Raw genomic sequence first — 249,933 nt, 5'->3', positions numbered from 1 at the left:
GTGTAAATTTAGCTGATTGAACATCAACAAATAACCGGGAAATTCAGTTGTAACTTTTTTGATGTCAGGCAAAGTATTGTTCATGTGGCGAAAGTAATGTTTATGTCAGGAAAAGTTAGCTGATCACTATTTGTTTATGGGTACATGGAAATTGAAGATTTTCGAAGCTGTATGGAAATGGGCCATTTTCGAATACAGAGTGATGGAATAGTATATTTCATTACTAGGACCGAAAGTGGCATTTTCCGGCGCGCGCTCAAGTTTTTGTGTGAGGCAAAGCCGAACACAGGGAACACCAATTTCACGTGCGAGGCGAAGCCGAGGACGGGAATAATGGAGCAAGTGCCGGATAATAACTTTCGATACGAGTTATGAACGATACTTTTCATCACGACGCAAAAAAACACAGAATAGCAGACCTCATCAGTAATATATTACAATAATTATCTATCAAACAATTTGTTTAAACATAAAAATAAAATAAAATCTTCTAAAAGTAAACCGATGTTCATTTTTGTTTGATTTTTAAAACATAAAATAAAATAAAATATTCTAAAGGAAACCTTCGTATATTTCTCAATACTTACTTCAAACATCAAAATAAAAGATTAAAACTACTTTGAACAATACATACAGCTGATTTGAATCATTAAATTAAACCGTAACAAAACACTAGCGCGCGTAGTGAATAAATGGAAAACTAATTGAGAGCGAGGGAAAGTAAATTTAGAGCGAGGGAAAATCAGCTGATCGATTTTCCCTCGCCCTAAATTAGAGCTTGGGAAACGGCTACTTTCATTGATGTCAGCTGTTATCGAAAATAGTTACTTTCGGTGAGGAGTGATGAAAAAGTTTTATTTCTGAAAAACTGAAACCCTAAGCTAAAATTATGACTATGACATTCCCTATTTCTCAAAATTATCTTTCTATCACGAAAAATCATGGAAATCCGTCAAGTGGTTGATTCAGAATCGTGAAATAAAACAACCCTCTCACGTTTAATATATACGATGGTGATGATGATAATTCTATGCTCTAATACGTACTTTGTCTGTTTGTCCGTCTGTCTGTAATATATACAGTATCTCGAAATCCAGCGAAAGGATTTTGACACAATTTTTGAATTAGGGGCTTACAGCCCCATAAACGTTATTGGAGACAACCACTACCTCAAGAAATCTCGTATTCGCTAGACAACTCATTTAAAATTAAAAAATAACATTGGCCTTATGGGTTGTGGAATATAAATGGGAAATATTAAGATAACGAATCAACTGGTCAGTTCTGTACGAAAAGTTTAATTAAAATGGAAACTTACAACTTTAAGTTTATCTGTGATATACTTACTGCTTACTGCCATGGCCACTTGTACCCTAGCTGGTACTTGGCCTCGCCAACACGCTGTCGCCAATAGTCTCGGTCCCATGCATCTTCCTCTACAAGCCTCATCCTTTCCAAATCTTTTCGTACTTGACCCCACCACCTGTGATATATCCTTCGAAATTCAGTAGATAGCCTACATTGTCAATCGCGTTAAAAATAAATTTATCTACGAAATTGTATACAGATGTATAAAAACTGGATACATACATTCTAATTTCAAATCCCAGATCTTCCAAAGATATTGGGCAACAGTCATGACTCATAGTTCAAACTTACATACTAATTACCAGACATTTAACAAATACCCTGGAGCAATTGTCGAGGGTAGTTAGTCATCATTGTTTTGGACAGAGTAGTTATTATTGGAAAATATAGAAGTGGAAGTTTCGAAATATTTAACAGCTCTACATCTAAAGGTTTAATCTATGCAATTAAACACTGTTTGGCCAGGCAGTGTGCCTGCAGCGCAGTCCGATCGACAGATAACTGTACTAGTGGAACCTTGATAAGAAGCCCCTCGATAACCAGTCGCCCTTGATAACAAGTGTCATTTTAAAACCCCCTAAAAATTATTTTACCCCTAATCACATGTTATTACAAACCTTGATAAGAAGTCAACCTTGATAACAAGTCTTATTTTACAATCCCCAAGAGATTCTTCTTATCAAGGTTCTACTGTATCTCGATATGGAGTATTTATGCGCAGTAATATCATGCGAAGTACCAGACTCACACAAACATACTTTTGGTCCGAGTGGTCCAACCTATTTGGTCCACCGGGATTGCGCCACTAGGGTCAGGTAGGCACCGGGAAAGCGCCACTGTCAAAGTACCGTTATTGCGCCAATGCGGCATTTCTTTTGTCTGAGATTTTTCTGAGAAACTACCCCACCAGTATGCAAATAATGGTGTCCACTTCTCATTCACAGTTCAAACGGTCGATCAACTTTAGTTTCTCCCTTTATTATCGGGTTAGGTTGGTTAGGTTAGGTTAGGTTCCACCCGATCACCCTGCTACCTGGCTACCTTGGGTAGCGTTGGCGCAATCCCGGTGCGTTCCAGGCTGACCCTTTTTAAATCTTACATAACTGGCGCAATCCCGGTCTTCCCACGATGGGTATTAAAGGGCTTAAAGCTAGGCGCCCACCGGGCAACTCAGCGGGTGACGCGGCGCGGCGCGACGCCGTGGAAAAAAGTTGCCACGTATCCGTGCCATGTTATCTTATGGACTGACGCCCACCTAGCAACCCAGCAGGTGGAGCAACGCGGCGCGGAAAAAAAACTTCTTCTCGAATCCGGCAGTGAGAATTCGGTGGAGAATTTCTTCCTCTCGTGTTGCCGCGCCTCCGTTGAGTTGCCTGGTGGGCGCGGGGTAGAGGCAGGGAAACGGCGTCTGCCCCTCGTCTGCCGCTCATTCGGGTGTTTTTGGAAAGTATCGCGAGCCCTTCGGGAGTGTTCGGGTCCGAATCGAAGTGCACTGTTCATCCCCTCCAAAAGAATAATTCTCCGCGCTGCCCCGCGCTTCCGCTAGAGTTGCTTGGTGGGCGCGAACCCTGGAGAAGCGGACGGAAGTTTTTCTCCGCGTCGCGCCGTGCCGCGTCGCGTCGCGTCACCCGCTGGGTTGCCCGGTGGGCGCCTACCAGAGAGTATTACTAGTGAAACTATTACCTTAAAACCTATATTTTCTAACACAGCGAGGTCATTGATCTAAAATCGTCGAATGGATATCTTTTGCAGGCAAAGTGGTTTTGTATTTGCATTCATAGAAGTACAGACATACAATATCTAATGGATTTTTATAATAAAATACAAATATTACACTAAGGACAGATCCGCTCTTTTCTCAGGTATATTCCTTTAAAGGGAAAATTTGTTTTAGTTTTAGCAAATTTCGAATGCAGTATACAAAAATCTGGTATTATATCGCTATATAATAAGCAATTAAGCAAGTCTCTTTGTAAAATTTGGACGCGGAACCCCGATTTAGTATTGTTTTGATGCCTCCAGAGGCCACAAAAAGCCTTTCGTGTAAACCTGTAAACCTACAATAATTATTCGAACGAGTTTGGGAACCAACAAGATTGAGCTATAAGAACGGGGTTGTATGGGGTAAACATTAGTTCATCCCAATTTTCTCCCAAAAACAAAAAGGTTTTGTGATTTCTCTATAAGTATTTTGTAGAGCTTAAATACAGCAGATAATGTAGATTGAAGCATAGTTGCACATTTTATGATTATGGAGAAAATAAAAAAATAATAAAACTGCAAATTTAAAGTTCCTATGTTAATCTTATGGAGATTGAATAAACTAACTACTTTAGTTTGAATGTTTATGGATATATTCCGATCAAATTTGGCATACTTTGATTTTATCTGAAGATATTTGGATTTTACAAATAAATTCACTTTATAAACTTCCTTGTAGCAGCAGACCAGAATTTTAGTATAACCTAATGTTTTTTAAGAACTGGATGAATCCGACGTATTTAAGGTAATGTTTAAGAAAATATGCAATCAGGCGAATGGAAATGCACTTAGTCTGCAGGCTTGCTGCGGTAGGGGCATTTATGTATTATAAAATACTACCGTATTTAACATAACCTATTGATGTTCTTTTTCTCTCTCAGAAGATGCACTCAGTTCAGCGTCCCACTCTTAGACAATACCTTGTACAATAGAGGCCGCGGGTCATAACGGGTGTCCGCTATAATACCTCAATAACCTCAACATAACCAACACTTCAGGACTTTGGACGTCTGAAAAAATAAAACATACAACAATACAACATGGAGAGTAATTTATCCAACCTCAATCAGGTTGTAGTTTAAGAAAGCCAGCCTATAGTAAAAATCTAATTTTGTAAATAGTTTTTCAAATATTTACAAATAGCGCATTCTGAGACTGTGGTTAAATATTCAACTGATCAACTGCTCAGCGTAAAAGTTGAATTCAAACTGTCACAAATAAAGTTGGTCAACATCACTAAATCTTTGAAATTAAAACAAAAAAATAAAAAAAAATGCTAGGGAAGGACGAGCATTAATTGCGCCAACTGACCAGGGTCTGGTAGTCGGGTATTCCTAAATTGCACCAACTACTCCAGGGAGCAACCCGATAAGTTCATTAACTGCGCCAAGTGGCGGCTCTCTTTGACTGTATAATTGAGTAGGTTAGGTTAGGTTAGGTTAGATTAGGTTAGGTAAGATAGATTAGGTTGACACAAAAAACCAGGACATTCTTTCTGCCAGCAACTCACCACTGCCTGGCTTGGGCTTGGCGCAACTAAGGACCTTTTTTGGACCGTTTAAGGGCTTGACGCAATTAAGGAACTCTTTGGTGCAATTAATGCACGACCGGGGTAAAGCCCTAATTGAAACGACCTTTTTAATAGATCATAATTATTATTACTATAGGACGGCTGAGAAATGGATGTTACATTGTAACTCCTCATTGTATTAGTATACATAGATAGAATATAGATTGTAAGCCGTCTCCAGTTCAACTAACTGTTTTACTCTACAACTGGCTACAAATCTAACAGTTTAAATTGAATTTTAGTTCTATCTACAGTCAAAGGTGCTATGACAATGTAGAGTTAAATTTGAATTATATGATCACTTATTATATGTTAATTACTTTTAGATAAAAAAACTAATACTAGTAGCATTATCCATATTTAGCACAAAAGTAACCTAAAACTAAAAATATGATAAACGGACGAGGTTTAAACAAATTAATCAACTAATTATGTGTTAGTAAAATCTTCAAAAATTTAATTTTCCTAAAGGGTTTAAAAAATACAATTATAATCATACAGATTGAAAATAGCTTTTACAATTATTTTCACTCCTATGAAGCAAGTACGAGGGGCTGTAGCACGCCTGGAGGGGTGCCAACCTACCGCATTGCGACTTCCCTTGTTTCCCTGGTTTATGGTTCTTAGCGGTTGGTACGATTGCTCATAACAAGAATTTCGTGTTGAGTAACTATTACATGAGCTTTACCATTTACGAAATTAAGGAAGTAAATTTGTAAAATATTGAAGACAAATTTAATTCCTATGAAAGCTAAGTATAGAGATGAGTGAGAATTGTACAGTAAGAAGAGCGTTGTAGCACAATTTTTACTTTAAAATGAAATACGGTACAGAATTTAATAATTTTAGATCGCGCGGAGAAGTAGTTTGGAGCTTGTTAACAACCATCGTTGCATCACTTTCAACCGCAGTTATTATCCGGATCGTGTTTAAGTGGAACTAAACAAAAGACTCTACAGTTAGCTCAAATACGTGCTAACGTAATTTACTCAAATTTACAAACAAGGTGCGAACCATTATAATGTAATTGGATTTTCGTTAGCTAAGCGATTAAATGAGGCTACGTTTATGAAGCATAACATAAATTGTGTTAAGTTAGCACGACGTCAAGTATCACACAACAAACTTTACGTTTAGTAGAACATAGTTTAATAAGTTAGCACGACGTAAACAATCGTAGAACAAAGTTTAAGACGTTGCCATAAACTAAAGTAAGGTAGGTGTACTTTTTATGCCTGCTTGGGTTGTAGCAATACTCCTTACTTACTTGACTGCTTGATTTTTAGGAACATTGATATTAAAATGTCTGATAATATTTACAAAATACTTGACAACTCTCTGCGAATCGGTTCTCACAAGGAAGTAAAAAGTTAGCAACTTCAGATTCCGTTATCATAATGACACTTTATCATTGTACCGTTACTGGGGCGCAGCTGATTCTATTATCACAATGGCACTGATAGTACGGGTGACGTCATACAACTAATTAATTACTTATTGATTACTTGATTGCTTTTTAGTGGAAGGCGATTAATTTCCTAAGTCTAATCATAATAGAGTCTTAATTTGACTTGATTCCAGTTAAGGGTAACGTCTTCTCCGGTATTTTGCTTATTTTAAAATTGAATTCGCAAGTGAGTGAATTGAAAATGTTTAAATGTGAAAGTATGAGTTTCATAACCATGAATGAAAGTATGAGTTCAATCGATCCTTTGGAGAAAATCATCAAATGAAGACGAAAAGTTTAATCAAATTGTATTCTTGTTGACTATTATAAAGATTTATCTATTGTTATTCTAGATTTGTTCGGGTTTTCGTTTTTAGTTTGATGTCAAGTTAATACCATTAATTAGTTAAGACATATATTTAGATAGTTAGATATCTATCTATCTATCTATCTATCTATCTATACTATTATAAAGAAGAGGTGGTGTCTGTGTGTGTGTGTGTTTGTATGAGCTAATCTCAAAAACTACTGAACCTACTGGGCTCAAACTGCACACACATGAAGCTACAGTTCCGAGGATACATATAGAACTATTCCCGCTTCGATATTGTCCTAGGGCTCTGCCCCGTGGGCATACAAAAATTTGAGGTGAGAGATTTAAAAGTAAATATTGATTGATGGTATCCATGGTAACAAAGAACAAACCTACAAAGTTTAAAAATGTAAACAAGCAGAACTAACAACTGTCAAATGAATTTTGATTTCTCAATTCCACACAGCTGGTTCAAACATATTAAATACTGCACGAATATTAGAACAGAGAGGGTAAGGATTATAAATTTAAAATAATGATGTCACTAGCCCGAATGTAAACATTATTTAACATCACCTAAATGGAGCTGTCAAACCATATGTTAATGTAATTTCATTAGTGTATGATTCTTTCAGTTACTTCATTTGTTTATGTTTATGATCTATTATACTGAGTTTGTACTAATATTTGTGAAATGCTGTAATAATATTTTACAGGGAATAATTCGTTGTAAAATAAATCATTAAAGAAATAATTAAGATTCTATAATCATTGCCAGGCCATTATCCTGAGTTTTATGAGGTTTATTTTTTTGATTTATTTCTGTGTAAACAGCAATATAATCCCCCTGCTGCAGCAAGTCTATAGACTGAGTGTTATGTTAGCCTTATGAGTATTCATATTAAGGGAATAAAAGAATTTTGTCAGCCGTTTCAACTGTACAAGTTGGTTCTATGATATTAAATAGCATTAAAAGTAAGGCTTACCAACAGGGTGCAGCAATATTATGTTTTTTGCATTTATTACAACAGGCTAATTTGAACCAACTAGCAACAAAAGGTTGTGGTACACAATGAGAACTTTACTTTTTCCATGGTTTAGGTGCAGTTGTGTGCTACACTATAGGATACCGTATAAATTTAAGACCAAATTTCCTTAAACCGTGTCCTCTCCCGTAACTGCAATAAGCGTTTTATACTTCTATGCCAACCCCGTACGAAGGACGGGTACTCTGCTAGTAGTTATATAAATATTATTTGTAAAAGAAAATTGTAAATTGGTTTGTTTGTACCATTGCTAGCAAAATAAAATAAAATTAAGACGACAACAATAGTTTTTACGCCACACTACATTATTTTGACGAACTTCCCACGCAAGGATTTAGTCCAGAAAACAGCTGTTTGTCGCCAGCTTATTCAAATGGGGTTTCATTGCGTACTACTGTTCTGCAATGAGTTTTACCGGACACCAATCAGCTGATTATACTGTAATTGCGTGGCAATTAGTGGTTATAAACAAAAACATAACCTCTCTCAGAGGTTATGACTAGTGATTTTAAGTCCTTTAGTTGGTGGAAATATATAAGGATTTGTACGAAATAAGTAGTATGGCGTAAACTGTCGTACGTAACTCGTCCAAAATGTGTGTACCGGACTCGTATGGTAATCCCGTACTCGACTTTGTCTCGCACGGGAACGACCACACTCGTCCGGTAAACACTTATTTTCAGGACTAGTAACGTAATATACTATTTAAGCTAGATCCGCCTTGATCCGAAACTGCGTTCTTCGACATTCGATATAGATATGTTTATGGATTTGTCAAATGCTGAAAATAACGTAAAGGCTGGAAAATCTTTCATAAAGGTTTTGGCTAAGAAAAATGTTTTCTTTGAAGTTTAATCTGGGTTTGTCACCTAGAACCATTGGTGAGTTGAAATTCACGAAACAAAGTTCCACAACAATTACTACACTTGCTCGTATAAACTTGCCTCCTACAGAATGCCTTCTACAGATACAAAAGCAGCACAATTTTCGATCGTTGTGGATTTCTTTAGCATCTATCATAGAAGAAATAAATTCACCTCGTTGTTAAAAAAATACACTCTTTGATTCATTTAACCATCAATGATAGTGTATGGTTAGAGTCAACCATGTAACTTTCCAAACAAACTACTCATCTTAGCTTATAATGGTATTTTTGACAACTCCAATGGAAGCGTTTGGGGCACCTCAGGCATCTTGGGATCGGGAATAAACTGAGTTAAGATAGGCACATTCAGGAAGTAGGCTATGAAAAAATCTATATCTATAATACTGGTTCAATTTTTTGTGAACTCTACTCCTCCCTTATTCGTGGACTAATTTCAACGATTGAGGGGTCTCAATGTGTAGTTTTGCAATAAGGTTTTGATATAGAAAGTTTTTACACTCAATGGTGTGAGATGCTCTGAAGGGTAGATTTTCCTCATAAGAATTATATAGAACAAATTTAAAATATAAAAAAAAAACAGCTGCTGTAGCTTTTTTGTTAGTAAATATTGATGTTCGTAATATTCAGGAGGTTATAGACGAAAGAAAACGGTTCAGTGTTGTTGGAAGAACAGAAAATACCTCGAGTTCAAGGAAGAAATATTGAAACAGAAGGAGGATATATATTAGGAGGAATATTATTAGAGATTTTATGCGTATGAGACGAGTAGAAGAAGAGATGCCTAGTCTAACAGCAAGGAATCCAAATACACAGCCATTTGGTAAGATGAATAATATTTTTTTAGGTATGGTACTTATTTAGGACCCAGACCCCAGCTTAAACGTTTAGTCGAATCGTTTAAACTCATCAAAAATTATGACTGTTATTAGTAAAACAACGCCTGTATAATACAGGTACTTGACAATGTTGCTCGATTTCGAGCATCAGGTACACTAGTAATCTAAACATTTCGTGTTTATCAGATTGCTTTTGGATTTTACAGTGAATCAGCTGACTCCAACGATCGCTGAATGTTCTCATCGAAAAGTTTGTCAATAATTTTATGACAAACAAGTTCTACACTATAAATATGCTTGATTAGAATTCAGTGTATGTTTTTATCATTGAATACATCAGCAACACAATGACAATCACATGCAGTCAGTCTAGTGGATATTCTCACTACAAATCCTAGGGAATATAATGGGTCCGAGGACAGAACCTTGGGGGACACCCACAACGGTAATGAGGAGATATGATGGTATTGTTGTTCTCACAGCTACTACTGCCATCATCGAGGTAGACTTCTACCTCGATGACTGCCATAAACAATGTTCATTACAATAAACAGCTGCTAGTAGATGACCTAGTGAAGTGACCTAACGGGAAATGCGAAGTGTTGTCTTGAAGGTATTTATAGTAGTGGTTTTGAGAGGTGCACTAATTGCGCCAAAGAGTTCCTTAATTGCGATAAGCCCAAGAGTGGTCCCAAAAAAAATGTTCCTTGGTTGTCCCAAGCCCAAGGTGGGGTGAAATGCTGGCAGAACGAATGTCCTTGTTTACTTGTCATAACCTATCCTAACCTAACCTAACTTCCTAACCTAAACCAAACTAACCTAACCTACTCAATTATAGTCAAAGAGGGCCGCCACTAGAAAAATTAAGGCAAAAATTAAGGGTTCCCCGACTAAATTTGCCTTATTTTTACACAAAATCCGTTATATTTCAGTTATCTTTTGTCCGATCTTTTTGATCTTGGTATCGTTTGATAGGAAATTAAAAATGCTAAAAAAAAGTATTCCTGACATCTTTTCATAGAATTAGCCGTTTTCGAGTTATTTAAGTTAGAAAAATTCAAACGGCCGCCATTTTGAAATTTACAATCGGAACAACTTTATTATTTTTTCTATTATAGGTATTGTGTATGGTAACATGTTTTTCAAGTTTCATAATCATCGAATAAAAAACTTCACAGATAAAAATATTTTTGTATAAAAAACAAAATGGCGGATATCTGGGTAAATATGGATTTTCGGACATACCTTCCCATAAACTTTTTTCTTCCTTTTAGTATGAGGATTCATTTCCCAAAGTCCTGAAACGTCTTTTATGGACACCCTGTAAACAGTTGAATAGTTTCTGGCCTCGGACAGTTCACCAGTCTTCAGCAGCTGTGCAAGTATGTCCGGCTCTGACACCTGTTCGTACGTTAAAAGTTAAACGTTTCCGGCCATTCGTCGGTCAAGCTCAAAATAGAAATGTGCAACTGGCAAAACAGTCCCACACGTAAGTTCAGGTTATAGACGTTATAGTTATTGTGTTGAGCGTTAAAGTAGTTTAAGTCTCTGATTAATAAGCATAATAGCTAAATGGATATAGTGCTTGCCAATCCTGAGAAAATCCTAAATCTTTTTGAGGGTTCAAAACTAGGGATTCAGCTGTCGTTGAAAATTGGTCTTGGCTATTTACAGCTGGTTTTAGGCAATAACAAAACTTTCATCTTAAAATTGTAGCCTAGTATTTTGGCGTCGTAAAATCTTGGAGTGTCCAATCGATATCGATCACCACTTACCATCTTTTATATGTATTCACCTTCTTGGGAATAAACAGGTTAAGTGTAAATATATTAATACAAGTGTTATTTGACGTATCTTTTGTGCTTTGAGGTAATTTAATAACACGCACGATGCTGATGAAGAAGTTATTTATACACTTTCAGCCAGTACCAGTTCTGTATCAACCAATCAATGGGACTCACTCGCTCTACTGAATATTTTCTCAGTGTATTTGTTGTCGTTTTCCACCTTTGACTGGGTTTGTTAATCTTTTTATTATTCAAGAACCTCCTCACCTGAAGACGGAATCAGGTTCCAGATACCAAAACGCCGTCAAATCATTGTTTATCTTGACAAAAAACTTCCGTAACAACCCACTAAATAGCATACTATACTCAGCTAGCATCATTAGGCTGTTAGGCTTGTAAACTATCACTTGATTGATGTTTTACTACAGTGATACTTGGATCAGTTTTCACTGCAACAGTGATGCTGGGCTGTGATATACCGACATCGAGAGTCTGCAACACAACGTTGCCGTAACCATATTACCCCGTGTCCGACACGGCCAAGTTAATCAAGTTACTCACTTTCCGGAGTAATCGGTTTAAGTCACGTGTAGACTCAATTCGATTTCTCGATGATTTCATTTCGATTTTTACGATTCGGTAGCTATGTGCGCATCACTTATGCTGTTCCCAGTATAGAATTGTGATTTCAAATATCTGTTTAATCTATGTTTCAAAGTGTGCAGAATATTTTGAATTATGAAACGTGATGTAAGTAAACTTGAAAGTTGTTTCCATTGTGAATCTATGTATGGTGTTTCAACGTTTAAAAAAGTTGGTCTATTAAACTCTGTCTATTTTAATGTGCTTGGTTTATTAGTTAGGTGTAAAATCAACCACCGACTAAAGGACTAACACTCACTAGTCTTAAAACCTCCAAAGGAGGTTATGTTTTTGTTTATATCCACTCATAGCGAAATACAGTATAATCAGCTGTTTGGTGTCCGGTAAAAACTCATTGCAGTACATTAATACGTAATGAAACCCCATTTGATTAAGCTGGCGGCAAACAGCTGTTTTCGGGACTAAATCCTTGCGAGAGAAGTTCACCAAAATGGTGTAGTGTGGCGTAAAACATGTTTCCTAATTAGTGTGTTTTTTATTTCAGATACATTTAAACGTACAACAATTCTACTACGCCAATCCCAATTTGTGCACACAATTGCTGAGCTAGTTTTCACTGCATTAAACACATGAGAGTCGTGCAAACACCACACCCTGAATTAGCTAAAAGGTCAGTAATTGTCAGATAGAATAAGCTATCGAGAATCAGCAGGTTTGTTTTTGCGGTATCACTGGTTGGTATCAGGAGCAGAGTCGTATTCCCGTAGGCTACATCGTGAGGACGCATGCTCCAACGGGGACTTGGAGGTCAGTATTGCTTCAGACCGATGGGTCCATGAGAGAGTCATGGCATTTGACATTGCGACTCTATGGAAGAAAGTAAATGGAGCTTTTCAAGGTGTAGATTTCAAGGGAATGTTTGGAAGAAAATATCTTGTATGCCAGAGGTTTTCTAGTGCAGAAAAAACGTGGTTACATTTTGGTATGCGGCTTCGTGAAAATCCTTATCAGCATTCGTAATGTTAGTTGTAGAACAAGTTGAATTCAAATTATGGGTCCCCATGATTTACGGGATTCTTTGAGGCAATCTTTGCCAATTATATATCTTTGCTGATTATCAAATCTTTGCCATTGATAATTAGGCAATAAGTTGGCAATAGGCCTACTAAAGTCAGTTAAAGTTCACTACTCTGACTACACTACGTTTCAGAAATCATCTCCTTCTGTTTTCAAGCCAACGAATCCTCTGTTTTCAGAACGTAGACTGCGTGATTTTCTCCACAATCCGCGGAGGCTCCTGAACCTAGGAAAGTGTATAATCATAGTTGGAAAAATACTCTGGAATTTCTAAGACATGCACGATGCCGCGACCTCTTAACTATATAATCACCACACGGTTGTTATCAGATTTGGAATCCGCACGCATTCAACCATAGCGTTATGCGGCGAGTGGCTTATGCGTATAATGAGCTTGTAACGCTGAGATATGATGCTACACGTGACATAATGAAGCTTCTAAGCTGAGGATGTTTTTGATAGTTTTCTCGATTATTGAAACTATGAAATTATATGAATGCAAAGTCTGGAAAGTTTCTAGTTTTATTGTATGGATAGTTACGACAGCCTTTTTACGATTGGATGGATTTCTTTATGGGTTCCCAACCTTTTCCAATCTATGCAAAGATAGGTATAGAAATTCGATTCGTTTTTCTGATCTTCGTATGGAATTGTATGAAAGTTTCACCGATTTTTTTAATCACTATAAAGACGATTACGAAAGTGCAATGTTTTAGTGAATATCCTTTATTGGGAATTTACTGTTGTAATGGTTGTTATCAAATCTTTGCCATTGATAATTATGGCAATAGATCTACTAAAATCAGTTAAAGTATACATGCTTCCAAAGGTTCCAAAAGGCAAAAACACACAATATTTATATATGCGCCCATTTACACGACATATCTAATCAAAATGGCCCGATTTTGGTTAAATATTTTACAAACGTGTTTTCGATCGAGTCCGTTAACCAGTATGGACTATACGAACGGAGTCTTATGGGGCATAAAGAGGGATTTTCCATGTTGAAGCTCAAAACAGTAAACTGCTATTTCCTGCAAGACCATTTTCTAGTGATTAAAACAAATAATTTAGCATATTGAAACGTTATTGTACACTAAATTGTTAAGGAGTAACGTTCATATATGTAAAAATATATGTAAAGTTCATGTAAATAAAAATCCCCATGTTATCGTTATGGAGAATAAGTAAACTGTTGTAGTTGGCTTGTTTATTTGTAACACATTTGACATTTTTCATGTCATACTAATCTATTGACGTTTTATAAAAAACAACAATTTACCTTCCCTGTAGCAGCAAACGCCTGAACTACATAAACCCAATTTTATTCAAAAAGGGAATAGATCTGTCATTTTACAGGAAATATTTTGGTGAAAATCAAATCAGGTAATTAGAAATATGCTGAGTCTACAGGTTTGCTGCGGCAGGGGTATTTTCCAATTGTTACATATTAGGTTACACTACTTAAATATTTTTCCATCGTTGGGTAGATAGTAACATTTATAGGATACATACTTAATTCGGTTGTGATGTGGTTAGTTATGAGCTTACTTCTCTGTGCTATAACACAAAAATGTTAGATCTCCCAGGAGAATCTTTTTGCTTTGGATCCCTTCTCTACAAACGCAAACCATAAATGTTTTAAAGCTTATACAAGATAATTTATACTTTTATACTTTTCAATGAAATGGCGACCATACAAAGTAGGCATTTCAAGCCAAGTATGAATGGGGATTAGTGCAGGATGAGTGGCGCGATCTTTTAGTCTTGTTTAGTGACTAAGGCCGACTTATTTGTAAACACAACTGTTAATTAATAACCCATGCAGCTAATGGCAACTAAGGGACCTACAGTTTCTAGTGGAACCCGAACCACATTTTTGCCTTGGTATATAATATACGAATTGGTCTCTAATTATCAAGATAGTACTGCGGATAGTCGTAGTACTCACTCGTGCGGACGTTAATCCACACCAGGAAGTATCGCATCCACAGTGCATGCCTATACATATCCACAATTCGTAACCTCCTAAAGGGTCAGTAGCTATTTTTTAGTAGCTGGATTACAGGACGACGCCACCCGTCCCAGCTGTATACTTAATGTTTAGTTTTTATTAATTAATTTTAAATAAAGGAGACATTTTTTAGTAACAGTAAAAGTTTCTATTCTCAAAAACATAACATCAACTTATTTGTAAACAGATGTAAGATAAACATGAAGAATCATATTTTATTTTAAAAGCATAGAATATTAAATATCTAAACATCTTCCCCTTTGACAAATTCAATTTTTCTTTTTCTTATGAAAAATGAGTTTCTTCTGAATTGTTTTCCATTTGTATATTGCACTACGTATGATCTTGGAGTTTCACCAACTTTTACTATGATAGCTGGCTCCCAGATCTTGGTCCGAACATCTTGTACATAAATGGGATCCTTTTCATTATATACTGTTTCTTGTTTTGTCGTCTTATCATAATAAGATTTTTGATTGATTCTTTTTGTCTGCATTTGATCTGCTACAGAGTCAATCAATTCAGCCTCGTTTTCTTCAGCCTCTTGTTGTTTTTCATCAATATTATACAAAGGTTGAGGTTTGTCTTTGTTCTGCCTTGTTGCTGGAGCACGTTTCTTCAAACAGACGTTGCTGAAATGGTTTGGCTTCTTGCACCAATTACAAAATTTGCCTAATGCAGGACAGGTCTGGTTATAGTCGTGATTCCTTCCACATTTCCTACATTGGTGTTCGGAAATGTTATATGATTTTGGCTTTATCTGGTCAGTACTGAAAAAAGGAACCCGGTCGTTTTCTTTGTTTATAATCTTCAGATTATTTTCAGCAAGCTCAATACTCTTGCAATATTCAATAATTTTGTCTATTGATGCATCATCCCTTAACAAACGTTCCTGGGTTTCTCTGGAAAAAATGCCAAGTGCTATCTGTGCTTTCATTAGTTTAGACTCTTGATCTTTGAAATCACAAATCTTTGCACGATGCCTTAAGTTAGCTAGAAACTTGTCAAATGATTCTCCTTCAGATTGTCTGCATGTGACAAATTTGAAAACATCCATAATTTCATTCTTTTTTGGCAAACAATAATTTCCCAGAACATCCATGATGGATTCTATACTTTCATCAGTGACATCTGTGACTAAAGAATTGTACAGCTGTAAAGCTTCTTTGCCCATCAAATTCTTCAATCGTGCCACTTTTACAGGATTGGGTTTCTTCATTGTCTCTGTGGCTATAAAGTAGTTTTCAACGTCTTCCTTGAACTCCTTGAAATTTTCTGGCATATTGCCTATTAATGATAACTTATCTGGTTTATTGAATTCCATTTTTGAGCAGTCACAAACAAAATATAAATACACTCAAATGCACGACTGCGCCATGTTTAGTTTTTATTAATTAATTTTAAATAAAGGAGACATTTTTTAGTAACAGTAAAAGTTTCTATTCTCAAAAACATAACATCAACTTATTTGTAAACAGATGTAAGATAAACATGAAGAATCATATGTTATTTTAAAAGCATAGAATATTAAATATCTAAACACTTAATACCTATTTAAAGTTATTGCAATGAATCTGGGGGATATTCAGAAAAATACTCGATTATCAGTTCAATTTTACTAGCACAACATTTTGCTCAACCAAAGCCGATTGTGTAGTTGTGCAATGCATTAGCCATCTATATTATAACACATAGCCATTTTGTCCGCACGAGTGAAGCCGCCAATTGATTCCCAGTGGTCTAGCTTCTAGTATCTGGACCAGATCCTGTACGGAAGCTGCAACCACGCACTGCTGTGGCTAACTGTTGTGGTATTCTCGGCTCAGATTAACCATCTGATGAACGAGATTTAAATATGTGTCGTGGAATCTAGATCAGAATTCACTATAATTGGATTGAGTGGTTAGTTCGTTCGTCATAAGTTAAACTGGTTCCTAAAGGCATTACTCTGACGGACATTGTCAAGAAAAATGTGCGTTTCAGGTAAAGCTTGGAAACATTTCTCTGGAAGGCCTAAGAACTTTAAACTTGCTGATCTGATAGGCACTGCTTCCTGGAGCAAAGCCTGAATCTCTCTTGTTCCCTAGGAACCTCAACCGTACTATGATGGTTCAACTATAGTCATTTTGTACACGAAACTTTTTGAATCGTAAATAATTAATAAAACAAAATTAAAATAATGCAAAAAAAATACTATTAGCTCGATTTATTACAGAAAGGTAAAATGTCTATGCACGTTGACTCCTTGTTATTACACTTAGACAGTTACGAAAACGTAAAGCCAGGATTGGCTATGTTTAAAAGTACGGATAATCTAAAGTGTATTTATTTAGGATTTTCATCCAACAGCAACTTTATTTAAATATAGTATGCACAGTTACTTCATCTTTGCCAACTGTAAACTATGGAGTGCCACAGGGACAACTCCTGGGACCGTCTTTGTCCTATGCTATTTTATTTTATTTTATTTTTTTTTTGCTCGTATATACGCCAGTGGCATTTTTGTAATGAAGTCAAACACTTTTAAGGGAAAGCGGTCCAAACCCATTAAGGGGTTCCCAGATCTATTACATGACGCTAAAGTATGTCTGTGTGCTGATTAGCTTGCTTTTATCTGGTAAAATCCATTAACAAGTAAGTAGTCATTGGCAGATAAAACTTTATCTCCAGAGGCTATATAACCAAACAAAATTTTAATACATTAAAAAAAATAAGAAAAAAACCAGACAAAATAAAAATGTTTTTTCACAAACAAAAATTACAAACAAGTTCTACACAATATTTTGATGGGAGAAAAATCTAGAGGTGCAAAATTTTCAATTTGAATCCTTTTATTGAGCTTAACAGTCATAAATTTCTGTAGGGATGTGCCTTAAGCAAGTGCCACAATTTGTATTACTTTGTATGGGGAAATCTATCATGAACATTTGGAAAACATATTATGTTTATTATTATCAGTAAACAATCACTATTTTGTTATTACTAAAATTTGCAAAAGCTGCAGCTGCAAGACGAGGAACAGAAATTAAATCAGCTTTGCTAATTATAACTTAAATTTCTAAAATTTAGGACATTTCATCCATTACTGACTATTTCTATTTAGGACACACGACACAGCCTAAATACCATATTTATCAAGAATATAATATATAATCATAATCATTCTTCATCCACGGCATACAATCGAACAATTATTTTTTATCTAGAATGTTTCTTTCAACAATGACAACAACAATGTTTCAAGGACATTTTAGTAAACAAAGACTTGACCACTGTGCAAGAGCGTTCTAAATCCCCATTCCCACGAAAACCGGAGTCTTTGCCCGCCAAAATTGTCTGATAACGCACACGAAAACCTCCCAACCTCCGACAATTCTATTGTCAGCTTAATTAAACTGGGCTCACATAAGGTGGGCAGCTTTCACAGATGCTCGTGCTTTTCAACAAGCAAAAGGTTCAATCTCAGGAGTGTAAAGCTTCTCAACTGTGTTTGAAAAAACTTGAAAATTTGCAGAGTAGACTAATGTATATAAACTAAAAGTATCCAATAGACAATGCTAAAAAATTGTGTCTATTTTATTTTAGGGACCTGTTTAGCTTTACACAAATAAATACACAAGGGTCGATGTTTTTAACATATGGCAGTTTAAAAATTAACAACTTCAGGTAATTTTTAATGTCACTACTGCCTAGCAACTATTTATTATTTTTTTTGTTGATTTCTCAAATTATTTCTTCACATAACCTTAAAGTTGTAGTTGTGTTGACTAGTAGTGTGCATTATTATTGTGGTGAATAGTGATGATAGGATATAGTGTGGTGAAAATAGAGTTCGTACTACGGACCGAAATGGTTTTACAGCTCATTTTCGGCCCTAGGTAAGAAATATACTATTTATCAACCCTAGGGAAACAGCCGTTTTCGCTGAAATTTTTCAGTTTTGCACATCCAAAGCAAAACTGCACATCCAAAGCAAAATACTTGTATTTTTTTCATTGACCTATGGATAAGTTATCCCAGGTATCCTCCCATACCCAGTGTAGGTGGATAGCCAGGTGTTGCTAGATCCCTAGGGCTGTCAGATCGTATCCTTCGCGATGAAGATGTCCACGGGTATCGATGAAGTCATCTTCTGCACCGTCTAGCAGATACACCCTGCTAGAGAGGTTATTGAATCGGTACCAACAGCTTACAAAGTGTTTACAGCAGTTGTGATCTTATCTATGGTGATTTGTTAATCTTCAATCTAAATCACCGAGGTGAACAAGACCGATAACACGATCCAGATTTAGCTCACCGTGGTGATTTGGTTTTGTTTCTGCAAGGGCTAAATGGGTTCGAGGTTAAGGAACCTCGTTAAGGGTTATGTTGTAGTAAAAAAAATTGAGTGTGAAAATATTTCTCCTTCAATATGAAGATAACATGGATAAGAATTGTGTTTTGGCGGGAAAACAGTTTGAACAGATAAAAAACACTTCACATTTTGAACTTAGGTGATTTAATGGATTATATACAGCCTTGTTCATCTTTTACAAGGAACCACATTTAAAACATCAAGTATTACAAATAGTAAAAATAATAAGTCTCTTTCCATAAAGCTAAGTCCTTCTTTTCCTGAGGTTGGACGGAATTGCACTCCTCAAGAAAGTATCAAATAGCACGTAAAATGAACACCACCTTTGGTTTGTTAAAAGATGTGTTTTTGTACATGTTCACACATCAGTCCATTCCATAAGTGTTCCTCTTTGGCTGTCAAAAATATAAAATAATCTGTGAAAAACATTTAACTTTAAGATTAAAGTGCAGTTAAAAGCAATTTATTTTTGTGTTAGCTTACTTCATAGATTTTTGCATTTAAAATTGAAGAACTACAAACTTTATTGTTTTAATATAAAACTTACTGTTAGTTTTCCGTTAATTTGCCAGTGTGGGTAACATTACGAATACAAAATATTCATAAAGCCACATACTGTTGCTATAATTTCGCTTACGTCAGACCTTGGTTGGGTCATTCATCACAGTTATGGAGCTCACATGTTCCTAAAATGTAAGAGTCAGCCTAATGAATCAATACTAACGTCAATCATTCTAGAATGGATACTAACACACTAACATACTAACATATTAACATTCATGTGATTAAAAACACGTGCTCAATTCAAGATTTTATGTCAAGATGTTCAAGATGTTTATTTAAACATGTTTGCTAGTAATCTGTTCATTAATCAGTACAACTACATGTTGCTTAGTTCATCTGCTCGTTGCTCAGTACAACTGTTCGTTGATTATTACTGTACTCACAGACAAGTAATACAGTGTGTAAATTAAGTATGGAAACAAATCTGTATTTTTTAAACCAAAATAGATAGAAATATTGGGTTTGTGGCATTGACTGTTAACCAAGGTTCCGCAATTTTTCGCATCAGAAAAAATTTTTCACCCCCTCAGGGGGGGTAGGGGTAGGGGGTAACTTAATTTTTTTAAATAGCAACCCCTATTGAGTGACCTCTCATTTTGAAGGGTTTGTCAAAAGAAATACAATGCCGTAAACCTGAGGTCGATATCTTACCCCTAACCAGAATGGCGGCCATTTTAAATTTCGAGATAGGCAAACGAAATCCAGTGTGGATACCCATAATTTACCTTTTAAATGGGTTACATTGGGTAAGCCGAACTCCAGATACCATTATTAGATTGAAAAGTGGATGTTTTTATCGTATTCAAAATTTTGCCCCAGCCCCCAAAATAGGGGATTTTGGGGGCAGCCCCAAATTTTTAAACGCAAACCCCTATTGAGTGACCCCTCGTTTTGAAGGGTTTGTCAAGACAAAAGCAGTGGCACAAATCTTAGGTCGATATGTCATCCCTAGACGAAATGGCAGGCATTCAAAAACTTGATTGGGTAAAAAAGCGCCCATTTCACCAATTAAAAATGTTGAATGCCTGCCATTTCGTCTAGGGATGACATATCGACCTAAGATTTGTGCCACTGCTTTTGTCTTGACAAACCCTTCAAAACGAGGGGTCACTCAATAGGGGTTTGCGTTTAAAAATTTGGGGCTGCCCCCAAAATCCCCTATTTTGGGGGCTGGGGCAAAATTTTGAATACGATAAAAACATCCACTTTTCAATCTAATAATGGTATCTGGAGTTCGGCTTACCCAATGTAACCCATTTAAAAGGTAAATTATGGGTATCCACACTGGATTTCGTTTGCCCATCTCGAAATTTAAAATGGCCGCCATTCTGGTTAGGGGTAAGATATCGACCTCAGGTTTACGGCATTGTATTTCTTTTGACAAACCCTTCAAAATGAGAGGTCACTCAATAGGGGTTGCTATTTAAAAAAATTAAGTTACCCCCTACCCCTACCCCCCCTGAGGGGGTGAAAAATTTTTTCTGATGCAAAAAATTCCGGAACCTTGGTTAACAGTCAATGCCACAAACCAAATATTTCTATCTATTTTGGTTTAAAAAATACAGATTTGTTTCCATACTTAATTTACACACTGTATATATACTTGTTACTCGGTTTAAGTGTTCGTTGCCTAGGACCTGACCGTTGCTCAGTACCAACTCATTGCTTGGTTCACCGTTCACATCATATATTTGTCACTTATTTCAAGAATTGTGTTGCTTAGTACAACTGCTCGTTGTTTGGGTGAATTGTTTGTTGCTTAGAACCTGCTCGCTGCTCAGCACAACTGATCGCTGCTCAGTACAACTGCTCGCTGTTCAGTACAACCATAGACAAAAAGAAATAAATATAGACTGTCAGCCGTGCTGCGGTTACCATGGTTACCATAGGTTCCGGCGCACACCGCTGTAGTTTACGTAGCGCGTACGCCGTAACTACATGGCGCTCCAAGCGGTGTGCGCCAGAAGCTATGGTAACCGCAGCACATATTTAACATATTTACCGGTCTATATTTAATTCTTTTTGTCTATGGTACAACTGCTCACTGCTCAGTACAACTGCTCGCTGCTCAGCACAACTGCTCGCTGCTCAGTACAACTGCTCGCTGCTCAGCACAACTGCTCGCTGCTCAGTACAAATGCTCGCTGCTCAGCACAACTGCTCGCTGCTCAGTACAACTGCTCGCTGCTCAGTACAAATGCTCGCTGCTCAGCACAACTGCTCACTGCTCAGTACAACTGCTCGCTGCTCAGTACAACTGCTCGCTGCTCAGCACAACTGCTCGCTGCTCAGTACAACTGCTCGCTGCTCAGTACAACTGCTCGCTGCTCAGCACAACTGCTCGCTGCTCAGTACAACTGCTCGCTGCTCAGTACAACTGCTCGCTGCTCAGCACAACTGCTCGCTGCTCAGTACAAATGCTCGCTGCTCAGCACAACTGCTCGCTGCTCAGTACAACTGCTCGCTGCTCAGAACAACTGCTCGCTGCTCAGTACAACCATAGATAAAAGGAGTATGGTACAACTGCTCGCTGCTCAGTACAACTGCTCGCTGCTCAGTACAACTGTTTGCTGCTCAGTACAACTGCTCGCTGCTCAGTACAACTGCTCGCTGCTCAAATAAATTGTTCGTTGCTTACATGTTTGAACCTGACCATTTCTCAGTACAACTGATCGTTGCTCAGATAAACCTTCGTTGCTTGGAAGTTAGAACCCGATAATTGCTCAGTAAAAAAGGTTCGTTGCTCAAAACATTTCTTCACGGCTTAGAAGCTAGAACCTGCTCACTGCTCAGTACAACTGCTTGTTGACTAGGTCAATTGTTCATTGTTTAGATCCTGCTTGTTGCTCAGATAAACTGACTTTTCGTTGGCTATGTTTGAACCTGATCATTGCTCAGTGCAACAGTCAAATGGTTAAGACCTAAGATTTGATCAACAGCCACTACTATTCATCATTTTAGAACCAGCTATATTCCTTGTACACCTGATCGTTGCTCACTACCATTCTGTAAACGTCACCTATTACTCCAAGGTGTAACCGAGCGTTTGACCGTGGGAACATTTCACTTTCCACTTATGTACAACCGCGAATCTCAACAATAATAGTCCCAAGCTTTCATTCAGGCTCTCGTGGTCGACCAGCTCTCTAATTTGGGCAACTGGGAGGCTTACGATTAATTTACATGTTAATTTGATCACTCACTTACAGGCCGTCAGTTTCTATATAAACTGCGAAAGAAAGTGAATTGGGTTTTACACTTGACAAGACATCCGATGAACTATGCGACTAAAAATAAACTCGGAAATAACAAAACCTAAAGTAAAAAAACGTAATTTGAAATTTAAAATAGCAGATCAAACCTTATAGAATAGTTGTTTTATGTCATTAATAAATTGTTTAATGGGGTAGCGAGCTGGTATAGTGGTTAGGATTTCGGTTGCAGAGGTCCCGGGTTCAAATCCCGCCAAATCACCAATGGATTTTATCCATTTGATAATGCCGCAACCCCTAGGTCTAGCCTGAAGTAATGTGAAAAACAATTCAGAGCTCGTGCCTAGCATCCTAGGACATCAAAAAATTGCCGGTTTAGGATTTAGTCGTCAAAAGATTGAGTTTTATTTTTTTACTAGCTGGCCCGACAGACGTCGTCCTGTCCTATTGTGGTTTTATGTCACATGCTCGTTCATTTTCAAGATGAGCTCGTTCGCATGGCTCAATCACGTCCTGGTTGAAGTTCGTTCGCTACGCTCACTCATCTTTAGGTTGAAGCTCGTTCGCTGCGCTCACTTGCCTTCAGGTTAGCTCGTTCGCTACGCTAACTCGCCTCAAGGTTGAAGTTCGTTCGCTACGCTCACTCACATTTTGGTTGCAAATTAGCTATTCTCATAACTTAAAAAAATATAGTGCTGCACCCTGTTGGTAAACCTATTAACTTTTTAATGTTATTGACCATCACAGAATCAGATAGTTTAGCTGAACCAGCTGTTATGATTCTTTAATTCCATTTAAATATGAGTACTCATAAGGTTAACATGGGAAACTCCAGAGCCACTGGGGCGGAGCCCTTTTGACGGATCTGCACCAAACTTCACACAAACCATCCTTGAATAATTCTTAATAATGCCTGAAATCTTCATTACAATCTGTCGAGCGGTTTTGGAGTCTATAAAGGACAACCATACAAACAAACACACATTGGATTTTATAGATATAGATTTATAACTTATAAACTGTGACTAAGAAGGTGAAGGCCTTTAAATGTTTTGGTGCGTATCTTTATTTACTCTTTTGCTAGTGTTTACACTACTTTTATTTCAAAAGGAACACGTGATGAAAATGAAATTATAATAATGGTAATTACAAAGTGTGCATATTTTGTAATTACTTTAGTTCACTTCTAAAGCAAAATACAGTATAAACAGTATACTTCACAGTAACACATGTATACCGGGAACATTTTTATCCTAGTGTAGTTTTTATGTTTATCTCTAAAATAAGGATTGTGTCATAAGTTACTTGGTCGTCAAATCAGAAGACTGTTATTTAAAATTAAATTCTTAAATACGAAAACTATTTATTAACGAGTAGATTTTATCAAATTTATACTTGAACAAAGCCGTGTTCAAGTAGAAAGACGAGCTTGATCAATTGCTAATTTACCAAAAAATACATTTTTCATAGCTCAATAAAATATGATTTTCAAATAAAAAATCTATGTTGTGTGCTTATGCTGAATTGCAATTCATCATTGTGCGGTCCATCCGTTATCTCCATACAAGTGCATTGGAATGGCATGCATTGTTGCAGTATAGCTGTGCTGCCTATTGCATGCTACTTTGTACTTCAGTACAAGTACAATACAATACTCTTGATGTAATGTTATGAAAGTTCTATGCCATGTTTTGGATTGATCCACGTACCTTGCTATTTTGTTGTTGGTTGTTTGTAACTATGCCTGAGCTGAGTGGGCTATCAGCGTTTAGCAAAATATTTAGATTATAATTCTAACTTTAAAGGTACTTGGTTATTTGTCTGGCAAAAAAATAAAATCACTTTGGGACTAAAAAACATTTTGTATATGTGACAAGTTTGAATATAACAGCTGGCAACCGTAGGTCCAGGTTTCAATAGTACTTTGTACAAAAGTAATTTGATTTCAACAAGTAAATTATAATTACAATCTACAAATCTGTTTTCTTCATTTTTTACTTTAAAATGTCTCTAAAGTCCATGATAAATTTGGCTTGTAAAACTACATTTTGGGATGTGGAGTTTCACAAAATAGAAACGCGGACTAGTATTTATAGATCGACTTTAGTATCTTATAAATAAATTTACATACTATCATTTACATTTTCTTTACCCAGGTTTTTGAAGTGATAGCACGAACTCAAACCTATCCAATTACCAATTACATTAAGATTTGTGATAATGACGTGACCCACCTTGGATTTTAATTTGTTTTGTACGTCCACCTACTAAAAAAAAAAAAAATTGTACATGGAAACCAAAATTTAGGTCTCCCAGGAATGGAAAATGTTTCTTTATTGTAGAACTCTCTTCACCAAAAATCAAACGCAAATTATTTAAACAACTAGAAAGGTATGATAACAATGTTACTTTATTTTCTTTCTATTGGATTTGTCTTAACCAAAATTCGAAAAAATGGAAATACTATGGATTACCCACATATTAAAAAGAAAATATACAAAATGGCTACTATTTTCGAGCACAGCCTTTTACATCACACATTACCCAGTGCCTTCTACGAAGACTTGCCCTAATGTTTACATTTCAAGGTCATCAGTGCCACCGATATCGGCTATCGACGATCACCTGTTGTACCGGAAGTTCAGTCCGCGGACCAGCGGAAGCACAGGTGACATACGCTGGGAACTAACCTTCAACCTTCTGTAATGAACGTATTGTTGGGAAATGTCAAGTATAAGACAGCTGATCAAATATGGACCGAGAGCTGTAGAGTTGAAAGGTGGTGTTAAACTGTCTTTTTTAAACAGGAGTTGACATTTTTAGATGTTTCCGTACATTTTTCCTAGAGTGTTTCTTACCGAGTCGTTCTTGAGTTCACTTTGTTGTTAGTTCATAATTTTCGTTTTTTATCTCTTTCTAAACACTTAGTGTACCGAAATAACTCTTTTAGGAAAAGCGGTCGAAATCCATATTTGTTGTGGTTGTGCCGGGTATCGAACCGCTGAGCACTATACTATACCATAACACTCCTCCTAGGGCTCTATACTCAAATTTGCAAGTCTTGGTCTTGCCTCACACACTCAAATCGTCTATAAATTCACTCTTCTCCGTATTTACAAGCCTTTTATTCTTCTCATCAATGTAAACGAACCACGTCGATGATTCTTCTACAATCAGGGTTCCATTAGGGTTTCCTTTGCAACATTGTCATAATCATCCCTGATCGTCATAATATGCATGGACATTGGAAAACATTGGTTCTTGCCTGGTTTCCCGTCGCCAGCACAATTCTTCATAGCGTACGCCATTGTAGAATGAAGTAGAACTCAGAAATATCACATGATACCCCAGAACCTGCCAATTGTGCCGAATCTTCCCAGAAGTTCCAGGAGGATGATTATCCACGGGGAAGGAACGTCTTGTTTCCTGGGCGTTCCTTTGCCCGAAGTTGATTCCCGAAATCGTTTATCATATGAATCGAAGCAAGGCTAATAAGGCGAGAAATTATTTTGTATCTGAACACTAGCTTTGTCCGTCCTTTGTAACTTTATTGCACGAGGGGACTAAGGCGAAAATTGTGAATTTTAATTGGACTCAAACCTCTTTCCCGAGGCAAAACAATGCAATACTCTTTTACATTTCAAGAATTAGGTTTGTTTAAGACAGTTGTTAATTAATATTTTATCATTACTATTTTCAATTGGTATGTGAATGCCACATAGGTGCGTATTTTAACCTATAGAGTAAATTATGACTGTAGATTAAAGTGAGACGATCTTTGTAGCTTTGTTACTGACTCAGGGTGTTTCACTAGCCTGGATAATTTATTTAAAACCCAATGACAAAAATTACCAGTTTCGAATAATCAAAAAGCTACTGACCTTTCTCTGGATCAATCTGGCTACTTTGAATTAATTGTTTACTCGAGCACTATGACTCAGCTATTAAATAATAACTAGTGTACCTGTTGCTCAAATTCGAGCGGAGTATTACAGGTGTTATTTAAAAAAGAATAACAGTAATAATTTCCGATGACTTTAGAAAAGTCGACTCAATGATTATGGAAATATTCACGTTGATGTACGTAGCAGTTCGATATAATAAACATTTCTTGTAAATATCTCATCATTTTTCAAATCGCGTTTTTTGTGTTTTTTCCAAATTTTTCCCACTCATAGCCGCATGAGATTGTCCATAATAACGATTAAAAATATATATATATTTCTATTTCCTCTACTTGGTGGTGTTCTATGACTTTCCTGTGTTTCCATAGTTTGCAAATCAGCTCTTTCAATGATTGCACAAGAAATGCAGCACAGTGTTAATTCAGTTTTCTTTTTAGTTATCAAATTGTTGCTTTTTCCATTGAAGGCTTTGTTGCTTTTTCCATTGTAATATTTACGCCAACCCATATTTAAATAGTAAATATATCATTTCAAACAAGTCAGTAAATGTTTGTGGCTCACGTTTCCTTTTAACAGCAATTAAATTGTCCAGCTGATCATAATGTAAACAAATACGTTCAATTTTGGTATATAATATGTCAGGTTAAATCTTAAAACAGTTCACAACGTTTCATGTAGTGTATTAATAATATAGATGATTTATGTAATAAACGTATAATTTATTGACTGCAAATCCACACCATAAAGGGTGATTTGCAAACATAATTATCCCTGTCAAACGTTACAGAAATTGTCTAATGAACCAAAAGTTTTAAAACCCCGTCTGTATATGACCAAACAAGTCCACAGCTGGTGGTTCAGTTAATGCCAGCGTATCTGCTTCAATGTAAGATGTTAACCATTACTTTTCAGTAGCATCAGCTCAAATTAAAAATTAGTCTCGCTTAATTTTCTGTGCTCTATAATTAAATTAATTACAAATTCTAATGAAGGTGTCCAAATTGATATCATACATGCGGAAGGATTACGAAACTGGTTTGAGAGATTGAAAATAGGGATTTTATAATCGTACGAGAACTAACTATCTATCTTAGACTTAATACAATAAAGTGTTGCTCTGTATCCGTCCGATTATTACGATTGGGGTGTCGTTGTACAGTTTATGAGCTAGCGGAGAGACAAATAGAAACTAAATAGCCTTCTTTTGGGGCTTCGCCCCCCTGGCGTTTGATTTATTTATAGAGTTCGCATTTAAAGATCCAAAGATGCTGAATTTATAAGTGTTTAAATAATTTTAACGAAACAGCTGATCCATCATAGTTTAATGTTTACATTTCAACTGTAAACAAGAGACAAAATAATTTATTCAATTTTTTTAACAGGATCCTTTTTATTATGATTGAAGCTTGATTGAGGTAGGTAAATAACTCTTTATGTCGTGGGTTTATCATCAACAAACATTTAATTCATTGTAAGTTAATGGGTTTTATTTACCTAATAACTGCCTGAACATAATATTTCAAAGGTATCATTGATATGGGTTACACTTTTAAACTGGAGTATTATTGATATCGTTTGCAAACAAGGGGATGTTCTGGTGTAGCACGTAAGGTTTTTGTAAGTATCGGGTTCAAATCCTGCTAAAAACCGATGGATTTAGATACGTAGTACTTCTTGTTGACGAAACATTTCCTTTTCATTTAGAGTGACTATGTTTGTGTAATATTGTGTAGCTATGATTATATTTGCAGATGAGTCTTAAAGAGCCTGTGAATATCAATATGAAAAAATTGGAAAACACTATCGTGGATTTTGATCAGTGGTGAGTAACAATATTTCATTAAAATTTATTAGGAAGGAGACGACAATTGAGTTAATCTACAACAATTTCCATAGCATTGTGAGTTATTAAATTTGAGCTTAAAATAAGCTGTAAGTCTACCTGTTCAAAAAATAAATAGACCCGTTACAGCACAGTAGACCTACTGTAAATTGGCCTTTACTACAAAATTTCTTAAACATGTCAGATGGATTGCCTATTTAAATAACATTAGATATAAAGAGTACTTACGTTTATGATACTGCTACAGTAAAGGAACAAAAGGGGAACTTTAATAAAATATTATTAGTACAATATCATAAATAGATTTGCCAATTCGATCAAAATATATCCATATATAAGCAAACTTCAACAGTTTCATGAATAATAAAAATAAAATAATAAAGAATAAAAATCCCCCCCAAAAAAAGAATAACATAGGAATGTTTAATGTATAGTTTATGGGAATTTTCTCCGTAACCTGTAATCCTACAGCGCTGTATAAAATTATCTAGTTTTTCAAATTTAATTGGTTTTGAGGAAAATTGGACATTTTTATGTTTAAAAGGTAAGAATAAAAAAATAAGACATTTCTTAAACACAAAAACAACAAAAACAATTTGAAACAATTTGAAACCCCATAACTTTGCCATGACCTGATAACTCATTCAAGTGGATCCTCCTCCTGCTCTGCAAGTTCTTTTCAAATGGTGTAGGGCCTAATAGAGATATTCAATTTATTATATTATTTTTAATATCACCTTTTATATTTTTTGGGGTTAAAATTGACCAATTTTTCTTCGCGCTTAGTTTACTTCTGTTACATCTCTTCTGTTTGAGCATGCGCATGGGTATTGTAATTTTGTTTATGTTGCTATTTAAATGTTTCACATTATTAGACATTTTTTAACACATTGGTTCATTTGTATTCCATATAATGTTTTTCTAGTTAAATTATTGAGTTATTAAATATGCATCTAGAATATAGCTTTGAAATATTATATTCTTTTGTTTATATTAACCACAGTGCTGTCTTCTGTGTTAAAACAGAGCTGATCTGTGGTTTATAAACAAACAAAAATACAGCAATTCACCGCAACAATGCAATAGTTACCACGTGGTCCGCTAGCGCTAGTGTCGCTGTTGTAGTTCCCGTCTGCGCCACTAGAGCGCTAGCGTCTCTCGGTCGCTGCGTGCTTTTGCCAGAGTTCAGAAGCCGATCCGCCACCGCGAGGTCCTTTACTTATAGTAGTGGATACGCGAAGTATTGAGTGAAGTGATCAACTTTTTTAGTTTTCAGTGCTCACTACGGATAACTTGTGCCACTTGTTTTAAGGTAGGAGATAATTTTGTGACAAATAGTGTTACGCACTAAAATTAGTTTTAACTTTTTTTGAGGGGTGCTTTAATTGATTTGGAATAATGAAATAATCCACAATATTATTGATATTTTGACAGAAAGAACAATTAATTTTTTGTTGGGTTCAAAAATGTCAATTGCTAAATGTTTTACATGCATTTTACATGTTTAGCTGATTTAAAAGAATTAAAATAAATATAATTAGTTGTAACTAAACTATGTACACTCAATGTAATACGCGTTTAATTATTGTTAATATATTTTATTAAGTATGAATAAGTTCAGAATTCATCGTAAACTACTCTTTAAATAAGTGAAGTAACCATTTAAATCGTCGAAATTCATAAACCTTAAAAGCAATGCTGCACTATATCTACGTAAAAAATCTATAATTTATAAATAACTGTTTTAGTGTCAATTAGGATATTGTAAATTGAATGTTAAAGTGCAGAATAACTATTATTTTTACGGAAATAAATTACTAGACCATTATAAGGGATTACTAATTTAGCATGGTTTAATAAATTAGTGAATATTATGAAGAGGTGACATAATGTATAAAACGCATTTTAGCAACAATAATAATTGTTATGTATTTACCCAAAGGTGAAAATGAAAACACGCGGTAATAACCCATACGGTAAATGTTTTATAATGAAGTGTTAGCTAAAAACTAATGTAATTTTGTAAACCGAGTAAAAACGATAAATAAAGTAATGACGATGAAAATGAATAAAATAATATCGAAAGTATTTATTTTTTATTCTAATTTTAAAGTATAGTCCCTAACTGAAAATTAACTTACGAAAAATGTACGTAATATTTAGATAAAAGTTTTTTACAAGAACTGTCACATGAAAGAGATACTTTTCTCATAATTTTTGCATCATTTTTCTCATAAGTCTTCTGCTAAGCTACAGCTTGAAAGTCATTACTTTAGGACTCTCAAATGATTCAATGATTAATTATGTCATTAAGCAAAGCAATATGCTAAGTCACCCACAGTACAAAATGAATAATAAATAGTCCGTCTTGACTCACAAATGCATGCTTGATAAATATTTGTAATTTAGTTAGTATAGCGTGAATATTGTGTATTATTATGTAAAGAGAACAATAAAGAGAGTTTCATTCATTCATTTATTCATATAATAATATAAAAAACCCTGTATTTGCCGATTCAGGCCCAATATTAAACAATTACCTTAATTAAATATTTGTAGGGCCTACCCTTAATTTGCTGAAAGCTCTCAACCAGCCAATTTGTTAATTAGAGGTTCACACTAGTTAATTTAGTATAACTACCAAGATGGTGTCAGATTTCGTCACGGGATCGAGTTACTAAGATGATCCAGCCGTGAAGAATCGGGATATGAATCAGTTCAGGGCAGGAATCAATAGTAAATCAGTAGCTTTTTGATGGTTTCGAACTGGACCCAGCTATTCCTGATCATTGGGCTTTACATAAAAAATGATTCTGGCTAATTAAACAGCTGATCTTAGTAAGAAACAAAGCTACATTATATTGTCTGTGCTACTAATCCAGTAAATTTGTATTTAAATTTACTCATAGCAAGAAAGTTTTGGGGTAGTTTTGATTCTTTCCATTTCTTATGTATTTTGGGGTGCTGAATCCGAATCTGAGGTTTGCCAACAAAAATTCTTGACGCAACATTGACAAAAATGAGAAAAATATGGAAAAAATGATATTTTTTGTAATATTTAGCTTATAACTCACAAACTAGCAACTTTTTGTTATTAGTCTATATTATAAAAATTAAAGTACACAAAATTTGCTACAAAATGTACCCCTAATGTGGTAATCTCCGATGAACCGTTTAGGCTCCAGAGCTATTTGAAAATTGGAACATTTTGTGTTAGTTTTTAAATTTCTCCAATTATTCTGTCAATGACATATATTCATTGCATATGCCCAGGCAAAGGTCTTATATAAATACAAAGTGTTAAAATTGATTAATTTTGTGTTACTGAACCGTTGACATTTTATTTAGTGTACAGAAAAGTTACACGAACTGTTGCCGTTTAAATTATCCTCGCCCAGAGGGTTGTAATGAGGCAGGTTCTGGCAAACGTTTCGATGCATTATTTGTGAGCATTCTAGCTTGTTCATCTGGACAATTAAAAAAAGGTTAAAAGTAAAAAAATTACTCATAGTAATAAGTAATACCAAAATCAAAATTATCAAAATTAAAATAACAGCAATCTGTTAATCATGTAATATCGTATGCACCTGATGACGTGATATTTAGATATACGTAAATAATAAAATTTTATGTAGGTATATACTGTTGTTAAGCATTTATATTGTGTGTAGATTTAACAAGTTAATAAATAAAGGAATGTGCGTTTGGTAGGTACTATACTTACTTTCGTATTTACTTAGACTTTAGCATCACAGCCCATTGTACAACCTCAATCGTATTGGCACCCATTATAAAATTGTCTGTGTAAAATTTCAAGACCGATGCATGGCTTAGAGTGATTGGCACTGTTACCATAGGCCAATACTAATTTTTTTCACCCCCATTCATTCACCCGAATGTTAACTCTAAGCGAGTTATGTCCACACAGCTGCTTGAGTTGGTTGCAGTGAGGCAACGTTGGATTTATTTTTCTAGCCAAAATTTGTATTGACTATCTTAAGTCAATTAACCCTTACCACTCTCATGTAGGCCTATGCCCTACGCCCTAGGACCTACAATCTATCAAATCTACACACAATGTAAATGCTTAGCAACAGTATATGCCTACATAACATTTTATTATTTACGTATACCTAAATATCACGTCATCAGGTGCATACGATATTACATGATTAACAGATTGCTGTTATTTTAATTTTGATAATTTTGATTTTGGTATTACTTATTACTATGAGTAATTTTTTTACTTTTAACCTTTTTTTAATTGTCCAGATGAACAAGCTAGAATGCTCACAAATAATGCATCGAAACGTTTGCCAGAACCTGCCTCATTACAACCCTCTGGGCGAGGATAATTTAAACGGCAACAGTTCGTGTAACTTTTCTGTACACTAAATAAAATGTCAACGGTTCAGTAACACAAAATTAATCAATTTTAACACTTTGTATTTATATAAGACCTTTGCCTGGGCATATGCAATGAATATATGTCATTGACAGAATAATTGGAGAAATTTAAAAACTAACACAAAATGTTCCAATTTTCAAATAGCTCTGGAGCCTAAACGGTTCATCGGAGATTTCCACATTATGGGTACATTTTGTAGCAAATTTTGTGTACTTTAATTTTTATAATATAGACTAATAACAAAAAGTTGATAGTTTGTGAGTTATAAGCTAAATATTACAAAAAATATAATTTTTTTCCATATTTTTCTCATTTTTGTCATTGTTGCGTCAAGAATTTTTGTTGGCAAACCTCAGATTCGGATTCAGCACCCCAAAATACATAAGAAATGGAAAAAATCAAAACTACCCCAAAACTTTCCTGGTAAAAACACAAATTAACTGAATTACTACAATTCTCACACCATTCTACACGCATCCTTCACTCATATTTGGGTTACAATACGCTCCTTATAAGTGGCATCCCCATCTTAATAACTGAATCAGGTAAAGGATTATGAATAGAATCAAGATCAGGGTTAATGCCAGAATCGAAATCAAGTTTATGATGATAATATGGCTCGGAAGCTAAAAATATCGGAAGTTTGTGATTCTCGAAGTTATGAAGATGGCCTTCACATCTACGTTTGCATCTAGATTTTCAAAGGCCCAATTTCTAACAGTCAACTACTTTCATTCTTCAGTCTGCCGGTTTCATTTGTATAACTTAACAAATTTAACAGCCCAATTCTTTGGAATGTAGTCGTGACTTTGACTTTCAAACTTCTGACTCTCTAAAGGTGTGAGTAGTGAAAAGAGGACATAGACTACTTAGTGATAGATTGCTTATTCTGTACTTTTTAGAGTATACTTGAGTCAATGAGAATGAAAGTAAAATGAATTTACGTACACCTGGACTGAAGGGATTTACCTATATGAAACCTACTACTCAGTTTAGAGAACTATTGAACTCATAAAGTTTGTGACTACTTAGGCTTGAACCTGCACGTGTTGCATGTGAATCAAACACTGTTTCATTCAGATACTGTGCTTATTCATTGCAATATGGCGTGCAAATCAAATTCTACTACTCAATTAGCCTCAGTTTCTATGTTTCTAATTATTTGTCTGTGAACTATATTTACAATCTTTAAATTGCACAAAATCCCAATAGGATCAGTGTGTACTACTATTGTGTATACCATTCTCTCCTATTGTCAACTATGATCGGCCTATATAACATTCTATTCAACGTGTGACACAACTTCGCCGCAACATTGCCCAATGTGACCATCAAGGTAGATGTCTCGTCAAAATGACGTCATTCTCCATACATGGTGTAGGTCTGCGTGACTTCAAGCAGTTAAATACGCATTATACACACGGGTTGGGAAATTGTGGTTCATATATATAAAAGGTTTAGGGGCAATGCAAGTTTGTATTTAAATAAATGAAAGATATTAGGATTCAGTATTTTTAGGTCATTTTTCGCTTATAAGTGTGCTGCAAGTTATAGAGAGGTGGTAAAAGACTGCACCATTAAAAACTAACAAAGACACAACGTTTTGTATGTTTTGTCAAATAGAAATTCATGTCATTATTTTTTCGTTTTTGTATGGTTGTTATTTAAATAATTAGTAAGTTGCTTACCGATTACGAATTTTACTCCAACCTTATACATATTTTTTAATACCAGTAAATGAAATCCCTTCCATCAGCTAGAGAAGGGGTGAGTTTTATCGGGAAGGGGAGGCTTATCTCAAAGCAAACAGACCTGAAGAGGGATGCTGGCCTATGTAAATAATTCATAATCGTAAAATCACGTTCTTGCGACAATCCTACACCCTCGTGATTTTGAATTCCTTTAAAACTTTCTTAGAAAATTATTCTATTCGAAGAACAATATAGGCCTTTAAGTCGATGTAATAGGTACAATTATTAGTGTTTATTAGTCAAGAAATGAACCCGTGTGATACATTTGGTCGTATATGGCAATTCTGTGTAGCCATCACAATTATTGTAACATAGTATTTACATATCATTGTACATATTATTTATGCACAATAAGCTTCGGTTGACGTGCTTGGACCATGAGTCCACCCTCTTACAATCAATCAACATAGTATTAATACAGGACAATCTTTTTTGCTAAAGTAAATTTTTAATATTTGCTCAAATTATATCTTTGGTTGTGTTGGGTATGTTGTTTGAATTATTATTACCATAATTAATTAGTATTTCGTCGGTGGGTAGTGAAAATAACCTATTACATGATAATCTATTATGTATCCTGGTGTTTTCAAATTGTGATGCATACTCCTTTCTTGATACAGATTTCTTACCATCTGAAAACGAGATTTCAGATCATTGAATGATATGTATGTTACCTACATCTCGAATGTGTGATGTGGTTAGTGATCGAATATGTCTGAAATCATGATAAATATAAATTCACGAGTCTGTAATACTTCTCGTAAATTAAAAATACTATTTCCAAATTCAGTTTATTTACACCTTGTTAGCAATGTTTAAAAGCCGGTCAGACACTTTCACACAATCGCTGTTTCAAAACGCGGCGTCAAACCAAACATAAACTCAGCGTAGCGTGACGATCGCAAACGTCTGCGACTACAGTAGAATTCTAACAAGTTCATTATTTTCTACCGCAAATGCGAAACTAGTTTTGTAAACCCGCGTGACAGTTGTGAAACCAAAAGATCTCTTGAATCATTCTATTGGAAACGTAAAAGTGTTTTGTGAACATGTCAAAAACATTGTAGATTTTTGGCATTTTTCTCCTACATATGGGTGTTCAACATCAATTTATGAGTGTTTTCAAGTCTTCCCTAAGAGAAATGTTCATATTTTAGATTGATTTACTGGGATTTCGTTGGGGGAAGTTTCCAATATTCCAATAGAGGCAGTTATCTTCGTCTAGGAATCCTTTTTTTGGGAACTGACAGCTTAAAGAAGCCTTCAAACTATTGTTGAGAATAAGCCTTCAAACCCGAACATTGTTATTTGTAATTGGCTAGATTTGAACACAGATCTTCAAATCAGCCACTCATCCTACACTCACCTCCATTCATACTTGGCTTAATATACCTACTTCTTTATGTGGTCGCCATTTCAAAATAAAGTATATATACAGTAAGTCCTGTTCTCTAATTCTAAACCTGGCCTTATATCGGTCTGTATTTGTGCCATTGAGCATAATATAAGTGATAATACAAGAGCGGTTTTCAGAGTGACTGTCCATCAAAATTAATTCTTAACATTTTTAGAAACGTTTTTACTATAAGTACTTATCAATCCAATTTATTTTGCCATGGCGTTAAACTATGATTATAATTGTTTAAGTGTGAAACTGTTTCGCAACTAGAAATTCACTTGGACTGCAGATTGAGAGGTGGTATTTTCAATTATAACCAAACAATTCAATAATACATTTTTGTAATTGATATGTTGCACGAATTGAGTGATCCAAGCATTAAAATTTATTTCAATGTCCATTGCACATGTACACATTATACATGTTTATTGTTCCTTTCTATCAATATTTGTTTAGTTACTAATAGTTTTACGACGCAGTTATGGATGTTTTGATTTTTGATATCAATGTGAGGCGGTATGCACGTGTACGGTCTAATGGAATGGGCTCGTTTGGATGTCCAGTGGATGAAACCAACCACACTATCAAGTGACAATATTCCATTACTGGTGTGTTTTGTCTCCTATACGCTACATTGGTTTACTGACCAAACATTAACGTTGCATTCAGTCAAAATACAATCTTTATTATTTCCTGCATTTATTGGATAGCCATATTTCATTTTGTAGATCAATATACACCGCGCAGTTGACATAGAGACCCTACTATGACCATTACTGTGCAAAGTATTATTATTGAAGGTTAAATTAGGATATTTACAAAAAAATTGACAGAGCTGACCTCCTTTATATAATTAATAATTATGTAATATATAGATTTTCCCAATGTCTAACAATTAATTGTAAACTGTATCCAATAATGTCCGAACCGGGTTTTCCTAACTTTAACTGACTGGCCATAGTGCTAATACAGTTGTGATAGAAACACATTTGATCACATTTCACTACACGTAGTCACAAATATTTATATAGTATTGCGTTTTATGTTTTGAAAAATTAATTTTGAACTGTATTTTATTTGTGTTGGTTCAACTGTGAGAAATACATATTTGATACAATAAAACACCCCTTCATAGAAAAGGTATCAATATATCACTTAAACATCACTTACAGTCACACATATTTCTTGGGGATTGAGTTTTAGATTTTGACAAAACACCTCTCAACTTCTTAAACACTTAGATCCACACGATGATGAAATATTTATTCCCACAACCGAGAATGTAGTGTTGGGATTTTAATGATTTGAGTTTATTTCCAATGAAACTGTAAAATCAGCTTTGTATACACAGCCTGTTCCACTCAACACATCACTCACTTGAACAGCTGTGTCAATTACCGCCTGATCAGCTGAGCGAACAGCGGCTGCGTCGTTTCTACGCATGCGCACGATCTATGTGACGCTGCACTACAAAAGAACTGGTTCAATCAGTGAGGTAAAATATGTAGCGGTTTGTGTGGCGGACGTAAGTTATGCAAAAGTGTAGATTTGTATTCCGAGGACAGTGACCTAGTCTACTGGTGTCGATGTCCTGATTTTGAACATTTAGTTTGTCGAACACTTTTATGCGGGATTAATTTAGCGCTTACTCGCCAGGGTGCGTGTTTTAAACGAAGACAAGTGGAGGATGAGTAATGATTTGATGAGATGACAGTTTTGTTGACAGATATCAGCTGACTCTTTTGGTAGGGCCATTTGTTGAAAGCCCAATGGTCGAGGGTGGCTTAGTCCATTTTTGAACCATCAAATAGATTCTGATTGAGTTACGAACTGACCAACGATCACATAACACCAAGTCGGTCTTATATGTGATCGGAATAACTGACTACCTTCAAATTTCAGCTAAGCTACCCAGTCGCAATAATCGTAGTTAATTGTTTAAAATTTTCTTATAATCTGTATGAATGCATACACGATTTTGGGGTAGAATGTGTTTGTGTTAGGCCTAACTAATGTTATACATCTTTTATTCTGCCCACATGTTAGTTTTAAAGCTATCATGTGATTGACATCATTGTTAATTGGAAAAACAAGGGATTTTTGTGGTTGAAGGGATACAAGTGTATTGATGCTTTTACATACAGGCGTCCGGACTGTCCGCATCTGCTCCGGTTTTCTGGACAGGTGGTGTGGCCCATCACCATGGGCATGTTTAAGTCACCAACCAGTTTATTCGGAGATGGCATCGACCTCCAATTGCCAAAACGGCTGCGTCGTCGCGCACGTTTCTCGTGATCGAATAAAAATAAACGCGCCATAATATACGAGATCGTGAATTTACCCGCGGTTTTGTCCGCCCTGTAACTTGATCTGCATCGGTTGATCGGTAGCCTCGAGTTTCGTCTGACAGGGGACGCGGAGGATTCTCCGGAAGATTCTTTTTGAATCTTAGAATATCTTTGAAATGGCGTCTGTGACTTAAAGTGATTGATCATGGTTCTCATCCTGATACAAGTCAGAAAGTGTTGATACTCTGAAGCTGGAACCAGCTGTTCTTGATCATCCATCCTATAAAAGTGTGCTTTCCGAACAAAGCCCAAAATTGGTATGCGATTACCGTATCTATCGTCAAGATAAAAAGGTTTTCCGTATTTTCCTGAATCAGTAACGACCTTACCCATTTGCTGACTGCAATTTTCAATTTTGGTTTTTGAGGCTAGCACTATGATACATAACATATAAGTGATGATTTAGAAGCTGTAAGGTAAAGTAGACAGTTTTCCTGGCAATAAATGCATTGTGATAAAAGACAATTGTTTGATTAGAACAGTGCAATAGAAGTGTCGATATAAGTCACTCGTGATAAGATAGTGTGGTGCTTGTAAATGATTCTTGGCCAAGGTCAAAAAGATCTTTTTGCCTTAACATTTCTCAGCGCTTATTTGTGAAGCCAGTTCATACACATTAAAAAACAATACCAGCATATTCTGTGGGGTTTTTACGTCAAATGTCATAATCCAAACCTTCAAATGTGTATCTTTTCTAAATTTTACACCTGCCCGTCTGTAGACTTAAGTTAATTCAAACAGCAAACATTTTGAATGTGTACTTCGGGCTGAACAATATTTCAAGTTTGGTGTAGTGAGTGAGATTGTCTGTGTGGCTTTCTAAATAAAATCAGCATTTTCTTTAACCTGATGGTCTAATGATCATGGGCAGATGAGTCCAATCCTTCAAAACATTTTCTTTATTGAATCAATGACTATATCATTATCAGCCTTTCTACAAAAATAAACCCTAAAATCCATATCAAGCTGTATCAAACAGTGTGAAATTTAGTTCACTTTGTTCCAAGATGGTACAATGATCAAGTGCTGATGGATGCACGTTAGAACCATCAAAAAGCTTTTTCAGGATAGAATCGGTGACGCAATACTATCAGTATAGTACAAAAACAATTAAGCTAAACGCAATAAAACAGCCTAAACTCGCTTTATTCAAAGTCGAACCAATGTTCAAGGTTGGCCCACTTTGCAACTACAGAAAAGTTTTTCAAGAATGAATCAGTGTCCTAATCATCACATATCAGACAAGTTCTACAACTATCAAACAATACAAAAATGCACTCAATCCCCACCTCGAAATGTAAATAGCCTTCATCACGACCTATCTGACAAGCCACATACATCATCCCTAATTACGTACTTTCCAGCACGTAGATGGCACATTTGTCCACCAGATGGAAATATCCATCTTCAGATCATCTTCAGCAATCTTCTCCTTCAGTGACAGGAATCCTCCGTCAACGTTGAAGAATCAAGGACAGTTTAACTAGCCGGAACAGATTTTCTAGTAACAACGTCTTCAAACCCGCATCATCTCGGTTTCTCTGTTATTTTCTGTTCAGTCGCTGGAGACACGACAAAAGTCATGAGTTTGAAGTGTTGTGCAACTTGAGGAATGTTTGAAATCACGTGTAATACATTTGGTGAATTGCTTGTTTTTGCGAATCAAAATTGAATGGTAGATTTTGCTACTAAGATTAAGGTTGCCGGATCGATTCTGAGCAGAGTCGGCTTTTGATGGTTCGAAACTGGACCCAGCTGTTCCTGATCATTGGGCCTATTTAGGATCCTGACTAATGAAACAGCTGATCAGTAGCAAAGATAAAAATACAGATCATCTCACACCATTCTATACTCATCCTTTACTCATATTTAGGTTAACATATGCACCTCAATTTAAATTTGTTCCCAGCTGTAAAGTAAAAATGAAGGTTGTACCATTTAGCAGCCTCTTATTTTATTTAACCACCAACTTATTTCTGTCGAATACGTGAACCTTTTACGAAACATAACTGAAATGACTACTTGTAAACTAAAGCACATCCAGTGAAATGCACTATTACAGTAATAAGCAAATACAAAAGGTATTTTTTTTTTTAATAAATACAGCTGGTCAAAATAGAGTTAACCGACCACAAAGGGGACTAGGCCATTTAATAGGGGGATAGCCTTACTTTTTGTTAACCAAAGGTCAAAATATTTAGGCTATTTCGGTTCAATGTTATCTACAATATTAGTTTCTTGTGTTATTGTAATACATATTATAAGTACCGCATGTGTTTTTATAAGGCATTTTTGAACTCATAAAACAGACTGTCTAGGCAGAACCTTGAACAGATATGTGTTGTTTAACGCAAATTTTTCCACATTATTAACAAAAACCTTTTAAAACACTTGGGTCGAAAAACCTTTGTTATTAAAACGAAAAATCAACAACAGTTTTTGCGTTTGCATTGTTGAGATACCTTTAGTTGAACGTAAATAACTACGTATAATATTTCACCCCAAGCTTGTGTCGTAAATCTCCCGGTAAAGTTTGAATAGAAAAGATTAAACCACCAGATTTATCAGACTGAGTAACGCTTTTTGGCTAAAACACACTAATATATTCTTTTACATTGGTATCTAAGTTTTAGCTTGGTGTGATTTTAGTAATTGTTTGGCGATAATTAATAGTATACAGTACATTTGAACAGTGAAACTACTTCGGATGGTTGAGTTTGTTATTGTAACTCTTGCCAAATAAAACAAGTCTGTTTTGTATTATGTTAACAAATGTAAAAGATCTTACACTAGTGTGACTGAATATGTACTCAGAGATCACATTTTGCATTCTATGCTTATAGTACGCATTGATTTCTAACCTCTGTTCTGTAAAAATATGTGTTTTAGTTAAAATTTTCTTGTATTTCTGCCCTGTAAATTAGTATCGCTACAACTGAAAATGATAGAAATTTACACAAACTTTTAAGCGATCTTTTCTCTATATGTTTTTAAAACAGACTGATTAAGTACAAAATGACCAATAATACATTTTTAAACTGCATCCACATTCCCAAAACTACCATCTTCACCAGTAAAAACAGGCTACTCACCAAATTGATCTAGAGTAGTCTTAACTTTAAATTTTGTGAGTTATCCAAACATAAAATTGTATTCCCACCAAATAGACTCAATCTTAATTTTTTTCTGGTTGTACCAACCGTTTAAAGTCGGTTCCAAACCATCGTGCCATTGTATCACATAGCTAATATCCCCGGTGATTGGCGGGATTCGAACCTAAACCGTTAGGCCCGAAGCTCCGCGCTCTGACCCGTCACCATAATCACCATACTTACCACATAGCACCGCTGTCATCTTCATATTCCCAGGCTATCCTAGAATTAATATCCGATTAACGGAGTTCGATCGGGCGACCATATGTTGGTTGACCCCGCGCATCATAACGGTACCTGCTTCCTTTTTGGCGGGAACGATAGGTGCATAATTGCACTACCCGTCACGCACTCAGCTGATTTCCTTTATGCTTCTTCGCTTCCTGGCGAAACCGCTTAAGGATATTGTTATGAAAATCGTATAGATTGATGTCCTGTTTTGACCTCGGTGGTTAAAAATAACGAGGAAAGAGATGTATCCCGACGTACGTAGTTATGTATACTGAGTAGGTTAGGTTAGGTTAGGATGACTCGTAAACAAGGACATTACTGCTGCCGACAACTCACCCCCATCGATATATAGTTATATATCGATGCTCACCCCTACCTTAGGCTTGGAGCAACCAAGGAACATTTTTGGGACCCTTTTAGGGCTTGGCATAATTAATGCACAACCCACTGGCCTGATTGTAAACATGATTTTATTTATGTTTAAATACAACTTTCAAGCCAGCTGTTCAAGCTATTAGTATATAGGCATTCGGGGTAGTGACGTCATATGTGTATGTTTATGATCCATACCGTTTCTATTATAAAATTCGTAGGTGATGAGTAGTTTTTTACCTGGATAATATCAGCTGTTTTTATTGCCAGTACCTTTAAAACATAACCCAATCAGTAGAGTTTTCCCTATTTTCGAACTGTCTAAAAACTACTATCGAACTAACCGTTTGAATCTGCGTCATTTTGATTGCTAAGCGAGCTCTATAACCACTCTAAGCGTTGTTTTACTCTTAATTATTGGTATGTTTCTAGTTAATAGTTATAGTAATAATTATGACTTAGAAAACCACACACACTACATTACATTACTACATTACACTACATTACACTACATTACACTACATTACTATTCATAAAATAGCAATGCATTTCTCCCGATTTTTTTTTTTTACTTCTAATGAAAAGCAGGTGCGTGTTCCTAAAACTTGCTTATAAATCTTACTTGACTCCTTGCATGAATATTAGTTTCGTGGACGATTACCTTTTATAGTTTTAAAACTTTTAAACCCTAAGAAACCCTTTCAATAGATCTTGATCCTCGGCCGGACCAACCCGGTAGTTATTACGTGTAGAACAGAAAAGCCCAGAGCTGTACCGCGCTTAAAAAGCCATTACCTAGTGCCTTCACATCAGGCCATTCAGCGCAATACAGTTATTTGTCAGTAGTTCAACTCTAATTTTCCACGTAGCGTTCGCAAAATCCTTCCACGTTGCTCAACGTGCGCCAGCCGCTTTCTATTGAATAATCGTTACATGTACTTAACCCGTTGCGTGGAGTTTGCTGCCCTGAAGACGTCGGATACAAGATTTACAACACAATAAATCTTAAGTTAAAATCTCCTTACAGCCAATGAATTACGGAACGTAAAAATATAAATACGTCTAATAACACTAATATGTTTACACTTATACTGTTGACTCACAAGATGGTAAATACATATAAAAGATTATTAATATTTATAAAAGTGGAGTTCGATTTCGATTAGACACTCCAATCATCATCAGACTCATTAGGCGAATGATAAGGACCTCAACATAAAAAGCACCTATCGTGATAATTGTATGCTATAACTATTTTACAATAATACCAAATACTACGTAAATTTTACCCCTACTGCAAAGGATTTACGTCAGAAATTTTTTTGAGTTAAACTACGGCATCCCATAAATAATTATTTTTCAACCAAGTGGTAATATTATTACAAAGTTTCAGAAATGTTACTAGGTATTTTTTTCCTTACCTCAGTGTGAAATACGAGTGAATCTTCTTGTACGTTACAATTATGTTGAAACAAGTCCCGAGTATGAGTGTGTGTGTGTGGTTTGTAAGGTGAGTTTCGAGGTCATCACTTTCTCTAACCACTTCTTTGCATATCGACTTGCTCGTGTCCTATTTCGTGGTCAGCTCGAGCCAAAAAATCCATTAATTGTTTGGCTCATTTCCCCCTCACCCCCACCCATATTGTCCCGGTTGTCCCGGTTTTCTAATTATCTTTTTCCCGGTCTAAAGAAGTTGACATGAAAAGCAGTTTGCTTCTTTTGCTACAATAATCATCCTTCGCTAGGTAAAAATTGTAAGCAGAGTTATATTTTATACTCTATACAATACTGATTTAGTATTCTTATCTTTTGAATGTGATATATTTTGTTGTCTTATCTATTGTTGAGCGTTTGGTTTCCTTTTTTTCCGGTCTCCACCTAGGAAAGTTTGGTGTGAAAACTGTATAATTATTTTGCCTTTTGTTTGATTCGAGTTTTCAAGTTAAATATCGTAATTTGTTGGGTAGGCTTTAGTTTTGATATACTGTAGTAACAAATAACATCTATATTTTATACTTATTTACCTAGATTAATTTTGAAAACGTATGTTCTTCATTTAGTAATGATCTTCCTACTTGTTTTATTTTTAAATTGTATTTTCGTGTTTCCCTGTTATTTTCAAACTTAAAAAAGTAACAATTGAAAATTAAATAACTGTTTTAAGTTGTTTTATTACTCCATCATTTAACTAAACATTTCCATAATTTTTTAACTAGATTTTTCATTTTATTTTTACTTCGTATTTATTTTAGGACTCTTTCTACTACAACATACATTATGAGTATCAAAACTTATTTGAATTTTACGACGAAGTTAAACTACATGATAACTATTAGAATATAAATAGGAGGATAATAAAATATCACAATTATGATAAAATAACTACAGTAGAACTTAACAAGCACCATTAAATCCCCTTGAATTCATCCCACCCCTAAAGGTCACTGCAAACCTCGATAAGAAGTCAACCTTAATAACACTTCAATTTAATAATCCCTACGAGAGTCAAAGTGCATCCTACTATCGAGGTTCCACTATAAATAACTACGGGAATGTTTATACATTTCCCCAATTACATGTTACTTAAACCTCGATAAGAAGTGAACCTTGATAACACGTCTTAATGTAATAAACCCAACGAGAGTCTTACTATCGAGGTTGTAAAACTACAGGCATGTTAAATTTTCTAAGCCGGTAACAAATTGAGAGAAACACCTCAGAAAAACTACCCTTTGTTGTGCAATAACAAATTGATCCTTGGGGATGACAATCGATGGGGGCAATAGAGGGATGGTTTGCCTAGGTAGTGGGGGGGGGGTGAGGGAGGGTGATTAATGCCCTTGTTTTCACGAAGGGTAGGCGTAAGGGCGGACTTCCGACCACGCCTAGCCCTAACCAGTTCCAGTTGTGACTAACCCTCGCCATGGTATTTACGCCCTTCATTAAACTGTAGTGCCTTCATCCCTTCCACACTCGGCTTATCGCCTCATGAAATGTTAGGGTAGTTTTTTAACCTCGACTGTCTTCATCAAGCAAAATAGGAAGTTAAATTTGTAGCATTATTTGTTTAAACAGTACAGTAGGTCTACTAAGTATTTCTAAGAAACACTTGAATATTAAGGGGGGGAGCAAGGTGGTCTAGTGGTAGAGCGCGATACTTCAGTCCCCGAGGTCACGGGTTCAAATATCGCCTATTCACCAATGGATTTTATCTAAGTAATTATGCCGCAACCCCTAGGTCTTACCTAAAGTAAAATGAAAAACCATTCCGAGCACGTGCCTTAGGACAAAAACGTACGAAGCACTCCAAAGAATTGAAGTTTATGATACCTAAAGTAGTCTTTGAAGTAGAGCTATCATCTTATTGCTAATTTGAGACGTGTTCTGTCGTGTGTTTTATGTATAAGTAATGAATGTGCTGGTGTTGACTAAATGTTTTTACTTGAATTAAATTTTGCAAATTATCTATAACTGTTTCGTTAACGAAATCATACTCCATTGTTTCTATTTATGTATTTACCTAGGTTAGAATTTATTTAAAATAAGTTGAATGAGAAGGAAAAATTGAAGACTAAAAACGCAGCACTAGATAACTGGGCAGAGCCAAATTGTCCTCAGCTACAGCTGATCTATAAAGATATGGAAAGGATTTAATCTATGGTTTTAGTTCGGGGAGTTTATACAATATAAATATATTTTATATATTTTATTGACCAACTGTTGTGTTTGTATGGTTTCAGTATAAAGTATGAAACCAATTCCGTAAAAGCCAGAGGTTATAACGAAGAGATCAGCTGTTTTCCTCGATTATTTGCATTTATTTTATCGCCATTCAATGTCATTAGAAATTGCAGTCGAACTTTAATTCACGTGTAGAAATGATTTAACGCATTACTTCAATTATATTTCAACATCCAATCTTAGAAGCACATAGTTCAATCAAACGTCACGCGAACAGCTGGTGTCATTGCGCGCCATATTGGCTGGACATTCCCGCCAGATTGATTCACGATCAGCTGTTTGACGTCTCAGTCATGCGTACATCGTGAAGATTTATTCAGTGTTGCCAACTGTGACTTCGGAAGATGCGATACTGTATCAAATGTTTTAGTTCCGGTAGCTTCCATTTCCACCGCATCACTTAGAGTAGGGTAGGTCAAATGGAATAATTACTATAGAATATGCATATGTTATATTTACTTTGTGTATGTGTAGACTGTATTTATATCGGATTTGTTTCAATAATTGGTCTTAATTACAAAATATTTCAATAAGGAGCTTATGGATTATTTCGACGGTAGTCCTTTATATCATTACTATTTATCGAAAATATAAGCATCGAATACAATGTACAGTACTAGCAAATCCATAATCATTTCGGGGCTGAGCTTGTATTTACACTCAGAAGATTTGATTTAAATTAATATAATGTTAAATTCAACACCCACAAACTAACTCTAATCAATAACATTATGTTTGTAAGAAGAACCATTTTAATAAGTTTCCATATTTTTTTAATAACAGCTGAGGTGTTCTATTACAGAAAATATAAGACAAGACTGTACAAATTACAAAACCCTGTTCTTTTAGTTTAGAAACTACGGGATATGGCCCGTTGAGAGCATAGTCATAAAATAGTTTGGTTTATGACTTACAACACATCTGAATGTGGTTGGGATTCTGTAGTAGGGAAGCTAATAAACTCCTAAACCCTTTTACTGCCTTAAAGATATATGGACGTTTCAGCTTTCAATTTGAATGTGACATCACCAAGTTTGGAAATAAACTGAATAACTTCTCTTTAAAAATTAAACTAATAGACACAAATATTTTACTCTTGTCTATTGATGTCCAATCCGTATATTTTGTAGATACACAACATCAATACTAACTAATATATTTTACCCAAATGTAGGTAAATTGCTGGAACTCTTTGCCAAACACTTTTACAATACTCATTTGATTAACACAAGAAAGATGCCTTCTCTTGGGTTGAAAGTGAAAACGGTTTTCATTGTGTGCGATAGTTTATGATCAATTATCACACCAGTTTTCACCATGACACCTTTCTTTTTTGACACTCTCGCGTTACTGGGTGCTTCGATGCCTCAGCAAACTGAGGATGTTTTGGATAGTCATACTTTCTACCTTTCAAACTAAATAGACGTAGTGTGCCAAAGTTAACTATATAGAATCTAAAATGGGTAAAAATAAATATCTTGTCGGTGTTTATAGAAAAACCGATCACTCTCGAGCTAGTCCAAGGTGATTCAACTCACTTCACATGTGCTGTGCAAACAAAAGAATTTCCAGGAAAAGCAGAAAGACATCACTCATTGTCTGTGTTCTTCAAAGTTTGAGAATTTGTTGCACATTAACAAGATTGATCATAGTATCCCTATTTAAACATCCAATAATCATACTTATTAGGCCTACTCGAGTCCGGAAAAAGAGTATTCAATCCATTCAAGGAAGGCCTAATCTTTTTTAGTTGGCTCGAATATGGAAAAGCTCCAACGTTAAGGAGTCACATGATGAAATCCAATTGTCTAGTAGAGGTGGAAGAGATGTCATCCTTCATCAGCTGTGCGGAAAGTCGTATTTTTTTACTCCGTCCGAGGTAGATATGTGATAATTATTTAGCTGTTTACGTGGTCTTCGGACGACGGCCGTGCAAAAAATGAAACATATCCGTCCACCAAAGTTTGACCTTGATCTAAAACGTCTTCGGGGTGACTTGAATTCCACACAGTGTGAAGACAAGTCAAGAAATATCGGTGGACAAAAATGCTCCATCGACTTTTACAAGCGCCTTCTTACGACAACAAATAATCTATATTGTGTACAATATTGTGAACGTGAAGTTTATCCAATTGTATCCTCTGGGGTGCTTGGATCCTTTGGTGAAACCTTGAAAACTTTCATTGTATTGGTATACCTTGAAAAAGAAAAAGAAAGTCTACGTACATTAAATCCATGCATCTTCTCTCTTTTTTCATACTCAACTCTCCAAACCTCAAGATCCTTTGATCCTGCGGCCATACTCCCACTGCCAGGACCTGCTTGCCCACAGGACGAAGGACCTATGATGACAGATAATCGAAGCAACCGAGCGGAAGTCTGAGATATGTTGGGACGAGATGAAAAGCAGGGCGAATCGCTTCGTCAGGCCGCTCGGGTGTTTTTGGCGAGGTCATTCTCCCCAGAAACAATAACAATCGGCGTCCTTGGTCTTGGGTCTTCGCCCGCAGATGGACCGATATCACTGTCGAAGACGTTGCCCTTGCAATGCGTACATGAAGAGTATGCAATTTCTTTGCCCTGGAAAGTTTGGCCATGTCCTTTGGGTAAGAAGTTAAAGAAGTCTTAATTTAATCATCCGTTTGAGAGTCAAAGAGTCTTGCCATTGAGGTTCTACTGTAATTAACTACGGGGTGGTTATGCATTTTCTAACCAAGCCGGTCACTAAATAAGAGAGACACCTCAGTAGAAAAACTAACCTTTGTTGTGCAATAACACATTGATCCAATTGGACTTTAATTGAAGAGTTCGTCGTTTCTTTGCCTTGGGAATTTTGACCATGACCTTTCAATACTACGAATAAAATTCTTATCGTAAGTATAAACCTTTTTTTATGTTTCACGACCAGTTCACTTCTGTCCCAGAAGGATTGTTATGTTCAAAAAATTACCCTTTTGGAACAGCTGTATAAAGTAGATGTAAAGGAGAAGTGTATCAGATTGGGGTCTTTTTAGGGCCACCACTTTTTAAACTGTGGAATAACCACAGTTTAGGTTAGGTTAGGTTAGGTTAGTCTACAGCTTTACTCAAACTGTTTTTTATTTACTGGACAGAAATAATCACAAACATTCAAAAATTACCTATCCTAAACTTTGGGGTTTCTACAGTTGAAATAGTGACGCTTCTGAAAAAAGACACCAGATCGATATACTTAAAAAGTCATTGTCTTATGAAAAAAAATTAAATAGCAGATTCCAATCAAATTTCCTTCACACTACCACATTTTACAACTGATAATAAGCACGGACGTAGAGAACCTAATACTACCTAAAGCTTTAGATTAACCAACACAAAAAATAGCCACAACTTGTGTTCTTTTGCGTTCTTACTGCAGTTACTGTGGATTGCATCTAGGAAATTAATCCCAGCTTACCTTCCTTGTTATAGCCCATCTCGATGCGTTGTATAAGTTCACTTTCTAATTCAAAATTCCGCCCGCGGCAGTTTTTTGGCAGCCCCTAGTTCCGCAGACGTGTCCCTAGTACCTTCACTTTCGAGAGCATGTCATATTAATATCGCGACAAAGCCGACAAACAAAGCGTGAAAGTTACGTAGTGCCGGGGACGTGGAGAAGTAGCGAAAGGAAAAGTCTGAAGAAGGGAATTCTGGAACGAAAGTGACGAGGCTTTTAACGCAAAAATGTTTGACAAGTTATTTGTTGACATCTGAATCTTTGTGTAACGGAAGGCCAAAATCCTTGTTATGTTTCCGTAAAAATGTCAACCTTTTGAATCTTCTGAAGACTGCCACCATTGAAATTTTCCTCTTGTAAATTAAAGGGTAACCTAAACTAACCAACGAACTATACTACAACGTAGTATAATTCGTCGAAACTAACTTACCATACCGTATATGATTTAACCTAACTTAGTTTGTATAGGGAAGACCTTTAGAGAAGACCATAGGGGAGAAGACCTTTAGTTTAGATAATAGCGCAATGAAGAAAAGCATCTAGAACTGGAACCGATGATCATGAATGAAGACATGATCATGCATTGGCTAGCACTACTAACATTCGCCTACCTATAAAATTAACATAACTGCAACCTATCATTAGCGTTGTATTAATGAACATGATAAAAGAATCAACTGTGGCTAGTCATGGTGTAAGCAATTCCTGATGTCTCACTCAAACTGCACTAATATCTCAGTTATTAGTAGAATACGGTTTAAATTCTGCAGTGTTAATTACATCTCTGAAATAAAATACAATAATATGACCTTGTCAATTAGGCTTGTAACTAAAGGTCCTAGACAGAGAATGAGCTATTAATGATTTAAAAGTCCTTCCCTCCCCATTCATGTCAAAAATCACAAATTACTCATTTCGCTTTTAACTACGTAGATATGACATATATGTCAACATCGTGATTTTTTCATCAATTTATAGGAAATACAAATGTAAATACATTTCTTGTAAACTCACAAAAATTCAACTTAGTTACCGATTCTTTAATTTTGATCCCATTGTGCATTTGTTTTTCAACATCTTAAATTATAAATTGCAACCCAATTATAAATTGTGAAAACCCTGTAACCCCTTGGTACATTAAAGACTGTTAAAGAAAAGCAAAATGTATAAGTATTTTAAAATGGTAATTGATTCCTAATTTAATCATTCTTAGTTCTTATTTACCAATGTTCGAAATTTAATTAAAGATTTCTCACCAAGAGCATTTTAATACGCAAATTACCCTTTAAGATCCTCGAAATAAGCCAACGATTCTATTTCTATTCTAGATTCTATTTGGGTCTAATACCTCAAATAAATCTGTGATAAACCTTGGCGAAATCTACAGACCTTGACTCGCAAAGTGACATGACTTGACGGGCCTTCAATTTTACCTCAAAGGTCGATGAATGTCAACTACTGACTGTCGTATGCTGTCAGAGGTGCCTTTATAAGGACACTATTAGTTATTTGAGTTAATATTTGCATTGGTTAAAGTTTACTTAATCTTGTTGAACTTTACACAAACATTTAGTGACAGAAACTTTATCCAAATATATCTATACTATTCTAATCGCGAATTGTAAATAACACCTTCTCTGTTAAAAATACATGTAGAATTATAACTCACATACAAAATTAAGTTTTTATCAACGAGTTTTCAGTTAGGGTGTGAAAATAACCCAATAATTGACAGGTCGTTGGTTTGATTCTGAGAAAAGTGCATTTGATGGTTTCAAATTAGGGTTAGCTGTCATGTATCGTTTAGCATTAAAAATTGCCCTCTCCAAACTAAAAAAGGGTGTACTTTTCCATTAAGCAACAACGCACTCAACAATCTCATACCATTCTAAACTCATTCCCAAATATATATGCGTTGAAGTATGCCCAGTTAAATGGCAATCTCAATTGATGATGATAGTGATTATAAATATAAAATTTGTATGAATTTTTAATTTTTATTGAACTGTCTAAACGTCATTACACCTTAGGAGACTTATTTTTCGTTACGATTATCAACGCTATTGACATTTTCCAGATGATTTGAAATGTAACTGATCAAAATCTGGTGGATTAAAGAAACACAAAGGTGTCAATGTCAATATATCTGTAGTCCTCTGCTTAGTGTATAAGATTACAATACAGTATAAGTGTATAATAAGTATAAGTGTATAAGTGTATTATGCTGTTAGACTCTATATACACATTATAAATATTTTACTTTTCCATTCAATCCCAGTTTGTCAATTGAACGATTACACCTTTGCTCCCAATTTACAAGTTTGTTCAAACTAATGAACTAATCATACAAAAAGAGTAATCACTAGCTTGGTGACGTAATTACTGAAGATAATGTGAGTGGGATGTTCCAACTTTGTCAATAACACATCTGGGAACGATCGTTCTTGCAGAAACTTGGCCAAACTTTGGAAAATATGCCGAAATATCTAAATTTATGAAGGCATACCTAACATTTCTGCAAATATTGTAGGTTATTTTAACTTTTGTTTCTTCTGACAACCTAAAAAGCACGTATATCACAGTATTCAAGCTCCTCTCCAAACACTAAATTTAACCATTAAGATATTCTTAGATAATTCACTTACAGAACGAAAAGACAAATATAACATAGTGCTTTAGCATTTCGTGATGTAATTTTCTTAACCTCTACAAACTATCATCTCACTTTTGACACTTGAATACAAACTGTCCTATTTACATTCACCAATCCGAAGCAGAGTGATCTATAGTTGTGATACTATCCTAATCTATAAATCACAAAGATTATTCCTTCGAAACGTGAAAGGCCAAACCGTTGGCGAGCAAATATCGGGTTCATGACGATGATGGCGTTCTAGTCACCTCTAAACAACTATGCCTGTAGATAGGTGTAAAGCATGTCGAAGTTAAGCCATTTGGCGATAGCTACAGCAAGGCTGAGGCATTTAGAAGTCAAGGTGGCAGGAATTGGGTCTATGTGGCTGTGAAGTGTGAAATCGTTTTTGTTTTTATCAAGGACCTAACACCAAGGGCGGGGAACGTGACTGAAATTGCTGTAAGATTTACTATTGATGGTTGACGTTCGTGTTTGTTTTTTTTGGAGTTCCTACTTCCATTGAATAAGAGTGGTGAATAAGTTCCCACTCATGGTTGATGAAAAGTAACGTACTTAAATACCGATGTACACTTCCTAGAACTTCATACTAGCACTATTGTATATGATCTAATGCATTTGATTTATGTAATTTAGGTCTGTTGTTAAAAGAAACAGGAACACTTTAAAGTAATTTTTAAGTAGCTTATTAGGCAAATCAGAGGGGGTTTCGTAGCTTTGTCACTTATCTGACCCTATATTAATAAACACGGACCGTATTATTTTGTTATATTTTTGTATTTGTGTTTGGCATTAGGTTAAAAGAGTAATTGGAATTATTTTTAAATATTTCGGGGTATTCTGCACAGTGTAGCACAACAATGTAGACAATTAAAAACTCCCCACTCTTAAAACCAACAACACGGTGTTCATGCTTACTAATTTTTCTCATGAATCCTCTTAACTGTTCAATTGTTCATAACCAAACCACAGTGTTATATCTAACCATCCTTTACCCATGAATGCATTTCAACTATTCAATTGTTCAGTTCATAACCTCCCCACGTGTTTCATAATCACCACACGTTACCCAAAACCACCTCTTTTAACCGATTGTCCATATGCTCATAGCCTACCCTTTTTTACCCTAGAATCCTCTAGTTAAATTGTTCATAACCACACCATAGTGTTATTTCTCACCATCCTGAATCATGAATGCCTTTTGAACCGTTCAATTGTACTGTTTTTCATAACCTCCCAACGTGGTTCATGTCAGAGATCGCAGGTTCATGCTCACCAATCTTTACCCCAAGAACGCCTCATTGAACTGATGGTTCAGATTTCATAACCTTACCACGGTGTTCATATTCACCCTTATTTACCCATGAATCCTTTAGTTAACTGTTAAATTGTTCATAACCACACCATAGTATTATTCCTCACCATCCTTTACCAAGAACACCTTTTGAACTGTTCAATTATTTTTTTCATTACCTCCCCATGTGGTTCATGCTCACTATTCCTTACCCAAGAACGCCTAATTGAACGGATTGTTCAAAAGTTCATAACCTCACCACTGTATCCGGCAATGTTATTGGCCCGGAGTCGACGAACCGTGTCTCCACTTTCTATGGTTCGTAACCCTGATTCCCAGTCCGGTCCTTTCCATTTCCCTACTGTCGACCCGTGTTGCACGTTCCATGTTCCGCTGTTCTACGCCCCATCGCTCCAAGGAACGCGGATAATGTAACATCACGGTTTATTATTTCTCATTTATTGCTGTATTTAATTCTATTAGAATTGCTCTAATAAGTTGCTATTGATTGCATCTAAGTAACTAGGCCTAGTATTTTGGACCACCTATTATGATTGAATTATGTTTTACTACATTTTTAGAGCCTGATTCCTGTCGTGTGTTCCTGCCAATGCTTTTTATCAGTACTTTACCCTTGCTTTGTTGGATACGTTACAGATCCCGTAGTCTATGTCTTTGGTTTGATGCAAGGTTAAAAGAAGCCGCTAACCTCTTTAAAAAAAATATATATATACTGTCTTCATTTATCAAGCCTTTTTCAGGGAAGTTATTATTTTAAAACTCATCAGAAATTTCATACGAAACACTTTAAACGTAACAGATCTTAAATAGAAAAAATTCGAAACACTTGAAATACTTAAACACTTCCTACATAACAGATCAGATTGACAGTTTTAACCTAAAGCGCGTAAAAACTGCTTCTGACACCTTCATTATACTTAACCTGAAATTGTAATATCGTAATGTAATATTTGTTTACAACAACTTAACTCGTCCAGATATTGTGTTATGTTCGCGATCCTAAAATATATGCAGCTATTACAGCGATTTAAACAAGTCAGCTAAATCTCCTACAAGTAGAAATTAAATAAAATTGTTAATTATGAGGTAAGTATTTTACTTCTGCGTTGCAATCCACAAGGAAATTAACGCAAACTAACAAAATGTAACATTTTGCAATATCTCCGTCAAAATTAACCTCTTCAACGTGTAAAAACAGACGCTAATACCACCATTAGATTTAACCTGGAATTACATATTGACTGTTATTTAATATCGGTTTACAGTTAAATCGTCGATGTAATTTGATGCGATTAGAGCGGAAAGCCATCATTACAGTTTGTTTAGACCGCAGCTGAAGTTTTGACGTCCGTCGCTCCTACAGATGGAAGTAGTAATTACTGTAATTGAGACAGACAGTGAAAGTAGGCACGAAGCTACGGTAATTACATTGTTGTTGGACCAATGGTTTTATTGGAGCTATTTGAGTATGATTTGGTAAAGAAAGCGACTGTGTTTATAGTCTTAGAATTTTATTGGAGTTCTGTGGTTTCATTGAAATACTTGGAGTAGGATTTGGTAAATAACGCAACTGTGTTTAGCGTCTTGGAATTTTGTTGGAGTCCTGTGGTTTTATTGGAATACTTGGAGTAGGATTTGGTAAAGAAAGCGACTGTGTTTATTGTCTTAGAATTTTATTGGAGTTCTGTGGTTTCATTGGAATACCTGGAGTAGGATTTTGTAAAGAAAGCGGCTGTGTTTAGTGTCTTGGAATTTTATTGGACTTCTGTGGTTTCATTGGAATACTTGGAGTGTGATTTGGTAAAGATAGGGACTGTGTTTAGTGTCTTGGAATTTTATTGGAGTCCTGTGGTTTATTTGGAATACTTGGCGTAGGATTTGATAAATAACGCAACTGTGTTTAGTGTCTTGGAATTTTGTTGGATTTCTTTGGTTTTATTGGAATACTTGGAGTGTGATTTGGTAAAAAAGACGGCAGGAAGTTGATTTCTGTAAAGAATCTTGCCGAGTTTTATTGGAACAAATTTTTTATGGATTGGCGAAGAAAGTGACAGCGAGTTTGGGTCTTTTTTTCAGAATATTTAAGTCCCATTTAAGTTTTTTGGAGAAAAAATACAATGGATGTCAGTTTTTTTTTATCTTGCCAATGTCCAATATTTTTCTAGAATTCCTTCGGGATGGATGATTCAGTTAAGTAACCGATTGAAAGCGCGAATATAATAAAAAGAGTTGGATAAAGCATCATTAATTTAAAAAAAATTAAACAGTTGAACAGGGTAGCAGAAAAAATATTTATTAGTGTCACATTTTGTTAGGAGCTAAACAAAACATTTTTTACTCAAAGCTTGCTCCAGCTGGCCAATAAGCATATGGGAAGTCTACTTTAGTACCTTAATTTGATCGTATGACGTAAATCCAAGCAACCGACTCGCGTGGTCATGTGGAAGTCTGTTTTAATACTCGAGGCTGTTCCTAGAATAATTTTAGATATATTTAGCGACCGTTTATTCAAAACACGATGATACTCAAAGACGGTTGATATTTTGGCGAAGGGCCACTGCAGTGACGTCGTTGTGATTTATCAAGATGGCGGTTTTGGTCGAAATGACTTTGGTACAAGTCCAACAGTTCATATCTCGAGCTTTAGCAACGGTTAGTGTGACAGTTACCATAATCTTAATTGCATTGCGTATGGTCTACTTTGTGTTAAGTTTATAAATAGCAGAGCTTTTTTTATGAAAGTGATGCCTCGATAACAGTGTGTTTATAGATTACGTGGGAATGGACCAAAAACAGTAACTCAGATAACAAATATACTTTAAAATGCTATAGAAACTCAAGAATGACCCATAAATATCTGAGAAAATCGACATTTCTTTTTTTTGTATGTTTTCTAGCTTAACAATTACATTGCGTGTAATGTCTATACATTCCCAAGGTGAATTTTGCTAATTTTAGGTGTCACTCGCCCAAACTCCTTCCCTTTCCTTATAAAGTGTTCCTTTATTCATTTACAAAGTGCGTGTTACCGAAAATAATCTTAATGCAAGTAGATATGATAGATGTAACCAATAATAATAAATACCTCACTGTAAATTGCTACGTCCTTTGGAAGAATAAATAATTACTTGGAGATTTATAAGAAAAGAGGGGACTGAAAAGATTGAAACACTAGATTTAATTTTAAAAGCCAGGACAAAAACTTTAGCTTATCTATTTCAATAGTGCTTCTCCGAAATAAGGAATATACACTTTAGAGACATCATTTTTCGGAAATGTCTACATGTATAAAATCTTAGAGATTTAAATGCCCAGTTTCACACTTATTCACAACCACCCACTTATCATTGTGTGGGTGAACTTGGGCGGAAAACAGGGTGGTTGAAAATAAGGGTGGTGATAAGTGGTAGGGTGAAAACAAAAGGTTCATGGCCAAGAGTTCACTAATTTAGTCTGAAATCTAACACATTCGAGTGTGTTGTGATGGTTTTTTACATTTATTTAGTTGCTATGTTATGTTCAATGACACATACGGTTCGATCCATGCGTCAAAAGGCTATCACATGTCTTACGGTGTTGTTGGCAGTACGACATCATAATTTTGGGTAAACTATTTATCAGCATCATACGTGTTATTAAATTACCTGAAAGTACAAAAATCCCATATTTACTGTCTTGTAAGTAAACAGTATGTATTAAAAGTGTTGTTTGACATGCAATGATAATTTTGGATCATTGCAAGTAGTTCTTTGAACAGTTTAATCATATGATGCAGTTATTGGTTTAAGCATGTTCTGCCTTACAATATTTATGCCAGCGAGTCACTCACCTGGTACGATTAAATTACTTGGTACGTATTATTTGTTCTATTATATTCTTCGGTGGTGGCACCCTCCCTAAAGAGTGGCTTGCAAAGCGATGGGATATTCAATAGTAGTTCTTGGAGCTTTTTTTGACAAACTTTGTTCGAACGCTCCCAAACAATCTACATTGCTCAAGTTACAGAGATGCTTGTTACAGAATATTGTAACCAGGTCAGATATGACTTAGAGTCAAGGTTGGGTTGCGTTAGTTGCAGTTGCACCACTTCGCCCCTGACCGTTGCCCCAGACAGGCGTAGTCCTCGGTCCTCAGCTACCGTAGGCGGAGCCCTGCCATGCCCTTGTCCACTGTCACATCCTGGAGTCGCTGAGTTGAGGAAATTTGTACCCAAAGCTCTTGCAGCTGGGAGTGTTCGGAGGTTTTTATGACCAACCTTGATTCACATCTAGGACGCTAGGTCCGAAACTGTTTTACATATTACTTCAGGCTAGTCCTAGAGGGTCGTGGCATTATCACATGGATAAAATTCATTGGTGGTTGGCTGGATTTGAACCCATGACCTCGGGTTTTGACGCCTCGAGCTCTACCGCTAAACCAGCTCGCTCCTTGTTTGGAAAGTTATTAAGAAATAAACTGGTACAAAAACTTACTGAGCTAAGGCGGTGACACACTATCGATCTTTTCCCCGATCAAGACCCCGAACCGAGCAGGGAGAAGGGAGAAGGGAGATAAATATCAGCAAAATTTTACTCCGAACATTTCCCCGAACATGACCAAGACCAGACGAATTCTACCGAGCGCGGCAAAAGGAAGTTTGGAGAGAGATAGAGAGTGTGTGCGAGTGAGAGCGCGGAGGTTTCTATAACAAAAAGTTTCTATAACATAAAAATTATTGTTAAAAGTCGCATTTTGAAAACTTGTCGCAAAAATAAAATATTCTAGAAAGGATGCTTAGTTATATCTATTGATTTCTATTGGTTTTATTCATTGAAATAACGTTACAGAATGATCATTTTAATTGCCTTTAATAATATTAATGTTTATATTATTTTTGAAAGAATTTAAGTCAACATCAATTACTTAATTCAACCTTAATATTATTGATATAATTGATTTAACGGTTTCTACACTTTCAACCTTGACCAAACAAACCACAAACATTACATCTTAAATGATTATAATATATAATGGCAACATATTACCCAACATTTATTTATTTTACCAATTAAAGAGTTTAATTGCCATATTATTAAATCAGAACTATCAATGCTAACGCAGGCGGCCGCTCGGTGCGGCGCTCGCGACGATGTACGGGGCAAAAATGTACCGTGACACACTATCGTACATCGGACCGTACATCGGACCGATCTTTTCTTTGATCTTTCGCCAAAAAACCGCCTCCAGAGCGCTCGTCTCCCTGCTCGGCCTGATGTCTTGTTCGGCGTCTTGATCGGTGTACGGACCCGTGACACACTATCGAACATGCTCCCTTCGACCTCCCTTCTCCCTTCTCCCTGCTCGGTTCGGGGTCTTGTTCGGGGAAAAGATCGATAGTGTGTCACCGTCTTAACTGTTTGAATAGACAGGATGGTCATCGTATGCTGCAGTCGTATGTGGCGTCAATGTTTCTCACGAATTATTTTCAGCCTCTGTAAAAGTTCAGATAAAGATAGTATTTTTTGTGACAATTGTTAACGAGATGGGGATCACTAACCAACGTTTTGGACTCGTTGCAGACTGCCTTCTTCAGGAGTGATTTCGCCCCCGTTATTTTAAAAACGACTTGAAACTTCATTGGATGGGAGTTCCCTAAAGATGTAACCTTGCATCGAAACTAACCCTGATACTAAATACAGTGTTAATTAACAATTTTGTGGTTAAACTACCATGAAAAGCCTTAATTCTTTTACCGTTCTTCACCCTTAAACCCTCTTCAAGCCGTAAATATCGATGCCAGATAGAGATGTCGGCGATCTTTTGTTGAAGGCATCAATTTACGAACAGCAGGGGTCCTTGGGTTTAGGGCTTTTATACTTCAAGTCTTAAATTAAACCTGTCAAAACCAGGGTCATTTATAACCCAGAAGATGTGTGGCTTGTGGAAAAAAATTAAAGATTTGAACATATTTGAAACATTATGTTCTTTAACCTATGTAGTACTTTGGTAGTTAATATTTTAAAAGACATGGTTTATTGTTACATCACCAATCTATTCGTACAAGCTTTGTTTTAAGATTCAGATTCTACACAAAGTATTAGCTTTCAATATTATTGTGTACAGTTTAAGAAAATGATTAAAGTTGTCTTTCGTTAAATTCTGATGGGTTTCCGTAATTCACTTTTACACTCACTTTATTGTCAATTACTAATGTTTTTGTATTGTTTTCACAGGTGCGTGTTGTAGATATCTGTCGTCTTTTTGGTTCAAGGTTATTTGTAAGTATTGTTATAATATTGACGATTGTGTGAATATTTGTTTGAAAGTACACGCTAAAGGGTGAGCAATGTTTATATTTTATATAAGTACGGGGCACGAGTAATTTCAACATTTTAAAGAGTCATTTTTTATCTTGGCAATTTTTTAATGTATATATTTTAATTTGGAATATCTATAGTATTTTTGTTATAGAACGAAAGCATGTAAATTGAATTAAACACTTAACTCATTGATCCTAAAAAAGGTCCACATTTAAACATCGATGAATAAAATATCTTACATACAAAATAAATATGCACGTCATGGTAAATTATTGCTTGTTTCTCATTCACCCATTTGAAAAAAAATATATTTTTTCTGTCTTTTGCATACTGTATAAGCCTTTCGGGGCAATTCAGAATGACGGTTTGATTCATTATTGCCGGGGTTTTAAAATCGTCTGGATAAACTTTACAAAATTATGATTGTTCCGGTTCGCTCACTATCGCATAAGAACTCCCATCTTCACCTGCAATGGAAGTGGAGTCAATCATAGCCCAGTTCTGGAGCTTTCTACCTGTGTACGTGAGAGTGGAGAATATCCAGGACCTAATTATTGGCTGGACACTTTCCCGCCTAAATCCACATCCTCCCAGCTGATCGGTCAAGGCCAGCTGACTGCAGCTGATCTGTGAACAGCTGATTGTAGACTATCGTTAGTCGTTCCCGCCCGTCATCGTCGGTTGACCTACAAGTGGCAAAATCGGTCAAGGTTTTACATTTTTAGGATGGCTCGAAGTATTTAGTGAGACTGCAGTTTTAACTCGTTTTTTATTTGAAAGGATTTTAGTTAAAGGCTTTATAAAGTGAGGATTTTAGATTTTCTACTGAAAAGTGTTTGTATGTAAATGACTAAGTTTGTAGCTGCATCAGTATATATTAAAAACGATCCCTTATTGGGATCGACTGAGACTTTTGATGTTAAAGTTAAACCATGAATATTATAACAGAAACGGTATGTATCATAAACATAAACAAATGACGTCAATGGCCCGAAAGCCTATACCTATAGCTGTAAAACTGGTTTGACATTATTTCCATTTACATTTTAAATAATGTTTTCTTTCTGGCCAGTGACGACATTTTTATGTTTATGATCCATACAGTTTCTGTTCTAATATTCATGGGTGATACACACATACTGCAGAATTTGTTGATACTGTAACACAGAGGAGAAATGGATAATTTGAAGACAGTTTAAAGACTTACTTTGAATCCAATGAATATTTGAAGTAACCGAAAAGCTGCGTGGTACTGTTAAACTGTTTGTGCAAACAAACAAACAGTTCAAACATGGTCTACGAACCATGAAAAACAAAGAGGACCAAATATGAGCAATCCAAAAGAATTCCGTATATTATAAAGAAATATTTATGTCACTACATTTTAGATTTTTTAGTGTGCTGCCAACTACTTTGTTTTCAGTTAAAGTGCCTGCCACAAACCGCCGTAGAAATATAGGACATTAAGAAATCTTTGTTCAAAAAAAGAAAAAAAAAATGTAAATTATTTGTTTGTTAGCCTTATTGTATCAATTGGACCTCACCGACAAGTTTTATAAACTTGGTGAGGCCAGGCTGTTGTAATTTTCAGAATAAATATATTTGTATTTGTATTTGTATTTGTACATCGGTTCTTTTGGCCCGCTTAAAACTTGTTTTTTTGTACGGGCATTTACAATAGTAATAGTAATAGTTTTTTTGGTGGGCAAATATGTAAGGTTCTGGCCCCTTCGTTTGACTCTTTCGCAGAAAACATCGACAAAACATGTGAATGCTTGAGATCAAGTTGATGGTGAATGACATGATATTGAATTTAAACTGGTCTTTAATTCACCATAAGTTACAAGTGTCATTTTCAAATCCACTTGAATTTATTTTACGCCATATAATGAAATTGCAAACCTTGATAAGAAGTCAGCCTTAATAAAAAGTCTTATCTAATAATCCTCATTTTCTTGTTATCGAGGTTCTACTGTATATTATACTAGCTCCAAGCTTAAAGCGTTAGTCTACTTGCTAGGTCGTGTGCATCAGCATTGCAAACCTCGATAAGAAGTCACCCATTATAACAAGTTTTATCAACTAATACTCATGTTCTTGTTATCGAGGTTCTACCGTATATTACACCAGCACCAAGTTCTAAAGCGTTGGTCTACTTGCTAGCTCGTGTGCCTCAGCATAACCCTTTCACTAGCTTCTCCCGACAGTTATCATCCTTCTCTGTTACTTTTCTCTCTCACTTTCTGTTAACTTATCAAGGTCAAAGTCGCTACCGCATCATCCAGTCCCCACTCCTTCTCATTCCCTCTCTCACTCTGTCTCCCACTTATTTATCTCGGTGGTAAACCCGATAATAACAGACTTTCGACCAATATCGTAAATACTTTCTTTTCCCAGGGGAAAACATCTGTATCGTTTATTGACTCTAGATGTTTCGTGGTCAATAGTTGGCATTTAATTTTGGGTAAATATATTCATTGTCTGTATATCCAAATAGTTATAGTGCTTGCCTTAAAATTTAAAGGTTGCTAGTTCGAAATTAAGCGTGATTGTTTCTGGACCTAAATACTATTCGACATTGACTACAAAAAAAATAGCCTCCTAAAAAAGATTGATGTTAAATAGTGACTAGGGCATGAACAGCAATTTAAATATTATTTGTAACGCTGTGATTCTGTGTTTTATAATGTGTAGTTTACTAATTTTTTCCGCAAATGAGATACTTTTTAATTTTGTATAACCTGCTGTTTAATACAATTTTAAGTTATGACTTGGCACACATCTAGAAATAGATCGAAGTGCATATTGTATTGTGTTTAAAGATAATATCCGATTGCAATGGTTTGTATATATTTATTTTCTTTGATTAGCTTTTCGTGTTTTAGGGTGACATAAACTCAGCACAATTAATTGTTATGTCTTTGGTTGTATGTTACGCAGTACAAGACAATCATTATAGATTTTCGTATGATATAACAGTTTTAATTCATTTGTCTCCTCAATTACAAGTTATAAGAATTATAAGTTGTTCTTATACAAATCAATATAAAACGTAACAATTTATTTTATAACACATTTAAAAGTACTTATCTGCAATCAATAATGAAGACAATTTGATTATTAACTATTGAACATTACCAGTTATTGAAACCTGTTTCGAGATCTTGATTAATGATTCTTGAACTTTCTGAATTCATAAGAGTTCGGAAAAACGTTAGAATTGACTTTAAACGGTTCTTACATGGTACAGCTAGTCCCCGGTATTTCCAATAAAAAAATTAACGGCATTTAAACATTTTATGTGTAACCTACATAGTCAGTTTCAGTTATAATGCAATATACTGTTAGCGAGTTATGGATACAATTAACTACTGGTATTTACTACTCCGTTTCTTGTGAAAATTGCAAAAGCCTAACGGTATGTTATATTGCGAATGGTTAGTCATGTAATGTCTACCAATGGATCTCGACCTGTAGTTTTATTGTTTTACTCGTGTTATTGCTTCTATGCAATTTGACCTATTTAAAAACCGTTAGTTGTGTCATAATGCTTATGGCATTTTTCAGTTCTTCTGTTTGTGAAATAGGTAGACACTCCGCAATATGGCTATGTAAAATGTATGTGGGCCTTGTCTGTATTCCCATTTATTAATTTAAGACTGTATAATGAGTGTATATCTTGTAAACGGCGCTGTTGAGATTCTATGATCAATATTTGTTGTACTGAATTTTATCTTTTGTCATCCAATTGTGAATTACGGGTAGTCAGTTATGAATATCCTATAAAAGGATTACTTAGAATATTTCTTTAAAGAACTAATTTAGTAATACTTACAATACTTCATATGATTTATGCCAAGCTATGTAAGTTGTTAGTGACTTGGGGTCTACAATACGCATTTACCTTGAAATAAAAATTACGGAATGGAATCGAGAAATACAAAATGATAATTTGTTACGTTAGTTAAGCTTCGTTATTTTAATTGATTTAATCTTTTGAAGGAGTAATATTGAAATGCATAATGACTAAGAAGAAGAATTTTACCTTGTTACTAGGTTTTAGACCCCAAAGACCATGTTCGTTAGTTTAAATGTTTCATCTTGATGAATTTCCTTGATTCCCGTTTTATGAATAAATTAAATAACAGGTTTTGATGAACTGGTCTTTGAACTCGGCGAACCCTCGTTCCGTATAGTAATATACAATATATTTTCTCAGCTTGAATTCGCAAATAAAACTAAGATAGACAACACTTCTGATCGATTAGGTTTTTGAAGGTTTTATAATTTTAATTTCAATTATTTTCCCAAACAATTAAGTAAGATTATTTATTCAATATTTTACAGCCCTATAGTTACTTACAACATATTTGTCCAGTTAGTTTTTTTTGTTTTATTACTAGGTGGTTCAACATGAAATTGTCTAATCGATTCTACACAGTTAACTCGAAATTTTTTTTTCAGTAAAACTGCAGTTGAGAAGATTAAGTAATGTTGTTATGACTCAAGCAGTATTTCACAATCAAACAGCTGTTTTATAAGTTTAAATGCAGAAAAAATGGATGAAAACTCAAGGAAGTAATTTTTTTATATAAAGGGTATAAGTAAATATATAAATATAGTAAATATGAATATGAGGACACATGAACATTTTACTTATACGCTTTATAAAAAAAAAATCACTTCCTTGAGTTTTCATCAAATCCTTTCTGCAGTTTAACTTATAAAACAGTTGTTTCGTTGCGAATATTTCTTGAGCCATAACAACATAACTTAATCTTCTCAAGTGCAGTTCCTCAAATGTTAGAAACCTGCAATATTTACGTAATACTGTTAAACCCTGCTTAAGTTTATCAAGTGTCAACATTTTCAACGAATAAAATGGGCAAGCACAATTTAATCAAACGTTTAACCACAGACAAGGGAAACAAAGAAACTTTCATTTCCTTAGTCAATGGTTTAACCTCTTGGAACATGGTGTATGTAATGGAAAATAAGTGTAATTTATTTAGTGCATAAACGAAATTCCTTTTTACGAACATCACTGAATTTCTCCTGTAAGAGTTGTTCATGTTGTACATGATGCACTGATTACACAAACTGTTTATCGACTAGCCTGGGGTTTGGAAAGCAAATTTACCGCCAGATTTGGATTAGCCAGTTCAGTCTAACTGTTCGCTCCACTATCTCGGTCCAGATCGTTGTTGACGGACAGGTTTTGGTTGTCGCTCGCTCCGGGCTACCAACAGAGAATGTTAATTAACATGCGACTGTAACACTTCTGCGTTATGGTCCTTCGAGCCGGATCAGTTAAAGAGCGTAGTTTATTGGAGTGCGTCGTAAGCGTTTATGTGTGGTTGTGTAATTTTGAAGTTCTTCGATCTTATGTTGTCTATGGATGGTTGGAGTTTTAGTTTGCTTTCACTTGAGGAAAAAGTTTGTTATTTGTTCAAATGAAAAGTAAACATGTTGTTTAAGTCCATAAGAATTTAAACAAAATTTTAAATTGCCAATTTGGTACATGGATTTTTTATACCGTATTATACCGACCACGACAATATATCGACTTCCAAAAAAGATGTTAATTAGTTTAAATAACACAATCTTCCTAACCTAACCTAACCTTACCTTACCTAACCTAACCTCACCTAACCACCCTTAGGTTAGTATTCTATATTAAGGTGTGGTCGGTATTACACATAAGTACCAAAAATGTACAAAGTAAAATGTTTAAGGTCGTAACATTCCTGAACTTGAATGTAAAGCTAGTCACAATTGAAACAGATTTCAAGACATAAAAAGTAATGCAAATAATATAATTGCCAATTAATTATATACAAACACACAATAGTAGTGCCAAAAGTCATTCATAACAATACATTTATAAAAAAAAATGTAGCTCAATAAATGAGTTCTATTATTCGTTAAATTGTCTTGATTTTCATGTGGGAGTCAACGTTAATTGTGTTAGCTTTGGCCATAATAGTAAACATTTGTACTAATAGTAAACATTTGTATAACATACGATTTAATGGTTCTATTTGATCTAGCATTGTAAAAAACACTCTTAAGTTCAACTACTCTATCATAATCAAATTTTGTAATTTGGATTATAATTTTTCTAATTGCATTGGTTGGCAACCATATTCTTAGAACCACATTCGACCAATTAGTTATTCCATACATTAGAGTATTTTTTCAAACTACCAATTTCCAAATTCTCTCAGTTGTCTTGTATATTTGAATAATTCCTGTAAGTAAATCACCGTATTCTTTACTCTACTTGTATTTAATTGCAGGTCAGCCACTGCTGGTGACATATATTGCGTAGTAAATCTTCATTTATTACACCAACACCTGTTAGGTTCCTACGAGTTCGTGCTTACTGTAGACTACCATAACGAGACAGCCTACCATACTACAACTTTGAAAAATCCGCAGACCTTGTTAACATATTGCATTTCTCGTGTATTTTTGTAAAAGCTACTAAAATACCACACACGATCGAACTTACAAACCTCAGATTTAAAGGAAAGTACTATATTCATTCTACCAAGGTAACTCTGTTTAAATTGTATTCATGAAATTTTAAATATAATGATCACTTAGTGACTATTCTCAAACATCTTTTTATATAACACATAATACTAATTATCTTGTGATCGCTGAATCTTATTGCTTTTCGAATAACTCGAAAGTTTTTTTTTTTTAAGAAAATATGAATATTTAGCGATAACACCAATAAAAGATATGTTGGATATAGTTCTCTATACTTTTCTATTCTCTTAAATGTTTATTATTCAGAAAACACTAAACAAAATAAGACTTGTTTTTTGTTAAAAATATTGTCTTTTTAAGAAATTATTTACCACACCAAAGTTCTACTATTCTATTGATCATTGAAAAAATTTTAGATTTGTAGAGGCTTTGAAAGACGTAAATTTATGATTATTTTTGTCCAACAATAAATTTTCCAACACTTAAGTATTAACTAATCGTTATTTAATTTATGTACTTTGGTAATCACAGAGCCAATAGCTCACGATAAAAATATTTTAAAGTAACTGATACCTTCCTTATTTTCAATTTTCAAACAAAATAAAAAAATGAAAAAAACTACCTCAACTTTGCAAATTAGTTAAATACGATCTCTTGAAACAACATTCTAGTTTTTGATTCATACCCTCCATGGTAGAAAGGTTCGATATATTTTCAGGTTTATAGTTTCTAGGTACAAAGTCCAGTGCAATATCAAAGTACAAGTAACCCCATAAAATACCAGTAATACCAACGCAAGCAGTTTCTGCAGTATATGATACGGGCGTAATTTATGAAGCTGTGAAGTCGAATCGTATACCTTATGTTAGGCACATAAATAAACTGAGTTTTACTACATGAAAGTAGTTTAGTTTTCCTTTATGTATCGGTACATTTGTGTTTGGGATATATTCCGGGTTGGGTTTATTTAATTTATCCTCATGTAAACGTACATGCCTAAATTTGAAAGCAGTGAAATTAAGGTTAATTAAATAACTCTTGAATGTCTCGTTTTATATCTCTCTTTTTGTTTAAGAGCCCTGCGTATAAATAATTCACTATTTCAAAATATAACAAATTGCTTCATTCGATTTAGTTTAGAAGGTGGAGCTAAAATTTTTAAATATTTTAAAGTTTTAATTTTTTTTTAATTTTTTTTTAATTTGTTATATTTTTCCAACGATTACAATATTTTACAAAATTTGTTTGTTAATGGATGGATACAAAAACAATGTTCTAAGTATATATTATGAAAATGTATAATTTTTACTGTATTTGAAAACGTATTTGAAAGTACTCTTTTGAAATTCTAGTTATTTGTCAACTAGTTTCAACACGGTGCACCGAAACTCCCCCGCATACTATCTTGACCAAAAGGGTTCGCTAATCCCCTAACCGAAACTCCCCCGCGAAGATGGCAGGTACCTTAGCCCACCAGGTTTGTCATACTGCGTAATGATTTAGGAATGCCACCCTTCAACCACCCCCCCCCATCATAGCACCAATGATGCAGGGTGTCTATTATTAGTCAACTACATAGCAAATAGTGAACTACAAAATACTTAGGTTTTCTAACCGAGTAGTACTCTGTGGTTCTGTACGATAATTTTATTACTTGTAATCTTTTCAGTAAAGTTAGCTATGCAACAGGTTATTTATGAGCAAGGGCGAGTAGACTTGATGAAAAACAATTATGTTTTTTTAATTCTTGAGGGGTTTTGAAGAGCGGAGAAGAAAAGTGGTGTTGTAGGCAAAAATTTGAAAGGTAAATTTGTAAATTTGAAAGGTATTTGTAGTTCACTAGTGTTATATAGTCAATGGTAAAGCTGTATACCTTTAAGTCTGGGAAACTCTTTTCCCGATAAAAATGACAACATGTTGCTAGAGGTTATTGTTTCTCGTTTAATATGTTCAGAAATTATGAACTAAGAATTAAATATCAGTTGGTTCACCAAAACTCAAGAAAAACATAATACAAGTTTTAAAAACAAGTTACAATGTTTTAAGAACTTAAATAGCTTGTTGTAATGGGTATTACAGTCCAAGAACCTTGTTTTAATTCAAAGGGGTGTCTTGCTTAAAATCTGGTATTTCTGAATTTGTTTCGACTTGTTTCGTGATATCGGCCCAATTAATAATCCCGGTTTGTGACCGCGTGCGACGACCGCAACCTTAAGTCCAAACAATCGCAAAATTTTCGAGTTACTGTAATTCTTTGATGATTTATTTTGAAGACGTTGTTTCATTCTATGTAAAACAATTTTTATAAAAAATATTTTTATTTTATGTTGTTACCTCAGATTCTCAACTAGACACAAGGGTTGTTTAGGTCTTAATTATTCACAAAACCGTTTACACTTGGCCTTGGCGCATTATACAGTATCTTGACCCGTGGCCTACTCCAATGGTGCGGAGTCAGAAAAATCAATTATTGGGGACAGGAAATAAAGTGTAAAACAATTTGAACCAACATCAATTTGTAACAATAATAAAGATTTAAAGATTTACAGCCGGTAAATTTTTTTAACATGTTAGGCTAGTACAACCTGTGGATCGGCTGTATTATTCTCATACGATTTCACCATACACTTCAAATTGTTTATTGTTTTTCAGCAAAACCTGATTCTAATCACTATACAAGACTATAATAAATAAATTTAAATCCTTGAAAATTAAACTAAATTTGTAAATAAAATATTCTATTCAGTATACCAATCCTGCTGGTTTCCAACCCTAATGTTATGATTGTCACTTTACATGTTCTTTTGATTTAAAAACCATAACAGATTTTTTATAAACAATTCTAAGAAAATTCTAAGACTTATAAATATTCATTCAACCCGCTGAAAGGTTTAAATAACATTTTAAATCAACACACATAAATGGAGAAATAAACTTGTAAAAATATGATGTACAGTAACTTGTATTTTTCTAAGCCTACTGGTTACTTTGCAATAAAAGCTCAAAGTCGACTATCTATACTTTTTGACTCGACAGTAGGCACTCTCTCGCCTGAGAGATGTATGAAGGGTTTTGGGAGAATCTCCTATGCCCTTGGATTCCAGGAAGGACAGCGGGGGAATATCGGTGCGCCACTGGGGCGGGATTAAGGGTCGCGGCGGAGTTTCGGTGTCTACCTGGATTTTGCGGGGGAGATTCGGTGCGCCCTTTCAACACGTAGGTCATTTAAATCCAATAAGAAAGTAAATACAAGACACTATTTGTTCATTAATTTTTATTTTTGTATGTGTTATTTTTTATTTGTTTTGTGTGATTTTAAATCTCTCCCTCCTTAAAGTCGACAATATAACTTTTTTTAAACTAGTCGGATTTCTTCTACTACTATTTTTAAAAAGAATTTGAATCTAGCACAAGTTTAGGGCTTAATTGTGTAATTTTCATTAATACAAATCAACACAAAAATAAATGTTGTAGTTATATACTGACAGATATAGGTGCTGAGGAAGTTTTATTTTAGTTATCCTTGCTAAACCAGTGCAAATTTCGTTAAGTAAAAATATGTTAAACAGCAAGAGCTAACTGAATGAATATTCAAATAAAAAAACACTGGTTTATGAAACTATTATTTTTTTATCATTAATTGTATTACCTATGTGACTAACGTTAACAAAAATACAAGTACAAATTTAACTAACCAACTGATATAACATGTTTAAAAGATCATTAAAATTGTTCTAATGCTAAAACATATACTAAACTAAAAATTGTATAACATTTTTGTATTTATTTATTTATTTTTTGCAATGCACATTATTTATATTTTTGCAAACATTCAGTACAGAGCCCATCCAGTGACAAGTTTAATATGATTTTGAAGCTAAACGGGTTTTGAAATCCAATGGATCTACTATTACAGAATTGACACAATGATTTATATCTTATTCAAGAAAACTAACTTGATCAAGAGTAACGTTTTCATTAAAACTTCACGTAAGGAATCCGTCACAATACTTCGTCCTTCTCAAAGTTTGTTTCTTTTTCGTGAGCTTCAGCCGCCCTTAAACTTTTAATTGGAAATCTGAAACGAGTTCCAATTAACTCTAAAGGAAGGTAAATTAGAAACTTTCTTTTGTGTTGTGATTATTTAACCTTTACAGGTATTGTAGGTGTCATAATGTTTCTTTTTTCGTAGAAATTGCAACACAATTTTCAACTGATATTTTGAAATGTCACGTCTTTTATTTTAGACCTTGCGGAATAAAATGTTTTATCGGTATTATGGATTTCGTTTGTATTTCCGCAATTGAAAAAATGTTCAGTTATTCAAGATATTTCAATTAGATTATTCTCTCCATGATAAGAAACTCGTATGTTTGAGTTAAGGATGTCCGCTTTTGGTTAGCCTAACTCCTGTTTGTTTTATCATTTTAAAAAGTCGTATGATTTAGTCTACTACTCGTATTAAAAATTATATTTATTTACATAAACAATGAATCCAAATAGGCACAACTTCAGTAAGTATTTGAACTCCTGACTACAAGTCGGTCCATAATAAACAATTTTTTCTTTTTGTGAGAATTAAACTGTGGTCTTGTTACAATAACTACAACTTAAATATTCTCTATTAATTGATAGATTAGTCACAGAATCTCGTACCATTATTGATCCTGATAGGAGCGAACCAGCATCCTTGAGATACGAGCATCATAGCAAAGCACGGCTAGATACCAAAATAAAACCGTCACGGAAGTGGTCAGTGCTTCAATTTGAGTATAAAAAACTGAACCGTTTCGATCTGCGGTCGAACCGTTCAACTGAAGATAACTTGGGTCAAAAATTTGCGGGCAACGCTTCAACGCCGCCGCTTACTTACTGAACCAGCCTAGCGATTGTGTGCAACAGTACGTAACTGGTTATGTTGTATTATAGCTCCAAAGTGTTTGTAGTAAGGGGATCTCCATGTAAAAAAGTTCCCTTTGCCTCAAACTGTGATTTTTTTATAGATCTTTTAGTCAGTGTGTCGAGGAATTATGATATAGGTCAATTTGACGGAGGCTAACAGTTATTGATTTGGTATGTTGGGTAATGAGTCAATTTTTTAGGAAATTTTTCATCATGGTTGTTGAGAAACCGAAGTTTTACAACGTTTGGGGATCTGCGATATAACCAGGTTCTCATCTCAGAAAGTATCATACCTTAAAGTTCAGTACACAAACCGGCTGTTTATTTGTAACATCTTATTCAGTTTGAGTTTTCACACTCCCTTTGTACAAATTTATTGTTACTTTTCATGATTTTGAATTTTTCACAAGCAATGTCACGAGAGAATAGATGTTTTAGTGGATGTACCGGGAATTGAAACGTTGTTTTAGGTATCATACAATTCTACGTATGGGTTTTCTTTTGTGATTTTAAAGTGTTAGTTAGTATATAAAGTTTTGTAATGTTTTAGGAACTTTCTCACCTAGCGATCAGATTTCAGATTCCAACTTCTAAAAACTACAGTGGAAACCACTTAAACAAGTTCCACTTGGGCCTTATCACTTTTTCTCGTCCGAGCCCAGCCAGTCTCCAGTATTGTTCCTCAACAAGACAGATGCTATCGCTATTCACCTTTGTGTCTCAATGTCTCTTATGTCGTCCGAGATAACTACCGATGTATAGTTCCAGGAGGCGGGCGTGGCGTCAATCTGCTAAAAGGGCCACACGCACCTCCCTTCTGATAACATCTCGGTCCCGTCTCTAAGTCGGTGACACTAGGCTGAAATCAATACGTAGCCATTTCACTGTTTGAGTCACTAAGTAAACGGAAGGGTTAGGTTGGTAAAATCAGTTCGGTTAACCTTACTGTTGAGGATCGTTAAAGTTGCTTATATGAAATGCTTTTATATTGTATCTGATTATGGATATAAACATTCTGGTCCAAATATCAATGATGTGGACAGTTTGAGAACAAAACTGTAATTGTCTTGTGCCACCAACCAATAAAAGGGATATAAATTGAATCCTAAATTAAAGAACATTGATATATTTTACACAACTTTACACAGAGATGCAAATGAAACCAATTAGTCGTGTAAAATATAAGTCATTGTCATCGTTAAACTTTAGAATGATAAGAAAAACAACAAATCAGACAGGCAACTAATTGCATACGGCATGCAAAGAAGTCATCAACTTAAGTGTATTGCGCATATGCACTATGTCATATTATGTATGTGACGCAGCATCGCAGTGCACAGTGCTTGCGCAGAATGTACGTGACGCAGCATCGCAGTGCACAGCGCATGCGCAGAATGTACGTCACGCAGTATCACAGTGCACAGCGCTTGCGCAGAATGTACGTCACGCAGCATCGCAGTGCACAGCGCATGCGCAGATGTCATATCTGAGCACGAGGACTTCGCCTTGCGTCACGCTGATGGATCCAGTCTCAATTTGTTTGTTATGTAAGCGTGAAAGTCGTTGGTGCCCCAGGGTGACCCGATCACCGATAACATCGACATTGTATGAGTTCATTAGACGACTTCCGGGGCAGACATGTGTTTTGCCGCATCGTGACTGTGCAGTAATGCATTGCAGAACTGCGGGTCAGTTGTGGTTACTGCAAGTGTCATTATCTGTAATTGCAGCAGGTTGCACCGACTCTTTGTCAGTTTTTGTGTTCGGATCGTTAATTTACACTCGTACACTTTTTAGGGGATTTACTATTTATGTCCAACCCCAAGTAAGGTTGGCAAATGGTGCAAGTAGGACTAAACTTCGTTTAATAATCACATTGCTAAAAACAGTAAATTCAATTCTGATGAATCAATTAATTTTAAGTAGAAAGCAAATCGAACCCTTAGCGTTCCGAAAATAACTTTGTTTCCAAGCTCCAACTGTGGTATGAAAATCCAAACCAAAAACAAAATTCTTTCTAAGGCATCAGATTGCGAAATTAATAAAATTCTGATCCGTGGGCTTTTTGAATGGACCTGACTAACCGGCTAATCTTATTCAATCAAATAGCTCTAATCTCATCTTTAGCACTCTTCTTTCATATTGGCCTTCAAATACACAGCCTAGTGTGTCGGTGAAGTACAAATCTTATAAATCTTATCCAATCAACAAATAAATTGCATTCTACACCCTTTCTTTTCTACTAGCCATTCCTGAAATCTGTTGCCCTCCACCCAAACTGAGGTTTTTTCGTCCGCAAAGCTAGCGGATAGTTTTTGACAACACTTCAGTCGAGACATAGGGGTTGCGGCATTATCACTTAGATAACATTTATTGGTGATTTGATGGGATTGAACTCGGGACCTCTTGGATCGAAGTAGTGCGCTTTACCACTAGGGGATCGTTTTTCACATAATTTCAGGCGAGACCTAGGGGTTGCAGCATTTATCAGTTAGATAACATTTATTGGTGATTTGATGGGATTGAACCCGGGACCTCTTGGATCGAAGTAGTGCGCTTTACCACTGGGGGATCGTTTTTCACATAATTTCAGGTGAGACCTAGGGGTTGCAGCAATTATCACTTAGATAAAGTCCATTGGTGATTTGGTGAGATTTGAACCCGGGACCTCAGGAACCGTCCACTCTACCACTATTTTTGCAGCTCACTCCCCCAGCTGAGGTCAGTAAAAGCAACAATGCAACATAGGAATGTAGACTCGTATGTGGTCATCAACCTAGACACGCCCACTGCTCGCTGCACTTCCCAGAAACCCCATAAACCCTAGACGTTTTGATTAGATTTTGCAAATAAATTGCAGGTACAATACCCCGAGAGCCGTGTGCACTTGTGTCGTAAACGTCATATGGTTTAACGATCGCGGTCCGGCGTTTTTCAATTAATAGTTTATGGTATGGTTTCTGCGATACCATCTTGGTATTCGGTTTACTGGACTATTGAACCTTGATGTCTTTGTTGGACTGTTCGGGTGAAATGAGGTAGGGATGGTGAAGTTTTTGTAAAGGTTAGCGGATTTAAGTTTGGCATTAAGTGTTAAACCCAATATAAATTATATACAAAGATGAAGCTCAAAGTCCGACCTAACCAAGTTATTAGACTCAGGCTTTGTTCCGAAAGGAACTGTCCAAACATGTCTTTTAATAAAAAGTAAAAAAAAATAGATTAAAAAGAAGAGCAATGTAAACTCAAATTAATTATGAGCATTTTCACTTACTTTGACCTAACAGTGTGATGTATTTACATTCACTAACGTTGTAAATATTGTTTATGAATTAATAAACTCATTATGTCTTAGATAACAAAAAAAATATTTGGATGGTGTGAGTTGCCTTAACATCTGAATTATTTTATGAAAACTATTAATTAATAATTCTAACATTATGATATTTTAATGTTGTTTATACAAACTACCAAACACCTCACCTTTTTTAATACATTTTTGTCATTACAAGTTTTCAAACACAATTCCACCACGTTAGTTAATAGTCACGGAATAATAAACGATTCCCATTGGACCTTGAACTCCAAAGCAATAACAGTAACTCAAATTGTTTGTTTTCATTTTCGCACCGCCCTTAAACGCTACTGAATCATGCAGCACAATATCTCTCTCCGATATAGTTTGTTTGCATGAGTAAAAATGGAGCTTTAAATATCCACACTGCATTATCATATTGAAGTTGGCTTGTCAGACATTTAATGATAAATAGAAGTAAGAAAATAAAATAAAAATGCCAGTTTAAAAATTTTTTCAAGTAACATGACTTATTTTTCTAGAGATAATTTCTACTTATTGATATTTTATAATGATTTTGTAATTCATTAAAAAGGGTTCCAAAAAAGATATTTGGCATGAATTTATATACAAAGTTAATATTTTCCATACGAATCCAGACTTTGGTTACCATTTACATTTTTTAAGTCTCACATGATATAATTTTAAAACTTTCCATTTCGAAACATGTTAGAAGTACTCTATGTATACTATCAACTGCCTGCCATTTGAGGATAAAATCATATGTTATTAATTGTTATGATCTATTTACATTCTTGTTTACTTTTTATCAGTTTTGTTCTCAACCATGTTAATAAACTATCAATTGTTTTTCATCTCTTTTATTTTGTAAAATCTAATCACTCATACTATCTATCATTAACAAAACAAGTAAACATATGAGTATTTCATTGAATGATACTTTCATCACTATTAAAGAGATAGAATGAAATACTATCCTACGTCTAAGCTGTTATACATTTTTCAATGTAAAGCATAATAGTATTCATAATGTACATCCTTCTCCTAGAAATACATTTACGTAGTACTGTAGAAATTAAATTTATGGCTATAATATTTCTTCGTTTTCAATGATAAAATTTATCTTGTTTTTGACTAGTATTACCGCACAGTACATATAAAAATGTAAGCAAAAAACTAATTCGAGCATGACAAATCTTAATTTATTTACTGTTAACAAACTTGTAATTGATAACTCATACGTGAATTTAAGATCCACAAAATCTAATTGATTGACAAAATGACTAAATAGTAAAATTATATTTTGCATGGCTCAATGTAGTTGCACAATTCCCTACTCGTAAGTTATAGTTCTCACAATCACTGGGGACTCACAAACAGCTGTCTAGTGAAAGTGTTGGTAACACTTTAACTCCTTGAATCCCCATTGTTGCTGAGTACAATGTGATGCGCCTACGAGCTAACTCGTCCTACGTCGATGACTAGAGCCTTATGGTCAACTTGAATGTAAAATCATGACATAAGTCGATGACTTGGTTATGGTCAACTTGTGTCTAAAATTATGACATAAGTCGATGACTTGGTTGTGGTCAACCTGTGTCTAAAATCATGACATAAGTCTATGACTTGGTTATGGTCAACTTGTGTCTAAAATTATGACATAAGTAGATGACTTGGTTTTTGTCAACTTGTGTCTAAAAACATGACATGAGTCGAAGACTTGGTTATGACCAACTTGTGTCTAAAATCATTACATAAGTCGATGACTTGGCTATGACCAAACTGTGTCTAAAATCATGACATAAGTCGATGACTTGGTTAAGGTCAACTTGTGTCTAAAATTGTGACATAAGTCGATGACTTGATTGTGATCAAACTGTGTCTAAAATCATGACATAAGTCGATGACTTGGCTATGGTGAACTTGCATATAAAATTATGACATAAGTCGATGACTTGGTTATGACCAACTTGTGTCTAAAATCATGACATAAGTCGTTGACTTGGCTATGGCCAACTTGTGACTAAAATCATGACATGAGTCGATGACTTGGTTATGACCAACTTGTGTCTAAAATCATGACATAAGTCGATGACTTGGTTATGGTCAACTTGTCTCTAAAATCGTGACGTAAGTCGATGACTTGGCTATGGTGAACTTGCATATAAAATTATGACATAAGTCGATGACTTGGTCATGGTCAACTTGAATGTAAAATCGTGACATAAGTCGATGACTTTGTTGTGGTCAACCTGTGTCTAAAAACATGACATGAGTCGATGACTTGGTTTTGGTCAACTTGTCTCTAAAATCATGACGTAAGTCGATGACTTGGCTATGGTGAACTTGCATATAAAATTATGACATAAGTCGATGACTTGGTTATGACCAACTTGTGTCTAAAATCATGACATAAGTCGATGACTTGGTTATGGTGAACTTGCATATAAAATCATGACATAAGTCGATGACTTGGTTATGGCCAACCTGTGTCTAAAATCATGACATAAGTCGATGACTTGGTTATGGTCAACTTGTGTCTAAAATTATGACATAAGTCGATGTCTTGGTTGTGGTCAACCTGTGTCTAAAATCATGACATAAGTCGACGACTTGGTTATGGTCAACTTGTGTCTAAAATTATCTCATAAGTCGATGACTTGGTCATGGTCAACTTGAATGTAAAATCGTGACATAAGTCGATGACTTTGTTGTGGTCAACCTGTGTCTAAAAATATGACATGAGTCGATGACTTGGTTATGACCAACTTGTGTCTAAAATCATTACATAAGTTGATGACTTGGTTATATGTCCAACTTGTGTTTAAAATCATGACATAACATCATTTATTCTTTCTGTTACGGCAATCAAAGTTCACATAGCGCAATATGTGATGACGATCAAACTTATTGTTCTTATGAGGTGTGTAAAAAAACGGACGTGTAAACTTTGATTTATACCTGCAACAATAAATTTTTAGCCTCACTAGTCTCTGGCTGTCTCAGTTAATGTTTGTATTTGAGTTATTCCCTCTGACCTAGAGTATCGATGTCCCCTGAGTGCATAGTGATGTATGGACACAACTCCTGCAATGACGTTCATCGATATATCATTGCTACTGAGCCAAGACTTGCCTCATAATTGTACAAACTTGCACGTTTGGATCCCTGTGCTATTACTAAATCAGGAATTTCTAAATAAACATCCTTCAATGGATACAAGTGAACGTATGTCGTAATATTGTAAGCGTGTAATGAATAAAAAGTGTTAAAACTGAAAATGCCACGAAAGTGTTAACGGTTCTACCTGAATGAAATCAATTGAAGTCTAAATTTACTAATTCCTGTATAATACGAGTAAGTTTTTATCTTCAAACGTTTACTTTTCAAAAAACATGTTTGAGAAAATGAAACAGCTGTTTACCTACTCACACGTTGGGTAACGAACAAAGAAGAAAAAGTCTTGTTTCGGTATACAGAATTTTTTTCATCGTACCACCGTGCAACTTACACAGCTTCAGTGAGGGTTTAAGGTTCAAATGTCCATTAGAATGGTTGCGAAAACCCTTTATTCTTTGTTTCAAGTTCATTGTTGGTGATAATGAGTTAATGTTGTTAAAAGGTTTATTGCGGACATTTTCCATCACGATGGTAAAAAATACACAATCTGAAATCTGATTCCGTCCTCAGTTGAAAAAAACTTAGGTATCTAACGCATTACAACTAACAATACATAAACGCCCAGCCTAAGTTGGAATACACTACAGAGAGTAGTAGTAAAAAAATGTGCACTGTATAGAAGTCCAAGTCATGATACAACATGCGAATAATAACCAATCACAAAGAGTCTATAATTTGTGTTGAGTGGGGGGGGGTGTAGGTGTTTTTTTTACTGCTACTCTCGGTAGTGTATTCCAACTGATGTTGAGCGTTTGTGTGTTAGTTGTGTTAGTTGTTTTTCACCTGAGGACGGGATCAGATTCCAGATCCCGAAACGTTGTGTATTGTTCCTTTACCATCGTGATGGGAAATGTCCGCAATAAACCTTTGAACAACATTAACCCTGTATTATCTGTAAACATTCAATTTAATGATGTTTAAACATATTGTACACCCCTTTCCCCTCCACCTCATGCTAGTGTGCGTATGTGTGTGCTTGTGTGTGTATAACCGACCACGGCCGTGCAGAGAGGCTAGGGTGAGACTAATTTGACCATTGTATGCTGACCAGACCATCTGTGGTCCATTAACATTTGTAATTAACATCAGACAAAGGCGGGCGGATCCCTTTATGATTTATAACGTCTGGTGACGTGCCTGGGCCGGATAGATCACGTTTACGGTTGTCTTGATGTAATTCTTGAATGTTGTGGAACATTTCTTTTCTCGGGTATTTTCAAGGAGATGCTACTATTGGAATTAACCATGCATAAAGGTGAAACAAATGTATAATATTTCATACATGTACAAGTCGCAAATAAATTATTTTATTTTACGTTTTGTAAGGAATAAACATAACCTACCCAAATAAAAAGTATTAATACCTTTCCTAAACCATTTATTGTAAGTTGCAGTTGAGGAGCAACCCTTTAGTAACTAACAAAACCTCATCTCACCTAAGGGCATACTTCCGTATCTATTGTAAAAAACAACCGAATGAAAATATCGGTCGATATATCGATTATTTAGTTGTATATGTCGTGCGGTAAGTACGTAAGGTCCTTACCTAGCTAACCAAACTATGTATCGAATGAAATAATCGATATATCGAATAATTTTTCATTCGGTTGTTTTTTACAACAGATATGGAAGTGTACCCTAACCTAACATAACATAACCTAAAATAACCTACCATAACCTCATTTACATCATTGGAATGGTATTAAATGGTCCTGGCAAAGAAAACAGCTGATCGTAGTCAGTACTAACAGCTGTCTAACACATTTCACTCCATTCTCTAATAATACATCCAGTTGTGTCCCCGTCGTATAATAATATTGGTTTGGTTGGTCAATTGATAAAGGAGAAATTCTAAAAGTATTGTTCGTGATTTGGAAATACATATATGTCTTAACCTTCAGCAACCGTAAAAATAACACAAATGCACACAAAATCAGATGATTTATCGAATACAACGGTGAGCTCATACACAGCCATAATATCTACATCCATGTTTATACCCATATGAATCTTCCTATAATTAGAGGTAACATGTCAAAAATATCTCCTCTGAGTCCAAGTCACAGTGGGACAACTGATATGTGAGGGTTGTATGTTTATGGTAATAAATCGACTTGTAAACGACGTACACACGCAAGGGGTAGAAATAAGTGGAAGAGGTAGGGGAATATGAAGGGTAGCGATGACAAGATACATTCACAGTACTTTTTCATCATTTTCGTCAACATATAATATTATAAAGCTGAAAGTTTCTTTGCATGTTTGTGGCTCTATCGCGCATTTACTTGTCGGATTGGGCTGAAATTTGGCAAGACAGTTTATATTCCCGATATAGGCCTATTCTCGTCGCAGAAATCTTTTTGGACTCCATCTCAGTGGCCCTGGAGGTGCCCAGGTTACTGTTCTTTCACAAGCACGGGTACAACAGCTATTGTAAACATTCAAAATTAAATAAAAATCTCGGTGTATTTTCAGTTCTTAATGGTGTACAAGTACTTTTGTCCATCCTTCGACGCTTAGATAATTTATAAGAGAATAATGTGGGTGTTTAAAACCACTGTAAGATAAACACCTTGCCATCACTATTACTAGTTTGAAAAGACTACATACTGTATTATCATCTTGTAAAACTCATAAATACTTATAAATTATACTGAAGTAATTATACTTATAAATTATACTGAAGTAATATACTTATAAATACTTAAAAAAACATTATTTTATGAATGGTGTAATATCCGTTGATATGAATAAATGAATAAGTAATACATATAACAATCTTCGGTTCAGTTACTGTTATTGTTGGACATGTCAGCCTATTCGGGCAAGTAGTACCTGTAAAATGAAAGACATTTTTCAGACAGATTTTATTAATGGTGTGAATTTATGTTTGACTATACAACTTTTTATCGAATTATGGTGACTTATCTTTGATTAAACGAGGCGTGCAAGTAATCGAACGATCATTAATGTACAGGCTATGTTTTACACTACATTAACTGGAAAGTATTTTAATATTTTCAAAAAGTGACCAAGTGGATTTACATATAAAGGATTAAAATATGTCTATTCTGTGAACCATTGATGCATTAAAACCTTATTTATAAAATAATCTTGGTATTTTTTTAACTATATTGGAATTACACAATGTGTAGCTTTGGTAGCATGTTAGCTATTTTGGATGTAATAGAAAATGTAAGGCAACAATTTTAGTGCAAAGCCTTCGTAAATAGTTATTTGCAAATTCAAGGCGCTGAGTAGGCAATCGAGTTACAGCCTGCATCTTCCTCCTTGTGTCTGATATAAAGACCAATAATATACTACCCATTACGGATCTATATATTGAACAGGTTCCAATATACAGAGTATATTATTAGTTAATGTTTATATGCAACTAGAAATGATCCCTGTGACACATATTCCTGATATAATAGTTCAAAGTCTTTTGAAAACTTAAAGAGTTTCTTAACATTTTAATTCTCAAGCACCTACAGTGTTTTATACAGTAGATACTTTCGTATTTACTAATAGTTATCATTCTGTTAGTAAATTTAAGCTTTTAACCACCTTAAAATGATGAGTGTCTTACCAAATCACACTGCTCTGGAGAAATGTTTATCTATACTTCTGAGATAATACGATTAGTAATTTTATTTGTAGCTTGGTTTATGTTTAGGATGGTTCCGACCGACATTTAAAATATATTAGTGAGCTCGAATGTCACGGTAACCTCAAGAATGACCACAAGAAATTAATATAAAAGTAGCTAGAACATTTACCTCACGGAATAGAAATTCTGGAAACAAACTAGTTACAGAAATTATGATACAAACAACTTAAGATTAGCAACAATTCGTAAAGTAAGTTTCAAATGAAACATTAGTGGTACCAACGGTTTTACAACAATAGACATGGTTCTGACCTACTTGGAACACGGAGCAAATGTGCAAATCTGTACAGTTTGATTCACACTAAGCCCTCCCATGGGTGGGAGAATCATCGGACTCCCGTGGAGTTAGCGGCTCCACAATTCCACATTCAAAGCGACGCTTGGAGCCATCACAATTGTGAATACTGTTAACTAAATTATTCAGTTAACTACGTGTTAACTACCGTTCCAGCTTTGGGCGCAGTTGCCCAGTTGCACCGATGGTCAGGGTTGGCCCTAATCTCGAATGCCCAGTTGCACCGATGTTCATTTTAGGGTGATGCTTAGTTCCACTTGAAATATTGTTAGGTTAGATTTGGTTAGGCTAGGTTAGGTTAGGTTAAGTTAGGTTAGGTTATGTGCTAGTTCCCTATATATGGTAAATATTTAGCGCAGACTATATACGATGGAACGTAAAAGAGGGGATAGGTATATAAAGTCGTTCGAGGAGGGGAAGGAGCACCTAAGCTTGCAGATTGTTGACCACTGGTGCAACTGGGCACTTTTGGGAAAGAGGACTTTGTCAACCCTTGCAAATTCCTTTGACCATCGGTGCAACTGGGCATCAGCCACTTTGGGCGTTATTTGGGCCATTGCAGCTTTTTTGTTTGGGTCTACGCCCGTGGAACTTTTATAGTCTATTCAAACGTTTTTAGGGGAAAGTTATCCACACCTATTTAAGATTTGAGGATGTGCCGGAACTCGTGTGCTCCCACTATCTCCGCGTTCCGCTATCTCCGAACCCAAATCTGTCCCGCCATCTCCGAATTCTTGAGTGACCCTTATAATCCAGTCACTGACTGCGTTGTTAGCTGTCATTGCATCCACGGCTGCGAAGCCCCGTGGATGGAAGATTTGATGAAAATTTAACCCGTGGGTTAGGTTAGGTCAGGTCAGGTTAGGTTAGGTTAGGTTAGGTTAGGTTAAGTTAAGTTAAGTTAGGTTTGGTTAGGTTTGAACGGAAAGTCTTAACGCAGGAAGTAACCGAGGATTATAGGGGTCACTCTGAAATTCGGAGATAGCGGTACACGGAGATGGCGGGACGCGGAGATAGCGGGAGGTAACCCCGGAACTGACCCGTCCCTCCCGCTCTTAGTCCAAGACGCTAACCACCAGGCTAGCAACACAACCAGAAGCTTTGGGAATATTATTTAAAACATGATTATCAAGGACAGCTTGGTTCAGTTTCAAAACCCTTCTGAATCCTCTCATGATTTTACTGGAGATCCCCCGATTTTGAGCACTATATTCACTTAGCTACCTAGTTATCAGTGTTCTAATTTTGTAAAAATTTATAATAATATGTGTTTTGCAGGTGTGTATCCTATTGGAAAATTCGAATTGGCACGTTTGCGTTTCAAGCAAGTGAGTAAATAAACCTTAAGACACGATCTTTAGAATCTTTATCAATTTAATTCACTTTTTGGTTAACAAATCGGAGATTAACAGTATCGATGTGGATAAATCAAATACGCGTTTGAAGATTTCATATATTCATATAACGAACACATAATATTATTGAAGAAAGTATTTAGGTGGTAAGTAAAACGGTAGTAGGCAAGTGAGTTTGTATTCAATAAAACGCATAATCATTATGCATTGGGGTGTTGAAGGGGATACAACGTTTTCAGTAGAAACTCAGTTATACCTCAGAGTAATAAAACAAAAGTTATACTAACCAGCCTCGATATTATTGTCCAGAACGGCCTCGAAGAAGGTTGAAGGTTGCTAAGGCAAACTATATCTTGCGGAAAATCTCTTTTGTGGATATGACATTGCCGTTTCCAGAAGGAAGTAGGCCTACAGAAATTTTTAGTATAGCGGTCCGCAGACCCATAATTTTTATGGTTTTTAAGGGAATCGAACCCGCATCCCTCACATCAAAGTCCAAACCGCTAACCACTCTATACACATCACTAAATTAAAATTCGCCCGGATACCAAGTCCATTACAATCAAGAGCAACAAAATGACTAACCCATGATGAGAGACAAAATAGCTATTAGACCCGACACATGTTGCATTAGCAGTACTGCCACCCCACCTTGACCCGGGGAAAGTATCAGTATTGCCAACTGTTGATTAATTGTGGCGCGATTAACCCAGTTGTAGTCTGCGCCGGCGCGGTGGCTAGGCGGTCCAAGGCCATGCGCGGTAGCACGTTCTGCTGGCGGCGTTGCTACTATATAGATATATAGACGCGTACCGGTATTTAATTGTGCAATAAATCGGACATGACCGGCCCGAATTATGGCTATTTGGAAGCTACGTGAAAAGTGAAAGTGTAATAAATTGATTTGTGTGGAATTTACGAAATTTTTGATTAAGTTTAGTTGTACTGTTGGGCAATACGGTTTTAAGTTAGGTTATTATTTTTGAAATATTTATAAGTAAATCTAAGACTGCTTTGATTTTGGAAACGAAATTGCTTATTCTTAGGCCTAATATTTATTTTCTTTCATGACTCAAAAAACTAATATAAGGATTTAAACTTTTTAAAGTGATACATGAATGTAATACAACTGGGATGTTTACCTAAATTTCTGAAAATGTCTGGTTCAAAAATGTAAGACAACTATCCTTGTATTGCTGATCTACTTTCATTTTTCATAAATAGCTTGGATGTTCAACTAAATATTTAAAGAGATCTGATATTAACATATCATTCCTCACACAAAATAGGTATCATAATCTTAGTACGAACAGAATAGCATTTTTAATAACAAGATTACAATTTTAGCTACCTACCTTATAACATTGAGATGTGTACGGTACATCCAAACTGATACATCAACGGTGAATAATATGTAAACATGTAAATTGTCAAAGAAGGTGAAACGACAGATTCAGTCACGTGGAAACAGCACAATGTATTCAAAAGTTTGAATGGATATTGTACTTTCTCTGTTTATGCTTGATCACTGACAGCAAAGTTGTTGCATGATGCATGAGTTCGAACTTGGCTTTTACTTTCCGAGTTTCCATTCTGCCCGGCTTTTACCTTTATCTTCTTTCAAAGAGACTGAAGCGCTCAGCCGTACATAGCCATTTTGTATCAATTTGAGTCCAGTTTAGTCACCTTCTTCTAGAAAAAGCTAGCATCCTGTACATATATGCGTTATTCGGTTTATGAACATTGTACAGCAGGTTTTGTATATACTTTGCATATCTAATAGTGTTAAGAAGAAAAGTAGTTATGTTGATAACAAGATATATTACTGAGAAAGATATAATCTAGGGGTTATAGTGTTTGTCTTTTCAAATCCGGGGGTTCCTTGATCAATTTCAAGCAAGGCAATTTCTGGACCTGGCCTGGCTGCGCCTCGCTTGTGTTGTAAAACACGATTGCATACCAAAAAGACCCACTTTCGCTCCTACTACTATTTCCTCACTATGAAAACACGGCCAAATTATTGTATGATTTAGGGAATATATTAACTTATTTAAGCACAGTAAAACCAATACATTTTGCATTTTAATGTACATTTATTGAATTTTTATTGGAAAATAAACAACCGATACTATGTAACAGATTGTAACAATAGCTGTGACCTCAGTGGCGCCGGAAGTCGCTATGCGCATGCGCTTAGCGCTCCGTTATGTTCACTTCCGCATCCGTTCTTATCAGTTGTCACCCTCCGTCCTTCCTTCGTACTCTTCTCTGTCACCTTAGCATCGATTAGGTTACTTCTTTGTAAAACTACATCTTCGATAAGAGAACCTCTTTAAAGCTACTTTAAGGACTGTTCTAAAAGCTTCCCAATGCCCAATGTCAATAAGTAAATGTTTGCTGGTCGAAACCGATCGTCTTTACTTTACTGTCTTACAGTATAACTGAAGACTCTTCATCAGTAGTAGCCATACTGGATTTTAATTCCTTAAGAGCAATGTTAACTTTGTAACAGCATTTCTAAAAAACTTGTTGTGGTAAAATAATGATTAAGGTGTTAAAATTAAGTTTAATGGTCCTCTAGAGAGTGAAAATTTTAGTTTTGTCATTTTCCCTCCACTTAACAAGTTAATGATCATTGATTAGGCCTTTAATGTAAAAATTTATAAGAAAAGACAAAACCAAATATTTGAAATATCATATCTTGATTCCCTAGTACCCTATGTTATATAAACCTAATAATTAATTCTTAAAACTATATCTTTATAAATAACACCGGCATACTGCTTCAAATGATGGTATATTCTGTCAAATTTAACATTGATCTTATGGGACTGAAATCTAATATGAGGAAGTTTTTGACATAACAATTTTACTTGATTGATATATATATTTTTTTAGCCATGTGAATATCCAAAATGGATAGTGGAGGAACGGAAAATTAAAATAACACTAATGCAAAGTCTAACAGTAGTTATACGTTTGTATACATACATGTTAAAGAACACACACAACGAAAAAAAATACAACTATTAACTTAAACACAACAGTTGATTAGTTTGATTCAACACAAGATTTAAACAGCTGATTGATACTGTACAACCAATTAACTACGAGTACGCGCACCACACCGTGGGCGGGTAACTGTGAACCCCTACACGCACGTACCGTAATGGGATTCAATAACAGCTGTTTACAATTAATGGTTTTATCAAGGGTCAACATCACGGCTTGGCTCAGGGTCGACCGCTTCGGTAACTTGACTGATAAAGCGTTCAATGATAGCTTCCTGTACTTGCCTTTTTGGTCGTAAGTACTCCTGTATGTTTGGCACGTAGTCGTGCTGGGTGTTCAAAAAGTCTTGAGAGATCGATTTGAGCAGCGTCTGGTATTTTGTTTGAGTGTTACTGAATATGAAGAGTGATTTAGAATTTATTTATTTTTATATAAGACCGGTTGGGTAGCTATGTGGTGCAACCTAACAATCAAAAGGTTGCCGGATCGGAACTGAGAAAAGTTTAGTAGCTTGTTGATGGTTCCAAACTGGACCTAGTTATTCCTTGGGATTTAAATAAATGGCCCTGACTGATGAACCAGCTGATCTTAGTCAGTAACAAAGCTACACAGATCTCACACCATTCTACACTCATCATTCACTCACATTTAGGTTATACTTAGGTGGCACCCCCATCTCAATTGATAATCTTACTAATATTATAAAAATGAAAGTTTGTATGTTTGTTTGTTTGTTTTTTTGTTTGTTTGTTTGTGTGTTTGAAGGTCAATCACGCATAAACCACTGGATGGATTGGGCTGAAATTTGGCATGATGATAGCTCACATTCCCGATTAACATATAGGCATATTCTTATCTCAAAAATCCCTTCGGGCTCCGCCCCAGTGGCTCTGTAGTTTCCCATGTTAACCTTATGAGTATTCATATTTAAAGGGAATTAAAGAATTTAGTCAGCTGTTTCAACTAAAAAAGTTGGTTCTATGATATACAAAAGCATTAAAAAGTTATAAGATTTGCCAACAGGGTGCAGCACTATATTTTTTTGCGTTTATGTAAACAGCTAATTTGAACTAAGCAGCAACAAACAACTGTGATACGCAATGAGAACTGTCAAAGTAGGATTGTTTACAGTTATGTTTATGTTTTTGATGTCATGAATAATTTGTGTTTTTTTTATTTGTAATACTTTATTTTTCTTTATTGTTTAGGTGAAGAGGTAGAACATTATGGCTATGGTAGATGTGTAATACCATTGTATAAGGTCAATTTAAAGAAGTAAATTTTATCAAACTTTGTCCTCCCCCATTGCAAAGGCAAAGCTTGAGTATAACTGCAATAAGCAATTTAAATTTATATGCCAACCCCGTACGAAGGACGGGTACTCTCCTAGTATTGGTAATAATAAAATAAAGTGAGATGGCCTGTTTAGCTTTGTTTCTGATCGAGGCCAGCTGTGTTCTTTAAAAAGCCATTTTTAGTTCGGTCAAAGAGGCTGGGTACAGTTTCAAACTGTAGAGAAGTTTCCGAATATTTTCAATATATTAAATACACCCCTTAAAGCACCTTCTAAGCTTTTCCAATGTTGCCTAATTTTTCTTTTAATAAATGTTAGAATTAAATTTAACCTTCCTCATATCAATCATTCTAAAATCATATCCTCCTACGTAGAATTTATTACAGGCACAGAGTTCAATGGCCATAGAGTCATTGACCGATTACATAGGAGCCTCTATGTCAAAACTAGACAAATCCATTATTTTGTTAATTTTCACCAGGACTGGATGACGCAAAGCTGACACCAAATTATAGTTCGGACCGGTTTTATTTTAAATATTAGACAAGGTTTCAGACTCGCTATCTTCGAATAACTATGTCTAGAAATTAATTTTAAGGGTATTCGTTCTAATCCAGCGTTAAATTTGTTACGGCATTTCTATTAGTTGCTTTCGTGTGGAGACGCTTTTTTTTAATTAGCGTTTATACGAGTATAAGGATGCGTATAAGGACGTTACAAAAATGTATTGTGTGACAGCTTAAGGCCAAAGGTCATCTAATTCTTCCTTTCTAGTATTAGGTTGACAATTCATATAATATATTTAGGTTCTATGTTAATGTTAACGAGCTAGTAAAAAACAAAAATAAGTTATCCAATAGCTTGTTTGACACACACTCTCGATACTTTTACGCACAACACTTTTGCAAATTCAAAGCACCAAACTTACTTGTCACGTGACAATTTTAATGTCATAAGCTCGAAAATACTAAAAAAATCCAGTAGCATGGGCCCGGGAAGCAGCCAGGTCTAGCGGCAGAACGCCTCGCTTCGGTCCCCAAGTCTTAGGTTCGAATCATATCAATCACCAATAACCTAGCTATGACATAAAGTAACGACCCTTTACTCAATACTCATAGCTGAAAGTAATGTACAAATAATTCCAGCCAAATGTGTCCTAAGATATGAAGGATATACATTGCACATGCCTTGTATAAAAACAAAATGACCTCACTTTCAGTATAATTTATCAAGGGAGGCTGTGTTTGCTACTTGATACGATTGCGCCGCATATTTTCAATTCTCCAGTAGCCGCACGGTGCGGAATCTCAACCTGGTCTGGTTTTACACTGAGAATTTACTACAAGAACCCGAGCCTAATGATTGTAGATTTAATAGGACCATTTCCTTACATGATAATTGAAATAACGAATCCGTTTGGTTGAAAAAAATTAAAACTTGGGTTTTGAAAGAAACAAGCTGTATGTAAAAAAGTAAATGCTATTGTACACGTACAATTATCAATTTATTTGATTTTATCTATTATTGCCTGCTCAATATATTACTGTTGTATTGTAATTTTTAAAAATATCAACGTAGGCATGACACTGAATTAGATCCAAACAGTTTTAAAGTCATTTCTATTAGCAATACTGCACATATGCTGGATAATCAATAATTGAATAGGTTACTCAAAATACATATACTCTACTGCAGTTAGGCCTACAATATACATCACTTTACACATCATCTTCTCATTTATCAACTTAGTAAATATTTCGTTAAGTTAATTTTTTTAATTTCTTTTTGTATATTTTCTATTGCTTCTATTGCTTATTATGAATAAGCCTTACTGTATTTTATTTAACCTGTTTAGCCAAGAAAGTTACGGTGTACCACAAGGCTACATTTTCGGTCCACTTTTTTTCGCTCCGCAGTCCCTAACACAAAGCGGTGTTGCTTGTAACTTTTTGGACTTGCAGTCCCACAACGCCTGGGACATCCCATAATGTCTCTAGGACGTCCCATAATCCCCGGGAACGTCTTGTGATCCGCCCGATACCGTAATTCCTCCAGTCTGTTGGCGACGCGCCAGCAGTGAGGCGACTCAACTGATTCCGCTCGTGGAAAACACAATGAGTCGGTTTCTTAAAAATACACGCGTCAGAGTTGCGTAGTTCGGTGTTGGATTCAGTGTTCGTTGAGTAGTTAAGTGTAGTGTGCAAACGCAGTTGGAGTATTGTTTAGTATTTTGTCTGAGTTAGGATATTGCGAGAGTATAGTGAGTAAAAGTAACCTAAGACGGAGTATTTGATTGTTTTTCATCAGGTTGGTAACAGTAGTATTTTCTTTTTATGTTGCAAGTAGTACTCTTCTGTTTTATTTTATGTCTCTCTATTATTTTGAAGTGCATTCTTATGAGTATGCTTACTTAAAAAGGAGATATAAATAGCTCATAAATATACATTTTAATTTGTTTTAAGTAGTTTAGATTATGGACTAACATTAAATAATAGAAAATATCAAAACGCACTGCACGCATACTTTACAATGGACCTCTCCTGGTCTCTGGGCTACATATGTGGAAGAATGTTAGATGGTTTGCATCATCAGGATGAATGATGATACCAGTTCACTTCAATATAAATAGTGCTCCAAAGCAAACATACTTTACCAATATAGTAATGCCAATTCTAGATAAACTTATCATCAAAGCTCTCTTACTTTTCAATTCACCGAAATATTTGTGAGTGTAATACTATTTTAGGTTCAAGAACAATTCTCAAGAACAATCGATACCTACTTACTTTCCGTGTCCGGACTGACTGATTAAATCATCTTCTTCCAAAATCTAGCAGCTTGAATATCCTTGTCATTTGCTCTAAAAATATCGTCCTCCAGACAAATTGTGCCTATGTATTTTGCACAACCGGACTGAATAAAAGAACAATTGATTAAACGATTAGGTTTACCTCATGGCTGCCAGGTTTTTGAAGTATGATGATATGATATGAAGTATGTATTGTATATTATGATTAGTGCTGTATATGTAACCTACATTCGTATATACAAACTTTGCTCCTGATGTGTTTTATTATGTTGCGAAACGTACACCTGATTCATAATCAACTAGGAATACTAGAACCATAGATACTTCATATATGCTAGAACCCTAGAACTGACCAGCTATGGTTGGTACACAAAAAAATGACGTTACTGGCCCTAAAGTAAACATGATTTAATATTACTGTCTAGAACTGTATAAACTATATGTTAATGTTATTCGTACAGGATTCGGGCCAGTTACGAGATTTGTTTATGTTGATCCACACTTGTTTCTTTTCTAATATTCGTGATACCAACATACTCCGATAACCTGACAACCATAAGGTAAACCTACATATTCACCGTAATATTCATTTTTTAATTTTTTTGGGGTGCGACCTGGTCTAGTGGTTAGAGCGAGTCTATGGTTAGAGTACGGGACTTCGGTTCCAGAGATCTTGGGTTCAAATCCCGCCAAATCACCAAAGGATTTTATCCATGTGATAATGCCGCAACCCCTAGGTCTAGCCTGAAGTAATGTGAAAACAATTCCGGGCTCGTGCCTAGCGTCCTAGGACCAAAAAATCATTTTTCGTACTAGTTCATAATAAATCTTGAATTATATCTTACGTGATATAAACTACTGTAATGTGACAATAAAATTCACGACTGATAAAATGGTTATGAAACTGTTTCCAGGCTAGAACCAATCCAGAAATGTCTCCGGTAAATATAACAACATCTCAATTGATACATCCGGCTGTATATGTCCCCGACATCGCCCCAGGCTTATATGGATATTTCGCGTGTCAAAAGTGCGTCTGAAGCTCCATGTTTCAATAACCCTGTTTGTCCATATTCACCCCTGTCTGCTTTCCTAAACGTTATGTCGAGTAATTTAAGAGGTTGATTTTGGCACCGAGTGCGTGCTACTACAAATTCTGCTACGAGATACGATGTTATCTAACGTGTATTCGAGGGTATTTTTATTCTCTTGGGTTTGTATTTGATCACAAATGAAACGTGTCTAAGTATGTTTATGAAGATTAATTATTGTGAACAGAAAGTAGTCTATAAACGTTATCGATAAGCTTATACCTCTAAATTGAAGATAGTGAATGTTTACGTAATCCATTCAAATAACTGTGTCAAAGATCTGAAACGATTTTATAACAGAGATAAAGTATTTCTCTCTAGAGATTGTTATATAAAAAAAAATATTTTAGGACATTATCAAATGATAATTGAGATGAGGACGCCACTTTAGGTGCGTATTTTAATCCAAATGCGAGGAAGGATGAGTGTAGAATTGAGCGAGATCATCTGTGTAGTGTTGTTATTGGCCAGGATCATTTATTTAAAGTCCAATAATCAGGAACAGCTGGGTCCAGTTCCAGATCATCAAAAAGCTACTTTTAAAACTCGATCCGGCAACCTTTAGATTGTTGGGTGAGCATTACCACCCAGCTACCCAGCCAGTGTAATATACATTGTTTATATTGGTGCTACATTTGTCTTTAATGCTTTTGGTTTTACTCTAAAACATTCTTTGAATAGAGCCAATGAGTATATACGTTGTATACTCAATGATGACGCGAATTGTTGGAGGATATGGAGAAACAATCTCCTGCAGATTTTTTAAACGGAACAAAGAAACCCCTCTATCTTTATCTCATTGATTTAGTTTCGATACCTCAATTTTCAAAATTAAGTACTGCTAAGGGGTTTCACTCTGGACGTTTGGCAAAAATAAAATTCACATAACTATAAGCTAACTTTATTATTAGGTCTTTCATTTGATATTATCTGAATGTACTATTCTTCAAAAGTTTTATCATAACTTTATACCGTCGTAAAAACTACATAAGAAACCCCTTTAAAAGAGTATTTAAGAAACAAATGAACATCACGTATTAATAACTCATAAAGTATTACATCCAAGTTAAAAGCTATGTACAATCCATTCTAGAAACAAAACCCAACTGGATTTAACATTAAACAGACTAAATTTAATTCAGTCGTATTACATGATATGTTTGCAAGGTCGTTGAAAAGGGCGGGTTATGCACACGAGACGTCAAAAGCGCGGGAACGTAAACATGAATGCTGTGACAACAGAGGTTCGTGATTCTGACGATTTCGCACAACTTGGTCGATTTACATGAGCTATCGTGCCGGCAACAGGCAGCTTTCTGCAAATATGCTGTCTTATAGTTTTAGTCCTTGTTCATTTCTGTTTATTTTGCTTTTATTTTCATTAATCCATTCTACACTTAAATGTTCAAAGGTGCAGTTTTGGTTGCGAAATATCACTTTGTTTATAGGTTTATTTGAGTCGTGGGCTGATAAATTTTATTTTAAGATAAATCTACGTTTTAATCAGGATCGCTAGTACAAATCGGATCGCTAGTATACCAGTAGAAACTGGTCAAAACTAATATTCAGCCCTGATAGAATATCACAGGTATAGCCTCTTTGAAACGTGATGCATGTGCTAAATTAGATCGTTGAAAAGCCCACCCACATGGATAACAATTTTTTTTAAATATAATTCTTCCATGAAAGACCAAGTGGTGTAAGTACATGTAAAGCCTATTCCCTCCATTTGTTTTGTTCGTTTGCATAGGTTAAATATTCGAGGTTTTTAAGGTGACATTTACAGCCCACATATTCCACAAAACCTCAACATCAATTTATTAAATACACTAGTAATAGATATATCTGTTATAACGTTCTTTAATCATTAAATACATGCTACGCGATACGATTAAAACAGAAAAAAACACTATATTTCTCTTTTATAGATCATTATTGTGCGCAGGCTTACAAAACCCCCTTGGAAGTCCCGGCGTCCCAGAAGACCTCTATGAGATGTCGCCTTACAATTGCATGCCGGGAAACATTTTTATTTCCTGTGTACATATTGATCCTCCGCCAATCGCGTGCGAGCGTCCATTAAAAGTGACATCTCCGTAAGCTGACTTAAACAAGTAATAATTCTTCCCATACCTCTGTGGTCTACGATTTATTAGCTCTCGTATTAAATAACTTTACCGTCTAGAGTTATTGGCTGCAGCTTACAATCCTGCGGTGGATATTTCACAATTTCCAAACTTGTGTAGCGAATTGTCACTGTTAGTGTGTCTGGCATTGAACAATATTCGTATGCGTGACAGCAGATTGGAACTTATTTTGTAGCACAAACAGACGTCATCCATTGCAACTTATGGGTAGACTTCCGTATCTGTTGGCACAAACAACCGAATGAAAATGTCGATCGATATTTCAATTATTCGATATATCGTTTGGTTAGTTAGGTAAGGTTAACCTAACCTAACTAACCAAACGATATATCGATAGAAATAATCGAATAATCGATATTTTCATTCGGTTGTTTGTGCCAACAGATACGGAAGTCTACCCCAACTGATTATTCACTCATGTACACGAAACTTAGCAAAGTTCACTTGTAATTAATTTACAATTTCTTTTACAACTTATTATAAAAGTATCACAAACCTTGGCAACGTCCAGCTATGATTTATAGTCAATATAGGCTATTTATAATATTACAACTGGAGCTCGAACATTGTCACGTTATTATTGATAATAAAAAACAATTTTTTCCGATTACAAACCGAATACAAGTTTAAATTACTTTTAAGCGAAAATGGGGTTACTGAATAGAGAGTTAATAAAAGAAAATCTACATTTACCCTAAAAACACACTTTTATATTTCAACCTCACAAATAAAGTTTTGACCTCTACGAGACAACTTTCAGATCAGATCAGAAAACCGAAAGTGCTCAGACGGTGGGCGAAACTCCGACATTCCTAGCGGCGGCATCGACCGTTGTCACTGGAATTTCCGATCACGTCGCTGAATAATATTAGCATTCCCGAGTTACAACTCAGAAAGAAAAGTTGTTAGTATCTGGAGCTTTAAATGGGACTTTTACCCCAACATTTTTGTAGTTCAAAATTAAATCGATCGTCCTCATTCTGAATATCTAATTCCTCTTACTAAGATAGTAGAGTAGTTTTCAGTTGCATTACAACGGTTTAGAATAACATTTCATATGTAAAATAAGCTCAAAATTTAAACAGTTGGCGATGTCTAATGTTTAGACAATTAGTAGTCGCCACTGACGTTTACGTTAGGCCTACTTGTTTTGTACTTTGGAATAAAAAGCGGTCGTCTTTTCTGATTCTTATGCAGTACCTATACAGTAGAGTAGTTTTACAGAAAAATGATTTTCCTACACAAAGAAATTTATTTAAACTTTCCTTAACAAGCCCTAGGATAAAAAAATCTACACTTATGAATGTATTGTGCATATTTGTCTTGGATGTCGTAATAAGCTTATAAATAAAAGATTGGTGTCAATACCTGCTTCTTAGTAATCTATATAAGTTGACTCCACTAGTTTCGACTTCACGAAGTCATCATCAGGCGTCCAGGGGATGTCAAGATCACTTTATCAGATCGTCGATACACATAATGTACATTTATTCACGAATATTGTGATCATACATTTAACGTAATCCGGCGGCTAACAGCAAAAATGGAAAAAATGAAAATAAAAAAAACTGCGAATCTTTGAATAAAATTTATTTGGAGATATTTATCGAAATGACACAATCCGCGTAAGCTATAGGCTACATCTGATTCCGCTCACTACGGTATATAAAGCGCAGTTTACCTAACCTAACCGTAAATCTCGGTAACCAGCCATGTGGGATTGCGTGGGAGATTATGGCCAGCCTTGGATAGACGAGTCAACAATAGTAGCCATATGGAAGAAGTTATATCAAATGAAAATACTACACGATCCCTCCATCAAGGGTGTACATTGATTGCGCCAAGTGACCTGAGTCGGATATCTCACCCGAAAGTGGTGGCCATTTTTGACTGTATAATTGAGTAGGTTAGGTTAGGTTATGTTAGGATAGGTTAGGTTATGATGACACGTAAATAAGGACATTCCTTTTGCAGCAGGAAACTCACCCCTACCTGGTTTGGGCTTGGCGCAACTAAAGAACTCTTTGGCCTCCTCCAAGGCGTAGAGTGTTAAGGTTATGTTCGACAAGGACATAAGTGTTCCAGATCTCCACCGTAGCTTCTTTTTCCTCAGCATTTACCGATGTCATGGATATTTATAGGAAGGTCAACTAGTCGATCGTAGGTCCTTGTTGGATTTCTCGTACTTTCACGCTGAATTCGGCTTAAACGCTTTTCGCCACAGGGGTTTCACTCATCTGAATACAGGAAATAATCCGTTTGGGCGTCATTTCAGTGTTGAAGACATTCTTTGTTTGGGCTTATTGGAAAGTGTTCAACCTAAAAACTGGTTGCTGGAAAGATTTTGTTCATAGACTTTCTGTAGCGTATTGTTTGACACGATTACAAACTTGTTTATAAGTACTGTGAAAGTATGTGTTAACCATGGTACGGTAAGTTTGGATTTTACAATAAAATCGTATTGTAAAACAACCAAATTAGTCAGGGAATTAGTTTCTACCTTTTTCGTATCATTGGATGTAGGGGCATAAGTTTTTGTTGTTGTTAATCATCATGTCGTAGGATTTACAAACGGCTACGAACTGTTGTGTATACTGGATATCATATCGTTAGAAGTAACTCATTAATTATTTTAAAGCAACGTCTTATCTTTTCTTTGCATATATGAATTAAAGTAAAGCTGCATCTTACTGTGTCGTTAAGCCCATGATTTATTGTGATGCTGTCGCTTGTCGTATCGTTTGATGTGTCTCCTTTATCTGAAAACAAACTTCCCGAACGATAAAAATTCATGTTTACAATTTTGTATTAATAGTTTTTAATCTTTAGAACGTTCAGCCTCCACTCTCCAGTCCATATGAACCCTACCGGTCGGAAATTCAGATGGTTCGCATTGACCTTATCCTTGAAGGTTCACAGTGTGGAGTTCCGTCGTAGGTCGCACCTTGACTCTGCCTTCTAAGGAAGTGGTCTTAGGTTCAGCGTGCTTACTTTACCAGCTGTGTTCAAAACAAACTCATGGTCTAATCGTTCGAAGCGTTATTTTGTGATGATCTATCTCACTGACAATCGCTTGGAAGGCTGGAAATTCCAAATTTTTGGGAAGAATTAGAACATTTTGCAAATCACAGGATTTCCAAAAACATGTTCATCTAGTCAAAGAGGGTAGCATGTTGAAACAGTTGATTCAAGCCGTGCTCAGGATATTTCAGTGATGAGACCAGTGGAGCTGTTTTAGGACTTGATCATCTCCTGAGGATTACGAATTTATCTGTCCAAGATAGTCGGTCTCCAAATCCAACTATTAATTAGACTCTGAGGATTTTTAAGAACCTTATAACCATGACCTTTTGCAAAAAATATTGTCAATAACGCACCCAGGGATTAGCAAAGGCTTAGAACGCCAAAGAATATAACACTCTGGGCCCTAATCACCACTAAAATTCCACGATTACGATACAAAGCACGAGATAAGCAAATCTTGTCAAAATCAAAGAAGTGAATCAAACACCTCCAAGAACCACTGAATTCTCCACATAGCTTCCTTGATCTCCTGAGGAATCCGACCTCACCTTGGATTTGCCGGTTCCTGGATGTTTTCTGCCCTTGTACTTCTTGTACGTACGTGCAAGGATAACGTAATTTACAAAGGTGATTTTAATGACATACGTGGCATGCGTGTAAGAGATAACTTCTGTTTTAGTTGAGCACACGTTTTTTGCGAATCTCATTATTTTAATTACTCTCTAAACAGACGTGCCTTTAAAGGTTGGTTAGGGTATCCTTGCTTTTGTTTGATTATTTCCTTATTAGTATGTTTACTTTGAGTAATTGTTTGTTGAAATCTTTAAAAATGGGATAATGTGAAATGTTAATCGAATCTTTTGAAAATAAATCTAAGATGCAGGAGTTTCAAATGTATAAAATTGCCGTATCACAGTGATCTAGTTTCACAAATTTAATTTCAATGTCGTATCATTCATTTTAGTTAGTGATCAAATAGAAATTACAGTTTTAACTACTTAGTATAAATTTGTAGGTCGAATTCGAGGAAAGGTTTAATGCCACATTCATGCGACAGCGATACACAAGAGTGTGTATCTGAAGGTCTAGAAATTATTCTTGAATGGACGAGAATGTTACCTTATTGCTACCTAAGATCAACCGAATCTTCATATGCTAGAATCTTGTATCCGTCTGAGAAAATCATATACATTTGCTGGAATCATGTTTTCATCTGCTAGAATCATGCACTCTTATGCTAGAACATGTCTTCATCTCTTCTCTATGGAAAGAATCAGCAAAATTACCATAAACGGCTTAATCCAGTTTTAAAACATTGGAAAGCAAATCATTTCTCTAAATCGGAACGGTGACTAAGATAATAAGACGAGTCCTATATTTACCCCTGTTACAACATACTCAAAATCAACAAACTAATCAACGATTACACATCATACTGCGGGTAGTTATCTACTACTACAGTATTACCACCTTGCCTACTTTTGTTTTCAGCCAACTTTGTGAGTAAAGCGAGCGGAAGACCCAGTTTACTCGAGACACAGTTTCCATGGAAAGTCAACATTCACTCTCTCCGTTTCACCGGACTGGAGATAACGTGCATTTAACTCCTTCACTCTCATGGTAATCGTCTGCTCAGTATTCAATGAGACGCTGCTTTCCACGCGATATCTCTGAGGGTTTGGGACGTAGGGATCTTACAGTTTGTGAGTGAAACATCAGTTTTACCAACCGAAAATCTTGATTGTAGACTTACACGGTCAAAGTTCGAATTCTAAGTCTTGGCGAAGATATGACCGACGTTTGGATGCTAAGCGATCCCTCTTCGTAATCAACTATAATTTTGTACAGTATTCAGAACAAGTTGATCAATAGATTATTGCAGACATTGTCCGTCCCTGGTGATCAAAATGTGAGTTTTATAACTTCTTTGAGTCTGGAATCTGGACCTATGGAAGAAACCTAGAATGTGCCCAAATTACTACACAAATCGGAAAAAATGCTTTTTAAAGAATAGATATATAGGAGAGTAAAATCAGATATAAAAAGAGGTAAAAATGGGAAGATAATACACATCAATGGTTCATCCAAAATTTATTGATGTCAATCCATCCAAAATTCTGATTCTTAACAAAGTATGCTTACAAACTAAATTTGTTAAAACAGTCAAATGATAAACAGAAATATCAATTGTTATATTTTATCCTGTCCTATCTAAAACAAATTTCAATTTGGAAAGGATTAATTTATATTTAGCACAATCAATTTATCCAAAATGCCAATGAAGAAGGCATGGATTTACAAAACGCACGCGGAAGAATCTCTTCCAAATATACAATGACCTTTTATGGAGCAGTTACTCAATCTGCATAAAATTATGTAAACAGTCGGTAAAAACGAAAACTGGAACACTTTCAAGAAGATTAATGAACGTCAGAAGAAAGCATGTCCAGCAGCACGAGCTGTCGTGAGAAAGCTGTAATTGCTTGGGAACATTAGGAAGACACAATTAAGCGAAAGCAATATGGCTGCCATGAAAGTGAAGTGGGATGACGGTTTGGGACGGTTATAATCTCTGATTGTAATCTGGATATCAGATATCCTGAGGGAAAATGAAAAGAATAATGTTTCAAATGTCGCTAGGTACAGCAGAATCGTCATTCTTTTCTAAACACCGAGTTTTAAAGGGTGATTGGATGTAAAATTCAAAGGACAACCATTAATATTTTTTTTTACATAGTTTAAATAACATTGGATTTCTTCTAAGATAGACTTCTAAGATAGATTCTTCTAGATAGAGACTAAGATTAGCTCTATTTTTGTTCATCAGCTGCCAATGGCTTACAGTACTTAATAAAAGTGCTGTTCAATTGAACTATTATATCCTTATCGATAAGAGATTGCCTCTAAATGCGGAGTAAAATAGACAGATATAAAATAGATCCAGGGGCACTCCAATAGTGAACAGGAATAAAAAGGAATAATTTAAAGACATTTTCAGATTTTTAGCTTTCTCTGCAAGAAGGGTTTGAGTTCTCCAATGAATCGAATGATCTCATCACTAATACGTGGCGTCAGAGCTTCATAGATAAAATTAATTGATGGGGGAGGATTTGAACATAGTCAGGGGGAAATTTCCACACTAACTGCAACAGAAACACCAAAAGCGCAACACAAGCAACATGATCATGACTTTTAGAAAAGAAATATCCCCAAGAAATGGTTGGACCAAAAGAAAGAAGGTATTGTACGAAGGCTGTTAATCATCAACCAGGTTTGCAGATAGTGACTATGGAGTCACCAAATTCGCGTAGAACCTTTGGGTAAAATTTACAAAATGAAGCAGTAGGCAACATCAAACCTGTTACATCGAATGTTGTACATAACAGATTTTTACAGTGAGTATAGTATTCTCCATCAGGAGCAGGCATTGTGCTAAAAGGCACTCACAGTAGTTCCAATCCATCCTTAAAATAGTTCCTAATTTATTGAGTCATCTTCATCATCCCATGTACGCCAAGTACAATACGAATCTTCGGAGTAGGATTATAAACCACCTCAAAAGCTGAAATAAAACATAGGAAACAATGATTGCCTCTATACAGTTCTTACTCCAATTACCTAATTCACCTCGATCATTTCTTTATCAGCAGACACGCCAATCTTTACAGCCCACTTGACATATTTTGCCCGAGTATTTGGCCACAATCGTTATGTCAGCCATTAGCGCGTTTAATGCCCACGCTCGTGCCTTCGCTCTTCTGATCGCTTGTGTCAACTAATGGCATGTTAATAGAAAGAGGCTGCGAGTTGGCATTTAGTTCGTGCTGACATTTCCCTCACATTATGTACACTTCCCCCTCCTCCCAGGCTTGCACAATGGGACGTCACGGGTTCTTCGGGTCTAGAATATATTGCCGAGTGTGTTGGATATTGATGTTTTGTGGATAAATGTTCATGTAGTCTACAGTAAGTTGACGGGTTTTAAAAGCTTTAAGGGTGTCGTCTAGTTTTGTGGATAAACGTCTTTATATACTTTTTCTGAATTCAACTGGTTGTCAAGTATAAATATTATGGGCCAGCTTTCTTTCAGATATTATCGTTTTCCATCTCATGACAACATTAATTCCAAACTAATAGGAATTGCTCGCCTTGGGAAGAATGTATTCTACTAGCACGTAGAGCTTCCAATATTCAATACTTCAAAGGATAATTATAATTGGGTGGTAAATGTTTTCAAACCATCTTAATCCAAAGTAAGATTCAAAATTCAGTAGTTCTACGTGTGTAGGATATTGACTGACTTATGGATATCCTCTATAGTATCTGTATTCAAGACATTGGTTATACATTACATCTATATGAATAGAATATTGGCTCACTTTCTTGGTATATTTGATAATTTTCCGTACTCATCGTGGTATCTGTTCCCACGTGAAAAATATGTTGAATTACCTTGTTAGGAGTCTTATGTTGTTGTCATTATAAATCACGATATCTTGGTTTACATTGTTTCCACTTACTACAGTACAGGAAGCAAGGCTCTTGTGTCCAGGATCAGGACTAACGGTCAGTCAGGTCTCCTTATGTGGGTAGCGCCAGGACACAGCTGTCCGCTACACGCTTAGTTGGCTCATTTAACCAAAGAAACAATGGATTATGTTTAACACGTTATGTTTTTATGACATATTTGCCATACCCTAGGTTTAAAAAATATAAAATAATAACACTGTAGATTTTAAAGTATATATCACAAATATTAGTTTTTGGTAATTGCAGTCCTTGTAGTAGGTTAAATACCTACTATTTAGTAACGGGTATGTTAGCTAAGAAGATAATAGCCTCGCATTACTAAAAAGGCAAAAATATACTGAGTGGCATAAAATACATGGTTACGATAAGAGTAGATAACTTTTAAGCAAAAATGAAATACAGTAAATTGTTTACGTCAATAATGAGTTCAACTATATAAGTGTAAATACTGTAATGAACACAGAAGTGCCAAAATTAATTCTGATACGTGTATATAATTTTTCTTATTGTTGTAGTCGAAGTAGGCCAGCAGGCATTAAGAGGAATATTATGTTGACATTATTCGCATATCCTTGAAAGAAGAAGGTAAAATCAAACACGTACCACCTCAAAGGTGGTTAATATTGAACCTTAGTTCTTCACGTCTGTATTTCTTCGTATTTTTGATTAAAATTTGCGTACAAGCCTATTTGCTTGATTGAAATGAGCTATGACTCTCCTTTAGCATAGACAAAGGAAACAAAAGGAAACAAATACTTTGTTTCCTTAGTCTATGCTTTAAGTCACTTAGGTTTTATTTCGTGGTACCGTAGGTCCGTCTTTGACATTGGTAATAGATTTTTCCTCCTTCAATTTTGTTCTTCCGCCCAGAAATGATCGAACCAGCAACTTTTAGAACGAAAGCGAGCAAGATAACCTCTCCGCTACCCAGACAATATGTTGAGGATTGTGTAACCCAGTGGTGGGATAGGTCTATAGATAGACATGAGAGTGGAGACCAGTGGAGACGAACATTGTGGTCAGTTAAGTCTACAGCCGCCGAAGGTCCTTTGCGGTGGCATGTTGACCCAGCTACTGGGTTCAAGGATGTAGGGTGTGAGGTTCTTTTGTAGAGCAGAGCCCTGGTAAATGAAATTGTGGACCTATAAAATGGAGTCAAAAACTCTGATGAGATTAAGTGTGAATAGGTTAGTTAATTCATCAAAAGGCGCGTTTATTAAAATTTTTGAGAAACCGAGATACCTAAGAATACAAAAAGTGTGAAATGCGATATGATTTTTTTCTGCTTTGTGATTACTTACTGACGAAGAGCATCAGTTTCTTTAACCAGGATGATTTATTTAAGGTTCAATGAACATTGGAACCTTAAAAATATTCGACTTTTCTTAGAATCGAACTTTGATTAAAATCAGGGCACTTATAACCTGATTATTGGTAAAGAAAGAGCATTAAGATGAATTAGTTGATTACAGATTTCAGATACAAGATCAGCTGGTTTTATTAAGTCAGGACCATTTTATTCAAAGCCCAATGGTCAAGAATAGCTGGGTCGAGTTCCTAACCTTAAAAAAACACAAGACTCTTAAGATAGAAAGTGAGACCTTCTGATTTTCATACTATTTCCCCAATCAGCCCAGATTTTCATAACCCAAAATTAGTATTTGAATACCGTAACAATTTTTTTGCAAATAATGTTGTAGTTTTTTGAAGATAAAAATCACCTACCTTGGGATGCAAAACCAATTCAACATGCTTGTTAAACTACGAAATATATCTTAAACCCAATTGACAAAACCTTTTTACTCTAATACTTTTCATACTACAAATAACACAGAATTCCACCAAATCAAACCATTGCAACACCCTCATCCTTTTCCAAACGTTTCCCAACGTCTACAAATAAGGCCAGGACGGTACCAAAGGACTGCATGGAAATCAGACAATGGATTACAAAACACATGAATAACTAAACTCACCAAAGGAGACAAAGCCCGAGCTTGTATACTGAGTTAGCATTCAACAGACGAAGAAGGTGTTCACGCTCTTTCATCTGGCCGCTGAAGAGTCGACGCCTAGTGAAACGGAGGTTGAAGTTGAAATGAGTTGTTTTGGACATTGTCCTATATTTATGAGACGATTCCACTTTTACCTGACCAACGTGAGCGATAGGCCCTCGTTAATTTTGGACATTTCGTGGACGTCTCTTTGTGCAGTGAAAACAAGGGAGCTCTTTAAATGAAGTAGTTGGAGTGGGTTTTGAGTAGGGATTTTCCTTGTTACATTCTTTTCTAATAAAAGGTTAAATATCTGTAGTACTTGTCCGTGATCCTGTGTTTTAGGTCAGCGACCCAGGTTTCGAACCTAAAGGTTCATTTTCAGGCTGATACCATGGTTAAACTTGAAATTGAACCTTTAGGTTCGAAACCTGGGTCGCTGACCTAAAACACAGGATCACGGACAAGTACTACAGGTACTTAACCTTTTATTAGTAAATTACGTGATTCAGAGGCTAAAAATGTTGACATTCTTTTCGTAGATAGGCAGTAGTGTAACGGTCGTATTCCTCTTGGAATACCTACTGTTACTTTGGGTGACGTAGCTCAGGAATGAAACTCAGCACTCGTTTACAAAACCCAACTTTATTAATTACTCAAAACAACACAAAGAACACAAAGCTAAACCAACAATCAAAAAGGTAGAGTAGACTGGAACTGTATAAATGAGTTAGGAACTTAAAACCCAATTTGGAAAAGACTCTAAACCCCAATTTTGAAAACCCTTAACATTTTCTTACCTGGACCCAAGGCCAAGGGCCTTGGGCTCCAGCTCCCCCAGCAGGACCCCGTCCTCAGGTGCACCACACAAACACTACCCACCAAAACTGACCCCTTGATCAAGTGCCCTGGCCTACTTAAAGCAACAGCCTTCAGTAGGTCAGCACAACAAGTTATTGTTTAACAACACTACCAGCCTACTCACACAACATTGCCAAACACTTCCTCTTTACAATATTTGACCCTCCTATTACAGTAGATAACCTGTCCATATACCACCAGTATTTTAAAGTGTATTTAACAAGCACATAGTTAAATTATGCCTTCGCTGAATGTGAATAAGCCAAAAATAACCTATGAAAATTGTTGAGGTTGTCCAATTCGTGGTTATTAGTGTAACCAATATACTAGTAGACCTCTATAGTCTGTTTGATGGAACATGTCTCCTAACACTTCATATACCCAGGGACTGGCCCAAAGCCTTAAACCACCGTCCAGTCCAGTCTCCAAGTATAGCAATTTTTTGTTAACTTCAAACGAATTCTAGCTGATAAAAGTGGATCAGTAAGAACCAGTTATACATAACGCATTTTTTATGTTACTAGAACGTATTATATTGGACTTTTAGAAGTTCAGATCAAGTAACTTAAACAATTTTTGAGACATACTTAGATATAGAGGCTATAAGATTATGAGAAGTAGGATGTTTAGCAAACCAGCTGCTTGCTGGCGGCAGGACGACTTCTGCTGCTACCGCGTCCTACTTTCGGCTCAGGACTTGTTCTGCATTTACAACTACGTCTGGCTTCACCGGTGCACACGTCTATGTGATGGTTGCATCGGTCGATTAAATGTTTGCAAACTTGTTTAGTTCGTTTTCCTTGGAAATATTGACAGTGCTGATAGGTTTCCACGCTCAAATTAGACGGCATCTTGGTTTTCTAGGAGCGCGTCTATATGATTTTCGACGATAATGGCTGACGAATGCTTTGCATTTCGACCATCGAAGGTGTTGGCCCTCGAATGCCTAGCAAGTTTGTTTACAAACATTTATATATCAAGAGAAGCTTCTTAGCTCAGCTCCTTGAATTTGGCTTTGTAAAAGAAGATTATTTTATGAAAACAGTGGACCCCTAGCAGTATGGGAGAGACCAAGAAAATATGTATCTTTCCTGGTGTTCATGGGGCACTTCCATATTGCTAAAGGTGTAAATATTTAAAAGTATTATGTATTATTGAAAATTTTCAATTTTATCTGGTTTACGGTTCAGCCCCTAAGTTTGTACCAATATTTGAAGAAAAAATACCACTTTCAATCACTGGAAGACCCACAATATTTGTCAGAATCGTTTACTACCAACGCATATAAATTAATAATTTAGTAACTAATCCAATAAAAATACAATTTTGGGAATAGTTTCTTTGGCTGAACACCCTTAAGAGTCGCTGGCATCAGCCGAGGAAACCATTACACTTGGGGATATAGGTTTAAGGCTTCATAGAAGATTTCAAGTTTTTAGTTTCCCAAAATTTATAGCCTGCAAAAGTGCAAAGTAATCAGGGAATGCAATTTTGATATTAAACACCTGTCTCGATGCTTAGCACTCTCGATAAGTCCATTACGGCACAAAGGAATCGTCGACATTACCAGGAAAATAAAATAAATCCTTCCCATGTAGGGAGCTGCCTTCAAGGACGCAATGTGACCGTTCTATTTTATGACCCCTGTGGATCGTATGTGGCCTTAGAACCTACACATTACAAACATACAAGTCATAGGACAAACACGCCTACTGAACATTACAAATGTAATGTAGACTACAGATCATTGCAAATGTTTTGTAGCCAAGAAAAGATTACAAAATGTTTTACTGTCCAGTAATTTGATGAAGATTTGACTGTGCTGATTTTTTTATTCTTTCAACCAGTTTTTTTTTTTATTTTTTTATCATTATGATGTGAATTTTAAATACAGTGCGGTATTTGAAAATATTGGAATTGATAATCCTAAAACTCGCCTATGAACTTGGAAGTTTGGAAAGCATATACTCGTAATTAGTCTTTTCATAACAATTAGAATTGGGCTTTTCAATAACAAAAGTAAATTAAATAACCGTATGTACTATTATATACTATTATTACTATTGTATAATCAGTTAAAATCATTTTCAATCATACTCACGTCTAAACTGATAACATTTATTTTAACCCTCTCCCATATTCTCACGCTTCTTGAAAAATATTCGTTACTTCCTGGGAAAATATTCAGCGCCGGTGATGAGACATTAAAAGAGACGACCTTTGTGCTGACGTCACTGTATTGTTGACCAGGTAATTTGTCGCCATGGCAACCGACCATCTCCGAACTTGAACCCTTCCTTGGCATTTGCTTAATTGTTGTAGTTTATCAACATGTCGGTGTTGCTATGGACTATAAAATGGAGCGGATAAGGTCCTTTGTAATTTCTGTAACGTACGGTAGCTTAATACATCTACGACTTTGTATTTTGTTACTAATACAACCTTGAGCTCAAAATCGAACATAATCGCTGTGTTACATTTGTTGTCTTTGCTTAAGTAAGATTTGATTTTTTTTTTCTTGTATTCTTGAGCATTCAACCTCAAACTATCACAAAATAATACATCATTACCTATATTAGGGATATGTAGTATAATTAAATGTTAAATGGTAAATTCTTTTCGCTTAATTATCACTATATCATTACAAAACCAAAGGAAATCAATTAAATTCGTGATTAAAATTTAGTCAAACATGTGTAAGCAGAGTTCCAGTCATAAAACTGATATTGATATAAATTGTTATACAGTATATAATTCACTTGGATAATTTTTTAATTTATTACTACTCTAAAAGGATTTTTAACCCGTTATTATTTTCCCATTTGGTATTTATCTTATGCAAATATATTCATTGAAACCAACCCATCTAATGTAAAGTATAACACATTTTCCTCTGTACTTATTACAATATACAATGATAAATATCCTAAGTTAATATGTTTCCTGACGAAACTCACTAGGATGCAGTCACAATTCCATTAAATCCCAGAGAATCCTTAACTGATAAATATGACATCATGATTGTTAACGTTTATTTTAAGACCTTAAACCACAGTTGCGTAGGCAAATACATGCATATGCACTATGATGCCATGTTTACTCATGCGGATGGTACGATCATAGTTCATCGTTAATAGCTTTGCCTAGTTGAATAATAACCTAGTCGTCCAGTGGATATCATTCAATGTTTATTTTATGATGATCGAGTTGACATTTATTAATTAGTGGCCTTTGAAAAGCCCAACTTTGAATATAAAACTTTGTTAGTTTTGGTGGATTTCAAATTTTTAGTTTTAATGTATATTTGTGAGTCTAGAGTTGACACCCTGAAACATATAAGTATCTTCGTAATCTAATAAACTAATAAATTTAAAATACATTTAAATTCCCCTGGTTACCTGGCTAATGTAATTACTAACAACATCTACTTGTAAACAAATTGTTGTAGGTTTCACTTTACCTACATGTTTTTAGGGTAAACAATTAAGGTTAACAAAATACCTATTATATACCTATACACAACAAATTTGAGTTACACGACGAGCTTGATTAGGTACTATATTTCAGCTACTATAAATTAGGAAAATAAGTTACTATCAAAACTGATGAAAACAAATAATTGTTAACAGTTGTAAGTAGGCTACATAATGATAATAAACACAGCCTTATAACCTAAATTGATAGATACTTAATTATGATATATAAAGTCATTCAAAATATTTATTAATTATGTATGACGTATGACCACTAGAATATTGCTCCCCGATTAAGCCTAAATGTTCCGTTAATAATACTTTTTGATAACATTTAAATTATTTTCTTTGACATTGAGTTGTTAAATCACGTTTATCACCACTAGATAAGACACATTATTTACTAACCGGGTTTAGCCTACTATTACTAAGCTTCAACCAATAGGACTTCCATTGTTTTTGATGGGGAGCGAGCTGGTCTGGTGGTGGAGTGTAGGACTTAGTCCCCAAAGTCCCGGGTTCAAATCACGCCAATCACCAATGGACTTTATCTAAGTGATAATGCCGCAATCTCCTCTATGCCTAACCTGAAGTAACGTGATGAACAATTCCGAGCTAAAACCTAAAGGGAAAAAACTTTTCGGGGACATTCTTCTTACACCCAATAAGTGAGTCGGTGGCTCAGTCGGTAGCGTCGCAGACTTCGGGCCCAAGGCAGCGATGTCGTGGGTTCGGATCCTGGTCACTGCCGATAACATTTTATCAGTACAGTTCACCTTTGTACTGTACCGGCTCACTCCTTGCTTTGCTGTAAACGATCCACGCACGGGCGCTTAGTCTATGTGGACGGGCAAATGCAAGGTTAAAAGAGGCCGCCAACCTCTTTAAAAAAAAAAAAAAAAAAAAAAAAAAAAAAAAAAATACCCAACGACAACGCAGGTAATTGAATAACATGAATTTATGTCCTTTCGACGGTGAAAGTAATTTACCGTCGTCCAGGGCAATATTTTTCGTCTAGACAGAGTAATTTAGTTAGTTACCCTTATTGGGAGGCGAAGCACGTCAGATAGGGGTGACACCCGTTTGGGGGGGGGGGGGTTAGAAATGAAATTCCTATGTCACGACATTCGCTGGGACTGAGGCGGCCCACAAAAAACGTAATTTATAGTCCATTGTTAATTTGTCTGACCCTGCGTCATTGCTGACCAGAACAGATAGATTTATCTTAAGGTCAATACCGGGGATCAATGAATTAAATAGATTTTTTTAGATTGTCATTCGATTTAATTTTATTATGCACCATTGTTCTCAGGTTTTATATACACTACGGGGGATTAGACTCTTGAGCTTTTTTTGATAAATAAATTGGTTTTAATTTACAGGGTGTGCCGTTGTAAAACATGTATTACTTATTTCCGTATTATTTTGCTTATTTAATTATTTGTCTGGTCAATCCTAAATGCATAATCATGTTAATTATGCTAAACCGAAACGATAACTAATAGTTTACTTTAAACTAGTTTATGTTGTGATAGTACGAAAAACTAAAAGAGAAAAATGAAGCTTCAAAAGTTGTAGATTCCATAATATGCCTATTCACTATTTTTAATTTGAAAAACAATACTTAGTCATATGTATTCTACTGTAAGACTTTTTGTTAATGTCAAAATAAATTTAACTTAGTTTAATTGGTAACGAGTAGAACAAGCTGACATTTTGATACAGTGTTATTTCTCATACTAATTTTAACTAGCTCAAACTTAAAGAACCAATACTTAATTGTAAATCACAGCATATTTTAAATACCTCAATCAAATGAATAATTTCTAATGTCGTCCAACGATATATAGTTTTCAGACCATTAAATATGTGCATAATTACAATAAAACCGAAAAAAAATCAAAAGCTTGCATTCTAAACTTAATTAAATCCAAAAACTAAATATTTACATTTCAAAATAACATTTTATAAAATAGTTTTTCTCGCTTCAAGTATCATTCATTTTTTTATATCTTGATTCGATATGTTTAAAGATACCAATAATGAGCAGTTGACCAAGATTTAAAATGTTTCTATCATCCAATTTTCAAACGTATTGCCTTAAACCGCTCGACCCAAAACACTGACGTAATCTTTAAATGTTCTTTACCGTTGTCACGGTAGCCACTAATTTTAAAATTTAAAAATATTTTTGATACCACCTATTTGGACAAATGGAACTGTTAACCGCAATAATAACACAATTTAACACAAGTGTTAGTTTACCCCTCAATTACACATCCTAATTACTAAACACATGTCACAACTGCCAATTTACATTCCTCACACATATTGACGTCATGAACTGTTTCGTGCCTAATTTTCGTCCAGAATGTTTGATAATTACTCGGTTTTAGCGGTTTAGAACGGCGCGATTGCTGGAGAGCGCGTGCTGGAGGCTCCAGTAAACAGTTCCTGGAACGCTACTGGACAACGAACTCTGCAAGAAGTGCGGAAGCCAGTTGAGCCTCTGGTCTATTACACGAATGACCGCGCTGAAGACGTATTGGAGTTTTTGCACCTGTAAAAGATTGAGTTGAAATTGATCGTGAGCTTGTTTGTGCATTGCTTAACAGGTTTTAGGTTTTATACTATTAAAGTGGTTAGTGTTCATCTACAAATTTGAGGTTGCTATTTCGATACTGAGAAAATTCAAGGAATTATTAATGGTTCAAAATTTTATTTAGCTGTCCTTGATAATTGCTGTGCAGCTTAAATGTTCCTGAGTAGGTAATCAGCTGATTATAGTCAGTGACAAGGTTACATTCGTAAACGCTCATCCTTCAATCTTACTAGAATTATAGGTACCCTTAAGTGTCAGTGACATATATATCTAATCTTACCTTAAACGGTCTAATCACATGAAGTTTCAATACATATATGGAGTTTTCAATACATATTCTGCATACGGAAGAATATTCTAGTAATCCTTATCCTTATAATACGTGAAGGCGATTTCTACGAAACACTACTCCTCCGTTAATAATGGACGGATTTTTACAAACGATGTGTCAAAATGAAGTATTGTTCCACCAATTCCTGTATAAAATGAAAATTCCTCGGGCTTTGCCCCACAGGCCATCAAAATCCCAACGTATTTCTTATGGTTAAAAGATTTTGTCTACTTAAACGGACGAATAATTTGTATTAATTACAGCTGTTCATAGTAAACACATGATACACACAACAGCGTTCGTTTTCAGTTTCGGTAACTGGAGTGGAGTGATTGATTACATTATCTTTGAGTTGACTCTTCTCAGTCATCGGAAATTATGACTGTTATTCGTTTTGAAATAACGTATGTAATACTTTGCAATTGACGAGCAAAAGGTGAACTATTCTTTAACTAAAAGTTGATTATCCCTGACATTATAATGCCTTTTCAGTGATGATTGGGCTCGATTGGACCGGGGTTGTCATGGAGGAAACTTTAAAGTCCACCTGTTTGTGAAAAATATTCCAAAAATGCAACCCTGTGTCATCGTGGTCAACTCCAATATTCATGCAAACTCCTATGAAACAAGAAAGAACACACAACCGGAATTTAAGATTATTTTAAATTTTGTATACTTAATTTATTTGAATACCCTCGTTTTCCCTTATGAATGCAACCAATCTTTTATGAAATACTGAATTTATTTAGCGAATTCTTGATTTTTTGCTGTACTTTGCTGAAACTTAACACTCAGAAAGAAATAAGAAGTAGAGAAAAGTAAAGATAACATGCGGCAAAGCTTACTTTGTTTGTTGGCGGAGTTTAGCATGTAAACGGGTTCTTCTGGCGTAAACTTTATGCTTCAATACTTGCTTCTGCTAGACTCAACGCTTCAGTGAAATTCTTATGTATTCAAATTCTGCTTTTGCGTTTGTACTCTTTTTGATTCAATATATTAGTTTGTCGTTATTTTACACTAAGGTGTGTATATGCAATAATGTTCTAACAAAACTATGAAAGGTTTTTGTTCGTGTAATTGAATTAGTTAGTTATGAGTAAAGTTAATTATAGTTAACTTAGTCAATTATGATCAAATAACTCCCCTCCTGTTGCAATAAAGTTGGGCATTATCAATGCCATAAATGTTTACTGCCTCTACCATTATTAAAAGACGTCGTTACAATTCAATTATATTAATATTACTGTTGGTATTTTATTCCTGGTATTATCATGAAAATTTTTGCAGTAATATCGTACAGACAATATAAAAACTAACAAAATATAGTATAGACAAAAACTATACTGCAGTTAGTGGCCCGTAAACCACTGAAAATAAAATAGTTCCAAATTGTTATTGCCTTTGTTTATTAGGTAGGTATTTCGTAATATTTTTTTAAGTAACTTGTTTTAAGAAATTGAATTTTGGTCCCTTCTAATAAACTTCGATTTAAATCCCATCGCCTTTCTTCACCGGTAAATTATGAATACACACTTAGATGAATACTATATGTTTTATAGAAGCAACACAATTTTATCCTTGCCTCAGAAGCCATTTACCCAAGACACCTTCAATATTTTATAGAGGAATAATATGTTTTCGTCATACTGCAGCAAAACAGCTGTTTTTAATGCATGCTTTGCGGTTCTAAAGAAGAATGTTTACTATGGAGTAAAAATCATTTTTATTCTCTAGGGAGTAAAAATCAGCTGTTGTGAATTGTTGTAAATTTCGATTGTGGCGATCGTATCGATTAAAATTATTTATCGATTGATTTATTAGGTAAGGTTATAGCCTATTATTGTCGATTGTTCGACATATTGATTGTGTAGTGTACTGTAAATCAATCGTAATAGACGAAATGATTTAATCCCTTCCTAAACAGCTGCTTTTTTGCATAACCATTATTTAAAAAAAGCTGGAAGTCGTGTTGAGAGGTTATCTTTATATATGTACAAATTATTTAGTTTTCTGGCTTTGTTTGTTAATTAATGATGCAATATGACAAAAAATATAGCACGGACAAAAAGTGACTTTTAACCCTCACTCATTTTCTGACCTCGGCTTCGCCTCGATCGTTAAACTTGACCTCCGGTCAAAAAGATTCACTTTGTGCCCTAGTGATGAAATATACTATTTCAGAAGCAACGTAATTTTATGTTAAGGACGGTTTGCTTATTTTACAAAGGAATACAAATGTGAAAGAAAAAAAATGTATTTTATGTTTGCCTCGGAAACCAATAGACTCCGAAGGACGCTTTTCAAATTTTATAAAGGGTAAAATAATAAAAGAAACATGATTCGATCATTTCCTCGGAAGCCAATAGACCCAGAAGGACGCTTTTCCCCCGAGGACCCCTCCTTTGTATATATTGTTCTTTTGATGTCACGAAATTCACAAGGACAAGGTTAAGCCCGGTGGCGAGCTTACATCACTGGACAATAAATTACCAGATAATTACTCCTTGATTATAATCAGCTGTGGTCACCTTGTTATTATTCTCTTTGAACCTGGACCTAGATATTTTTTAATTCAGACTCATACATTGTTACTTTGTAGTTTATAGCACTAAACCACGTAATGCTATCTTTCGTCTCGTTGACAATAACATTCCTGGAGCTTAAAGTGCATTTTTATTCCATAGAACCAAAGAGATTCTGTTATTTATTATTATCAAACAGGCGACTTCTTATTATTGTACCACTGTAATATACTGTATAATAAGCTATACAGCTTTGTGTTTTATGTAAAACCTAGCTGAATACCCGTCCTTCGTACGAAGTTGGCGTATAAGAATAAAATGCTTTTTGCAGTTATACTCATGCTTTGTGTTTGCAATGGAAGAGGACACAGTTTGAGAAAATTTGGTTCTTTTAATTTACGGAAGCTATAGTATAGCACATATACCATAGCCATAATGTTCTACCACTACACCTAAACAATAAAAAAATAAATTATCGAATCTTCACACAATATCAAAACATCAATTATAAATTAAAAACATAAACTTAACTGTAAACAATCCTACTTTAACAGTTCTCATTGTGCATCACAGCTTTTTCTTGCGGCTTGGTTCAAATTAGCTATGTTGTCATAAATGGAAAAAATAATAGTGCTGCACCCTGTTCGTGAACCTTAAAACTTGTAATAATATTGAATACCATAGAACAACTTGTGTAATTGAAACAGCTGACAAAAATCCCTTTTAAATATAAATACTCATAAGGTTAACACGGGAAACTCCAGAGCCACTGGGGCGGAGCCCGAAAGGATTTTTGAGATAAGAATACGTCTATATGTTAATCGGGAATGTGAGCTATCATCATACCAAATTTAAGCCCAATCCGACCATTAGTTAAAGCGTGATTGACCTTCAAACAAACAAACAAATAAACAAATAAATAAACAAACAAACAAACACACAAACTTTCACATTTATAATATTAGTAAGATAAGATATTAATAATATACATGTTGTTGCAGGTTTGTATTCGTCTGGACAGATTCGTATTGGCTCATTAGCGTTGGTTGTACGCTAGTCAGTAAGTAGCATTTAGTTATCTAACAGCTGTCATTTTACTTGATTCAAGCTACTTGACTTATAGGTTCATACTTGCGAAATTCCTTCATCAACAAAAGGTAGTTTTTGACAGTATCAAGATTTGGGCCTAAACGTTACCAAGTAAAGGAAAAATTCCATTGACGTAAATAAACACACAATAAATAAAAAGATATCATCTAGGAATCGGCAAAGAAGTATTCTGTATTATTCTGTAACATTGAAGATGATTAAAGTATTTTCCTTCCTTACCTAAATATTATTATGCTTTGGCTTTGACGTCATCTTCATACCTTATACTACTCCAACCTATACCCAAGAGCCTTCGCATTTCCACGCAAAATCCCTCCTACTTCCTCAGCCTAAGATATATTATTTACGGAAACGTTCTATGATGCTCATCCTCCAAGGATGTTGGCAAGGTTATTTTCATTGGAGGAAACGAACAATAATATGAGTTAATCAATGAAGTAATCACCGTGCAAAGCGCGTGCGGTAAGATTATACCTTACAAGGCTGGAGAATCTCAAAATTCGCGACGTACGTGGTCATCTTGACCCTGTGTTTTCTGGACTCTTCGGCGCGGGGAAATTGCTCGGGCCTGCCTTGAACCTCCAAGTTTGAGGCTTCGTACTTTTGATAACAGTGATTAGAGTTCAAGGTCAACCACTTATCAGGGTGATGAGTGTAATCAGATGCAACCAGAGTGAACACCTGCTTCGGAGGTGAATGGTCACTGCTTGATGTATAGTTATCACCATTAGAATATTGGGACTGTTTCAATTCTGATCAAGTTGTTTTGTTACTTTGTTCATCTGTATGGGTATTTGTTAGTTAATCTTACTGTATGCACTGTAGATCTTTGTGTTTCTTTGGTTTGCAACTATTTTCGATGCCTTTCGTACGAACTAGTACATTTTTAGAAAAAGAATTAAGGATGTTGTAATAGGAGACTCAGCATCACTGAAAGCAGTAATTGCAACAAGTACATGTAGAAAAATAAAAGATCAATTTGCATATGATGTTCCTGACAGATCAATACTACCCAGAATGGTCCTGAAACAGTTCAAGATTGATGGTTCAAAACTGGACCCAGCTGTCCTTAATCATTGGATTTTTACTAAATGGTCCTGGATAAAACAATCAGCTGATCATTGTCAGTAAAAAAGCTGTAATGCTGTAATTAATTTCATATATTCAACACTCTACTTATATTTTCCTTAAAATAAGCACACTGTTGAAATATAGCCTAATAATCTAGTGAATTTAGTGAATCTAGTGAATCTAGTCCATCTAGTCCATATCTCCTAGTTAAACTCAATAAGAAACCATCAAGAAAATAAAATTTTCAATCAAAATGGTTATAGTTGGCCTAGATGGCATGAAAAAGAACTTCAATGAAATATTCTTGACGAAAATTTAAAACATGAACAACCCTACTTAAATGATCTTTTCTACCAACACTCACAATTCTTATTGCCTTTGGATTTTAGTATTTATATTGGTTCTTGTAAAGTTTTTTCATTTGGAATGTTCATCCGTCACATCATATATATAACTCATTTATAATTTTTTATATAGCCATTCATAAATACTTTTCCCTCTCTTATTCTACATGATGGGTTTTTTCTGCTACATCCCTGGTTTATCTTTATGTACACTTCAAGAGTTGGAAGTGAACTATTTCCATAGTCACCCATCTGTGAAGGGCCTTCGCGTGTTCTTTCTCTGCATTACGAGCCCGTATGTAACTAATTACCTGAACTAAAACCGCGTGGAGACAGACAGACAGACAGAGGGGAGATAACAAGTACGAGGTCACTGTCCTTGAACCAGCCTTGTGCGACCATAAGCTCACGTTCTACTGGTCGCTCTACATTCACATGAGCTACAAGGCATGATAAGCTCACGTTCTATTGGTGACTCTACATTCAGATGAGCTACAAAACATCATAAGCTCACGTTCTACTGGTCGCTCTACATTCATGAGCTACAGGACATCATAAGCTCACGTTCTACTGGTCGCTCTACATTCATGAGCTACAAGGCATCATAAGCTCACGTTCTACTGGTGACTCTACATTCAGATGAGCTACAGGACGTCATAAGCTCACGTTCTACTGGTCGCTCTACATTCATATGAGCTACAAGGCATGATTAGCTCACGTTCTACTGGTAGCTCTACGCTCACATGAGCTACAAGGCATGATTAGCTCACGTTCTACTGATCGCTCTACATTCATATGAGCTACAAGGCAAGATAAGCTCACGTTCTACTGGTCGCTCTACATTCACATGAGCTACAAGGCATGATAAGCTCACGTTCTACTGGTCACTCTACATTCATATGAGCTACAAGGCATGATTAGCTCACGTTCTACTGGTCGCTCTACATTCATATGAGCTACAAGGCATGATAAGCTCACGTTCTACTGGTAGCTCTACATTCATGAGCTACAGGACATCATAAGCTCACGTTCTACTGGTCGCTCTACATTCAGATGAGCTACAAGGCATCATAAGCTCACGTTCTACTGGTCGCTCTACATTCACATGAGCTACAAGGCATCATAAGCTAACGTTCTACTGGTCGCTCTACATTCATGAGCTACAGGACATCATAAGCTCACGTTCTACTGGTCGCTCTACATTCATATGAGCTACATGACATCATAAGCTCACGTTCTACTGGTAGCTCTACATTCATGAGCTACAGGACATCATAAGCTCACGTTCTACTGGTAGCTCTACATTCATGAGCTACAAGGCATGATAAGCTCACGTTCTACTGGTAGCTCTACATTCAGATGTGCTGCAGGACATCATAATCTCACGTTCTACTGGTAGCTCTACATTCATGAGCTACAGGACATCATAAGCTCACGTTCTACTGGTCGCTCTACATTCAGATGAGCTACAAGGCATCATAAGCTCACGTTCTACTGGTAGCTCTACATTCATGAGCTACAAGGCATCATAAGCTAACTTTCTACTGGTCGCTCTACATTCATGAGCTACAGGACATCATAATCTCACGTTCTACTGGTCGCTCTACATTCATATGAGCTACAAGGCATCATAAGCTCACGTTCTACTGGACGCTCTACATTCATATGAGCTACAGGACATCATTAGCTCACGTTCTACTGGTCGCTCTACATTCACATGAGCTACAAGGGCATCATAAGCTCACTTTTGCTGGTGGCTCTACATTCACATGAGCTACAAGGCATCATAAGCTCACTTTTGCTGGTGGCCGTACATTCACATGAGCTACAAGGCATTATAAGCTCACGTTCTACTGGTCGCTCTACATTCATATGAGCTACAGGACATCATAAGCTCACGTTCTACTGGTAGCTCTACATGCACATGAGCTACAAGGCATCATAAGCTCACGTTCTACTGGTCGCTCTACATTCACATGAGCTACAAGGCATCATAAGCTCACGTTCTACTGGTCGCTCTACATTCATGAGCTACAGGACATCATAAGCTCACGTTCTACTGGTCGCTCTACATTCGTATGAGCTACAGGACATCATAAGCCCACGTTCTACTGGTCGCTCTACATTCATGAGCTACAGGACATCATAAGCCCACGTTCTACTGGTCGCTCTACATTCATGAGCTACAGGACATCATAAGCTCACGTTCTACTGGTCGCTCTACATTCAAATTTGCTGCAGGACATCATAAGCTCACGTTCTACTGGTCGCTCTACATTCAAATTTGCTGCAGGACATCATAAGCTCACGTTCTACTGGTCGCTCTACATTCATATGAGCTACAAGGCATCATAAGCTCACGTTCTACTGGTCGCTCTACATTCAGATAAGCTATAGGATATCATAAGCTCACATTTTATCAACCATTCTACATAAGGATAGAACTGCAGGGCATCATAAGCTCACTTCTTTGGTCGCTCTACATTCAGAAGAGATCAAATACACCATAAGCTCACGTTCTACTGGTAACTCTACATTCATATGAGCTACAAGGCATCATAAGCTCACGTTCTACTGGTAACTCTACATTCATATGAGCTACTGGACATCATAAGCTCACGTTCTACTGGTAACTCTACATTCATATGAGCTACAAGGCATCATAAACTCACGTTCTACTGGTAACTCTACATTCATATGAGCTACAAGGCATCATAAGCTCACGTTCTACTGGTTGCTCTACATTCATATGAGCTACAAGGCATCATAAGCTCACGTTCTACTGGTTGCTCTACATTCATATGAGCTACAAGGCATCATAAACTCACGTTCTACTGGTAACTCTACATTCATATGAGCTACAAGGCATCATAAGCTCACGTTCTACTGGTAACTCTACATTCATATGAGCTACAAGGCATCATAAGCTCACGTTCTACTGGTTGCTCTACATTCATATGAGCTACAAGGCATCATAAGCTCACGTTCTACTGGTTGCTCTACATTCATATGAGCTACAAGGCATCATAAGCTCACGTTCTACTGGTAACTCTACATTCATATGAGCTACTGGACATCATAAGCTCACGTTCTACTGGTAACTCTACATTCATATGAGCTACAAGGCATCATAAACTCACGTTCTACTGGTAACTCTACATTCATATGAGCTACAAGGCATCATAAGCTCACGTTCTACTGGTTGCTCTACATTCACATGAGCTACTGGACATCATAAGCTCACGTTCTACTGGTAACTCTACATTCATATGAGCTACAAGGCATCATAAGCTCACGTTCTACTGGTCGCTCTACATTCACATGAGCTACAAGGCATCATAAACTCACGTTCTACTGGTAGCTCTACATTCACATGAGCTACAAGGCAACATAAACTCACCTTCTACTGGTCGCTTTACATTCTGATAAGCTATAGGACATCATAAGCTCACGAACTGGTCGTTCTAAATTCACATGTGCTACAGGACATCATAAGCTCACTTGTTTCGGTCGCTCTACATTCAGAAGAGATAGGTACATCATAAGCTCACGTTCTATTTGTCACTCTGCGTTCAGATAAGCTATAGAAAATCATAAGCTCACATTTTATTAATCATATTCCTCTTTAGGATTAGCTGTAAGGCATTATAAGCTCATATTTTATTGGCCGCTTTCAATGAACGATGAACTATATTTGAACGGTAGGAATATAATCGTATTTGAGTGTTTAGGAAGATAGTCGTCCTGTTACCACATTACGATGAGCAGGGTGCTCCCACATTCCTGACATGTTATCAGAGACGGTTCCTGATAAAGGAGATTTACAGGTCAATTACTCGACACGTGCCAACATAGGAAGCTTATACCATTATTATCCAGTTTTGTCTGAGTGTACTATGTTTTGTACTCGTTTTTAGTTACCTAACATATTTTTTCTAATGGTATAAAGAGTACCTCGTAAAGTTAATTCAGTTTACCTGTCCTAACCTCAGAAAATTTTGAACCTGAACTGGATTGAATGTTGAACTAAACTGTCCTCTGAAAATAAACCAATTAAATTATATGATGCCTAACTATACTCTGTTCACTATATTTATGTTGTTTGAGAGGAATTTAAAAATACTGAATTGTAAAAAGTAAATGTGATGAATTATTGGAAAGAATTGTTTATTTACATGGAAAAATTTAATAATAGATAAGCTTATTAATGAACAAGTGGATTTTTACCCCAGTTGTACTTATAGAAACTTATTGGCATAAGGTACGCTATTGAGATTCTTGTCATTCGCCTATTGGGTCTGATGATGATTGAAGTTGGAGTATCCAATTGAAATCGATCACCACATACCATCTTTTATACGTATTTACCGTCTTGTGAGTAAACAGTATAATTGTAAATATATTGTTACAAGTGTTGTTTGACGTATTTTTGTACTTTCCGGAATTTCCCCCAGAATTTTTTTGTATTTAATGTATGTTATTTAATTAGGGGATAGATTTCTTCCTCTAAAACCACCTAAATATTCTGAACGAAGTATATTAACCATTTAAGAACATGTTTTTTAAAAAAAGGATATAAGGTCTTCATGTGACAGTGTTATCAAAATAATTTGGAGTGGATTTTAAAAGGCTTTTGTTGGAGACAAAGCGAAAGAGTTCCAAAAAGTAAAGAGTTGTGAGGGCAGGGAGAGAGTACGAGGACCACCTCAAAAAAAGAGGACCACCAAATAAAAGAGGATTCGCTTGTTCCTGAAATAAACAAAAAGTAAAAATTTTAACTCTACTGAACCGCTTACAACAAAAACTACTGGCAGATTGGTATCATCTAAGCGATCTGGCGATTCATATTTTGGCGGAAACAGAAGTCAACAGACCGACCAAACAACTTCCCGTTACGCTAGATGGCCGCGACTATTGCCAAGGACGCAGTAACTGCACGCACAACCTTTTGTTTGGGTTACAACGGGTAATGGCACGAGAAAAATCACATCAAGTTTCCTGAAGATTCTGGGAGACTTGAGCGGTGGAAGCGACCGGTGGCGTAGCTATCGTGGCACACTCGGATGACCCTGAAATCTGCAAATGTTTAAAAATTTGTCTGGACGATGTATGTGTACTTCTAAATACACTGAATGTGGTTATACAAAATTATTTTTTGCGTTACCTAGTATCACTAATACCATCAGCATTGCGCCAAATTGAGGAAACAAAGTGAACAAGAGACGTTTTCAGTGTATGTCATTTCAACCAAAATATGATTCAACTCCATTCCCAAAAAGGTTTGTTTTTATGTTCGTACTAGACAGACACAAATAAAAGATTACTTCATCGGTATATTACGTGCTAACTCGTATTCTGGTATACTATATTATAGAATAGTGTTCGTCATGTTTTTTTCGCTTTTTTACGATTACCCTTAATTCAAAAGTATTTTCCTTAAGGCCTAATAATCATGATTTACAACTCGTTTACCAAACGTATAACATGTTTTACATCGTAAGTTTCAGAAGTACATAATCTACACATAACTCTTACACAATTCTTCTTATTTCTATCGCATTCATAAACAGCAAAACCTGCACAAATACGCAATGTGTGAAAGTAAATACATATTGCATGTAAACAAAACGGTGCACATAAGAGTAACCTAGAGTGTGGAAAGTGAAAGGTAACTTGACCCCAGACAGTGTCACCAGGGGGGGCTATATAAAGGGGGGCGAGGGGGACACGGTTGACTGGACTCTGAAGACACACTACAAGAAACCGAGGACAAAAACTCGGTCTAATCAGCCGCTATTCATATCGCGGTCATCCGGCTAGAACATGTGGTTCAGGACACTTGAATACGGCCACTGGTCTCCGCCTAGACTCAACTTGAGTATTTCATACTGCATTATGGTAACAAAATAAAACTTTACTATCACTTAGGTATATTTAGGATAACGATGCACTTCTTGTACGCATTTCAAGGGAACATGATCTCAGATTGAAGGACCTGATGAATTTACAAGGCGTAATTAGCTTTGTTGCTGAATAATGATCATAGCAGCTTAGATTCGTCGAGGCAATGTTGTCTGATACAACCTGGACTGGATATTAGAAAGAGTAGAGATGTAAATATTGAACAACGTTACACTCTGGGCCTAATCGTCAATAATTCAGGAAACACAGAAATTTCGGTTAGTATGGCCTCTGTAGATTTTATTTTGAGTAAGATCGTCCGTTTCTATAGTCAGGACTATTTGTTAACAGCCCAATATTGAAAGTTAGCTACAAATATGTACTGTATGAAGTCTTCGGGTTAAAGGTTTTAAGCTGACACCTTGAACACAGCCTTAAATTTTAAGGCTGTGTTCAAGGTGTCAGAAAGGGATATTAAAAGGCCCATCTGAAAGTACTTATGCACATTTGCTTTGAGCATTGTAGACTTTTCTCCTCCTACTGCATCAATGTTTTAACCTGTGTTAACCCCTACACGCCAAGACATTTTCTACCGTACCCAATCCTCTTGACATTTGGGATATATACTTTAAAATCATGAAGTAGTCGATTACCTTCTGAACTGCCATGCAATTCATACAAAACAATTCCAAAGTGGAAAACACCCAATAGAATTTCACATTGCTATATTGAAACAGAATGTAATCATGTGACAAATTCATCAACTCAATATTTTCCTCAATCATCAATAATTGCAAATGTTCTCTTCCCCACTGATCACAACTTACTTAATATCCTCCCACGTTACTACGCTCTTGAACTATATTTCTTCTGCTGCAACAACTGCCGGAAGCTTCTCACTTCAGTCGATGACCTAACGATAATTTGCTCCTTATTATTCATGAGATCTTCATGTCAGTCTCAGACTCGTCTGCAAGGACGTCTGATTTACCGTTCTGCTGAAGTCACCTACTGACTATGGATGGACCTAGAATGTTCACCATCAAGGTCCATTTCATCTGAAGGCCGTCTTGACTAAGCGCTCCTCTTGATATCTTCGATATGATCTTGTTCGTGAAAGGAAGCGTCTTCGAATCCCTTGAACTTAACTGTTTAACTAAAGGTCACTCGAAGATTGTCTTGGTGTTTGTTTGAAATTTGAAATGTTGATAATTCCGTTGTTTCTCCCCTTCAGAATATTTGGGTTTTATAGAGTTTTGAATTGTTTAATGTTTGGAATGTTTTTACTTTCTCCATTCTTTTACCACTCAAGGACTAAAGACTGTGAAAAAAAATACTAACCCATGGTTTTTGATGAGATTAATAATTTTTATCTAGCTTAGATGAGTAAAAGTTTAAATTAAAAAAACTTCTGTCCTAATGTAACCAAGGCTTCCTTTAATCCGGACAGCCGTAGTGAAGTTCGTAATGATGAAGTCTGATTTACTGAGGGTTCACTGTATTTTAAACGTGCGTAACTAAATGCATCCTAATAATTTTTGAAAAGTTAAATATTTTTGATTTATTCAATCCGATAGACAATTTTAACAATAGAAGTCCCTCCAATGACTTCTGAACCAATACAATCTCTCGGGTCCATTTCATTACCAGCTGTAATCACCCAATTCAGCGGGGTTGGAACGATCTAGCAAACTGCTTAGAGATGCAAACAACCAGTTTATGATGATATTTTGCTCCTCTTCACTACCTCGAGAGATAGTTTCCCAGGTTTAGTACGGTATTGATTAAAGTAACTGACTCTTGGCTACGGGAACTCTGAACAATGGATAATTTTCTGAACATGCGCGTTCGTTTAATCAACTTTCCGGCTTGTCTCGACTAGTAACGTTTTAAATGGCTGAATATACATAGTGGTTATAGTTGATTGGCCATTTAAACCGGTGATGTGAACGATGTGAGTGCTCAAGTGCAATATTTTATCTACATCTTAGTGCAAATTATATCGTTTGGACCCAGTTATCTCAACCAAGGTTTTCATTATAGTATTGGTAAACGGTTAAAGATTCACATTCAGATGATGTTTTTTGTAAATTAAAAAGTTACTGAACTAAATACCTATATAACTTGTGAAAAGCTGGGTATTTGAGTTATTATATCGCTCACTTCATTAGCAAAACTTGTTCAATGCTAAAGCAGCTTTTGAGTCTAGTTGTATGATGGTTTCAATCATGGCTCAAGTGTCTTTGTTCATTTGTTCATAGGTAATAAATGATCCTGCTGCAGAAAAATAGTTGATTGTTGTCAATAAAAATCCTTTACATGTCGTCGCACTCCATTATACTCTTTTAATCTGCTTCTAAAATGGTCATAGACTCACAAAGAACGTCACTGTTGGATATGTCACACGAAACCCATAAGCAAAAGTAGTATTATTAGTACTTTAATGTTTAAATAGCATTAACTTAAGGGGTTCGTGTTTTAACCTTCTACTACCACGGCTCACGAATCAGGTAGTTTAACCATGTTTAACTCAGTAATCAAGTTGTGCTAGTCATCACACGCCCTATAAAAATATAATGTCATAAACACTTTTAGTAAAAATTCCCCTACACTGAATCACCATTTCAACATACAAAGTGTATGATGCCACACGTTGGCTAAATTTTTTTTTCAGGCCATTATGCTTAGAATGTCAGTCATGATTTGAATCCAAGAAGATAACTTTTTATACACTCGACGCAAAACTGATCGGTCTTAAAGGCTTTGCGCTACAAGAATGTGAATCTCCCTTTAAACGTCACAAAATTGCAGGTTATGAAAAACGAAACAGCTTCATGATTACGTCGTGAGACGCAGAATACAGGCGTGTGTTCGTTACTGTGAGGATAATGAGCGAATCTTTCTGTCTGGTGGTTATCTGAGATCGCAGGATTCAAGACGAGAATCAATTCAAAACGGCATTGAAATCACGTTGAAGATAACAGCGCAGTTAACCGTTACATCTCTTAGGTATTTTCCCTACGTTTTGACCAAACTTGTCACGATTGGAGGTTGTGAAGAGAAGTTAAACTTTCCTCACTTCTAAATTTAGCTAAATTTGTGCCTGATATTGGTAGTTACTTATTTAGTTGTACTGTTTTGCTATTCAATTCAGTCGTAAGTGAAATTGTACATAGTTCTAAGAAGTTTAAGCTCGTGAAAACCCAAAATGCTTTAGGAGTTGTTCACGATAATACAAAAGAACAAATTACGTCACCAGCCAAAACGTCTACACTAACAGCTGTAACAGCTGGTTTGGACTTTTCTGATAGTTAGTTTTTATATAAATATTATTTAAATAGGTAAAATTTCAAGCCTTTGACGTCATTTGTTTATGTTTCATACCGTTTCTGTTCTAATATCCGTAATACTGGAAAAGCAAGATACAGACGTTTCCCCGAAATTCACGATTCATTAATTCATGTTCCAAACACATTTTCGGAACAGTGTCTTTCTGGGCAGTTCCTAACCGTGTGCGTTGATTCGAAGCAGTGACTTAATCTCGCATTCTTTCAAAATACTGTCTTTTGTAGCAATGCCTAGCAGTACCTCTCCATGCAAATAGTTACGGAGATATGCATTACTGTTGCATTCCAAAATTAATTATTTATTTGGAGCAGTGCCTTACGGAGTTATGATTTTCTGAACAATGTCACAACAATGTGATTTGTCTTGTTAAATGTTATTAATAACTGAAGGGTTTTCAAATCTATAATTTTAACTGTAAAACATAAAATACCACACTAATGTGATAGTTATCGCCTCAGGCACGATCTAACATCATTCCACTAACTGGGCATGCGTACTGCTCAATTTACGACTTTGGCGCAGTCTGGTGGCGGTAATTGCAAATACTGATTGGATCGCATGAGGCCTCATTCCCGCCATTACGCGTAGTTCGGTGGCGATCACGTGACTTGTATCAGCTGTTTCGCCACCAGGTATTCCAACGTAACGGGAAGATAAACACTAGTAGTTACCATCGAATAACTGTGTTTAGTTTATCAAGGTTGGATTTGTTGTTCTGTGTACAATGGTGCTATAGATTTAAGACATATTTGCGATCAAGAGGGTTAAAATTAAATTGCCTTTGACTTGGGATTATTTACTATGAGTTTCCGATTTGGTTTAGTACCGAAGTATTTTTTACTCATTATACTCATAATTAATTATACCAAAAATTTAGAAAACAATATGTTTGGTGCGGTTACAATTGTAGTAAAATATTTTTTTTTTAGTAGATTCAAACAAAAGACAATACATCTATGTTAACAATTCATTTATTGGATTGTAAGACGAATTATTGATTACAGAAAATTGCCTTGTGGATAAAGTGAATAGTTATAAGGCAAATGCTATAGTCGTCATGATAATATGAGTTCATTCAGGTAATAACCCTTTATTAAAGAAACAAGTATATGATAGTTTCATACTTAATCATACATAGGCATTCTTTGTCCATATAATCTAAAGTTGTATGTATTAAGTAGTTTAAAACTAGAAATATGTTATTCAAAATTTGCTTTTTGGATAGAATATGTTGATTCAAACACAGTTTTAATTTTACACTCAAGCCAAACTATAAAGTCAACTTAGCATACCATCAGTTACGTCTCCAGATAATACAGATAATATAGAAATAGAACTGTATTGGCTCACTATATGGTTTACAACAAAACTAGCTCCAAAATATATATTTCGTCTGCATCAACATCCAAAACCAAATTAATCAAACAAAGTTAAGAATAAATTAGTGTATTAAAGTACCTAGTTACTCCACATAGTACTGCACGATTGTAATTGCTTTGCAGATCCATTTGTAGTGACATCGCATGTAGCAGACGATTGGAATCATAACTTTTACAGACATTGGACGATTGCATTTATTGTTTATACTCGATTATTCTTATGAGGTGTAGACACGCAATTGCGCCCACTTTAATACCGGGGAAATGTGAGTTGCGCCTTCCAAAGCAGCCAGTCCTTACAGACTTATGTTTAATGCTACTAGGTTCCTATTACTAAATTTGTGATACTCTTTCTAACTGTTATTTACTAATGATCAAGAGTTGGTGAAAATGTAAATAACTTGCTTGGTTAAATTTGTACATGTTGTATTACAATTACAATATTAATCGAACAAAGTTTTGCGGTTCAGATTCTATTGTCAAGTGTGAAATTGCTCAAACATTGATATACGCGATTTAGTTCTTAAACCCATACAAACCATGACAGTAAAACGGTTCAGTATTCTTAAAAGACTAGAGAACCCGTGCGGCTCAATGAGCCGCATAGTATGAAACATAACGCCGAAAAAAAACGTTATGCTTAAAGTCGAGTAATTCCAGTTACATCTTAGAGTTGTTTAAACAATTGTTAGAAACTAATTTTAAATATCTCTATTTGCGTCGTCAAGGTTCACCGACATTATTTCTGCTCTAGGTTTTAACTGATAACTTCTAATGAATGCTAAACGATCTGCTTCAATTCGAGTTAACATATTGCAACAAAGTTTGTCCAGCATTGAGAATTGAAGACAACTTTTGCGTCACTGATAACCTGTGTTAATTAATTTAACTTGGGTTATTTTATTTCTTTTATTTTTGAGAAATCCCCCTAAACTAACGAATTTTCACCGTAGAGAATCCTGAAAAGTGGGGTGATATCAACCATTTTATGTGCTCCATTAAAACATAAACTCTGGGTTACCAACTGGGCAGCCATAATCTGCTTTGAATAGGCTAAAGCAGCAACACCATTGAACATTGGTTAACGTATTTTAACGTGTTATCTGTCAGTCACAGTATATGCCCCGAATCAGAAATTTCTCACGTTGTTCAATGGAATTTATCTTAACTTAATACCTGTCCCAAAGTTTTGAAAGTATGCTTTCATTTATCGAAAAGTTGGATAACTCTTGTAGCTATAAGATATTCGGATAGAAATTATCATTTTCTCTTTTTGAGCAGCGTGCAGCTACTCGATCGTTGAATACATGAACACTAATTCCTTCACTTATGTTTGGTTTAATATTGCCACTAAAACTTTCAATAGCAATTGAGTTTTTGAAAATTCTTATTTTTGACTTGAAATGTCTGGATTGTGTTGGTGAATTTAGTCAAAATACTCTGTATAAGTTTGTCCGAGGAACTGGCAACATATCCTTGAAGTAAACAATCCAATTGCGTTTTTCTCAATTAGAGCGAGATATACAACAGTTTACAATAAAAACATAAGGTCCGCCAAGATTTGGTATAATCTTACTACTTGAACTTATCATAAGCAAGGCATTATTATAATGTCTACTAAATGTTTTGAAATATCTCAATCTGTCAGTGTCAGAAGTAAACATATCTTGCATGCATTCAATTTATCTGACATTAGGCAAGTTTACTTTACCACCGTGGCAACACTATGTGCTTCATATATTTTTTTCACTTTCAAAGTAAATTGCATAGCAGAACTGGCAAATATTATTCATCTCACCAAGTGAATGTGGTGTATCTGGATGGGTATCTGTTAGACCAGGCCTCTCTTTTTCTACTCTCCTCATACGCATAAGATATCTTACTATTAATTGTCTCCTCCTCCCGTTTTCAATATTTCTTCTTTGAACTTGAGGCATTTTCTGTTCTTCCAACAAAACTGATTAACTGTTTAACTTGGTCTTAACCTACTGAATATTGCAAACATTAATATTTACTCACAAAAAGCTAATGAGTCTTTTTATAAACAGCTGTTTTTTGTTTTTAAATTTTTTCTATGTATTTCTTATGGGGAAAACCCGACCTTTGAGAGGGTCTCACACCCTTAAGAGTAGGAATTTTCAAATTTTAAAACCTTATTGCAAAACTACATGTTGAGACAAATCTTTTGACACCTTAAACGTTGAAATTGGTGCACAAATAAGGGAGGAGTTGCGTTAACAAAAAACGGCTTCACGTATTATATATATAGATTGAAAAAATCTTCAAAGATGCATTTAAGACATTAATTATAGGTAAATATTAAATACGAAAATTTGAAACATGAATGCGTAATTGGCAAAAAATGAAGCTCATATCATAATCATAAACTATTATCTATATTGTATTCTATGTCGACAAAGATGAATTAGTTGTTTGGTCAAACATTTGAAAAAAGTAATTTTTTATCGTTAGAAATTACTTAATAACATTTTTTAATGGACAAATGTAAATCTGAAAGAAAAATAGTTCTTCAGCCAAACTTGAAATATAACTAGACGAAACCTGACGTTAATTCTAACTACATAAACATAAACTTCAATATTATCAAATTAATACAGGTTGAATTACAGAAAAGGTCCCAAGACATTACATAAAAGTAGATTATGATCTACTGACAACTGATGAGATATAAAAATATGAAAGTACTCCAAGTTTCCGGGCTCTAGGAAGTCCAGGAAAGTAGTTTCTCGTCCTTTGACTCGTAGTACGTGCGTGTCGTCGTACTCTGCCTGAGTTTCCTCAATTTTGCACAAATTGCAAGGACATCTAGGTTTTTTCGGGCTTCATGATTCACGGCACATTATACGTGTTGACTTTCTACGTAAATGCCTCACAAGGTCATTATGTGTGACGCAGTTAAATTTCTATCAAAATTCCAAGTGTAGTTTTTTCCAGGGCCCGGTGTTGAATTTTAATGTTATTACAGCGTCGACAAAAATCTTAGAGTCAAATCATGGCAGAGATTATTGCTAACACTAATGTATTTAAAGCATATCTGTGCTGTAGGGTGAAAACTGGTTATGGATAGTAGTTTGCTATCAGAAAACCAGCATTCAATTTAGCTAGGCGTCTCGCAAAGCTCATAATAATTCATTATGTGTAATAGTAATAAGATGAAAAATTAAAGTAATAATAATTATTGTGAAATTTGTTATCAGGATATTAGCTATTACATTTTCAGAACAGTGTTTTATAGTTACTCTCTTTTCTCGAGAATTTGAAGTTAACCATCTACTTATAGAGGGGGCTTCCTAAAAATTGTCTTCTCAAACCCCTCATGTACTGTGTCAACATTGATAATGATAATTTAATACTGATAGTCCCTACTTTTTGGCAATTTAATATTCATGAACTCATATTTAACTTTTAAATAAACTGTTGTCTTGTGTGATTGTAGTATAGCATATATTCATCCAAGTATACAATACCTAAAGTATTTGTGCGAGATATGTTACTAACCCGAGTGTTATTGTTGCAGATGCCGCTGCTCGTGTAGAGGTTGACGGCGGATGGCGGCGACCGACGGTCAGATCCTGGTGGCGGCGGCTCGCTGGGCCGAGGAAGGACACTACTTGAGAGAGTTCGTGGCCAAACATCGCCTACCAGCGGTAGTCAAGATCATCAAGGGTCAATATGGTGGGCTTGGAGTCCCTACCCTGCCCAACCCCGGGCTACAGAGCTCCGCACTCCTTGTCAGCGCTGGCAGAAGGCACAAGATCGTTGCCCAGGCCATCAAGATGAAAGAAGGCAGGAGAGTCGTAGGAGTTGGTCCTAGGATAGCCATCCCAGACACGTACCAAGGCTATTTCGAACTGCTGAGTGAGGAGGGCCGAGCAGTGAGGTGTATAGAGAGCGTGCTGGAGCTGGCGAGGCGGAGGGTGGAGGCCGGGTGTTTGGTGAGGGAACCCATCCGCGCGATCTCTGCTAGAGTAGAGAGTGACGGGTCTGTGACGGCTGATGGTGCGAGAACTGTTCCGATCGGGGAAACACTATTTCCCGCGGGCGAAGTGCAATTGGGAAACTCGAAGGGGAGATATCTGAGATGTGTTGACTCCAGGGGGGATACGGTGCTGCTCGGGCTGGAACAGAGGGGACGTTTCAGTGCGCTCGCCAAAGAAGACAACATCAGTGGTGTGCACACGGCGAAAAACCTGTTAACAAAACGGATGCCGCTTACCGTGCGGCTGGTGCACGGAACGCCTCCTAGAGGACTGAAAAGTTCGAGTCAATTCGTTCCTGAACTCAGGTTACTCTCTACGTTCGAAGAAGAACACGTGTTCGCTCTCCCATTACAAAAAGACACCGGTGCAGTAGTCGCTCTTCCTTTAGCCGCTCCTATCAAACTGCAAAAGACACGCAACGAAGATCAGTTGAAGTCTTTAAGAGAGTTTCAGAGGTTAGTGGATAAGTGTGGGAAGTTGGTCGGCGAAGTAGCGGATAGAGCGCATGTTTTGGATGGAAAACTGGGAGAGTCCAAGGCGCTGAGGCTTAGCGGTAGCAGTCACGCCATAGCCGCGACCAAATCCGGCGGATACTTCCTCAGGAGAAGCGCGTCCACAGACTCGGCAAACACTCATAGTCATTACTACAGCAACGAGAACCGAGCTCCAGCCGCGGCCGACGACTACGACGAGATCGACCAGATATACGACTACGTTCGGGGGTTCGCGCCGTTACCGAAGAGTATACGATCACCTTTCCCCGACACGCCGTCGACGCCTCACGAAGACAGGCGTAGCTGTTCACCCACCACACCCACGACCAACTACATCGTCCACCCGCTCACCGAGGAGTTGGCGAAACCGGAGCCACCACCAATCGAGACCATACCTACCAAGAAAGGGAGTTCGGGCAAGGCGGAGAAGCGGAGTAGAAAACCTAAAGAACCTATCCAAGATAAACCTCCGGTAACGTCGATGTACATCAAAAGCGGGAATACGCAACGAGGCAGAATTTTCCGACAGAAAAGTTCGTCGCCGTTGAAGGAGCATCCTCCGGTAGTGATGAAGGCGGGATCACCACTCTTCAACATCCGGTACAAGTCGCTGAGCAACCTGCAACAAGCGATGGAGATGGACGGGACCCTGGACTCGAGTCACTCTGGGGGACGAACGTCCGGGGACTCCGGAGCGGGCGTGAAGCTGCCGGAGAAGAGGTCTAGGAGGCTTAGCAGACCTCGCTCCCTCACGGACCTCGTGTGGGAGTTGAAGGGAGAGCCGGAGCGCAGGAAACCACCCAAGCCAGAGACCAGGAAGAACTCCGCGTCTCACAAAGTGGTGTCAGGCGGCCACAAGAGGATCGGAACGTTGTACCTGTAGCGAACTCAGGTGAGTTTCTAATACAATAGTTGAATATACAGATATAGAATGTAATTTACTACACAAAGTAAAGGTACTTTGTTCTGGAGATTTTACATCTCCAAACGTTTAGCACTACTTTATGCTGATTATAATAGAAGGTTTCTTTTACATTACGCTCGAAATCAGAATCCCTCCGAAAATGTACCACTCCATTTCAAATTAATCTAAAGTTCTTACATTTTACTCAAGACAAAGGGGTTTTCAAAGTAGGCATTTTAACCTTGATTAGAATCATACCTGACATTGAGAAAGGGTGATTCTTTCTCATTCCCTATGGCAACCAAAAGGTTAACTATCCCAACCTGTAGTGCGAAATGAACAAAAATCCACCATTTCGCTTGAAAATACGACAAGTACGTGTAAAACCCTATTCAAAAGGTTTGAAACATTTGTTAATAATTTTGCGAGGTAGTGACGCACTATAGGTAAAACCGTAAAACCTATACACATCCCCTGAAGAACCGATGTACAACCAAAGAGCTTTCTCACTGCAAGTGTATTAAGCCGTCAAGCCTAACAATCCCTTACTGTGTCCGTCCGTTGTCAATTAACGCAAATTCAGCGCAACCGTAGCCAATAGAAAGCGCCGAGAGGAGCAAACGTTCACGACTTGTCCGACTAAATGTCAGTTGAACAACCATACAACTGGTAATACTGCTAAAGGTCTTTAGGTGAACGTCGATGTACGTGACCAATTTATGCGACCCAAGAGAATCCTTTGATGAATATGTTTACAGAAATATGCATTAATTTTTGGTTTGCAAGTGGCATTGATGTGCGATTAGTCTATTCATGCGTGGACACCTTTCAAATAATTTTTTTTAACAAATCAGATCTATATTTTCAAACTTTTTTAATGAGCCAATTACGTTCATTCCCCTTGTAACATTTTGATGTATCAATGATTAAAAATGATGCCATTGGGTTAGAATTAAAACCCCTTTGGAAAACCAAACATCTATCTAAATTACAAACTTCCTCATAAACCGGTATCTTACTTTAGGGTTTTAAAAAGAAACGTCGAACTTTATGGTCGTCTGCAAAATATTTGGAGCCGGTATTGCACGAGAGACCACTTTCGTCGGACACATCTCAGTCCTTGCTTCAATATACATTTTTACAGATTCGTAACCAGAACCATACATACAATACGAAGATTAGGCCTAGTAACTATGTTGCCCTATATCACAGTATATTAAATGATAAAAAATACAAAGAATGGTGAAAACTTATTTTGGGACCTTGGTCATAGCATTGCATTCGTCGATCTTGATGCCGCACCTTAAGCAAAATCAGTTTTATGCCCTGTTATACACATATAGGCCATCCAAATTAACCATTTTTACCATCTATTAGGCTAATGAGTTATACAAGATATACTCTTTGCGATGGCCAAAAAAGAGCAACACAACCTTTATACTCCACCAGAAGGCACTACGAGACCGAAGAGGCAGGATGGTTCTTTGCGACCATTACTGCAAGAGCAGGATGCGTTTGCTTGCCATTATTATAATGTAGACCACTAAACCCGCGGTTTAAACCCAGCAGCTCCTTGGAAGTACATTAGGGTCGTTGCCTGCAGTCAAGGCTGATTGGAACAGCCCGTTATCTATTGACCTTCTGATGCGTTTATTGTATCAATTCAATTGGGAGATGTGTCTAGTCATGTTGGCCAAATTGTTTCCTCCCGTTTGTATCTTCCGGTTCGCAGACAGTTTCTATTGACGCTGAATGTGGCCTGACAAGACTTTTTATTGATGATTCCAAAGAATGGAAGATAGTGTTCTTATGTACACATTGTAAGGATAACTCTGTTGACTAGGTGGTGGTAAAGACAGTTCATTTCGGGGTGTATAATATTGAATTCTGAAACCTTTTTAGTTTTTAATGGCCTAAAACTTGAAGGGATTTTGTTTTAAACAATCAGCACACCAAGTATCCAGAAAATTAATAGAATCTTTTTTGTCATTGAAAATGACAACAAATGTATTATTTTCTATTTATGGTGAATCTGGGCTGAAAAGATTTTCTCAGTTAAGATTTCTAAGAAGTCGAATATTTGTGTACAGATAGTAGTTATACCAGGCAAGGTATTGTTAATATTGTGTGATATTCGATCTACACAGTTCCTTTGGTAGTAAACCAATTGGGGTTCTGAAAATTAATCAAATACTTCTTAGGTTTTTTAAAACTCTACAGAGGCTTGTGTAATATCAAAACCCCAACTGTCCTACATAATAGAATTCCATGTTAGCAATGGAAAACTAAGCAGCATAAATCGTAAAGTTACAGTGACCACTGTACAAATGTTTTGCTAGCCAAAAAGATTTCTTTAGACTAACGTCAGTTCGAACAGCTTTCTCGTTATCTGCTCGGACGCCTCTCAGGTCGGAAGCTCTTGTTGCTGGTTAGGTGTGGAGGGGGGGGGGGTTCGAGGGTTCAAATCGTGATCATTGTTCACGACCTGTTACGACTCCAGACCACGTATCTCAAGACCCGCTGCACCAATGACATCTCGAACTGTTCCCATCTGCTTCTCTGAACATCGACATCTTCTGGTTGTCCTTGCACTTGTTACCCGTTACCCGCTCCTTCAGGTAACCAGTGTTTTTGCCATCTTCATCTTATGTTTCTATCTTTTCGCATCTGCTTCTCTCATCCTGCTTCTGTAAACATCGGGATCTTCTGGTTCTGGCACTTGTTGCACGTTACCCGATCCTTCACGTAACCAGTGTTTTTTGTCATCTTAACCTTATGTTTATATCTTTTCCATCTGCTTCTCTCAACATTGACTTATTCTGGTTGTCTTATAACTTGTTCGTTTCTCCACTCCCTCAGTTTTCCCGTATGTTATTCATCTTCATCTTACGTTTGCATTTTTTGCTTACTACTTGACTTGTCCTTTAATGGTTGTTTAGTTTGGCATTTGAATATATTTTTCATCGTTCGTCATTGTGCCTCAATGCTTTGTTTTCTATTGTTCCTATGAAAGACTTAAGTGGAACGAATACGAAATCTAGACCTCCCTTTGTAGTGATGCCAGTTTTCATACCCATGTAGTTCATACCTGTACTCACCTAGTTCTCGTCTCTTTACGATCTATTGCGATGTAAATAGTTATTTGTTTATATGATTTTTTTAATGTTATTGCGATCAAAATGGATTCTTGATTCAACCTAAATAGATTAAATTGATCAAATTCCATAATGGATTATTACTTTTAGCAAGTTTGAGGGGGTTTTAGAGCTAACTGAGTCTGTTTTATGGCATTAGCTCTCCTAAGCTTTGAATAAGGTAGTTTTAAAGTTTTTGGATGTATTATATTTCAGGACTGATACAGTACCTATATACGATTTAGCAACCTCTTAAGAACTCAATGATAGGTGAGTGGATGTTGTGTATACCTCGGCAAAGGTTGCTATTTCGGCAATTTTAACATTTAATATTTCGGTTTTTACTTTTCCAATGGGCCAACAGAAATACGTTGTATCATTGACTATGTCTATGGTTGCATGTATATAGTCAAATTTGCCCCATCCCACATCTAAATTTCGTTTCCGTTCAATAAACGGTGGCTGAAAGCTAACGCATCAATAATTATCCATAAAATTAAAAGTCTTCACTTCTCATGGAATCATATTATTCAAAATAGTTCCAATAAATTTGACACGCAGCAAAAACTCACGTAAATATTTTAATTAACACTGGAATCCCGCTATTCTTAAGTGCCTATCTAATTCTCCGTTGGATTCAAGTCTGCAAATAACAATAAACCGTATCTTCAATTATCTTTATGGCTATTGCGACTGGTTACCGCCAGTATAAACAAATATGGCGGCTTAGGTACTTTGCGAGTAAAGATTAAACCGGCGGACGCCACCGACTCCGACTGTTCCAATGGTAAGGTCATAGTCCTAATTAAGCAGGGAAGTGTATATATAACGCGGCTTAACCATCAGACCGGTAGAAGAATGAGACCGGTTAAAGCGAGACAACTTGCTTCGCGGACAACTGGTTCCCTTCGGTCTTGACATTGTTGTGACGATATCTGAGTCAGAGAAATCCCTTGAACTGATGAACTCTTCCTTCACGTAAATAGGTAAATGGTTCTAACTATCCAGCTTTTACTGGTGATTGCCTTAGCATGAGTTTAATGGGAACCGGAGTTTTGCCAACGGGTGTCAGGTAGATGGGGGGGATGCCGTCGGCCACCTCTTGGTGCGGAGATTTGCCAACGGTGGGGGCGGGAGAAAGAGAGTGTGAGGGAGGGAGAGAGAGCGATTGTCAGGGTTGTCTACGCTTGGGGTTGACGTCCAGGGTGATCACTGCGTTCATAGGAATGCAGTCGCATTGGGAGGAAATGTATAAGATTTTTGAGCCAGGAGCACTCATGACACATCGATTCTTGGAGTGATTATTAAAGAGCATCCATCTTTCTCATAACAGGAAAACGTAGTCTACATATGTCACCCAATGAGTTGAGTATTTATCCTTGTAAACTAATGTTTTCTTATACAGTAATTTTCAACTTTTTAGTAGCATACTCAAGCATAGTAGTATACACGTGTCTTTAAGCGTCTTATTTATTAGATGCACCAAAAATGTTCTTAAACTCTTCGCCTTAAATAATAAAAATAATTCAATTTATATTTGCACCAATAAGTTCACCTAAACAAATAAATTAGCTCCAAGACGTTGCTATATTTGACAAGAGCTGTGTCTAAAATCCTGGTTTCATGCTGAGATAACACTTTTATTATTTATATAATTATTTAAGGCTTGCAGTTATATCTCACGTTTTCCCATATATTGATAACATTTTGTGTATCAAATCAAATGAAATAAAAATATATATATATGGTTTCGTTTAGTTGAGATTTATCCAATCCATTACAAATCCCACTTAGAAGGTCCTCGTAGCAGAAATCCTATCCAATATACTCAATACATAGCAATACAATTTAGCTGTTAATTATAATTTAACTGGGTCAAAGCTCAAAACGTTAGGCTATAATTTCATTGAAAAGTATCAAAAGTATAAAGGCTTATCTCGTCATCTCGAGAGTATATAATTCTGTTGACCCCTAACTTGAAACCCTTAAAAGGTGGCCAAACGAAACGTAAATTATCCCAACAGTTTATCATGTGTATCCCAGTCACAGCAACTACATTATCTTACTATAATATTATAAATGTGAAAGTTTGTGTGTTTGTTTGTTTGTTTGTTTGTTTGTGTGTTTGAAGTTCAATCACGCATAAACCACTGGACGGACTGGGCTGAAATTTGGCATGATGATAGCTTACATTCCCGATTAACATATAGGCATATTCTTATCTCAAAAATCCTTTTGGGCTCCGCCCCAGAGGCCATGTAATTCCCCATGTTGACCTTATGAGTATTCATATTTAAAGGGAATTACAGAATTTAGTCAGCTGTTTCAACTAAAAAAGTTGGTTCTATGATATGGAAAAGCATTAAAAAGTTATAAGATTTACCAACAGGGTGCAGCACTATATTTTTTTGCATTTATGAAAACAGCTAATTTGAACTAAGCAGCAACAAAAAACTGTGATTCGCAATGAGAACTGTCAAAGTAGGATTGTTTACAGTTATGTTTATGTTTTTCATTTCATGAATAATTTGTGATATTTTGCGAATTGTCGATAATTTATTTTTCTCTATTGTTTAGGTAAAGTGGCAGAACATTATGACTATGGTAGATGTGTAATACTATAGAATACTGTAAATTTAAAAAAGCAAATCTTATCAAACTGTGTCCTCCCTTATTGCAAACGCAAAGTTTGAGTATAACTGCAATAAGCATTTTATACTTATATTCCAACCCCGTACGAAGGACGGGTACTCTGCTAGTTCTATTAATATAATGATCGACATTAATTTTGCAAGAAGATTCAATATTTTAATATTTGCTCATGTAAAATTATTTATTTTTTAAATCAACCATCACTTAATTTGAAGGCCACAATTAAATGACAATTTATTCATAAGTTGATTTGGTATTAGGAATCACGTTTTTATTTCACTGTAAATATTCTCTAATGACCAAGTGATTTTATTAAAGTAAAGTAAGTACATTTAACGATTGGCAATTGAGTATTATGTTTGCCAGTTTGTTTGTTTTGATTTAACCTCAAAATTTGACACGTATGAACACATGATCGCACTAAAAAGGTTCATCTTCAAAATTATTCCACAACAGCTTAACCACTTCTAGCTAAAAAAATCCAACTGCACTGTACTGTTTTCTCTATTTTTCACCCCAAACTGTAAGTTTGCAAAAGCCGTTAGCATGACAACCCATAAATTCCATGTTATTTTTTTTATTTAAAATTCATTTTTCGTGTTTATTTTTTAGTCTATTTGAATCTTTAAAGGCATTCTGCACATCTACAGGAAAATATCTTTCTAACAGTATGAGTAGATTTTCTCTGCGATGCACACGAGCTAAGAAAAAAGGTTTTAAAGAAACATGCTTGCCTATGTATTAATATATAGAAGATAGATGGTTACAACAATGTAGCTTATAAGCAATGTACTATTAAATATTTGTTGGTATTAAAAATTAAGAATTATAAATAGGTACGGTACATATACTGTGTAAGTTAAACATATATTACAAGGGTAAAGAGTTGATGTTTTGTAAAACCATAGATAAAACATACTCCCTTTTAGTCTATGGTAAAACTATGTGTTGAAATATGATTTGTGTGAATAGTTCATTTTGGTATCACATGTGTTCTGTGTATTAGTTAGTTGTCATGGATACCAGATGTGTTTTGTGGAAAGCTATGTTGTGGTTTTGTATTGAGTAAAACTTGTACCTAAAACACCTTTCTCTTTATCATTCTACATAATTTAAGTCAATTTACAACACTATGCTGTTTCCGATTTTGAATTTCTCAATGACCGCCATTTTGAATTGTTTGAACGTATAAATGTGGTATTCAACAAAAAGTAAGATCCTGTTAGTATTCATACATTGATCGACTTTAAAGTTGATTCCAATAATAGTTTAAAAGTTAAGTGGAATTAAATAAAAATACCAAACAAACCGACATGCAGAAAAGTAGCCATTTTAGACCCATGTTTTTTAAATATGTTTTTTATTGACATAAAACACAAGTGGACAACATTTTTCCAGGGAGTTTTTATACACCCTGTATAATATACACACATAACAATCAACAGTTATAAACAATCTGGAAACCTCTATCTACTGAAGTTAGCAGTTGTCTCGCACGTGACTTAGAAAATATATAAAAAAACGTCACTAATGAAGTTTTATTGCATTCTGTTACGGTTATGTAAACCAACCGTATTTATTAACTGTATTTTGCTAATGCAAAATAATTAATTAATGTGGCCACTGTTAAATGTTTATTTTAAAATATTTTACGCAATGCGGCCAAGGCCAAAATTAGTATGGTTGTATGGCTACTATGCTTTTACCAAATATTATTTTAGATTTCTGAATCTTATCTAACCATTTGAATCCCCAGTTAAATGTATGTAAATATTAAAACATATACATATTTTAAATAGCGTATCCTGGAAGATGTTATTACGGAATATGTACGTTTTCATTTTACGGAAAAGGCGGATACACTTAACAATCACACGTCCTTTCCACAAGAAACAGTGTGTCAAGTGTGCTTCCTCGCTCAAAAATTCAATACATTTCCTTTCTCAGTCAGAGGTGCATAACTGCATTCCTTTGAACACAGTCAGCATCCTGCCTGGTTTGTCCACCCCTAGCGGAAGCCACCCTCACGGTCACGTGTAATCTCTCTCTCTCTTCCATCCCCCTCTCGCGCCAACCCCCAACCGTTGGCAAAACTCCGCAGTATGAGGAATTCGCGGATGGGGACCCTTTCTACCTGATACCCGTTGGCAAAACTCCTACACTCGAGTTTAATCTCAGGGAGATCCCTTGGCTCTACCTTCAGGTGAAGATGTTAATGTTTATTCAAACATCAAACACTGCATTAAACCTTTTACATGTTATCGGTGCATCAATATTGGAATTAAAGAGATCCTTTGAATTCTACCTTCATGTAAACATCACCAATAGCTTTTACTGGAGATTGGAGTAGCATGATTTCAATCTCAGGTAAATCCCTTGAACTCTTCTTTCAGTTAAAAGCTCATTCGAATGCCATTATCCTTCAATATAAACGTGAACTGCTGAAAATTCATTTTAGGCCCTACATCTCTCTTCGTAACAAGAGACAATGTTATGTGACAAATATGACGCATTTTGGACTGCGATAACGTACTGAATTATTTTGTATGAATCTAAACCAAAGGTTAAGTTGGACATTCTTTATTTTATTTGGAAACCATTACATAGTAAAACTGATGGAAAAGGTAAAGTGAAGGTTTGTGAATATTGTTGAAAGGACAAGATGATAGTTATGTTACGAAAGAAGACAGCTATGAAACTATCACAGTCAGAGTCTGAAGAGATCCCCTAACTTCAGGTGAATGTTTACTTTGTTCTATTGCTGTCGTGCTACAACCAAAAAATCTTCCTTCATCCCACTCTATAACAAGACAAGAGTTTGAAATCGTTTTGCTTGTAAACAAAATTAAACCACAGAACCCCCACTCAATACAATCTGCCCTAAAGAACCGTCACATTTACTCTGCATCCGTCGGCACTTACCCGCGACTCGTAAAAACCAAAGACAAAACATTCAGACCAACCAGCCATGAAAACCCTCGAGGCATCAGAAACATCGGTTCTAAAGTGATTGTTCGCTGTTAAAACAAACAGCGAAGCGTCACCAGAGACCATTGATAATCGTCTGCTATTCACTTGTTTATCGTCGACGACGCTGTCAACGTCATAATTGATCGTAAAGTTACAGGGTGGCGCAACTCTGAGAATTCTCCTGTGAACTTCGCACAATCGCCTACAGTGAGACTTATCTTCTTCCTTTCCCTCTTCTTGACCGAGTTCCTGGGTCCGGTTGGTTTTGTGTTTGTAATTATTTCCCAATCTCACAGTGGAAGGTTGATTCTCACGTTCAATGTGCACTTTTAATGAAGAGAATGTGTCAAGGACTTTAGGGTAATTGTTTGATGGTTAATGTATTTCGTATTTCTCTTAAGTCTAAAGTGACATTGTCTTGGTAAGCATAAATTATAATGATCGATTGACGATTTCTAGACTTAAAAGCCACTCCATTGGTCAGTTGTGTCAGTAGCACGGATACATATCAATTTATAAAACACCTTTCCTGCAGACAACAAACATGTCAGATCAACTTCAACCTTCACCCGATTCAACTTCACCTTCAAAATATCTATTTTATATTTAAATACACGGTCAACATGCTCTTTTATGATTTGAAAGTATGACCACTCTAAGCCTATAATTCATGTGGTTTTTTCAGTCAGGTGCCACAAATAACGCAAGTTGTAAATAGCTTAACAGTTTAATCGCAGGCGAGTGAATGTGTATTCAAGATATTCAAGGTTGTCAAGACTTGTCAAATATGCCAATTAAAAGTTACCATGATGTAAAATACTTCAATAAACACGATCTAAATCTGAGATTATCATCGGCAATGGCAAATTTTAGCCAAATAAAACTCTTTGACCTCTAAGTAATCATGTGTCAATATACGATGATATACAAACAAGCGTCCTACCGAGCGATCTAAACGTCTATATCTTCCTAACTGTACGGCACATACCGGCTAAGTGCCCCTCTACTTTTTCCGTAATTGCCCAATCAAATGCAAAGACCAGCTTGTAAAAAGTTGAAAGGTGCAGAGCGCGGCTAGGAATGTCTCGGAAGCCTCGTAGTTAACATGCCGAAAGCGCATTTCACTCGACGCGCAAGTTCAAGGAAACCGACTTGCGCAATGTCAACGCATGCGCAGGGTCGTACCGTTAATGCCGCGACCATTAGCCGATAATTGGTTAATTTGCCCGCTCGTTTCTCTGAGTTATTGGATAAACTATCATTCCGGAGTCACGGGCCGTGAGGGTGTCGTATGCGGAGTTAATAGCTCGTAATCTAGCGGTGGTTGAGGTATTCTACTTGGCTTGATTACCATTTCCTTTGGATACAAGTACAAGATAAAAGTAGACTTTTCATCTGTATATGGAACAGCTAGATAGTTGTTAAGATTAGTTGATGCGTGGTGGGCTTTATATTAAAGGTTTCTTAACCTTTAACAAACCTTTTTAATAATTACAGAATAGAGATTATGAACCTCAACTTTCTCTTTCATAAAATGCAATATGATAAAGGAAATGTCCTAAAAATAATATGATAAAATTACTCAAGTAATTCTTGGATAAAGTTCTGGGTAGTTTTTAGAAACCCTAAAAAACCTTACCTTGGAAAAGCCACGAAAATTGACATCCATCCATTTCTACAGTAAATATGAATGTGAATACTAAAATCGTATTGACAAACAAAGGTTTAATTTTCTAAACCCAAATCAATCGAAGTTATTTTTGTGGAATAGCAAATCTGACGCCACTTTTTCTACTATTTCTGAACAAAAGTTGAATTTTATTTAGTAAACTTTGAAAATCCTCCAGGAAAATCCTGTAGGGATAGTAATTCATGTCAAGTAAAGAATCCAAAATGGAATAAAGCATCTGACCATTCCTAACACATAAAACATAGCCACAATCTACTCCTATGACAAAGCTAGACAACGACAGCGTGTGAGCTTGTCTCCTGAAGTACCGTATGTCCCTCCTCTTCCTGTCTTTGTACGACCCACAGGACTTAGTCACTTCCTTTTGTCTTCGTATCTTCGACGTTGGCGCGATGACCCCATGAGGCCCGTCATCGCATGATGACGTGGTCGATAAACACCTGAAGAAACCGATAATATGGAGATCATGACTTGCAACTCCTCAGTTCCCGATATTGGACAGTTTTGAGCGATCAGAGTCTGATGCGATCTGTTATGATGTAGATTGCTGCTTTTGTGGTGTATTCTGTAGGAGGCTTTGGTGTGCATGAGAAGTGGACTGACTTGAGGTGTTTCTGAAAATGTTCGGGGTGGAAAGTGCTAAATTTGTATTTATTTTCAAATTGGTTGGGAAATTTTGTCATTTCAGTAGTACGGTTTGTCAGGATTGTTAGATGCATTTTTGGGGCTAACTAACACAAGTAGACATCCCATCCCATTATACAATCTGAAGCTAGGTTACATGTCTATAGTCTACGAAAAGCTATCTCCGGACCACTGGGGATGGTCGGGTCTTTTGGTTCTTGTTGGTAAAACTGGGCGCTAGTCAACAAATTTAGTTTATGATATGTGAGATTTAAAAAAATTACTAAACTAATAAGAAACGAATCGCAAACATAATCACGATCCTAGCGACACCGGAAGGAACTAACACTAACATTGGCTTTAGCTAATCCATTAACTAATCTACCAAAGGAGTATGATTTATATGTATTTTAATTGATCGATAAACTGTTAGTGTTGGATTTTCAAAATAGAAAGTTTCAAGTATTACATGTTATCAAAACAGTTTGCAGTTTTACCGATTTAGAATTGCCTGATCAGAGCTTCAACTCACAAAGAATCTATGTATTCCGTAAACTTCCATTCAAGCCACTGTTTTGATGTGGTTGTTGTTCACAAAGAAGCAGTTAAATTATGGAAGAAGCACAGGATAACGAGTTAGGGGCCTATACTATTTACTTTGTGTCAGAACGGGTTTCGAACCCTTGATCTTTGGGTAGTTTGTCACCTTTAACATACGATACGGTATATACTCGATACATCTAAAGTTTGCATATCATTATTTCAACAGATGCCACACTACTTTAAGTAATCTTTCTAGTACTGCGAAATCTTGAATTCGCACATTCATCTTAAAACATTACTTCAGATCAATCTGGTCCATCTGACTTTCAAAACCCCACAAATCACAAAGGTCGCGTGGGCTACATCATTGTTTGAGTTGCACAATGATCAGCTGATCAGCTGACGGCGCCAATTAAAAGATGGTATCACTGCAGCCTGCGATCGCTATACTTTCCCACCTTGCGCAACCGCAACATCGGTCGTGGAGAATCAAATCAAGTTTGTCGCCAACGTGTGCTCAGCTGTTGAGCGTGTGTCACCATCGGATCAGCTGATCTGCACGAACTGCGATGTTGACAACGATGACGCAACTGTGACGTACTAGCAGATTGTGTGTGAATCGAAATCAAACGTTATGTCCATTTTGTTGTTACCTAGAAGTCAACGCATCGGAAATCATAAAAAGCCGGTCAAGTTTCATTAAACGTTTCTCACTTTCCTCAGAACTTAACCTAACGCATAGATGTATCATTTATACAGGAAATTGTGAAACCCTACAACAATAATTGAAACAGTTTTTCCCCTTTTCATACATATTAAACCTATGTTTTATGACTGCTGAAAGTGAAATACCGTACAATAGCTAAGTAGTTATAGTGCTCACCAAGTTGTTAGTTGTTGTTTTCTAATTTGCTAACGGTAGCAGGTTCGATCCTGAGAAAAGTCAGAAATTACAGGACCCAGCTGTCCTTGGTTATTGAGGTTTTGATAAAAGATTCTTCGAAAGAACTGCTACATTTGACTCAATTCCTTATCATACTTCATACTTACGTTAAAGTACGCCCCATGTGCCACCATCTCAATTTGTCAAACATTGTTACTGCATGGAATTAGTCAGCGCTTACCAGAATTAGCAACTACAAGACAGATCTTTATTCCAAATTCTTTAGTCTAAATTATGAAATACAAATCAGCTGATCATAAGCTTTTAAAGCTGCACGGTTAAAGGAAACCCCAGACTAAGGACTACACCGCAGCCGCAGACGACCCACTTTATATCGATACCTGATAGCCGACCTTCCCTTGGACTTGTCATGTTAACAGGAACGCGGGGCTTCCAGAATTACTCCTTGGCAGAAATTCAACTCGTCCCTCCATTTATTCCACCTACGAACTCAGTCCTTTCTTAGAATTACCTGTATTCAAAATTAGACTGGTATTTCCTCGTGGAACCCTTTTGGTTGAATCTGCTAGATACATTACGTACTGCTTGAGCGAAAGTGAGATAATAAATTAAAAATATTACACATTTAGATTTACTAGACTAAATATGTTGTGTTACCTTTCACCGTTAAAGAGTAAGAGTAGTTTTCTAGTGACTATAGTTCTAAGGCTCAACCGTTGTTCCATTGCAAAATTTTCCGTGTGCAACATTGTATTTTCGATTTTCAATCCAGGAGCCAAATGAGTAGATGAAGTAAAAATTGCGTATGTAAATTGTGTGCCTTTCCGTACAGACATATCCCCAATATTGACTTTACTGAGACCAATCCGTTTAAATTTAAAGATGGCTGCGAATCACTTATCTTTTTTCTAATAGGAATAATAATTGCGTCAATTACAAAAATTCAAAATATGAAACGAAATATGTACAAAAACTTATAACTTACTACATGAACGAAAATTTTTTTTCGATTACATTCATTGTTTGTTTCAATTGGACGTTCTTCTATCCATTTGAAAGGAACCGATTCAAATAGTTGGTTAAATAGAACGATCACATTCACGTTTTTTTATAAATGACTTGTTTTAGATCAATATATACCTAAACGGTGGTTTCAGTCTAGATCGTATGTTGTTTGTAAGTTGATGTAGGCATTCTCTTAATCAATGATCAATGCAACCGTACTGGTATATTGATAAATATTGTTTTTAAACCTGGATGCACAAATGACAAATTTTAGATTATTTTGTGATATTCGGATACCTAGAGCGTTCTGCTTCTACAAGTGTAGGTTGCCAACAGCTGTTCGAAGGTTGGTAAACAATAGCCGAGCAAAATCACCATTGTATCACACAATATGCTGCAAGGCCGATGGACAATACACAATCTGCAGGTCGTGCAGAAAACCTGCCTAGGTGTGACGTCATCATGTCTCCGATTACTTGGAGGGCAATGAGAAAATCTTCAGCGTTGTTTAAAATCGAAACGGTTTAGGTACAATTGAGTTGTAACGGAAGTAAATCCATACTATTTGAAACAGACAATTATTTACTCAAAGAGCAAAGTTAAATCAGTAAATAATGCCTTATTGAAGCTCAATTTCAGTGTTTGCATAGTATAATATATTTTATGGAATATAAAAGGGTTCTATTTCAATATGTTTTAGGAAAACTGATTTTTCCGTATTACGCTCTGTATGTGACTCATTTGGCTACAGTATTTTTTGTTTGTTTTTCTTTTTAATTTAAAATTAGTTGAAGGTGTTAACTTTTAGGCACTTCCTTTAATATAAAGACATGTATCCCAAAGTGAAAGATTTAAGTATCGAAACAAGATTAATGTTCAGGTTGGGATTGTTAAAAATAAAGGTAAACTATTATAATGATTTTTGCTGCTTTAAACCACAACAATTTGGATCGGTTAACAAGTTTAGTGATACTGGGAGAATATATTGTACCATGTCTGCATTCACATAAGAAACGGTTAACAACTGGAATTGTAAAAAGTCTATTAATTTTTAAAACTCAGTCCTATGTTTATGTTTCTGCAACCGAGTATGAAGTGGTAAATAAATAAAGAAAAATTTTAATACATTTCTTTGCACCAATCATTACTGATCGTTATCGAAACTAGACACATTTGTAATAGAGAAGACCCACAGATGCAGTATTGGTATGTACTAACCAACACAAGTAGAGAAGTATTTTAGGGTAACTAGTACAGTTTTTGTTTGATTAGATAGTTTTAATTGGCTAAACGAGGTTTTTAAGGACCGAAATAACAAGAAACAAATTTTAAACAAAACACTACAGTGCACCGGCCAGAACATACAGTAAAATTGGCTTCAGCTGTTCCAAGGATGGGAAGTCTACTAATGGAGTATGTTTTATATATATTATTGGCGACCAAAGTTACAAAAGGCCACTATACATTACTAATTGTGTCCCAATTTCCTCCACTAAAAACTTTTAAAAATTATTTAAAATTAAAAACGATTAATCGTGCTCACTCAGTCAATACTGTTTAAGTTCAAGACGTCGTTGACCGTGCAGCAAATTGGCGGCAAATCCATCAGGCACGGTGTGCAATGGTATTGTTTCATACCGTATACCAGAGTGGTATATTGGTATAGTGGTATACTGTGGTAGAGGTGGACATTGCCTGTGATATAACAAGTTGACGAAACGTCCCTGATTGTTCGTAACCACAATAGCCCCTGACACCAGAACCGATGACGTCAAACCGGCACAACACGATTACACCCTGAATACCGATCGATTCCCTCCAGAAACCCGTAGACGTTACTGTTTTTTGCGTTCACGTTTCCCTGGACTGCGTTTTATTTGCGTTACGTAGTTTTAAAGTCTTCATGCAGTAGTTGCAATGCTGATTGAAAAGTAGTCAAAGAATTTGAAAAATGGTCCTTCGAGCCGGATAGTAATTGATTTTGAGGTAATTCACACTCCTTTATAATTTTCCATGAGGTTAGAATAGTTTGAGACGATAAAATTGGCCTGTTTTATTCATCGTTTTTATCTCTTGTGGTTGGAAATAAGCTGCAACGCGCGCATTTATAAGCAAAGATTCCAGTAACGTTGCTGATAATGAACTTACAAATCAGTTTTACTACCATTATATTGATGCGTTTTCTGAAAAAGACGACATATCAGGATGTCAATAGCTAAATATAACTCAATAGCTAGACTTTAGTGCTCACGTAGTAAACACATGTTGTCGGTATGATTTTTGGAAAATCCTAAATATTTTTCACAGTTTGGAACTGGACTCTTAAAAATAGAAATAGCTAATGAAAATCGTGAACTTAGTACCAAAGCTACACAAAGCATCACATTCAGCCTACAATTGAACTACTAACCACACCGACATGTAGTACCGAGGTGTAACCTTAAGCACATCCACCTACAAAGGTCACCCTGCAATTCTATGAACAACGGTCCTTCGAGCCGGATACTTGTCAACGGCACTCGCAGTGCAACAAGCCAATCAACATGCAAGTGCAGCTATCAGTTGACTGACCCGAGCGTCGACAGGAAGCAAGGCGAGTTGGCCGGAAAGACCAGTCGTTGGCATTCTGTGTCGAGATCCGTCTTGTGAAGAATTACACTGTGCCACGCCTGTCGACATGGCTCTGGTGATAGAGGCGTGGCTTGGATTACTCCTACGCTTGTCAGCTCAACCTTCCTAGACTAGAGTTACGACTAGACCAGCAGTTTAAAGTGGTGCGAAAACTCTGTAGCGGTGTTTTCAATCCAGAAGGCTAGCATCTTGGAATTCAGTGCCAAAGGGATTAGTTCACCGGGTCATCTAGTAACGTTTGAGGTATCTGAACTGTCTTCTCTTTTACAAGTTGCCTCTGACGTTGAAAGTAATAGAAAACACAATAGAGACTTTCATAAACGGTATATGAACATAAGTTGAGCAATTTTATAGATTTTAGGTTCTAGAAGATGCTGGGTAAAAAAACCTCCTGGGAATAAAAGAGCCTCTATTGACATTTTATTTAAAGTTTCAGTGTTGATAGATAGTTGTGAACTAATGACTATTTTCATCAAATGTGAACCATAAAACGACAATTTCTTGGCCATCCACAATGGGAAAACAAACTGTAAACTCTTCAATTAGTGACTTCAAGGACTAAAATGAGTGTAGGAGTTTTGCCAACGGGTATCAGGTAGAAAGGGTCCCCATCCGCGAATTCCTCATACTGCGGAGTTTTGCCAACGGTTGGGGGTTGGCGCGAGAGGGGGATGGAAGAGAGAGAGAGATTACACGTGACCGTGAGGGTGGCTTCCGCTAGGGGTGGACAAACCAGGCAGGATGCTGACTGTGTTCAAAGGAATGCAGTTATGCACCTCTGACTGAGAAAGGAAATGTATTGAATTTTTGAGCGAGGAAGCACTCTTGACACACTGTTTCTTGTGGAAAGGACGTGTGATTGTTAAGTGTATCCGCCTTTTCCGTAAAATGAAAACGTACATATTCCGTAATAACATCTTCCAGGATACGCTATTTAAAATATGTATATGTTTTAATATTTACATACATTTAACTGGGGATTCAAATGGTTAGATAAGATTCAGAAATCTAAAATAATATTTGGTAAAAGCATAGTAGCCATACAACCATACTAATTTTGGCCTTGGCCGCATTGCGTAAAATATTTTAAAATAAACATTTAACAGTGGCCACATTAATTAATTATTTTGCATTAGCAAAATACAGTTAATAAATACGGTTGGTTTACATAACCGTAACAGAATGCAATAAAACTTCATTAGTGACGTTTTTTTATATATTTTCTAAGTCACGTGCGAGACAACTGCTAACTTCAGTAGATAGAGGTTTCCAGATTGTTTATAACTGTTGATTGTTATGTGTGTATATTATACAGGGTGTATAAAAACTCCCTGGAAAAATGTTGTCCACTTGTGTTTTATGTCAATAAAAAACATATTTAAAAAACATGGGTCTAAAATGGCTACTTTTCTGCATGTCGGTTTGTTTGGTATTTTTATTTAATTCCACTTAACTTTTAAACTATTATTGGAATCAACTTTAAAGTCGATCAATGTATGAATACTAACAGGATCTTACTTTTTGTTGAATACCACATTTATACGTTCAAACAATTCAAAATGGCGGTCATTGAGAAATTCAAAATCGGAAACAGCATAGTGTTGTAAATTGACTTAAATTATGTAGAATGATAAAGAGAAAGGTGTTTTAGGTACAAGTTTTACTCAATACAAAACCACAACATAGCTTTCCACAAAACACATCTGGTATCCATGACAACTAACTAATACACAGAACACATGTGATACCAAAATGAACTATTCACACAAATCATATTTCAACACATAGTTTTACCATAGACTAAAAGGGAGTATGTTTTATCTATGGTTTTACAAAACATCAACTCTTTACCCTTGTAATATATGTTTAACTTACACAGTATATGTACCGTACCTATTTATAATTCTTAATTTTTAATACCAACAAATATTTAATAGTACATTGCTTATAAGCTACATTGTTGTAACCATCTATCTTCTATATATTAATACATAGGCAAGCATGTTTCTTTAAAACCTTTTTTCTTAGCTCGTGTGCATCGCAGAGAAAATCTACTCATACTGTTAGAAAGATATTTTCCTGTAGATGTGCAGAATGCCTTTAAAGATTCAAATAGACTAAAAAATAAACACGAAAAATGAATTTTAAATAAAAAAAATAACATGGAATTTATGGGTTGTCATGCTAACGGCTTTTGCAAACTTACAGTTTGGGGTGAAAAATAGAGAAAACAGTACAGTGCAGTTGGATTTTTTTAGCTAGAAGTGGTTAAGCTGTTGTGGAATAATTTTGAAGATGAACCTTTTTAGTGCGATCATGTGTTCATACGTGTCAAATTTTGAGGTTAAATCAAAACAAACAAACTGGCAAACATAATACTCAATTGCCAATCGTTAAATGTACTTACTTTACTTTAATAAAATCACTTGGTCATTAGAGAATATTTACAGTGAAATAAAAACGTGATTCCTAATACCAAATCAACTTATGAATAAATTGTCATTTAATTGTGGCCTTCAAATTAAGTGATGGTTGATTTAAAAAATAAATAATTTTACATGAGCAAATATTAAAATATTGAATCTTCTTGCAAAATTAATGTCGATCATTATATTAATAGAACTAGCAGAGTACCCGTCCTTCGTACGGGGTTGGAATATAAGTATAAAATGCTTATTGCAGTTATACTCAAACTTTGCGTTTGCAATAAGGGAGGACACAGTTTGATAAGATTTGCTTTTTTAAATTTACAGTATTCTATAGTATTACACATCTACCATAGTCATAATGTTCTGCCACTTTACCTAAACAATAGAGAAAAATAAATTATCGACAATTCGCAAAATATCACAAATTATTCATGAAATGAAAAACATAAACATAACTGTAAACAATCCTACTTTGACAGTTCTCATTGCGAATCACAGTTTTTTGTTGCTGCTTAGTTCAAATTAGCTGTTTTCATAAATGCAAAAAAATATAGTGCTGCACCCTGTTGGTAAATCTTATAACTTTTTAATGCTTTTCCATATCATAGAACCAACTTTTTTAGTTGAAACAGCTGACTAAATTCTGTAATTCCCTTTAAATATGAATACTCATAAGGTCAACATGGGGAATTACATGGCCTCTGGGGCGGAGCCCAAAAGGATTTTTGAGATAAGAATATGCCTATATGTTAATCGGGAATGTAAGCTATCATCATGCCAAATTTCAGCCCAGTCCGTCCAGTGGTTTATGCGTGATTGAACTTCAAACACACAAACAAACAAACAAACAAACAAACACACAAACTTTCACATTTATAATATTATAGTAAGATAATGTAGTTGCTGTGACTGGGATACACATGATAAACTGTTGGGATAATTTACGTTTCGTTTGGCCACCTTTTAAGGGTTTCAAGTTAGGGGTCAACAGAATTATATACTCTCGAGATGACGAGATAAGCCTTTATACTTTTGATACTTTTCAATGAAATTATAGCCTAACGTTTTGAGCTTTGACCCAGTTAAATTATAATTAACAGCTAAATTGTATTGCTATGTATTGAGTATATTGGATAGGATTTCTGCTACGAGGACCTTCTAAGTGGGATTTGTAATGGATTGGATAAATCTCAACTAAACGAAACCATATATATATATTTTTATTTCATTTGATTTGATACACAAAATGTTATCAATATATGGGAAAACGTGAGATATAACTGCAAGCCTTAAATAATTATATAAATAATAAAAGTGTTATCTCAGCATGAAACCAGGATTTTAGACACAGCTCTTGTCAAATATAGCAACGTCTTGGAGCTAATTTATTTGTTTAGGTGAACTTATTGGTGCAAATATAAATTGAATTATTTTTATTATTTAAGGCGAAGAGTTTAAGAACATTTTTGGTGCATCTAATAAATAAGACGCTTAAAGACACGTGTATACTACTATGCTTGAGTATGCTACTAAAAAGTTGAAAATTACTGTATAAGAAAACATTAGTTTACAAGGATAAATACTCAACTCATTGGGTGACATATGTAGACTACGTTTTCCTGTTATGAGAAAGATGGATGCTCTTTAATAATCACTCCAAGAATCGATGTGTCATGAGTGCTCCTGGCTCAAAAATCTTATACATTTCCTCCCAATGCGACTGCATTCCTCTGAACGCAGTGATCACCCTGGACGTCAACCCCAAGCGTAGACAACCCTGACAATCGCTCTCTCTCCCTCCCTCACACTCTCTTTCTCCCGCCCCCACCGTTGGCAAATCTCCGCACCAAGAGGTGGCCGACGGCATCCCCCCCATCTACCTGACACCCGTTGGCAAAACTCCGGTTCCCGACTAAAATTCCAAATTGATAACCATTTTAGTATGCTAGTTAATGGTTACTTTTGATGTGAAGCTCAAAAACTACCTATCCCCAAAAGATGCAATCTTCCTATAGATCCAAATACCAAATACGATTGCTAAACTTTTCATGACCACGATTCCCTTATCCAAGAATAGCACACGATCGTCACCTCTCTAATAACACGACACTTAACACTTGCGCATTGTATTTAAATGGTGGCATAACAATAATTCGATTACCCTAAGCGCTTCAATTGCATCAGCTATGGTAATGTGCGAATAGTTATGGATGAAAACTTCTCGATTTTACATATTGTTATAGCAATGCATTTTATACTCGCTTTCTCCCAACCTGACGTAATGGAAATGATTTATAAGGCGCTTAAAGACTTTAAACTATACAGTAAATTTTAAGTTATAATTTGACTAGAATTAGAAAGCAAAATCTTTTTATCGAAGTGCTGTTATGTAAAAGTTTATTGGAATAGATTTCTCTCTTCTTCCAGGTCTATTTAGATTAGCATTTGACAGTAATCTTTCCTCTCGAAAGGATATTTAAAATGACGCTAGCTCTAGCCCTATAGTTCCAAACTCTCCCAATTAATTTCTTTATAAGTCTTCTTAGGGGTTTAAACCATTTTAGACAACGTTTTAGGCAAAATTCCTCTTCACTAATACAATTTTGTTCCCAGTCAGGATGATATCAAGGTAGATATCAACTATCAAAGCAAACTTGACATACCACAAACGTATTTGGAAAATAATTGTGTTTTCTGAGTTCAGCAACACCAGAAGAAAGCAATGTGATTAGAAAGCGATAAAAATATAGTTCTCAACTTCTGACAACTTATTCAGAGAAACCCCGATCTCACATTGTAAATACGAATGAAAGTAAATCCAACCGAACCGTTACATGCCATTTTCCACGAACAAATTCTGATCTATGGGACGGCAATGCCTTAAAATTGCTCCGAAGATACCCGTTACATACTTGATTGCGAGTTTCGAAATTCGCATATTTTATGAGGACTATTAACACGATCGCTCCAGGCTGGTAGAACGTGTGGGACTATGGTATCCCAAACCTCTAGAACAGGTTCTACAGTGGCTACCGTGGGTCTATGGTCCGTTAGAACAGGTTCTATTGCTATGGCAAGTGGGTGGCAGCCGTTCGATTACTAGAATTAGCTGCTGCAATCTGCAAGTGCTGGATAATTTGACAACCTACTGACTTCCTCATATTTTAACGGAATATTCGAGTCACGGACATTGATTGCGGCGGAGAACTGTTAACTGGCCTTTTTGTAGAGCAAATGTTCAAGCTGTTGAAAAGCTGTTGAAAGTTGTTGAAAAGCCTAACGAATTTAACTGTGTATTGCTGGTTATAACAATAAAATAAAACCCTGGTTGTCAGTTTATTGTAGCTTTAGATGATGCGATTTCGATGTTTACATCACCAAACATGTAAAGGCAATTCGTAAAGGAAGATTCGTGAAAAATTCAATATTGTTGTTCTTCCCCTTATTTATATACTATTTTACTAAAGAAAGAAAGCTGATAAATGTTGAGGAAAGTTACTTAGTAGGCCTATAATGGAATAAAATAATGCATATCCTGTATGACATTCTCTTTCGTAAGGTAGGTTGCTTATAACATCTGTTTTACCAATTAAAACTATACTCTCTCATAAATACGTTACTTGAAACCCCATAATGATCAAAGCTATTGTATTGGTCTTTTAGAGAACTATTAATTTAGAGGACTATTTCATCGAATTACCCAGAAGATGTGTTCCCACTCAAGGAGCTTTACCCTTTAACCTCCTCCTGTGGATCCATTGTCGTCCCACTTCAACAGCTGATCTATTCCAGACAGTTACGTCAGAGGACTCCCATCGTTGTCAAGGCACCCGGACAATCGACGACCGCGGACACGAGGTCGTCGAAGGAGTCAGAAGCAGAGGCGGCATACGGCCTTCAGCCTTCAATAGTTGATTGAGACGAATCAGAGATTGAACCAGCGATTAGGAAGGATTCATATGAAGGCTTTGTACGGGCATTGTAGAGAATTGGACATAGGTGTAAATGAATTGCATAATGTCCGCAAGAACATCTACAGAGAGAAGATTGGGTAGCCGAGTGGTTATAGTGCTCGCCTTTAAATCTGGAGGTTGCTTGTTCGGTTTGATAAGTGAAATAGTTTATGAATCCATATATTATTTTTTATTTATCAGGCTATCAATTGATGCTATCTAACAAATGAACGACGTTAGATAGTGATTAGACCAGGATTTCGACCATTCCATTACAAAAAATAAATAAAAAATAATATTAAATAGGAGAAAAAATTGTTTTTATGCTGTATCTATTTTACGTCCTACGATGAGACGTGTGTTGCTTGAGATACAACAATCAGAATCAACGTAGATCAACTAAAATTTCATCACTGCATAGATATTGTCGTTTCAACAAAGGTTTAGATTCTGTATTCAAAAACTTTAACCAACGTCAAAAACAGTTTTACAAGCTACATGCCAACTTACACCGCATCGCCACGAACAGCAAGTATGGTGATTTAGTTTCTCTTGGAGAAGGTAATCAACATGACACGCTGTAGTAGAACATACCGGGTTGTACACTGTACATGCTACAATGGCACGATAAAATAAATCTACTGTCCCAGATAGTAAGCGATCACTGACAGAACAGACGGGCGTTGCGATACATAGAGCCAGGCCTCTGTCTTTGCTTGATCTGTTACAAAACTCGAAGATGTCGTCACTCCTTCCCACGAATGGCTTTTGAACTTGAGGTTAACGGCATGTAGGTAGATCCAAGGTCGGCCTGGTCGTATTGTAGGTGTGAGAGTTTTCAGATTTGGGAATAGGTGAGTTTCTATCTGAGAGCAAAGCCTGATTTTGTGTATTTTGATTGGCTAGATTTACATCTCAGGATATTTTATGGGGTTTGCTAAATGAATGAATTTTTATCCAGCAAAATATCTTGTCTCGATGGTCATTGCAAACATCATTGTGATTCTACATTATTCACAATCCAACGTATGGAACATTCAACGTTCTGCATTATTTGTCCCATCTTGTAGCCAAGGTGCTTTCATTGAAATATTTGTGCATCAGTACAATTAATGCTCTCATTTTCCTTACTGATAATGGGTTGATGTAATGAAGCAACACCGTAATTTCTGTAAAGTTTCCAGTTAAATTTGTTTCTAGGTTGATTTAAAATCAGGCTTATCAAAATAACATTCAACCGTAGTGTTTACTTTCTTCGAGGTTAATTTTTGAGCATCCAAATCGAATATTATTAGTGATATAAATGTAATTTTACTAGTTACCATTAAGTGGTGCATTGTGATCATGGACCCTTGAACCATTGGCGAATCTGCATGTGACTATCCAAATGGTTTACTGTTTGTTCGCTTCTATGTCTTAATTCATGTATTCACCACTTCCTTCATCATATTGAATGAAAGAAGATAAAACACCATTAGCACATAATTTGAAATCCTTCCTTCAGGTATTCTTTTGAAACAGCTTCGTGGTGCATACACATTTGACTAAAAGTGTTTACAAACCAAGCCATCTCATGGTGGCTAGCCGAAAAAAATCATTCTACATATTTTCCCTTTAATTTGTACCTTATCCCTGAACCAACTAAGGTTTCTTGGAGTCTCACGAACAACAAGCGCAAAGCAATGACTATTTTCAGTTACAGCAAGTTATCGGTTGAGCTGGAAGGTGTAGTTTGTTAGCTCATACAAAAGACCCGCTCCAGCCATGACCTGGGTCTGATCTGGTACACAACCGGGCAATAAACATAAACCGTACGGTCCCAGGAATCGCGAACTTGGGCGTCTGACCTAGAAACCGCTCGTCGAGGAGCCCCGAGAAGGGAGACGGAGTTTTGGCACATGTATTTTGCATAGGATTTTACTGCTTTGTTGAAAAAGTACAGGATTTAATACACTATGGATACACATTTAGTGATGTGGAAATATAGGGAGCCATCATCGTCGTAAACAAATTTAAGAATAAGAATAGTATTTTATGTCGATTCTTTGTCTTTGGGAAATGACCAAGATGGGCAAGTTTGCTTGGACCGTAAATTCGTATCCTTCCTTCACATTCTATGCTCTATCGAAGACAAGAAAAATAAATTATTTTATTGATATGTGGGTTAAAAAAGCCGAGCTTTTTGGTTCCAAACCCCTACCGCATAAACACCCCTGCAATATTCTCATGGTACTAGTCCGCAAAATTTGTCCCCACACATTTCACTGTCAGTATATTCGCTTACAAACTACGGACATGGTTTATTTTTTATTTAAGTAGTCCTATGTCTAAAACGATAATTTAGATGACTAAAAAATAGTTTTTAGCAGTCTAACTATATTTTGTTATCCTCAACTGTCACAATGAGGGGGGAAAATAATATAACTGGATCAAAGTTCAATGCTTCGTTAGAATGAAAACTCGTTACTCCAATTTGTTAGACCAAACACTCAACAGTCATGATAATCAGCTGTTGCAGTTGTTAGAAGTTAACAGATGATCAAAAATCAGCTGATTCCAGCCGGGGACAGTTGAGCAAGAGGAGCGGAGGTCAAATGAGCGGGTTTGCGATTCGATGCGCGGAGAAGGTGACAATGCATGCGTTCTGCTGTTGGCCAATCCAGCCAAAGAAGCGCAGATACAAAGCGCATGTCCCACATAGCAAAGCGATCTTGTTCAAGGTTTGTTGCTGCAATGTCGTCACTATTTGCCTTGATTCCTTCGCTACGGGTGCCAATGGTGAAACTGCAGTGGTTTCAACATAGGATTTTATATCTATAGGCTGCCTCATTTTGTTGTTCTGCTTTAAGGTAAATAGTCGTAATCAATATGTATTTAAACGATGAAATCACAAATATTTATGCATTTATGAATGTAAAAGATATGATTTTACTCTGTTGATTTATGTATTAAAATTTCTAACTCCTTGTTCTGTATTATACCCTCAATTTTATGTCTCGTAAGGGGCTTGCTTGTCTCCGCTTTTAAAATTATTATCCAAATTCATGAAAATAGAATTAAATTACAAGGTTTTTTTCCATGGACAGTTTAGGATGGGTAAAGTTACATTTTCAGTTAGCAAGAAGCCAAAATTGAACAACATCGACACTTAAAAATGGGAGGTGCCAATTCATGAAGCACGTGCCACGGCTAGAATGGATAATGTATTAATTGTTAGACCACTGATAAATATGTAGCACTATTTACAATATTACTAAAGATGCTTTGATATTCTAGCTTAACCTAACTAAAGGGCAACAATCAAAACTTGATATCGATAAAACAAATTGGACATTCCTATTGGACTAGGTATAAGAGACGTAGCAGTAAAAGGTGTCTTCTCTCCTTGGACCTATTTTACTTTTCCTTTCTGGATACTGTTTATAGGGTGGACCTACAGCTCAAAAAGAGGGCTCTGAAGCATCGAGCCTTGTGATTTTTACACAGCTAAGGCCATTATTGGTAGTACGGATTGACCCTGACCAGGAAGTCTTGTCACTAGACCAGAGTCCTTTGAATCCTGTACCAAAACCAACTTCGCATCGTTCGTCGAACCCAGGGCACATTCAAACTCTTCCTTTCATTCGCCGTCACGACCCTGTCAATTCACAGGAATCCGCTCCCATTTTTCACTCCATGTGTCAGTAACGCGTCCATTACTGATGAATAGCACGGGACAAAGATCCGTACGGATGCAAATCGTATGATAATTACCAGCCTAACGGCGCTCCTCGAATACGGAAGTCTGCGCGGATCGTGCCAAAATCCAGACCGGTTGGAACGTCACGCCTTATTATCGCTTCGGAGCTAAATGATTTTACCTGTTCCTCAAAAACACCACTTTACTGCAGTCACGAGTTCGAACTCGGTATAGTGACATAATGCCTTTGTAACTGTTGCTAGCTTCCTGTTGAGATGTTCGACTATTTAGAAAATTAGGAAAAATAGTTCTGGGTTTGTACGAGACGCAGGACATTTTGTTCAAGGTTGTAATAAAAGCATAGAATTACTAAATGATACAGTTAGGTTTGATTCATATTGAAGCTATGAAATATGCACATTTTCCATCAATTCAATCTACTTTTGTCTTGAAGGGTTAGAAGGATCTCTGGCCTCCAACTATCCTCGAAAGAAGGGTACCTGGCCACAGCTTTCGTCTTCCTCAATGTTCGACTGCAAAAGGCACTGATGGCCTCTTGCCCTACATTCCTTCTGAAGGCTATAACAGTGGGATTTGCGTATATTCAAATAATTGACGAGGGGCCTTTTACGTACCCAAACACTTGGGATAGAGGGACGTCGTTGTGGGAGCAGTGGCAATGGGAAGAGGCAGAGAGAAGGGAGAAACCTCTCCACCTAACCTAACCTAACAAAACTTAATCTAACATAGCCTTACCCCTAGCATCCTCCTCACCAAACAACCCCAACACCAACCCCTTCTTGTCAGTGCCCTTAGCTCTTCTGGTAAATTCTGACACTTTTACGTTTCACCCAAAGATGATCTACCTCACTCCTTTTCCTTCTTCCTAATCGCACTAATATTTAAATTCAATGATAGTCTAGAGATAAAAATATTCAACTAATAAAACTTTCTTGTGTTTCAGACCCTCTTTGGTAGGCGCACGGACAGCTTGCTCCCGCCCCTGGATACATCCTGGATCCTCGAATAACTCTAGGGTCAGGCGCGACCCCCGTGCTGTACAAGATCTCGGTGTCCCTTGGAAGTAATCTTTAGTCAAGTTATTTAATATTTATTCCTCACTGTTCGTCGTATACGCTACATTTATCACACATTGTTCCATGTACAATGTACATTTGTAAGTCCGTTGTCTGATCAGTATAGAAGTTAAATTATCTTCAGAATAACATAAATATAATTTTTGAACGGTCGTTTGGACTTTTGCATATTTTCTTTTGGTCCAACTTCTCTGGGAATCAAGTAAAGGATCTAACTTGGTTTGGATATATTCTTTCTCTCCTTCTTCTTGAAATATCCTATGTTGATGGAATTTTGTGTACTATGAAATCCCATCTGTATGGACCAGTTGAATCCAGTTTATTCAAAAAGAGTCTAGTTGTGATCATCTCACTTAATGCGCTACTGTCAACATTATTTCGTCTTTCTTATTCTACATTAGTTTGATTGTAGATTTTACATTAAATTTAAGAAGTAAGCTTCAGTTACGATTTGAAAAACAAACTACATAAATCTGGATCATTATCTGGTGAGCGATTCAACTGAGATCCTATTTGTTTAAAAACTGATTGCCTATAAGTTTTGGAAGTAGAATGTCTATTTTATTTAACCAATCTTTAAACAATGAATTTAATTTGACGTTATCTTAATTTCAAATGTACAACATACTTTGATATATATTCCTCAAATACTTCAGACAGCCTGATTTGTCACCAGCTGTTATATCTTCATTTGACAATAATGATCAGAAAACGGATACGAAAAGCTTTTCCTTGGACTATTAACCGTGTTATAGATATAGAAAATCCAAAGAGGTAGTATATTTTTGTATGTCAGCTTTCATTGTTAGAACCTTAAGTGCAAAATATAACTTTGCCATCTGTGTTGCTTTAACTGTCTCACTTTCATTTGTAAACTTTGAACGTTTTAGGGATTGGGAAAATGTGTAAAGTGGCCTTGAATATGTTGGAAAGAAAATGACCAGAAATGGATTTTAATTTATATGAAAAAGTTTATAAAGATTATATTCTATTCACTACTACAATATTTTTCAACTTTTATTAAGATTGTGACGTATTAGTGGCCTTAGAAAAAATTGAATTGTGAGATAATTGTGTATAAAATGAACGGATGGTGGGAGTAATTATTTACATTGATAATTATTGCTATTTTAGTGTTTATGTAAAATTTTTGATTCGTAATTAATTCATTTAATTTAATTAACAAAAGCAGGGTTGTAAATTGTTTATTGTAAAAAAATGCTTTAAAACTCGTTTATTGTTATTTAATTTTTAACAGTGTAATAGTAAACATGTTACATTTTGCAAAACTCCTGCAACGGCTACAATGGAAAGTATTTTTTGCATTTTTACACTTTAACTTCATTTTACACTATTCACGTTTACATTTCACCATTAAATCTCATTTTCACAATCTTGCGTCCAATATTTTAAACAATCTTCCTTCGATTAATTCTGTAACTTATCTCTTGGTGGAAATCGCCGTGATCTTGTACGTTATAGGCCCATTACCATTTTGTTGGTTAGTCTGTACATTTTGATTTGTATTGTTTACATTTTACGGTGAAGTAAAAGCAATTGTGATATCGATTTCTGTATATCTAACGCTAACGCTCAGAGATTCAATTGCGCAGACTGTATGCCATATGATTTAAACCCTTGTTGGCGAGAATATCGTTGTATCTTCCCTAGATTGTTTAGGATTTAAAAATGTATGACTAAGTAATCAGGAAGTTCAAATTTTTACAAAAGGTAAAATGTAAATTAATGTAATTTTTTTGTTATTTGATTAGTTTGATTATTTTGATTTTTCTCGCCAACAATGTTAGTAACCTCATCTGCGCAGGTTTTATTTTGACTGAGAATGCTTGTTGTTGCATGTGAAGATTCATTTTAGACGCCTCAGAATTGTAGGCCGTATTTAGCTATTAGCCATATTGTATTGTTGCTACTCAATGTGTGTTAGTTATATGGTTTGCATATTTTAATTTTGTATTCATTTGTGTTTATTTCTTATTTCGTAATAAATCTATAAAATGTAAAAGATTAAATGTGAGTTTAATTTCCTGCAGATTGTGTATGTATGTTATGTCTTTCATGGTCTGCCATGAAGTAAATATAAGCATTGACTATATAGTCAATGATATAAGTAATCAGTTTCTTATTGTGAATGGACCCAGAAGGATCGTCAAAGCATTCTGGAATCGTTCCTTCCATATTTCTTTCATAATTTTTCATATCTTCAGTTCATTTTGTTCCTGGGTTCTTTGGCGCTTCTCAATCTGACAAAACGATCCACTTTTTGCATTGTTTCTAAAATATGTTCTCTCTCCAGCATATTTTAGTTCAATATTTGCTTTTTGTAAATCCAATTTTACTTGGGCAATCCATGGTGGTGTTGATTTTACTTTATCTATGCAAGTTAGAATTCTAGTGGGGAGTCTTGTTTGAGGAAGTCTTGTAACATATCCATAACATCGTATATACATAACAAGTATGTATATTTGAATACCAATAGTTTAGAGTGCTCAAAATTCTTAACCTCCTCCTGCGTATCCTCTAAAACCCCGAATCTTTGCGGTTGTGTCCTTTGTGGTTCCGAATCTAGACCCAGATGTAATTTGTCTTGAGGCTATGAATTAAAGCCATGGCTTAAACAATTTTCTATAAAAAAAAACTTTAAAATGCCAAAGGTGTAAGCACCTCTGAATAACGAATGAGACAATGAATATTTCTCAATTCAAAGTAAATACTACAACTGCACAGTACGTGATTTAAAACCACACCATCGATAATCCTGAAACCCCTGATTGTAAAATAATGCCTCAAAGACTTACAAAAACTTAAGGGGTTTAAATTGATCCGAAAAAGTTACAATTTCTAACACAAATCATATCCAATTGAAGTTCGAAGAGGTGTTAAACAGGAAAACTCTATTCATCAACCAGAGTGGGTCTGGCTAAATGTTAAATATCCTTTAAAAGTTGTCATTGTGCAATTTTGTTATCGGAGTACTCCAAAATACATTCACAATAGTTGTTCAATTTATCAATTAATTATTGATATTTAATCTATTAAACACTCTGCTGTAATTAAAAATCCCATTTCCTCATAAACCACAAACTGTCTGGGTAGACTAGTGATTATTATGCTGGCTTTCAAATCGAAAGGTTCCTAGTTCGATTCCATTCCAAACCGATTCTAGATCCAGGTACCATTTATCTTTTGTCTGTGGAAAATTAATTATGTTAACAAAAAGGTATTAGATTGTAACAAGACCTGGGTTTGTAACGTTCCCTTTCAAGACTCGTTAAACATACATAAATACATAGCATAACATTTCTACAATTAGAAAGCTTTTAGGACAACTCCCTACTGTAAATGATGGAATAAACCATTAATTCATTACTTTAAACTGAATTGATTCTGAAATTTAACAATACCACATCACGTTATTGTGACAATAATATAAAATATGATAGTGACAAAAGTTGATTGGATGAATTAAATTACGGTGCTGGCCTACTTCCAGAACAAAACTTTTCGTCAGCCCTTGGGACAAATTGGACAACTCAATTTGGTATTTTGACCTTACGTAATATTCCTCCACCGCATCTTCAAACACTTTACTGATGTAGCTACTACTAACAAATAAGCATGGATTTTGATATAATGTGTATTTTTAATGACAAGAACGAACTAATTAAATAATGAGGAACATATATAAGCTTGTCAAACCACTAAACAAGTGACCTTGGTCAAGATTTCATCCTCTTACAGGTCATCCAGTAATTACGTTGTAACTTAAATTGAATGCAGTTAAAAACTGGGAATCTGGGCCAACAGTTTATATATTCAGGCTAACATGTAATATAGAACTGGTAATTATAAAAAGCGCAGTAGAATTGCTTCAGCCGACTTTCAAGATGGCCTTCCATGGAACATGTGTAATTATCTGACAGGATTGCTGAGCAGCACGATGTCACGAGTAACATACTTACTGGGTTATATACTAACTGGTAGGTAGAAGACACTACTACATCACGACTAGAAATATTTACTGGGTTAGTTTATGCTTACTGGTATGAAACAAATACACAGACGCAACAACTTACTGACCACATGTAGAAGACACTACTACATCACGAGTAACATACTTTCTGGGTTATATACTAACTGGTAGGTAGAAGACACTACTACATCACGACTAGAAATACTTACTGGGTTAGTATATACTAACTGGTAGGTAGAATACACTACTACATCAAGACTAGAAATACAAATACACCGACGCAACAACTGACTGACTACATGTAGAAGATACTACAATATAAAATTTAAGTAAAAACGAAGAAGAAGGCAGCACTGCCAAGTTAAGGCATACCACAAATACATACTAAAATACTAACTGGATTAGTATATCTAACTAATAAGTTGAATACATTAAAGAAAACGTAACTGAATTCTGAATCTGTGTTACTATAAAGTTTATTCTTGTTCATAAACTAACACTAAGCAGGAACAATTGACTAACATAAATTAATTGGTTAGTAGATACCATTACACGGCATCTATCTATATATTAATAGGCAAGCATGTTTCTTTAAAACCCTTTTTCTCAGCTCGTGTGCATTGTAGGGAAAATCTACGCATACCGTTAGAAAGATATGTTCCTGCAGTAGTGCAGAATACCTTTAAAAATTAAAATAGGCTCAAAAATAAGAACAATAAATGAATTTGAAATTCAAACAAATTAACATGGGCTTTATAGGTTGCCATGCTGGTGACGAAATAACAACGAAATATAAACAGAAAATCAAAACAAATGGAAGAAATTACAATCACACGTTTTATTTACAGGGTGGGGTGAAAATAGAGAAGTCTGTACAGTGCAATTGGATTTTTTTAGCTAGATGCGGTTAAGCTGTAGTGGAATATCTTTGAAGATGAACCTTTTAAGTGCGATCATGTGTTCATACGTGTCAAATTTCAGGGTAAATCAAAACAAACAAACTGGCATAAATCTCCTATATATAATACGAGTAAAGTTTGAATAATTGTCAACTCGATCTGGGAATCGGCCCTAACAAAAACGTTTATATTTACGGAATAACTAAGTTCTGTGTCAAAAATAAGTTCTAGACCGGTGGTATAGCCAGGAAAAATCTATTTTCGCCATAATATGAGTACAAACTTTTGAAAATTTAACATGGGCCTTATGAGAAAACATTCCGCCATTATTTTCATTTTGTTTACATTTTAAGACATAACGTGACGTTCTGTACCCACGGGCACCTCAGCTTGCGCATGCGCAGAAAGCTCTTAAAGCACTTTCCGAGGTAAAGGTGACTGTTACTTCTGAATCTGATGTGTATTGATTCATTGATTGGCTTCTGACGTACAATTTTGTCAACTTTTGACAGAGAGAAAGAGAACGACTCGACTTTGCTCCAGTTCATTAAATCGTTTGATGTATAAGAATTTGTATTATATTATAAAACTTGAGAGAGTAATGAGTTTCTAATCCATGAAAAAACTATTCTTATATTAGCCACAGCCTCAGCTTTATTACTGTTTATTTAATAATTTTGCCAATATAAACAAGCGATATATCTTATTTTTTATATTTTTAATGGTTTTAATAATAATTGTCATCACTAAATTACTCTTTTAGTTGGTTGTCGTGTCGTGTCGTTGTCCATAATGTCGTCTGATTCTGACTGATGTTACACTGAATCGGTCATAGGGAAAATAATTAATTGTAACCTAACTTACTACTAGCACTAACTAAGAGTGTTGCAATTAGCAGTGTGGGATGATTGCACCGGATAATTTAGCTATCTATTTCAGAAAAATAAAATTTAAAATAGATCAAACACTAGGATTTGTTCTAAAGTTTAAGCCGTGTTGAGATGGATCCTTTCAGGTTATCCTAGCCTGAACAACTGGGTTAGTAACTTAGCTTGATTTGGTTGTTCATCCATGTTTTGTTTATTCACACTAATCAATGGCTACTAAATTAGATATGTCTTATTCTGCTATGTTTTGAAATCAATATCCATAGGCCTTAAGCCCTATTTTTTTTTTAAGTACTGGCACTGGGTACATCATTAGGTAACTCGGTAAGGTTGCTTTTTATAAATGGATAATTTCATGAATCACTAATACCCTAGGTGTGTTCAGTACATAATGAAACTCTCAAAAAATTACTAATCCTAACCCAAATAAAATATAGGTAGCTTTAGGCATACAGAGGATGAGTGTTTATATTACTTCTCTGTGGTGTAAGTTATGTATGCCTTAAGATGGCTATAAGTTTAGGACTAGATATTAAATAAACTCCCAATTAACTTATAGGCCTAGCCTATTATTTGTCAGTGTCAATAAAATAGTGCAATTAGGCCTATATCGAGGACAGCCAAACTTGGATATGCAACCATGTTTATACCTAAGTTTCCTTTTTGGTACTCACCAACATGGATCAACCCGGGAAACGTTTACCCCTTAGTCGAGCTAGACCTAGCCTATATGGCTAAGCTACAAAACTTTACTTAAATAGTTTATAAGTTTTCAAACTGAGCTAAGTTTGGCAAATTGATGTGATATAACATATCCCAAGTTAAAGCATGCGTCATAAAATGTTGCAAACCGACAAATGTCACCAGCTCGAAATTTCTCTGGAGAGTGGAGGCTATCTATTGTATTTTAAGCATTATAGCCTATGTTATATGTACCCAAGACTGTGATGATTTTGAAAAGTGTGTAGGGATTTTTCTCCTAAACTGCCTAAAAGGTTTTAAAATTTTTGTGTTGCAGCGTGTCGTGTGTTGACAAATGTTACAAAACGACAAACGTCAAAACTTGAATTTGCTCTGGAAGCTATCTATCCTTAAGCATTATAGCCTATATTATCTGTAGGCATACACAAGAGCGTGATGACTTTAAGTGTCAAGGGTTTTTCTCCTAAACTAGACTAGGCTACCTACATTTTTGTGTGAATAGGCCTAAGTAATACAACTAAACAAAGCCAAAACAACAACTAAATATCCAGGAAATATTTGTCAATAGAAACCCCAATCAAAGGCTGCAAAAGATTCTTTAAGGTTGAAACTACTCATTATCCAATCCTAAAGTGTCTTTTGTATAGATAAAATAAATACCTAACCCTTGATTTGATGTCAATCAATATTTCCATTAATTATGCCATATACACCATAACGGTGTTGTTATTAGGACAATTTGTTCTATGAAAGCGTGTAACATAAGGTATTTTAAATTAAAGCTTAAATTTATTATTATTTATTCTTTAATGTTTAGTTTCCCGAGCAAAGCTCGGTCCCCAGATACTATTCTTTTAATTGGCAATACTTAAATATACTTACTCTACTTTAATATAATCACTTGGTCATTATTAGAGAATATTTACTGTGAAATAAAGACGAGATTCCTATTTCCAAATCAACTAATGAATAAGTTGTTATTTAATTATTGTCTTCAAATAAAGTGATGGTTGCTTTGAAAATAATTAATTTAACATGAGTGAATATTAAAATATTGAACCTTCTAGCAAAATTAATGAAGATCATTATATTAATAAAATAATGTAGTTGTTGGGACTGGGATACACATGTTAAACTGTTGGACATAATGATGATTTACGTTTCGTTTGGATATATCTCAAGACCCAGGCCCACCTTTTGAGTTTCAAGTTAGGGGTCAGAATTATATAGGCCCTACTCTCGAGATGACGAGATAAACCTTTATAGACTAACTTTTTGAGTTTTGACCCATTTAAATTATAATTAATAGCTAAATTGTATTGCTAATAATTCACTTATGCAATCTGATAAGTTTTACCAGGTATCAAACAGGAAAACGTTATACCATTTGATAGTCAAAGGTTATATGATAGGCCAAGGTAACAAGATTCGAGTTTGGTTTATAAAATGCAGTAGCCTAAATAAATACGGAATGTTTTATAATAAATCAGACAATGACTTATAATAAATTAATTTATTTCATCTTAAATGAGCATTCTTTCGTAAATTAAAACAACACGCCCCCTAATTGACAACATACCAGTCAGTTTGTTTGGATTTAACCTCAAAATTTTACATGTATTATGAACACATGATCACGCTCACTCACTACAGCCAAAAAGTTTCATCCTCAAAGATATTCCAACATACCTCAACCGCTTCTAGCTAAAAGAAAATCCAACTGTAGGCCTACCTATACATATCTTTGGTCGAGTTTCGACCACTGGGCGACCTCTAGTATAATTTAAATAGACTACTAAGTAAGTAGAAGACAGCATTGCCGAGCTAAGGCATATTTATAGCTAATACTATAGCCTAAAATACTAAATGGATCAGTATATCTAACTGGTAAGTTGAAGACGTTAAATAAATTATTTCTGAACCTATACTACAAAGTATATTCTTATTGTTAGCAAGCGAAAAAATGAAGAAACAATTATTGACTAACACAAATTAATTGGTATGTAGAGAAGACTCTACAACGATATCGCCGACCATCTTAAACACAACTTAGTAACATAATTTCTTTCTTGGTTAGTATAAAATATGCACAGCTACACAGCCGACAAATTAAAGTTTTAGATATTTAAAGAAGATCTTTAATATTTACACACAACCAAAGGATCCAATTCCTTATTCATTGACACATAAAAAGATGCAACACTTGCATGAAGAAGTACCGTGTCTTTCCTCTGATGGAGGCACGAAAAAGTGTATATTTTGTTGATTGAAAGAAAAACTAACAAAGAGATTATTATCGGTTCAACGATTCGATTTGAAATCAAATTTATAAATCTAGCTTTGAATATTGAAAGTAAAAATATAAAAAATGAAGGTAATTGGATTGTTTATTGGTTCTAGAGGAACACTATCAAAATGTTTTATAAACTTTTGGAAACAATATGATTTGGACAGATATTTTTTGTAAAAACATACATGAAACAGTAATAGGTTCATTAAGTACAATATATGGAAAACATAAAAATTATATCAGTCATAAATAGCTATTATAATTACCTATTCAATATTTTAAGTGTATATTCATCTGTGTCATTGGCAACCTTATTATAGGGCATTTATCTTTATTTGTACTTATTTTTTTTCTCTCTAACGCCACTCTTTTTACAAATAATGCTTATATTTCACCTAAGACACGTGGACGATTTTTTTGTAGGAAAAGGATTGACACAAACTGTTATATCAAATACATTTCGTAATACAATCGTTAGGAACTAAACTCTCCTCAGCGAATTGAACAGCCCTACTGTAAATTTGTACTCACGTAACCCCTACAGAAACCTAGTCTGTTTTCTGTGCCCCTACTTATTTAGTTGATTCAGCAGTCAAACAAATGTTAACCAGTTCTTAAAGATCTTTTAAAATATGCAATGGTAATACTTAATTCAAAATTATCTCATTCACTATGTTAATTGCTCAGCAAAACATAAAGTAAAACAAAGGATTTTCATAAAACATATCCCAATCGACATTTATTATATTTTTATTTAGTAGTCCCAAAAATAGGAGCAAAAAATAAATAGCCCTTCAAAGTTTGAGAGATTCTAATTATTTCATTACGAATTTACTTAATTTATCCGTCATAAAAATAAGAGCTAAATCGTCAACGTATACTTCACATCAAAAGTATTCCTCACTTGTATTTACTAGATTTATTGCTAATAACAAAGCAATTCGTCAAATCAATTTTCAACCTTGTCATATTCCACACGGAAAGCCACTCGATCACCAGTGCTTGCCATGATCCCCTGCGGCTTTGGATTGTGCAGATCTGCCATTTAACGTCGATATATTTATTTAATAATCCATTTATTCAGCCATTTCCACGTCGGGATAGCGCGAATTAGCCAGTTATAAATGACAGTTGGTAATTCTAGGCTTTGCTCTCCTTCGCCCTGAGGGTTCTTTGCAATCGTGGCATTTGCTGTTCTGACATTGAATACTTTCAATATATCATAAGTGAAATGATAGAAGGGGAGTTTATAGAATTTAAATTAAAAGATTTTTATTCAAAAAAATCACTACGGTATATACACGAATATATTCGTTACTTACTTATTCCCCCCAGAAGGTTTTTGGCCTCGAATATATTCATCGTATAATATACAGAGTGGTCATTGATTATTGGACACATTTTAAGATTGAATAAATAAATAACCAAGCAGCTTAGTAACGTAAGAGTTATTTCATCAAATAACAAATTTAAAGCAGTTTTATCCAGGAACTGCAAAAAATAATCATACAATATTCATTAATTTATAAAAAGTAGTTTGAAAAAGTATGTAATAATCACCTAAACTGTTATTGGTAAGTTGATTTCTTCTGAGATGAGGACATTTTATACTATATTTTAAATACTTTTCCTTCCTTGAAACTGCCTGTACCACAATTTTTTTGTAATTGTTACTCGGAGAATTACGGCCATACTCTAAACGTAGCTTTTTTCGAACAGTTAGTCCTATTACAGATCTGCTTTCATGAAACCAAAGAACACAATTTTATTTTTCTTGTACACTAATCATTTTGATACTAGGTTAGTTTAATGTTTCATTCTCTAATAATGTCATACACAGCTGGTGTAGAAAGGTCCATTGTTGGCCAGCTGACTATGTCTCAACATAAGTCATTAGGGAGAAAACAACTTTCAATCACATTTTAGGTGATGTTTAGAGACTTTTTTATAACCAATTTGGATAACTACTGACATTTATATAATTATTTTTTGCAGTTACTTTATAAAACTGCTTTGAATTCGCTATTTTGAAACAATTCCCATGTTTCTATGTCGTTTTGTTAGTTCCTTAAAATGTGTCCAATAATTTATAACCACCCTGTATATATAGTCATTGAGAAATTGTATCAAGTCTGAACGCCGACCGATGTTTCCATCTCAATGTCACCTGTATTTATCAATTGTATCGCTATCTCGATCTGTGTCAGTCTAATATTTTGGTCCAGTTTTGCCTCGACAGAAGATATTTTATCCTGGCCCAGTTTCCAGTTGGCAATCCTCGCAAAACGGCCCAGACGCAGACAGGAGGCGACCAAACGATCTTTCAAACTTTCCAGTGTTTGTCACCCGCGTAATATTTTGAAATACCAGTTTTAGATGGTTTATTGTACGTACTATATTTTCGTCATGCTGCAGCTAAAACAGCCGTTTTTTTTTATGCATTGCTGATATAAAGTAGCATTTTTACTCCCTAGGGTGTAAAATAGTTATTTGTGTAACTAGTGGGCGAAGTGACAATTCGCTGCATACGAGAGAAATGTGGAATGTTTATCGAGTGCAGCAAAGGCAGTTTGCACTCGCGTTACTCATTATATTTTTCGTACAGTTACTATAAAGCCTATAAATAATTTGTCTTTCAAACACTTTACAGCACGTTTTTCGATTAGGTTAAATCCCAAACATTGAACGAAATGGGAAACGCTGCACCAGCTGATTGTAGTCGTAATATCTTTGTTGCTAACTTATTTTCAAGCGTATATGTATTACGTGCTTAATAAAAGCAAGCCGTTTTGACTTGTTTGTTTGTTTGGTGTGCGGCAAAAGCAAAACGTGTGCGGCAAAAGTAAGTAGTATTGGCAATTTTCTGTGCTATAATCAGTGCAAGGAAAGCCACTTTGTCAGGTGACTGTAGGAAAAATCCTCTTTAGTTACTGAGTGGTAAAACGTCTTTTGAGTCCCTAGGGAGTGAAAATCAGTTGCTGTAAGCAGTTTTAAATTTCGGTTGTAGCAATCACATGGATCAACATTATTTATCGATTTTTAGCAATGGATTTTAGGTTATAGCTTATTGTTGCATTCTTTTTAAACCTCGCTAATTTTCTGACCTTGATCGTAAAACTAGAGCTCGGGTCGAAAATAGTCACTTTACGCCCTAGTGACCTACTATTTCTTTCGTAAGATTTTGACACTTGGTGTAGACATTAACTTCAGTCAATAACTGCCGTAGCCAACATCCCATGAACCTATCTAGGAGAAACTCAACATCATAACCATTACAAATTTGCAATAATCTCTCAGGAACTTTACTAGACAAGGGAAACGGCAGTCGATGAAATGGGGAACGGATTGGCCAATGGTATAATGGGTAGCTCTCAACTACTACGGTTTAATGGTTGTTCTACTTCTTACCAAACAAAATCCACAAGATTCAATAGAGAGCTTTTATAGCTCTTGAAACAGTCACGATGGAAATGGATCTGAGAGCACTTACATTGGGGTCGATTTCCAGGTTTTATCATGCTTGGATTTTTATACATAAAAATACTTATGTTATGTTTTTTTTTACTTACGAGAAAAGTTTTTGATTTTTTATTTACTTTTAAATTGCTTAAGATGCAGTACCGGTGTACAACTTTGATTTTTCTTATTATTTATTGAAGAATGTAGCCCTCGTAAAAGTCAAATATGCATGGATCACGTCATGATAGTGTTAACGAGACAAGTAGAAATTTAAAGTACAAGCCTTGGCGAGTGCCTTAAAAACTTCTACGAGTGTCATCAAGACTATTTAGAGTTGCGTAAACTTTACCTAAGACAGTTTTTTAATTTCCAACAATCACAATATTCATAACTTCTAAGAGAGGTTATGTTTTCATTTACTACCTTACATTGCCACTGACTATGATACAACGACTAATTTTGTACCAAACACTAATTGCACCGATCATTAACATTGGTAAACAGCTGATTAGTTTAAATTCGAAGCAATGCAATTTTACTTCTTTTCTCTCAATCCTTGAACCTTATTGGTCCGTTACTCGTGTTGTTAAGTAAATTCAATTGTAAGTACTGAACTGAAACGTCTACTTTAAAAACGGTCGTAGGTAAATATATATTTTTTATGATCTGAGTGATAGCCACTCCACTGTAAACAATTGTCCACATTTATCTTAACAAACGATTGTACCCCCTACCAAGCCATTTCAAATGCTTACTAATACAAACAATGGAGTATATATTACGTTTGTTTTCCTCTTCTCTAACTTCTGCGATGACCTGTTTCAACCGTTGAGATTACCAGCGACACACCTTCATCAGAGAAAGTGCATCACCCACGAACTCACAACAATGATTTCTCCAACAATTATAGAAGATCCGCAACAGCCCATTGTTGGCAGCGTTTTGACGAGAAAACTTGGCACTCGTTTGGCACAGCTCACTTCCGGTATGATCAACGATACGTTGTCATTGATTGTTGTGCAACTGGGAAACTCTGTTGAACTTTAGTTGTAAATGGAAATCATACCGTAATGTAGCCTAGAATTTATTTTTGTTTTATAGCACTTTACTCCATTGGATGTAGGAAACCATGTAGGTGACATATTAAATAGGTCAGATGTGTTGTAAACCTTTAAACATTATATGCGTTGTTGATTGCATAGTGATTGTACTTAACTTAAATGTTTTCTTAGCCAAGATGTAATAAAATATTTTACCTGTTAATTGAGTTTCAAAATATTCCCTTAACTTCTTCAATATGATGAACTGATTCATAGTTGCATTAGTAATGTTTGTACTTGTGCTTAGAGAAATTCTCATTGAAGAATGTTAATTTTAACATACATTTAGCTGCCAAAACACTCTTGTTATTTATAAGTGCCTGCCACGAACCGCCTTAGAACTAGTTTTCATAATTCATTGTATTTAGAAAACAAAACAAAAGAAAAAGAGAAAAATCTGTAAACTTTTGTTTGTTATTTTTTTGAATCTATTGGTCCTCGCCGACAAGTTTTGTAAACTTGGCGAGGCCATGTTTGTAATATCCTAAATAAATATATTTGAATTTGAATTTGAAATGTGTATAACACATTTTTAAATGATTTGTTTCATTAGCCTTTTGGGAAAATGCACAATGTAAAAATTATGTCAATCACGCACTTATTGCACAGACATGCGGGTACAACCTTCAAGGAAAATAAATAAGATTTAGCACATATATATAAGGAGCGTCGCATAAATGTGATTAGCAAGATAGAGACATAGGATTCTACCTTGGATAGTCATAGGATTGTCTTTAGATCATCGAACGTGCCACCGTTCATATCATTGCACTAATTATGGATATTTTGGAAGGAAAAATAAATCTAACTAAATGTTAACCATTCAAAACAAATTCATTTTCACTTTGTGACTTGGCAATGAAAATATGTTATTGTGGATAACACGTTTTAACGCAGATTCGTAATTTGCAATAGATTTTTTTGCACATATAACTTCTAAAATCCATATATAAAACCCAAAGTACCTATGAACTTTCAAGAAAATTAAAAGTAACACCCCCATAAACCGTATATTTAAAATATTCGTCATGACGAAAAACCTTGTGCAAAACTATCCATTATTTCATAAATTGCCCTTTAAGGTCGTAATTCCTTTCTAAAGGGGACTCTCCTTATACCTCATGTTAAAAAAAAAATACCTCAGCTCTACTTAGTTGTTTGTTATTCTTTAAATTTATTATCTTATTAAAATCAGGTGTGTTTATTTGTTTGTTTTATTGTATTCTGTTTTGTTTATTTCAGCTTAATTTAACCAATCAATTGTTTTAATACTTATGAAGTCAAACGGGGTGAAGCCCGTGGGTAACAGCTAGTTTTTATTAATATATTAATTTCTACTAACTCTACTTTAGTATAAATTTAAGAAATTAATAAAATAATGGGAACTTAAATAAGTAGCTACAAAAAAAGGTTATGTTATTAACCTACCTTATGTAGCTTAAACTCAAGCTAAAATTATGTAAGAATATTCGTTGTATAGAGGTTAACCAGCCCTACAAGTCACAAAAAAATCCGTTTTAGGCTATGGGGGTTTTTAAGATAGTTACTACGTTGTATAGAGAGGTTGTGTAACATTGACCTTTATGAATGTTTCAAGGGGACTAAAAAAATCGTCTTATCGAGGATTTCGTTTTACCGAGGTTCGTAATGACCATGATCAGCTGTATAGCCATAAACAAATAGTTCAATGGCTTCTAACCTCGATTTCTCTTGAAGCACAATATACAGTACAAAACATCTGTATCGTAACCCAGATATCGATAGTTAGTCTTTCGCAACAAGATGAACTCTTCTGAACTTTGCAGCTTGGAGACACGCTATGGTTTACTTCAACTGATGACTGATGACAGCAATCAGCTGTTGTAACATCGTGGGACGAGATGTTCAACTTTGTGGAGATGTTGCTTTTAGGTTTATTACAGCCATTTTCCATCACGATGGTAAAAAAAATACACAACGTTTCGGGATCTGGAATCTGATCCCGTCCTCAGGTGAAAAAAAACTTAACTACAACTAACAATACACAAACGCCCAACCTAAGTTGGAATACACTACAGAGGGACTCTGTAGGGTAGAGAAGAATACACTCTGTAGTGTATTCCAACTTAGGTTGGGCGTTTGTGTATTGTTAGTTTTAATGTGTTAGTTAAGTTTTTTTTCACCTGAGGACGGGATCAGATTCCAGAAATCGAAACGTTGTGTATTGTTTGTTTACCATCGTGATGGAAAATATCCGCAATAAACCTTTGAACAACATTAACTCACCATCACCAACAATGAACTTCAAACAAAGAAATTATGGAGATGTTAGCTACGAATAGTTATCTTCATGATCAGCATCGAACGTGTTATTAAATTACCTGAAAGTACAACAATACGTCAAATAACACTTGTGATAATATATTTATGATTTGCTACTCACAAGACAGTAAATACCTACATAAAGATGGTAAGTGGGGATCAATTTCGATTGGGCACTCCAATCATCATCAGATTGGCTTACATGATCATAATACATCATACATCATCAATTATTCGCCTATTGGGTCTGATGATTGGAGTGTCCAATCGAAATCGATCCCCACTTACCACCTTTAATATGTATTTACCGTCTTGTGAGTAAACAGTAAGTGTAAATATATTATTACAAGTGTTATTTGACGTATTTTTTTATTTGTCACGAATAAATAGTAACTTACTTCCATATTAATGCTGAAGAAGATAGGAGGGTGTTTATTTTGTGTGAAAACTCTTTGAAAGGAAACTGGAAGAAGGGATTACAATGATCAGATAAGTTTTTAAGTTGGTGTCCTACATTTCTTACAAAAAATGAAGATAATCCAATATGCACTACACGCAAATCTTCACTTTTAAAGTCCAATAAAAGGTTTACAAAGCCTTTGGGATCGAACAATCTAAAAAAAGTGGATACAAACAATACGTTTGCAGGGTAACGTTTATCGAACATTCAAAAAATGCTTCTTCTAAAATATATTAAGATGTTTAGTTATAGTTAGAAGAGGGTTTACATGTTATCAACTCTTTAAGGGAACTTGAAGGACGTTTAAAATATATATAACATGTCGGTCAAAAATTATATTGCATATATTTGAAAATTGTATATTAAACTTGGCTAATACAATGTATACAGTCAATTTTGATAAATTATTTGTTATAAAAGGTTGGATTATTTTTTAACAATGTTTAGTTAAAATTTCAAATGGATCCCTTACATATGTGACAAAATGATGAATTTCGGAAGAATGTCCAATATGAATATAAACACAATTTTTAATTGTCATGCCCAGATACACAAACAATATTTTATTTAAATTAAGGATCATTTTACAATAATGGAGAATGTGTGAAATCTCAAATTGTTAAAATAATGTAGCAGTTTGTGCCATAACGTCATGTTGGAAATAGTTAAATAAATTGTCAAATATAAAATTAGATCATATAAGGACTTGCTTCCTTCGCTGTATTCGACACAGAGACGACTGATAACGATTTCCCTTCTCCAACAAAGACCAACTTTGCAAAGGGCAGGTAGGTAATCGGGTGAGGGGGATATCGAATTTTACGAAGGCGTTGTCACATCGAAGGAAAACACGTTCTCGCTGGTGAACTGAAAATATTGATAATTTTTGAAGGTTTAGACAATGTGAAATAAAATATCAATCGATCTATCTATATACATAATACATAAGGGGGTTCATCTGTTACACCCCTTTTCCACCCGTCCTATTTCGTGATCTAGCGCACCTGTGAATAGTAATTAAAAGGTAATTTCTTTTATGTCTTAACCTCCTATTTATTTTACATGTGCTACATTTTGAAGGTCGTGCATTAATTGCGCCAAAGAGTTCCTTAATTGCGCTAAGCCATCAAAGAGTCCCAAAAAATTTTCTTAGTTGCGCCAAGCTCAATCCAGGTAGGAGTGAGTTACCGGCAGAAAGAATAACCTTTTTGTCATCCTAACATATCCTATTCCAACCAAAAAACATAACCTATAAGCCGGTCCTCCTAGTTTTAATTAATTTATACAATACTCATATCAGTATTGCCAATGTGCTTAATGCTGTATAACGGTTTTCCTCTGGTTCCATTCTCATAACCGCCAATGGTAACGATTCGTCGTTCTGTTTGACATAGCTTCTGCTCCAATAACATCAAATGGTAAACGGGTGATTAAATGGTAAAACAAGATCGTGTCTTTGCAGCAATGTCCACGACCCAGAGATTGTAAAAATGCGGTAATGAAAATTGGTACTTGTATTAGGGAGATTCGTATTTGCAATCCTATCTATTAATAGGCAAGCATGTTTCTTGAAACCCTTTTTCCCAGCTCGTGTGCATCGCAGGGAATATTTACGCATACTGTTAAAAATATGCCTGTAGATATGCAGAATCCCTTTATAAATTAAAATAGGCTCAAAAATAAAAACAAAGAATTTATTTAAAATTTTTTTATTAACCATGGGCCTTATGGGTGCCATGTTGGTGACGAAATAACAACGAAAAATAAACAAAAAATCAAAACAAATTGAAGAAATTCTAATCAAATATTTTATTTACAGCGTGGGGTGAAAATATAGAAGTCTGCACATTACATATTTTGGACGATCTCTAGTTATCAATATTGTTTGGAAGGTATGAGTTGAAATTGTTTTTGGGTTTACCACTATATTTTTCTGGGTATTAGCTGGGTAGCTGAGAGGATATAGGACTTGCTTGATAACCGGAAGGTCGTTGATTAGAAGAGAAAAGCCAGAAGCTTCTTAATGATCCTAAACTAGACACAGCTTTTCTTAAAGTCCTTGATCACTGGACTTAATAAATCATCCTGCCTAAAGAACTAACTTATCTTAATCATTAACAAAGCTGTTACCTCATCAAATTAATATTCACTCTTTTTTCTGGTGGGCAGTGGCCGTATGAATCTATTCTAATCCAAAACCAAAGAAATTTTTTTGTGAGTTTTGCCATATCTCTGTTTTTTTTTGTTTTTTTTTTCTTCAACGTTGATATTTGAACAACGTGCTGAATGTATGCAAAAGACAAATATTATGTTTTGACGTTATACAATTTTGTCTTTTGAGCTCTCAATGTTCAGTCCAAATATTGCAAGCTATTTTTTAGTTTTTGGATGTTTTTAGTGGAACATCGTGCAACATTTTTATTTAGACTAATGGTCGTCCTGTGGTCGAAACTCGACCAAAAATAATTAATGTACAGACTTCTCTATTTTCTCCCCACACTGTAAATAAAACATGTGAATGGAATTCCTTCCCTTTGTTTTGATTTTCTGTTTACAGTTTGTTGTTATTTCGTCACCATCATGGCAACCCATATGGTCCATGTTAATTTTTTGAAGTTTTCAAATTCATTTTTTGTGCTTATTTGTTAGCCTATTTTAATTTTTAAAGGCATTCTGCACATCTACAGAAAACTATCTTTCCAACAGTATGCGTAGATTTTCCCTGCGATGCACACGAGCTGAGAAAAAAGGTTTAAAAGAAACATGCTTGCCTATTAATATATACAGGGTGTTCATTTGAAAACTTTCCATATCTGTTGTGTGCAAAGGTAAGGCTTTTAACACTTGTTTGTTCTCATTTCCCCCTAATTTGGACATGCCAAATCCAATAAAATTATTTTCAATTTTGAAAAATGCCCCAAAAGGGCCCAATTTGGGGGGTAGGGGTGCTTTTTGAGAAATTTTCAAATGTAAACATGGGTTGTGTAATACATCAATTTAAAGGTCTAATCACCCCGATCATTTTGGTGCAAAAAAAGTTTAATTATCTTTAACCGTATTTACAGGGTGGGTCAAAACGTTTTAAAAAAGGTCTTTGAAGTTAAGTACCGTATTACCCTAACTACTGAACGGAACAGCGCCAAATTTCTTTCCAAGCTTATTCTTGAGCTACTCTTTAAGATAACTTGTAGTAAGGGCATTTTCCAAGTTATTTTCTAATTTTTAAAAAATCTCAAATTTTAAGAATAAAAGAAAGCTGAAAACTCAAAATTCTTAAATAGCAAGGTATAACAAATTTCATACCACGTGAAAGGTCCTTTTTTAACAAACATTTTACGTATTTAAGTTTTCTTTCTATCTCTTACCGTTTAAAAATTGCAGTAGAAAAACATAATTTTCTGTGGTAAAATTGTAACTAGTTTTCTAATAAAACATCCAAAATTCGTCTCTAGACACATTAAATGGTGCAATAACTGAAGGAAACAATTCATAATTATTTTTAGGCAGATAGGCAAACAAGTCATTACGTTTTACTTTGTGAGAAACAAGTTTTATAGCTGATGAGAAAAACCCAAGCGTGGGCCGCTTTCTGTAGTACCATTGACTAGTCAATGGTAGTACTAATTTCAAAAGTACCATTTCCTGTAGTACCTAATCAAATATGGTGTAAACTTAAAAAAATATACTTTATTTTACTTATTGGTCATAACAAAAGTGTTCCAGGATAACTGCAAAGTGTTTAACAATAGATATCCAGGTATAACCTTGAGTCATATGGCTGTAAATGATTTAGTTAGGAAGTTTTCTGAAACTGGCTCAGTTACCAATGAGAAAAGAACAGGATGAAGGGTCCAAGATGAATTCTGACACACGTAAAAGTAGTCGATCAATTTGTTATGAATCCTACTACATCGTTGAACAAAGTGCAATGTGTTTTATTAGAAAACTAGTTATAATTTTACCATGGAAAATTATGTTTTTCCACTGCAATTTTTAAACGGTAAGAGATAGAAAGAAAACTTAAATACGTAAAATGTTTGTTAAAAAAGGACCTTTCACGTGGTATGAAATTTGGTATACCTTGCTATTTAAGAATTTTGAGTTTTCAGCTTTCTTTTATTCTTAAAATTTGAGATTTTTTAAAAATTAGAAAATAACTTGGAAAATGCCCTTGCTACAAGTTATCTTAAAGAGTAGCTCAAGAATAAGCTTGGAAAGAAATTTGGCGCTGTTCCGTTCAGTAGTTAGGGTAATACGGTACTTAACTTCAAAGTCCTTTTTTAAAACGTTTTGACCCACCCTGTAAATACGGTTAAAGATAATTAAACTTTTTTTGCACCAAAATGATCGGGGTGATTAGACTTTTAAATTGATGTATCACACAACCCATGTTTACATTTGAAAATTTCTCAAAAAGCACCCCTACCCCCCAAATTGGGCCCTTTTGGGGCATTTTTCAAAATTGAAAATAATTTTATTGAATTTGGCATGTCCAAATTAGGGGGAAATGAGAACAAACAAGTGTTAAAAGCCTTACCTTTGCACACAACAGATATGGAAAGTTTTCAAATGAACACCCTGTAGATAGATAGATACCGAGTACTATCTGAGATTGCAAAGTATGCCATAGTGACACCCGTATGAGCTGTACGTGAATTCGTTCGCATGGCCTACAAAACATTTCCTAATTACTTAATATATTAAGAACCTTAGGCTCATTCAATGCATGTTGGTTCAGCATTTTGATATAGTCCGTTATATAAAACATGGTTTAGCGTGTTTAATTTTTTTTACTCCAGTAACATTTTTACATGTGTAAGCATTGACTATTGGATACTGAAGTATACTGAAGTAGACTCAACAAGAGGAAATGTTGAGTGGAGTATTGGAGATGCAGTGGAGATAATACTTAAACATTTACAATACAAGACGCGTCTTTCCCCCGTTATATAATGCATAGACATTCTCTACGTGAACAACCCTTACAGTAACGTTTGTCTTGGTTTATTATTTAAGAAGCAAAACCCCGTTTCTGAGCATCCGTTTGGGTTTGGTACGATGTTTATGAATCTGATTGTGGTACATATAATTAAAGAGGTGATATAGAAAAATCAAGTCAAGTACGTCCATCCTTGTAAGAAATTAGTAACTAAAATGTGAACTAAATTATATAGTTGATACATAGTGATTGAAGTAGAAGAGAAAAATCAAGTCAAGTACGTCCATCCTTGTAATAAATTAGTAATTAAAATTTGAACTAAATTATATAGTTGATACATAGTGATTAGAGGAGATACAAAAAACCTCAATTAAATATTTTATAAAATTTATAAAATATTTAATTGAGGTTTTTTGTATCTCCTCTAATCACTATGTATCAACTATATAATTTAGTTCAAATTTTAATTACTAATTTATTACAAGGATGGACGTACTTGACTTGATTTTTCTCTTCTACTTCAATCACTAGAAGGTTATAACTATTCGATTTAATAAAGTAAAATGAGGATTTAATTTAAATCCGAATAGCCACATTGAAAGCATAACTTTATCGCTATGTGTTGCTACCATCCCCTATGTGCTACTACTATATCCATGTATTAATAAAATTCTCATGTGTTACTACTATCCCCATGCTACTATCCAATGTGTAGAACTAGAAACATCATTATTTTATCGCTACCGGTGTTGCTACTATCCCAATGTTACTACTATCTTCATACGTTGCTACTATCCCCATACGTTGCTACTATCCCCCCTGTGCTGCTACTATACCCATGTATTAATAATATCCCCATGTGTTGCTACTATCCCCATGTGTTGCTACTATCCCCCATGTGTTGCTACTATACCCCACGTGTTGCTACTATACGCCATGTGTTGCTACTATCCCCATGTGTTGCTACTATCCCCATGTATTAATAATATCCCCAAATCTTGCTACCATCCCCATGTGTTGCTACTATCCCCATGTGTTGCTACTATACCCCATGTTGCTACTATCGCTACCGGTGTTGCTACTATCGCTATCAGTGAGCGGTGGGTGCCTACAGCGATCGGTTTGCAGAACAGGTTTGCAGTTTGCCATAGCAAGGCCGATGACTCGGCCGAATGCCGCTCGATCTTGTCATACCCCCGGACTTACTCACCGAAAGAAAGTTGTCTGAGGCCGAAACGAAGCGTGTCCAACTTTAATAGACGTTTTAGAGCTACGTTCTACAAAAGTGGGTTTCACCATCTTGCTTTTGATAGCCATAGTTACTAGGTTGTGCTTCGATATCCATACAGTATATTTTAAATTCTAACACAAGATTTGCTTTATTTATCATCTTTAACTATAATGTTTTCCCGTCAAAAATATTTTTATGACCAAACTGTAACTTAATATTTTACACTCGTGCAGTTTTGGGTCCAGAAATGCTGATGATTTTGTTTAAGCAAATTACTCAAATTGTAAACAGCATTATTTTGATAAGTGATTTACAATATACAAGAATTTCAGAGTTTAAAGAAAAGATTAGGTATTTATGACGTTATTACCCGACTTCTTTCAACGAACTCATTTTCATATGAATTTAAGGCACACATTTTTATTTATTTAAGTTTAGTCGATCAAAAATGTGCTTCTTATATAAGATGCTTGTCTTAGCCGTTTACAGGGTACAAAAGGCCTTCTGGGTCGCTTGGATGAACTATTGGGTTTAGATCACGAAGCATACGACTACCCCGTTTCTATCATAAAGATCCTTAGCATTAGGGAAAATAGCAACTTACTATATAACAATGCATATGCATATTTTGACAGAAATAAGGAGGTCTACTTCAATATCCAGTCTTCTGTGATCATGTAAATCTTTGTGCGTATTTGGATGAATATTAAACTTCTTAGAAAGCCTGGCTATAAAATCAGCCGGTTTCTTCACCAGAACCATTGATTAAAAGCCCAATCATCAATTACAGCTGGGTACAATTAATTGTTTCAAACCTTCAAAAATTGACTGTTTCTTGGAATCGAACCGTCAACCTTCTAAATAGACGAGCACTAAATTCAGCCGTGTATCTTTGTCTTCTTCACAACCAGCTTTCGGTCTCAACTCGTGGATGAATCTGAAATTTTCTCGAACACTCGCACGAGAGGGAACGTGTGCGTCGTAATTGCGCCAGACCTCGACAGTTTTACTGCGCATGAATCATACCTTGGATGGGTTCGTGGTAAGCGAACACGGGGCAGACCTCGGGTTTGTATTCATTGCCTCGGGCATAGACACGGGCAATGTCTGGCAGAAACATGGGCATACGCAGGGCAATCTGTAGGAGGCGGGCATAAACTAGACACGTCTGCAGAATCATAGAACAGAAACTCATGTCCTTTAGACAAAAATGCTGGTAACAAAATGTAGCCTTCAACTGTTCGAGCTATTAGGTGAAATTGTTGTTTGTTACGTAATTATGTTATGCAGTATTTTTAATGTTATCAATCATTCTTACAGTGGTCGTTCTCTAGATTATGACGTTTTCAGAGACCCGTGCCCTGAGAATTTATTTCGAAGCCTAATTAGGTCCTGTGTTAGGACTGTTATTCAAACAGATTCACTTAGCCACTCAAAGTCTAGCAATTGCCTAGATGCCTCGTAATTCTGTCTATGCTTAACAAGCAAGTGACATACATGAGGATGAGATGAGTTACCTTATTTGAGTTTGACACCTAAAATTAATAGTCTACCAAATATATGCAGAACAGTTTATTCAAGGTGCAGGTTTGAAATATCAAAACGAAGTTACTATGGAAATTAAAAACAAAAATTTGGGCTAGTACCTTTCTTAAGCCAAAATCGGATAAACAATATTTCCACGGTAAAAGTGCGTGAACAATTTAAGAGATTTGGTTCATTAAAATAATACAGTTAATTTAGAATCCATGTTTTCTTTCTACTTAGTGTTGTTACCTAAGAAAAGAAAATATCATTCTAAATAGCATAGGCATGATAGGGGTTGGTTGATATTGTTTCCTGAAACCAAACAGCATTCAAAAATGCAGATATTTCTTACAACATTTTGGGAGAAAGAAACATCTGTTAAAATTGCTTTTCCATCAAACAACTGTAATATTTTATCTTAAAAAATCCATTTTTGAACATGCAACCTCACCTTAACCACTCTATGGTAAAAAGTATATATACTATCATTGGCTATTGGATACCAATCTAATATAACCTAATATATACCAAGCTGATGTGGTTAAACTATGTGGAAGTGGTGTCATATCTTCATTTAAATTCCAACACATGTTTATCCAACTTTGTACTTTTGGACCAGAAACATTCCAACCTCACTACTTTAGAGCCATAATTTTTAGAATGACTAAAACTTATAACAGTTGCATTTATTGCATTTACTCCGATCTCCAATGTTGGTGCCCCAAACCATAGACAAAAAGGGTTAAATATAGACCGTCAGCTGTGCTGCAGTAACCATAGGTTCTGGCGCACACCGCTGGGAGCGCCATGTAGTCACGGCATACGCGCTAGGTAACTATATGGCGCTCCCAGTAACCATGGTAACCGCAGCACGGATGACAGTCTATATTTAATTATTTTTGTCTACGCCCAAACTCAGGCTCAAGCAGAGGTATTGTATACGCGTCCTGTACAAACGTTTGCGTGCAACAGCTTGCAACATATTTTAGGGCTACCGAGACAGATTTTATCAGAGCGATGGATGTGGAACAATGCATGACACTCCTGGAGGGGTGACAGCGATTGTGGTGCAAGGAGCAAGGACCAAGAAAGGCGCAGACGTAGAGATATGTAGAGGTCATGTCACCGAGGAGTGGCCACCACACTGAATGAATACTGCACTGTCAGCCAGATCTGATCAGCTGTTCTTGATCGTTCGGCAAATAAATGATCCTTGCTAAAGAAACAGCTGATCTTAGTCAGTAAAAAAGCTACACTGATCATCTCACACCATTCTACACTCATCTTCGCACATATTTGGGTTAAATACGCACCTAGGTGGCGTACCATCTCCAATGATTCATAATTTATTTATAAATAAACGGTATCAGCATTCTGACACATACTTTCTCCCATAAGTTTGTCAACAACCTTTATCATGTGTAAGCGGTGAGAGTAAATATACGGAAATGTGATTTGTACAATTTTCTTCAGAATTTAAAGAACTATAAGATACTAAATTTTTATAAAAAAACGTTCGAGCCAATTTTGGGAAAATGTGATTTTCCGTTATTTTATGGGGGTTTTATGGGAAAATAACATAATTTACAATAACTTTTGAACCGTTATTTTTACAGAGATGGGATTTGTACCATTTTGTTCCGAATATAAAGGACTATAACATACTAAATTTTTATCAAAATCGTTCGGGCCATTTTTGGGAAAATCTTATTTTTCCGTTATTTTATGGGGTTTTATGGGAAAATACCCATTAAAAATAAAAATTTCTAAAAAATGAAAAAAAACTATCAAAATTGTAAGGACCATAACATACTATGTCAAATAAAAACCGGATTTTTGTCTAAAATCCTATTTTTCGTTATTTTATGGGGTTTTATAGGAAAATAATATAATTTACAATAACTTTTGAACCGTAATTTTTACAGAAATGGGATTTGTACCATTTTGTTCAGAATTTAAAGGGCTACAACATACTAAATTTTTATCAAAATCGTTCGGGCCATTTTTTAGAAAATCCGATTTTTCCGGTTTTTTATGGGTTTTTATGGGAAAATCCCCATTAAAAATCAAAATTTCAAAAAAATGAAAAAAACGCCTGGAGATACCATGAATTAGAACCTACATACCAAATTTCATCGAAATCGGACCACAGGTGTAGTCTCTAGCTCTGTACACATCCAGACACACAGACACACAGACACACGGACACACAGACACACACACACACACACACACAGACATCACTTTGAAAACCACTTTTTTGGGTCCAGGGGGACCCAAAACGAATATATCCACTCAAAACTCAAACTCGAAAATTTTGACGAAAACAATACTTTCTCCATATACTATGGTATAGGGGGAGAAAGTAAAAATGGACCGAGGACGATGTATTTGTAATACAGCCAGGCAAACAGAAAATACAGCTGTTCTTTTAGAATCTTAGGAGAAGTGTATTAGATGGTGTTTGGATAGATTTTGATCACTTGGGCATTAGATGGTATTTTTTGTGTAGTGCCAGACTGACATTTATACAGAAAGTGCACAAGTTTTTATATGGAATCCTAGCCGATATAGAAAGGATGTTAGTGTCTATAGTCTAGATCTAATCATTTAGTACCAAAGACTATGAATTTTTGAATTTAATTGCCTTTTTTGTTGCCTGTATTCTTTAGCAAGATTTTTTGTATGGCCCTATTCACATTTTATTAGCTACCTTCTTTTATCACATTGTCTATATTACACACTGGTGTTGAGGTAGGGTAGAGAAATATACTACAGTGGTAGTGATCACACACTATGTGCAAAGTTATGCGCAGGTTCTATAAGAATATCTGAGGGAAATCCCATAGTATTTAAATGGCATATCTTAGGGATATATTAAGTAAATAAGGGATCGCCTCATAGCATCACTTGCTCAAAGTGATATGAAAAGAATCAGTTAGGTATATATTCTGAGAAAACACTTTAAGTGAAAATTTTGGAATAATATTAATGTTTACAGATTTCTCTTAATTTATTCAGTTTTTTAGTCAAAATAAATACGTTGATCAAAATTTGAAAATATATAAGTTACTGTAAAACATAGCGACCCCTCCTAAAGGATTGCACCTTTTAGTATATGAGAAGTACGTAAGTAGGGGCTCCATTGCCCACCTAGCCTAAATTTTTAAGATTTTCACCACCAACATTTTGTATGATACCGGTACTTCCATGTATATAGTTCGATCGGAGATAAGGGATTCTGCCGATAAACGTATCCCAAAACGCTGATCATGGTGGTTGCCGATATCCTTGAGGGATATTGGAATGGGATCTTACACAATATAGTTAAGTTCGGGACAGGCATGATATGTCTTTTGTTACATATCTTATTCTTTAGGTAATAAAAAAATATATATATTGTTGTTGTTGTCATAGATTAAACATCGGTGGGGGGAAGCTTTTCGCTAAAGTCGTAGCCTACATGATTCAAATAATCGTAGTTTTTAAAGACACGGAAAGGACCGTAGTGCTGGTCTTAACAGTCCCTTCTTGCCTTATTCAGAATTCAGATGTGATGTAGGACATATTCTCTCTAAAAACCCTCTAAGGATAGGTAAGCTAACTTATTGACTGTAATTAAAATTATAAATCTGACACCCTTTGCAACGTAATGATATAAATTCCTCCTTAGTATGTAGGGAGTATCTCGTCGGACCATGCCCATTGGTGATAGCAGACTCAAACTTTTATCTCAGTTGCTATAGAACAGTCAGAAACTTAATACTAGTTTAAGTACACACACACAACTTACGTGTATACTCAATGGTTTTATTGAGCCTAAGACACTTTTTTTATATCTTTTCGATAAGTTTTATACACATATGCAGCTATTTTATTATTGAACACAAAACACAATACCATTCAATATTAAACATTTCACGATATATGCCAGAATATATATTCATTGGAGACTGTTGTCCGTTCTCTGTTCGCATAGTTGCTATGTTGGTCACACTGGCTGTCAAGCGTACTCTGCTCCGGCTGTCAAAAAATTCTGTTGTTCTGATCTGTTTTTGTTTTTAGAGGTTGGTTGGTTTGGTTCTTAGGTTGCATTATCAGTGTGTAAACATGAAATGTAATGTGTGTGTTTAGCTTTTACCTAAGAAACTTATAATGATTTTTACAGAAATCAAGACTTATTTGTGCTATAACCTTAAGTATTTCTCAGTTGTATTAGTCGTGAATGCTGGATAAGAATAATATTGTTGATAACTTATGTCAAGATATTGTAATAGCCAACTAGGTCTAGTCCTACTATAAACTATGCGCTTTAGGGTTGTCAAAACAATCACAGCATTTCTTATAATTTTAAACTTTATATCAGTTTTCTTTATATGGAAGTTCTTTGCCCTGCACGGGAAATCATCCAAAAGTGACACCAAATTACCGGATTTGGAAAATAAAATAAAAAGTTTTGTACCTGCTAGCAAAAGTCCAGAACATATCAATCGAGTTCAAAGTGAGATTACGTTTGTTATGAGATCCTTTGAACCATTTGATCATGACATTATTGAATCAGTTTATAGCTTGCTAAACATTTATCCAAGAGTGAATATTCTAATCATAACGGATACACCTTTCTATCCACCAATAATACTGAACAAGACAAATGCCAGCACTGTGAAATTTGTGTCAACTAAACCTAATCTTACAGGAAGTTTAAAGGACAGAACTCCAATCCTACATATAGAAACCAGATATACATTGTTTATACCTGATTCAACCCGCTTGAATAACAAAAAAATAGCTGAAAAGCTAATTGATATTTCATTGAAGAATGACACAATTCTTGCGATTCCTTATAAATCCAAAGAATTGAAATGTCTTAAGATACATTTAGATATAAGAGAATGGTTCATTCGATTCGACAGTTCACAGCTTACAAAAGAATGTGACTTTGTAAAGGGGAAGCATGCCCTATTTTTAGAAAGTAAATTACTCTACAGGGTGACAGATCCTTTCATGCTACCATTTCCTGATTCTCTGTTTATACAATTATCTTCAATGTCTGTTAAGGTAAGTGGAGAAAGGTATGTCTTAGGCTTAACTTGGCGGATTAAACACATTTCTAAAAAAGATAAATTTTTTACTAATGTCATCTTACGGTGTAGCCTAATGGGCCAAACCAAACACTGGGCTTAAGTTAGCACGGAGCCTAGCCCTAAACATCTTCTATAGCCTAAACACTTTGATAAGTTGCCTAGTTTTAAAGTTAGGAACTAAGTCAACTACGTTGGGTACTTTGGTATTATCCGGATGCCACCCTTATATAGGGCTGCAGCGATTATGTTAGGTTAGGTTATGAATCGAACGATACCAGATGAGTCATACTTTCTCCCGCCAAATCCTCTCCATGTAGGCCAAGGTCAGGTCTTTGACCGGAACGCGCGCATCACCTGTACTGTAACATGTAACCACTTAGGTACCTCTGGTATCGTTACACCTATGGTAGGCCTATTGTTAGATTCATAACGAAACGAGGAAAGTCCTACAAACATATTTATGATAACCCAGCCTAACATAACCTCCGCGGCGTGCTGTATACCTACCAGGCAGAGTACGTGTGGCAGCTAGCGGCGGTGACCCATTTAACTCAATCCTCGCTGGACATCGCTCTTCTGGGAGGCAGAACTTAAAGGCTGCTAATCGAAATCATGTCAAATTTGTACAGTAAGTCAATTGAAGTACCGTATGTTCTTTCCAAATATGTCGTTATTTTTGGTGTGCGGTAAAAAATCCCTCTAAAACAAGTGGTCTCCGGATAATACCAAAGTAGGCCTACCTCACCTACGTTTTCCCATTTTTCAGCATAAACCTAGTATGATTTAAAATTTTGCATCTAGTCATCTAAGTTACATTAGTTTATCAATTATCAATTATCAATTATTTAAGATGGGGACGCCACTATGTGCGTATTTTAACCCAAATATGAGTGAAGGATGAGTGGTAGTCCAATAGGGTATCGCTTGGAAAGTCACGACTTTGTTTAGGCTAGGGTACCTACACCTTTTTTGGATCCCATAATAGGTACAATTTAGACTAAGTTAAACACATGTTCCAAAAGTTCATTTTTAGCGAAAATTTATCAATTTTAAATTTCCTTTTTCTGTAAAGCTTTGCAATTTTAAATAAACCTTCATTTCAGGTGATTATAGCTGATGAATTACAAATGAGTAGTGGGAAAAAACTGCTGAAAAGCCACCATAATCAATGGAAGGCGCAACAGGCTGATAAAGACCGTCAGAAATCAATGTTCCATAACTTGGAACTTAAGAAGGTGGTCAGAGAAAATGGAGTTATTGAGTGGTACGGCTGCAAGCGTGACACACCGAGATGTTTTGGTTCCATTGTAGACGAGACGCCTCAGTACTTGTGGGAAGGGAAGTGGACACCGCCATGTTGTCTAGGTTAGTGTAACATAATCTTATGGAAACAATTACAAACACTAGGTTTAACATTAGAGTCTACTCTCAGGCACATATACTATTTTCGATTTCCTTTGACACCTACTGGTCTATGGTTATGTCTATTAGTGGTGTTTAGAGTTAAAAGCATCCCAAACATTTTTAATGTAGAAAACTTTCATTTTTATTCTCATTTGTTTTTCAGCCATTGTAGGTGGGACTCTTTGAAAAAAGTTACCAAATAACAATAGTAGGACAACCGAGAAGTAAGGTACAGATTAAACTTCTTATCGCACTGTATGCTTTCAACTCTAGTATGCTGTGCCGGAAATAAGTTATACTTGTGCTGATCAAGGAATAGCCCAAGAGAGAGTGGCAAGCAATAGTGGAAACTCCTACCGCTCAGGGTCTTCCTCCACTGTAAGGGTTGTAGGCTACTACATTAGGACGAGGGGGGCAGTGTTGAACTTTGCCCTAGACTCCAGCGACTACTGCTAGACACCTCTTAGTGTACCATTGCATGTTATGTTGTTTCTATAACTTATTTCTCCCTTGTAGGACCTTACTGTTTGAGTTAGGACCATTAATATATTCATCAAAAGCTACTACATCTGTAACATATGACAGGTATAATAACATATTGACAGGTATAAATTATAACATCCCAAATCTTTTCTCTGATTTTGGGATTTGTGGTGGATTGTGAGAAATGTAATCCAAGGTAAACTGACGAAGTGTTGGTTTTCAGCTGGTCTGAGAAGGACAGCGCGACATGTGTTCGAGCAGTTGGAAGAAGCCGGTGTGAGGTATTGGTTGGAGGGAGGCAGTCTGCTTGGAGCCATGAGAGCAGGAGACATCCTGCCCTGGGACTACGACGTTGACATCGGAATTTACAAGGAGGATATCACAAAATGCACCTGGCTACTGCGAGCCGGCATCAAACCCATCACAGACCAGCAAGGCTTTGTCTGGGAGAAAGCAATTGAAGGTGACTTTTACAGGGTTCAATTCAGCCAAGTGAACCGGCTGCATGTGGACATTTTCCCGTTTTATTCGAGAAACGGCACAATGACAAAAGACACTTGGTTCAAAACTCACCGGCAAGATATGGAGTTTCCCGAACACTATTTGAAACCGCTATCAACAATAGAATTTGTAGGGCGTCCCGTCTCTGCGCCGAACAACATCCACGACTTTTTAGAGTTGAAGTTCGGAGAGGGAGCTATTGAACACCCCGAGTATCCTAATCCTCGCAAAATGGAAATCCATGGTATGTCCAGAGGACCGGTTAAGAGTTAATCCGATCAGCTGATTTGGTAAGGCTTTGTAAAAAGATTTTGGTACGCTCTACAAATTTTTTATTGCATCAAACTACATTTGAACCGAAATAATGTTGACATATTAGAGAACCTAACCATTTTGCATGGTATATTTTAGAACTTTATTTAAACCAGTTACCTAAAAAGGATACCAGCTTATCCTTATTAATAGTCAACGATAAATGCTAATTGCCCTTTACCCTATGGATGCCAAATTATATAGGCCCCAGGCATTGGATAAATTTGCGTTAATAATAACCGTTAAGAGCCTAAAGCCAAGCAAAGTGTTGTGATGAAATGCCAAGGGCTAAAAACAATTTTCCTTTTAACTGACTAATTTTTTATCCTATTTTACAGAAACTCATACATGTCCGTAATGAATTTTCATATACAGGGTTTTTTCTAAACTCCCTACCCTACTGATCTTTAAAGGCATTTATCTTTCCGTATAACCAATAAGTAACCTATTTTTAAGCCAGTTAGCGACTATTTATGTGCCATACTTTAATTATGTTAGTGTTCACGTACTAGTCCAACTTAAGTTTAGAAAAGATTGTTTATTTTTGTTATAACCTATGTGATAATGTTGTAGCGCAACTGAGATTTTACTTTTGAATGGGACAAGGTTTAGGATTTTTTATTGTCCAAGTACAGTATATTAATCACATAACAGTAACCTTAAAAGTACCTCTTTGGTACCCCTTATAAACCTCTTCGGGGGTCAAGTTCATCACCTGGTCAGCAGGTCCCTGATATTCTGTTGTTTGATGTTCATGTTAAACACATATTTTTGGTGCTGATTCTTTTCATCTGTTGGAAATTTTGTTTTTAAATTCCCTGCAAAGTTATACTACTAACGTAGATGGTATATTTTCAATTTTCATCATAAAATTTTTCACTTTTATCTTTATTGTTCATTATATTGACAATATCAAAATATAGGTCATTCCTAAACACTGTGGGAAAAAATACCCTACCATATAGTCTTACACAAGGCATCTGTGATATTTTAAGTTATTGTACTCATGGCAGCAGCTAGATTCATTGTGATTCTCTTGTTTCAAATAAATTTTAACTGACAAAGCGTATCTTTTAGTCATGATAAGCAGAGGAAGTTATGGTCTATTCTAATGCTGGGGCCTCACAGCCAAATCTGTATACCACCATCTTATTAAATTATTCAATGCCATAGCATTGTCATAACATTTATTCAGATACAATCTGTACTGTATTATTGAATTTCCCATATAGGTAATAAGCCATTACCGTTAGTCTCATACCTAGCATTCAGAGTGATTTATTTTTTGTTTTGATGTCCCCAGAAGACAAATAGCCATCCGTTTAAACGTATAGATATGTGTGTATGTGCATGTGTCTGTTAGCACAATATCTTCAGTAAAAATAAACTTATTTGTATGTTACTTGGGTGCAAACGTGTAAACAATCGTTAATTTGAACAAATTCGCAAACCAGCATTATTGAGCTATGGGAACAGTGTTTAATGGGGTGAAAAGTAGTTTTTACCATTTTGACCCTAAAGATAGAACTTTATTATTATTTTCTAAACCATTTTGTAGAGCCTAAAAAACAACTAAGCATACTTAAACTTTGTTGTATGCTAACTGGTTATCGAGAAAAAAACCTGTCGACTTATACTCATGTTACTCTTATGGAGACTAACTATTGTTGTTGGCTTATCTATAGATATGTTTGATTATATTTGGCAATTTTTTTCTTTTCAAATTAAGATTTGTGTTTTGATAAAACACTTTATTACCTTCCATGTACAGTAGACACCCTCTTTTCCGGACACCTTTTAACCAGACATCGGTTTAACCAGACTACACTCGGTAGAAGTGACATCTCTTTATCCGGATAATTTTTATCAGCACATTGGTTTAACTGGACTAGATCGGCAGGAAGTGGGCGGTATTGAAACGACTGTTCTTGTGGGAAAGATTTGAGACCAGTGATTACGTGTCTAAATACAATGCTCTCCTAATTTTAAGTAAAATACTGTATAGAGTAGGGGCCTATGCATTTAAACGGTCCGTGTTAACGAGATTTTGGGGACGTCGGTTTAACCGGAAAAACCGTTATCCAAACTGGCCTCGGTCCCAAGGAGTCCGGATAAGAGGGAGTCTACTGTAGCAGGAAATCTATGCGCTCATTAAACCTAATGTTATTTTTAAAAGGGGGGGAAATTCGCTGAGTTTGCAGGTTTGCTGCCATGGGGGTATTTTCTTATGTTATGTTTATGTAAATGAGTATGAGTGGCCCAGTAGTTAAAATGGTTAAATCGTAGATTTCTGGTTTGACCTTGAGATGAATCATATGCGAACCCAGTTGTCATTTGACTGAGGGGTGAAGTTCGCTAAACAACAAACACTGTACAATAGTAACAAATAAAAGGGTTTGAATTTGAACCGGTATCATAAAACCCCAAATCTCTTTTTTTAAATTTCTTAAGTTATTGTTTAATTTTCTCATTGCTGTATTTAAATTTATAGTTAGCCGCAGAATTTTCCTTTCCTTTTTCAGATTTAAATGACTCTAGAAGTAGTGCAAGTTGCGTATCAGATGGCTTTTGATATACTGGATAATCCATGGGGTTGAGTGAACGATGGATATTAGTGTTATTTACTAATCAGAAAATGTTAGTGTACCATATCACCCAACACAAGTAGACTTCTCATCCCATTGTAAATTTTAAAGCTTGTTCTTTGTGTCTAGTAGATGTCTGGTGACACTGATCACTAGTGTCGACGAAATAGGGTTTACATTATTTTAGTGTTCATTTCATGATTCGTACTTTACTGTGATTATATAACTAGGGGATGAGTTATTATTTATGATTGGATCATTTTATTTGGTTAAACCATGTTTTAAATTACTGAAATAACAAGAAACAAATTGAAAACAAAACACAAAATCTACAGTGTACCGGACAGAACTAACAATAAAATTGGCTTCATCTGTTACGATGAGAAATCTACTAAGGGAGCAAGTTTTGTCCATGATATCACTGTTTTAAGATGAGAACACTAAGAGCCGACTTTATGCATGTGGCAAAGGTGTGGCTACTAGTGCCCTGCACCTCAGGGGGCCCAAGGCTTGGTCGAAAGCACAACATTTTTTTTAATGTGTGAGTTTTACGTAAATTAAGAAAAAAAGAAAAAGAGAGAGTAAAAATACTAACATTGTAAATTGAGATTTTTGTTAGCTACCGTACTACTTTTTTGGTAGCAAGGGCCCGCCTGTGAATTTACGAAATGGGCCTTGCACTACCCAGGGCAAGGCCACACTAAAAAAACAGGCTGTAATGCTCGTCTAGCATGACGTCACGATAGAAGACGGCAATGACGTATTTTTGCCGTTTGTGATCAGCTGCTTGTTTTAATCTTTTCATGGAAAACAAAAATATAACCTTAATTACGTCATTGCCGTCTTCTATCGTGACGTCATGATTGACGAGCATTGCGGCCTGTTTTTTAGTGTGGCCTTGCCCTAGGCTGTCTTTGACTACACTAACCATGGGGGCTTATTTCAATCCAAATATTAATGGTGTTTGTTTAATTACCATGAAAGTGGGATGCCTGGTGTGTCTATGATACTGACCAGTTATAGTAAGTACAAGAAAATAGGTTAATTCTTTCCACTTCCAACTATCATCATTCGATCCCATCGTCTCTAGGGTCTACAGTACTTAGATGTTATATATGATACGTTTGTAATTTGAGTGCGTTCCATGACAATGTGCCAAATGTATATAACGGTTTCTAACATTTTCCCACCAATTTTTGTTAATTGTATATTTTTTGATAAAGTGTCAAATTGTTAGCAATCATTTTAATAAATGTTAATAAAGTTTAATATAAAATTAATGATAAATCATTTAAACTCTAAGACCCTTTTATCTAATTAAACTTGTAAATTTGCTAATTGTTGTTGGAGTAGCAGGTTTACCTGAATGGGTAAGATTTCATCCTGGTTAAATCCAAACACAACTTTTACCCACATAAATTAAAATAACTCACTATTGGTATTTTCAGATGAGGAAGATTCGAGCTGGAAAGCTTTCCAGAGTTGAGTTATCTTACTCCTAAGATATTTGTAACATCTCTTCAAATTAAATAGATTACGAAGAGACCGAACTTAAAAGATTTTAGGTTCAGTCCCGGTTAAAATAACTACCTCTTCAAACATATTTCTACATAATGGACATTTAACCAACAATTTGTTTAAAGAATGATTTTCACATGGAATTGATTTTGAAAACTTTGTGATATGAAACTCAACGGAAAAAATGGGGGAAACAAATCCTCACTTTAAGCTGAAAACCTTACCAAGCTATTGACAGTTGTTTAGAGATGTGTCTAATTATGAAGGTGATTATAAGGTCAAATGAGGAATTACAATTGATTAATGACAAATTCTTATTATTATTTCTAAAAAAAAATTTTTTTGGTTGACTGACATGTCAATCAATAGATACTGCACTAAGATTAGATTGTGAATAACTTAATCACTTGTCAGAATTCTGCCAAAAAAAGTCAGACCATATTTCTAGCACAATTAGCGGCCAACTTCTGCTGTTGTAAATCTTGCATCTAGTGATCAAATATCTTAAGTAAAATTAAATAACCAAGAAAGAGTAGAAAATTAAACACAGGGCAAGCCTTACTTTAAACTCTTGAACTGGAATCTATGGACTAAGATTTGGGGATTGATTCTCGGTCTCGGTTCTAAGACCAAGAATTGGTTGGAATCGAGAATCAACATTTGCCATCAACCAATAAATACTAAGAGTGTTTTTGATTATGACACTTTTATGTATTTGTATCATATCCATCCAACATAACATAAATAGAATTTTCATTGATTATAATCTTATTCTTCGCTTTGATAACATCTAAAGGAAATAAAATTTAATCAATATAATGTAATAAGATAAAGAAATTATAAAAAAAACTTATGATCCATCTGGTGTTTCCTCTTCAATATTAGTGATATACCGTAGTAGTTTTCTGCACTAGGAGTGAAAGTGGCTCTTTTTGGTAGGCAATCGTGTTTAATTAGCGAGGTGCAGCCTGCTTGGAAATACTCCATGTGATGAACAACTATTTTCATCATACCGAGGATATAACCTTCTAATCATTACAAAACTAGACCACATAATTTGAGGTTATACAATGGTCAACAATGTTTACATTTCTGTTGTTTACAACCATAACTTTAAATATCGTGAGAAGAGTACCGTTTTCATAATGCACTTATAAAATGTTGAGGTTAGCGAACCGAAAAAAATACCATATGTTTTTTGTGTTCCCTTATTGAAGGTACTCGAAAACAATGAATTTGTGGATGATTTAGAGAACTAAAAAAAAGCTCAAGAAGTTTGTCAGCTGTTGTCCGGGCAGTATGATGAAAATATGTTTGGACAATTACTATTCATTCACAGTGATAATAAAACGCTCATTGTTAGTTTACCAAATAAATGATCAGTGAGTCAAGTTAATACACATTGACACTATGCTACTGAAAAACCCACTTATGATTCAATCCTCTGATATTGATTAAACCTTACCCAAAAGTCAGCTGATTGAAGTTATCTTATCTGTTGATGATAATGTGGACGTAGTCATCACTTAGACATGGAGAAGGTAGGACATACCGCAGGTCCCAGCACAAGCCCTGGAACTCAACAAACGGAATTTCGAGTTCCCGAACGAATGAATACTTCAGGAAAAGTAAGTAGTTTTAAGGTGAAAACTAAAAATAGGTTCTCTTAAAACTTACCCATTTAATTTTTTTGCGAATTATACAGGGTGTACTCTTGAAATCTTTTGTATGTTCTGTTCTTTAGGTCAAGACTATAAAAAAATCACATTAACATGGGTCAAAAATGCCTTGTTTTCTGTCTATATGTCATTTTATTTATCCAGATGTATCCATAACTTTCAAACACTTAAAGGGATTGAGTTAAAAACTAGTACATAAAATTCTACGAATTCAAAATGGCAACCATTTAAAATTTTCTATCTTAAATATCTTGTTTCTAAAAACAAACTATTTAAAGTATTTGTTTGTAGACAATTGTTAACTAATCTAACAATGCTTCAATAGTAAAGATCGGTTAGTAAACAACCAGATATTGACAGTTTTTTGAGACCAAGTATGTGAATGTTATGATGCTAAAATATTTCCCATTATTGTGCGCCCCTTTCCGTTGGTGAGGTACGGCACAGGCAGGGTTGCCACCCGTCCCGATTCTGTCGGGTTTTTGGTTCCTTATGCCCGTATTTAAGCGTATGTTAATCCAGGGGGGAGGGGGGCCATGTCCCGATTTTTCCTTAGCTAAAGGTGGCAACCATGGGCGCAGGGGTCTGGGCCATGCATTATCCCACAAAAATGTAATAATCTTAGTTGTTTATGAACCGATTTTTACAACTAAGGTATTGTTGGGTTGGGCATACAATCTTCTAACGGTTCTTACTCCTTATCGTTCATAAAATCACGATAAGATAAAATATTTTAAATAGTCGCCATTTTGAATTGGTTGAATTTAGTAATCTGACACCTTGTGCCTGTTGATCTTACCTGTACTACTTATGTACTAAGTTTTAACTCACACTTAAAGCGTTAGAAAGTTATGGATACATTTGTGAAAATCCCATGCAGGCAGACAGACAGAAATAAATGATTTTAGACCCATGTTTATGAGCTTTTTTTCTTGATGTTTTTACCTAGGGAACATTATTTTACATTTTATCGTAAAATGTACAGGGAAATAGTAACAAAATAAGACTGTTCTTTACTCTGTGGCTTACTAGCCTATTTTCCCCACAAGTGAAAAATTAAGCATAAAAGGTAATTTATTGGTTATCTAGTATTAGAATGACTTAGAAGTCAAACTCCTTGGTCAAAATTATCATGAATAAGGTGAAAATCCTTTATAAAGGTTGACCAAAATTTTAAATTTTAGTTCTCAATCTGTTACAAAAATATTGTGTGCTCATTGCTTATATTTTACATTATTGTTTTCTCAACACTTTATATTTACAGGCCACAATGGGTAGAGTGTTCATGGTGTTGCTCTGGAAAGTCTACGTCTTACGTAAACGTCGCTACCTCATCACCCTGCTAGAATTGGTCGTACCGATCTTTTTGTTCTGGTTTCTAATACGCATAAATAACGCAATACCAAAACAAGACGATCAAATATCCTATAGCCCTTGGCAAAAATATAAGCCCTATAGTGATTTTGTTAATGGGAATTTCAAAATAGCGTATACACCATCTACTGCGATCACTGATGAATATATGAGTATAGTAATCAGCAAAATACGAGGAGAAGGTATTATACTCAATTTGACTCTTAAATTGAATTTATTTTCTGTAATATGAAGTATGCATATACATTTAATTATGTAGGTATTTCTAATAACAGTTTTATAAGCCCTTTTGTCTCCAGGGGCTGTCTATTGATTTAATAACTCTTATTTTTATACCTGTATGCGGCACAGCTAAATAGGAGGAGCCTTAATTTCACCTTGAAACATATTTGACTTTGATCTCTATTCTCTACTTTGTCTGGGGCCACGGGCCACCAAAAACCTCTTTATGGGAATTTGGAAGTTTGTTTTCATAAACTCAGGAAAAATATGTTAAACATTTGCCATCTAAGACAATAAATAATGGAATTCAAAGAGTTTTTCTAGTGTGTATGAGTGTGTTATTTTAATGAAACAATAAACACTTAAAAAAACTATCCAAACCCATCAACACTCTTGTAACAGTACCAATCTTTGAAAAATCTAAATTGACATAAAAACTCTTTTAAATGACGTTATACTTTGATAAGAACTCTTTTAAATTATGTTATACTTTGATAATCATACCAAAATGCACTGATTTTCTAGTTACCATCGTTAAAAAAGACAGTGAAGATGAAGTTGTAGATTGGTTGAGGCAGTCATACATCAATGAAACACTTCAGTTCAACAGTTCTGAGGGGTATGTCAGTCATACTCCTGGGGTAGGAGTGATTTTTAATCTTGACAATCCAAAAAGTTTTACATACACTCTTCGAACGAGCACAGGAGACCTCCAAACTTCTCAGGACTCACTTTATGGCGACAAATGTGAGTATAATTTTAATTTTATGGATCTACTTTTTAGCGAATTTCCCATATAGGGAATAAGCTATTACCGTAGTACTCATGGTAAGACCTGGACGCGGGACCGATTTTTTTTTTCGTTTTGAGGTCCCTAGAGGCCAAAAACACCATCCGTTCAATTTCATATATATATATATATTTATATATTTATATATATATATATATATATATGTGTCCGTCAGCACGATAACTTGAGCAAAAATGATCCGATTTGGATGAAATTTGGTACAAACGTGTAAACGTACGTTTATTCGAACGAGTTCGCGATCCAGCATGATCGGACCATGGGAACGGGGGTTTACGGGGGGTTTTATGTGGTAAAAATAGGTTTTTCCTATTTTTGACCCAAAAAACATAAAATTTAGCAATTTCTTTCCAAACCATTTTGTAGAGCTTAAAAAAACAAATAATTTAGTATATTGAAGCGTTATTATGCGCCTAATAGTTATGGAGAAAATTCCAAAAAATTGTAAATTTAAAATTCCCATGTTATTCTTATGGAGAATAAGTAAACTGTTGTAGTTTGCTTGTTTGTGAACATATTTTGATCAAATTTGGAAAATGTTTTTATTTCTCACTACCTATTCACATTTTACAAAAAAAAAAGTTTTACCCTCCCTGATGCAGCAAACCTAAGTACTTGTTAAACTAATTCTATTTAAATCAAGAATAAATGTTATATTTTTAAGTAGACTCAGTGTAAATCCAATCAGTCAAATGGAAATTCGCTTAGTCTGCAGGTTTGCTGCGGCGGGGGTATTGTACATATGTTTTGTGCTGGCCAATATGTATCATAATAAGTCAGTAAAATCTCACTAACTGGACAATTAATTTGTGAACCCAGAGGTTGTCGAGTTTGGGAGTTGTCGAGTTACCTAGAACATTAACATTTTTAATGAGTTTAATAAATTAATATACGTCATACCAGACTATGTACCAAAAAGAACATCTGTTTAAATTCAAATAGGTACTGTATATATATATTTAACTCATGTGGCCGTTAGCACAATAACTCAAGTAAAAATTGACTGATTTTAATGAAATTTGGTACAAACCAGTAAACCAACATTCATTTAAGGGATGAGTTTGCAAGCCAGCATGATCAGACGGTATGGGATCGACATTTTACCCACATAGCACCGAATATTTATTTGATATCAAATAGCTATCAAATTTTTGACATTTGAATATCAAATTGATATTCACGAACATTCGTTTGATATCAAATAAACGTTCAATTTAGGTTCAAACGTCACTCAATTTTACATCAAATAAATATTCAAATTGAATATAAAATAAATATCAAATTTGACATTCATAAATTTATTGGTAAAATATAATAAAGAGAATATGATTGAATTTACATTCACATTTTAAATATGATGGTGATAAATATTGATATAACATTTTTGACATTCGAATATTAAATTAATATTCGCGAACATTCATTTGATATCAAATAAATGGTCAATTTAGGTTCAACCTCACTTAATTTGACATTAAATAAATATTAAATTGAATATCAAATAAATGTCTCATACATTTATTGGTAAAATATGTTTAGAAGAATTAGGTTGCATTTTTTCACATTTCAAATTTCATGGCGATTAAAATAATATCAGTTCAGACTTCTTTACTGTTCTTACCTTGATTTGACTTATTATTCTGAAGTTATAGGTAGTTTGTTAAAGTTCTTGGGTGACCCAAAAATGTAAATAGGCTATATATATATATATTTGTTATTTGACAAAACATTAACAAAAGTATCACAAAACATATTTGTTTAAAACCAAATTGCATTCAAGGAAAACATTTTAAAGAAAAAAGTTTGTTTGTATGATAAAATAAGTTTAATTAAAAATATTTAAACACAAATATAAAAAAGATATGTAGGCCTACAATTTACAAAAAAAATAATTCTGGTCTTCTTCATCTCCCAAATGGCCTTCTTGAGTTTTCTATTGTTCCTGTAAAAGAGGTTCAACAGAGTTATTTTCTAAGACAGCTATAGATAAAATATAATATGTTAGACAAGGGGTCTCCAACCCTTTTTCCTCGGTGAGCACTTTTTTGTTTAAAAACGCCACCGATTTAGCGACTAACGTTAATTGTTCGCTACTCTATCGAATCACAACATCATCTACTATCGATGCGATTGTAGTTGTCGTTTGTCACAAGGTAAAGGCTTTTTGTGATACGGACGAAATGAGAGCATTCTATTATAAAATTAAAATGTCGTAACCATATTAACCAAACTTGCTGATTGTGAAAAAATTGAATTAAGGTTTACTACGGACAAAATGAGAGCATTCTATTATAAAATTAATCTGTCATAAGCTAACCCAACTTGCTGATAATATAAAAAAATATACAAGATAAAAATTGAATGAAGATTAGATTTAACAAGGTTAGGTTTGCAGCCATGGAGAAGGTAAAAAGTTTTTTTGAGCATACGTCAATAGTATAGGATAAAGTAAATTAAGTTTGCCAAATTTTATCAAAATCTATCCATAAACAAATAAACTACATAGTTTCCTTTTTTAATAATCTAAAATATAGTTCTGTTCATAAAATAAAATTATAAATGCCTCTAATTCTAACGAAATATGTGCAATTAAGAAGTAATCACATTCTAAGCTAAATCTTTGACAAAAAGTTCAATGATTTTTTAGTGAGAATAGGCTATAAAATTTGACACTTAAAATGTCAGCTAGTTTAAGATTTCAATTTGTAGTTCTGCCAATTAGGATCAATTAAAAATATATATATTTAAATTAATCTGCCGCTACTTGACTACTACTAATATTCCCCTAGGCCTATTGAGAAAAAATTAGCAAGTGAGAGACATTTACTATGTTCCTATTTAAATACGTTAACCTGCCAACTTGGAGACAGGGTATTGTACACAAACTTTGTTGAATGGGGAAGAGACAGTTAATTGCTCTTAATTATGGTATGAGCCGCGAGGTAAATAAATATCCCATGGCTGAGCCTGCATTCATTGACAAAGTTCTCTTTTTACACCTCAAGGAAATCACGGTCAACAATGAAGGGTGTTGCTGGGATTGCAAAAGACAATCACGGCACCGTCGAGACTGCAGTATAATATGCTCGTGAGTCTTGGCGAGATCACGGGAGATGATCACGATATAGCTGAGACCACCTGACCACACGTGTTTACGCAATCGTGGGAGAATATAATTGGTGTTTGCTATAAAAAATAATAATTTTCAAAAACGTATGCTGGCTTTCTGCTGGCTGGAATAAAACTGCACGAGGGCCGGATGTAGCCCACAGGCTGTAGGTTGGAGACCCCTTCGTTAGGCATTTTTAAGACCTATTTTTTTACTATACCTGTACTTTATAATTAAATTTGTCGATAAGGCATTGAGTTCTTGACAATAAAGAAAAAAGAGATGGATAAAACCGCAGATTAAGTTTTGCTCATTTGCATAGCCTGTCACTGAAAATTCACAATTTGAAAAGAAAACATCACAGTAGTTAGATGTCGGCCTAATCTGTTAATTATAATAAAATTTAAGTTCTATATTAGGTAATTAGATAAGCAATCTTTTCTTTAACCTAAATTATAAATAACACAATAAATTTACCTTGCATCAATCCTAAACTTTGCTGGGCGAAGCCAATTCTTGATTATAGTAGCAACAACATATATTTCCATTACACCACGATCCTAGTGTTCTTGCATACCGGTTCTGCCTCTGTATAAAAGAGATTAGTATTAGCACTAGAATTTGTATATATTTTAATTTTCCTGATCAACACCCAGGATAGCCTACAACTAGGTACACATATTAAATTGTTAGTGAAATCTATTTTATATTTTGATGGCATTTGCTTCTTTTGAGTAGCCTTGTTAAAGCTAAATCTAAATCTGAAAATTGAAAATTTTGACCTAGGTAGTGGTAAAAGTAATCCTCAGTCACTTGAACGGACAAATATTGGGGTGAGCACTGACTGAAATGAGTGCAACGGTCGGATGTAGTTTGGTGTGTGTATAGGCCTATGTGTGCGTTTAAAAAAATTCAACTAACTTAATACAGTTTTCTTTTACACAAGTTAGCACTGCCGGAATATTTATATAGTGTAAATCAAAGACTTCCTATATAAGTGGGTCACAAAAAAGAGAAACTCTCTTAACTGTGTGATGAACCTTAGGCTACGTTATTACCCAATAGGTACCTATCATGAATTAGGTTGTGTTTTGGTGGTAGAGCCTAACTTATCTACAGTTCCTAAGAGAACCTGCGATATATTATCGGACGGTATATATACTGTATCTGATTTGATATTAATATTGCAAAACCAATTCACCAAATCTGCAAATCATAACTCAATTTGATGTTTACATAGTGAAAAAACATAGGGAACGATGTATTGAATCAGATAATTATTGATATATAATGTTATTCATCCGATAATATATCGCAGGTTCTCTGCGGAACTGTACCCGTTATGGCAAAAAAGACATACACAGTCATGGCGAATCAAACAGAAAAATTGAAATAAAAACACCTAAGATTGAAACTTTATTTTAACTTTGAGAAAACCTAATTGAAATATATGTATGTCTACCTATTATTAATGTCTGATTGTAAATTAAAAAAAACTTACGCAAGATAGCTGGCTTCAGATGCAGATTGCAAAAGAAAAATTTATTCCTCCTTCCCAGCCTACAGGCTGCTAGACAGCCACTTTGTCACTCGGGAAAATTGGTACCGTAGGCAAATTATTCACTGCTACCAAATAATAACTTCCACCAAAGCTGCAGAGTTATCAACTGAAACAATGGAGAGAAAACTACTTTTAGTTAAATTCATGCATACCTTTCTCTGGCCTAAATATGTATCAAGATTAGTTAAGTTAGGCCTAATCATTGGTTGGTAAAGGAAGCAGACAACAACTAAAATACAAAAGACTAAGAGACAATACAGGGGTAGACTTTCGTATCTGTTGTCAAAAACAACCGAATGAAAATATCGATCGTTATAGCCTATGTTCATTCAGTTGTTTTTGACAACAGATACGGAAGTGTACCCCAATTCAGTTTAAAAGGAAAATGGATTTCAAATAGGCTAGGCTATTTCTTTTATAATACCGGTAAATTGTAACCTGGTTGAGGTAGAATAGTTTAGGCCTAGGCTAGCCTAAATTAAGTTAACTTATTCTTGATGGTGAATTTACATAAACTTAAGTTAGTGACTGACGTAAAATATAACCCACATAATTTAGTAATATTTCAAAATCAGCCTAACAAGGTATTACAACACAGTATGGTATTCCATTTGCCTTGTAAACCAGTAAGTTAGTCCTACTTACTAGCCTATATATTGAACACTATTTTCATCCGGAAGTTGCCCTTTGAAGCTAAATAAACTACTGGTTCAGTAAGAACTAAGCAAGCCGCCTAACTTAGTAGCTTACGTATAGGCCTAACTAGTATGCAGAAAAATATTTCCTCTAAAACAGATTGCCTATTTTGAGGTTTCAGATTTATCTATTTATACTTAGGAATGATAAGTTGGCCAATTTAATTTGTACAGTAGCTTAACTTAGGTCTAGGTAAGGCCAAGGCCTAAAATACGTCTATGTTACTAGGTATACTGACTTATACTTACATACTCCAAGGATCAAAACGTGAAAAGATGTTCGGTGTAGGTTATGCCAATACCCAGTCACAAAAATAACAACTCTAAACTAACAGTGACACACACTAAACAAAATATCAGCACACTTAAGTTAACTGATTTGAGGTTATGTCTTGTTCTTGAATCTTGATACTCTTGTTGCTTCTATAGTTTATTTTCACTACTTGTGTAGCCTACTCAACAAGTTAGTTGTCATAGGTACATTTTACATAAATCGTGTACTTTCCCTCAAAATGGGCAATTTGTTGGTTAATAAATAAATAAATCCACACCGTGAGTAAACTGGCCACCACTGGTCGCGCGACGGATTTTGTAATTTGTTTTGTATTGTAATGTTTTGTTTTGTTTGCTGAGTTAGGTTAGAATTAAGTTGGTGTTTTGTCTTCAGTCTTCCTCTCTTCCTTTTATACGAATGGGCCAAGTCAAGCTCAAACTAGATACTTAACATATTTTTAGAGTTATATTACACTTAAAAAAATTTAAATTTACGTTTGGTTTAATTTACTAGAAAAAATAAAATGATGAGGCCAATCGTTAAGAGTTTGACTTTTTTATTAATAAACAAAACTTTTAAAAAAGCTGTGTTTCCTATTCACTCTTCTTGAAATGTGTAGTAAGCCTAGATTCAGAAAAATATCAGATGTTCGATGTTCCAACAACTCCCCCCCCCCCGCGAAAAGTCAAAATACATCATCAATTAATTAAAAATTACAGTGTTCAGTGTTCCTTCCTATTATTAATTATTTTGAGATAATTGACCTCCGACCTCCATGTTACAAACTGGGGCCCATTTCATAATAAAGTACAAACTAATAGTATATCAGCTGATTGCCCAATGCAAATCTAATGGAAATAACAAGTTACAAGTTGTAACTTGTAACTTGTAGTTTATTATGAAATGAGCCCCTGTAGGCTGGGGACTAATTCTTTACTCTAAAAAATTTAAAAAGTTAAATCTAAAAATTTTTAAAACTAGTATATTTGAAAATTTTCAAAGAGAAAATCAAATTTTTAACATTAAGAATATTTAGATAATATTCTAAATTTGATGTTATTTGACTTTGATATTTTGAAGATACAATAAATATTCAAAGTTTGACATTGTTTGACTTTGACATTTTGAACATTAAATGAATATCAAATAAATATCAAATTTTTGATTTGACATAGTTTGATATATTGAACGTTTATTTGATATCAAATAAATATTCTGTGCTATGTGGGTATGGACTCAAAATTTGGTTTTTCGCATTTCCAACCTCAATACATAAAATTCTGCAATTTCTTTTCAAACCTTTATGTAACGCTTTAAAAAACAAATTATATAGTGTACTAGCTGACCCGGCGAACTTCGTATCGCCTAAGTTATAGGTTTCCCCTAAGACAGACCGATGGAAAGAAAGTACCGTTACGTTTAATTTTCAAGATGATCTCGTTCGCATCGCTCAATCACGTCCTGGTTGAAGTTCGTTCGCTACGCTCACTTACCTTTGGGTTGGAGCTCGTTCGCTACGCTCACTCACCTTTAGGTTGGAGCTCGTTCGCTGCGCTCACTTGCCTTCAGGTTAGCTCGTTCGTTACGCTAACTCGCCTCCAGGTTGAAGTTCGTTCGCTACGCTCACTCACCTTTGGCTTGGAGCTCGTTCGCTACGCTCACTCACCTTTAGGTTGGAGCTCGTTCGCTGCCCTCACTTGCCTTCAGGTTAGCTCGTTCGCTACGCTAACTCGCCTCCAGGTTGAAGTTCGTTCGCTACGCTCACTCACCTTTTAGTTGCAAATTAGCTGTTGTCATAAATGTAAAAGAAATAATAGTGCTGCACCCTGTTGGTAATCCTTGTAACTTTAATTCTATTGAACATCATAGAACAACTTGTTTAATTGAAACAGCTGTTAAGATTCATTAATTCCATTTCTCATAAGGTTAACATGGGAAACTCCAGAGCCACTGGGGCGGAGCCCTTTTAAGAATTTTGAAACGGGAAATAGTTTACGTCCGATTCGCATACCTAGGGCCTACAGAATTTACACACCAAATTTCATAACGATCGGTGAAGTCGTTCCGGAGGAGTTTGCAGACAAACACTGTGACACGAGAATTTTATATATTAGATTGAAGCGTTGTTAAATATATTACAGTCAGGGAGAAAATTCCAGAAAACTATAACTTAAACTCCCCATATATTTTTACAGAGAATACAGTTGTAGTTTACTTGTTTATGGAAACAGTTTCAGATTGTTTGGAAATTTTAATTTGTTAATTTCATAATATATTAATTATTCAATCAAATATAATTAATTAATTATTATATTCATAATAAACTATTTTATATTTCTGTAAAAAACAGACTTTACTTATAACCTTCTTGGCCCTGTAGCAGGAAACCTAAATATAAACTCATTAAAATTAATGCTATTTGAAAAGGAAATAATCTTGAATACTTCAGGGGAATATTTTTGTGAAAATCCAACCAGGTAAATGGAAATTTGTAGGTTTGCTGTGGTGGGGGTGTTTAGGTTGAAATCTTATTAGTCACAATGTATTTATGTTATTAAGTCAGGATCGTGAGTCAATTTCTTTTAGTTTCGATTGCATAACAAACCTATCAATACAGTACCTGCATTTTTTTCTAGCCTTGAAAAAGTTTCTCATTTTGGTTTTGAGATTCAAAATTTTGACCATCATTAGAAGTTATTCATAACTTAGTTATGACATTATAGATATCTACAAAATACTGTGTGTTATGATTTATTCAATTTGTTTTAGACAATGGTTACAGTTCATATTACGAGTCTGGGTTTCTGGGTTTTCAAAGTGGATTAGATAGAGCTTATCTTTCTAAAAACAACATCAATGTAAGTACTATATACTTCTTTTCAATAGCCTATGTTATCTTGCAATATTATCAATTTCTAGGTGAAACTATAACGTTTGCAAGGGTTATTGTTTTACAGACCACTACAATTTAAAAGAATAATCAGCATTTTTATTTTTACATCCTACTTTTTTCAAACAATAAAATGTTAAATTCTTAAAGTAGTTGTTACATGTTTTAATGCAATGGGTATTTTTACTGAAAAAAAAAACTAATTACATTCACCATAGTTCAATAGGAGCAGCCTACGCTTTTTAAGTAATATCAAAAGAATATCACCACAACCTTTCGAATACAAAAAATATTTTGATCACAACATCAGGTTTTTAAATAATTTTATGCTTTCGTACTTAATCAGTCCTATGTTTGATAGGTATATGTTTTAAATGGCTGAATGGCTGGGTGGATGTATTTATAGTTTTTCCTATAAACAATCGTACTTCAGCTTTTAAAAGATTTTTCCTACCACTGCTTGGAAATGATCATATTGCCACGTCTGTAAACAGTACGCAAAATAGCTCATTTCCGCTTTATTCATTCTAGCTCATGTCTCACGCTAAATCAGCTGATTTCACTGTTAGTTTTTCTATAAAATTGTAGAATCTGGTAAGCGTATAACAAACGGTAACCTAAAAAAGTAAACATAACCTGAATCCAATTTTTGTATACCCAATTAAAAAGTTAAATCCATGTGTTATGATATTTAAGTTAATTATGGTGGTAGGAAAATCTTGTGTGTATTACGAGCGCAAACAATTATTGCCGCTTTCAAAATGTATGGCCGCACTCAGCGAAAGCCTCTTGCGGCCATCTACAGTGTTTGAGCGGCAATGACATACGCAAATAGCTTTTATAGGTCTAAGAATATAAAGCCCAGCTGTTTTATCATTAGGTTTCTAGTTAAACAAGTAACCTTTTACTATTGATACAACTAGACATTCCATATCTATGTTAAAGTTGTTTTAACCAACCATTTTTAACTTTCAAAATATGTATGATCAAAAACACAATTTTTCATCAGGCTACACTGTACAATGTAGTTATAGACGGACTTCCAGAAAAATCAACCTTTGATTTCTTGCAAATATTGCTTCCAATCTTCATCATGGTATGCTTCAACTTTACAAAGCCATCGTTGCTGCGGGGAATCATAGAGGAGAAATCATCTGGAATCAAGGTATGTGTGCTTCAGTAGCACAATTTGTATATTACTAGTAAACACGTTGCTCGAAATCGAGCAATTGCAAAGAAATAAAGTAGTTATTTAAAAACAAATAAAAGTCATCATGATTTCTGACGAGTTTAAAAGACTTTGAATTAAAAAATAAATAACAGCAACTAAATTATACAGCTGATCAAAATGTAAACAATTATGTTCTTCATAAGGATAACATGGGAACTTTAACAGCCACTGGGGCAGAGCTCAAGAGGGACTTTAAAAATGTAGGGCCAGTTTGCAAATCTACGCGACACGCTCTTTTCAATGAGACGTCAATGGATAAAATCGGTTAAGAAATGGCAGAGGAGTTCAACCAACAAAGTTTCATGTAGCGTATTAATTATATAGATAGATGAGGGACATCTGTGAAAATAAAGTTTCAATAGATACTTTGTTGTAGCAAAGAAAAATCTGGGAATAACATTATGTTCTTCACTTTATCTATTATAATTCTAGCTGATTCCCCACCCATAGGGAATAATTTTTCTAGTCATAGTACCTAAATAAAAATTTATGCTCCCCGCCAAGTATGAATTGCTTTCTCTGATTAGGTGTCTGTAGGTAGAGGGTCAATCAGTAATCAATAATCACTGATGACTACTGTTTTGCATACATCTGCCAGTTAACAGATGTGTGCGGGAAAGTGTTTTGATTTAGAAACCGTGCATACGTAGCTTAGCGAGTTTTGCAGAAGGTTTGTGGCAGTGGCCTGATTATCACAGTTTCTATCAAGACACTGATTTTTACCAAAAACCTTCTTGCCAATCGGTGTGTTATACTTCCAAGGCTAACAAATCTTACCAAACTCATACAGACATTCCATATCAAATCGAGAATCCCTTTTGTCACACCGTGATCCAAATGCAAAATTCCCTAACTTTGGTCACTACTTCATACGAGACTAATGAACAGCAGTCGGCTTATACCATGAAAACATCGTGCATATGTGTTCGATCATCTCCAAAATTCCCCTACTTCCATAAATTCTCTACGTTTGAACACTTCACTCCATTCACGTTCCTGAACTGGTGATTTACTTGAACATTCAATGACTGAGACTACAGACATTTAATCAAACGTGATTTATACTAGGGGGAAAGTCTATTTTCTTTCACAATGTTTTTTAATAGTACTAGCATAATACCCATGCTTTGCTACGGAAACTTTCAGATTGGTTGACATTTTTAATAAATTAGTAATTTCTAAAGCCTTCAGTCAACAATTCAGCTACAACCGGTTTTGCTCCAATCGGATAAAGTAAGAAATACATCACTAGCCCCAGACTTGAACTAGCTGACTTGGCTGGGGAGGAAGCTTCGATAGAGACCTTAATTTATGGGGGATCATCGTATCTAAACATTTGGTTTTATTTATCATACCAGAAATTTGTTAAGGAGATGGATATCTTAGGGATGGACAAGATTGGATTTTTTGTTCGAGATGAGACGTGATTTTTAAAAAATTTCTCATTACATTTTTAGACGAGATCGAGAGGGGCTTTTCCCTTCTCATAACGGGAAATACACGTTCGACATTTTAACCTAATTTTGTAACATTGTTAAATACCTACTGATTTATGACAGGTAACTGGTTAAATAAAAAAAAAAAGTAATAGGTAAGAATATTTCAAATCCTCATCAATAAAAACATCAGTATGAAAAAAAACCAATATTAATTAGGCCTACCTTAAACACGTTTGCTGCGAGCCACTCACCGGTGAGTGCTCTAGTTTCTTTCTGCCACGCTGAACGCTCATCCGTGAGTGGCGACATTCCATTCAATTGGGAAGAACGGGTATTTTTATGGCTGCATTTAGCTAGGAATGGGTGTTTTATTGTTGTGTAGGTTGGTAGTAAATTTCCCTATAAAATTCCCTTCTGGCAAGCTTAGAAATCAACTTGTTGTCCCGTCTTTCTCCCTCATCCAATTGGAAATACGATGGGACCAGCTAGTTCCAGACAATGCTGCTATCTGTGAGTGTTTTAGCAAACTATGTCAACTCTCGTCATAACGCAGCATATCACTGCACATCATTTGCTATTCGTCAGACCGAAATATTTAAAAGCCAAACGGGTTCAATCGAAGCTGTGCCGCACCGGGGCTGCGCCAGCCATTGGTGGGCCGCAGCAAACATGTTAAAAATAACCCTTACGCATAGGAAACATGGTAATATCTGTTAAGATATAGTTCAATTTTGAAAAATACAAAATTTATCAGTCTAAAACATCAGTCTTACTAGTTAAGTATCAAGTAACAATTTTTCAGTCATGTGTTATTTTTAGAATGTTTACAGTAGTAAATGTCTCAATCTGCTTACACTTAACAAAACTTCTCATCATTTGCGACGTCAAAAGAAAAAAAATAAAGCAATATTTACATGGAATTAATTAAATAAGAATATCTTCCCAAAGAAAATGCAACAACATCTCGCTCCTGTATTGCTATTGCATTGACTTTCTGCAAGCCTTTTTAACAGTTATATTTTATAATTTTTTTTTATAATTTTGTCTTGATAAAATGATTCGAATAAAATCTCGTCTCGTAGAAAGAGATTTAAAATTTCCTGAAAATTTCTGAAGACCCGTTTATCCCAAATATACCTATTCAATTTCATTCGGTCGACTTTTCAGCTACAACCACTCTAATCAAAATGTAAAGTTAAAACTTTTTCTATTATCACCAAAAATTTATCCAGTTATATTCTATTTACCCGTCTATCTGTCACAGGAACTGATGTTGATCATGGGGTTGAAGTCTTGTGTCAACTGGGTCGGATGGATGATCTACGCCTTAACCGTCTACATCCCTGTAACGCTGGTCATAGCTTGGATGATGACGACGGATTTTGGTGCTGGTCCAGTAGTCGACGCCAACGTCGTAGCTGTTTGGGTCTTGTTTTTACTCTTCGCTTTAGGATTCATCATGCTCATATTTGCGATCAGTACATTTTTCACCAATGGTAAATAACACTTTTTACTTCCTCTGTGTATATGAAGAGAACAGGCGTATTCATTTTGTCAAATTTGTTTAGTTTCGGGTGGTAATATTGGTTTTGGGTCCCCCTGGAACCCAAAAAAGTGGGTTTCAAAGCGTTGTCACTGTGTGTAGATGGCACAAATGGCTGTATTTAAAATCACATTTCAAATATTGAAGATGCATCAGCTGTTAGATTTTTTTATTTATAGTTTGTTCACTTTTCCCTGTCTTTTGATTCTCTTTTTAGATGTTTACATTACCTTTATTAGTTGCAAATTTTGCCGTACAGTTTAGTAAAAATACAAAAGAGATTTTCATTGAAATAAGCAATAAGTACGATTGAGATTTGTCTGTATAATTTGCATGGTAGGTGTGTGTTAATATTTTTTACACTATATTTATGGAGACCCACATTTTTTTAAAAGTATTTTTATCCTGTTAAAAAGCACAGACAAAACAACTAGTGTTTTAAGGTTATGGATTAAATCAAATTAGAATTTAAATGAAATATTTTTGGTGTGGGGAAATCAGCCCTCGGCATCATAAACTCTCTCTCGGTTGGATTTTTTTTGTTACTTCATCATGGTTTGGATTGATATGACTCGCACATCTCCATCGTAAACGTGTCTTTCTATCGTAAGCCATGTAAAAAAGTCACTACCTGTTCGTCAAGTGTTATATTATAATTATACAGACAACAAAGAGCAGAAAACTAAAAGAAATGAACATAGGCCTACCTAGAATAATTTTCTTTATATACACTATCTATTAAAAACACTTTGAAATATTTACACAAGATAATAATTTAAAAAAAATCACTATTACTCATCAGACTAAAACAAACACAGTCCAGACAGATATAAATGGACTTTGATGAACAGTATGGCCAACAAAAACGTTGTTGCGTGAAATCAGCAAAAACACAATCAATACTTATATAAGACAATAGCTGTACGAAAACAAATCTTTTATACTAAATTTGTATTTATGTTTATTTATTAAAAACCGCTCGGAGTTATCTGGAAAATCTACCTAAAGGAGACTGACTTAATAAGGTACTGTACTCCATTTCATGTTCACAGTACCTGAATTAAAGTATGTTTTATTGTTCTGATGGTTGTTTGCTGATGACAGGTACTCTGGCTATAGTCAGTGCTCTAATACTGTGGTGGGTCGTGTCGGTGTTGATGCTTGTGTACTTCTTCAACACCCCAGACCAATACCCTCTCTGGCTGAACCTCGTGTTCTGCTTGTGGCCTTCAGCGGGTCTTCAGTGGAGTCTTAACACCATCAAAAACTTCAACAAAAATGGTGAGTGTTGAATATTTTAAGTTTGAATCTTGCAACTGCCATTGGAACTGAGCAAGGAAAATGTGTGGTGTCAATTTTCTTTCTGTATAGTAGGGCCTACAGGGTGGCACAGTAGAAATACGGTAGTCAATGTTTGTGGATTAAAAGTAATACAATGCAAGATCATTTTACTGGGTATCCTTAGTATGCAGTTTGTCTGCAAGGTTCACCACATACTTGCTGTGGATCAGTGTATATTCTTGGAAACTGTGAATTTAGTGTCACCATATAACAAACACACATTTACAAATTACAATCAATTTTATAAACAAAACTCAACTGCATACAATTTAGTTTTATTATACTGTATTCTCTTTGGTTTAATGTAAGCAGCTGCACTCTTCTGTAGGCCACACCTGGACATTGGCAGACCTGTTTGATGATGAAGCTGGAGGAGGCAGAGTGTCTGTGGGGTTGGCAGCACTGATGTTTCTAGTATATTGTTATGTGCCTTTATCTCTTGGTACATGGACAATGTCAAACCTGTGCTCTTCTATAGGCCACACCTGGACATTGGCAGACCTGTTTGATGATGGAGCTGGAGGAGGCAGAGTGTCTGTGGGGTTGGCAGCACTGATGTTTCTAGTATATTGTTATGTGCCTTTATCTCTTGGTACATGGACAATGTCAAACCTGTGCTCTTCTGTAGGTCACACCTGGACATTGGCAGACCTGTTTGATGATGGAGCTGGAGGAGGCAGAGTGTCTGTGGGGTTGGCAGCACTGATGTTCCTAGTACAGATAGTGTTATATACCTTTATCACATGGTACATGGATAATGTCAAACCTGGACCTTACGGCAGAGCCAAGTCTCTGCTATTCATTTTTCAGGTTAGTGAAAATAGAGATAGTTAGGTGGAACTAACTTTAACTATTCCTAAAGTTGATCTGTAGAGCTCAAATGCCTAGGCTTCAAAGAGGTCTGTTAGGATATAAGGTTTTTCCGAATGTTAAAAGAGTAAGTTTAAAAGAGTATATATAAATAGGGTGATTTTTCTTCTGAAGAAGTTCTACGTCAGGACAAAATATTTGTGTTATGTACTTTCTTTTATTGCTTATATATTAGCCTCTGGACTCTTAATCTCAGGTTAATCTAGGCAAAAGCCCAGAATCGTTCTTCACATTACTTCAGGCTAGATGTATGCATTGCGCAATTGCGGCATAGAATCCACTGGTGATTTAGTGGGATTTGAACTATTGACCTCAGGGACCAAAGTTCAGCACCCTACCACTAGACTATCTCGCTCTCCTAGTATCAGAAATGATAATAATAGTACTAAATCTAGTATCTGACAGTGATCATAAACTTAACAAATGTGTATAAAATTAGTATCAGTATCAGTATCAGTATCATTCTTAAAAAAAACCTCTGTTTACAACCCAGAGAAGTTTATAATTGTGAATAATACTTTTTTTTCTTCCTTGCACCCCCGACAAATCTAAACCCAACCCTCTAATGCACTTGGGCTCGGGCCCACCAAACCATTTATTAAGGCAGCCGTGATTATCTATTTGTACAATTTCGATTATAGGTATGGCATTATAAATTTGCCTAAAATTATATTAGCTTGATAAAACCATTGAAACATGGAAACTCACTAATGTTCATTAAACACTGTTTTGCTTGTTATTTGATTCCAGTGTTTTAAGAAAAACGACTATGATTCAAACTCATCACAAGCGAGAAGGAATCAGAGAAATTATGAAGAGCCACCTAATGGTGTTAAGATTGGTATCAAAATCCAGAACCTCCGCAAAACATTTAACAACAAAGTTTTTGCTGTAAAAAATGTGGATCTGGACATTTACGAAGGCAACATAACTGCTCTATTGGGGCATAATGGCGCTGGGAAAACTACCACAATGTCAATGATTGCAGGTTAGTAATATCGACATATTTTAAAAGGTTGTGTTTTAAGCCTTTTAACAAATTTTGCGTAGGGAATAAGATATTACCTAAGGTCGGAAGGAAAGACCTAGACCCTGTTTAATCGACTTCGAACTTGTTTTCAATTTTGCTAATGCCTTAAGCAGCTGTTTAGTAGGCTAAGTAGTTCAATTAATTATTTCGTCTATTAAAATTGTGTTTGTTAGTGTACATTAATATCGTTATGTCAAACTATTGACAGTAATGCAACAATAAGCTACAACTGATTAAATCAATTGATAAATAATTTTGATAAGTGCAATTGCTTACAATTAATGTTTACAACAAAGTTTACAACAGCAGATTTTTACTCACTAGGAAATAAAAAGGCTTTTTACTCTCTAGGGAGTAAAAGAGCTACTTTAGACCCACAACGCATGAATAGTGGGAGTTTTATTTGCATATCTTGTATACAAATGCTAACAGCATGGAAACACAAATAAACTTGAGTTCTGTTGTGTTCCGCAGGTTTCTTCTCGCCATCGGGAGGTCAAGTGATAGTCAAGGGGCGCAACATATTTGACAACATGGACGACTTCCGCAGCAATCTCGGTATTTGTCCTCAGCACAATCTGCTCTTCCAATTCTTCACTGTGCTTGAGCATCTCGTCTTCTTTGGAATGGTATTTTATTTTATTAAATATGTTTTTAAATTTTATTTCGGAAACTTTAATGTTTTAAGCTGTTTTTGTACCAGAGTTGGGGAAAACTGTTAAGCTTAAAGTGCACATTGCACACCTTTCGTGAATATCTCTTTCGGAGTTAAACTGGGACCTGGGTTTTGCGTTTTTGCTAAAAACTGGCAATATTGTGAACTAATTGTGAGTATTAATTTATTTTATTGATAACTAGTAGCCTATAGATTTTATTAGAGGGATTATTGCTTACATTATCCACCACTTTTATTAAAAACAAGTTTTCATGACGTTTTAAAATCTAGTATCTGATTCTGCCCTTAGGGGAGAAAGTAGTTTTGATTGTTATTCTTATTCTTCAGCTGAAAGGGCTGCCGAACAGTAAAGCTGAGAGGGACGGCCTTCAGTTACTGAGGACATTCAAGATTGATGCGAAGAAAAACGACTTGGTGTCAAAACTGTCTGGAGGGATGAAGAGAAAACTGTGTCTATGTATTGCTCTGATGGGAGACCCTGAGGTAAGGCGGAAATATTTTTCCTCGAGAATTATTTTTTTGATATCTAAGAATAGAGCCCACAATGAAATTATGTTTAGCAGATTTAGCATGGTTGTTGGAGCAGAGGCTCGACCATCCTACACAGATCAATCATGGTCGGATAACACTTAACAAAAACCATCTTAAACAGGATTAAAAAACCATTGAAATTTAAAAAATGTTCCATTGTCCAACCTGTTCAAGATAAGTTTGTCTTCCATTGAAACAGCTGTTTTTAATTTTAATTGTTTATTAGGAAATTAATATATTTTCCAAATTTGATCAAAATATGTTCATAACGGAGCAAACTACAACAGTTCACTTATCTTATCCCCAATAAAAATTACATACAAATTGTCTTTTAAAATTTTCTCCTTAACATGAAGTTCAATGAAAATGCTTCAACATACTGAATTATTTGTTTTAAAAATCTACCAAATGATTTGGAAAAAAATAGCAAAATTTTGTGATTTTAGTGTCAAAAATGCAAAAATTTGATTTTTACCTTATAAACCCCCCTTAAACATCTGTTCCCATTATCGAACAAAAGTGGGTTTACACGTTTATACCAATTTTCAACTAATTTACTTATTAATACCTAATTAATACTTATATGGGGAATTTTCCAAAATCACACTTGAATACCTCCCTTGTAGCAGCAAACCTAGTTATTACCTACAATACTAGCTAATCAAAACTAATGTGATGTGAAAAGGATATAAATGTGACTTGTTTATGAAAAAATTTCAGTGAAAATCCCATCAGGCAAATGGAAATTTGTTTAATTGCAGGTGTGACGTACTTTTCCACACTGAAACATGTAACACTAGTTTACATGCCAGGTTTAAGTACCACGTGCTATACAGCACATTTAGTTTCCGGATAGGCCTCAGTACGGAGATTTGGGTTGGCCTTCCGGGGTTCGCGTCAAGACGTTACCTTCACACTCAGCCGTGCCGTCGCCTTGGCTGAGGTTTACCGCGTCGAAGATCTCGAGCATCTGGTTCATCACACAGATGTCGCCGTAGTCCGGATTAATCCTCACGGACCGGTCACTGCCCCTTCCACCGCAGTTAGACGTGGTGGCCTTCCATGGAAGCTAGTCGCCACCCCCGAAATCGTTATCGTGTTCAGCACACGACATCCAGCCAGGCACTTGGGTTCTGCACACCAAGTATGGGTTGACTCCGTCTGCCGTTGTAGCCTGGGGTCCACTGTCACCCTCCTGTCGTCACAGCCGCAGGCTGAGGCTCATTCCGCCCCCCCCCCCCCCACTCGTCGTAGAAGGCTGGGGCTCATCCGGCCTCACCTGGCCGTCGTTGCAGGCTGGGTCTATTGTGACCACCGTTGATGCTACTGCAGACTTGGGTCATACTTCCCATCCGTCGCCGCTGTCGTCTGGGCATCTGATTTCTCACACAAACCCCTGTCGGTGCTGTCGTCTGGGAATCCGGCTCATCGCACGGATCCCTGTCATCGCCGTCGTCGTATAGGTATCCTGCTCGTTGCAGGGATACCGGCGTTGCCGTCGTTTGTTCGGGCGCCATAAATGTGACGTACTACGTGGGGGCTTGAGACTATCGTATGGGAATCCGGCTCATCGCACGGACCCCTGTCTCTGCCGTTGTCAGGAATCCTGCACGTTGCAGGGATACCTGTCGTCTCAGTCGTAAGTGTGTCCTCCTCGTTGCAGGAACACTAGTCGCTGGTGTCGTATCGTGGGAATCCGGCTCATCGCACGGACCCCTGTCGTTGTCGTCGTCGTATGGGAATCCGGCTCACCGCACGGACCCCTGTCACTGCCCCTTCCACCGCAGTGAGACGTGATGACCTTCCATTGTCGTTAGTCGTCATCCCCGAATCGTCTACATGTCCACATGTAGCCCCAGGAGAATCTGGTTCAACACAGATCCCAGCGTCTTAGCGGTACCTGGGGAGCTCCGCCTGCCGCTGTAGTCGGGGTTCGGATCGCCCACCTAACGTCGCAGCTACTACGCCTTCACTGCAGGCTGGGCGTCCATCGTGGCCCCAATCGAGACTACAGCCGGTAGTCCTCGGTCCTGTCGGTCTCCGCCTCCGTCCTGGGTGTCTGGTTCTGCACACAGACTCGTGATGTCGCAGTACCTTGAACTTAGCCGACTCAACCCGCCACTGTAGCATAGGGTTCGAGCTCACCCGTCGACCACGGCTACAGGCTGAGGTGCGTTCCACCCCCCCACTCGTCGTCATAGGCTGGGGCTCTGCCATCCTCACCTGGTCTTCACCGCGGCCTGGGTTTTCCAGCCCGCGCGCCCTATATCGGTACTACAGCCGGGGAGCCTACTCGTACGTTTTTGTCGCTGACGTCCTGAGTGTCCGGTTTCTCACACAGACATGTGTCACTGCCCCGTCCGCCGCAGTGAGTCCCGTGGTGGCCGTCCGTTCGTAGTTGTCGTTTGCCACCCCCGATGTGAGCTTCTTCTTGGGTTTACACCACGCCAAGATCCACCACAACGGTTCAACACTCGTTGGGTACACGTTGACCAAGCCCCGGTTGTCTCGCTGACCGTTGTTCTCCGTTGCAATGGTTGGTTTATCACGCAACCACTGCCGCTGGATAATCAATCGAAGTACACTGAAGCTGGCCAACAGCGTGATGTGAGTTCCTCTGGTTGGTTTATCACACAACCCCAGCCGTTCGAGAATCGTCGTAAGCTGGCTGACTGCTCTACGTCAATCTTCCGTCCGCTAACGAGTCGCTGGTTCCAGTGTCGTGAGTTGGTCGTCACCAAAGGTAGGTTCAACACACTACCACAGCTGCCGAAGACACGCTGAGTCCACACCGACTCGCCAGTCCCAGACGTCAAATGGTTTCACACCATAGGCCAACGCTATCCAATCGCACCAAAACAATCCCATCACCTGTCGTAAACTCATGACATAAAAGATTAGAACACATTCAAATCATTAAACATGAAATTATACTCAAAGGGTTAGTCACAGATTATCTCACATGACACGAACCAAACATCGTTAAATAGAGATTAAATTACTAGTTAGAAGGAAATAAAAATGCCTTGTTACTTTAAACGAAAATAGCTAAGGTTGGAGGCAATTCCAACGAAGCAAACAAACCCCACTATTAATAAAGTAACTAAGGCCGAAACGAACTATCCACTTCTGGTTTCCATTCATCTCTAACATCTTTATGGCAAACACGTAGTTTGAAACCATAAAACAACGTAAAACTCAGGCCTAAGGCCACTACTACCAACACGCCATGCGTGCCGATCGGGACGTGCTAAACTAGCACAACTAATCTTAGTAGTCACTGGCTACTACTAATAAATTCGTATGATGAGATTAAATTGTTTTGGGCTTACTGAAATGGATTAAAAATACACTGGCCTCGTAATATTTATTCGTTACGTTATGGGTTTAACACACCATCGTAATCAATCCAACTTTGCCTAAGTCCATTGGTTTAACAGGAGTGAAAATAAAATCTAGTAAAACTGACATTAAAAACTAGTATTTTACACCCTGGCAATAATTAACTCGGTTTACCTTATCTATTGAACTATAAGACTTACAATTTGTATTGAAGAGTCACACGAGTTAACTATGCTTTACCAATAAACTATTACGACGATCTCGGTACTCTACTTTAGTACGTAAGAGCTCTTGAGATGATCGCTGTCGTAGCTGGTGAGGAACTCTCCTATCTCGTGGCTGGTGAGGAACTAACTTTCTTACATGCCGTCTGAGGGTTCCTCGGTTCATCCCTCTCGCTCCCCTCTCTAACAAAGTAGGGGGCTCAGCTGATCCTAGAACGTCTGCTGTTTGCTAACCCGAAAAAAGCTAAATCGTCAGTCGCTCGAGCTGGTTGTTCTTGTTGACTGTAGGTTATGTTGTGTTTGTTTCACACGACAATGAGTTTTAACTTCAAGTTGTCGGTTTATATTATTCACTCCGCATTTCCTCACATCTTTGAGACGGATTATTGGCCTAAGGCCATGATCTGCGGGTTTACTAAGTGTAGAAAGTTTCTTCGAAGTACCAAGCCGGGTTGAGCCCTAGCTTGCGAAACACATAGCTGGTGAGTCAATAAGCTATAAAACACTGTATAAGGTTCATATCACGCTCATACAGTATTAATAACTCTCGTTCTACACTTATTTATTACCAAACACAACAGTGTATCATGCCTATAGTTACTAGTGATGTTATAACTAAGGTTAGCCTTCTAACCTATAACCTTAGTTAGGGCTGGTAGGCTATGCCTAGGCATAGCCTAGACATAGGAGTAGGCTAGTTTGACCCCCCCTCAAAATAGGCACGTTACACAGGTTTGCTGTGGTGGGGTATTTACGACTTGAAATACCGGTACTCTTGTTATATACTTTATATTGATTTTCAGATTTTGATGTTAGATGAACCCACATCAGGCTTGGATCCAGAATCAAGGAGACAAGTTTGGGATATATTGTTGGTATGTATGACTTTACTGTACCAGCTGTGTTTAACATTTTAAATAAAAAAATCCAATATTTCATAAAGAAAACTAACAAAAAAACTTATTGCGGCATTGAGTTCAGCTTTAAAAAAAGTGATTTGAAATAATGGGTCACAACACCACCTCCATATTTCAAATAATTTATCACATTTCAAAATGATGGATCCAAAATGACAGAATAAAAATTACATCAGTCATAACCAAGTAAAAATAGGTCGACAATGACTGGTGGTGTTTATTTATCTTTATCTAGCACTATTTTGAGATTATGGTCTTAGTTTGTAAATGCTCAATGTTAAAAGGAGCTAAAGTTCAGATTTAAAAATAAAGTTAAAAAACCCCTCATAACTTATCAATGGATCAAGATTTTTAAAAACGGTTTGTGGCATTGTAATCAGGGTAAAAATATAGTTTAAAATAATGGGTCACAACCTCACCCTAATGTTTGAAAAAAAATATTTTGCATCCAATATGGTGAATCCAAGATGGCGGACAGAAATGACCACTTTGTCAAAATGGAGTACTTATACTACCCAACAATGTTTGGAAGTGGTCTGGGATTCATATTTTAAAAAATTAAGAAAAAAGTGGAGGGGGACAATTAAAACTCACCTTGTATAATATTTTTCTGTTTGTGAAGTTGAATTATCTCTTTCAGGGTTTCAGAGAGCAAAGAACAACAATAATCACGACTCATTTCATGGAGGAAGCAGATGTTTTAGGGGACAGAATAGCCATTATGGATCATGGACAAGTCAGCTGTTACGGTACTACAATGTTTCTCAAGAAACTCTACGGTAAGTCTCAAAGGAAAAAATTTATTGAAGTGGTGGCCAGATATAGTTCATCAAATGTGCATATGAGTGCACCAGTTTTGATTTCATATATACTTTGCTGGATAAATAAATACCTATTTAATTTTATTTCTTTTGCTCTATGTTTGCAGGCACTGGTTATCATCTCAACATATCAAAACTGGAGACTGCTCAAGTGTCTCCCATTACAAGAGTGATAGAACAATACGTGACCAGGTAAGATACCTCACAATAGAAACCTCACAGGTTATAGAACAATGTGACCATGTGCAATAGAACAATATGTGACCAGGTGAGCTGGAACAATACATGATCAGGTTAGATGGAACCAGTGCTCGATTTATGGGGGAACATGGCGGAACAGAGTTCCAGTGCATCTCTTTCTGAAACATAAATATATTGGCATAAATAGGTAAACAAATAGGTACAAATCACATTAAATAGGTTACAGTTCCGGCACATAATTTTTTTAGAAATCGAGCACTGAATGGAACAATACGTGATCAGGTTAGAGGGAACAATATCCGATCAGGTTAGGTGGAATAATACGTGATCAGGTGCGATAGAACAATACATGACCAGGTGAGATAGAACAATACGTGACCAGATGAGATAGAACAATACGTGACCAGGTGAGATAGAACAATACGTGACCAGGTGAGATAGAACAATACGTGACCAGGTGAGATAGAACAATACGTGACCAGATGAGATAGAACAATACGTGACCAGGTGCGATAGAACAATACGTGACCAGGTGAGATAGAACAATACGTGATCAGGTGCGATAGAACAATACGTGACCAGGTGAGATAGAACAATACGTGACCAGGTGAGATAGAACAATACCATGATGAGCCAGATCTCTCTCTGTCAGTGACCAGATGAGATGGGCACTGATTACTTTTATGTGTGACTAGAGAGTCTAATGGTGATAAGTTAAGTTGGGCTATTAAATTCTAAAGGCAATAACTGAACCAATACAGAAAAATATGAGTTAACGCTTTTTGAGCCTGAGGGAACTCTGGCGATTAGCTCAGTAGCTCTCTAAAGTCGCAATGTATGCCGCCACTGTCGCTTTAGCATGGTGATTGAGCAATACCATTTTTGGACTATTTGACTGAGGTATGTAAAAAACCTATTATTGTCTTAACAATATAGTCCAGGAGCCGAAAACATGAATCATATACTTCAGGTTTGCCACACATATTTCATGTTTCATAAGATTACCATTGATGCATTATTTAACGTCTGAAATGTTGTTAGTGCCTCGATGAAGGTGTCGTCGCCATCACAGCTGAGTTTCAACATAAAATCTAACGAGTCGCCACAGTTCCCCGCGTTGTTCTCAGCTCTAGACAGCTGGAGAATGGAATTGGGCCTGACAGCAGTTAGCATCAGCTGTACAACAATGGAGGACGTCTTTCTCAGGTAATATTTTAAAATATTGTTGGTGTGGCTAGATCATTTATTCACTATGTATAGTTTTGCAAAAGATGGCTCAGGGATGGGTTTTTTTCGGGGTGGATATATCGGAACGCCAGTCTTATCTTAAGTACTGATGTTGTTTGGTACAGTAAAAATACTGATATTTTATCCAGGCAGGACAAGAACATTGCACTTACTGAAGAAGAAGCTAGTAGTTTCAAAAATACTATAATAATTTATATTTTTGTAGTTTAAATTATTTTTTCTAACTGTTGTTTTACGTATGTTGTGTTGCCAACCTGGCCGACTGCACTTCTGGCCAGAATATTGTATTGTATATTGTAACACTCTCAGAAGACTTTTGTAAGCATATAAATATAATTTGAACTTCACAACTTAACCAGGGGAGTTTTTTCATTTTCACCATGTTTAGAGTTAATTTATTTTTATTTTTAATATTTCGTTGTTTTAATATATTTTAAGCATTTTTTTTACACTTTTGTTCTTTGTCCTTAGTGTTTTTTAAAGAATGCTTTTTGACCATACTTATTGCTGAAATATTTACTATTTAGCCAGGTGTATTAATTTAAATTTATGCTCAGTTGTAGTTGTAAGACTAATACGTCTTTGGCATATTTAAATATTTTCCTTATTTTCATTTAGAGTTGCTGAAGAAGAGCCAGATAACCAGATGGAGTCAAATGTCCAGACTAATGGGGGACAAGGCAAGTATTCTGAGAATCTTCTAATTAAAAAATAAAACATAACTTTGCATGGATAACTTCTATATAATCCAATCTACTTTTAAAGTCTTTCCGAGTTATTGAAAAATGGTCAGTAATGAAATGTTTTTTTGTGTAATCTCATAATAAGGTGTAGGCTACAAAGACTCAAACTATAATTTTAAGTTTTATCCACCAGTGGGCATATTGGGTCTTAATCTGTTAAAAGAAAAGCACTACCAATATAAAAACAAGCATTGAGTCTACTATTACTCATTTAAAGTAAAGATTTTTCTCCAACTAATACAGAGTATTTCTGCATACATTTGAAACTTTATTTATTCTACAACTACATATTTTACATTATTACAAATCCTTTTTGAGATTCTGATATATCCTATTTAATTTTGTCTTATTACAGCCCACAAATACAAAAAGTTATCTGGATTGGGACTTATGTGGCAACAGCTTAAAGCACTAGTTGTCAAAAGGATGTTGGCCAGGCTTAGAAGTTGGATAAGCACATTGATTGTCGTGAGTATTAAAAATGAAACAATTTTCAAAAGTGTTTTAGTTATTTGTTCATTTTTTCAATATTATTTATAGTAGATTGAAACAACATTTTCAGTAACCCCAACTTTCTGTCACCAATTAGAAACTGGACCTCTTTACCTAACAAGCTAAATTGACAGCTGTTCACCTAATTCATACAGAACTTTTTTCAAAATCAAATTTATACATCCAAACTGAAAGATACTTTTATTTTGATTTACCAAATTTGATTTTCAGATTATAATCCCAGTCCTGCTAACGGCTTTGACGATCAGAATGACTATGAAGACAAATCATTCTCCGGTGCAACCTTCCCTTCGGATCAGCTTGAACTCTTTCCCTCAAGTCCATGTTGCTGCCTCCTCTGAAAGCCCGGCAATAGGGTCCGCACTTCAACAGATTGTTACGTCTGGTGGTGGTGTCTATGAAGCTATTCCCAACAACGTAGACTTTAACGATTGTGAGTGACGTTCTTATTCAGTAGTTAACTGTGTTTTTGTCGAAACGCTGTAAATCTTTCTAAGGGAAGGTTGTGAACCCTGGTCTTGTTCTGTAATCCAGCTACTTGGAGGTCACGGATTGTGGATATTTATAGGCATGCACTGTGTAGATACTTTGTTGTGGATTAACGTCTGCACTAGTTTGTACTACAACTATCTGCAGTACTATCCTAATAATTAGACCAATCCGTTGATTACAAGGCAAAAATTTGGTTCGTATTCCACTATAAAAAGTAGGTCCCTTAGTTGCCATTGGCTGTATGGGCAATTATTTAACAGCTGTGTCGGCCTTAGTACAAGATGTAACAAGACTACAAGGTCACTCCACTCATCCTACACTCATCTCCAATCATACTTGGCTTAAAATACCTATTACAGTATTTATGGTCGCCATTTCAGAATTAGTTATTAAAAGTATTAAAACTGACTCTATATTGGAATAACCAAAAGACTAGCTGTGTTCAAGTAGCTGGATTTTTTAGCCAAACTACAAGCTTGAGAGTTTGAGCACAAAGTTGTAAAATCAAGTTCAAGCCAAGCTTTCATGAACACAACTGCATAAATCGCCTGGTCAAAAAATATTTGATCTTCCTGCAATCCAGTGGAATGCATTGGAGCCATTTTTTAGAGCTTATAAAAACAAATAATTTTGTATATTGAAGCGTTGTTGTACATTCAAAATTTAAATTCCTAGGTTCTAGGTTATTCTTATGGAAAAGAAGACAACTGCTGTCCTTTACTCGTTTATGCATGTTGATAAAATTTGTAAAATTTATTTGTAACATTCTATTTTAATAAAACTTTTTAGGAAAAAAACACTTTTTACCTTCCCTGTAGCAGCAAACCTAATTACTCATTGTCCTTCATTTTAATTTAAAAGGGAATCAGTCTGACATTTTTAAGGAAATATTTTAATTTTAGTGTAAATTTTAATCAGGAAAATGGAAATTCACCTAGTCCTCAGGTTTGCTGCAGCTGGTTTTCTTTTATCCAAACAGTGCTCATAGGCCTTTTTCTTTTCTGTTACAGATTTAATCCAGCAAATAAAGAAAAACTTAGTACAGTATGAAAGACAGATGATAGCTGCATTCAAGTACAACAGCAGTACGTTTTACGGTGGTTACGGTTCCATGTTTGTACACTCTTCTTCCCTGGTTCTCAATATGATCGCCAATACTCTTCTACAAGTGAATAACGCCAGCTCTAGTATCACAACTTACAACCATCCAATTGTGATTGAGAATGGGGTAAGTGTTGTTGTTGCATGTGTTTTAGAGTTTCTGGTCATCTGCAAGACAGCGAAGTTAAGTTCAAAGAACACTTAACTTAGGAACAGTTTTCTTACTTTGCTATCCTAATAAATAAATAAATACTGTACTGCAGCATCTAAAATTTTTTTTTAAAGTGTATCTTAAATTTAAGGAAAAATTAAATATTTCGTAGACCCTATGTTTTGCAAAATCTTTTTGCTGTAAATTAAAGCAGTTTAAAGTTGATTTATTATTCTTTAAGATGTATCATTTGTGTCTTTGCGACAGCGCAGCTGAGAGTGGCTGTTCCCGGAGAGCAGACAGTCCAAGCCGCAACAAATAGTCTGCACTCACATATTAGTTTACATGCGCCTTTGATTCACAGTCCAGGGAACCGCATGGACGATACTGTGAAAACAAGTGTACTGGGGCTTGGATACGCAAACATAGCGCATCTGTTACATGTCTAGCAAACAACAGCTTTAGAGGGAAAATCTATTTGCAAAGCACTCTTGCATTCTATGCAATGGTTCAAAAAATAAATTGCCGTTCCCAGTCTTTTTGAAAACCCTGTATATAAGGGATGTCTACTTCAGTACCAGAAGTAATTCACATAGCTTTACCCAGGGAAGCGGGGTTTTCCTGGGCTCGAGTTTCAGAATACCAGCAGTTGACTGGTGGTTACGTTATTGTTTCTAGAAAACCTAAACCCTACCAGAACCAAACATTGACAAAACTCCAGAAGCTGCATCACCAACACTTCAGAGGTTTGCTTACCCAAAGCAAGACCATATCTCAAAGAAGCCCCCAAGACCAGATGAGGAACACCAGGCCTAATTGTGGGTCCTAATGTTGAGATGAGGATGACCAAGCGCCCTAGAGGTGCAACGGTCACTCCACCCTTGGCAGAACAACTTTCAAAGATGGCCAGAGGTTCCCTGTAGGTCGGATGAGGGTAAAGTCGCAGGAGTATTTCACCAAACACCTTCAAACTCTGGGAACCATCATTGACTATGTAAACAATCCAATCAGACTGTAAAGATCAGATTCTGGATTGCTAGGGACTTGGATTGATCAAAAACAGCCAGGTGACGAACCAGATGCTAACGTTGGGCAAAGCTCCTAACCTAGTCAAAGACATGGGCATTGGCTTACCTAGTTAGCAGCAAGTGGAGCATGCAAAGTAAGCTACGGTTGACGTGCTGGATCCTGAGTCTGCCCCTCTAAAATACAATACAATTCACAGCACTCAAAGTTATCAGTAAATATATACAGGTTTTTACTATTTTTGTAACCCAGTTGATTTTACACCATTGAGTGATCAAGTTATGCTATGTTATTAAGCGAATAGATCAATTAATTTAGCAATCAATTAGCATGCAGGTGTGTGGTTGCATCCAATTCGAAGAATTTTTCAAAAAAACTGTTAAACAATTTTAAAAACTGGGATTTGTTTGCAGGAAAATGTTTGCGACTTGGCCAATAGTTCTGTACTACTGATAATGCAGTTTCCAAGCTACGTAATCTTACTCTCTCTTGGTTTACTGGTTGTTACAATGAGTTTCATCTCATTTCCACTAAACGAGAGAGTGTCAAACTCCAAACAACTTCAGCTCATGAGCGGAGTGTCGCCACTTCTCTATTGGATGGTGAATGTCGTATCAGATTACATCATTTACTTGATAACGATGTTACTCTGCATAGCCATGGTGTGCGTGTTTCAAAAAATGGACATTTACACGTCTTCTGGATACATGGGTGAGTAGGTTTTGACAGATTGTAAAACCTAGAGTAAATATTGGGAATGTTTGTGAATTTCACCTACAGCGAAGAAGGTATTAGGGTAGGTGACATCGTAGACTGGGGCTGAATTAATTTTTCATTTTGATGCCCCCAGAAGCCAAAAACACAATCCGTTCAAATTCATGTTTATGTGAAATTCGCTAATATCCCCTGTATGAACAATTAGGTAAAATGTAACCCAGAATAAATTGTATCCCCTTAAATCTTCTGATTGGAATTGCCTTTAAAAAGCATATTCCTTATATAGAAAATTAAAAAAAAATAATGTCAGAGTAAAAATAAATCACCATTGAGTTTAATAAATCATAAATCCAATGTTTTTCATGTCCTTGGTAATACAAAAACCCAAGGTTCTGCTGTACAATGTACATCAAAGTTGATGTCTCAAAAAAACACTTTTCAAAACTTGTGAAAATCTTTTTATTTTATTGTACTGTAATAATGACTGTTAAATAGTCGATACTCATAATTATTATTTTGTAGAGTAAATTAAGGACCTATTATTGATTCCATGAAAGCGGATTTTATATTATTAACCTGTATAATTTTTTTCTAGGAACGTTGATCGGTGTGTTTGCATTGTATGGTATCAGCGGAATAACATTTGCACATTTCTTCAGCTTCCTAGTCAGTAGCTCTATCAAAGCTTCAGCAATATTTACTGTTCTCAACCTAATAACAGGTTTGTATGTGATATGTTTACACCTAACTGTAACACAGCGAAGTAAGATACAGAGGATACAAGCTTATGGGACAACCGCTCTTAGCTGTTGTAAGGTAAGGCATAAATGTACTTGTACCGAGCAAGGAAGAGCTGGAATGGCGATGGCCACATAGGCCTATTGTTGTATAGTGGTTGTAGTGCAAAGGGTCTTCCTTAAGCGTGAGCACTGTAGTACGTGATAGCATGGGAGGAAGGAGAGCGGAAGGGGACGACGAATAGAATTTGCTCCAGACACCAGCGACTGATGCTAGACACCACTTAAGTGTACCGGTACCATTGGATGTATCCTCTCTCTGTATCTTACTTCTCTGTTACAGTAACATTTTTCTTGGTTCAATATTTTTGGTTTGGTAAAAAATATATCTCTAGTCAGTATATACGCACCTACCGAAGACTCAGAGGATGAGGATAAAGACCAATTTTACACCCTATTAGATGAAGTGGTGGGAAAGTTACCAAGCTTTGATCTAAAAATCGTCTTGGGGGATGCAAATGCCAAAGTAGGGAGAGAACAAATTTGGAAACCAGCCATTGGGAATGAGAGCCTACACCAAGAATCAAATGATAATGGATCCCGTCTGGCAAGTCTTGCACTTGCAAATGATTACAAAATTTCCAGTACAATGTTCCCCAGAAGAGACATACACAAGTACACTTGGACATCACCAAATGGCGTGACCAAAAACCAGATTGATCATGTACTTGTAGATCAACGACATAAAAGTTGCATTACAGATGTAAAGAGTATTAGAGGAGCAGAATGTGGGACTGATCACAGTCTAATCCTAGTCAAGGTAAACCAAAGAATAGCTGTTGAAAGGAGGAAGGAAGAAATACAAGAAAGACGAATAGACACCGAAAAGCTTAAGGTTAAACCGATAGCTGATGAGTTTAGAATAAAACTAGAGAATAGGTTTAAGATTCTAGAAGACTTAGATAAAGATGAAGATGTCAACAGTACCTGGAATAATTTTAAAGAAGCAGTCCTAGATTCGGCAGAAGAAGTATGTGGAAAGAAAAAGAAAAAAAGCAAAAAACCTTGGTTTGATTGTGAATGCGAACAAATGTTGGAAGAAAGGATTAGGAGGAAAAATGTATGGATGAATAGCAACAATGAAGAAGACAGGTTGATGTACAACCAGTCAAATAAGGAGACAAATAAATTCCTGAGGAGGAAAAAGCGACAATATATTAAGAGTTTACTAGATAGGGCTGAAGAAGAAAACACAGCAAACAATGCAAAAGATTTTTACAGGAAAGTAAGATTTTTAAAAAAAGGATTCACCCCTTGTACATATGGAATAAAGAATAAGGAGGGGCAACTACTAACTGAAAGTGTCAAGGTCCTTGAAAGGTGGCGCGAATATTTTGAGGAACTGCTGAATGTTGATGAAATCACCCCGACAGAAGAAGAAAATCAAAACAATGAGGACATTTACTTTTATGTTGAACCCTTTATCGAGACACCAACAAAAGAAGAAGTACAATATGCAATTAAGTCCCTGAAAAATGACAAAGCTCCTGGAAGAGATGAAATAACAGCAGATATAATAAAGAGAGGAGGAAACATAATAGTGGAAAAGCTGTGGAATTTAATTACAAAAATATGGGAACAAGAAGAAATGCCAATGGAGTGGCAGGAAGCAGTCATTATCCCTATTCATAAAAAGGGTGAGAAAGAAGTTTGTGATAACTATAGGGGAATCTCACTGCTTAGTATCCCATATAAAGTTATCTCAAAAATTATTTTAAACCGTCTAGAACAATACTCACACGAGTTGATAGGTGAGCATCAAGCGGGGTTTATGAAGAGTAGATCGACAACTGACCAAATATTTATCTTAAAAGAAATAGTAGCCAATTATTGGGAGTTCAATAAAGAATTTTATGCCTTATTTATCGACTTTCAGAAGGCTTACGACAGCATAAGAAGGGACAAATTGTGGACACAGCTAAGAAAATTCGGCATACCGAATAAAATTATAGCCTTAATTAAAATGAGTATTTCAGGATCTAAATGTTCAGTTAGAATTGATGGCCACAACTGTAACACCTTTAAAGTAAACTCTGGTGTCAGACAAGGAGATGGGCTATCACCGATCCTATTTAATTTTGCCATTGAAGAAGCTCTACAGAAGGTAGCAGAGAAGAACATAGGAGTGAAAATAGGAACCAAAATAAACATCTTAGCCTTTGCAGATGATGTGGTTATAATCACAGAAAAACTAGAAGATCTGAAGGCCTTAACCGAAGTATTTATGAAAGAAACAGAAAAAGTAGGCCTAAAAACAAACGATTCAAAAACTAAGTACATGCACTTTTCAAGATACCTGGATAATACTGAAGAACCAATAGAAATTGATGGCCATACATTTGAAAAAGTCAACAGTTTTAAATACCTAGGAGTAATTATATCCAACCAAAATACTGATGAACTAGAAATCCAAAGCCGAATAAATTCAGCAAATAAATGTTTTCATGCTTGCAATAAATTACTTTCATCAAAATCTTTGTCCCGGAAAACAAAAATCAGGCTGTACAAAACAATAATTTGCCCAGTTCTCCTATATGGATCAGAAACCTGGAAATTAAATAAAAGAGATGAAAAGAAACTAATAGTATTCGAAAAAAAAATTTTAAGGAAGATTTTTGGACCAATATTCGAGCTAGGAGAATGGAGAATAAGACACAATAGGGAATTAAGGCAACTGTATAATAGCACAGATGTAATTGGAGAAATCAAGTGCCGAAGAATCAGATGGGCTGGTCATATATTAAGAAGAGATGAAGATTGTAGACTGGGAAGAGTTTTAAAGGGAAACACTACAGGAAGACGACCCCGGGGAAGACCTAAGCAGAGGTGGTGGAAGCAAGTGCAAGAAGATTTGGAGAGAATTGGGGCAACGGAGGATGATGCGAAAGACCGGTTGACTTGGCGAAGATTTGTTGGTGCGGCCAAATATCACCTCCGATATAAATGGCCCTGGGAGTAAGAGTAAGTAAGTAAGTAAAAAATATGTTGCTTAAAAGCACAATTTTTTGGGCTATGACGTAGCTGGTTTAAAATGGATAGTTTGAACTACCTAATCAGAAATTTTTATTGCGGAAAACGTTACATATACAGGGTTAGTAAAAAGTGGGGAGACCCCCTGTTATTTTTTTAACGGCCCATTTTAGAAAAACTAAACTCGGCACGCCTTTATGTACTTCAAGTACTCATAACATGCCAAAAAGGTGTGTAGAGTTTAGTTTTCCTAGTGTGAGCCTTTAAAAAATTTACAAGGGGTCTCCAGACTTGGAAAGCTGTAAGTTAATTTTAACTTCTGAGAATTTCAATTGGCTGCCATTTTTTACTGGATTGAGATAGAGACCTCTAGTTTGCGTTGTTGGTTTTCTTTTATCAGGACCTTCAAAATGAAGGGTCACTCGATGGGTCTTTGTGTTTGAAATTTTTGAGTTTCCCCCAAAATCCCCAACTTTGGGGGTGTACACCAAGTGGCGGTTATGCCCAAAAAGTACTTCATAACATGCCATAATGGTGTGCCAATTTTAGTTTTTCTAGTATGGGCTGTTAAAAAAATAACAAAGGGTCTCCACACTTTTTACTAACCCTGTATACATGTAATTTTGATTACAAATAATGCGTTATGTTCCTTATTCTAAACAAAATAGTGCAACCCCCCATTGCTGTAACAATTACTGTTCAAAAGTTTTTGCAACTTTGGTGATTTTTCCCTATAAAATATCATAGTTACTCCAAATGCATCCCTTGATAAAGGTTATTGATAGGCTTATAGGAGAAAGTATGAGTCAGATTGTTGATACCATTTATTTGTATTTGTTAAGATTAATTGGTTCGCTTTTTAGTTTTTACGCTCTCAGTTAATAAACAGAAGGTAGATTAATTTCTTCTTGAGTTGATCCAAGTAGTTTTGTATATGTAATTGACCACAGACAAATTTAACAAAATACTTATTTTGCAGGAGTATTTGCTGCTGTGTTCCTGATTATCTATGGATTGATTAATTCTGATTTTGAAATCTACAGATATATTTTGAGCTTTAACCCTGCATTTGCTATGACTTTTGCACTTTCAAATTTACTGTCTGCAATGTACATAGACGGAACCTGCAATCAATGTGGTTCTACGTGCAACAGTAAGTATTTAATTTTTAATTTTATGTAGGCTAATTTTATTTACTTTCCTTAAATATTTCCCTAGATAAGTAAAATAACTCTCTTTTCTGTCCTTGTCGTGAAGCACAGGTCATTGTTGAAAATCCAGCATCAAAAATGTATGTGTATATAAAAAAAAAAAAAACTGTTAAGCTTTCATTTGTTTCATTTTAATTTTTCATTGTCATTTTTACTCTCCCTCCCTATACATAGTATGTGGAGAAACTGGAGAAAGTATTGTTTTTGTCAACACTTTTGAGTTTGAGTGTTGAGTGGATATATCCACTTTGGAATATATCCCTGAACCCAAAAAAAGTAGTTTTCGAAGTGATGTCTGTGCGTGTGGATGTGTACAGAGCCACAGACCACACCTGTTTTCCGATTTTGATGAAATTTGGTATGTAGGTACGGATCTATAGTATCTCCAGGAATCTTTTAATTTTTTCTTAATTTTGATTTTTAATGGTGATATTCCCATTAACACCCTTAAAATAACGGAAAAATTGGATTTTCTTTTCTCAAAAATGGTCTAAACAATTTTGAAAAAAATTTAGTATGTTATAGTTGTTTAAATTCTGAAAAAAATTGTACAACTCACATTTATGTAAAAATTACAGTTCCAAAGTTATTGCAACTTATGTTATTTTCCTATAAATTAAAAAAAAAAAAACAGATTTGAGAAAAATATCGGTTTTGACTAAAATTAATGTGTTATGGTCCTTATAATTCTAAACTAAATAGTGCAACCCCCCATTTCTGTAACAATTAGAGTTCAAAGGTTATTGCAACTTTCGTGATTTTTCAAAATATCATAGTCACTCCCACCGCTTATCCATGATAAAGGTTGTTGGCAAGCTTATGGAAGAAAGTATGTGTCAGTTTGCTTATACCGTTTATTTACAATTATATTTTTTTCTAGGTGTTGACCCTCTTCAATATTACCAAGCTGGGAAAGAGAGAGGAAACGGCCCTTTTATTTTCAATTTGGGAGTGTTGGATTCTATAATTTTTTTGGCTGTTGATGCTGTACTGTACTTCCTTGTAGTAATGATTATTGAATATGGCGTCATGAAGAAACTGTGGTTTTTCATCTCTAAACTTTGGATTAAAATGGATTATGAAATGTTAGAAGAAGACAGTGACGTTCGGATTGAAAAGGAGAGAGTACTATCATCAATGAGCGTCAGAGGTTAGTAACTTTTAAAATTATTTAATCAATGAAATTATTGGTTAGACAGTCTATTCTGCAGTTAAACTCGATTATGAATATTTCTTGTTTACGCCAAAGAACAAATAGAATATCATCTTATCTAAGCATGAGACCATAAAGCACTTCATCTGAAAAGTTGAATTATCGCACACCCCAGACAGTTGTTTTATTGATAGGCCCTAGAGATTCAGGTGTCCGATGAAAGCCTGTAGTCCTAGTCTTCCAATTAATTCCTCCTCGGGAAGGTATCTACCTCCAAATTGCCAAGACTTATGCTTCTAGCATCAGAGAGTTTTTCACAAAGAAAGAGCAGAGCAGGTGATCTGCTGTCTCCTCTGACCTACTGCAGTGCCTACAGATTGGTTCACCATCAAACAAGCCCAACTGTTGTAAATGTTTCTTGAATTGCCCATGGCCAGTTATTAGTTCCACTGTTAGTTTAATACTTCGCCTGTCTAGCCTCAAAAAGGCGCAGGAAACCCATTTAGAAGGATTAAACAGAGTAAGCTTGTTAACCCTAAGGGTTTCAACCCGTCTACGGTGCTTTTCATTGGCCCATGACACAATAGAGGTGCAGGCGCTTTTTCGTGTTATACCACAGAAGGGTTGTGGACCAATCATTGTTGCTGCTGAGGCAGAATTTCCCAATCTGTCTGCGGCTTCATTTCCTTCAATGCCTGAGTGTCCAGGCACCCACAGGGCCGGATTTAGAATTTTTGCGCCCCTAGGACCAAATAATTTTCCGCCCCCTAGTCTGGTCACAGTTACTTTCCTTCAAACCTTTATTAAAAACTATATCATGCCCATAGGCCTAAGTTATTTGCTTGAATACCACTCCTCGTTAGAATCATAGCAAGTTTTTTTGAAGAGTTGACTTGTTTAGCCTTAACAAAATGCCGTCTTAAACACTTTTAGCAATTTTATGCCTTTAATAAATGCGTTTGTGGCCGTGGGACTGAAACAAAACAACTCAACCCACCGAGCATTCCTGCAAAAAAAAAACATGACCATTGATTCCAATTCCATCCAAGCCCAAAAAAAATGAACTCCATACAGTACGTGATACCATAGATTAAACTCGTTTAGTAGATTTGTCATCATTTTGGATTAGCTGAAAACAATTCTTGTTATTTAAGGAGTATTTTTTATCTATGTTTAAACCTATTTTATCCTAAATAAAACGATCTAATCATCAACAATAGGAGGTCGTCTCCTGTTTACATTACAAGAAATTGAAACACACATCATACAACTAACCCTAAAATAATAGAAACAAAATTACGTCAAAACTGTCCAGTGTCAAGTGTCACCAACATGAACTAGACATGAAACAATTTTGAATTACTGTACCGGTAAAAATGTCATAAGAAGTCGACTTGAGTTATATTTAATCTATGGTCGTACTGCATCTAGGTTATATTTCCAAATCAAAACAGAGCAATATCCCGGCCAACCTTAGGTCTGAGGAGAAAATGACAGCATTAATGGTGCTTTGGAGGGTATTGAATTTTTCTAAAATCTAATGCACACTGAGATTAATATTTTTTCGTTAATTTTAAAGGTAAATTCATCGTTCTCTTAACATTCAACATAACTTATTATATATTTTAACTTGATCCTACAGATTGTTGTAAACTAATCAAAAGATTAGTTAATAACTTTTCTTTTGTGAGTTGATGGTGGTAACAATGTCTATCACGCATGCGCCCCTAATCATTCTGAGTAGTACCCAGCCCGAGCCAGCATAGTGGCAGTGCAGTGGCAAAACGATGCGTAAACCCCTTGGGTGCTCCTACAGCCTACTCCCGTATAACCAATGTTCGTTACCAATTTTGTTACGAAATTGATGCGTAATTCTGAAAAATAGTTTAAATTTCCTAACAATTATTTCTTCTCATGAACTTCAGAATCACAATGCTTTGGAGTTTTTTTTTTTATCAACTATGAATATTTATTTTTGTTTTTAGATAGGTAGCCAAGGTATAAAAAAATGTACTCTCGGCCGTGCGCCCTCTGGGACCTTGCGCCCATAGGCCCGGGCCTACCGGGCCTATTGGGAAATCTGGCCCTGGGCACCCAGCAAAGCGTAAGATCATTCCTACTACCCAATTCGCAGACACAGAAGCAAGACAATCCCGCAAGAGCCTAGAGTAGAATATCATAAATAAACATACAACATACTCTCAAATACTTGCATATTCAAAAGAGGGGACCCATGCACAAATTACACATTTAGGGTCCAAAACTTGTTTCAAAACTATGAAAATAAACATTGCACAGAAAAAAAACATCATAAGAATAAGGATAACATAAATGTTTCTTTAAGATGTGCATATAATAGATTGATAAAACTACTAATTTTTGGTATTTAAAATATGTTGATTGTATATCTATCAGAAATTTCTTATAGCGAATAAGATATTACCGTTGGTCTCATAGTAAGACCTGGGTCCAGGAACAATTCACTTTTTTTTTGCGATGTCCCCAGAGGCCAAAAACACTATTTGTTCGAATTGATAAATATTATGTATCCGTATGAAGTCCATTGAAAATACATTTTAAACTTTGTCATCCTATTATAATGTATTTGTTTCAGGCTACACCCAGAATACTTCAGTTTTATGTGTGAGTGGCTTAGGAAAGAAGTACAACCGAAAATCAACTGCAGTTCATGGAGTATCTTTCCAGGTAGCAGAAACAAATTAACTCTACTCATGCCTTACTTTTCATCTGTTCAAACCATTTATTCCACTTTCAGCCAATTTCCCATGTAGGGAATAAGCTACAATAAGGTGCATTATATAAATACCCCCGCCGCAGCAAACCTGCAGACTAAGCGAATTTCCATTTGACTGATTGGATTTACACTGAAATGTCTACTTAAAAATATAACATTTATTCTCTAATAGAATTAGTTTAACTAGTGCTTAGGTTTGCTTCATCAGGGAGGGTAAAACTGTTTTTTTTTTGTAAAACGTTAATAGTTAGTAAGAAATAAAAACATTTTCCAAATTTGATCAAAATATGTTCATAAACAAGCAAACTACAACAATTTACTTATTCTCCATAAGAATAACATGGGAATTTTAAATTTACAATTTTTTGGAATTTTCTCCGTAACCATTAGGCGCATAATAACGCTTCAATATACTAAATTATTTGTTTTTTTAAGCTCTACAAAATGGTTTGGAAAGAAATTGCTAAATTTTATGTTTTTTGGGTCAAAAATGGGAAAAACCTATTTTTACCCCATAAAACCCCCCGTAAACCCCCGTTCCCATGGTCCGATCATGCTGGATCGCAAACTCGTTTGAATAAACGTAGGTTTACACGTTTGTACCAAATTTCATCAAAATCGGATCATTTTTGCTCGAGTTATCGTGCTAACGGACACATATATATATATATATATAAATATATATATATATGAATTTGAACGGATGGTGTTTTTGGCGTCTAGGGACCTCAAAATGAAAAAAAAATCGGTCCCGCGTCCAGGTCTTACCATGAGTACTACGGTAATAGCTTATTCCCTATATGGGAAATTCGCTAATAAAAGAAAATCCTCCTTTCCCTTTCAGTTTTTTGGTCAAAAAGTTTGCGTGTGACAGAAATCATTAACAATCTGTGGTTGGTTAAGTCAATTTTGATTAAAACACTGGAATAATTTCACCACGGAGATGGAATATCTAGTTCCATCAATAAAAAAACTAAAAAGTATTGTAGTCAAAATAAATAAAAACAAGTAAAAGTTTAGATAGGTACTACAAACACTTTTCAATCTAAAAAAAAAACAATAATCTCAAAAAAATCACAAAAAAAACACATTGATGAAATGGAAATCAAACTATTCCTGGGAAAAGTGTCTGCTTATATCGTTACTTTTAGTGCACAATAGCCAAGAGCTTGTCCGGGACAAATTTAAGTCAATGACACAACCATTTCATTGATTCTTTTACTTGTCTGTCATTAGTGTCTAAAGATGATGATTTAGGTGTTCCGAGGCTAAAATATCTGATTAAATTTTACCATTGACTATTTAATACTGAAGTATACATCCCTTCTATATGAACCAGCTGTCACCAATTTTTTATAAAAACGTTGTTGCGAAAACCAGTCACAGAATGCGCTAGTGTCCAAAAGTTCTATTTTATACCTTATTTTTTGTTGCTGACCAGGTTAATGGGTCATAACAACTCATCATAAGTCATTCCCTAAGTTTGACTTGGTAAAAGAGTTTGTGTATTCGGCAGAGTTTTGTAATATAGATCAGCGCTATCTATCAGCTACGAGGATTTTGGCTACAATTAAGGCTACAAATGTAACATGGTGATGGAATGTCTATTTTACTCAGATATATTTACATATTTTCACTCAATTTTTTCAGGTAGGACTAGGGGATTGTTTTGGGTTGTTGGGAGTAAACGGAGCTGGAAAAACCACCACATTCAAGATGTTGACGGGTGAAGAGGTTCCCAGCAAAGGAGACGCAAACGTCCATCAGTTTCGCTTGAGCAGGCAAAAATCTAAGGTTAACAAAAAACTTTATTCATTGCAAATTTGGTACTCTTAATCTTGTCAGTTGTCTTCAATTTTCAAAAAGTAATTTGTTGGCTTATGACACTATTGTGAAAGAAACTTGACCTTGACATTAATCACCAAAGATTAGAAGGAACATTCAGGTATGGATTATGCAGTTTTTATAGACATATTTATTGTGTAGATGCATACTTTCCTAGTATCAGTTCATAGGTAGTATAAATATTTTGATTAACATGTAATTAAATAAAATACACTCAAAATATTACAATATCAATATATTTTACGTAAATATTTTATCTGTGAACATTTTAAGCCTGACAAACAGTTGGGTCCTAGCCTATGCAGTTGCTTCATTTGGTACTTTGGTATTATCCGGAGGCCACCCATATTGCTGCAGCGGTTATGTTAGTTTGGGTTATCATAAATATGTTTTATTAATATATGAACATTTTTCAAAATTGTCTTTTAGTTTCTGTCTCTGATCGGCTACTGCCCGCAATTTGATGCTATCAACCCAATGTTAACGGGCAGAGAAATGCTGATTGTTTACGCAAGACTCAGGGGGATCCCTTCTTCTCAACAAAACTACGAAGTTTCCAAATGGATTCAGATGATGGGTATGTTGATTAAATTGTAAATTTATTTCTAAACTAACTGTGTTGTTTAAGAGATGAGTATTATGCAATCTCAAAGTAAATGCAGTTTATAGTATACGTAGTATATGTATATGCAAGTATATGTAGTGTATATATATGTAGTTTTTTTGCAATTTTTTGTTTGTTTATAGAAATAGGAAAATTCTTTTTTGCCTGTTGATTTTACAAGTGAAGAAAAGCGATTAGAAAAATGGGGATTTTAGCGAATTTCCCTATAGGGAAGTAGCTATTACCGTAGGTGGCACTGTAAGACCTAGACCGATTTACTCGTTCATTTTGATGTCCCCTGAGGCCAAAAACACCATTTAAATTTGTATTTATGTATATATATACAGGGTGCTCAAAAAAGGTGGGAACATATTTTGGTAGTGATTCCTTGGGTCAAAATAAATAGAAAATCAGGAATACAATTTTTTCCAAAATCACTTCGTAAACCAAATATCCGCCATTTTGTATTTTTTACATAAAATTTTTCATTTTTTTATTTTTCCAACCGATCTTTATGAAACTTTTGGTATGTATGTTAAGGTAGAAGAGACACGTGTGACGTGTTAGAAACAAATTTCATCTTGATTCAACTTAAAATTTCAAAATGGGGGCCATTTAAAATTTTGTTAACTCAAATTACTCGAAAATGGCTGGTTTTATAAAAAAATGCCAAGAACACTTTTATTTAGCATTTTAAATTATCTATCAAATGATACCAAGTTCTAAAAGATCAAATAAGAAATAACTGAAATTTTACAATTTTAAAATAAAATGGACAAACCTGACTAGCTTCTGCCTTATTCTACCCCATTTTACAACTAAAAATCGTTAAATTTCACGTACCTACTTCTAGACCTATTTTATTTCAGATTTCCTTGTGGTCCGTTCCCAGTATAATGGAAACAAACGATGTTTTCATCAATAAGTAGATTTGTAAATATATGATGCCAACATGTGCTAAGCTTTGTTGCATTATCAGCAAATAACAAGTCATTGTCAAACTCTTTGGAAACCCTGTACATGATCACTATATCTATCAATTAACATGTTAACCAACGATCCCTCTACTCTTCTTTTGCCAGGTCTGAAGGATTACGCGGACAGACCCTGCGGCACCTTCAGTGGGGGCAACAAGCGCAAGTTAAGCACCGCCATTGCGTTCATCGGGTCACCTCCCGTCGTTTTCCTGGATGAACCCACCTCCGGAGTAGACCCGGTTTCCCGCAGGAGGTTGTGGGACATTGTGGCAGAGTGTCAGAAGACGGGACAGGCTATCGTGCTCACATCCCACAGGTTGGCTGACAGCAATACACACAATTTTCTTTATTTTAAATACACTTTGACTGCTATTATATACAAATCTTCTAGGCAGGACTGAAATTTGTTGTTATGAAATTTATCTTCAATACCAAAACAGAATAAATTAATACAAGAGGTTAAAATACCTTATAACCCGTCGATGTGATCATGTCACAGAAGAAAGGTGAACGGTTTCAACTCATCAAAAGGGTCATCTTCAGACGAAGAATGGACATAGAATTACCCCGAAGAGGTTGTCAAAAAGTCAATAAATACGAAACAAAGACAACCTCTTCAGAGGACGGACCTCTAGTATTAATCTACATTGTAATCATGAGACAAAAAAACAACAAAAATGAAAATAGAATACTTATTCAGTAACTAAAACGTGTATAATATCAGCAGGAAGTGGTGTTCCACTAGCACTGGTGATGAAGTTGTTCGTACATTTCCCACAAACATGAGCAATTCATAAGAAGCCCATCAGTCTGTGGTAGAGCTCGGTTTGGAGAAGGCCACCTAAAATAAACAGTAAATTGCTTGGATGGTAGTTGCCTAAATGGGGTAGGCCTGGATATTTTTGAGTTGTACTTTTTATCAGGCGTTTGCTTATCCTTACTGTGTATCTAAACTGCAAACTTGATTTAAAATATTTAGATTTCGATGTTCTTAAGATGGGAAAATTTGTGGTAAAAATAGACATAATTAAAATACAAAATAATTCTTAAAGCTCAAAGGGTCAAAGGTGTACGATTTTAATCTGTGGTGAATGTGTCGTTACTTTTGTTTTAGTTGTGTATCCATTTTTATATTTTAAATGTCTATGATGTTTTTAGCATGGAAGAATGTGAGGCTCTATGTTCCCGATTGACCATCATGGTGGCCGGTCAGATGAAGTGTATCGGCAGCACACAATACCTCAAGCAGAAGTTTGGCCAAGGACACACAATAAAGATAAAACTCTTCTCCTCGTCCCGTATAGAGAACGCTGTCACTCGACTGAAATTAGACATGGCAAATCGATTCAGAGAGTGTTCAGTCAAAGATGAACATTGGGTAAGTTTAGAAAAGCTACACCTGTTCTCGATAAACGGAGTTTACTTGTGATAATTTGTGGTGGGTTTACAATTGTTCAAGGGCTTGAAAGTTAATTTGATTGATTGCTTAGATGTTTTTCCTTATAGGTAAAAATACTTCCAATACTGCAGAGGACAAAAAAATTGACCTTACAGTAACTATCAAGATTTGCCTAGGACATAACCTTAATGGGAAAATAATTGTTCTTTTGTTTTAACACATTCACCAGGTTACACAATACCATACCTCTCATACAGAGGAGTGTGATAGCTGGTTGGCAACTGATCTTTCAGTTTCAATGATATTTAAACTGAGATCTTAAATTAGTATTTTTTTTTTAATAATAGGTCCAACTAATACATTATTCATATCACATATTATTCCACACCGTATGATTTTTGGTTGTGTTTTGTAATCAATTTATCTAATTGTTTTTTCTTCTGTTTTTTTTTTTTTTTACACTGGTGCTATTGTTGCTACAGCTGCTACTTATTATACTTGATGTTCCTGCCTGTGACAACATTGTCTTTTCCTTGAAAATAATTAACTGTTTGCAAAGTATCAAAACTAGTTATTTATGAAAGCTTGACTAATTAAACAGAACAAAAACATAATAAACTAATAACATTTCTTGCGCACCCTTAAATAACATTAACTACTGTATTGTCATTATAATTTCCATTGTTGGGAAAGTTAGTAAAAAGTTCTAACTAGTTATAAGTTATAAGTTAGTCCCGTAAAAAGTAACTGATAGAAGTTATAAGTTAGTTAGTTTAAAAAGTAACTGATAGAAGTTATTAGTTAGTTGAAAAACTAACTGATAGAAAATAAAGTTAGTTTTAGTAGAAATTAATTGTTCGTTGGGCAGTTGTTTTAAAGTATTTTTTATGTCACATCTTGGTTACTAATATATACTATAATATGAGTAAAGATTGCGCAAGATATGATTTAAAAAATGGCTCCTACGATTTCCTCCAATTTTAATGCTATTGAAAATTGCTTGTATAATACATTTGCATTGTATGATGTCTTACTAACCAAAGGGATAATTACGACTGTTCAAAAACATTAAGTGTTTTACTGCAAAACAATATACACTGACATTGAACTAAAAATCTAAAGGAAAGGCCAAGGAGATTTGTATTTTTTGACGATGCACCGCACGAATTGATGGGTTATTACACCATCCCGTAATTATAGTTGCAACGTTCCACAATCCCAGTGACTTAATGCAATAACGGTCGTCAGATAACAGATGTGACAGATGTGATATCATGAGTTTTATATTGATTGAAACTTATTGTAGATATTTTATAGATTGATCGTCCAAATTAAAAAGTTTTGTAGGCTAAATTGAGGATAAGTGGATGTCTAACAAAAACGAATTGACTTTACTACTTAATTAATCGTAGTAAGACTGAAAATATTTGTAGGCTTATAAGCTCTATTTTTTACCTCTTGAACAAATCAAACACCTCGAGCAAGATCGGTCCCCTGGTACTTGTGTTTTAATCAAACATTGTCACATTTTACATTACTACAACATAAACAAATGACATAAAACTTGTCAGTGATAATGAACATCAACTAAAGACAATGTTTTGACACTTGAGATGATATATAAATCACCAAACAAACATTTCCCCTTCCCACCCATCAGTGCTTGGGGTGTTGATATAATGGCCGTCACTACCCTTCCACAGGTCCACTGCATTCCAAAGCAACTAGACTTTGACTTTCTCTTTCCCCACTCCCCGCGTTGTTTGTCTACAAGGACACTAACCTCTCACGGCCGCACGCAACCCTCACTGATCAAGTGAAATAAATAACCAGTATTTGAGATGCTTCCGCATAATTGGGAAAGTTAGTTGAAAATTCTAACTAGTTAGAAGTTATTAGTTAGTCCCGTAAAAAGTAACTGATAGAAGTTATTAGTTAGTTAATTTAAAAACAAACGAATAAAATAGAAGTTAGCCAAAAAAACTAATGAATAGTGCTATTTGATAGAATTTCTATTCGTTATTCCCAAGTATGATAATTTCAGGGACTACTTCACTATCACATCAAAGACCCTTCAGTTAGACTCTCCGAGCTGTTCACAAAGATGGAGTACCTGAAGAGAACACACGACATCATAGAAGACTACGTAGTCAGTGATACCACCTTGGAGCAAGTGTTTATGTCATTTGCTCAGCAAAGTAGTACAACCTCCACGTCTTAGCTTAAGTATTCCTTCGTAAATAAAATAATAAAGTAGACTTCCTCTCATTCTAACACACTGAGATTAGACCATTGTATGGTAAAAAAACTAAAATATAACCAAAGAAAACTAAAAGTAATGTTTTTCTGATAACATATAACAAATGTTTAAACAAAAACGAAATTTGCAAAACACCATTGATATTCACAAAATAAACACAATGAAATCCTTCAACTCAAATAAATTTTAAGTTTTGCAAAGTACCTACCTGTACATGAAATTGGAAAGAGAATACAGTAGAACCTCGATACGAAGACCCTCGATAACAAGACACCCTTTATAACAAGGGTAATTTTCAAATACCCTTGAAATTATTTTACCCCTAATCATATGTTATTGCAAACCTCGATAAGAAGTCAACCTTGATAAAAAGTCTTATTTTATGATCCCTGTGAGAGTCTTGTTATCAAGGTTCTACAGTAAATATAATCTGTTAATCTCACAAAAGTATAAATAAATTAAACCGACTTATTGAAGCATGTTAATTTACTTAAATCAGATCATTGGCGCAAATGTTTAGCAATTTTAACAAAACATGAATAGGGTACTAAAACACTCATTAAAACAAATTATAAAACAAAAACATTTGTACCATCAGTAGAAGTAAATTCAAAAATAAAATTGATACATATAAAACCACAGATTATCTTAGTTACTTGTAATTGTAAAGTTCATACATTTTGCTTGATAAAATATTGTATCATTATAAACACCAAACCGTGCTAGACGAGCAGATTGATAAAAAAAAACTTTACAAAAAACATTATAGTACATAAAGAGAGATGTCTTATCCATAAGGTGGGACTTATGGGAAGATTGGAATGAGGGGAAGTCTATTTATTCAAAAATTCTCAAAAAACAAAACAATATTAAATAATAATTTTAATATTATTTTGTCTACTTTACCTTTGTATTCCATTCATATGTTGACGAATTTTCCTGCAATATTGCCGATTAGGTTTACTCACCACAGTTTGCGTAGTCAATTAAATAAATGAATCAAAATATTATTTACACATTGAATATGTTTTTTTTGCAGAAAGAAACAGAGAGTATTATTGTATTGTTAGTAAAGTAATAAAACCTTACAAAAAATGTATGACTTCTTTATAATTTATAAGTTGTAGCAGACAAATAAATTACTTATTTAAATAACATTAGACTTAACTGACCTAGGTTCACTGCTACGGGGAAGGGATGGGAAAACAATTTTTTTGTGGCCAAAAATGTCATACGAGTATGTTGAAACTGAAACGGTAAATTTTTCTCCATAAGAATATCACAAAAGTTTAAATAAATGTACAGTTTTTTATATTTGTCTCTTTCAGTTGTAAAACAATGCGTCAATATACAAAATTGTTGGGATTTTTAGCTCTACTTGATGGCTGTCATAAAAATTGGTAATTTCCAAATACTTTAATAGTAAAGATTTAAAAAACAAAATTAGACACATTTTGATATCCCATTACACTCTGTCCCCAATGCCCGATCAAGCTTATTTTTTTCTTTTTTTTAAGAGGTTGGCGGCCTCTTTTAACCTTGCATTTGCCCGTCCACATAGACTAACTGCCCGTGTGTGGAACATATCCAGCAAAACAAGTGGTGAGCCGGTACAGTACAAAGGTGAACTGTACTGATAAAATGTTTTCGGCAGTGACCAGGATCCGAACCCACGACATCGCTGCCTTGGGCCCGAAGTCCGCGACGCTACCAAATGAGCCACCGACTCACCTAGCTGGTTTTGTTTTGCTGACGTTTGATAAACTTCCTAATAATTTAAGTACAAGATGAAAGCTTTTGAATACTGGGAACTTGCTAAGGGAAAGCCGTGTATTTAATGAAAGAATAAAATGTTATACAAACTTAAACCGTATAAAAATAATTAGCCTTTCAGTAGACTTTTTAATATTGTTGGTCCATCAGATGTGAATATTTTTGAATTTCTTTTAACATTTGTCTGTAAGATTATCTCTTTGAAATTTGTGATAATATAGACAACCCTTGGTCATGTCACTTTACAAATCTTTTCATCCAATGTTTCTTTCATTTTATATTTAATTACAGGGAAAAAAGAGGAGAGGGTATACGGAAATAAAAATAACTTTATACTGTAAGTATGTTTGATAAAAAATTTTAAATTTGTTCATCAATTGTTGAAGACACATCATTGTTCAAGTCTAAATTTAAGTAATGTATTGTAGTTGTTATTATTTCTAGTTCTTATATTCATGTATAGATATAAAAAATTGTATTACTTTAATTCATAGTATTAATTATTTAGATAAATAGTAAATATAAAAATAATGTAAAATTAGCTCTTAAAACATTTATTACACAGACAAATTTTTAGGGATATAAAAACGTGTGTGCATAATTATAAAAAAAATCATATTATTCCCTAATTAACTTTATAAATGTTGTTCAAAAACTGAATTTTGACAGATTTTTTGTATTTCTTTATAAGAATTATATTTTATCTACAAGAATGAAATAAGTAACACTGACATTGATTAGCAAGAAATATAATTGACTGAACTGTATCAAAGTAGTTATTATAAAAATAACAAAAATTTCACCTGGAAACTTAATAACCCAAGTACAACCAATGTCACAGACCACTTAAGAAAGAAACTTTCTCAATTTAGAATTTAATACAAGTTTGACAACATTGGCACAAAGTTACCAAATTGGTTAAGTTCTCAAGGTCAATTTTGGGGCTGTTGGGTTAGGGTATGATAACAGTTTTAAATCTTGTTAAACCTTAGGTGTCATAACCTCTGGGTACATTTATTTTTAAAGAAAAATATGTGTTATTGCTGACTGGTAGTTTCAATGGTAAACTCATTCGCTTCTTTCTAGAAACCGATTTAAGATTTTGCTCTCATTCATTCTCCGTACTACCCCTATTAATCAGTTATAGCGTGGAGAGTCGCATAGTGCGTAGCTCGCCCCCGTGTGTGACTGTTTATGCTGTTTCCGGAGTGTAGTCCATATTTCACCTATGGTGTTGCCTTAGTTTGCTATATATTTTAAAAATATGTCAAGAAAGGTTTTTATCGATGTAATGAACACTTGATTGACTAGGCTACATGGTTTTAAAATTCTTTTTTATATAAACATGTGTATTTGGAACCTCAAAACGAAAAATCAAATCGTTCCCGGGCCCAGGTCTTATCATGAGTCCTAGGGTGATAGCTGATTCCCTACGGGAAATTCGCTAAAATATTAAAGCCATTTTCTGGAATAAAAGCAAATTATGTTATTTACCTTCGACTGTGTGATAAATCAATAGTTGTGGATTGCCAGGTTTAAACATTCCATTAAATTGAAATTTTACTGAAAATTAAATAATAAAAGCCAAAATTAGTTGTAAACAAAACGTGAGTTTCCTTTGTATTGATTTTACAATCAAAATAAACTATACCGAGCCATGACTCATCGGTCCCAAGTACTATTATTAACTTTCTGTAACGAAATCCAAGATTCTTGCGCTAATCAGATATTTGAACATTGATGAAGATGAAATTGTCCATTAATTTTTATGTGTTTGTAGAAAGAACTTCAGTAACATGATTAAGGCCAGGCGAGACATCATTAAAAGTTGAAGACGTATTTTGTTGAACTAGATTGGTCCAAATTCGTCTTAGAACGTTTATTTTTCATTAATGTTGAAATATAAACTTGTTCTACATGGCCTTTTTTTTTAAATAGGAGGTAGAATAAAGTGAGATTCATTTTTTATGGTACTGCAATAAACAAACAGTGATTATTTTCTCCTCTAGCTTACCATCTAGATCTATTTTTGCAGTTTTAGTATACTTTCCATATTTGATTTTATGGTTTAACCATAAACGCATGTTTATCCATGACAATAAGTTTACTTTGTCTCAAAACATTTTGTGTGGTCCAACGGTCTATGGGACGTCCAAAAAAATATTTAGGCCTATAGTATGTAGTAACAATATGGCAGTACAGTATGTATATACAATATGTGTTGTACTGGATTTTCTGTAATTAAATCAATAAATCTAACTGAAAAAGAAAACAAGGTTAATGAGATATGTTAAAGGAGTGGAAAAGGAAATAATAAGCAGGAAAAATTATTTATTCTCATTTTAAAAACTGTGGTAGGTCTATGCAATAATCGACTGTATCTCAAAATAAATTGCAACTCGCAACGAGGTTTGAGTTGTCAAATAACGCTGAGTTCTTAAGACTAATGCAATGTTGATTTCCCTAAAGAATTCAAAATTACTTCAGTGTTTAGAGCTGTGGATTTGGTTTGCTAAGTTTCAACATTCAACATTTTAAATTAGAATAAGACTAAATTTACCTTCTGTTTGCTTTGCCAAAGAAGCTTGAGCCTTTTTCAATACATGATTGCTTTTTCAATACAGCTCTGATACGTGTTTTACTATAAACATTCTCTTCTTCTGGACATTAAAGTGTTTACAATTGTAAAATACTCTTTTTCTTTACTTAAATGAAACAACCAATTATTTCCTCTTACTATGTAATAAACAAATTTAACAAGCGGAAAATGTTCCTCTGAGGATAAAACTAATAATGTTCTCATGCATAATGTAACTGCAATCTTGTTCAGGCTTGTTTGAAATTAAATCCTATTAAGTGTGGATTTCCATCTCACGGTCTTGTAAACTAAAGCTACTTTGTACTTGTATTTTAAAAGGTGGACTCCATGTTAATAATGTTATACAAAACTAGTTAAAATACTATTGGTATAGTAAAGTTTTGTTTTATAATTGATTTAATAAAGAATGGCTTCTGTTAGTATTTAAGGCACTAGTGTTAATTTTTAGGTACCTTGGCATTTTTTATCAGCATTATTCATATTTCTCACTTTCTTACCGATTTCATGGAAACCATTGATTCAATAATAAAGTCCTCCAAATCGAGGTTTTCACAGGCTAGAATAGGACCGCAGCCTTCTCGGGTTTCATGGAAGAGGTGACTAAAAGGGTGACCTATGGTCAATAGGAATGCCCCTGTTGTGTTGCAGGGCTTGATGTGTGCTTTGTACTGTCAATCAGTATTCTCAGTGGGTCGTGAAGTTCTAGGCAATGTGGTCCGTTGTCAGGAAGTGCGGCATGGATGCAAAGATTGGGCTTTGCATTGCGATGGGTGATCCCTGGTCGTTGTTGAAACTGTTTGCCTCGGTTTGTTACTTTCTCTTATTGAAGGTACAATGGATATAGTCGTCACCACCCTGTTTCTATCTCAATCGTAATGGTCCCATTTTAATTTTGGAAGGGCAGGAGACCTTCTTATCTTTAGCATCAAGTTGGAAACATCTGTTCTCTCCATTACAAAATTGAAAAACTCGTGGCGTTTGCCATGGAAGCTGCAAGAGACTGGTCTCCTCTTGAGTACAGCTTCAGAAAGTAAGGTTAACAACTGAAGCATTATCAATTTGCACTATTGAATTGATTCTACGGAGAGTTACTACCTTCTCTCTGGCCGTATCTTCTTGTTACGCTACCTCTACATACAGGTAGCGCAGTCAAGATTACCTAGGCGAGATGGTTCGATATGTTAAACTCCTTGAGGAACATCTTCCACGTTCCAGTAGGTTCATTGAGGTTTAGGACTATCTGTGTTGTAGAACTCTTACGTGCAAAACTTAAGATCGACTGTGGACAATGGATGTCACTTCCGGTGCCGCACAAGGTTTGATACTCCCCGTAAATCTGTAAACTGTCTTAGATAGCCTCCTTGAATCCGATATGATAGAGGACACTGTTTTTAGTTGGGTACGCCGATAAAGTTGTGGCCCTCATTGCTGCATGCAACCTTGAGCAGGCCCCACTGAAACTGAACCGGATCTGTGCTTACAAAATGCTTCAATGACTGATCTTGGTCTTTCACTACTTGTTTTGAGCAAGACAGAGATTGTCACACCTATCAAAGAAAGTAACCTATACCATACCATTGTTGCGCTAGGAGTGGGGAAACGTATTTGTCCAAAAACACGTGAACCACCAAGTTAATCTGTGTCATGGTAGACAAGATCAGATCATCCGTACAATGGACAAGGCTGCTAGAAATTTCGTTGCCCTTAGAGGGTTAGTGTCCAGTTTTGGGGGTTCTTGGTCCAGCACAGGTTAAGACTCTTGATCTCTGCAGACTAGTCCTTGCTTCTTTACACTCTGAGGTGTGGGTAGTCACGCTAAACAAGGAATTGAATCGGTTTAGGCTTGCCCGAGTGCAGCGTCAGGAGGCAGTCACTTTCGCATATCACACAATGTCCAAGCAGGCTGTCCTGGTGATTGCTGTAGTCATCGCATCCTTGTCAAACAATCCGCAGAGGAGAGGAAGGCAATTTACCAGAGACAAGGCTACGTTAGTAGGACGCTGCAAGAACGGAAGAGCGCTCCTGCAGCTTCTAGATGTGACAAGAGAGCTGGGAACAGGATAGTCGAAGACGTCGGACTACCAGACTCATCAAGCAGGTACAAAAGGGGGTGGAATATCGGCCGCAGTACTTGTCAGGTGTACTACTTTCAGTCGTACCTGCTCTTGATGGCCAGGTCCAATTCACGAGACTGAATTTACTGCTCGGGCATTCCTGATGACGTTGACCACACGGTCTTCTGCTGTCCATATTGGGATATGCTCCGCCTCACTCAACATCTTGGGGTGCAGTCAGTTGAACCCGTTAGTGAGATCATGATGGAGGTTGAGGACAACTATGACTTCTAGTCGCGCTTTGTTCGGAACAGCTCCAAGATAGGATCAGATTTCAGTCTAGGTTGTGTAAGGAATAAACGGCTAGACACGAGTGAGCCATTTGACGTCATACATCTTGCTTCAGGCATAGGACAACTAGACCTAGTTCTAATGAAGTCAAAGTGTGAAAAAAGCTATAGCGATTTAATCGTAAAATTATTACAACGTAAAAATAAAATGCATATATTATGAAACAGTTACACTATACTCATGCTAATATCAACGATAACACCCAAGACGAGTCTTTGAGGAACCTTAATGTACGTAGTTCAACTTA

General features: G+C 35.6%; 3 protein-coding genes and 1 long non-coding RNA gene across 4 annotated transcripts; 3 read left to right on the top strand and 1 right to left on the bottom strand.

The window, feature by feature from the left end:
* The first annotated feature begins 29,775 nt into the window (after nt 1-29,775).
* LOC128996627 (uncharacterized) lies at nt 29,776-160,526 on the top strand. Its single transcript, XM_054422033.1, has 3 exons — nt 29,776-29,898; nt 129,325-131,173; nt 158,364-160,526. The coding sequence occupies exon 2, from the start codon at nt 129,356-129,358 to the stop codon at nt 131,162-131,164; it is 1,809 nt and encodes a 602-aa protein (XP_054278008.1). The 5' UTR covers nt 29,776-29,898; nt 129,325-129,355; the 3' UTR covers nt 131,165-131,173; nt 158,364-160,526.
* Nucleotides 160,527-186,402: 25,876 nt separating this feature from the next.
* Nucleotides 186,403-191,636, top strand: LOC128997326 (ribitol 5-phosphate transferase FKRP). The gene is made up of 3 exons (XM_054422959.1): nt 186,403-187,340; nt 188,470-188,731; nt 189,477-191,636. Exons 1-3 carry the CDS (start codon nt 186,588-186,590, stop codon nt 190,025-190,027), a joined length of 1,566 nt encoding a protein of 521 aa, XP_054278934.1. The 5' UTR covers nt 186,403-186,587; the 3' UTR covers nt 190,028-191,636.
* Nucleotides 191,637-195,709: 4,073 nt separating this feature from the next.
* On the top strand, nt 195,710-243,663 carry LOC128996300 (retinal-specific phospholipid-transporting ATPase ABCA4-like). Its single transcript, XM_054421535.1, has 29 exons — nt 195,710-195,797; nt 197,113-197,404; nt 197,970-198,191; nt 206,661-206,749; nt 207,791-207,946; nt 210,716-210,947; nt 212,099-212,275; nt 212,964-213,145; nt 213,956-214,193; nt 214,710-214,864; nt 215,239-215,394; nt 219,812-219,883; nt 220,566-220,704; nt 220,854-220,938; nt 221,989-222,153; nt 222,814-222,875; nt 223,294-223,406; nt 223,662-223,884; nt 224,954-225,171; nt 226,635-226,932; nt 227,534-227,659; nt 231,685-231,858; nt 232,797-233,066; nt 235,684-235,775; nt 237,475-237,618; nt 238,099-238,246; nt 239,356-239,566; nt 240,409-240,628; nt 242,694-243,663. Exons 1-29 carry the CDS (start codon nt 195,780-195,782, stop codon nt 242,868-242,870), a joined length of 4,854 nt encoding a protein of 1,617 aa, XP_054277510.1. The 5' UTR covers nt 195,710-195,779; the 3' UTR covers nt 242,871-243,663.
* Nucleotides 200,085-204,292, bottom strand: LOC128996301 (uncharacterized). The gene is made up of 4 exons (XR_008491041.1): nt 203,867-204,292; nt 202,863-203,028; nt 201,839-201,949; nt 200,085-200,194 (listed from the first exon to the last, which is right to left on the bottom strand). It is a non-coding gene; the product is annotated as an uncharacterized LOC128996301 (long non-coding RNA).
* Nucleotides 243,664-249,933: the final 6,270 nt, after the last annotated feature.

The sequence above is a fragment of the Macrosteles quadrilineatus genome, unplaced genomic scaffold (genome assembly GCF_028750875.1).
Source record: "Macrosteles quadrilineatus isolate MER2022 unplaced genomic scaffold, UCM_ALF_1.0 Scaffold_6__1_contigs__length_79288215, whole genome shotgun sequence".
Lineage (NCBI taxonomy): Eukaryota > Metazoa > Arthropoda > Insecta > Hemiptera > Cicadellidae > Macrosteles > Macrosteles quadrilineatus.
This window is presented reverse-complemented; position numbering and strand designations above follow the sequence as displayed.

What these genes read in the sequence shown, in the direction of transcription:
- LOC128996300 (XM_054421535.1), top strand. An exon ending in GGATAAGCACATTGATTGTC is followed by an intron (nt 223,407 to 223,661) that starts GTGAGTATTAAA and finishes TTTGATTTTCAG; the next exon opens with ATTATAATCCCAGTCCTGCT. An exon ending in CAAATGGATTCAGATGATGG is followed by an intron (nt 238,247 to 239,355) that starts GTATGTTGATTA and finishes TTCTTTTGCCAG; the next exon opens with GTCTGAAGGATTACGCGGAC.
- LOC128997326 (XM_054422959.1), top strand. Translation starts at nt 186,588, where the DNA reads ATGCGCTTTAGGGTTGTCAAAACAATCACAGCATTTCTTATAATTTTA. An exon ending in TATCTTCAATGTCTGTTAAG is followed by an intron (nt 187,341 to 188,469) that starts GTAAGTGGAGAA and finishes CCTTCATTTCAG; the next exon opens with GTGATTATAGCTGATGAATT. An exon ending in GACACCGCCATGTTGTCTAG is followed by an intron (nt 188,732 to 189,476) that starts GTTAGTGTAACA and finishes GTTGGTTTTCAG; the next exon opens with CTGGTCTGAGAAGGACAGCG.
- LOC128996627 (XM_054422033.1), top strand. Translation starts at nt 129,356, where the DNA reads ATGGCGGCGACCGACGGTCAGATCCTGGTGGCGGCGGCTCGCTGGGCC.